At 45.7% G+C, this 286,860-nt stretch overlaps 4 protein-coding genes and 3 long non-coding RNA genes across 29 annotated transcripts; 3 read left to right on the top strand and 4 right to left on the bottom strand.

The window, feature by feature from the left end:
- The first annotated feature begins 1,809 nt into the window (after nucleotides 1-1,809).
- On the top strand, nucleotides 1,810-6,623 carry MNX1 (motor neuron and pancreas homeobox 1). The gene is made up of 3 exons (XM_042927679.1): nucleotides 1,810-2,579; nucleotides 5,457-5,617; nucleotides 6,198-6,623. Exons 1-3 carry the CDS (start codon nucleotides 1,856-1,858, stop codon nucleotides 6,558-6,560), a joined length of 1,248 nt encoding a protein of 415 aa, XP_042783613.1. The 5' UTR covers nucleotides 1,810-1,855; the 3' UTR covers nucleotides 6,561-6,623.
- Nucleotides 6,624-23,020: 16,397 nt separating this feature from the next.
- Nucleotides 23,021-40,093, bottom strand: NOM1 (nucleolar protein with MIF4G domain 1). Its single transcript, XM_042927369.1, has 11 exons — nucleotides 38,933-40,093; nucleotides 37,242-37,366; nucleotides 35,823-36,018; nucleotides 33,690-34,013; nucleotides 31,605-31,715; nucleotides 30,271-30,438; nucleotides 29,460-29,581; nucleotides 28,751-28,883; nucleotides 28,102-28,233; nucleotides 25,762-25,871; nucleotides 23,021-25,486 (listed from the first exon to the last, which is right to left on the bottom strand). Exons 1-11 carry the CDS (start codon nucleotides 40,091-40,093, stop codon nucleotides 25,312-25,314), a joined length of 2,757 nt encoding a protein of 918 aa, XP_042783303.1. The 3' UTR covers nucleotides 23,021-25,311.
- A 6,048-nt stretch (nucleotides 40,094-46,141) lies between these two features.
- Nucleotides 46,142-57,210, bottom strand: LOC122213060. The gene is made up of 3 exons (XR_006199432.1): nucleotides 56,911-57,210; nucleotides 54,786-54,994; nucleotides 46,142-46,505 (listed from the first exon to the last, which is right to left on the bottom strand). It is a non-coding gene; the product is annotated as an uncharacterized LOC122213060 (long non-coding RNA).
- Nucleotides 50,647-52,123, bottom strand: LOC122213059. Its single transcript, XR_006199431.1, has 2 exons — nucleotides 52,001-52,123; nucleotides 50,647-51,276 (listed from the first exon to the last, which is right to left on the bottom strand). It is a non-coding gene; the product is annotated as an uncharacterized LOC122213059 (long non-coding RNA).
- Nucleotides 57,211-73,336: 16,126 nt separating the features above from the next.
- Nucleotides 73,337-224,989, top strand: LMBR1 (limb development membrane protein 1). Of its 11 annotated transcripts, none has more exons than XR_006199427.1 (18): nucleotides 73,337-73,547; nucleotides 105,652-105,724; nucleotides 108,124-108,163; nucleotides 114,837-114,976; nucleotides 138,670-138,773; nucleotides 166,181-166,307; nucleotides 166,736-166,804; nucleotides 167,780-167,844; nucleotides 171,454-171,526; nucleotides 189,466-189,546; nucleotides 194,614-194,690; nucleotides 195,335-195,412; nucleotides 198,099-198,172; nucleotides 198,401-198,491; nucleotides 199,745-199,811; nucleotides 219,815-219,976; nucleotides 223,092-223,270; nucleotides 223,709-224,989. XR_006199427.1 is itself a non-coding variant. In XM_042927218.1 (17 exons), the coding sequence occupies exons 1-17, from the start codon at nucleotides 73,482-73,484 to the stop codon at nucleotides 223,175-223,177; spliced, it is 1,473 nt and encodes a 490-aa protein (XP_042783152.1). In that variant the 5' UTR covers nucleotides 73,337-73,481; the 3' UTR covers nucleotides 223,178-224,989. The 11 variants fall into 11 exon arrangements, 8 of the variants coding, with proteins under 8 accessions (XP_042783152.1, XP_042783154.1, XP_042783155.1 ...); XR_006199426.1 differs by having other exon boundaries at nucleotides 223,092-223,438; XR_006199429.1 differs by lacking the exons at nucleotides 219,815-219,976; nucleotides 223,709-224,989 and adding an exon at nucleotides 204,820-205,036 and having other exon boundaries at nucleotides 223,092-223,150.
- Nucleotides 224,990-238,268: 13,279 nt separating this feature from the next.
- Nucleotides 238,269-275,747, bottom strand: RNF32 (ring finger protein 32). 13 transcript variants are annotated; one of them, XM_042927209.1, is made up of 9 exons: nucleotides 275,562-275,747; nucleotides 273,189-273,263; nucleotides 272,400-272,570; nucleotides 268,913-269,055; nucleotides 266,052-266,084; nucleotides 265,393-265,517; nucleotides 265,075-265,183; nucleotides 239,748-239,915; nucleotides 238,269-238,689 (listed from the first exon to the last, which is right to left on the bottom strand). In XM_042927209.1, exons 2-9 carry the CDS (start codon nucleotides 273,196-273,198, stop codon nucleotides 238,438-238,440), a joined length of 1,011 nt encoding a protein of 336 aa, XP_042783143.1. In that variant the 5' UTR covers nucleotides 273,199-273,263; nucleotides 275,562-275,747; the 3' UTR covers nucleotides 238,269-238,437. The 13 variants fall into 13 exon arrangements, 12 of the variants coding, with proteins under 12 accessions (XP_042783143.1, XP_042783146.1, XP_042783140.1 ...); XM_042927212.1 differs by having other exon boundaries at nucleotides 272,400-272,567; XM_042927206.1 differs by having other exon boundaries at nucleotides 272,400-272,664; nucleotides 273,184-273,263; nucleotides 275,562-275,746.
- A 667-nt stretch (nucleotides 275,748-276,414) lies between these two features.
- Nucleotides 276,415-278,362, top strand: LOC122213055. The gene is made up of 2 exons (XR_006199424.1): nucleotides 276,415-276,812; nucleotides 277,950-278,362. It is a non-coding gene; the product is annotated as an uncharacterized LOC122213055 (long non-coding RNA).
- Nucleotides 278,363-286,860: the final 8,498 nt, after the last annotated feature.

Raw genomic sequence — 286,860 nt, 5'->3', positions numbered from 1 at the left:
TCCTCCTAATTCCCAGCTAGTCTGTGTGTCTGGGAACTACCCTGTTTTAATGAAGAAGAAACTCGGCTCTTGCCAAGAGAATCACCGCAGTCCACTCTTGCCAAGGCGAGAAGCTTTTTGAAGGGAAACTAAGCGATCCCTATACTTACCTTAAAAAAAAAAAAAAAAAAGGCAAAAAAAAAAAAAAAAAAACCCCAACCCTCTTGTAGCAATCTGATCTGCTAATTTAAAGTTTACTTGCCCTGGTTTTTCCTTCCTCCTCTGCCCTTCCCACAGCCCCCACCCTGTCCCTCACTCCCCTCTCACCTGCTCGGGAAGCTGCCTTCCAGAATGGAACCCCCCTCCTGCGTCCTCTCGCCAGCTGGGGCAAGATAACTAGGTCTAATGGAGCTATTGACCAAGCCTCGTGCTGGTGACCGCTCGACTCCCCGACCTGCATGTTGATTCTTTCGGCTGCAGAAAAGCCCTTGGAAGTGCTTTGACTGTAAATATTTGAAGTGTGTGTATGGGGGACGGAGGGGGTGGGTGGCTGTGAAGTCTGGATTCTCCCTCCGCTACCTTGCTCAGCCAGGGGGGGCGAGGTTTCCGCGCGATTTCCCAGGCTGCAGGTAGCAAGAGGACAGAAGCTGCGTTTTCCTGCCTGGGGACGAAGCGGGGGGGTCGGGGGCACTGGCCTCCGGAGGACTCTGCGCGCCCGCGGGCTTTCCAGAGCCGGGGTGGGTGCTGCGTCTCGCACGCCCGAGGGTCGCCTTCCCAGAGAAGAGGAGCGCTGTCGCTGAGGATCCTGTCAAGGGCAGGTGGGCAAGGTCTCCCAGCGGATCCAGGTCCTGGAGGCCGCGGGCTCGCGGATTCCGCCTACTGCGCCTCGACGGGGCAGGCACTCAAGGCGAGGACTTGTGGAAGGCACACTCACGCGCGCACACACAGCACCTGAGACGCACGGAGTAGAGAAAGTTCCACCTGCAGAGGGCTGGCGGCAGGGACACGAACCGCTCCTGTGCACCCTGGAGACCGGGAGCGGGGCTTGGGGACCCGTACGGCCTTCGCTGTGCTGCGGCCATTGTGCAAAGCAGCTAGATCTGCGAGCAACGTGGGCTCCCCGACGCAGGAGTGCACAAACTCAAGTGCGGGCGAGGAGGCGCGAGAAGACGCGGGCCACTGCTCTAGGCGACGCCGAGCCCAGAACGGGACAGCGTGTCTCAGAAGCTGGACTCGGGCAGCGGGGCCCACACCCGGACCCGGGGGTGCCACGCCCGCAGCCCCGCTCAGCGTTCGCGGGAGGGCGAGCGGGGTCCCTAGGCTGAGGCTCCGGGTCTGGCAAGCCCGGTCGCAGTCTCCGCCCCGCCATCGCCGCTCGGCGCCCCGGTTGTTTAGGACCCCGCGGCGCAGGGGCGGGGCGGCAGGCGGCCGGGACGGTGACAGGTGCGCCCCTCGGCCAATGGCGGGGCCCGCGCCCCTCCCCGAGCCCCCGCCGAGCGCGCCAATCGGCGGCCGCGCTGCGCTTCAAGTGCGCGGAGGGGCGCGGGTCTCCACTACGGCGCCAGCGGCCTCGGCGCGGTCGCCCGAGGGTCCAGCGCACAGAGCCGGGCTCCCCGGCCCGGCGCGTCCGGGCACTCGCCTGCGAGTTTGTGCAAAGCGCGTGCGAGCGCGGCCCGGGGCGGGGCCCGCACGGAGGAGGCGCCCGGACCATGGTCACCCTCGGCTGAGTTTCCGGCGGCGACTTTGATTATTGGCAAATAATCACCATAACAATACCGCACCCTGGGGCTCGCCACCACCACGCACGGAGTCCGCGAGCCCGCACGCGGCCGCGCCACCCGCCGCCCGGCCCTGCTCGCCAGCCCCACACAGGCCGATGGAAAAATCAAAAAATTTCCGCATCGATGCGCTGCTGGCCGTGGACCCCCCGCGAGCGGCCTCCGCGCAGACCGCGCCGCTGGCCCTGGTCACGTCGCTCGCGGCCGCCGCGTCTGGCCCCGGGGGCGGCGGCGGCGGCGGCGGCGGCGGGGCGAGCGGCGGCGGGGCGAGCGGCGGGGCCAGCGGCGGCTGCAGCCCCGCGTCCTCGGAGCCGCCCGCGGCGCCCGCCGACCGCCTGCACTCCGAGAGCCCCTCGCCGCCGCGCCTGCTGGCCGCGCACTGCGCGCTGTTGCCCAAGCCCGGCTTCCTGGGCGCGGGCGGCGCGGGCGGCGGCGCGGGCGGCGCGGGCGGCGGCCCCGGGGGGCCCCACCACCACGCGCACCCGGGCGCCGCCGCCGCCGCCGCCGCCGCTGCAGCCGCCGCCGCCGCCGCGGGGGGCCTGGCGCTGGGGCTGCACCCCGGGGGCGCGCAGGGCGGCGCGGGCCTCCCCGCGCAGGCCGCGCTCTACGGCCACCCGGTCTACGGCTACTCGGCGGCGGCGGCGGCGGCCGCGCTGGCTGGCCAGCACCCGGCGCTCTCCTACTCGTACCCGCAGGTGCAGGGCGCGCACCCCGCGCACCCCGCCGACCCCATCAAGCTGGGCGCCGGCACCTTCCAGCTGGACCAGTGGCTGCGCGCGTCCACCGCGGGCATGATCCTGCCCAAGATGCCCGACTTTAACTGTGAGTACCGCGCAGCCCCCGGGCCCGGAAACGAAGCCAGGGGAAAACGGGGGGAGGGGGAGTCCTGGCACACGGTTTTCCCGCGCAGCCTCGGCCGCCGGCCGCCGCCTGCCTCTCGCTCTCCGCTGGAGAGCGCGGTGGAAGCGCCGCGAGGCCGCCTCGGCTCCGCCCGGGGCCCGCGAAGACTCGTGCGGACTGCGCGCGGTGGGATCGGCGGCGAGTTACTGAAATGGCCACGCGCGGGCCCTGCTTTCTTTCTCTTCCTCTCCTAACGGGAAGGGGCAGCTGGAGGTGTGAGACTCGAATCTAATGATTAACCGGCAGGCTAGAGAAGGAAGTGGTGAGGGAAGGCGAGCGAGGAGCACCCGAGTTAGGCTGGCCTGGGGATTGAGGCCCCCCGGAGCCAGGGGCTTCTCTCCAGGGAAACGGACTTGACTTAGGTACCGCGTTCTGGGTTCTGGAGGGACCCCCGGTCCCTCCCAAGAGGAGAGATTCAGGAGCACAGAACAAGAAATGGGCTTCAAGAGGCCAGGGCCGCAAGGCCAGGTCCCTGGCGACGCTCCGGCCGTCTGCGGGGTTGAGCCTGCCTCTGTGAGGGCGCCTGGGCCGCCGTGTGATGCCCAGGAAGCAGATGGCCTGACCCCAACCGAGCGTCGACGGTGCGCTCCTGCGGAAGGGGAGATACGTCTCTTTCAGCACCCCCATCTCGGGAACTCTGGGTAGCAGGTGCCCGCCCAGAATTGGAGGTCCCCAATACAGAGCGAACCCCTCCCCAAGGTAGGAGCAAGGGAGGGCTGGCCACCCCCACCCGGAGGAGAGCGGCGAGACTGTGGGCAGGTGGTACACCTCCAGGAGGCCTGGGCCCCCTCGTCTTTCCTGGCCCGAGGGCAGGCACACTGGGCTGGCGCTCCGGGGAGTCTGCGTCTCCTGTCGGCTCGCCCCACCGGGGCAGCATGCGCAGGCTGATGCATAAGACTTTACGCTTTCAGCTGCAGAAGACCCAAACAAAGAGACCCCATTGTTTCCTTCTGGGTGGATGTGTTTAGACTGGGGAGATGCAGGCATAGGAGGGGAAAAAAGCAAAAAAGAAAACAAAAATAAGCACTTGGCAGAATTGAGATCCCTCTGCTAGAAGCCGTGGTTGTGACTAAACAGAGAAAAGCCAGGACCCTGAGGCTGGAGAAGTCACAGCCAGGTGAGAAAATCCCTGCGTGTGCACTGTTGGCCCACAGCCCACCCCAGGCGTTTCCCAGCTCAGCTCCCACAAGACCCTCATGGCCACCGAACGGCCGGCCGGCGGGAAGTCAGCCCATCCTGATCCCTACAGGGAAACCTCCAGCTCAACTCTTGTCTCACCTCATGTCTGAACCTGCTGATCCCGGGTCAGCCAAACCCAGGGCACTCTTCCCGGGCCTGGTCGCCAAAGCCTCCAAACCCCTGCTCACGGAAAGCCACCCCATGGATTTCCCCTTATGATCTGCATCTCCCTCGGAGGGGGCTGCTGGCCTGCACACAGGCCTCCCCTGGGCACTGGGTCCCCTGACCACGGCCGGGGGTGGGGGGCAGGCGTTGTTCTCCTGGGCCTGCGTGGAACTCAAGGTCGCTCAGAAAACCGGTGAAAGCCACATCCCTTTGCCAACACACTTCACCCATCCCTGATTCCTAATCTTGACCCAGAGGTAGCAGAGTGAAAACCCAGGCAGCTTTAAGTTTAGAACAGAAATCTGAACGCCGAGTCCTAAAGGGCAATAATAAGCCGGCCAGGATGCCGGCGTCTGTCCTGAGGGTTCCTCTTCTGGTCGCTGGAAAACCTGTTTGGTTTCCTTAATAGGTTGTCTCTGCTGTTGGATGGCATGTCCCAAATGGTCCCTTTGGAGCCAGTGTTTTAATTAAAGTTCTAATGTATTGTCAAGTTGGGAATTGGGGCCTCATTTAACTAAAGCTGGGGGCGTGGGCCTTCCCGTAAAGCAAATTGCCCACCCCGGGGGCCTAAGCTCAGCCGCTGGACTGGCCTCTTTTCTTCCCTTCCCTTTATTGTCTAACACTTGTCAGGCTCCTGGGACATCAAGGCAGGTCGCATTTTGAGGTCACAAAATTCTCTGTGATGTAACCGTGTGAAATTATGTAAATACAGCCAAGGGACCTCCTTGAACACTGGAAAGCCGGATCCCCCGCCCCTTTGCCTAGGCCTTCCATTTGCAAAATGAGACTTGTTCTGAAAAGGCTTCCAGTCTCCCTGGGCTCTGCCCCTCTGCGACCTGGGTACGGGGCTGTCGGGAAGAATTTTCAGTGGGGGAGTCTGGTGAATTCACATGTTCGGGCCCAGGATTTGGTCCTTCTCCGGCCTTCCTCCTTTTTCCTTTCCCCCTTCTCCTACGTACTTAAGGAGGTGGCAGTGGGAATCCCACACCAGTCCTTTGCTGGCTGGGAAGAAACGGGACTGGTGATTCCTGGGACCTGTCTCTTTGAGCCTGGGCTGGGGGAGGACTCGGTGAGGAGTGGGAGGAGGAGTGCCCCTCTGGCCTCTGCTTCTGGCCTGTCCACCTTCTTCTACGCCGCCCGCCGGGTGCACAGGGCTGCTGTGTGTGAGGGACTCTCTTTAATCAGAACGCCCAGGCCCTGGGTTAAAAAAATTTGGTCCCGTTAAACCCGAACTTGCGTGGCTCCACCTGGCATCCGGAGCCTGGGCTCCAGGGCCCCCTCCAGGCACCCCCGCGTCCCTGGGGAGAGGGCGTCCACACTGAAGGCAGAGCGGTGAGGCCCTGGGCTGGTGGGCCAGGCAGCAGCCTCGCACGAGTGGCACAGGGCGCATTGGGTGGCAGTGGGGGCGGGAGGCCTGAGCCAGACTTCCAGTGTCATGCCCCTCTCTGTCCCCAGCCCAGGCGCAGTCCAACCTCCTGGGAAAGTGCCGTCGGCCCCGCACAGCCTTCACCAGCCAGCAGCTACTGGAGCTGGAACACCAGTTCAAGCTCAACAAGTACCTGTCGCGGCCCAAGCGCTTCGAGGTGGCCACCTCGCTAATGCTCACGGAGACCCAGGTACACAGCCCCCCCCCCCCCCCCCCCCGACAGCTCACCCCCTGCCTTGTCACCTGTGCACCCCTGGCCCTCTGCTGGCCTGAGCACCTGGAGGCCGGTGGGGGGGGGGCGGCTTTTGGACCCTTAGGGGGCGGGTTCCTGTCCTGGGAGAGTTAGCATCCGCCCTGCCAGGGCTCACTTACCAAGCCCAGAGGTCCGATTCGGTAGGTTGGGCTGAGACCCAGAAATCTGCATTTGAAGGACACTTCACCCCCTCTTCCATTCCGAAGCAGTGGTCCCCAGGCCACATTTGAGAAATTTTATTCCAAAAAGAGAGCAGGGGATGTGTACAGGTTTACAGATATGTCCTCTAGGTGCTCCGGCCCTATCTGGACAGTGCCAGAGCACCCCCAGAAAAAGTCTCCTTGGAGCCCCCCAGCCCCACTCTGGGGGGCGCTGGTGCCTGGGGGGGGCACCCCTTCCCCTGAAGCCCACTCCTGGGCCTTGTGAGGACCGGCGAGGTGCAGGTGCAGACAGGACTCCAGAGAGAGGACCCGTAGGGATGGAGCGGCCAGTTTCTCACGCCGTCTTGTGCCCTCAGGTGAAGATCTGGTTCCAGAACAGGCGGATGAAGTGGAAACGCAGCAAAAAGGCCAAGGAGCAGGCGGCGCAGGAGGCTGAGAAGCAGAAGGGGGGTGGGGGCGCCAGCAAAGGTGGCCTCGCGGAGGACAAGGGGGACGACGAGCTGCTGGGGCCGACGGCTGCCGGGGACAAAAGCGGCGGACGCCGCCTGCGGGACTTGAGGGACAGTGACCCTGAGGATGACGAGGACGACGACGACGAGGACCCCTTTCCCTACAGCAATGGCACGGGAGCGCACGCCGTCTCCTCCGACTGCTCGTCTGAGGCCGATTCCCCACCCCCGCGGCCCAATGCACCCGGGCACCAGCCCCCGCCCCAGTAGGGGCCCCGCGCCCCAGGGCAGCCCCGCGGCCCCCAGGCACCAGCCTCCGCCCCAGGAGGGGCCCTGCGCCCCAGGGCAGCCCCGCGGGCCCCCGCCTCGAGGCCGCGCGTCCTGGGGCAGGTTCGGGCGCCGTGCCTGTCTGCTCTCCCAGGGACCGAGAGAGAGGGAGGTCCGACGGGTGCACCCTTGAACTCCTGTCCTTTTTAATTTAATTTTGGTTAGTGTTGGGGGTGCTGTTTGTCAGACGACCTGAGCGCCACCAGGGGAAGGCCCCCACTCCTCCCCACTCCTCCCCACTTCCTGAATGGAGAAGGCCGGGACCTACAGTGTTGGACGACCTGGAAAACTTGAGTATTGAAAAAGGGAAACTGTTTTGTGCTTACCTATCTGGGGGGAACTTTATGTCACGAGCTTTCAAACTGCTGGAAATCTCAAAACTGTACTGTCTTTATTTTTGTACATTGTATTTATATATATATATATAAAGAAACGACTACTTATGCATGCTAAATTATTATTTAGCTTCTCCCATCGCCCACGATGGAATGTAAAATAAATTGGTTTTTTTACTGGGTGAGAGTGCAGATCTTTGGGGGGGTGAGTTAGGAAAGCGGACTTTACTATTTTTGTTTTTGAAATGAGGGGTTGGGTGTTATTCCACCGACCGAAGGTGCAAATCAGACTTGCCAACCGGTGGGAGGATCACCTCCCTCTGCGGGCGGGGCGGGGCACGGCCCCGGGGCTGGGGAGTCGCAGGTGCGACAGGTTGGTGAAAATACCTGCGACCGGGCGTCCGCCTGTCCGGATGCGGGGATCCCAGGAGGGTAACGGGACTCGGTGGGTTTACTTTCCTATCTGCTCGCGGATCTCGCGGCACCGTGGAGACGCACCATTCGATCGTTTCGGCAAATAAGCCTTACCACGACTGGACGATTTCACCGGCAGGCCTTTGGGGTCCGTGTGGCCTCGCGTAACCCCGGGCTCGTTCCGGGGCCTGCCTCCCGCAGAACCTTCTGGGTCCGGCCGGAAACGGTTTTCTGGGATCCGCGCAGACGTCCGCGGCGACAGCGGCGGCGACAGGATCGCTTGGCGCCGGGTCTGCGACGGCTCCGGGTCAGTAAACCTTGCGGCGTGCGCCCTCGGTCACCGGCCGGGCCCGCCGCCATGTGCCGCACACATGCCCCCTGCACCTGCGCCCGCCGCGCCGGCCCGGTGGCCCCTGCTGGGCCCGGAGGAAACAGGCGACAGGGCCCGCCCCGCGTGCCCTCCCCCGTCCTCCTGTGGCTCGCGCGGCCTCACTCGCCGCCGGGCGCGCGGGGAGCGCCCCTCCCCCTCCCGCTGATAAATGAGTTCAGGAGGGCCTGGCGTTTCATTTGGGTGATTACCGCGGGCCAGCGGGGCCACTCCTCTGCCTCAGGGCCGGGGTGAGATTAATATCCTCTCTGGCAGCTCATTATCACCCCGGGCTCGTTCCATAAAATGCAACGTCAGCCGAGGCCGGGCGCGGCGCTGCCAGAGCCGGGAGGGAGCAGCTGCGGGCAGGGCGCGGGCCTCGGCCGCCTCGGGGTCCAAAGGTGCTTCTGGGGACCGGGGACTGGGTTTGCAAGCGGCGGGGAAGCCAGAGGGCCCCGAGGAAAGGGGGTGGGGAAATTGGACAGGGGTGGGGGAGGGAGAGAAGAGAAAGAAATGCCTTTGGGGGTTAAAAAAGCCCCCACAAAACCTCCGCAATCTGTGGATCTGGCGTCTCCATTCCTAACACGCTGGTGAGGTTCACTCCGCAGCGATCTCTTCCCGGGCTGGCGGGCTTCGGCCTGGGGGTCGGGGGGGGGGGGCATCCGCGCGCGGGGCTGAGCCCCCCGCGCCCGGGGTCGGTCCGCTCCCCCCATCCGACCCGGGCAGGAGGGGCGCTGGAGGCGGGCGCGCCCCGTGACCCCGCCCTTGCCCCCCGGCGGAGCGGCCCGGCCCGGGCGCGGGGACTCGGCGGCGGGGAGGCCCGGCCGCGGCCCCGGCGTCTCCAGCCAGCTGCCTAATCGCGGCGGAATTTATCTCGCTAATAAATTTAATGATCAATTCGTTCTTGTCAGCTCTTCCCCAAATCAATTATAGCAAATTTAAATATAATCACTGGCTCATCCTCACCCACTCGGGGCACCGCGAACAATTCGTTCCGCCTGATCAACGGCCGGCGGGCCCTGCTCCGCCCGCCTCGCGGGGCGCGCCCCCCACCCCGCTGACCCCGCGAGGCGGAGAGACTCGGCAGCCCCCCCCCCCCCCCCCAGGACCCCGTTTCCAGGACCCGCAGCCCAGGGGGAGACGAAAGCATTGGCTTCAGACAAGCCGGGCTTATGGCGCCGGCCTCCCGGCTTTCCACGGGGGCGAGGGCGCGCCGCGCAGGTCCTGGAACCCCGGGGCCCAGGCCCCCCCGCGAGGCCTCCACCCAAAGCGGACCCCGCTCCTCCGGGAACCCCAGCCCGACCCCCTGCGGGCCGAGGGCCCATCGTGCGCGCGCTTCTCTCCACCCTGGTGGAGAAAAGGGGCATCTGCCCTGGCCAGCGTCTCCAGCCTGCACGACAGGATGTGGATAACCTCCTTTTTTGTGACAAAGAAACCGACGTACTCGTATCCTCCCGGGGCGGCCCACGGGTCTTTTGTCCACAGCAGAGCTCTGGCCCAGGGTCCCAGGCCCCTACAGAAGCTTTCACAGCGGGAGCCTGAGAAGTGCAGAACGTACTAGAACCTAGACGAACTAGGCCTGCTCCTTCGGAGGGGCGCCTTCCGCAGCCCATCCCTGGACGGGGGTCAGCTCGGCAGGAGCAGCTTCAAAGACTTTGTAGGACACCAAAAGCACCCACAACAAAAGCAAAAATAGACAAATGGGAGTACGTCAAACTTTAAAACTTTTGCACAGCAGAGGAAACGGCCCACAGAATGAAAAGACAACCTAGGGACGGGAGAAGATGCTTGTAAATCACGTGTCTGATAGGGGTTAATATTCCAAGATGTAAAGAACTCACACAACTCCACGACAACACAAATATGAACCCACTTAAAAACAGGCAAAGGACTCGAATAGAGATTTCTCTGACGTAGACGGACAAGTGGTCCGCAGCACACGGAAAGGTGCTCAACGCCACTCGTCACTGGGGAAGCACACATCAAGACCACGGTGAGCCACTCCCTCACACCCACTGGGATGACGGGTATAAAAACAAACCCAGAAAATAACAAGTGTTGGCGCTGGTGTGGAGAAATCGGAACCTGAGCACACTGTTAAATAGCACAGCCACCCTGGAAAACAGCTTCCTCAAAGACAAACAAAACGAAAACAACAGAACACAACGACCCTGGAATTACCATCCGACCCAGCAGCAACCTTATTCCTGGTTGTGTGGCCAAGAGACTGAGAACTGCGTGTGGAAGAGAGAATTTGCACACTCGTGATCATTGCAGAGCTACTCACGATAACCAAGACGTGGAAGACGGACAGAGGAAGGAAACGGAACACACGCACACACACACTAGAATATCATTCAGCCTCTAAAAAGAAGCAAAGCCTGTCACCTGCCGCATGGCTGAACCTTGACGACGTTCTGTGCATGCGATAAGCCACTCACAAATTCTCCCTGTATGTGGAATCTAAATCAAAGTCTTAGAGTGGTGGGGCATGGGGGTGCTAGGAGGAAGGGGGAAGTGAGTTTTTCAGTGGGTACAGGCTTTCAGTTTTGCAAGATGGAGAGATTCTAGGGATCTTTCGCCCAACCACAGGTAACAGTAGGGAGCTGACGCCGGCGATGGTTAAAACGAAGACAGGCCCGCCTTCCCCCCTTGCCCTCCGTCCCCTCTAAAGGCAGGGCTCACTTGCTGTGGAAAATCCAAGGCACAGAGAGGGCGAGCCCCTGGGCCAAAGCAGGAGGGTGTCGGGATGCCCACCCCCCACCCCACCCGCGCTGTGCGCCCCAGGCCCGGGAGCTCCGAGCGGCTTCCACGGAGCACCTCCGGGTTTGCGGGCTAACTCAGCCCTGCCGCCGCCCCTGCGCCCCCTGCCCCCAGGCCGGGGCGGAGACTGCACCCCCAGGGTGGGGGGGGGGCCCGCAGGGAGGGGGCAGTGCGGGCTGCCGGCGAGGAGGGGGCGTGCTCCCCGCAAAGGCGCGCCCCCCCCCCCACCCCGTATCAAAGTCCCGCGGTGCATTGTGTCTCCCTCAATAAAACGAATCCCTCGGGAGGTGTGACCTGCGCCGGTCCAGACTACAAGGGCAAGTATGTTTTTCAGATTTGGTTTTTATGGTCGGATTAAAGTTTATTTTCCGTAATAGGGCACCTAATAAAACCCATAAAGCCGGGTCGGGCCTCCAGCTGGTGGCCTCGTTTAACACTTTCACTTCGTAAATCACCTTACTACGCGCCAGGTGTGTCCCAAACTGGACGCCGACGAGAAACGCCCCCTCCCCCCACAAATGCCAGCGACAGGGCAGGGGGGCCGGGCGGGGGGGGGGGCGGGGGCAGGGACCGGGCGTCGTGGGGACGGGGTCGAGGAGTAGGGGGGCCGGAGGGGCGGGGCCGGTGGAGCGAAGCCGGTCTCCCCCCCCCCCCCCGCCGCCCCCGCGCCGACCCCGCGCACCTGCCGCCCCCCAGGTGTGCACACGGTGCCGGACAATGTGCGGCTGCTCCGGGCCATTGTCCGGCCACGCTCGGGCGGGACAAAGGGTGCCCCCTCCCCGGGCGGCCTCGGCCGTGGGGCGGGGCGGCGGGCGCGGTTTACCCAGCTGGGGGGAGGAACAAAGGCCCGCCGCCTTATCTCGGCGGGGCGCGGGGTCAGGCCGGGGGCGCGGGGGGCGGGCGGCCCAGGTGGGGTCGCTGCCGCCCGGGGCTGGGAGAGGGGCGCCGGGGGTGGGGGCGGGGGTGGGGGGCCGGAGGCGGCGGGCGCTGGGAACCGGGACGCTCCCAGCGCACGAAGCGCCTGCGCTTAGGGCGCCAAGTCAGGCGGTTTTCACTGCGAGGCCTCTGGTCTTCCCGTGGTTCCTGTGCTGTTCCCGGTCGCCCTAACCCTCCCTCTCCTTCCGTCCGGCCCTGAAGGCTCCTGTTCTGCTGAGAAGTTAGACCTAGAAAAAGGGAAAACTAGAATAAGGGTCGTCTGGGGGAGGGGGCCAGAGAGGGCAGAGGGGCGGCCCCTGTCCTCCGAAGCCGGTCCTGCGCCCCCGGCAGGTGGCGGGGCTCTCGGGCGGGGCGTCCTCGGCAGCCCGGGGCGGGGGACGGGGAGGGGGGGGGGCTCAGCTGCCTCCTGCAAACCCGCGTCCGGCCAGAGGCCCCCACCAGCTGGTGGCTCTGCTCGGTGCAGCAGAGGCCAGCGCCGCGACAGGAAACTTGCGGTTTACTTTTTAAAATAGACAAATCTGTGAAGGAAACGCGGATTGGTTTTCTTCCCGGGTCCGCAACACGTTCTTCGCACCTTTCATCGCCCCGGTGGATTTACCTGCTGATGACTTTTTTCCAAGGGGTGTCACCAGAGCCCCCGGATTAGATGCCTGTGTGACACTGCAGCCTTTCTGCCCACAAACTCGGTAACAATAGCCACCTCGGTGCTTCATGCAACCAGACTTTCCAGAAACCTCCGAGCCGCCAGATGCTGCTCCAGGCACGGAGGTGCCCTGGCGCATAAGCCAGCCCCGAACCTCCATCCGCCTGGAGTGACGCTGTAGCGGGAAGAGAAGGACCAGTAGGAAACGTGGGAACACACACCGCGCAGCCGAAAGGGGCGTGAAGACATGAGGTCATACCCGAGCTGGTACATCATTGTAAAGTAAGGCCAAGGCAGGTCTAGAGCATGGAGCACAGTCCTCGGAGGGTGGCCGTCCCTTGGGACGTCATCCCAGATGGGGACTGTGCCGGCGCCGATGGGGCCGTGAGGGAGCGGGCTGTCTCCCTTTCAGAGGCTAGGAAGGAAGGACCAGAGGCCTCCAGGAATCGTGCAGGACACCGACCCATCACATGCTCACCTTCTGATGCACAGTCTTCTTAGCCCTTCTGCTCGAGTAAAGACCGCAGAACACAGAACAGAGAGGCGTGTGGGTGGTGCAGACAGGACTTTGGGGAGAGAAATAGATAACGTGGGGTTTCTTTCTGTTCTTCTATGGAGATATGATTGACAGAATACTGTATGAGCTTCAGGTACATAATGTCTTAATTTTAATAATTCGCATATTTAATTTTTTTAACACTTATTTATTTTTGAGAGACAGGGAGAGACAGAATCCGAAGCAGGCTCCAGGCTCCGAGCTGTCAGCACAGAGTCCGATGCAGGGCTCGAACCCACGAACCAAGAGGTCATGGCCCGAGCCGAAGTCAGACGCTTCACCGACGGAGCCACCCGGGCGCCCCTAATTCACACATTTAATACCACTCCAGAAAATAGAAGAGAAAAACGAAATTTCCACATGAAAGATTCGTGGTCAGTTTTAGAGGTGCGGGGAGATCTCCGGAGGAGGGAGCTCTGGAGCAGCGACCCTATGCCAGGCCTGGGCTCATGTGCCACTGAGAGTGGGGCCCTGGGACGCCACCCTCACCACACAGTCAGTGACCACGGGCCCCCTCTGCACCTGCTAGGCATCGCGCAGCATCCCCTTCCCGCGGTGCGTCTGCGTCCACACGTCTGTACACGCTGTCGTCCCAGCTAGACTCGCGTCACCGGCACTTTCCTAACCACCCATTCTCCTGGATGGGAGGCAAGCCCATCCCCCCACGGGGAGTCGCTGAGCCCAGAGCAGCGGGGCCACGGAGAAGGGTGGGGATCCCAGAGCCCCACCACCGGGGCCTGTGTCCCGCCCCACCTAGAGTATGGCTGGGGCGAGTTCCTCCCGGCCTGGGCCGAAGCGTCCCCTGCTGTAAAGTAAGGGCCCTGTCAGTTCCCGTCTCACAGGGCACTTGCGGTTGGACGACAACATTTATAGCATGCCAGGCACCACATGCCGGCTCTGGGATCATTAAACCAAGAAGAATACCCCCTGCCCCCCATGCGCACCTCTCTGCCCCGAGGTCTTCAGCGCCCTGTGGCACACAGGACACACTCGCAGGGCCTGCTGGAGCAGCTGTAGGTCAGGTGAGTCTGGGGAGGGGTGTTGTGGAGGAGGGGGGGGGAGGAGGGGGAGGAGGAGGGGGAGGAGGGGGAGGAGGGGGAGGAGGGGGAGGAGGGAGGGAGTTGGGGGGGAGGGGGCGCACGTGGCAGAGAGGGGGCTCTCTGCAGACAGGGCTGGCGTTGGAGGTGTGGGTGAAATCCTGGTCCCGGCACACAGGCACACACCGACTGGGTGGCCCCGGGCAAGTGACCTAACCTCTCTGAGCCCCCAGGTCCTCCTTTGGCAAGCGGGATAGCGGTGGCCGCGTCACAGAGTGGCCATGAGGAACGGCACCACGGCAGCGCAGACGAGTGGCTGGTCACCAAGGAAGCAGACCCCCCACACCAGCCCGCCCGCGTCTCCCGCGGGGGGTCTTGCGGTCTCCCTGCGCCACTCGCTGCCCTCCCTGGCTTGCCTGTGGGGGACATCTGTGCCTGGCGTCACCCCGCCCCGACTCCGGCCTCCGCTGGGGGGCCCCCCGCCATCACCGCCGACCTGGGCCTGTTACCCCGCGGCTCATCCTAATCCGGTGGCCTTTCCTCCACCGTTCAAGATGGCGCTTGGGCTCCACGACCCAGCGAATGGGGCCAAGGGCACAGGGCAAATGAGCGTGTATCCTTCCGAGGAGGTCAGAACACGGCACTTTCACTTCTGCTCACCTGGCAAGCGCTCCGCACACGGCCACGGCGAGCCTCACTGACAACGGGGAAATCCGCATTTCCAGGTGGCCTTGGGCCTAGCTGAAGATCGGGCTTCTACCCCGGAGGACAAGGCGGGCGAGCGAGCACTGGGAAACGACTCGGCCGCAGGTGTGTGTTTGGGTTATTTGTATTGTGGCAAAACGTTCATAGCCAGATGCGTCATTGTAGGCATTCGCAGTGAGCGCTTCAGGACATGAAATCCACTCACCCGTCAGCACTGTCCGCCCCAGACTCTTCCATCAACCCCCAAGCTCTGTCCCCACCAAACAATAACCCTCCATCAGCCCTTGGGTGCCTCTACTCTACCTCTATGAATTTGGGTTCTCTTTAGAATTTTTTTTAACGTTTATTTATTTTTGAGAGACAGATACAGAGCATGAGCATGAGCAGGGGAGGGGCAGAGAGAGAGGCAGGCACAGAATCCAAAGCGGGCTCCAGGCTCCGAGCTGTCTGCACAGAGCCGGACGCGGGGCTCGAAGCCACAAACCCTGAGATCGTGACCTGAGCCGAAGTCGGACGCTCAACCGACTGAGCCACCCAGGCGCCCCGTAATTTGGGTTCTTTTCAAACCCCTACAGTACCCAGCGGAGATGTGAACACATGAAAAGGGCCCGTAAGTTGAGTTGGTTTTTCCCCCCATTCAGCAAAATTAACACCACCCACCAACCCTCCGTCCCACGTGCGATGCGGCACCCACGTCCAGGGTCCACATTTCCCTTAGAGGCGTTAGCATGTCTGCGTGGAGCTCAAGTAAGTGAATCCCGACTAGGATGTCCCCCAAGAGCCCAAGGGTTGGGGGGCATGGTTCACAGAGTCAGGAGCGACTGGAAAATCATCATCCCTGGCCAAACATTTCACCTGAAAACAGGGCCAGTGCACCAAAAAACAAAGTCTTCTGCTAAATTTGAAATCAGAGATATAGGCTGATTTTGTAGCTCTCAGAAATCCTTTCCTCGATTTCACAGGTAAAGAAAACCCCGGAAATGCCCCATGGTTCACTCTTGGCAGCTTTCAAAACTGCTGGAAAAATCCAGAGAGTTTCCAAGAAGCCGCCAGGGGAGCTCACAACCTGCCCGGATCTCTGGCGGCCGCCTGTGAGCTTTTCTCTCCGACCCCCCCTTTGCAGGTGGACTGGAGGGTCCCTGTGTGTCCGTCCAGGCGCCCATGGAAAGGCCCCACCTGCGAGGCCCTGGAGGCCTTCTATCTTCAAAAAACAAAGTAATTCACTTTTAATGACCGCCAGTGTTTTCCTTCCCAGTTCTCTTTGAGCAGATAATGCGTCTGAGGCCTTCCCGACAGGGTTAAACCACCGTGACCTTCATAATCAGAGAACAGAAATAAATTATATTTACTCATAAATGTTACTCACTCTGCAGTGCCAGCTGCCCCCTAATCACAGGCGGTGTGACACGATTTTGCTTGTACCAGGCCCCACACTCACAGGTGACAAAGTGCTGTATTTTCCCGCCCAGCAGGCTGGGAGCCCTCGGGCTGGCCAGGCGTTTCCCGAGGACAGTCCCCGGCCTGGCGGGCACACGTGGTGCCCCTGAGACCCCGGAGCCTTCCGACTGGCCAAAGGGAGGGTGAGCGGGGGCCAGAGGCCCCGCAGGGCCCCCTAGGATCCAGGCACCACGTGGGGACCGGAGACCCTCTGACCACCATCAGATCTGTCAATGGCCTCGCTCCCGACACGGTCCCTCCAGGCCCCCATCCTCTGGTGGGGCAGTGGGGGTATGACCCGCCACGGACTCTCACCCGAGATCGCCGCCAAACACACACGTCTCCTCACGACGAGTGGCCGCTGCTATTCGGCTAGAGGGTTCCCAGGCGCGCGGTCGGGCGGCCCTGGCACCGCGGTGACTCGGCCGGGCAGGGGCAGGGGCAGGGACCGGGCTCACTCAGGGGGGGTGTCGTGAATCGCACCCCAGGGGAGCAGCTCTGGGACTCCCCCTCCCGCGGCGGGGCTCACAGACTCCCCCGCGGGAACACAGAGCTGGGGCCACAGGACCGAAGCGCACGGATCCACTCGCACACGCGGGAGAGGAAACGGCAAGCCCGCCTCCCAACGCCCAGGCTGTCTTCTGGGATTTTCTCTGGCACGGTTCTGGGCGGATTTACAGGGTGTGTGAGGCAGGGCCGCCTCTGGGGACAGTGGGGCCGGGGCAGACCCGGTGTCCCCAGCCCTCCCCAGGCCTGGCCTCTGCCGCAGGGGGAGGGCTCCGCAGCCTGGTCTCTCAGCGTCGGCCCCACAGGTGCCCAAGTAGAAAAGCAGACTCTGTCGGCCCTATTAAACCTGATCTAGAAAACAGAGCGCTTTAGCAAGCTCATTGTCTACGTGAGTCAAAAGTGCGAGGGTGCTAATGAGCATTCGATGGATTCCACCTGCTGGTCGGGGGCCGGATTGAAAGGCACTTCCTCCACTAATCCCAAGGTTGAGGGTGAGGCTAAAATAAATCTCAAATAATCACGTCGTATTTTTGAGGCGTTAAATAAGCGGGCTCTATGCCCTGAACACAGGAACCTGCTTCCCCGCACGCGGTAAGCACAGGGCGCGCTCCCCAGGAAGTCCGCGCTGCTCGCGCACTGCTGCTGCGGCTCGTCTGACAGTGACGCCCTCGGGCACATCTGCTCAGGGCCCGGTGTCTCTAGGAAATCAGGGGTTTGGCCGAGCCTGGGCGAATCCAGTAATGACGAGAAGAGAAATAACCTCAGCCCTCGGGGTTGAGGCGTGTGGTGGCCGGGCGGGGCGGGGGAGGGGTGCCGGGATGGCTTTCAGCACCTGCCGTCATCTTGTACTTTTCTGCGAGCCTTACTTTGCTTTCATTAAGGATGATTTTCCCAGAGACAGCAAAAACGTCCCGAGCTGTCCATCGGCTTTTAAGAAGCATGATAGTGATACAGACCTTCGGGGTAGCGTTCATGGGACACTGGGGACTGAGAAAGAAGAATGACTCTAGAGCCCATCCTCTTTGTACTGAGAAGCAGTACCGCTCAGTCAACAGGCCCCTCCTGGGTCTAGATAAGAGCCTTCCTGGAGACGAACAGTGCTGGGTGCTCCGAAGGACACAAAACTCGTGACAGGTTGTAAAATCGGACTCCAGGAGTCAGAAGTGCCCTTACTCCTGCCCGTGTCAGGCTGTCAGCAAAACTGACACGCACACTTTCTATCTCAGGAGTCACTGCCAGAAAGAAACCCTCCGGGGCTCAGGTATGGCTGTGGGTACCACAGGTGAAGCCACCAGAGAGCTAGGGAGTCCCGCTCACTCAGCTGCACTCCCGGACCTGACCCCCGTCTTGTCCTGGAGATTTTACCCGAGGTCTTGTCTGCTGCTGCACTTAGGGTGACCGTCCCCATCACGGTTTTCTGGGACTTTCCCGGTCTTAGCACCAAAAATGTTCCATCCTAAAAGTCACAATAATATAAAAACAGGGAGGGGGACAAAACATAAGAGGCTCTTAAATATGGAGAACAAACAGAGGGTCACTGGAGGGGCTGTGGGAGGGGGGGGATGGGCTAAACGGGGAAGGAGCACTAAGGAATCGACTCCGGAAATCATTGTCGCACTATATGCTAACTAATTTGGATGTAAATTTAAAAAATAAATTGGGGCGCCTGGGTGGCTCAGTCGGTTGGGCAGCCGACTTCGGCTCAGGTCACGATCTCGCGGTCCGTGAGTTCGAGCCCCGCGTCGGGCTCCGTGCTGACAGCTCAGAGCCTGGAGCCTGTTTCAGATTCTGTGTCTCCCTCTCTCTGACCCTCCCCCGCTCATGCTCGGTCTCTCTCTGTCTCAAAAATAAATAAAAACGTTAAAAAAAAAAAGTTTCCATCCTGAGAACCCCCCCGGATTCCTGGACAAACCGGGATAGCCGGTCACCTTGCCTGCTCTGCTCAGCGGACAGCGTGAGGCAGACGTGAGAAGAGTGTGACTTAAGGCGCTGCCGGTGAACCCGTCCCGAGTCCCAGAGACCTCGCCGATGTCATCACAGGTGTTCACAAACCCACCTGAACATCAGAGAAACACAAATAGCAAACTGAGTTCATAAGCAAAGCAGTTCCAAGACGGTCAGTGGAGGAGGCTGGCCTTGAGTTGGGCTGGTGGCCGTGCTGGCCGGGCCTGACGCACCTGGTCCCTTCTACACCTTAGGACCGACCAGGCGGCATGTCTCCAGAGGGTCATCATTGCCTCGTTAGAAGGGGATTGCATACTGTGATGCCCGATGTTTTCTTTTTTAGTTTTTTAAAAAGTTTATTTATTTTTGAGAGAGACAGAGCATGAGCATGAGCAGGGGCAGGGAGAAGGAGACACGGAATCTGAGCAGACTCCAGGCTCTGAGCTGTCAGCACAGAGCCCGACGCGGGGCTCGAACTCATGAGCGGTGAGATCGTGACCCGAGCTGAAGTTGACCACCCAACCGACTGAGCCACCCAGGCCGCCCGATGTTTGTTTCCAATAGCACACAATGTGACAAAACTGTGCTCCAGGCCTAGACCCTGGACCGCGAACGGTAATCATACTGGAGACTCAAGGCCACGCAGCTGGGAGTTCTGGAAGCTTGGCAGTGCACCCAGGGCTTCCCTCCACCTGGTGGGACTTCACTCACGACAGGTCTCTGCCACCAAGCTGGGGAGGCTGCAGGACCATGCTCCTCGGACCCCACTCCCCAGCCTGATGACCTTGGCGGGTCTTGCACCGGCCACGGCCAGTAATGATGTGTTCAGATGCACAAGTCAGGGAATCGCTTGTTACTACGTCAGCAGACTAAAAACGGGTAGAGTTTCATCCTTCCAGGGAAAGGGGAGAGGACTGTACGAAGACTCGTGTTTTGTGCCTTTAAGTTTATTTTTATTTATTTAAGTAATCTCTACATTCAACGTGGGGCTTGAACTCCCAACCCCGAGATCAAGAGTCGCGTGCTCTACTGGCTGAGCCGGCCAGGGGCCCCACTGGGAAGACTCATTTCAAAATAAGAAAGCCAGCTGATAACGTAGGAGGAACGACAGAATTAGAAGCTTACCATTTTGCAAGCCCGGTGGCCTTGACCTTAATGGAGCGATGGAACTTAGCACTGGCGGTCACAAGCAGCGGGCTGCCCCCAAAGGGTTTACCCCTGGCTCGCAGGCACATCCAGGATTCCGCGGAACACTTGGCCGGGCCTGTTCAAAAGCCCAGCGTCGGGGACTTTTTTAAGAAACAGAGAGGAGGGGAGAACCCCTCCTACCTTAAACGAGAAGTGACAAGGAGGAGTGTTCGGGCCTTGGCTGTGCTCCTGGGGTAGGAAACAACAGCTCTGGAAGATTCGCTTCAGCACCGGAGGCTCGAACACTGGCTGGAGTGTTGGGGAGTCTGGAGCTGCGGTAGCGTCCCTGCGCTCGGGGCGCTCACGGCACCGCGGCCGCTGGTGGAGGTACAGGCTGATGCTTTAGGCGTTGGGTGCCCTGATGTGTGTGTTTTCAAATGACGCCAGCACAACACGGGGTGAGTATAAACGCACGTGGACGTATATATAAAGAAGAGAAAGGGCAAAGACGGCAAACGTTAACTGGCAAACCCAACACACAAGTGGAAGAATTTGCCCTCTTTTTTGGAAACACTTGTGACAAAGCAGAACGAGGGGAGTGGTCCGCTACAAATGACTTTCTAGAGAGAAGGAAATGCCAAGCCCCGGCCTGGTTTTGTACCTCCTGCTGCCCACGAGGGGCGCTCTCGAGCGCAGGTGCAGGTGGCTACCTGGCTGGGCTGCAGGCTGGGGAGGGCCCTGCGGGAGCAGAGGGCGCGTGGGAGAAAGAGAGCACGTGGGGCGGGGGGGGGGGGGCAAGCTTCGGAGGAAGGGGTGGGAAAGCGTTGCCTTGATAAGCCTCGAAGGTCAGTGGCCCATACATCCTTGTTTGGACACACTCAAGGTCAAAACCGCTGGGCCCCGGTGGCCCATGGGCACACACACGGCATTGTTTCCCGAGCCCGCTCAGCCCTCCCTGCTCCTGACTCCACCTCTGCACCCTTGGAGCACTGGACACTGGGCCCGATTTCCCTTTCATCATCTTATCGCGCAAACATAACTTTTCATCATTTATCCTGCTGTGCTCAAGATAAATGTCACCTTCTTGTGACCTCGACCTCGCAGTGGCCAGCCCCCTCCCGCCAGCGTCCTCAGTGTGGCACAGGATACAAAACCTCACCGGTGGGAAAAAGGAAAGCAAAGATCTCTGCGCCTGGATGACTTTTCTGGGAAAACCCAAGTCCCCCCGACCTCTGGCGTCCCTGTCTGTCACGATGCACACGAGCACTACACATGCACCTGTTCGCGCGTCCTCAACCCTTCATGCTCGGGGATGTGTCAGGAGGGTCTCAGGGGGCTCTTGGCTGCCTGTGGTCTCTGCTCAGAGCGCCAGAATTCCGTGCTCGGGTCACCAGACTCCCTGCCACGGCTCCCGCCTCCAGGTGGCGTGTCTGAGCCCCTGACCCTGACCTCTGTGGGATCCAGGGCCCCAAAGGTCAAACCCCCCTCTCTCGCAAGTGTCTGTAGAAGGGCCCCCGCTGCTGCTGCCCTGACCCTGGTGCGGCACGCCCGGCTGGGCAGGTCACAGGAACCGGCCCCCTGGGCTGTGACCAGTACACCCCCCTGCCCGTCCAGAGCCCTGATTCGTCAAGGCCTTTGAAACCAGCTTCAGCGACTCAATCTTGCCAATAATCCTTCCATAGTTTGCTATCAGTGACCGAACCCCCACCTCCTCAGTGTGGACACAGGGACTCAGGATCAGGCCCCGAGCACACCTGTGGCACTGCTGCCGTGTCCTTGGCCAGGCCACAGCAGGGATCTGGGCTCAGGGACCCGTGCCTGGCGGCCCCGAGTGTCCCCAGAGTGCCCTTCTCAGCTGCTCCCTGTAGAAAGCGCTGGATCCCTGTCCCTCTGGGCATCGCTGGCTGCCCCCCCCCCCCCCCCCCCCCCCACAGGTCCGGAGCACTTCCGCTATCGGGCCATTGGGTCACGCTTCAAGGTCCGGCACTCAGACTACAGCCCGAAGGGGGGCCCCGGGCAGGCCCCCCCGGAAGTGCTTCACGGAATCGACAATTCCGGTGTCCCTCAGGACCTCCTCAGAAGGGGCTTTGAGCAGACGCAGGTCAGAGACAGCACAGCCACACGAACAAACACATCCACGCACACAACACCGAGCGGGAGGCGGGCCACGGAGGGGGTGAGATCCGAGAGGAACCCCCCCTGCTGCTGGGTCCCACACCAGGTCGCGCCTGAAGCACACCACAGCCATCCCATCGCTAGGACCCTGCGATAGGGATGCTATTTGTGCTCACGGGACTCGATGACAAGAGGCGTGCTCTGGGTCCAGGGACGGGGCAGCCGCACGAGGGACAAGGCCAAGGAAAGGACTGCAGAGGCCCCGCGGAGAGCTTGAGGGTCAGGCAGGTATCCTGTGACGCCCAGCATCTCAGCCTTCGGTGCAGGAAAGAGAAGCCACTCTTGCTATTTCCAGCGAGAGGTGTGCCGCGAGCGGACCGGACGCCGGCGGGAGCCCCGGAGGGCCGGCAGGGCACGTGGCGGGAAGCTCCTCTCGCTTGACCCGGAACCGGCCCAGCTGCTCGTGAACGTGACCCAGAGAACCCCAGACACCACGTGACTGCTGCCTCACCCAGGCGGTGGGGTGACTGTGGATGCAACGCTAGGTTAGCACGGTTCCCCTGCCCTGCTCACAGACCGGTCAGCTGGCCGGTGTGGACCCCAGCCGACATGGCCTCCATCAGCCCCAGCTGTCATCGGTAGGACAGACTGACGTCACGTTCTCCTGACGGGACGCGCGGAGAAGGGAACGAGAGTGTAGCTTGGGTCATCGGGGAACAGCAGAAAGGCCCACGCAGACGGCCGTCCTAGCCTCCCGTCGACGTTCACTCCCTGACTCTGGCAACTGGAAGGCGCTCACAGGAAATACAGAGTCGCTTAGCGAAACAGGACGTGACGATGCAGCTTTCTCTCAAGCGGTTCGGGAAAGGACCCTGGGCCTCGCTACCCGGCCAGCCACGCAGAGGAAGCACGAACCGCCCGCTCCCGTGTGGCAGGGTGGGAAGGGTGCTCAACTCTCGGGACTGTGCCCACTGCCACCCGGCCCACGTGCAGGCTCCGAGCACGGCTCACCGTGATCAGCGAGTGAACCGGGCCTCCCCGCCAGCCCCCCGGGCTCCTCCTAACCCAGGCGCCAAGACCGAGGGAACCCACACACACGCCATCACTGTTTTACCCAGTAAGGCCTAATCAGTTTACAAAGGAGGCAAAGGTGATTCGTTAGCTTAATTTTGTGAAAAAAAACACCAGGGTATTTTAGAACTTTGAAGGATGAGATCTGCATTATGAACGCCGTATCAAAATTCTGTTTTAAAACAATTTAAACCTTATGGAGCAGTTGCAAGAATGTAATAGTTGGTCTGTATAAACTTCACCCAGATCCACTAATGGTTAACATCTTGCCTCATTTGCCTTATCTCGGTCTTTGGGCTCAGAGGGAGGCAGACACATGTTTTTTTCAGGCGGAGTCTAAACCATATGCTAAGTAGATTTCCTAAAAATGGAAAGATAAGGTGCAGACCTTAGTATACCAACAGACCTCTTCTTTCAAAGTAAACCTTCACAAGCAGTCTAAATACAAAAAATATTTTTATTTACACATTTTAATACGTTAAAAAGTTTGTTCCTTATGTCTCTACTTTGAAGATGAAATCCCGTGCAGGCGCCTGGCCGACTCCGTCCGTGGAACAGGCAACCAACCCTTGATTGCGGGGTTGTGAGTTCAAGCCTCAGGCTGGATGTAGAGATCGTTTACAAAGAAAAAGAAAAAAAAAAAAAAAAAAAGACAAAACTCCCTAAAGACAGCTTCTTTTCATAAATTCCATCAATACAATAGCAGTTCTCAAACTGCATCACCAGAAGTCCAAGAATTCACACACTCAGCACTGGCTGCATTCTTTTCAAAGGCAGATTGTTGTACTACATTTAAAAGACCTATACATTTAAAGCAAATTTGAATTCACAGCTTTTGGTCAAGACACAATCATTTACTTAAAGCATACTGACACGTGACAACCCATATTTTGTTAAAAAAGGCGTTTATACTTAAAAAGGACAGATTTATGGATAATCTGCCACAGTACAAATTCAACAACTCAGACATGGGGGATTAAGTCATAAATATATTCCATGGAAAAGAGACATTCTTACTGTTTTAACAATAAAAGACAATATAAAAGTGGGATTCAACCTGCACAAGTTCATCTTCTACGCAACATCAGCTTGGGCTCACCCACACCTCCGAGGTCTGGGGCGCGTGTCATGGATGAGGGGGGACCGTTCTGTTGCAGAGAAGCTTCTCTCAATCTTGGCAGCTGCCCCCACGGAGAATGGCCTCAGGTCAGTTACGGGCTCCTCGGGGAGGCAGGAGCGGGCACCGAACGCAGATCGACTGTGCGTTAAGCACACAGTTTAGTTCGACGGGCACATTTCTCTTCGGAGCAAGACCTCTGGACGCAGGTCACTGTGCGCAGACAGGTGGCGTGAGCGGAACGGACCTTGTCCAGCCTGGCCACCGCCCAGCAGACGTTCTGTGAAAGAGCCCCTCGGTAGAGTGGAGGCTCTCAGCGCGCTCCTAACACAGGCTTCTTTGTCGTGCAGGTTCAGAACCGGCTGCGAGACACGGGGCTGCGGGGCGGCTGCTGACTGTGGGGCTGACAAGCACGAGAGAGGCCAGAGCACCAAGTCTCCCGCGTTCCCTGCGCATCTCAAAACTGAAACCGTTAGTTTAGGGACGCGCACGGAGACACACGGAGACACGTGGGACTTCGCGCGGTGACTTCCAGACACGAACTGCTGTCGGGTCACGTGGAGACGATGTGTGAAAGTCTGTGACAAAAGGGGGGTTTGCACAGGAGTGGCCTCGCTCGGCCGGTGCAGCCTCCCACGGGGACCACGCTGAAGGACAGCGCACTGCTGGGGTACGTGGGTTTATGGCACATAAAACACTCGTCTATACACACGTTTTGGTGACTTTTCAACAACTGAAGGTGACGTGTAAGTCAAGTTTGCAGCATTTGAGACAGTGGAGCAGATCCTAGGAGCTGGAGAAACGACAGACACTTGCCCTCCGAGGACACTCACTTCTTCAGAGGATCGGCCGGAGTTTGCCGTGTGAGCGGGGGTGTCTTTTCTGCAGAAACGTTCACTCATCACACAGCGTCCCTCCTAGAACCAGGCTCGAAAGCCACACCCCACACCCCTTAGGTGTCCACTATCTGGTGACGTCAAGGCTGTTTAGCAAAGTGCTTTGCCATCTGGAGTTGATGAGTAGAAGTGACAGACACAAACAGGAAGAGCGTCCTTTACCATGTCACAATTTTAGGCAAGTGCTGGCGGGAAGCTCCACACACATCATCTCATGCGGATATTTGCAAGGCTTACGTCACCTGCTGCTTTTCCAAAACATCTGCATTCCCAACACTTGATACAGATATCAGGTACCACACTTAACTGATGGTTTTCGAACTTTTAACCAATATATAAAGAAGATAAAAACACGCATCAACTTCTTTGTAACTGCACCCCCTAGTGGCCTACTTTGTCTATTAAAAGAGACCATCACCCCCGTGCCTGCACACCCATACCCGACCCGGTCTTGCGGCTCGGAGAACAAGTCCGGGGTCTGTCTGTTCTTCCCTCCGTCTTCTCCCAACTCCACTGTATATACAGATACGTGAAAATGGGTGAAAACGTAAGTACAATATAACCTTAAGTTAAAAAATTAGCTAAAATGCAGTATACTAAATACGACAGACCGTGGCATATCTCCACCAGGCTTTTTACACACGGTCAGTGGAGTAACGAGCCTTTTGGGTTTAAAAGGGACATTTCAGACAAATGACCACTCACTTGCCGTCCTCTGGCAGGCTACATCCTCAGGGAAGCCTGGCCTTGCAAACTCTTTGTGGAGAGGTCGGCCCTCTCTCTCAGCACGCTGGCTTCCTCCGCACTTGCGTGCGTCTGCACGCTCTTCACCAGGAAGTGACTGATGAAGAGTTTCAGACCTTCTCTCAACGTGCCCAGCTTCGGGCTGTCAGCCACTCTGGAAAGGAGTCGGAGAAATGTGTGTCAGCGATGAGCTGGCCGCTCCCAGACCACAGCTCTGGGATCTCCCGTCGGGAGACACAACCTAACTGCTTTTAAAGAACAGAACTCTCAGGTAAGAGCTTAACAACCTATTCTACATGTCAGAGGTTATTAGTTTGCCTCTGGCAGGTATCGTGTTCCCCAAATCTAACGTGTAAGATGTGAGCTGAAGGCTAAAACGGAAAATAATTTATTACGCAGTGTGTTGGAACAGAACAAGCTGGCACACACCTTGCAAAAATTGAAGCCAGGTCTTCAACTTCGGTTTCCATTAACAGCATATATAACACTTTTCGTAAAAAGCGGACTCTGGGTTTATCCAATTCGCTGAATTCAACTACCTAACAGGAGTCAGGACAGAGAGAAAAAATTGCATTTAGTCCATTTCTTTCAATGATGTCCAAACATAATTAGAGTAAAAAATTACCTGCCGCCTGTAAGTAACCTACTTCCAGTTTTATAAGACGAAGAGCTGTTAGCAAGGGTGGGGTCGCGGGCCTGTTACGTACTGAGGGCAGGAGCCTGCACGCCCTTGTCGAGTGCAACATGCCGCTGGGGGTTTATATGGGCGCAAAAGTTATGAATCAGGAATTCGAGAACTGAAGCATACTTATCTCCCTGCCTTAAAGAAACCACACCCAAATTAAAACCATACATACAAAGTTTAGGTCTGGGGAGAATCGCTCACATATACGTATACATACTCCCTGAGAAATAGACATAACTTTCGCTACACTTACACGACAGAAAACTGCGCAGAAGGAAATCAGAGAACAGAATTACAGGTATAAACGTGTATGAAACGTGAGTTTCAAACTCATGCTGACTTAACCACAAAGAACTGTAAAAGGATACTCAGCACGGGGACAGGACAGTACTGTTCACGTGCAGGACTCGGTACGTGAGATGACATTACGTGACACCCGCAGATACACAGGCCCAGTGAGAGTTCAACAGCACACCTGAGAACCGGAGAGGTCCCAGCGAACGGGGCTAGGGGAGGACCCCGGGACAAGCTTCAAGGACATCTCTAGGTTCCACTGAATCCAGGGAAACATCGTACCCTACTCCATTCTGAGCTCAAAACTCGAGCAAACCGAAAGCAAGGTCTATCCAGCAACGAGAAGGCACGTCCCCGCCACACTTCACAGTATTCCCATTTTCGGAATATGGTAGAAGGCTCCGTGCCTGGTTTTCAGTACGGTGGCCTAAACCTAATCCCACACCCGAAAGAGACACAGTCGACCTGCCTCGGTGCCCTGGTGTATGGACACGTAAGCACAACCAGGAAACCGCAGCGGCCGTCTGTCTGCGGGTCAGGGAGCAGGAGGCACGAGTCCAGGCCACGAACACCCTCTCTGGCCCTCAGGCTCCCTCACTGTCCACGTTTCTAGGATGCCCAGGCCCGGTAGCCACCTCAAACTCCACGTCCTCTCTCGGTTCCCCTGTCCACTCTAGACATCGGGGACCTGCACGTCACTGGCTCGGACGTGACCCAGAAGCAGGGCAGGGCTGGGGCGCCCTCCGCTTTAAGAGACGCCGTCTGTCCGTCGCAAAGGGAGAAGAAGCGGAAGCCCCGCACGGCAGCCCGCCAGCTCCCTGCCGCCCCGTCCTCCTCCTGACTCGACAGCAGCCAGTGCGGCTGTATCTTTACGGCCTGCGCGGGAACCCAAACTCCAGACAAGATTCTCTGAGATGAGCAAAACCGTAACAGTGCCTTCCTCTACCGAGTGCACTCACACCGCGAGCGACTCCGGCTACTCCTCACAGCGCTATGGTGTTATAAACACACTTCTCAGGGCTGCCGGGGGCGGGGACTGAGTCGGGTGAACGTCCAACTCCTGATTTTAGCTCAGGTCTTGATCTCACAGTTTGTGACTCTGAGCTCCGCATCTGGCTCCGTGCTGCTGGTGTGGAACCTGCTTGGGATTCTCTCCCTCTCTTTCTGGCCCTCCCCTGCTCATGCTCTCTCCCCCCAGAATAAACATTAAAAAAAAAATGGAGGGGCGCCTGGGTGGCGCAGTCGGTTAAGCGTCCGACTTCAGCCAGGTCACGATCTCGCGGTCCGTGAGTTCGAGCCCCGCGTCAGGCTCTGGGCTGATGGCTCGGAGCCTGGAGCCTGTTTCCGATTCTGTGTCTCCCTCTCTCTCTGCCCCTTCCCCGTTCATGCTCTGTCTCTCTCTGTCCCAAAAATAAAAAAATAAAAAAAAAAAAAAAATTAAAAAAAAAAATTAAAAAAAAATGGAACAAACTGGGGCGCCTCGGTGGCTCAGCTGGTTAAGCACCCGACTCTTGATTTTGGCTCAGGTCATGATCTCACGGTTGTGGGACTGGGCCCTGCATTGGGCTCTGTGCTGACGGCGTGGAGCCTGCTTGGGATTCTCCATCTCTCTCTCTCCCTCTCTCTCTGCCCCTCCCCAGCTTGCACACATGCACTCTCTCTCAAAATAAATGAAACTAAACATGTTTCAGCTAAGTCAGAATCTAAGGAGACACATTTTCTTGAGGTACCAAACAAAAGCAATTGTTACTACTTTCACTGCTTTCAGCAATTCCGCACGTGATACAAACCTTTAAAATGGAAAGTGGAAGTGACTTTGTCTTCAACAAGTGGGCTACCAGGTGAACCAAATTAGAGACATTAGTGGCTGGCAAGTTTTCTAGGTCCCGGAATTTATCCCATATGCTGAACTGGAAAGTCATCTGATTGATTGAAAAAAAAAAAAAAAAGAACAAAGTCAAATGCAAGAAACTGTTAGTATAAGTCGCTAGAATGGACTCGAAGGCGCTCTACCACTCATGTGTCTGCAGTATCTTACAAGGTGAGTCGGGACAAGCCAGGAGCGACACGCCCTCCTGTCCCACACATGGTTTGCACAGCGTTTTCCCTCAAATCGGCAGAAACGTTAGAAGGAGGAAAAAAGGCCGGTGCAGTGCAGCATCCAGGAGGCCCTCCCCAGAGACGTGGGCCGCCAGACGCCCTCATCTGTGGCAGGAAAAGGCAGCACGACAATCGTTTCCCCATCACTCTGCCTCAGCCATGTCCCCTGGCTCTGCCCCAGAGGGGCCTGGCCGTGGGACCGGTTCCCTGCATACCCTGTGGCCCCAGCTGGGCCCTGACTCAGGGCACTTGTGCCCACTGGGCTGAGCCACACAGAAGGTCCAGGTCCAGGAAGACAGAGCGGAGCAGAGGTTACGGGCGGCCTGCTGACGGAGTTACCTGGAACCTTCTCTCGTGTTCACAGAACTTGCCGGCCAGGAACGCATAGAAGGGGTTGTAGCTTTTCTCCTGAAGGCAGCAATCCATGAGAACGTGAACGATCTCCCTCTCCTGTTGGTCCTTGAGCCCAAGCCTGCGAACAGACGCGGTGATGAGTAAGAAAGCGTAGAGGAGCGCAGCCTGCCGGGCAGTTTGGGTAAAGGAGAGCTGAGGAGAGGAGGCGCGAGTCACAGGACAGGTGCCACGGACAGGCCTGTCCTTGCACCCGGGAGTTCCATTCCGTGTGAAGCAAATAAAGGAAAGTTAACTCCTATCACGTCTCCTGAGAAGGGTTTTGTAAGGGTTCACAGACACTTGAAGAGTCTTACCACAACCAATTACAGAAACTACACCAGGATGTTTTTAATTTAGAAAAAATCAGAAAAACCTCGATAGGAAGATTCTAAGCGATTTACGACAACCAACAGTCACTGAGAATAATCAGTTAGTCACCCGACACTTTTAATCAAAATATATCGGACGTGTTCCACTCTGGAACCACTGGCGGCCAGCGACCCCTGGAGCCAGGCAGGGGAGGAACGGGACGGCCCGGCTGCCCCGAGCGCATCTGTTCTGACCCCTCAACCCCGTGACGTAGACCTCAAGTGTGCGGCTTCCTTCCACAGCATCTCAGCAAACTGTACGTCCAAGTGTCCACACACACACTCACTTCAGAAGCTTTTCAAACGCGTCCAAAAAATCTTCACTTGTCATTATTGTGCAGAATATGTTTCTCCTGACATCGGTGTTCATTCTCTGCTTCCTGGCGAGTTCCAGTATCTTCCCGCTCACCTGAAAGAGGGGTAATTGAGACACAGACCACACATGTTTTAAGCAAAAGCGAATTTCATTCACTGTCTTTACTAAGTTTCTAAAAGATAACATGTACATCTTTGTGACTTTACAGAGGATTAACTGTGAGTTATATGTAAATATGTATGTGAGTGCCAAATCTTTATCCCTGGGTGAGCCCCACAAAGAGAGAACGGCAGCAGGAGACATAGAGGGCCACAGGAGGAGAAAAACTGCCTGATTTGGGGGACTTCTCAGAGCACCCCCATCTGTCAGTCTAGACAATAACGACATAAATTAGACAGAAGTGGCCGCAGCCAGAAGAGCCAGGACAATGAAGGAGGACATGGGATCCTGGGACAAAAAAGGGTGTTAGGGGAAAGTGAAGGAAATCTGAGTAACACGTGAACTTTAGTTAATGATAAAATACAAAGAAAATGGAGATTTCCGACCCGCTGAAATGCAAGCTTAACGGACCGGTAGCCACCTCTCCCGGGAAACCCCTGCCTGCATCTCAAGTCTGGTATCTGCAACGTGAACGTTCGGCCTTTGTGCTTCCCTCATTCAACTTTTGAGTCCTTAACGTAACGTATTCAGGGACTTGAGAAACAACAGAAACGGAGTTAAATTCTATCAGCACACGGTAACAGTTTCTGTAAGGTTTCTGAACGAACCCAGGGGTCTCGTACCGTCCCCGTGGGCCGCTTCTCTGTGACCTTCTGCTGGCTGTTGTCAATCATAGGGGCCCCGCTCCACGCGGACCCCACAATCCACCAGCGCCCGGTCTGCTCTGCGTTCAGGATGCCGTCCCAGGAGACGCGGAGCTGGGTTTCCGTGCCTGAGCCGGTGCCGCGCACCTGAGTGAAGAGAAGGAGCTTGTGAAACACTTCAGCTGGTTCAGTCTGTACTTCCATCACCCTTGGCTTTTCCTGTTGTTGATAAGGGGATTTCTGATTTGTACTGTTTTTTTTTATGTTTATTTCTGATAGAGATAGTGTGAGCGGGGGAGGGACAGAGAGAAAGGGAGACACAGGATCCAAAGCAGGCTCCAGGCTCCGAGCTGTCAGCACAGAGCCCGACGCGGGGCTCGAACTCACAGACCGCGAGATCATGACCTGAGCCGAAGTCAGACAGTTAACCAACTGAGCCACCCAGGCGCCCAATTCTTTTTTTTTTTTTTTAATGTTTATTTATTCTTGGCGGGGGGGGGGGGGGGGGGGGTGGGGGGGGGTGGAGAGACAGGCAGAGAGAGAGGGAGACACAGAATCTGAAACGGGCTCCAGGCTCCAAGCTGTCAGCAGTGAGCCTGACGTGGGGCTCAAACTCACGGACCGTGAGATCGTGACATGAACCGAAGTCAGACGTTCAACTGACTAAGCCACCAGGTGCCCCTGGTTCGTGAATATTGTGATGGGTCATCGACCAATGGGATAGTTGACCAGTTTGGAATGATGCCAAAGTGAGACGTGAACTCTCACACTGCCCCGTTTGGAGAGTTATCACGCCAGGAAGACGCTTGCACTCAGGTCCCAAGGACAGATGCACGGAGCTGGCGGTGAGAACCGCTCTGCGCCTAGGGTCTGCGAGTCAGTGATTCTGGACCTGCCCAGAGTCGGGGCCGAAGCACCCCCTGGCTGGCGGGGGAGGTCAGTGGGTCTCAGCTGTGGCCCCACGTCTGGAGAACTTAGGGAGCTTCAACAGCCAACTCCCACCCCCATGGTGTGACCTCACTGGTCTGGGTGGGACCGGGGCCCGAGCCCTCTTTCAAAGCGATCAGAGAATTCTATCGCGCAGCCGAGTCGAGCACCACAGGCTAAGTGTCTGGGACGCTGAAGTCACAGGGACGCCTCGGCACACAGACCACTCAGAGGGTCTCACCACAGAAACACGAAGCTTCCTTCCAGGATCCTGAACTCTTACTAACCGGATGTGGCACCTAACAGCCCCAACTACCGCCCAGGTTCCACGAGGAGTTCAGGCAGGCACAGGAGCTCTGAACAAGCAAGAAGTCAAAGGGCCTCACCAGAGCTCGTTGTAATTTCCTCAGCTTCTCCACAGGCTCAGGATCGTAGCCGGGGATCTTGCGCAGGTCATTGTTCTTCAGCGCCAGCATGGTCTCCAGCATAAACCGAACCTTTAAGGAAAAAAACGAAAACAAAAGCGTCGTTTCGTACAGTGCAAACCCGAGATGGAAAGAACTAACCCAGCCGTGCACACCGTGGACGGTGAACCAGCCTGGTCCTCAGGTAGACGGTCTCCACTAACCTGACCCTCCTGCTCAGGACTACAAGTTTTTTTCTTGTTGTTTTCCTTTTTTTTTTTTTTTAAATGTTTATTTTTGAAGGAGAGAGAAAGAGAGCGCGCGCACAAGGGCGGGGGGGGGGGGGGGGGGGGGGAGGAGAAGAGAGAGAAGGAGACACAGAATCTAAGGCAGGCTCCAGGCTCTGAGCTGTTAGCACAGAGCCCAACATGGGGCTCGAACCCACCAACCGTGAGATCATGACCCGAGGCAAAGTCAGACGCTTAACCGACTGAGCCACCCAGGCGTCCCAGGACTATGTGTTTTAATACCCGACGTCCTCTGGGACCCGACCACCCCCCTAAGGTCTCACGTTCTCTCCTCCACCCCCACCGCCTCTGACCTGCCCCCTGCACCTCCCAACCCCACAGTCTTAGCTATTCTCTCTCCATTACATTTTAACGTCTTCCCCATTCCTGGTCTTTTTCTTTTTCTAACTTTTAAATCGGAAATAATGTCATAATTAGAGAAAAGTTGCAAGAGTAAAAAAGTTTTTCACGTAACTTTCTCTGAGATTTCCCCCGATACTACCTTTTGATCGAGAGAGTAACTCACACACCATAAAACTCATCCCCATAAAACCGTATGAGCACATTCGGGGGAGTGCAGCTAACCTGATCAATGTCAGGACATATTTATCACCCCCAGAAAGAAGCTCCAAACCCATATGAGCACTCCCCATCCCCCGCCAGCCCCAGGCCCCAGAGCCTACTTCCCGCCTGCAGCGACTTTTGTCTTAAACTTGACCTCTGAGCGTTCAACCCAGGGACAAGCGCTTCCTGGGGACACTGGGACCCGGCCGATGAGATTCCTCACGCTCCTCCCTCAACAGCCCCGCTGGATGCTGGTCCTCTGAAACCATCAGGCTCTGTCCGCTGCCCAGCAGATGCCAGCACCTCTTCGTAGCTGACCCAGCACTTTCATTCAGGACTCCCAAAGTGGGCCAGCCTTCCCTCCTGCGCCTGTCTCCTCTCCTACTGTCCTGCTGTCCACTGGCGGTGACCCCGGCCCTTCCTTTCCTTCACACTCGCCTTCCCCCTCCAACCCACTTCTAACCCCTAAACCCACATCTGCTGTGACCGTGCTGCCGCTCCCCACCGGACCCTGCAGTGGTGTCTCCCTGCCCTGACCACCTCCCCCTTTTCTTTACATTTTTTTATTTTTGAGAGACGGAGCACAAGCAGGGGAGGGGCAGAGAGAGAGGAAGACACAGAATCTGAAGCAGACGCCAGGCTGAGGTGTCAGCACAGAGCCCGACACGGGGCTCGAGCTCACAGACCATCAGATTGTGACCTCAGCCGAAGTCGGACGCTCAACCGACTGAGCCCCCCAGGCGCCCCACCTCCCCCTTTTCTACGGGGTAGTGAAAGCGGCATTAGCACACTCGGAACCCTTCAGGTGCCTCTAGGATAAAATCCCAAGTCCCCGAAAGGTTTACGAGCCTCCGGAGGCCAGCCTCAGCCCTTTCCTCCTGCCCCGCCCTCAGGAATGCTCCCATCGATCCCTTCTCTCTACCCAAGTCCACAAGGGCTGACACCTGAGCCCCAGCCACATGGCCTTCCTCAGGAAACGTTTTCTCAGTGGGTAAATGTTAAATAAGCCGATTCTGAAATTCACAAAATACCTGAGTTCTTACCAGGAAAAAAGTCCATTCACCTACTGAAGATAAACCACAAAACCCGATGGGGCAGAAGACAACGGGGATCGCGAAGAAATTAAAAGCAATTTTACCCAAAATACTTGATTTTAAGCTCTGGTCAGTGTGAGCAGTTAGGCACTTAGGAAGCAGGCCAGGTGACGCACTCGTACCCTCGTCTGGTCCCGGAACTTGCCACCTGCCTCGCTGGCTTTGGCCTGGGCCTCCAGGATTAGTTCCTTAAGCGACAAAGCATCATCTTTTCTCAATGAAAAGCCCACGTTTTTCAGCATTAACAGGATCAGTTCAATATCTTTTTCTGTGAAAGTTCCAATAAGTTTTTTCAAAATGTCAAAGACAAGGAGAGACTGCACCACGTGGAAGTTATACAAGTGGGCGATGACAGTGAACAGGTTCTCACACTCTCTGTCTTCGCCTCCGTTCTTGTAGATGGTGTCAAACCTCCTCACCACGGCCTCCAAAAAGTGAGCACCGACCTGGACAAAGCAGAAAAAATATCACTGCAAACATGCAAAAATCAATGTTGGCAAGCTCTTCTCAGGGATCCTTCTTCCTCTTGCAATGAACTTAAACGTCTAGTGCTTTTTAAATTAACACAGAAAATATACAGCTACTAAGTTACAGACTCTAATGCAGCTTGAGCTCGGCTCCAGCTAAGGCTGGAGGGGGCAAGAGAAGCAGGGACACAGAGCCCGTGGGGAGGTGTGTCCACACAGCAGCCGAGGGAGGACAGCCTGGGACGGTGACGGTGACCCCGAAGGGCACCCCATGGTGAATGCTACATCACGTTCAAATATAACCCAAGACAGAAAGTAGAATTCTGCAGACATCAAGAAAAATTCAGGCATAAAACATATTTAAGTATGTCTTCAATCACACGAACAGAATAATATCAACATTTGTCAAAATTTTAGATTCCAGTTAATATCTTCAGAATAAAATATAACTTTACTATAATATGAGTAACATTCATGTGACTAAAGTTACTTAAGAATATGCCTTAATTCTGACTTAGAGATGTAAAAAAAATTTTTTTAATGTTTATTTATTTTTGAGAGAGCAAGAGCAGGAGAGGGCGACATAGATTCTGAAGCAGGCTCCAGGCTCCGAGCTGTCCACACAGAGCCCGATGTGAGGTTCGAACTCATGAACCATAAGATCACGACTTCGGATGCTCAACCGACTGAGCCACCCAGGCGCTCCTGATTTGGAGATTTTAAAGCAAATCTGCACAGGCCTGACTTTTACTTTCAGTAACTGGCAGCAGGGGGTCTGTGACAGACTCTTCTCCCACGAATTCCTGCGAGGAGGTCCTTCTCAAGAACTGGAAGAAAAGCTAACGGCCCCAGTCCGGACAGCTGGTCAACCTCTGGCAGAAGCGGACACTGTCCACTAAGCCTCGTGACGACTCCCCGGGGACGAGCCATTCCAGGTGTCCTCCATACCGTGCGTGGGGGTCTCAATGACACGTGGGACCCATCGCCTCATGTCGTCCGACCCAGGGGGTCCTACATGCTGTGGCTGCTCGGGGTCTACGGCTGTTACCGCAACTCCACTTACCGTCTGCGTTAAATCCTTCCGGTTACGAAGGGCACCGGTGTGACCCCGGGAGGCCTGGGGCACACTAGAAAAGCCCCGGGGGCACCACAGGGCACTCGGGAGTGGCGTCCAGGGAGTCCAGCACACTTCACCGTGAAGAGAAGGGACTCACGGCGTCTTATGTGAGGACGGCCCTTACAACACAAACGATTACTTCTGGTAGGTGATTCTCTAAGTAGGTGGGAAACGGAATGCTGCCTGGGAAGGTTGTGGCTTTACCATAGGGGGTGACCCAAGAGGACTTCTCAGAACGGGAGCGGTCACCGCACGGCCTCCCTGAGGCTAAGGCAGAGGGCCAGGGGCAAGGACGCGCCTGCGGGCTGCCCGCAGGTGGCCCCGGGGGCTCCGAGCCTGGCCCCGTCCCGTGTCTCCTCACGTCATCAAACCCGCCGTCACTCCCAGTCTGGTGGCCTCGCGCCCAGTACGAACACCTGAGCAGATAGACCACACGGACCGCCGTGCTCCGAGCATCTGGGGCAAGTCTCTGTTAGAGCGGGGAGCACGATGGAGGCAAGTCCGAGACGCCAGGCCCGAGCAAACTAACGGCGACGGGGGCCATCAGAACGGACCCGACACGAAACCAAGTATTTGGGAACGCGGTTCGGACGACGCAGTGGCGACAAAGCAGCACCTGCCTTCCGGAGCCGCCTGCGGACACGGCCATCACGCAGGGAGAGGGACCCTACCTCCACGCCGACCGTGTGGTGAAGGACGCTGAGCAGGAGCACGTGCTCCATCACCAGCCTGCCTGGCATGGCCGCGCCCGGGGCACAGGCGCTCAGGAGGACGGCCGTCAGAGTGTCGTTCATGTCCTTCCTGCTGTGGGCCATGTACAGTTCCTCCAGCTGCCCGCTTATGGAGGCCACGCTCGGCTCGCTCAACCTGCAGGCAGTTGTGAAGGCAGAGCGGCAATGACGCTTCTCGTCAGGAATTACTTTCTAGGTCCGTTTAAACAAAGTAGAGTCATCAGTACCACTCCACACCCTATCCACGTGCCCGTCTGACCCACAAATAGCTTTTGGGTGGCCCCGGTAACACGTGTATCTGCACACGGCACACGATCCTCTGGGAGCCCGCAATGACCTAACCACTGTCTTCCTGCCTGCAGGAAGCATACATGGGACTCGAAGACCCCGGACACTATGCTGAGGGAGCTTCACTGCTGCCCTGATCCAGCGTCCCGGGCACAGGCAGGGAGCTGTCCTTACTTAGCACGTGGGGACGCACTGTTGGGAAGAAATCCGTTTCCACCTTGGGCCAGAGGCCAGCGTAACGATTTCCGCTCCTACACTGAGGAAAGGCTGCTCTGTGTCCTGGGCAGAGGGGAGGGCTGGACAGGTACATGAGGATCATGCACCATTCCTGTGCTGCCCCCGAGCGTTAAAACGGCACGTATGGTAGAATTCCAGAATTACCATGGAAACCGTGTTTTGTTTTTTTAATTAAAAACAAAGCAATGAGGGCTCCTGGGTGGCTTAGTCTGTTAAGTGTCCAACTCTTGACTTCGGGTCAGGTCATGATCTCATGACAGCATGGAGCCTGCTTGGGATTCTGTGTCTCCCTCTCTCTCTGCCCCTCCCCTGCTCAATCTTTCCCTCTCTCTCAAAATAAACTAAGAAACTTAAAAACAAAATAAAACAAAGCAGTGAGTGCAGAGGGAGGACTGGGTGTGACCACAAAGGCTAGCATGAGAGCTGCGGGGTGCCGGGAGGGTCCCGCCTTCACTGTGGGCAGGACCTGGAGCTCCCTGCGTGAGACCCGGCAGAGAACACACACACTCTCAACCACGAGTAACGAGCAAGGGGACTGAAGCCCGCATTCCGGACCAGGAGTGCCGGTGCAGGGGGAGGCCCAGTCCTGCCAGGCCCGGTCCTGGGACTTCTCAGAACCACCACGTGGCTTTCAGAGTCTGAAGGGTTCAAAGTACCAAACAGAAAAGGCGGACATCCTGCTTTCCAAGGCACAGATCTGGCTGCACTAAGACAGGAACCGAGAGGGGCTGCTGTGGTCGATCAGCTTACGGGTTATTGCTGGGAAAGTTCCTACATTCTCAGAACACAGACGATCTCTTTTCATGTCACAGGGTGACAGTGTTGCCAGGTTACCTGTTGATGAGACCTTGGACGTGTCTCTTCAGTCTTTCCAGTCCCTCCTTTTTCTGACCACTCACTGTCTCCTCAGCATGCCTCACGTGAGGTGGGACGTACTTTCCATCATTTTCGCAAACACTCTGCTTGAAAAGACAGAAATAAATGACAAAAACTTTACATCGAACAAGTTCCACCTTTCTGTCTTCTATGCTCACGTTTACATATTACAGTCCCACGGAGCGGCAGGGGCTGACCCACTGACCACTGCTGCTTAATCACCATCAGTAACGTACTGCATGCCGTGGGGAGCCCTGAGCCCCCCACTCCCCAGCCTGGTGGTGTCGCCACTGACGTTAAGTGTCGGCACATCTCGTCCCCTTGTTTTTCCCTGTGACTCTTCAGAACCGGCCGTGACCCTCGGGCATCTGCCCGCCAGAGCTCCACAGTCTACATACACCTGCTTGGGCTTAATTTACGGTCCGCACAGCAGGATACAAACACCGAAATTAAATGCACCACCGGTTTTGGAGGGAGACTGTTCTAAAGTAACTTCAAAAAGAAAAGAAAAGAACTTCAAACTTGTTCAAAACTAGTGTCTAAGTATACAAGACCAAATCAAAATCAATCCATTGCTCACTATTTCCTAGATTATCAACTGGGAAGGTTACAGATCATCACCATTGACCAACACTCTCTGGGTACCTAAGTGAGGGCTTTAGGGGACAAACATTTGTAAGGCATGATTCCTGCAGTCAGGGAGCTCAAACTTAGTTGGAGAAAACACATTTATGTACACAGAAACTGTTACTCTTGAGACACCCATCGGTTCACAGTGTGTCAATTATACCTCAACAGGCTGTGAAAGAACAGTTAGGGACAGTCCAAAAACCAAGTCCTGACAGAGGAACCGACAGCAGTTAAAGACTGCTCACAGAGCGCCAGGTGCTAAGGTTCCGGGGACAGACACGAGAGAGAGTGTTAGCTCCTACACGTAAGATGGGGAAAGACGCCCAGGGAAGTCTGCGTGGACAGACAGACACGTTGGGAAGATGAAGACAGGCCCTGCAGGCAGGAGGGAGAAATGCATTCAGTTAGGCACAGAACGCTGTGACAGCGACACGTGGGAAGAGTGCAGGCACTCCACTCGTATGCTTGCCTTCAAGGTGCACGCGGAGGTGCCCCCCTCCCCCAAGGCAACTGCTGGGTGCTGGGTTCCGAACTTGATCTTCAACATAGGACTTTGTGGAAGGGGGTGCTGTAGATCAGCTTTATGTTTTAAAGATTCACTCTGGAAGCAGCGGGACAGGAAAAGGACTAGGGAGGGCAGAGGTGAGTCAGGGATGCTAGAGACATCCCCCCCCCCCCCCACCCTGCCCCGCCAAAACGTCGGAGGCCCACTGGGAACAGAGCACAGGGGGAGGGAACTCAAAGTCAGGTTCAGAGACTGAGGCAGTAAGCTGAAGATATCATCTTAGGACGACCAGTGGGAATGGCCATTAAGCTTCTGATATAAAAAGTCTCCAGAAAGGTTTTCTCCCTTAACTCTTCATTATGGAAATTAAAAAACATAATAGACATAATAATCCGATTTACCCACACTTGGCTCAGCAACTACCAATAGATCAATATGTCACTTCTGTCCCACTCTGGCCACCACGCGTTATTTCGGGGAAAATTCCGGAGAATTTAGCTTGTCCACATGATACCTGATCTGTTGCGTCTGTGCCCGCGTCCTCAGAGGAATTTTCACTCGTTTCTTCTGCAAAACGGACTCTCTTTTTGTCCCTTTTCCACTTTGCTCTCCCCTCTGCCGCTTTTTTTGGCTTAATGTCTTCCACGTCGTCCTGCTCACTGTGCGCTCCCGCTTCCACCTTGTTCTTTTCTTCTTCTTCCTCCTCCTCCTCCTCCCCCTCCTCCTCCCCCTCCTCCTCCCTTTCGTCCTCGGTGTCGCTCTCTAAGTCACTTTCGGGGACAGTCTGTCCGACGACCTCCTCCTCCTCCTCACTACTGCCCTCGTACGAGCCGCCAGTTCTTCCAGACCCCAGGGCTCCCAGGATGTAGTCGAGCCCATCGCGAGCAAAGCTAAGCGGCACGGAGCCACTGTCGCCCTTCCTTCTGCGCTTGTTCAAGCCGAGGCACCGCTCCAGCTTCCGGATCTCCCGGTCCTCCTCCTCGTTGGCTGCCAGAAGGGCCCGTTTCCGGGCGGCGGCGGCTGTGGCGGGTCTGGTGCTCCCGGGAAGACCCCTGGCCTCGGGGCGGGCCCGGGCGCCCTTGGCCGGGGGAGGTCGCGGCTCGTCCGGGGGCGCCGGGACCCGACGAGGGGACAGCCGGCCACCCTCCCCCTCCGCCCCCTCCGCCCGAAGGCCGCTCGCTCCCCCGCCGCCTGGGCCCGGGCCCTGCGCCGGGCCCGCAGTCCTCTGCAGCCGGCGCGCCTTCTTCAGGTGCCGCTTCTCCTTCCTCAGCTCCCTGCGGCTTTTCCTCCCGCCCCGGCGCAAGCGCCCCTCCAACCGGGACCCGGCCGGGCCGCCGGGGGTCTCACCCTCGGAGGTCGCCTGCACGAACTCCTCCACCGCTAGCTTCAGCCGCTTCAGGGCCCCCTCCGTGCCGCCCCCCGGCCGGCGGCGCCCCCCGCGTCCGTGCTGCCCGCGCCCCCTTCGCCCACGCCGGCCCGTCACGCCCGCACTTGCGGACGCCGCCATTTTCCTGGATGCTCCTACTCCAACTTCCGGCCGGGGCGGGACTTCCGGGCAGAGCAGGCGCTGAGCCGGACGGGGCGGTGTCCCCTGCTGGCGGGAGGGCGGCAGCGCAGGGAACGTCGCTTGCTCGGCAAATGCTGGAAAATCTGTGTGCTGAGCACGCAAGTACATTCTCATTTAATGAATGAAACCCTACGGCCTATGTCACAGGAGTTAAGTGTGGTTGTCTGGATGGCGCGACTCTTCAGACGTGCTTGCCTTTCATAGATCCGTAGGGAAAATGTTAATGTCGTTTCCGGTGGGCATTTTACAGGGGAAACGTATCCAAGCTTATGATTCTGACACTCGCTTATTTCACTCAAGCTCAGGCCTCCCATCCCTCCACTACAGTGGAATGGCTCACCTCCGTATTTATTAGGGTTGCCTGGTATTTCATGGGGCGATGTTCCATTATTTCTCTCTCAATAGCGGTGTCCTGGGATGAAAGTATTCGTGTCTACCAGAGACTGGGAAGGTGAGCTTATTTGGAAATAGGGTCTTTGCAGCTGTGATCAAGAGGAGGTTAGGCCTGAAACTAATATAGCACTGATTGGTAGTCATACTTCAGCCGAAGGAAAGGTAAGAGGAGGTCTTCCCGGATTTCCCAGCCGGTTCCGGGCTCACACACAGGGAGAGGGCCATGAGCTCCTCCTGGCCGGCCACCGCCAGCAGCTGGGAGAGGTCTGGAACAGATTCTCTCTGGGAGCCCAGAAGGAAGTAACCCCACCCACACCACCATTTCCGACTTCCAGCTTTAGGAATGAGCCTATCTGTTTCCGTTGTTTTCAGCTGCCCAGTTTGTGGTACTTTGTTACTAGGTGGTTTATAGTAGGAAACAGTGCAGTAGAGGGGAAGAACAGTACTCATGGCTTAAAGGTGAAGAGAAAAAAACTTCAGGAAGGACCAGGGACAAGCAAATAAAAGTTCAAAACTCAGAGTGTTCAACAGCCGGGGCTCCGGGGCTTGGGTTCAGATCCTGACCTCACGCTTCCTAGCTACGTGACCTTGCTCAGCCTCACTGAGCTCAGCTTCTCTGAGTGAGTCTCAGTTTCTCTATCTGCAGAATGGGATGATGATCGTGCCTATCCCACGGGGCTATTATAAAAATAATGAGGTTTAAGCAAACACCTGCTTTCTTTGGTTTTGTAGCAGAACGTATGCTGTTCCTCTCTTGTTCTCCCTCAGTGGCCCTGCCAGGCGGCTCTAGGCTCTTGGTTCATCACACCCTCACTCTGTGACCCATGCTGCTAGTTGTCCCCTTTCTCATCTGTATTTGGGGCTGCGGCGAGGGCTTGTTTGCCGGGACTACGAACGCTCTGGGAATGAGTAGTTCGGAGGCTGAAGGTCGGGGCCGTGTCTGACGAACTAGCTCCAGTGTGGAGAGATCCAGGCTCTGTCCGCCTGTCCACATCACTAAGTGCTGGGAGAGAAGCATCGGGGGAGGACAGGCCTCCCGGGGGCAGTCCCCCTGGTCCTGGGGCTCTGGGGCTTTGGAGCAGGTGCTGGGGTGCCGGCCTAGCTCTGCCCTCCAGGGCGCCTCCCCTCCCGGGCCCTGGCCGTGTGCGAGGCCGTGCGAGGGAGATGAGAGAAAGCTTGGCTCCACCTGTCCTCACCTCCTGTCTCTGCAGGGCTCTCGCTTCTGCTGTTATGCCCTGGGGTCCACGCTTCTCTCTTGTTCAGGCATTTCTCTGCTGCTAATTGTTTCTAATCCGTTTTGACAGAAACCGGATGAATTAAATTCATTCACTCATGCAGAGTCTTTAGCAGGGGTGTGGCACATCGTAAGTGCTCAGTAAATGTCAGCGACCTCCCTAATCGGCTGGCATTCACGGATCACTCTGAGCCCTGGGCTGGCAGCGTCCAGGCCACCTGGCTGGCTCTGCCTTCCTGTTGGTGGAGGCGGCTTTGCTCCGAGGCCACGGCTTCTAAGACTCCGTGAGGGATGGATGTAGGCAAATCTTGGGGGTAGTTTTCAACCCTAAAATCCTAAAGCGAGGGAGGCCTTCCGCACTTATTCCGACGACTTCTCACTTGGAGGAGCTCGGTGTCTCCAAACCCGCAAACCGCCATCGCCCCACTGGCCAGGCGTTCGGGCAGTTGGTGGAGAGGGAGTTGTTTGCCTCGTGAAAGCAGCTGGGGGTGGAGAAAAGCGCCTTTACCATCTCGTTGCCAAGACAAGCGACGCGGATGTAAAACAGTCCATTCATGACACAGGGGCTGGGGCAACAGAGGGCACCCGGCCAGTAGCAGAACCAGAGTGCGGGTGTGTGCACGTGGGGGTGCGTGTGCAAACTACAAGCCGGCCACGTGGGCAGGGGCCAGGCGGGCAAGGTGTGGCAACTTGCGCCGCATTTCACTTTAATTCTGGGCGCACAAGGAAACCAGGGAAATGCTTCCGGTGGAGGGGTGGGCAAGACTGTTCGGGTGTGACCCAGACAGATTTGCACTGTGAGAGACTCACCCCACTGCTGGCAGGACTGACCCAGGCTGGTTGCCTTGAAGGGCAGACAGAAGCCTGTTGCCTCAGACACTTGTCCCCCGGCCTGGAAAAAAATTGCGGGTTGGGGCTTTGCCTGACAGCTTTTTAAAAATAATAGCATGAATGATCTATCACGAGGAACATGATATACAATTTAAAGCATAGCCTTTAGCTCTGTGTCTTAGTGCGAGTATAACAGAACACCACAGACAGGGGTGGGAGTAGGGGTGGGGTGCTTAAACAGCAGAGATTTATTTCTCAGAGTTCTGGGGGCTGCAAGGCCAAGGTCAGGGTGCCGGCACATTTGGTGTCTTGTGACACGCCGCCACACCCCCCCAACCTGTTCCACGGATGGCCTCTTCTCGCTGTGTCCTCACTTGGTGGGAAGGTGAGAGAGCTCTCTGGGGTCCCCTCTGTAAAAGCACTCAGCCCACCACGGGGCTCCACCCTTCTGATCTGGTCACCTCCCCAAGGCCCCATCTCCGGACACCATCACACTGGGGGTGAGGACTTGAACACAAGGATTTGGGGGAACGAAAACATTCTGTCCATAACACTTAGGCTTACAAACTTTTTTGTTTCAGTGCATCGATTTATGGATTCCTTTTTTCTCTGATGCAAAATAATTCATGCTCACCGTAAAAAAAGGAATCATTATAGTTATACATGTGATGTAGAAGGGGGGGGGTCCACCCTATGCTTTACTTTCCAGAAATACATTTCCTTCTGGATATTCAGTTTATATACCAACTTGCATTATGATGATGATGATGATGTTTTTTTGTTTTTGTTTTTGTTTTTTTACCAAAATGGGATGTTTTGTTCTGCAATAGATGATTCAGCTGAGGCTTCTCTCCACATCGGTGACCTGGAGCCTGGCAGCATCACTGGAGGGTTAGGAATGTAGTAACATCCACAGCCCTTCCCAGACCCACTGAGTCAGAATCTGCATTCAGCAGCCTCCAGGGTGATTCTTGGCATGGTAACATCCGAGTATCGATTCTGGATCCTCCACTCTTTCCAGTGGCTCGATGGGCATAATTTTTGTAACCAATCTGCTAATGAGGAATATTTGATTGCTTCCTGTTAAGGACACATTTTTTGCACTATTAAAAATGCTGTAGTGAACATTGTGTGTGTGTGTGTGTGTGTGTGTGTGTGTGTGTGTCTGCAGGACTGTGCACGTTCCATAGATTGTCATCCTAGAAATTGCTTAGAGAAAGTATACACACGTGTTTTAAAAATTCACAGATAAATGGGTCACCTGGGTGGCTCAGATCATGATCTCGCAGTTCATGAGTTCAAGCCCCGCGTCGGGCTCTGTGCTGACGGCTCAGAGCCTGGAGCCTGCTTCGGATTCTGTGTCTCCCTCTCTCTGCCCCTCCCCTGCTCATGCTCTGTCTCTCTCTGTATGCCAAAAATAAATAAATATGTAAAAAAATTTAAAAATTCACAGTGCCAAATTTGCAACCCCAAAGCTGGGCCGGACTGTGCTGCAGCCGAGAGTGTGAGCACCTGTGCCCCCCGCCTCCTTCACCGACGCCTCTGGGGTTTCCTCTTTGCCATCTGGTAGGTGAAAGGTCAGCATGCAGAGAGGCCCTCGGCTGCAAGGTCAAGGTCAAATGCACCTCCCTTCTTCTGCCTCCTGCTACTAAACGGCAGCCCAGACTTCTCCCCCAGCATCCATGCCGTAGCCCCTGATGGAGAACGTTGGGCCAGACCCAGAGCCTTCTCCCCATCCTTGAAGCCGCTGTGCTGCACAGGCCCCAGCATCTCCTCCCTCTGACTCTCTCCAGTCCACCGGCTGCCAGAGCGTTCGCTCTAGACCTAAATCTCCCTTTGCCGTTCCCCTGTGTAAGATCTTTCATGGCTCCCTGAAGAACCAAGTTCAAAGCCTGGCCTTTCAGCCCATTTGGGTCTCCCTGATCCCAGCCCCCCGGCCTCTCTTCTCCACATGTCCCAGGTTTGGCAGGACGCTCCGTCTTGAGCCTCTCTGTCTACCCTCTGGCTGGAGTGCCCCTTTCTGCTTGATCACCCCCGCTTTGCCCAGAGACAGCTTCCTGCCTCCCTTTACCACTCCTACTCCACCCCTTACCCTCTTCTGTGCTCACCCCTGTCTCCCAGACTGGAGGGGAGAGCTCAGATTCTGTCTTCTTCAACTTTCTGCAGCCATGTTTCTACCTCCAGGACCTACTTGTAGTCCTGGCCGGCAGCAGGCACTCACTCACTTGCTGGGCAAAATGCACGACCGAGTGGGCTCCCTGGGACGCCCAAGTGCAATCACATGGGGGCAAAAAGGAACTTTGAGAGCCAGCGTCCTCAGTCTTTTCCTTCTGCTATATTAATTCGTGATGGAACGGCCGAGCCAAGAGCCACGGGTCCAGCTTTCCTCTTGACAGAACTCAGACAGCACCGGGCTGCAGCAGCCGGGTCAGATTGGACGTGGAAGAGGGCACCTCCACGGGAGAGGCTTCCGGTGCACCGTGGCTCTGAGCTGCGGGGTGTCCACAGGGCCTTGAGTGTCGCGTTCGTTAGCGGTTAGCCGCAGGGTAAGCGGCCATCTGACACCACTCATCAGATGACGAAGGAGCTGTCCCGAGTCACGGACTTGCGCTGACATCTCTCGTGCAGCAAAGAAAAGGAACAAAAGCCACGGTTCTATGTTGCGGTTTTCAGTATTTTTAGTTTACAAGCCAACTGTTTATCACATTAAGACACTGATCTATAAATAAATTTGAAAGCAGTGATACATCTGGGCCTTTGCCGGCTTCAAGTTGAGGCAATGATCTGTAGATATATTTGTCTGTGTCATCGATCCCTTTATTATTAACGCCGTGGCTTTCGTCCTGGTTATCAATCACATTCCTGATTACCAAAGTCCTTATCAAACCTCCGTTCCCGGGGGCGGGCCCTGGAGGTCAGCTCTTGCGTTTGAGTAACGTGAAGCCACCTCTGCTTGTGGCTGTATTTCGGAGGCGTCATTGGTTTTCATTAGCAAAGCGTGTTCTTTCTGAGGCTCTCCCCGGGTTCAGGGTTCTCCTGGGTCAGGAGATGCTTCCCGGTCTGCAGCATGTGGCACCTGCACGCTCTGGGATTAGAGCACTCACGGCTTCCGCGGGCGCTTTCCCCTCTCCGCAGAAGCTACGCCGAGTTCGCTAGTTGTGTAGGGTTTCTCACTGCCGTCTTTGGTTTGCTGTTTATCATCAGTCTCGAGTCCCTGCGGGGGCCACCACACCCGTGTTTGTTTCCGTTCAGCGTTCCCGCACGAGCCCAAGGATCCCGACGCGCTGTTTGCCGTTTGCCATGCTTCCAGCCCGCAGTATGACCCAGGACGTCTGTCTCCACGTGTCCTGGTGAAACTCTCAGCTTCCCACACGGCTGCTTGATCTTGTTCACACTGCATCTTGCTTACGCCAGAGCAAACGAATACAAGTTGGATTTTTTTTTTGAAACATTTACTTCTTTTTGAGAGAGAGAGACAGAGCGTGAGCCGGGGAGGAACAGAGAGAGAGAGAGAGGGAGACACAGAATCCAAAGCAGGCTCCAGGCTCCGAGCTGGCAGCCCAGAGCCTGACACGGGGCTCGAACTCACGAACCGTGAGATCGTGACCTGAGCCGAAGTCTGATGCTTAACTGAGCCACCCAGGCGCCCCTACACTTCGGATTTTGAAGTAAAAATGTTCAATTAGCATAAAATTCTACTTAGTGTCATCACTGGCTAAGGTGACCAACCCTTTAATATCGCTCAGATCACAGGCTAAATTTAAACATGGTCTTCTCCATTCAGAAACTCTGGCAACGTAACGGGCATGTATATTTTGCTGTTTTCTGAGTGGATACAGTTTTTCTTACAAGAAGTTCAATGTACAAATTTCAGAAAATATCAAAAAGTTAGAAATGTAAGAAGAGGTTCTTGTCGGTGCCCCTGTGTCCTCCACATGGCACCTGCCGAGGATCTCCTGGAACAAGTGTCTTTCTCTGGTCCGGCCAGGGGCAGGGAGGAGAGCCACGGACAGAGAGCTGGTACTCCTGGGAGCATTAAAATCCTTGACTCAAGGTTTGCTTCTGGAAGAATTCAACGTAACACAGCAGTTAAAAAATAAATAAATAAAAATCCTAGGAAGAATAACAGAGCAATTATTTAGAAGTAACCAGTATAGAAAACTCTTCCTCTTTCTAAACCCAAATTTGGTTGTCTCCTTGTTCAGCACAGAACTCTTTCTTACGCACACAGACACACACACGCACACACAAACATTTTTGGGGGAAAATGGGGGGATCACATTGCACTGTTTAGTTTCCCTGAAGTCCTTGCTGTGCCGGGAGGGCTGTGAAGGTGACAGCTTGTGAGGATGGCAGAAGCAGAGGACAGTGTCCCCAGAGACCAGCAGGTCGCAGGCAGGTGGCTTCGCTCTATGGTTCTGGGGCTGCTTCTTGCCCTGCCATCCCCCAAACCAGCAACCCCATCTTGCTACTCACCCGCCCCTCGGCCCTTTCTCCTGGGCACGCCTTTCCACGCAGCTAGCCCCAGCCACACACGACCTCTGTGTTCTGACACGGGCCTTCCTCCTCTCAGTCAGGATTCCCTGGCACCCTCTCTAGGCGCCTTCCTCCTGGTGGTCGAGCCTCCATGGTGGCCCGTGCCTAGTGTTCATGGTTTTATCCGAAGAAGAGGACCGGGGTCACTTGTTTGATTTCCAGGGCCTGGCATAAAGGTCTTTAGAAAACAGCTATCTGTCGGTTGCTTAGTATATGTGCGGCCAAAGCGAGCACTCTGTCGGTGGCTTCAAGTGGAGGTTTTACAACAGCAGAGTTGGGGGCCCTGGTCTAGTCGTTTGGGTTTTGAGGTTCATATAGGACATTGTGGGCTCACTTTGGTTATTTTAATTATTCACACTGCAACATACTCAGTTCTTTGGAGAATCTTACTTAAAAAAATTTTTTTTAATGCTTATTTATGTTTGAGGGAGAGAGAGAGTGGGGGACAGGAGAGAGAGAGTGGGGACAGAGGATCCGAAGCAGGCTTTACACTGATAGCAGTGAGCCTGATGCTGGGCTCGAACTCACGAACTGCGAGATCATGACCTGCGCCCAAGTTGGACACTTAACTGACTGAGCCACCCAGGAGCCCCTCTTTGGGGAATTTTAATGGGCTCTTTAAAAATTGTTTGTAGGTCTTGTACTCAAGTCTTTTTTAAGTTTATTTATTTTGAGATAGAGTGTGAGTGAGCCGGGGAGGGGCAGAGAGAGAGGGGGAGAAAGAATCCCAAGGAGGCTCTGTGCTGTCAGTGCAGAGCCTGATGTGGGGCTCAATCCCATGAACCATGAGATCATGACCTGAACTGAAATCAAGTCAGACACTTTTCAGAAAAAGCATTTGACAAAATATGCATCTTTTCGTGATAAAAATCCTCAAGAAAGTAGGGGTAGAATGAATATACCTCAAGATCATAAAGGCCATATATGAAAAGCCCAGAGCTAATATCATCCTCAATGGGGAAAAACTGAGAACTTTCCCCCTAAGGTCAGGAACATGACAAGGATGTACATTCTCACCATTGTTATTCATCATAGTGCTGGAAGTCCTAGCCTCAGCAATCAGACAACACAAAGAAATAAAAGGCATCCAAATTGTCAAAGAAGTCATGCTTTCACTCTTCACAGATGACATGATACTCTACGTGGAAAACCCAAAAGATTCCACCAAAATGCTGCTGGACTGATCCATGAACTCAGCAAATTTGCAGGATATAAAATCAATGTACAGAAATCGGCTTCATTTCTATACATCAATAATGAAGGAGAACAGAAAGGGAATCAAGGAATCGATCCCACTTACAACTGCACCAAAACCCATAAAATACTTAGGAATAAACCTAACCAAAGACGTGAAAGATCTATACACTGAAAACTATAGAAAGCTTATGCAAGGAATTGAAGAAGGCACAAAGAAATGGAAAAATATTCCATGCTCATGGGTCAGAAGAACAAATATTGTTAAAATGTCGATACTACCCAAAGCAATCTACATATTCAATGCAATCCCTATCAAAATAGCACCACCGTTCTTCACAGAGCTAGAACAAACAATCTTAAAATTTGTATGGAACCAGAAAAGACCCCGAGTAGCCAGAGCGATCCTGATAAATAAAACCAAAGCAGGAGGCATCACAATCCCGGACTTTAAGCTGTATCACAAAGCTGTAATCATCAAGACAGTAAGGTACTGGCACAAGAACAGACACTCAGATTAATGGAACAGAAATACAAAACCCAGAAATGGACCCACAGACGTATGGCCAACTAATCTTTGACAAAGCAGGAAAGAGTATCCATTGGAATAAACACAGTCTCTTCAGCAAGTGGTGCTGGGAAAACTGGACAGCGACATGCAGAAGAATGAACCTGGACCACTTTCTTACACCAAACACAAAAATAAACTCAAAATGGATGAAAGACCTAAATGTACGACAGGAAGCCATCAAAATCCTTGAGGAGAAAGCAGGCAATAACCTCTTTGATCTTGGCCGTGGCAACTTCTTACTCAACACGTCTCCGGAGGCAAGGGAAACAAAAGCAAAAATGAACTATTGGGACCTCATCAAAATAAAAAGCTTCTGCACAGCAAAGGAACCAATCAGCAAAACTAAAAGGCAACTGATGGAATGGGAGAAGATATTTGCAAACGACATATCAGATAAGGGGTTAATATCCAAAATCTATAAAGAACTTATCAAACTCAACACTCAAAAAACAAATAATCCGGTGGAGAAATGGGCAGAAGACATGAATAGACAATTCTCCAAAGAAGACATCCAGATGGCCAACTGACGCATGAAAAAATGCTCAACATCACTCATCATCAGCGAAATACAAATCAAAACCACAATGAGATACCACCTTACACCTGTCAGAATGGCAAACATTAACAACTCAGGCAACAACAGATGTTGGCAAGGATGTGGAGAAAGAGGAGCCCTTTTGCCCTGCTGGTGGGAATGCAAGCCTGTGCAGCCACTCTGGAAAACAGTGTGGAGGTGCCCCAAAAAGTTAAAAATAGAACTACCCTACGGCCCAGCAATTACACTACTAGGTATTTATCCAAAGGATACAAAAATGCTGATTTGAAGGGGCACATGCACCCCAATGTTTACAGCAGTCCTATCGACAATAGTCAAATTATGGAAAGAGCCCAAATGTCCATCAACTGATGAATGGATAAAGAGATGTGGTATGTATATACAATGGAATAGTACTTGGCGATGAAAAAGAATGAAATGTCGCCATTTGCAACTACATGGATGGAGTTGGAGGCTATTATGCTAAGCGAAATAAGGCAGTCAAAGACAAGTATCATGTGATTTCATTCCTATGTGGAATTTAAGATACAAAAAAGATGAACACAAGGTAAGAAAAAATAATATAAAAACAGAGAGGGACAAACCATAAGAGACTCTTGAATACAGAAAACAAACTGAGGGCTCCTGGCAGGGTGTTGGGTGGGGGGATGGGCTAGATGGGTGATGGGCATTAAGGAGGGCACTTGTTGGGATGAGCACTGGGTGTTATATGTAAGTGATGACTCATTAAATCCTATATATAATAATACACATAGTATTAATTTTACACTATATGTTAACTAACTTGGATTTAAATAACAAACAAAAAAAGAGTCAGACTTAACCGAATGAACCACCCAGGAGCCCCTGTTGGTCTTGTACTAAAGTCTTGTACTAATGATATTTAGGACAAAATGAGCTCGCATAGAACTTAATATTTCTGAGTTAAAAAGAATGGCTAACATTTATTGCACGTTTGCCATGAATCAGGCCCTATTCTGAACTTTTTAGAAATATCAATTCATGAGTTTCGCCCCGGGATCCCAGCAGCCGCTGTGCAAGTGGAGGGGGGTGGCCGACTGGGCTGCCTGGCTTTGCTGGGCGGGGAGGCAGGCAGTTTCCTCCTGCAGGAGAGGAAGGTGCTGATGTGTCTATCCTCTGACCCAAGTGCATCAAATAAGCACAAATGTTTCTGTTCTTGCCGGTAGAAAGGGCCCCTTTAAAAACACTTGCTGTTTCATTCACCCTGGGCGCTGTTGCTATGAAGCATCTTTCTTATGCAGTGTCTGTAACATTCGGTAAACTGTATTTCGGAGGGGAGGGGAGGGGATGGAGACAAAGAAATAGTAACTACAGTAGAAAACCAATGTCTCTCACCTGACAAGCAATTTTATTGGAGGTTGGATCACACAGTGCGGGAGAAGTGGGAATAGCGTAGACACAATAATTTTCTTATTAGCACAAAGTAAATCTTTAGCACTAGTCAGACGGGGCCTACACACTAGCTTTTAAATTAGCTGTGTTTTAAATAGCATGGTTTAAAAATACACAACAATAAATCTGGAGGCCATTGTAAATCAAGGTCGCACATTACCGAACCTTGCGTCTCCTTTGTGAAATGCATGATTCATCTTTCCGTTGCCAGGAAAATGATTCTTCCTGTTTGGGGGATGGCGTGTGGGTCCCAGAGGCCCCTCACTTTGGGGACTCACTTTTAGGCCCTGCATTCACGGGGCCATTTTTACCGGATTTCGAGGGAGAACAGCTACCCTGAGACACAACTGGTTCTTCTGCCTTCTCTCCGGTCCACCGGCACGAGCAGATTTTCGCCGTGATCAAGGCATTTTTCTGATCACAGACTCTGTACCGCCTCTAGAATTTTGTCAAGTTGAACCCCAACAACTCGAGAGGAAACATCTCCGGCGTCTACTGGGGGAGGGGAAAGAAGACAGCCTATCTGTGGTTGGTGCAGGCCAGTAGTTCCATCAGACTTTAACCTGGAAAATGAAGCAAGTCTCATATCTCACTGGTCAACTGGTTTTCCCAAGAAAATAAATAGAAAACAAATTCTTTTATTCGGGTAAATTGTATATTCAATACTGGCATTACGGGAATGCTTTCGTCTTCAACGAGTGAGTGTTCACTTGTACTTTATAGAGCAGCTGGTTGGGAATATTGTAGAACTTTTTACAGCCTTTATTGATCTGTTTCTGGCATATGAATCCCTAGACAGGAACTGTCTCTGGGCGAGATTTTATGACCTTAGTATAGATCCAAAGCTTTTAATGCACCTTTTGCCTTTATCATAATGTCACTGAGAAAATCGGAGTGGGCTGGATTGGCCTTCTGACATAAAAGTCTATGTTTAATTATGTGGCGATGGCTCTGTTTTACACAGCCCCCACGTGTAAAGATTTTAGAAACCTTCCTAGCCTATGTGGTCACGTGGCCTCTGAAATTAAATAAACAGGAGACGCTCTTCTGGGTTGATAACGTAGAGCTACCGTTGTGTCCCCAGCAAGCCTCGGGAAACAACTGAATCCATTGCGTTGGGTATTGTTAAGAGAAACAGCAAAATATCCAGCCAACATCAAAACAGTCGTTCTTATCAAACTAACTCTGGCATCTGATTGGATAATACTGTTTAAACAAGTTTACCGAACAGACTAGCTCATTTGGTCATTTGGTGGACCCACTGGTACACCTTTCCAGAAGACTTACTGAGTTCTTTTATGACAGAAGAGACGTCCTTAAAATATTCTTTAACAAAGCCTTAAATGCGGTAGGAAATACAAGGCTGAATGCTGGGCTCCATTCTGTTGCTCGGTGACCGTCACCTGGCACTCCACTTAACGGGATGGAATGATGGCACCGTTCTTGGTACTTGTTGGATATTTAAAGAAACCTCCAGTCGCTTTTTTGAAAAATAGTTTGGTAGCTCAACAATCCTACTCCATGGGAAGTAGGCTGAGCTTCCATGGCTGTGCTTCACGAGGACAGCAACATAAATCAGGGCTTTTAACATTTACAGCCCAACCTTGGTCTTGCTGTCTGAATACCGATACTTGGCTTGCTGGCATCTAAAACACACGAATCTCGGGGAAGTTGGGTGGCTCAGTCGGTTGAGCGCTGGGCTTAGGTCACGATCTCACGGTTGGTTGGTTCGGGTCCCATGTCCGGCTCTGTGCTGACAGCTTGGAGCCCAGAGCCTGCTTCGGATTCTGTGTCTCCCTCTCTTTCTGCCCCTCCCCCGCTCACACTCTGTCCATCCCTCTCTCAAAGGGAAATATTAAAAAAAAAAAAAAACCCGAAAAACACATATATATGTGCATACATAACACGTGTGTTGATGTGTCTACAAACACACTGTACTTTTCTCATTTTTTATTTTCATTTATTTATTAGAGAAAGAGAGAGAGAGAGAAAGGTGAGGGGAAGAGGACGAGAAAGAGAGAATCCCAAGCAGGCTCCACGCTCGGCCAACACAGGGCCTGATCCCATGACCCTGGGACCATGACCTGAGCCAAAATCAAGAGTCAGTCGCTCAATCGACTGAGCCACCCAGGCGCCCCACACTGTGTGCATTTTTAATTGAACTGGGACCATAGGTACATATGGCTTTTTCCTTCCCTTTTTCCTGTTTCTCTTCCTCTTTCTCATTCCTATTTCTGGTTTCCTGGAAATGTCCAATCCTTCTCTGTTGACCCTCAAGCTAGGAAAAAGGCGACAGACAGTGTGTTGAGAGAGGGCTTTGTATCTCTGTTGGGGCTCATCCTTGTCAGGCTTCGCTTCAGGGTGGGCGGGCGGGGGATCCAGTGGTGGCAGAAGGGTTTGCTGGTTGCTTTGGAAACATTTCATTTCTCTAGAGAAGAGCCCTCATTAGGAGCCAGGTCCCCGCGCTGTGCATGACAGGGTGTGGGGGTGACGCCATCATACTCCCATCCGAAGGCAGCGTTTCTGAGCTCTGAACCTCTCCCCGGTCCTGTGCCTGAACAGTATACCACCCTTTCCGCTTCTAGTTCCTTGTGTTATTTATTTATGAAAAAAAAAAATTTTTTTTCAGGATTTCTTTCCGGCACTAAATCCTGGCCTTTGTTTTTCTTGGAGATTTACTGCTGCCCATAATCTGACATAATGTCAAAGAAAAAAAAAAAAAAATATATATATATAATGGAAGGAGGGCCTTTAATGACCTGGTTTGAATTACCCCCAAACTTTACTTCTCTTTTCTTTTTTATTCTCAGGAGAGACAATTCATTCGTTGACTCATTATTGACTACTCAGTATTCCAGGTTGAACTGTGTCCCCCGAAAGGCTGTGTTGAAGTCTTAAACCGAGCACCTGTGATTGGAAATAGGGTCTCCCCATGTCATCAAGTTAAGATGAGGTCATCCTCAGTGGGGATGGGCCTTGATCCAATATGACTGGTGTCCTTGTGAGGACAGACAGATGCAGACACACAGGAAGACGGCCCCATGAAGACGGAGTTTACAGGTGAGGGGAGGCCAAGGGGCAACCGTATCCTCCTGGAGCTACTGGAGAGATGTGGGAGTTTCTTTTCTAGAGTCTTCCGAGGGAGCGCAGCCCTACTGAAATTTTTTTTTTTTTTAATTTTTTTTTCAACGTTTTTTTATTTATTTTTGGGACAGAGAGAGACAGAGCATGAACAGGGGAGGGGCAGAGAGAGAGGGAGACACAGAATCGGAAAGAGGCTCCAGGCTCCAAGCTGTCAGCCCAGAGCCTGACGCGGGGCTCGAACTCACGGACCGCGAGATTGTGACCTGGCTGAAGTCGGACGCTTAACCGACTGCGCCACCCAGGCGCCCCCCTACTGAAATTTTTATTTCAGACGTCTGGCCGCCAGAACCGTGAGAGAATGTGTTTCTACTGTTCTAAGCCCCGCCCCCCCCCCCCCCCCCCATGCAGTACTTTGTCCTGGCAGCCCCAGGACACTCACACCTCCTGTGCGCCAGTAGGGATGGAGGTCCAACGGGGGACAGACCTGACTTCCCTGTGTGTCACCGTGCAGATTCCACCCCCCCCCCCCCAACCTTAGCACTGTGCCCGGGGCCCCAGCTCCAGGCTCCGCTTGGGGTGGGTGATGTGGGGCAACCGCGGAGTGGGGGGGGGGGTGCTTGACCGAGCCGCCCTAAGCGGAGGGTCAGTGGCTGTCGTCCTCTCTCACATCCCTGTCCCCCGGGCTGGGTCACTGCCCTCAGGTGCTGCCTCACCCCAGGCTTCCCTACCTCCTTCCCAGTCTTGGGAAATGGCCCTTTTACTAAACTCTCCTCAAAGAACCCAGTTCAAGGTTCCCTTTTGTTTCCTGCTTGGGCTCTGACTCATCCTCCCGCCCTTATGGAATTCACCTTTTAGGGAAGAGATGAAAATCAAGATAAATAAAGTACATTGTATGTCAGTGACAAGCCCTGGGGCAAAAATCAAAGCGTTGAAGGGGCAGCCCCCCCCCCCCCCCCCCGCCTCCCCCCCCCCCCCCCGTGACTTTTACCCTGCGGCCAGAGGAGGCCTCCCGAGAAGATGTTTGGTCTTGACCCTTCTCTCTCTTCCACATCTCCCTGAAGGAAGTGCTGCCTCAGGAGAAGATGTTTGGTCTTGACCCTTCTCTCTCTTCCACATCTCCCTGAAGGAAGTGCTGCCTCAGGAACTTCGGTCTGGGAAAGGCCTGCGTGTTGGAGAGAGGCCAGGAGGCTGGAGGGGCTGCATGGAATGAGCAGAAGTTGAGGCCAGTGAGATACGGTGGTTCTACCACATTCTTTCTGAGGTCGCCAAGTATTGTATTCTAAGGTTGTATCATGTATGTGTTTCTAAAAATGTTTCTTTACTTCTGAGAGAGAGAAGGCAAGCGAGTGCAGGCGGGGAAGGGACAGAGAGGGGAGACAGAGGGTGGGCTCTGTGTTGACAGCAGAGAGCCCGACGCGGGGCTCGAACCCACGAACCGCGAGATCATGACCTGAGCCCGAGTCGGAGGCTTAACCGACTGAGCCACCCAGGCGCCTCATATCGTGTATGTTTGTGACTGGCCCTCTGTCCCGCGTGTAGTGGCTTCCGTGAGGGTTCTGACCACCTCCCTCCTCACTCGCTGGCCACACTTCTGCCGTCGGTAACAAACGCTGGGCTTATCCCTGAGGTCAGTGTCTCCGCGGCTCAGTCTCTCCAAACCCTATGATATAAACCCGTCATGAGGAGTCCTCAGTTGGTTTACTGCAAGGCCTTTTTGAGCCATAGGTTAATATATTAATGAAGACTGTGGCTGTTACCCCGCATTAAATAATGGCTGTGAATGATCGGAAGAAAAACATCTCCGTTGTCCTGCAGAGTGCCAGATGGATTACTCTGCCAAGAGGACTCAAAAATATTACAACCTTTTATTCCTCTGCAGCCCGGACGCGTGCGGATTCATTTCTACGCTATTGCAAAAAAACGCCTCACGACGATTCTGAGCGAAAAACACATTAAATCATCCCGTTAATTATATCGAAACGGCACACTGAGATTTCGTTGCTAATCTAGTTTAAACTTGGCATCTCCAACTCATCCAATATTTTATTTCTATTCAGGTCATATTAGTCAGTTGGGCAAAAGCAGCCATGTTTATTTATCTTATTAGTTTATTTTGGTCAAGTAGCAAATTATGACGGAATTATAATAATTCCTCTATTTATATCTCTCTCTCACAATTACACCCAGACTTGACATTTGACATGTGGTCTCACTGCGGTAGAAATATTAACACGTCCGCAGTGTCCCCACTGCTTTCCCGGAGGAGCATAAGTGGCCCCCAATATTCTGGGTTCTGTGTTTTTCCCTGATTCCTCCCGTTTAGTGTTTTATTTGTGGTATTACGTCCACGTGCAAATAGGTACAAAGGGCCACATATGGTATGACGATGCGCTGTCTAGCTGAACACACAGGTGCGGGCGGGTGCCAGGGCTCTAGTCACAGCTGGCGGACTTCACCTGGCTGGTCCAGGGAGGGCAGGAGGGGCCCAGGCTCCCGGAGCCCCAGGGATGTTTCCTCCTCTCCAGGATTTTCCGGGATGGTGGGGGGAGGGGGGGGGGGGGGGGCGGGGGAGGTGTCAGTCTCATTAACTCAGGAGATGTTTCGTAGTTGGGGTTCAGAACCTCGGTTCCAGCAGAAGACCGACAGGAATCTGCGTGAGGGCACCCGCGGTACTGTTGTCTCATCACGGCTGCCTGAGCCGGAGGGCGGAGGGCAAGGCCCGTCCCCCACTCAGGAGGTGGAAGGGGACCCCTGACTGCAGTAGAACCTTCTGGTGGGAACGACTGAGCGTGCTTCCTGTGGTCACGCTTCTCTCTTCCACAGCACAATGCCAGGTGACAGGTGGCAGTGACTGTCCCAGACTCGGCAGAGCCGGGATCCCCAGGGGAGAGGCGGGGCCAGAGGCAGGACCTGAGACAGAGGCAGGCGAGGGCCCAGGGTGGTCAGGGGCACGTGGGTCCTACCTGTGGGAAACAGCTCACACTGTAGGGCCCAAGCTGCCAAGTCGTGGGTATGGGGAGCCCAGGCCTCACGGAAGTCGCAGAAGGAGTGGGGGCAAGCAAGAGGCGTGCGCGGGGCCCAGAAACACGGGGCTGAGACCACTCCAGCCTTACCAGGGTCCCCTCCAGGCTGCCTCTCGGGGGAAGAGTCCGGACATGCCAGTCTGTAATCTAAGGGGGCGGGCAGGGAGGCCACATGGCGGGGAGCGGACCCTCGTCACAAGACCATGGTGAGTGGGCTCTGGGCTTCAGGGCTGCTTCTCTGCTGTCCGTTTTCTGTTAGCGTCCCCTGTCTGGGCTTCCAGTCCCCCATGTGTCACGACGTCTCTGCTGCTTGACCGCCAGCTTAGCAGAACCCACTGTGCTTTCTGATGGTAGCCCATACTCCTCGGAGCCACCGAGAAGGTCACTGCTCCTGCTCCTGCAAAAGAGGAGATTACGAGCCACTTTCCATGCTGGCTTCTTAGGCAACGGTTTTTAAAATCACAGCTGCAAACAGAGGTAGTCGTCATTATGCAAGGCACCTTCTTTGTAATCACTTAAGATTTTATGCATTTGCAGGTCTGACTATTGCTAAATCAAGGGAGAAATAAGCAAGAAGAATTTTTCTGTACGCGCATGTAAGTGCTCATACATTTTAAATCCTGTTCCGTCAAGCGTTGAGTCCTAGTGATACAGTGCTAATAATGCAGATTTCAACGTGCTTTCCCCAAATTTGGTATTAGCCTGCTATGTTGCAGCTCAGTCAATTTCTTCGCATAAGCATTCAGGGAGCGTTTTACTACGCGGCCGCCCATTTTCCCATTTCAAGCTAAGCATCCAAAGCCTGATTGCATTTGGCAACTTTGATTTCCCCGCTCTTACATATCATGGTCCTGAGTATCAAATGGTGTTACCATTTCTGTTTCGATCATCAAAGATGATTTAGGAAAATCACAAGGAAAAGGCAGTCCTGTTGTACCTGTTCCTCCCGTTGTCTTCCTTGCTGACGCTCCTTCATCGTTGCCGTAAGGTCCGGAGGACTTCTTTAGCTGTTCTTGAGGAGTAGGTCCGGAAGTGACCAAGTGTTTTAGTTTTTCTTCTTTTGAGAACGTCTCTAGTTCCCCTTCACTCCTCAAAGATAGCTTCACGGAGGATATAGAATTTGTGGCCGACAGCTCTCTTCTTCCAGCATCTGGACCGGTCATGCTGCTTCCTTCTGGCCTCGGGTTTCAGATGAGAAATGCGCCAGCATTCGAACTGGTGTTCCTGTATTGGTACTTTGTGATCTCTCTCTGGCTGCTTTCAACAGTTTGTCTTGGTCTTTAGTTTCCTGATGATGCATCTTGGATGAGGTTTTTTTTTTTTTTTGGGGGGGGGGGTCCTATCCTAAGGTAAACTGTACTTGCATCTGTAGGTTTATGCATTTTCTCAAATTTTGCAAGCTTCTAGCCAGTGTTGCTTTGAATTCGCTTTCAGCTACCCCCTTTTTTCCCTTCCCTTCTGGGACTCTGATGACATGAATGTTGGATGTCTTGTTATGGTCCCACAATCCCTGAAACCGTGTGGGTTTCTATTTTCTCTTTGTTGTTGAGATGGTGTAAATTCTGCTGATCTGTCCTCAAGTTTGCTGATTCTATCTTTTGTCATTTCTACTGCACTAGGAACCTGTCCCGTGAGTTTTCTATTTCGGTTACTGTGTTTTTTCAGTTCTATTGTCATCCTTTACTTACTACGAATCCTTTTTAGGTAAAAACCACCCCACAGCATTTATTGTCATCGGGTAATAACATAAAGGTAATCAAAAAATCTGAACAAATGTTTTAGAACTATCTTCCCAAAGAAGGGCATCTAAAAAAAACAAACTACATGGCCTTCTCAAGAATTTCTCACTTCACTGATCATTTCTAGTTGGAGAGACTTTGGAGCAGGGTAATATTATCCCTGTTTAGCATGATTTGACCCAGCTGTTTTCTTGACTTTTAGAATGAATCTCTTCTGCATCATCTGGGGTCATGTTCTCGTCAAAACCTAGGATACATGGGAGCGTGGGTGGCTCAGTCAGTTAAGCATCTGACTCTTGATCTCAGCTCAGGTCCTGATCTCACAGTTTGTGAGTTTGAGGCCCACGTCGGGCTCCGTGCTGTCAGTGCAGAGGCTGCTTGAGACTCTCTCTCTCTCCCTCTTTCTCTGCCCCTCCTTTGCTTGTGCTCTCTCTTTAAAAAAAAATACATTAGAGGGGTGCCTGGGTGGCTCAGTCGGTTGGGCGTCCGACTTCAGCTCAGGTCACAATCTCGCGGTCCGTGGGTTCGAGCCCCGCGTCGGGCTCTGGGCTGATGGCTCAGAGCCTGGGGCCTGCTTCCGATTCTGTGTCTCCCTCTCTCTCTGCCCCTCCCCCGTTCATGCTCTGTCTCTCTCTGTCTCAAAAATAAATAAATGTTATAAAAAAAAATAAAAAAAATACATTAGAAAATAAAAAAAAATACATTAAAAAATAATAATTTTCAGAGATTTTGAGGAGCTATTTTGCTCTACTTCCTGTCTGGTCCTGATGGGGCTCCCACAGGTTCCTGCTGGTGCTTCCTGAGCGGGTGGAGGGAACTTCCCCAGGCCAAGCCGCCTGGTGCCTTTAGAGGCCTAGAATGATTCTGGGGCCAGATGGTGGGTTCCTCCTTGCTCGAGCCCTGGGCCACCCTATCTCTCTAGCTGGGGGAGGGTGTGTGTCCCCTGGCCTCTTCTTGTCAGTGGGTCAGCACTCTGCTGGGTCACCTGCTTTCGGTGGTGGGCAGGACTCCTGTTTGATGTGGGGGAGGGGTGAGCCTACCTGGGCCACCTTCTGTTCAAGGTGGTGGGTCGGGGGACGCCTGGCGGGGCTGGAGGTGGGAAGATGTCCCATTGCTCTGGGTCCTTGGGTCCCCCCTCCCCTTTCCACCTTCCAGAGTCTCCATCTTGGGTCTCTCTAACCTCATCTGCTCAACCTATTTTAATTCTCTATCTAGTGCTCATCAGTCATTACCTAATATTTTCATTAATTGATTAAAATCATTAATTACATTTGTGTCTCTCCTAAAGTGCACGCATAGGACAGCTGAGGCCTGTAAGTAACTCTCCGTGTTTATGTGAGGGTTTATTGACAAACTCCGTGTAAGTAATCTCAGTTCCTCGAATAGTGCTGAGCCCGGAGGACTTCTACACTTGTGCTCGAAGGAATGGAAGCCAAGAGGCCCGCAGGACGCTTCCTGGCCCAAGCCAGGTCTCGCTCGCCCCGCATAGCGCGTGGAGGCCACTATCAACATCCCAGGCCCAGGCGGCCAGCTTGAGCTCGAGCCTCCTTTCCCTTGCGATCGTTAACACAGGAAGAACGTCCTGTTTTGACTCCGTAAAATGCAACCGAGTAGAGTAGAGCCGGGTGTGGGCGTGTCTGCGAGATTCACCCCTGCCTCAGCTTGGAGGTGCAGAACCAGGGCGAGTCTGGGCTGCTGGCCGCGTTCACGCTGACGGCTGCCGTCATCTCGCTGGATCCCTTGGGCTTCGGGGAAGCAGGAAGAAGCTCTCTGCCACGTCCCCATGGCACTCCAACGAACCGATTCCTGTCCCTCCCCCGTGGCTGATGACCTGGCCGAGCAGTAGCACAGTTGTGAGAGCTGCTAATCTAATGATTTTCTCGATCCGCTTTTGGAAGAGGAAAACCAAGCTGAATACACCGTTGCCAGCCGGCAGGGGCCCTGCACCTCCTCCGGGGTGTCCTTGAACAATACTGAATTCCTGTTTTAGCCTGTGTGCCTAGCACAAGCCTATTTATTCTTGCCAATGAGACGGAAGTAGAAGATCGGGATTTTTACAGTGTCTGACATTATGCGTTATAAGCCAGTCTAAGTATTTACAGAGATCAAGGATATTCACCGCCTCTGCCTGCCACACGCCAGTCTACTATTTAATATTGTAACACGCCTAAAACGGATTAGCCACATTTGAAATTAATTAAAAGAGAACATTCATGATTTCAGAATAAAGCTTATCCCTGCTAATTTTGAAAATTAATCTGATTTATTCCCCTTGGATTTCTAATGCTTCTGAAACCAATCTTTCAGGAAAAGGATAGCGTATGGTTGGTTCCTTTTCAGTGACCTGACTACAGAAAGGGATTGTGTGACTTTCACAAATAATTCCTTATTTAATGCTACATGTTTACTTGCATGCTTTTTCTTATGAACGGTATTCAGATAACAGATTAAATCCCACTCCCAGGCGCAGGCCAGGAGCTAAGCAAGACAGAGATCACTGGAAGAGGAACTGAGTGCAGCCTGAGGGGAATTAGCCTCCTCGGCTGTATTAATAAAGGCTGCTGACTCAGGAGCTTGGGCATTAGAACTGGGTCCGAAGATAAATTGCAGCATCCCAGTCTCCCCTGGGATCTTAAGACCCACACGTGCGCACACACATGCACACGCATGCACGCGCACTTACCCAAAGGCAGCAGGCTGGGTAAGATTTGAGGCCCGAGACTTTAACTTTTAAAACCACCAAATGAACAAATCAAACCCCATATTTTAATGAACCAAGTGATGGGAGACAAGGCGAAGAGAGGGGCAACCCCCCGGCAAACGTAGACCGTGTAGACACTGTAACATTTAGCCCAAATGCTTACTCCGTCCTCAACCCACATGAAATTATTATCTTCCGCACTGCGACCATGGCTCTGTGGTCTCCAACAATATAAACCAACATACTGCAGGCAACATACGCAGCTCAACACAGCACAACAGAACACACCACAACACGACACTGCCCGGCCCGTGAGGCCACATAAAGTAACACGTTAGACGCGACAGTGTCCCCAGGGAGGCCTCTGCCACCTGCCTTCTCCAAGCTCGTCTTGGGCACCGAGGCTTCACCTGGAGCCACCCACAAAGCCTTTATGTTGGAAAAATCACGACAAAACAGCCTCAGGGCGCGTAATAGAGCCGTACAATTTTGATAACGTGGGCAATAAACATCAGAGGCAGGCCGGACAACGGTGCACAGAAGTGTTTTTCCAGATCAGCAGTTTTTCACAATAAACATTTATCAAGACAGCCAACGCAAATGAAAACACCTACGTCTCCTTGGAATACCAAAGCGGGTTCTGGGAGCGTCTGAATTCATAAATTGCGGGGTGACTGTTTTTCCGCAGGCCGGCCTAATATAACTCACACAGATATCATTCCTTACCCCTGAGAACACCCTCGCAGCATGCATTATGGGCCTGTCAGGCTGGATTTATATGACGGAAGATTCTGGAGGAGGCGTTATTGATGGCAAATGGACGATCCACCTGACATTGGCAATCGGAAGTATTTCTGAAAAACCCTTTTTTCGCTTGAAAGGGCTATAAATCTAAAAATAATTTTGAACTCACAAGCAATCCTTTTATGCAATAAGTTGATAGCAAATATATTACTGAGGAGACACGTAATTACCTTAAAATCTACCACAGTTGGAAATGTATCGAAGCTCTTAAATTATAATTCAATTTTACAATAGTAAAACATATAACAAATATTTTTTACTGTTGATTTTTTTCTGAGTCCCCCTTCTATGCTTGCGTATATATAAGGAAAAAGTGGAGCTATTTATAAGCTGTCTCCCAGACTGTCTCAGGAAGCTCCAGAAGTTTCTAACTATATAAAACATTGATTCTGAGAAGGAAGAGAAAGGGGACTTTTATCCGCCTGTCAGTACACGGAGCCGGCAGTCCTGCGCTCCCCGGCACGGCAGAGAGGGCTTCCCTGGTCTCCCTTCCACAAGGAGGTCCCTGTGTGGACTGAAGGAAGCCAGGGGCGACGGAATCTGGGCCCAGGCTTTCTAGTTGCATATAGAGCACTTTCTTTCATTGACTTTCAAAATGTTTATTTATTTTGAGAGAGAGAGAGAGAGAGAGCATGTGCACGTGCATGCGTGAATGGGGAAGGGGTAGAGAGAGAGGGAGAGAGAATGGACGTGGGGCTGGATCCCGCGAACCGCGAGACTATGACCTGAGCCCAAACCAAGGGTCAGAGGCTTCGCAGACTGAGCCCCCCACGGGCCCCGCATGTGAGAATTTTAATTTGGCCAGCTCAGCGGGGCAGTTTGTCTTTGTCTCCACCTCTGCCAGTGTCTATCTACAAATGTGTATTTACCTGTACATCCACAACCATCGCTGGGTCGATGTCCATAGCATGTCAATGACTGTAACGTTGTTTATGGTATCTGTATCCATGGGCACAGCATGGCTACATCTGTCTCTACCATAACTGTGTCCGTATCCATTGTCTACACCCCACCCCGTCTCTCGCTGTCTCCCTTTCTCCTGGGCTGGCCGTGGGACAGGTCACGGAGCGCTCTGGGCTCGGGACGGACGGCTGGAATTCAGAGTTGCCTCTGTGGCGCACTCACCGCGCCAGCCTGGGTGTGCGGTTTGCCCCCTCCCACTTCAGTGTCCTCATCCGTTGAGAAGGGATCCTGGCGGGTTACTGTGAACTTAAATCCTGGATCACACGTGCTCTGGGGGCTACAAGACACCACACACAAGCGACAGGCTGTTCAGGCCCACTTTTGGAGGTCTGAAGGGAGAAGCAGCCCCCATTTCAAGACCTACTCCCCCATGACGCCTGCGGTCCACTCGCTGGCTCACATTGGGCGAATCGCGGGGCCTCAGGACAGAGGGGTGGGGCGCCTGGCCCGTGGCTGGGGCGAGACCGAGCAGAGGGAGCCCTACTCCCTCTCAGCCTCAGTTTCCTTCTCTGTAACATCGGCTGCTGATTCCATTAGAAGACATCGCCCCAAGATCTGGGCTAAGCCCAATATTAAGCAAAAATGACGCGTAAGGTAAGAAGGGGAAGTAGTGTCACCTCTGGTCCCCAATGTGCCAGTACTCTGCCATGTGACAGGCTCCCGTGCTCACAGCCCGGGAACGCCCGGGACAGAAGAGAGAGAGACTCTCAGCCCTGAGGCCCCGGAAACAGCGCCCATGGCGTTACCGCCCCCCCTAGCTCTGCCCGGGTTAACGGTGCCGCCAGGAGGCCCTCCAGGACTCCCCGCTCCCAGGACAGGCAGGTGGGGCAGGCTGCAGCCCTCCTCTTGGGAGGATCCACCTTCCTGTTAACGCTTCCGGCGCCCCAAGCCCGGCACACACGCCTCCCGTCACGCAGTCAGTAAAGTGCTTTCCACAGCAGCATCTTCCAGACAAGGGCTTGTGTGTGTGGTTCTTGTGCTGAATTTCTAAGTGTGCAGCTTGGAGGGCATTTGCCTCATTGGAAGATTTCTGGATGCGGTGAGCGAACCCGGCATTTTGGGGCATCTGTTACCGTCCGTGACCTCCAAGTCACCGTCTACCACAAGCCTGGTGAGGCCGCAGCCGTGCCGGATAGGGATGCTACAGGGCCTGGCCCTGCCCTGGGGGACTTGGTCCTAAGGGAGACGGAACCCCCCCCCCCCCCCCCGCCGATGACAGCAAGAACTTCGACTGTGACGATGTCACATTCAAACACAGCAACGCAGGGGTCTGGGCTAACGTTCTGCCTGTGTGCCTGTCCTGACGCTTTGCAGTCAGAGGAACCTTCCCAGCAAACGCACGGCTTGGCAGGACCCGCACGGGTGGAGCAGCGTCTGTGTTCTCAGACTGCGGTTTCTCACAAAACCCAGCGTGTCCCCGACGACAGCCCAGCGGGGCCTCAGCGCAGCCCCTGGCGGGGATCCGCGCGCCCTGCTGACCCGCTGCTGAGTCCCGAGCGAGCACCGTGGGGGAGCACGTCAGGGCCCGGCGGCACCCTCTGTCTTGCCGGGAAAGTTCACGTCGGGGACACTATCGAGCTGACTTCCTGGGTAGAGTGATTTTAGGACGCTCACTTGAAAACGGGGTTAAACACACCCTGCGAGAGGGACCTCAGCGGCGGCAGGTGTAGGCTCGCCACGGCTCGGGAGCGCACGAAGGTACCTGAGGTATTTCCAACAGTGCTACAGGCCGCCGAGACCAGCCCTCCCAGCTCCTTAAGTGACTCGCGGCACAGGGGCCTGCTTCGTGCCCGGGGCGTCGCAGCCAACGGTTGGGAACTGGTTCCTGCACAGTGACTACACACTGACCTGGATCCTGCCCTCCTGCCTCCACCCGTCCCTCCAGGGCCCAGTCCTCAAGCACGTGGCCTGGGCTCTCAGGGGCTAAGTCAGTGTTTTTTCTAAAGCCGCCAGGCTCGAGAGATCCCTCCCTCCCGGGCATTGCTGACTTAATTTACCCTCCGTGGGCCTGTCCCAGGGCTCGCAGCCCCTGAGGAGGCCTGGATGAGGCCTGCGTTCCCTGGGGTGAATTCCCCACGGTCCTGACAGGCAGTCTCCCTCCTCGGGCCCGGTGGCGAGTGAAGACTCAACATGTAACCGATTCCCTTCCCAGCCAGCTCCGGCTGTGTCCCTCCCAGGCCCCCTGGGAGCCCCTCGCGGTGATGGGACCCAGGCCCAGTACTGCCTTTCCCCAAAGCATCTGGCCGCTTTGGCTTCAACTGTTGCAAACCAGAGGAAGTGTCCACCAGGGGCCCACTCGCCTCCGAGACTTGCACAAGTGTGCAGAAATACATGCACAAAGATAGATGATACAGCATCGTTTAAGCAAGACTGGAAAATAAAAAAACCAAACAACCCGAACGTGTGTCCCTATAAGATTAGATCAATAAACAAAAACTACTAGTCCGTGAACTGCTAATTAAGCCGTGGAAAGAATGAAACAGAGCTGCACGTAGTGATGTGGTGACATAGCCACCATATGTGGTCAAATGAAAGTATCAAGTGGCAGAATAGATCTCAACTGTGTCGTAAAGAAACACTTCTGTGTGTGTAGCAGGAATGTGGAAACACTTACCGTCACCCCCCCACCCCGCCCCGGCCACCCCGACTGCATCCAGAGGACGCATCTGAGGGAGGGGGAGAAAGGCTAACTTCTTAAATATACTTTTCTCGTTGTTTCCTTCTTTTTCCTTCCACAGCATAATTAAAAAGCTATCATAAAAAGTGTAAGGTCAGCATCCCGTTCCCTGAGCACTTAACTGCCTCTTCTCGAGCCGTTTACGAGCTGGCTCTCCAAGCAGGATATTTTTCAGACGAGTGTCTTCACCTTGGCTTTGGGCCCTGGCTTTGGGCCTCCCCCGCAGAGCCGGGGAGGGCTTGCTCATCTAACTTGGCCTGCTGAGGTTTCATCGAGGCAGGGAGCCGTTCCCGCCGTCAGGCATTCGTAACAAAACCATCTGTGGAGCGTCCGGGCACGCAGCCCGTCCTCCTGAGTCCTCCCTGTCCGGCCCCCGAATGCCCTGTGTCCTCCTCAATCTCTCGCCCCCGCGCCCTGTTGGCCCAGGCCCTTCCCCGTATTGCTGTTTTGCTCTCTGCCATCCGACGTACGCCCTGGTGAGATAGCTCGCCTCCTCAAAGGTTGCCTTTGAATCAGAGATCAGGCATTTTCGTGTGTATACGGCACAGGGCAGACCTTTAAAGAGGTCTGTACGGGTCTCTTATCTGGAATCTCGTGGGGTCCCCGCTTTCCCGTGGCAGCTGAAACATTGCAGAACGGCTGAATAAGGCTGATTCTCACCGCACACCAACCCTCACGTCCCTCTTCTTTCTTCCACTAGCAGCCCTGCTCCTCTATTCACTCTTCAGCGAGGGTTAGCAGAGCAGGTGAAAACCACGTGCCTCACCTAAGACAGAGTCTTGTTAAGATCAGCAGCTGACGCCAAGGGTCGAAGGGCAAGTCGAGGGGGGGATGCAATTTTTATCTGTGGACTTAGATTTCCAGGGATTCTCTGCAATCCACCCCCCCGCAGCGAATCCCAAGTCCCACGTGCCTTCGTTTCCTCTGATTGGGTCTCCTCTAAGTTTCAACTCTACGGATACCACAGCTACCCAATTTCTTGGCAAATTAAAGTTCTTCTCTTTCATTTTAAGCACGTTTTTGTGTTTAAGCCCCTGCGCAGGAGCCACAAATTTCTTTGAAACTTGTGAATGTTTCGTAGGTATGTAACCCAATATGTAAACGTCTGCGCAATCCATGCTTAGATCCCGGTTCTTCAGGTGATGATGGTGATGACAGCCCACGTTAGGGTGCCTCTGCACTCCACGGATAGGTCATTCAGTCGCAGCAACCACACCAGCTGAGCGTCTTCATGATTCCCAGCTTTTGCAGATGAGAAAACGGAGGCACAAAGCACGCTGTTAATTTGCCCAAAGCCATACAACCAGGAAGTGGTGAAGCTGGCTTTCCAACCTGGTTCTCCAATTTCTGAGGCTGTTCCTAAGCGCTATCCTGCCTACCTTGCAAGGAGCCGTTCACCCACTAATGTTAACACAGGCTGGCCAGAGGTGAACACGGGAACTGGAGAGCAAGGCCCAGGGAGCACTGAGCAGAGGGGGCGGTTACATGCGGGGTCCGGTGCCTAGAGGGCAGCTACGTCTGGTGCCTAAACTGGAGCTTTGAGCTGCCTAGAAGTGCTGTGCCCTTCCTCATCCGTCCTGCTCTCCCCTGGTGACTGTCCACCTCTGCCTGCCTCCTGGGGACTGTCCTCGCCCCTGCCCACCCTCTGGTGGCTGTGTCCACTCCAGCCTGCCCCCTGGTGACTCTGTCCTCCTCTGCCTGCCTCCCGGTGACTGTCTCTGTCCCGGCCCACTCCCTGGTGGCTGTGTCCACGCCTGCCTGCCCCCCGGGTAACTATGTTTACCCCTGCCCAACTCGTAGTGTCTACATCTATCCCTGTCAGCACCCCTAAGACTATGTCCACTCCTGCCAGCACCCTTGTGTCTGTGTTCATCCCTGCCCACCCGTTAGTGATTCTGTCCGCCCCTGCCTGCCCCCTGGAGACTCTGTCCCCACCCCTGCCCACCCCCTGGTGACTCTGTCCGCTACTCCCCACTTGCTGGTATGTTCATTCCTGTCAGCACCCTAGGGTGTGTTCATCCCTGACTTGCCCCCTAGTGATTCTGATCCCCTTGTTTGCCACCCCCCCCTTGACTATGTCCACTAATTCCCACCCACTAGTGACCATGTCCGCCTCTGCCTGTCCCCTGGTGACTGTGCCTGCCCCTGCCCGCCCCAGTATTGACTATGTCACACCTCTTCCCTCCCAGGATCTCAAACACTACATTCTTCCCTCGAGGATGAGCTTGCTCTTTATTCCCCCGAGAAAGGTGGGCCATCAGGAGAGAACTTAACCATGCCCCCTGTTAGGGGCTGAACTGTGTCCCCCCAAATTCATGTTGACCTCCTGACCCCAGGACCTCAGACTGTGACTGTATTTGGGATGGGGGTCCTCAAAGAGGTGATTAGGTTAGAATGAGGTCATGAGGGAGGGCCCCAGTTCAGTGTGACCGGTGTCCTGATAAGGAGATCAGGACACAGACACACAGAGGGACGGCCACATGAGAACACGGAGAAGACGGGTGTCCACACGCCAAGGAGAGAGGCCTCAGGGACAAGCAGCCCTGCCGGCACCTTCAGGTCAGACTTGCAGCCTCCAGAGCTGTGAGAGATCAGGACTGCACACATGTGCCCAGTCTGAGTCTCTCTGTCACGGCAGCTCCAGGCCAATCAGCTCCCGCTACGTCTGTTCCCTCTCTGCACGTGGCCCCGCGCTTGCTGTCCTTCCCGTGAGAGGGAACAATGAATTTCATTTGCCCCTTTAGAAAACCAGCAGGGGCGCCTGGGTGGCTCAGTCGGTTAAGCGTCCAACTTCGACTCAGGTCATGATCTCCGGGTTCATGAGTTCGAGCCCCGTGTCGGGCTCTGTGCTGACAGCTCAGAGCCTGGGGCCTGCTTGGGATTCCGTGTCTCTCTCTTGGACCCTCCCCGACTCACGCTCTCTCACTATAAACATTAAAAAATAAATAAAAAAGAAAACCAACAAATACACAAACTACTGGTGAGCTCTTTATGTATATATACGTATATATATATTTTTTAACATTTATTTATTTTTGAGAGAGCATGAGTGGGGGAAGGGCAGAGAGAGAGGGAGACACGGAATCCCAAGCAGGATCCAGGCTCAGCACAGAGCCCGACGTGGGGCTTGAACTCACAAACCGCGAGATCATGACCTGAGCCCAAGTCAGATGCTTAACCGACTGAGCCACCCAGGCGCCCCAGCAAGCCACGGGTGAGTTCTGATCAGCGTGACGTAATGGATGTTTCTAAACCTAGCTATACTCTCATGGGTTTAGAACTGCTTTCCTGAGAGAAAATTCTATTTTCCCTGGAGGAGCCCTCCACCTCTCCAGACACCTGCGACGATCAGCCATCAGGTGAGTGTGTTGTTCTCCTCAATTTCCCTCAAACGACACCACCTTTGATCAGCTGGTTGTTTGGCATTAATTCACAGTACGGAAAACCTTCAAGTGCTTCCCGAGACTTTGCCAGCTTCCGTGGGATGCCAGAACTAATGGTGCTCTACAAGGGGGAGGAAAGAGTCCTCTGATCTGCATCATTTGCTGATTTCCATGTTGTAAATGCTCCCACCGCGGCGGATTCCGGCTGCCAGTGTGAGGCCACTGAAGGAGAAGCAGCACGCAGCTGTGGATTTAAGTAACCTCCGGAGCCCAGCTGAGAGTAAAGTACGATAAAAGAATTAGGACATGGCGGACTAGGAGTTTTTGCTACCTCTCAAAAATATAGTTTAATTGGGGCGCCTGGGTGGCTCAGTCAGCTGAGTGGCCGATTCTTGGTTTCAGCTCAGGTCATGATCTCAGGGTCCTGGGATTGAGCCCCACGTTGGGATCTGTGCTGACAAGTGTGAAGCCCTCTTGGGATTCATTCCCCCCCCCCCCCCCCCCCCCCCCCCCCCCCCCCCCCCCCGCTCTCTCTCTCTCAGAAAAATTTAACTGAGTGTTAAGTGTCTATAATTTAACTTGAAATAATGGCTGTGTTTAACAAATGACTCACAAAATTCCTAAAAACCAACAACCAGCTTTTAAGAGCTGGTCTCCAGCACACCACTAGCTGGTTATCATCTAGCGAAACCTAAAGTCCATGTGTTTCTTTAGGGAGTCTAAATTTTATACTTTGATTATGCTGGATCATCAGAGAACTTCGTATTTGCACCAAAGAATTCCTCTTGGCCAAACCATATTGGAAGCCCCTTTCTGTGTTACAAGAACCCCCTATCCTATGAAGCAGAGACTCCGTCCCACAGAAGAAGCTGGAAAAATCACACACTCACTTCCTTTGCAGACAGGCGTGGGCACATGACCCAGGCTCTGCCAACTGGAGGCACCCGCTGCAGTGACGTGAAGGGAGATCCCTGTGGGATCCATCGTGCAAATGGCAACCTGCGTCCAGATCCAACAAGTCTTAGCAATGAGCACAATCACCTCTCTGCAGCCCCTGCACGCCTCCTGCCGTTCTCTTCTCCGACCCTCCTTCCTGGAAGTTTATCCTTCCCCCCTCTCCTCTATAGTTCTATGCATGTTTGTATCCCTAAATAGTATCTTATTTTGTCTTGCATGGTTAGGAACTTCATATAAATGGAATCAGGCTGTGTGCATTGTTCTTTCTTTTGTTCAACACAGTCTCAGAGACTCATCCAGAATGTTGCTCGCAGCTGTAGTTCGTTGAGTTTTCACCCCAGTGCATTATTCCATTGCATGAACACATCACAGTTTCCTTACCCATCCCACTGCGGAGGGAGAGCTGGGCTATTTCTAGACTTTTCCTTGTTCATCTTTTGCTTATTTGGCTAAGGGAAAAAACCTCCACCTCGGACAGAGGCTGGAAGGAATACAAGTTACATCTGAATATTGCTTGGCTTGGTTTCGTACAGGGCATAAAGAGGTTAAAAAAAACTGGGTCTCTGTCCCTTTATATCTCAAAACTTTGATCTCATTTTGACCAGGAGGATCAAAGCAAGGCCTAATGAAGCGAGGAGAATTATCTGGAATATCAGCAGTTTCAAAGACACGATGAGACATTGAAACCAGAGTACAGAGTAACGAGCAGTGCCTTCAATCATGGACATCTGAACCGTAATGCTGGAAACACGAGCAACGCCACACAATCATCTACATCGGTATAGAAATCTGAAGAAGTGCCGAAGCGTGAAGAAGTCTTTGGGAAATTTCTCGGGGCCACCAACCTATGGACCGATCAACATTATTATTTAGGTATCGACTTTGTACAAGGCATTCTATTAGGTATTGAAGGCAGTACACAGATGTTTACAAGAAAAGATGCCCTAGACCTTAAAAGAGCTTATACGTTGACTATGGATAGACCCAGATACAAGGACATGTGTCCTAAGGGTCAAATGAATGGCCAGGAATATAGCCTCTGTACGTTTTCTGCTGCACCCCTGGATTGTAAGCTCTGTGGGAGCAGGGACCGAAGCAGGGTTCTTTCCACCGTGTCCCCACATTTTTGAATGAATGCATGAAGAGACTGGAATTGTCCGGAAAGACTTTGTGGAGAAGGAAGGTCCTGGTGTGAACGCTGAAGGGAGGTAGCACTGACTGAACAGCAGTTCAAAGAGGATAGGGAACAGTAAAGTGGCTGGGCCTTGGTATTGGGGGTGGAGAGAGGAGAGAGCCAGGCTGCAGCAAAGAGCTGTTCAGCGAATGAAGTGGGGAGGATGTCTGGAAGGGTGAGGTAGGGCCCCAAAGTCAACGTCTTGAATGCCAAGTTAAGGAGTTTAATTTTATCTTACAGTTAGTGAGAATGACTGCATTGCAGTGCTTTGAGCAGGGGAGAAAAACTGTATTTTGGGGTAGATTTATGTTCTAGAGGGATGCAGAAGAGTGGCAGATAGGGTGACAGACATAACTGGGCCCCCCAAACCAGCTTAGTTGGGGTTTATTTGCACAGTAGCAGTTGGAGGGTGCCAAGGGGTGGTAGGAGAGGACAAGCCCTAAAGCACAAGCGCTTTTCAGGAACCTCCTACTTTCTTCTGTCCTTTTGGACAAAGCAAGTCACATGTTGAGGCCCAGATTCAAGGGAGTGGAAGATAGATACACTTCTTGATGGAAGGAAGGGCAAAGCCACAAGGCAAAGGGGTGAATGTACAGGGAGGGGTGAGCTTCTGGCCATTTTTGAAGTCTCCTATCCTGGGCTAAGGGCTAAAGAAAACAGAAAGGTCTAGATGCTCAGAGTGCTGGGTTAGAAAGAGCAGAAATGCATGCATCCACTTTCTGGAACACGTCTAAATGCCACACATCTTAAAATATGATCTGCCTACCTTCTGATTTGGAGAGATTAATCTAGAAATTATGCAGGTCAGTTCAGGGGGGTGTATAACGCAGCTCGCAGAACCTGGGTGTCTAGAAAAACAGACTCAGATACTGTCTTTCCCTCGTTCTTTTGGGCCCTGAGACATTTTCAAAATAAAAGTGAACACTGCATATAACCGGTTGGAAGCATTCCTGGTTTCTTATTAGCCTGTGTCAGCAGAGGAACTCTCAGAACAAACCGCATGTCCCCCCAGTTTTCCCACTACCAGCAATTTACAGCACAGTGCATCATGGGCACAGTATAGGGGGCTGGCAAGCTTTTTGCAGACCATAAAAAAAAAAGTTTTTGAGTCATGACAAAAGTTTTAACTCAAAATTTCAAAAGATACTGAAAAAAATCTAAATTCACATACATTGTTAAAATAATTTGAACGGAGCTTCTAGATTTTCTTGCTTCCTTAGAATGTTTAATTAGAGATGCCAAGAAAATCACACAGACAATAGCAATTTACATGACTTCTCTATAGCCAAATAAATCCAAAGGTAAAATGACTAAGTATTCCTTCAAACTCAGCTTCATGGCAGAAATCCAGAAAAAAGATACTTCATGTAGACTGGGGATGAATTACTGTGTTTGTTATGTTTGGAGGTCCTCAAAATAAACGAGCTGCCGAGGGTGTCGGGAAGGTAGTAAGACAGAGGAACAGGGAGGGCTCTAGGGATTGGGCGAGGGCCTCCTGTCCAAGGCTATCTACGTTCTCCAGGTGGGGAAGCCCGAGACCTCCAGCCGCCCGAGCCCCTTATCACATCCACACAAGCCAGGTTTCCAGGGTTCCGCCCAAAGAGGGTCCGGAAGCAACTCTGCTGGCCTTTTACCTACTTTGGCAGAGCGCAAGACCCCGCGGGAGATGTCCTGCTTGACCGCCCAGGTGCTCTGCAGGCTGAGCGCTGGGTGCCGGGTGCTGAGTGCCAAGGGCCAGAGACCGGGTGCTGGGAGCCCGGCGAAGGCACTAACAGGAGTTGCCACGATAATTACCTTCTGCAGAAAACAAGTGCACGGACACTGCGGCCGGCCGCCCACGAGTCACTGAACCTTAAAGGAGGAGGAACGCGCTTCCGCAGACCCACCCACCTCGCGTCCGCGCGCGTCTCCGGACTGGTCAAAGCGGCCAAGCGCCGGCCTCCTGGGGGCGTGGCCCCGCCTCCCCGCCCCGCTAGGCCACGCCCCTCGGCGGCTCCCGTTCGCAGACGGCGGGGCGCGCTCCTCTGACGCGAGGCGCCTTCCTCTGACGTCAGGTCCCGCCCCCGCCCCACCCCGCGCCCGCCCTCTGCAGCCGGAGCGGCTTCGCCTGAGGCGGCGGCTGGGGCGGCCGAGGCGGCGCCGGGGGGTCGTGGTCGCCGGCCCTGCGGCGGCCCGCTGTCAGTCTGCTCCCGTCCCGGGCCGGCGGGCGATGGTGCGGCGGAGCGCGCGGACGCGGGCGGCGCGGCGGCGGGCATGAGGGAGGATGGAAGGGCAAGATGAGGTGTCGGCGCGGGAGCAGCACTTCCACAGCCAAGTGCGGGAGTCCACGGTGAGCCGGCCCGCGCCCCGCCCCCACGGCCCTGCCCCTCCCCCCCCCCACGCGCCCCGGCCGCAGTCCCGCAGCCCCCCGCCGGCCCCCCGCCGCCGGCCGCGCCCTGCGCCCCGCGCCCCCCGCGCCCGAGCTGGGTGCGCACCGCGCCGCCACCCGCGCCCTCCGCCCCGAGCTCTGCCGTGAGCGCACACAGGTGTGCGTGCAGGTGCCTGTGCGGCCGCTCCCGGCGCCCCGCGGCCCGGCCCCGCGTGCGCCCCGCCGCACGCCTTCCGCTGTGGGGGACGGCGGCGACCGAGGCCCCGGAGGGCCCGAGCCCGAGTCCATTGTGCTCTGCGGGCAACTTCTGGTGGCGGGCGTCCTACCGGGATCGGGAAGCGGGCTCGGCCCTAGAAACCGGCTTTGATGTGCCTGCCTTTTGGTCGTGCGCCGCGCGCGTCCCGATGTGTTTGTGTTTTCCCAGCAGTCGCACATCGGGTTTACACATTCCGTCTTCTGACTTGTCCCAGACTCGGTCACAGCTCTTGCTCGGGGGTGAGGGAATTCTGGTGTCGAATCGCCGGATTTGTGTCTTTATTGATCTTGAAATTGAGAACTGCTTTGCCGAGTCATAACTGGGAATGAAGAGCATTCGTTCCTGTCGCTGTTGTCGTGTGACTATAGTGCGATCGACTTTATTTTATTTGTTTTGAAGGTTATTTGGAGAGGGAGAGGGAGAGGGAGAGTCCCAAGCAGGCTCCGTGCTGTCCGTGCAGAGCCCGACGTGGCTGGGGCTTGAACGCACAACCCTGAGATCGTGACCCGAGCCGAAATCAGGAGTCAGGTGCTCAATAGACCGAGCCCCTGTTTTACTTTTCAGGGGCGCTTCACTAGTTAACGGGTTGGGGCTGCAAATATTCTTGTACGTGTTTCTCGGTGAACGTGTGTCCGCATATCTGTTAGGAAGATGCCCTGGGGTGGAACCGCTGTGTAGGTTGCGCATTTATCATTAATAGACACTTTCCTCCGGTTTACCAAAGTGCTTGCACCACCTTGCACTCCCACAGCACTGAATGAGGGGTGTGGTTGCTCCCCAGCTTTACCAACGCTTAGTATTTTCTGTCCTGTGTAAATGTAAGCCATTGTCCTAAGCGTCGCAATATTTTTTGCGCAACAAATTTTATTTGCGTTTCCCTAATGATTTAGTGAATTTCAGTACCTTTTCATGTGTTTATGGGTATTTGGAACTCTTGTGAAGCCTCAAGTCTTTTCCTCATTTTTAAAAAAAGTTTGTTCGTTTATTTTGAGAGAGCGCGTGCGCAAGTGGGGGAGGGGCAGAGAGAGGGAGAGAGAAACCTAAGCAGGCTCCATGCTGTCAGTGCAGAGCCTAACGTCAGGCTCAGACTCACGACCCATGAGACCGTGACCTGAGCGGAAATCAAGAGTTGGGTGCTTAACTGACTGAGACACCCAGGTGCCCCCCAGGGTTTCATTTTCTCCATGTTCTTACTAATACATGTTGTTTTCTGTGGTTTGTTTTTTTTTTTTTTAATAATAGTTATCCTAGTGGGTGTGCAGTGTTAACTCATCATGGTTTTTATTTGCATTTTCCTGATGATCAGTGATGTTGAGCATTATTTCATGTGCTTCCTGGCCGTATGTGTATCTTCTGTAGAGACATATCTATTTGAGTCCTTTGCTCATTTTTGGATTGGATTGTTTTGTTGTTGAGTTTTAGGAATTTTTTGTTTTGAGAGAAAGAGCAAGTGGGGAGAGGGACAGGGGGGGTAGAGGAGAGAATCCTAAGCAGGCTCCATGCTCATTGCGCAGCCCAAGGTGGGGCCTGATTCCACAACCCTGGGATCATGACCTGAGCCAAAATCAAGAGTCGGCCACTCAACCTGTTGAGCCACCCAGGCGCCCCGAGTTTTGGCACTTCTGTATATATTCTGGAGAGTAATCCCTTATTAAATGTGAGATTTGCAAATATTTTCTCCCATTCTGTGGGTTGCCTTTTTACTCTATTGATAGTGTTCTTTGCACAAAAGTTAATTTTGATGAAGTTCAGTTTATCCAGTTTTTTCTGTTTTTGCCTGTGCTTTTGGTGTTGTATTGGAGAAATCATCACCAAATCCAGTGTCATGAAGATTTCCACCTATGTTTGCCTCTCAGAGTTTTATAGTTTAATTCTGACATTTGGGGTCTTTGATTTTTGAGTTCGTTTTTGCATATTGTGTAGTGTTTAACTTTTAAATACTTACTAATAATGCTGTTTTGTCTTTAGTATTATGAATATCTCAGAGTTCTTTCACCAATTACTTTAATGGGTACATTGGATTTTAGCTATTAACCAGGTGGTAATGATCTATTTTCTTTCTTCCTTTTGCTGTTTATTTTCCCTTTTTCTTTTCAGCTTCATGTGTGCAGAATTGGATTAGTTATAATCCTTGGTTCATACACAGATTTTTCATTGGTTCATAGGTGACCTGCCTTTGATTAACCTATTTTTAAATGACATGCATCCGTGAACCATTACCCAGGATACTAAAACGTTGTCTCTAGCTTATTAAATGCCCAGCAGGAGAACTGAAATATGGACAGCAATTTATGTGTATCTGTTCTTTATACCTGTCATAGTTGCACAGCATCACTTGTCTTTTGGTGCATCTGTTGTTCGGATGCATTTTCTTAGATGTTATCTTCAAAATGGCTTTCTTACCTTGATGCCACTTTTTCCGATATAGCTATTACTTTAAAATGGTCACAGATTAATGCATAACTGTACCAAAAAATCCCCATAATCCCTTCACTAGTTTAATAATAAGTACCATTAATTGAGTGCTTAGCAGGGGTCTTATTGGAGTCTCATAACAAGCATGCGAAGTAGGTATTTCACAGCACGTAGCCAAAGTGGCATAGTCAGCGTGTGATAGAACCAGAGTTTGAATCCAGGCAGGCTGGTTTCACAGCCTGTGCTATATTTACAGTCCTATAAAGTTTAAACCTCCACCATAACAGAGTTGTGTGGGATCCAACTAGATTGGTTACATAAAATGCTTATTTTAAGGCTAATGAAAGGACCACGGAGAGACTATGAAACTAGCTGGCAGGGAGTTTTGGTATGGCTGCGCAATTTAAATTCTTCCTTATTCTGGCTATGGCTTAAGCTCCCTCACTTGGCTGAAGTATTTTGGAGGGATGGTTCTGGGGTTGACTAGGACTTTTACAACAGTAGAGATTTTAGGACTTTCTAATTTATTTGAATTCCTTCAAATTCCTTCTTTTTGGCCAAATAGAGTGGGGATGTAATGGAGATGCCAGGGGTCATTCTCTCTCTACTGTTACCCTAGGTGACTTTACCTGCCTTTTTCTACCAGGGTCTCCCCTTCATTTCCATGGCTTACTCCTTGTGCTGCAGATAAAAACTTTAGCTCTTCCCTCTTGAGAAATAGGGGTTGGACAGAAGATGGGAGAGAGTCGTTAATCTTGTATATAAATTTGGAATGCAGTTGTCTGGGGGTCTATAGGCTTTTCTGAGCTTTTTTCACTGCTTTCCAGCCAAAGACCACCAGGAATATACCTGTAGTTGGATAAGTTGGGTTGATGGCATGTTGCAGTGAGGGAAAATGCATTCCACTGGGAACTGTGGGGGTGTTTCAATAAGAGAGTATTAGAAAGGAACTTTTAAAAATAGGATTTGTGCTTGTGTTGGGTGATTTGGAAAGAGTTTAAGAAAGTGGGGCTTTGATCTGATAGTTTTATGATTAAGTATTTTAATCTTGTCTAGAAGTCAGGAAGACTGGGGTGAAGCTAAAGCTGGAATTGGTAAAGAAGCAAGTCATTTTTATGAACCATGATGGAAAGATATTTGGTCATTTGTATGGTTTGGATGGCATTCATGTTTCTTGTCTTTGTTCAGTCATGATTACAGAGTGGTATTGTTTATTCTTTGTCCATTATGGTCATAGGATGCCCTTCTGTGATGTTGACGTTCTCTGAAGTTGTTTATTTTCAAGGAAGGATTATCGAGGCCTGGCTGTGAGTGCCTTGCTCTGAGATGCTAGCCAGTTTGTAGCAACAACAAGGCCTAGCCGATAGTAGCAGGCGAGCTTCCAGATGTCTGGGGCTGCTTTTTCTTTCTCAGTGTGGTCCACAAAGTCTTATAGTGGAATGGAGTAGTGGATACAAAACCAATCATATATTAATTTTATAACATAGGTGAGCAAAAAGGAATGGGATGGAGGTAGAGAGGATTCTTTGTATTTGATTTGGCTAAACTGGGTTACATGAACTTCCCCTGGTCAGTGGTACAGTAACCCTTAAAGATGCTCGTGTTTTAGTCTCTGGAAGCTGTAGGTCATCATACAGGGCAGGAGGGACTTTGCAGATGCGATTATGTTAAGGGAGAGATTGACCTAGATTATATGGGTAAGTGCAGTGCAGTCACAAGGTTCATTATAAGAGGGAAGCGGGAGAGTCAGAGTCAGAGAAGGAGATGTGACAACAAGCAGAGGACAGAGTGAAGGACTTTGAAGGTGCAGGAAAGGCCATGAGTCAGGGAAAGTGAATGCCTCCAGAAGCTGGAAAAGTCACGGAAATGGATTCTCCCGAGAGCCCCCAGAAGGAATTAGCCTTGCTGATGTCTTGATTTTAGCCTAGTGATACCCATGTTAGGTTTGTGACTTTAGAACTTTGAGGGAATAAGTTTATGGTAAGTCACTAAGTTTGTGGTAATTGGTTAGAGCAGTCACTCAGACTCCTTCATCAGGAGGCTTTGACCTTCACTGCTCTCCTTGTGAGTATCCCTCACTCCTCCCTAGTTCTGTACTTAGGGTGGAAGGAGACTGAGGCATTTCTGATTACACGCGAGATAGTTTTTCCTTTCTTTTTATTCTTTCCATCTTAAGTGATCATTGGAAGTATAATTTCTGAGAGGTGTAGGCATCCAAAGAATGTCATATCATTTCAGTGTGATTTCTGGTGTTAGTTTTCCTTTTGTTTCCAAGCTAACATTATACAGTAGGATGGAATATAAAGTCTCTGAGAGCTGTGTGCTTTTGTTTATTCTGCATGGTGCTTGTAGAGGATAATTGTAGATATTCACTCATGATGATTGGACGTTGAAGATTATATCCAAATATAGTGGCGTAGGTTAATTTCCTGAAAATCTTGGGTTTTAGGATAATTTGTAAACTTTTTTTTTAATGTTTATTTTTGAGAGAGAGACAGAGCGTGAGCAGGGGAGGGGCAGAGAGAGAAGGAGATACAGAATCGAAATAGGGTCCACGCTCCGGGCTGTCAGTGCAGAGTCTGACACGGGGCTTGAACTCATGAACTGTGAGGTCATGACCTGAGCCAAAGTTGGACGCTTAACCAACTGAGCCCCCCAGGTGCCTCAGTAATAGGATAATTCAAAGAACTTAAGGCATTATAAGAAAAAACGGACATGAGGTGATAAAATTCAGAATTTATCTTTGAAAGCCCTTGTAAATATTTTAACACTTAATATGACAATTCAGAAAGGGCACACGATAAAGATAATAATTTCTAATTTTACACTGCTAATGTCATTATCCTTTGTGTGTTAGAATCTTCAGAATCTCCTTCCCTAGAATTTCAGTGGGATCCTTGTTAACACATTTTGGATTGTTTTGAAGAATATGCATTCTGAGAAGTATTTCCTTCTGTCTGTTCCTCCATCCAGATGTCTTGCTGATTTTTGGCTCAGAGTTTTTGACTCCTGGGATCCAACTCCTCACTATTCTTTCCACTGGCACAGAAGAACTTGTGTGCCGGAGGTGGGAGAAGCTTTGGGTGACCTGTCCCAGTTGCTGGGTGTAGAACCCCCGGCTCTGCCCTCGTTGACTCCGTGTCAGAGCACTGATGTTCTCTGTGCCTGTTTTCCCACTTTCCCCTCAGACGCTAGTGGGGTGCCAGATTCTGCAGCTCGGATTTGCCTTCCCAGGGTGACATTGTAAAAACTGTTTTTCTGTCATCCCACTTTACCTGTCTTTCCATTGCTGATGCATCTCAACCAGCAGCGGCTTGAAATTTGGGGATGCCAGAATGTTTTGGTTTTTAAAAAGCTTTGTAGAATTAAAAAAAAAAAAAGCTTTGTAGAATTAAATTTGCATGAAGTTCAAATTGTGTAAGGGGAACTTGAAATGGGAGAGGGAATACAATATCATATTCTTTTCTTTGTGGGTCATTTTGTGGCAGGACTCATGATAAAACTCATAGTGATTCCGTTGTGTAGGCCATAGATTCTCTAGATGGAAGGGTTAGAGTTATTCCGATATTAAATCTGTACCGGTTTCTACATATCTTTTTCAGGGCTTAGGATTCAGGAACTTTCCACATACTCCTTAAAGTGCAGTTTTTGGCCTTTAGAAGTCATTCATTTAACGTTATTTTATTTTTTATTTTTTAAATGTTTAATTTTGATACAGAGTGTGCATGCTTGCGCTGGGGCAGGAGCAGAGAGGGAGGGAGACGGGATCCGAAGCGGGCTCTTCCGTGAGAGCAGAGAGCCCAAGGCAGGGCTTGAACTCACAAACTGTGAGATCATGACCTGAGCTGAGGTCAGACGCTCAACCAAGCCACCCAGGCACCCCATCATCTAACGTTATTTTACTTTTCCTCAAATATATGTCTGGATCTTTCAGAGCGCCATAACAAAATGCGGAATTTGATGAAAAGCTGGGCATCTAGGACTGCCAGCAGGCTTTCCCCAGCATGCTAAATCATGAGATGGGGATTCTGTGGGATTGATCTAGGAGTCTGAGTATCAGGTGCATTATTGAGGCCTATACTGTTGTTAATCATAGTCTAATACTTTCTTTCAAAACCCAGAAATTTAACTATTATACTTTATTGAGAGCCCAAGCTTCACTTTACTGCACAGCAGTGCTGAAAGCTAAACAAGGAGGCAGATTTGTTGGGTTTGGATCGGGGTGGTGTAGGTTCCAGTCACATCGGTGCTTTACTAGCTGTGTGGTATTGGGCACGTTGCTTAATCTCTTGGAACCTTAATTTTCTTGTTTATGAAAAAAGGAATTATAATACCTATCTTAAAGATGTGCAGATTAGGTCAGATGATGCCAGGAAAGTGCTTGCACATTATTTGAAGCATGATCATTACTTAGTACATCAGGATTCATTATTTCTGTTGACTTTGAGGTATTGAATTAAGCTTGTTTAAGAATAGAGGAATTTTGGGGTTGCCTGGGTGGCTTAGTCAGTTAAGTGTCCGACTTTGGCTCAGGTCATGATCTAGCAGTCTGTGGGTTCGAGCCCCGCATTGGGGACTGTGCTGACAGCTCGTTGCCTGGATCCTGCTTAGGATTCTCTGTCTCCCTCTTTCTCTGCCCCTCCCCTGCTTGCATACCCTCTTTCTCTCTCTCTCTCTCCCTCTCAAAAAAAAAAAAAAAAAATGAATATACATTTAAAATAAATACATTTGAAAAAGACAAAAAAAAAAAACAATAAAGGAAGTGTTGAATGGGTTTCAGGGTTGTAGTTACCAAGAGCACATGATGTAACTTTGTTGACTTGAGGGACATCTAGATAATAAAAGAGCAAGGTGATGGGAATTTTTTTCCTCATGTTTTTATATTCTGATTTTGCTTCTGTACGTACTCTCCAAGAAGTTCTATGCAGTAGATTTTAAATGTGTTCCAGGGCTGGCTATATAATTTTTTGGACCCAGTGGAAAATGAAAATACAGATTGTTCAAAAAGCAAGAAAAAAATGCTGTTAAAGGTACTAAAATATAAAGCTTTTTCTTTTATTATGTGGCTTTTCTCCTAAATTGCCATAGTGCTTTTTATTTGATATTCAGTGTTCTAAATTAAAAAAAAATTATTTTAATTCCAATGTAGTTAACATACTGTGTTATATTAGTTTGGGGTGTACAATATAGTGATTCAGCAGTCCCATATATTACTCAGTGCTCAAGATAAGTGTAGTCTTAATCCGTATCACCTGTTTTACCTATCCTGCTACCCATCTTCCCCCTGGTAACCACCTGTTTGTTTTCAATAGTGAAGAGTCTGTTTTTGTGGTTTGTCTCTTTTTTTCCCCCTTTGTTCATTTGTTTTATTTCTTAAATTCTGCATATGAGTGAATTCGTGTGGTATTTGTTTTCTCTGACTTATTTTACTTTGCATTATATTCCCTAGATCCATCCATGCTGTTGCAAATGGCAAGATTTCATTCTTTTTGATGGCTAAGTAATACTCCACTGTATATATATACCACATCTTATTTCTCCATTCATCGTTGGTGGACACTTGGAATGCTTCCATAATTTGGCTTGTTGTAAACAATGCTGCGATAAACATAATGATGCATATATTCTTTCCAATTAGTATTTCTGTGTTCTTTGGGTAAAGACCCAGCAATGTGAATACTGGATCATAGGGTAGTTCTATTTTTAATTTTTTGAGGAACCTCCATACTGTTTTCTACAGTGGCTGCACCGGTTTGCATTCCCACCAGTAGTGCCCAGGGGTTCCCTTTTCTCCACATGCTGCCAACACTTGTTTCTTGTGTTTTTGATTTTAGCCATCGTGACAGGTGTGAGGTGATATCTCATTGTAATTTTGATTTACATTTCCCTGATGATGAGTGATGTTGAATATCTTTTCACGTGTCTATTGGCCATCTGGATGTCTTCTTTGGAGAAATGTCTGTTCATGTCTTGTGCCCATTTTTTAATGGGATTATTTCTGTTTTGGGCGTTGAGTTGTAGAAGTTCTTTATATTTTGGATACTCACCCTTTATTGGATATGTCATTTGCAGAGATCTTTTCCCATTCATAGATTGTCTTTTAGTTTTGTTGGTTGTTTTCTTTGCTGTGCAGAAACTTTTTATTTTGATGAGTCCCAGTAGTTTATTTTTGCTTTTTTTCCCCTTGCCTCAGGAGACATATCTAGAAAAATGTGTTAATGTTGCTGTCTGTACTCTTTTCTAGGCTTTTTATGGTTTCAGGTCTCACATTTAGGTCTTTCATCCATTTTGAGTTTATTTTGTGTAGGGTGTAAGAAAGTGGTCCAGATTAATTCTTTTACATGTGGCTGTCCAGTTTTCCCAACACCATTTGTTATAGAGACTTTTTCCCATAGAATATTCTTCCTGCTTTGTCAGAGATTAATTGGTCGTATAATTGTGGGTTTATTTTGGGTTTTCTATTGAGTTCTCTTGATCTACATGTCTGTTTTTGTGTGAGTACCATACTATTTTGTTTACTGCAACTCTAATATAACTTGAAATCTGGAATTTTGATACCACCATCTTTGTTTTTCTTTTTCATGATTACTTTATCTATTCAAGGTCTTTTGTGGTTTCCTACACATTTTAGGATTATTCATTCTAGTTCTATGAAAAATGCTGTTGATATTTTCATAGGGATTGCATTATTCCATAGATGGCTTTGGTAGTATAGATATTTTAGCAATATTTTTCTTCTAATCCATGAGCATGGAATATTTGTGTCGTTTTCAGTTTCTTTCATGAATGTTTTATGGTTTTCAGAGTACAGGTCTTTTACCTCCTAGGTATTTTATTATTTTTGGTGCAATTGTAAATTGCAATGTTGCCTTAATTTCTTTCTGCTGCTTCATTATTAGAGTATAGAAATAATGCAATATTAGTTTTACATGCAAACGTAAGAGCATTGAACCCATGTGGGATCACTGAAATTATACAATTTATATTTAGCATTTTATACATGTGTATGAATTTGGTTCTCACCAGAACAGTGGAAATTCTGCACAAAACAAACTCAACTGTTTTTTTATAGTTTTTTTTGAGATACCATTCATATACCATCTAATTCACCCAATTCAGTGGTTTTTAGTATAGTTAAGAGTTGTGCAGTGATCACCATGATCTAATCCTAGAATATTTTTATTGTCTCCAGCAGAAACCCCTATACCCATTAGCAGTCATTCCCCATTTCCCCCTGTGAATCCTCCAGTCCTAAGCAACCATGAATCTACTTTCTGTCTGTACAGATTTGCCCATTGTGGGTATTTCATATAAATTGAATCATACAATATGTGTTTTTTGTGTGTGTCTCGCTTTTTTTTTCAGTTAGCATGATACTTTCAGGATTCATTCACATTGTAACATGCATCAATACTTCATTCTTTTTTATGGTCAGAGAATATTTCATTATATGGATGTGCCACATTTTGTTTATTCATTCTTTAGTTGATGGACCTTCAGGTTTTTTCCACTTTTTGCCTTTTATGAAGAATGTTGCTGTGAACATTCCTGTGTGAGTTTTTGTGTGGATGTATGTTTTCATTTTTCTTGGGTGGAATTGTGGGATCATAGGATAACTCTGTTTAATATTTTGAGGAACTGTCAAATTATTTTCAAAAGTTGTGATACCATTTCACATTTCTACCATTAACGCAGGAGAATTTCTATTTTTCTACATCCTTTTCAACACTTGCTATTAACTGTCATTTTGATTTTTAATTATAGTCATCCTAGTGAGTATGAAGTGTTATCTCATTGTGGTTTTGATTTGCATTTCCCTGCTGACTAAAGACGTTGAATGTCTTTCTGTGTGCTTATTGGCCATTTGTGTATCATCTTTGGAGGAATGTCTATTCAGATCTTTTGTCTTTTTTTTTGGTTTTGTTTTTATGTTTTACTTTTTGAGAGAGCACAAGCAGGGGAGGGGCAGAGAGAGGGGGACAGAGGATCTCAAGTGGGCTCTGCACTGACAGCAGTGAGCCCGATGTTGGGCTTGCACTCATGAACCATGAGATCATCACTTGAGCCGAAGACAGATGCTTAACCGACTGAGCCACCCAGGTGCCCCGTATGCTTTGTCCTTTTCTAAATTGGTTCTTTTTTTCTTATTATTGAGTTGCAAGTAATCTTTATATATCCTGGACATAATGTGCTTATCAAACATATGACTTGCAGATATTTTCTTCTATTTTGTAGGTCACCTCTTCACTTTCTTGGTTGCACCCCAAAAGTTTTTAATCTTGTTGAAATACAATTAATCTATACAATTTTTTTGGTCATTTTTGTATTGATGTCATATTCTAGGAGGCCTTGCCAACCAAAGGTCATAAAGACTCTTGTACTTTTTTCCAAGAATTTTATAATTTTAGCTGTCACATTAAAAAAATTTTTTTTTAATTTTTATTTATTTTTGACAGAGAGAGAGAGAGAGAGAGAGAGAGTGAGCGAGCAAGCATGAGTGGGGGAGGGCAGAGAGAGAAGGAGACACAGAATCTGAAATAGGCTCCAGGCTCTGAGCTGTCAGCACAGAGCCTTACGTGGGGCTTGAACTCACGGACAGTGAGATCATGATCTGAGCCGAAGTCAGATGCTCAACCGACTGAGCCACACAGGAGCCCCAGCCATCACACTTTTTATCTGTGATCCACTTTGAGTTATTAATTCTCATGTATGGTATCTTTTCTGGTGAGCTATCTCTTCAGACCTCTTGCTCATTTTTTTTTTTTTTTTTTTTTTTTTTTTTTTTTTTTTTTTTTGGGACAGAGAGAGACAGAGCATGAACGGGGAAGGGGCAGAGAGAGAGGGAAACACAGAATCGGAAACAGGCTCCAGGCTCCGAGCCATCAGCCCAGAGCCTGACGCGGGGCTCGAACTCACAGACCGCGAGATCGTGACCTGGCTGAAGTCGGACGCTTAACCGACTGCGCCACCCAGGCGCCCCCTCTTGCTCATTTTTTAATTAGGTTGTTTGTTTTTTGGGTTTTATGAGTTCTTTCTATATTTTGGATTCAACTTCTTTATTGGCTGTGTGTTTTGTACAAATTTTCTACTGGCCTGTGGCTTATCTTCTCTTACCAGTGTTTTTCACAGAGCAGAAGTTTTTAATTATAATCAAGTCCAATTTGTCATTTTTTTTCTTTCATGGATAATGCTTTTCATATCATAAAGAAAAAGTCATTGCTAAACCCACGATCACCTGGATTTTTTGTAGTTTTGTGGTTTACATTTAAGACTGTGATCTATTTTGAGTTTATTTTTGTGAAAGATACAAGGTCTGTGTCTAATTTTCTTTAACAAAGGAAAAGTCTAGACACTTGAATCAGTTATATACCATAGAAGAGATAGCAGATGTATGTCAAACTCTGTCATATGAAATACTAGGATCTGATGGGCTCATAGCTGAATTCTGTATCACCCTTCAAGAGCAGATAATTCTAATATTATTTATTGTAACCCACACAAAAAGGAGAAAAGCTCTTAATTTCATTTTGTGAAATTAAGTTACCATAACCTCAAAATCTGAATAAAAAAGAAAATTATAAAATAATTTTATTTATAACTACCAATAAAATTTTAAGATGTAGTATGGTATAATAATGTATGAAAGAATTAATACACAGTAAACAAGATGGGTTTATTCCAGGGATGGATCAGCATCAGGATGGCTTTGTACCATGAAACATATTAACATAACTTATCATCTCAACAATTTAAAAGGAAAATTGATTATTCCAATAAACGTTGATAAAATTAAGCAACCATTCCTGACAAAATGCTAAATAAGATAGAAATGAATGACAATTACTTAAATATTAAAAAAACCAACAAGAAGCATTATACTAAATGTGGAAACCAAAAGCCATTTCATTATTATGAAGAAAAGGCAGGTATGTCTGCTATCATCATTATTATTGGACATTATTTTTGAGATTCTGGGGGATTCAGAAAGCTAAGAAAATTAATATTGATTATAATTATTAGAAAAGAAGATGATCTTTTAAAATTTGTTACGTGATTGTGTAACTAGAAGAACCATGAGATTCTGAAATTATGAGCGAGCTTGGTAAACTTACTGGAAACAGTGTAACTATACCTAAGTCAGGAGCTTTTCTGTATACTTGTAATTGCCAACCATAGTCAATGTAAGAAAAATATTTTATTTACATTAGCAACAAAAGGTATAATAAATCAGAACTAAACTTAATAAGAAAGGAACAAAGACTGTATGCAGAAAACCATAAAAATGTTTTGAAGAGTATGAAATATTATCTAACAGATGAAAAGATTTTCCACATTTCTGGAGGGAAAGACAATATCATGCAAATGTTAACTCTTCCAAAATCAATTTATATATACTTAATGCAATTTCAGTTAGAGTCAGAGTTTTATTTGAAATTGAATAAAAATGATTTTAAGTCCATATGGAAGATTGTCTAAATTTTGCCTCCCTCCCCCCCGAAGCCCAAGTCTAGCCTAGGAAATTATGAAAAATGAAACTCATAGAGATTTGCCCAGAGAGCAAATACAGTATATAATTATTTACTATTGAAAGTGCATGTCGTTGTTATCGAAATTGGCAAAGAGAACAAAGAAACATAATAGTCAGAAATATGCCGTAGTATACTTGGGGATTTGATACACAGCAACAGTAGTTATTTTCGGTGGAAGAAGATGGTTTATTTAATAAATTGTGTTGGCCTAATTACTCACCATTCAGAAACAAAATGTGAAATTGAGCTCCCATATCATATATATGAAAATAAGTTCCAGATGGATTAGAGACTTAAGTGTAAAAATAATTTTTTAGAAGGCCTGGCCTTGGGGCGCCTGGGTGGCTCAGTCGGTTAAGCGTCCGACTTCGGCTCAGGTCACGATCTCGCGGTCCGTGAGTTGGAGCCCCGCGTCGGGCTCTGTGCTGACAGCTCAGAGCCTGGAGCCTGTTTCAGATTCTGTGTTTCTCTCTCTCTGACCCTCCCCCATTCATGCTCTGTCTCTCTCTGTCTCAAAAATAAATAAATGTTTAAAAAAAAAAATTAAAAAAAAAAAAAAAAAAAAAGAAGGCCTGGCCTTTTACATCTGCTGACACATGCTGTGGAGTGTTTTGGAGCCAGGAAGAATGGAGGGCTGTACACCAGACTGCTCTTCCACTGGCTGCCGGAGGATATGGCAAAGTGGGGGAGAGTGTGTAAAAAAAATATGACTAGAAGCCAGAAATAATAAGGAGAGAAAGCCTGAAGATATTTCCACATTAAAAACAGTAAACATGTAATCTGACTAAAGTTATTTATGTTGTGTAGATATGCATAGAAAGAAGTATGGAAGAAGGGTGCTTTTTTCAGAGTAGTGGAATTTCATATTTTTACCCTTTTACCTTTTTCCTTATACTCCTCTGAATACATTACATTTGTTTTAAAATATTTTATTTATTTTCGAATATTTGTTTTAAAATATTTTATTTCAAATATTTTATTTGTTTTAAAATATAAAAATAGTATTGTGTGCTCTACTGACTGAGCCAGCCAGGTGCCCCTGAATATCTTCAATTTTTAGCAAAAAGGATTTTTATTTATATAATTGGGAAAAAATAATGCTATTTTCAATAAGCATGAAATAACATGTTTTCTAATAACCGTGCTAGAAGGCAGTATGATGGACTATATGCTCTGATTGAATAGTCTTACTCCTGGGAATTCATACTGCAGTTATTTCAGAAAGGCAGCTTACATGCATTAAGATTCTCATTGTCTCATTATCTTAAGTCATGAAAAACTAAAGAGAACCACCTCTCTCTTTTGGGTAGTTAGGTTTTCTTTAATGACGACGATGATGATAAATAATAGCAGCTGCTAGAGAATTTAAGAACAGGAAACATCTGTTAGCTACACCCCCGGGAATAAATTGATTAAAAAAAGAAGTAAAGATTTAAGTCCTTAGGGATTACCCAAGAGAGTAACAAAGACTAAATATAATAAACACCAGAAGAGGAAGTGGAAGACAGGTAGTGGTGGTAATAGTCACTGTACTGGTGTAAATCCTCAATGTCAGAAAAATAGTAGCTACATTCTGAACTTCTGTCTTGGGTAGTGAATATATTTTGTTAACATTGGTAAACCAACAAACGTTTCCTAGTATTATGGAAGTGACTTAGAAAAGCAGCAGATTACCTGTGGAGGAGAGTTGTGTGGGAGTCTTTTCTTAAGGTCTTCTAAACATCACATGCATGCGTATCTCTGACACAACAATTTTTAAGTCATTCTTTAGGGATTTAGCTACCATTCCTGCCCTTGAAAATTTACATTATTTGAAAAGATTAACACCAAGTAATAAAATTTTTACCTTATTTCCTTTTTCCACATTTAACATCCATTCCTTAGACCTATGGTTCTCAACTGGGTCCCCCCAGGAAACCTGTAGCAGTGTCACAACTGAGGGGTGTGTGTTATGTGTTGGTATCTAGTGGGTAGAAGACCGAGGTGCTGCTAAAATCTTACATTTCAAAGGACCTCCACAGCAGCAAGGAGCTATTTGGCCTAAAACGTTAACAGCCCCAAGGTCGAGGAACTCCCTTATTTTATTTGTTTTTATTAAAAAAACTTTTTAAAGTGTTTATTTATTTTTGAGAGAGCGAGAGAGAGCGAGCGAGCGAGAAAGACGCTTAACCGACTGAGCCACGCAGGCACCCTGAGAATAGAGTATTTTTTAGAAAGTATTTTATAGGAGTGCCTGGGTGGCTCAGTTGGTTGAGCGTCCGACTCTTAATTTCAGCTTAGGTTGTGATCCCAGGGTCGTGGGATCGAGCCGAGCCTTTCATTGAGCTCTGCACTGACAGCGTGGAGCCTGCGTGGGATTTTCTCTCTTCCTCTCTCTCTGCCTTGTCTCCCCCACTCATTCTCTCTCTAAAAAAAAGAAATTAAAAAATATTTTATATCGTATACACCGTACACAGAAAACAATTCTCAGGTAAATCAAAGACCTGAAGATAAAAGATAAGACCATAAAACATGTGAGTGACTTCTGGTTTCCAGTCCAGCTTGAACTTGGAAGTCATTTCCATCCTCCGACAGTGAGAAAAGTTGAAGAATTTGAAATCAACAACTCTTCTTAAATCCATCAGAGAATTGAGGTCATAGGGCACAGGGCTTGAAAACCGGAAGGGGAGGTGGAGGCCTAGAATCACAGCTTACCCAGAGCAGAAGCCTTTCTAGCAGAAGCCTGCCAAATAGCCAATACTGGTAGGAACACTTAAACTGTAATCAGTTAATTGACGGAGGCTTAATAGAGTTTGAAACTCCAGAGGTTCAGGTTTAGGGGGTGCCTCCATACTTTAATGAGGTTTACTTCTAGGAGCTCTAGTAGGCTCTCAGGTTTAAAAAAAAATCCCCTCGTGCTTTAGCAGGGGAGCGGGAAAGCAACCATTTTGAAAAATGCCTAGAAGGTTGTGTTTACCTTGACAGGTCTGCTCTCAAGGGTAATTGTTTCTTCCTTCCTTCCTTCCTTCCTTCCTTCCTTCCTTCCTTCCAATTAATTAATTAATTTATTTATTTAGAGAGCGAGTGAGCGAGCACGAGCAGGGGAGGGGCAGATAGAGAGGGAGAGAGAGAATCCCTTGCAGGCTCTGTGATGTCAGTGCAGAGCCGGACGCAAGGCTTGATCCCACCTGAGCTGAAATCAGGAGTCAGACACTTAACCAACTGAGCCAACCAGGTGCCCCTCAAAGGAAATTCTTGTTACCAGAGCCACTCCTTACCACCACTGTCAGTCAGGCTTCTGCATAATAACAGGGGATTACAGCTAAAAGAACTGCAAGGCTCAGACTCTTTAAGAGGGAGTCTCTAGGGGCGCCTGGGTGGCTTAGTCAGTTGGGTATCCAGCTTCTGCTCAGGTCATGATCTCACAGTTTGTGGGTTTGAGCCCTGTGTTGGGCTCTGTGCTGACAGCTCAGAGCCTGGAGCCTGCTTCAGATTCTGTGTCTCCCTCTTTCTCTGCCACTCCGCCGCTCACACTCTCTCTCTCTAAAATATAAATAAACATTAAAAAGTTTTTAAAAAAATAATAAAATGAAAAAAAAAAGGGCGTCTCTAGAGAAAACCAAAGCAACAACGGGAGACAAAAACAAGCACACCAGGGGACATTCTAGCATCTGATCCCAACGGGTACATCAAACAGGAAGCAGCCCATCTCACAGTCAAGATACACTTAAACCTCGCTGGAGTCTTATTTACCCCAATTGTTTTTATCCTATACGTAAAGTCCAACTTTTAACAAAAAAATTACAGAGCATACTAAAAGTCAGAAAATACAGTTGGGGGTCTCCTAGGTGGCTCAGTTAGTTGAGCGTCTGACTCTTGATTTCAGCTAGGTCTTGATCTCACCATCGTGGATGGTGCTTCACTGCTGCTTTGGGCTTCACTCTGAGCATGGACCCTGCTTAGTATTCTCTCTCTCCCCCTTTGCCCCTCTCCTCTGCTTGCTCGCTTTCTCTAAAATAAAAAATAAAATACAGTTGGAAGAGACAGAAAAGGCTTCAGAAGCAGACTCAAATATCACAGAGATTTAGGGATAATAAAACCAGAATTTGAAATAATTAATATGCTAAGAGCTGTAACAGAAACAGTGTACAACATCGAAGAACAGATGGGTAATGTAAGCAAAGAGATAGAAACTTTCAGAAAGAATCAATGATGGGGTACCTGGTTGGCTCAGTTGGGTAAGGGTCTGTCTGTTAGTTTTGGCTCTGGTCATGATCTCACAGTTCATGAGTTCGTGCCCTGTGTCTGGGCTCTGTGCTGACAGTGCAGAGCCTACTTGGATCCTGTCTGTCCCTCTCTCCCTGCCCCTCCCGCACTCACATTTTTTTTCTTCCTCTCTCAAAATAAATAAAAATGAAAGAATCAAGGAATGGTAAAAATCAAATAAACTGTAATAGAATGAAGAATACCTTTGATGAGATTATCAGTAGACTAGACGTGCCCAAGGAAAGAAAGAAGAATCTAATAGAAAAGAAACTTCCTCAATGGAAAAGCAAAGAGAAAAAAAAGAATTAAAGAAAGGAACAGAGCACCCAAGAACTATAGGATAATTACAAAAGGTGTTACGTACGTGTATTGGGAATACCAGAAAGAGGAGAACAGGAGAAATATTTGAAGCAATAATGGGTGAGAATTTTTCAGAAATTACTATAGACACCAAATCACAGATCCAGAAAGTTCACAGACCACCAACCAGGATAAATACCAAAAAATAAAAAAATTAATGTGTAGGCATATCATATTCAACTGCAGAAAATTGGAGACAAAGTAAACAGGGGAAAGAACTAGGAAGAATAAAAATAGCTTACAGATAGAGAATCTTAGGAGAATTATATCTGATTTCTTTTCAGAAAGAAGAGTAGAGGGGAGTGATATGTTTAAAATGTTATTAGAAAAAACATCCACCAAGCTAGAATTCTGTATTCAGCAAATTACTCTTTAAAAATAAAGGAGTAATAAAAACTTCTTCAGACAAGAATTGAGGGACATTATTGATGGTAGACCTGCTTGGCAAGAAATCTTACCAGAAGTTCCTCATAAGGAAAATTACTTAGGTGGGAAATTCAGATCTATATGAAGAAAGAAAGAATGTTAGAGAAAGAATAAATGAAGGTGAAATAAAATCTTTTGTTTTCTTAATATATCAGATAACAGTTTATTGCAAGTAATAGCAACACTTTTAGTGATTACACTTCGGGAGAAGTAAGGTGAATGACAGCTGTACTGAAGGGATGGGCGAGAGGACTGGGAGCACTCAGTTACAGGGTGCTTGCACTACCCGTGATTAGGTACTTGACAGTGGACTCAGGGTAGTTGTAAATTACAAACTCTAAGGCAACCACTAAAAATATTTTAAAAGAACTATAATTGATATGTTAGAAGAGGAGAGAAAATAGAATCAGTTAAAACCAGAGGAGACAGACAAAGACTGAAAGACAAAAATAGAAACAGAGAACGTGGGCAAGAAACAAAACAAAAAAAAATAGTTAAAACTGTGATAAATATTCAACCAGTACTATTAATGATCATTTTAAATGTGAATGACCTAAGTGTATCTGTCAAAAGGCAGAATCTATCAGAGTGGATTAAAAAAACCCAACTGTATGCTGTTCATAAAAAAATCCACTTAAAATGTAAAGATAGATTAAAAGTGAAGGGACAGAGAAAGATACACCAAGCTAACGGTAATCAAAAGGGAGCTGGAGTGGCTGTATTAATTTCAGACAAGGCAGTCTTTAGACCAAGGAAAATTATAAGAAATAAAAGGGGCAATACAGAATGAAAAAGGGTCAACTTTCCAAGGAGACATAACAGTTCTTAATGTGTATGCATTTAACAACAGAGGTTCAAAATATGTGAGGCAAAAACTGATACACTGCAAAGAGAAATGGGTGATTCTACTATTATAGCTGGAGACTGCCACACCCCTCTGTCACTAATTGACAGATCTAGCAGGCTGGAAATCAACAAGGGTATATCGTTGAACAGCAATATTAGTCAGCTGGATCTAATGGACAGTTACAGACTACTTCAGCAGCACGGTGTACATTTTCCCCAAGTTTGCATGAAGAATTCACCAAGGTAGACCACATTCTAGGCCATAAAACACATCTTAACAAACTTAAAGGAACAGAAATCATATAATGTTTGCTCTGAGACCACAAAAGAGTGAAACTACAAATTAATAATGGAAATATAGGGGCGCCTGGGTGGCGCAGTCGGTTAAGCGTCCGACTTCAGCCAGGTCACGATCTCGTGGTCCGTGAGTTCGAGCCCCGCGTCAGGCTCTGGGCTGATGGCTCAGAGCCTGGAGCCTGTTTCTGATTCTGTGTCTCCCTCTCTCTCTGTCCCTCCCCCGTTCATGCTCTGTCTCTCTCTGTCCCAAAAATAAATAAACGTTGAAAAAAAAAAAAAAAATTAAAAAAAAAAATAATGGAAATATAACTGGCAAGCTCCAAAATACCTAGAGATTAAACAACCTCTGAGTAACACATGGGTCAGTGTGGTCTCTAGAAAAGTTAAAAAAAATTTTTTTTAATGTTTTATTTTACTTTTGAGGGAGACAGAGACAGAATGCGAGTGGGTTAGGGGCAGAGAGAGAGGGAGACACAGATCTGAAGCTGGATCCAGGCTCTGAGCTGTCAGCACAGAGCCCGACGCGGGGCTTGAACCTCACTAGCTGTGAGATCATGACCTGAGCTGAAGTTGGACGCCCAACAACTGAACCACTCAGGCGCCCCATAAAATGTTTTTAACTTAATGAAAATAAAATGTATCAAAATTTGTGGGATGCGGCACAAGCAGTGTGTAGGGGGAAATTCATAGCATTGAATGGCTATATTAGAAAAGAAGAAAGACTTAAAAATTAACAATCTAAGCTTCCACCTTAGAAAACTAAAAGAAGGGGCGCCTGGGTGGCTCAGTTGGTTAAGTGTCCAACTTCGGCTCAGGTCATGATCTCACGGTTTGTGGATTTGAGTCCCACATCAGGCTCTGTGTTGACAGCTTGGAGCCTGGAGCCTGCTTTGGATTCTGTGTCTCCCTCTCTCTCTGCCCTCCCCTGCTCACCCTTTGTGTGTCTCTTTCTCTCTTTCAAGAATAAATAAACATTAAAAAAAATTTTAAAAAAACTAAAAAAAAAGAGCAAAGTAATTCCAAAGTAAGCAAAAGAAAAAAAAAATAGAGCAGAAATTAGTGAAAGTGAAAATAAGAAATAAGTTTTAAAAATTCACAAAATCAAAACCTGGTCCTTAGACATACCAATAAAATTGATAAGCCTCTAGCTAGGCTAACCAAGAAAAAAGAGAGAAAACACAAATTACTAATATCAGAAGTGAAAGATCATTTCTACTGAGTCAATGGGCATTAAAAAGATACTAAAGGAATATTATGAATAATTCTATGCCCACAAGTTCGAAAACCTAGATGAAATGGACAAATTTCTTCAAAGACACAGTCTACCAAAACTCACACAATGAGAAACATAATCTGGGTAGGCTTGCATATTCTAAAGAAACTGAATAACCAATTGACCTTCCCAAACACCAGTCATAGATGGTTTCACTGGTGCATTCTACTAAATGTTTAAGGAAGAAGTGATACCAATTCTCTGCAATCTCTTATAGGAAATAGAAGCAGATGGAATACTTCTAGCTCATTCTTGGAGGCCAGCGTTACCCTAATACTAAAATCAGACAAAAAACATTGCAATAAGAGAAAACTACAGACCAATATCTCTTATGAGCATAAATGCACAGTTCTGCAAGAAAATATTAGCAAACTAAATTCAACAGTGTGCCAAAAGAATTATTATGCACCAGGACCACGTGGATTTATTCTAAGTATGCAGGCCTGGTTCAACATTCAAAAATCAGTGTAATCCATCACATCGATAGACTAAAGAAGAAACAGCATATGATCCTATCAGTATATGAAGAAAAAGCGTTTGGCAAAATCCAACATCCGTTTATGGTAAAAGCTCTCAATAAACCAAGAATAGAGGAGAATTTCCTCAGCTTGATAAAGAACATCCACAAAATATCTACAGCTAACATCATACTTAATGATGAGAAACCAAACGTTTTCCCACTAAGATCAGGAACAAGGCAAGGATGTCCTCTCTTCTCACTGCTTTTCTACATTGCACTGGAAGTCCTGGCTAACGCAGTAAACTGACAGGTGTACAAATTGGGAAGAGAAAAAGAAAACTGTCTTCGTTCTCAGATGACATGATAGTCTATATAGAAAATCCCAGAGTCAATAACAACAACAGAAAACTCCTGGGTTATGGAAAGATATTAAGATACAGTGTTAATCCACAAAAGTCCATTGCTGTCCTGTATACTAGGATGAAAAATTGGAATTTGAAATTAAAGATACAGCGCCATTAACGTTAGCACCAAGAGAAAATGCTTAGATATAAAACTACACTCTGATTTAAAAACGTCAAAGAAGATCTACATTAATGGAGAGACATTCCTCTCTTAGAAGGAAGACTCAAGATCATTAAGATGTCAGTACTTAACTGTTTATTGCATGAGTAAACTTGGTAGTAAATAGTTGTAAAGCAGTTTAATTTTCTCCCACTGTAAGGATTGTTTGTTGGATCTCTGTTCCCTTCCTTTGATGACAACTTTGGCTTATCTTTTAGTTTTATGGTCACTCTTACATACTGAAAATTAAGTACAGTCTAATTTAAACGTCTGCCTTTCATCCTATTCAAAGCGTCTTCCCTTTGCCCCGATTAGGTCTGTTGGAGGCTAAGGATCCGGCAGTAGGGAGGGAGTGTAATTTACGCAGTTTATTTTAAAATTACTTATCTAGGCACTCAGGAAGATTCAAGAGATGTATAAGACAGTTCCTGTTGGTATTTAGTACCTTTAATGTACCTAAACTATATGTAATAAAAAGTTTAGGAGACATTTTATGTACCTGAAACATTTAATGGAATTCGGAGGTTGTGCTGAAATCTGGGTACTAAGTGGAGTATTGTGGGGATTCAGGAAGAGGGGGCTTTGTGGTAGAATAGTTGTGCCTCGAATGTAGGAACCCAAAGGACAGGAGTGACAGCTGGCTCAGAGAAAGCTGTCTTTCCTTTGTGTTTTGCTGGAGTCTGGGTCTCAGAAGGGCTTTAAAGAAGTTTTTGCTGGTGACTTCCGATGTAAGAGTATGTAGAATCTGAAAAACCTCAAGAATAAGCAATAAAGTGTAATATTGTAGATGACATTAATGAGTTTGAGACTTATTGTGATAATCTTGAAAAATAGAATATTTACCCCTTGTTAAGGGTGTCAGTGTTACTTGTTTGTGGGGAAATACTATTTTACCTTTATCGAAGCACGAGTTGACAGATACCAGGGCAGTTTATTATGATGGTGCTAGTAACACTTAGAAAAGTAGATACTCGCTTGTGTTTCAAAGTCGTGTTAATTGTTCTGGAGACGGAGTATTGCTAATTTTGTTTCTTACCTCTTTGAAAGGGGGTTTGTCGCATTCACAAACGAGCAACGAACATATGCAAATATATCTGAAAGGAAACTTTGAGCTGCCAGCAACAAAATATTCAGTGTGTTTTTAATCAAATAGAGGTTTATTTATTTTTGTAAGAAGTCTGGAAGAATGATGTATTGGTGCATCCTGTGGGAACCTTGAAAATATTATGCTAAGGGAAAGAAGCCTGACACAAAAAGGCACATATTATGTTTTCATTGATATGAAATATCTGGATTAGGCAAATCCATAGAAACAAAGCAGATTAGTAGTGGTAGGGGGCTGGGACATTGATGGCAGGACATGGGCTTATAGGGGTGTAGAGCATTGAGTATGATAAACACATTTATTTACTAGAGCAATCTTAATACCTTTAAAAAGTCATATTATTAGTATGTGTTTGGCTTGCATTTACTTTGTCTTTTATGGTGAATTAAAGTCTCCCAACTAAAGTAGTGGTTTACATTTTTCCTTGAATATTCAGTTTTTAAAAAAGTGTGTTTTTGTGCTGTGTTTTTGGTGCGTGAAGATTCTTTCTTCATTGTGGGCTTTACTGTTGTTCATAGAATGCCCTGTTTTGTCTTACTTTTGCACCTTATGCCTTAAATTCATCCTTGTCTGAGAGAGGGAAAAAAATGACAGTCAATTTCTTTTCTTCTTCTTCTTCTTCTTCTTCTTCTTCTTCTTCTTCTTCGAGAGAGAGAGAGAGAGAGAGAGAGAGAGAGAACGTGTGCAGGTACACACGAGTTGGGGAGGAGTAGAGGGAGAGAGAGAGAGAGGCAGAGAGAATCTTAAGCAGGCTCCATGCTTAGCGTGGAGCCTGCTGGGCTCAATCCCATGACCCTGGGATCATGATCTGAGCCAAAATCAAGAGTCAGATGCTCAAGCCAGTGAACCACCCAGGAGTCCCAACAGTCAGCTTCTTTGTTAGTGTCTGCCCAGTTTGTCTCTGTTTATCCTTTTGTTTTCAGTCTTTTTAGGTTACTTTATTTTCGATATGTCTCCATCTGTGAGAGTTTTCTTTTCATAATTTGTTTCATTTACAATTATGATTTTAATGTTTCATCTTTATTATTGCTTTCATAATATTGGTGTTATCCTGTCTTTTGCTGCATAGTCTGGATTTTTCTTTGTTTTATTGTTATTTTTCTGGCTCTTAGGATTACTTGAAGAATTATAATTTTAATTTTAGGGGCATCTGGGTGGCTCAGTCAGTTAAGCATCCAACTTTGGCTTGGGTTGTGATCTCATGGTTTGGGAATTCGAGCCCTGCATCGGGCTGTGTGCTGACAGCTCAGAGCCTGGAGCCTGCTTCAGATTCTGTGTCCCTCTCTCTCTCTGCCCCTCCCCCTGCTCATGCTCTCTCTCTCAAAAATAAATAAACGTTAAAAAAATATTTACTTATTTTGAGAGACTGAGAGCAAGTGTGTGTGTGTGTGTGTGTGTGTGTGTGTGTGCGCGTGTGTGTGTGTGTGCAGGGGCACAGAGAGGGGCAGAGAGAGACAGGGAGAGAGGCAGAGAGAATCCCACGCAGGCTCTGTGCTGTCAGGGCAGAGCCTGACTCGGAGGTCAATTCCATGAACCAGGAGATCATGACCAGAGCCAAAATCAAGAATTGGATGCTCAACCTTGTGAGCCACTCAGGTACCCCAAGTTACCTCTTGTTTGGTTGATGGTTTTCTTTGCTTTGCAAAAGCTTTTTGTGTTGGCTTAGTCCCAATAGTTTATTTCTGCTTTTGTTTCCCTTGCCTCAGGAGACGTATCCATAAATATGTTGCTAAGGTTGATGTCCAACCTTTTCTTTTAGGATTTGTGTGATTTCAGGTCTCATATTTAGGTCTTTGATCCATTTTGAGTTTATTTTTGTGTATGGTGTTAAGAAAATTGTCCAGTTTCATTCTTTTGCATGTAGTTGTCCAGTTTTTCCAGCAGCATTTATTGAAAAGACTGTCTTTTCCCCGTTGTATATTCCTGCCTCTTTTGTTATAGATTAATTAACCATGTAGGTGAAGGTTTATTTCTGGCCTCTCTGTTCTGTTCCGTTGACCTGTGTGTCTGTTTTTGTGCCAGTGCCATAGTGTTTTGATTATTTTAGCTTGTAGTATATTTTGAAATCTGGGATTGTGATACCTCCAGCTTTGTTCTTCTTTCTCAAGATTGCTTTAGTTATTCAAGGTCTTTTGTGGTTTCCTACAGATTTTAGGATTATTTGTTCTAGTTACGGGAAAAATTCTATTGGTATTTTGATGGGGATTGCAATGCATCTGTAGACGGCTTTAGTATGGACATTTAGTAATATTTTTCCAGTCCATGAGCATGGTATATCTTTCCATTTGTTTGTGTCATCTTTAATTAATTTCATGAATGTCTTATAGTTTTTGGAATATAGGTCTTTCATATCCTTGGCAAAATTTATTCCTAGTATTTTATTATTTTTGGTGCAATTGTAAACAGGATTGTTACTTTCATTTCTTTTTCTGTTACTTTGTTATCAGTGTATAGAAACACAACAGTTTTAATATTAATTTTGTATCCTGTAACTTTACTGAATTCATCATCAGTTTTAATAGTTTTTGGTAGAATTTTTAGGGTTTAGGGTTTATGATTATTGTATCATATCATCTTCAAAGAGTAAGTTTTACTTCTTCCTTAGCAATTTGGATGCCTTTTATTTTTTTTTCTTGCCTGATTGCTGCCGCTAAGACTTCCAGTACTTTGTTGAGGGGAGAGTGAACATCCTTGCCTTGTTCCTGATCATAAAGAACTTTCAGTTTTATACCATTGAATATGATGTTAGCTGTAGATTTTTCATATGTGACCTTTATTACATTGAGGTATGTTCCCTGTAAACTCACTTTGTTGAGTGTTTTTATCATGAATGGATGTTGTATTTTGTCACTTGCTTTTTTGCATCTATTGACATGATCATATGGGTTTTTTTTTTTTATCCTTCCTCTTGTTAGTGTGATGTATCACATTGATTGGTTTGTGAATAGTGAACCACCTTTGAATCTCTGGAATAAATCCCACTTGATCATGGTGAATGATTTTTTTTTAATGTATTGTTGGTTTGGATTTGCTAGTATTTTGTTGAGGATTTTTGCCTCTATGTTTAGCAGAGACACTGGCTTGTATTTTTTTTTTTTTTTTGTAGTGTTTTTGTCTGGTTTTGGTATCAAGGTAAATCTGGTCTCAGATGGAATTTGGAAGCTTCTCTTCATCTTCTGTTTTTTTGGAATAGTTTGAGAAGAATAGGTATTAACCATTGAAGCCATCAGGTCCTGGACTTTTTTGTTGGTAGTTTTTCACTACCTATTCAATTTTATTACTAGAAATCAGTCTGTTAACGTTTTCTATTTCTTCCTGATTCAGTTTTGGAAGAATGTATGTTTCTAGGATAGCCATTCTTGATCAGCATCAGGACTAAGGCCATGTGGCAGCCACGGTTTCTGACCTCTGATTTAGCCGCCACAGAGGGCATGCATGTTGTATCATTTCTGCCTGTGAGCTTTAGTGTCCTTACTTTTTCTCCCTGACCAGGAGATTAAAGCTCAATTTTTTTTTTAATTTTTAAAAAGTTACTATTTTTTTTTAAATTTTTTTTTTAACGTTTATTTATTTTTGAGACAGAGAGAGACAGAGCATGAACAGGGGAGGGGCAGAGAGAGAGGGAGACACAGAATCAGAAGCAGGCTCCAGGCTCTGAGCCGTCAGCCCAGAGCCCGACGCGGGGCTCGAACTCACGGACCGCGAGATCGTGACCTGAGCTGAAGTCGGACGCTTAACCGACTGAGCCACCCAGGCGCCCCGAAAAAAAAAGTTACTATTTTTTATTTGAGAGGGAGTGAGAGAGTGCATGAGTGGGGGAGAGGGGCAGAGGGAATGAGAGAGAGAGACCGTAAGCAGGCCAACACGGGACTTGATCCCATGACCTTGTGATGACAACCCCAGCTGAAATCAAGAGTCCGACACTCAACCGACTGAGCCACACAGGCGCCCCAAAGCTCTGTCTTTTTAGAGAACCGTGAGAGCCTGTTCCTCTCTCTTTTTATCAGCTGTACCTTACTCACTGTTAGTGGTGAAGGGCTGTAAGGACCTTCTCCTTTTTTGGTTAGGAATTTCTTTGTGTTCGCACTGGATATAGGGACGATAAGAGGTAAGATTACAGTGTGCCTGCATTTTGCTCATCCCTGTGGGTTGCTGTCTGTCTTGAATATGCATCATTTACGGGAGGAGCACTTGCTCCTAGTCCCAACTTTGTAACTAGAAAAATAGTCTAACCCATTCTGTGAGTTTTGTTCTAATATGTTATAGTTGTATTTTTATTTTCATTATGGGTAGCTTTTATTTCTAAATTAGTAATACTTATGTTTGGGAGAGCCTGGGTGGCTCAGTCAGTTGGGTGTCCAACTCTTGATTTTGGCTCAGGTTGTGATCCCAGGGTTGTGGAATCGAGCCCCAGGTAGGGCTTCATGCTTGGCATGGAGCCTGTTTGAGATCCTCTCTCTCTCTCTGTCTCTCTGTCTCTCTCTCCCTGCTTTTGCTTCTCTCGCCGGCTCATGTGTGCGCACTCTCTCTCTCAAAATGAAAAATGTTGGGGTGCCTGGGTGGCTCAGTTGGTTGAGCATCTGACTTTGGCTCAGGTCATGATCTCATGGCTCTATGCTGACAGTTCAGGGCCTGAAGCCTGTTTTGGATTCTGTGTCTCCTTCTCTCTCTGCCCCTCCCCTGCTCACACTCTGTGTGTGTGTGTGTGTGTGTGTGTGTGTGTGTGTGTGTCTTTCTCAAAAATAAATATTAAAAATTTTTTTAAATAAATACAAATGAAAAATGTCAAAAATTAATAAATTAGTCATGCTTATATTTGTTTTTATAATTGTTAGCTTTACTTCCGTTCTTTTTTTTTTTTTTTAATTTTTTTTTTTTCAACGTTTTTTATTTATTTTTGGGACAGAGAGAGACCGAGCATGAACGGGGGAGGGGCAGAGAGAGAGAGGGAGACACAGAATCGGAAACAGGCTCCAGGCTCTGAGCCATCAGCCCAGAGCCCGACGCGGGGCTCGAACTCACGGACCGCGAGATCGTGACCTGGCTGAAGTCGGACGCTTAACCAACTGCGCCACCCAGGCGCCCCTTTACTTCCGTTCTTAATTGAATTGCTTTTCATTAGTCTTTCCATTTTATACCATGCATTTTGGTTCCTTGATTTCCTTTTGTTCATTACTTTTCATGCCTTCTTATCCACTGTTTGTGCATGAACTTTCTGGAATTCCTGACACTTTTGTTCTCTAACGTTAAATACTAAGTTTAAAAATCTGAAAGCATTCGTTAATCATAACTTTTTCTTTCACCTTTGGTATTTTATTGGAGCTCTACCAGGAACCTCAGTTGATTGACATCTCCACTCTTTTTTTTTTTAAGTTTATTTATTTATTAGAGCATGCACATGCAAGCGAGAGCACAAGTTGGGGAGGGGCAGAGAGAGAGGGAGACAGAGGATCCAAGGTGGGCTCTGTGCTGACAGCAGAAAGCCTGATGTGGAGCTTGAACTCACGAATCGTGAGATCATGACCTGAGCCAAAATCAGATGCTCAGCCAACTGAACACCCACGTGCCCTGACATCTCCATTCTTATCCATCACTCTGTACTTGGTTTCTTTCCCTGCCCCCCCCCCCCCCCCCAATCTACTTAGGATTTATGGCCAATCGTTTCACTCAGCATCCATCACCCTGCACTTGGTTACTTGGTTTCTTTTTCTTTCCCCCCAGTCTATTTAGGATATATGGCCAATAATTTCACTTACTTTTGCTAATACCCTAGACCAGTGGTTTTCAAACTGTGGTCCCGGATTTCTGAGGGTTGATGGTTAGAACCCTGGAGCAGACTAGGTTACCTGTGAAGAGCTTGTGGATTGAGAATAGATTTCTGGCTCAGCCCTGAGATCCTAGAGAATAATGGTGTTTTTTGTTTTTGTTTGTTTGTTTTAGACGAGTAATATTTAAAGGCTGGCAGGAAAGGCAAGCTAGTGATGGAGACTGGGTGAACAATCAGAGAAGGAGGACCTTTGCTGAGATAGAAGGTACTGCTCAGAGGTCAGGTGAAATTATGAGAGTGAAATTTGGCCTCTAGGTCATGGCTGACCGCTGCCAGGGCACCTGACGTTGGGCGGTGGACATGAAGTCCGATCCGTGGGTGGAGGAGGAGTGAGCGGTGCCCAGTGCGAATGTGCCGGTGTCGGCCATACAGGGAGGAGAACAGGGGAGGTGTTAGAGCCCTTAGAGCCCTCGAGCCTCTGCCCGTTCTGCCCGCGGCCCCTTCGGTGGCCGAGAAGCAGGCTCCCCCCCCCCCCCCCCCCCCCCCCGTGCTTGAAGGCCGCTTCACCTCGCCTGCCTCCCACTTCCTTGTGTTCTCTACGCCACTTCCCGCCTCATTCCCCGTGTGCCTGCTGTCTCCACTCCCCACGTGTAACTCCTCCTAGAAGAATGTGCTTCTGTTTCACTGAGAACATAGAAGCCCGCGGAAGGGACTCTGTCGTTACGCTGCTGCCCCACATCTGCACACCTGCCCGCCATGGGACTCATGTGTTCCCTGCTCTCCTGCTCTCGCTCCTCCTCCTCCTCGTGACCAGGGGCTTTCTTTCTGGCTCCCCAACCTGGGCGTGTTGGCTTAGCAGTTCGCCTTTTTCTCCCTTGCTTCGATAATTTCTCTCTCTGCTGGAATATGATTACAACTGTGTGTAGCTTTTCTCCTCTTAAAAAAACCCCTCTTCGCAGGCCTCATCCCATTTCTTTTTCTTCCCTTTTCCATAAGTTCCAGGAAAGAGCTGGCTACATTTTGTTTCCAATTCTTCCTCTCTCTTAATCTGCTTCAGTCGGAGTTTTGCGTTCAGCACTCCAGAAAAACCTCTCTCGTCAAGGTCACTGACGACCTCCGTGTTGCTAAATCCAGGTGTCGGTTCTCAGTGCTCATCTTACTTGGTCTGTCAGCAGCATTTGACACGGCTGATGATCCCCTTTTCCTACACGAACTTTCTTCATGTGGCTTTCAGGACGTCACAGCCTCTTGTATGCCTCCTACCTGCTGACTCCTGTCAGGTTGGCTTCTAAGTATTGGAGGCTTCTGGGGCTTGGTTCTTGGAATTCTCTGGCTGCACTCACTCCCTAGGATGGAAATCCCATCTGGTCTCAGGGCTTTAAATGTCTATCTGCTTGTGTCCCCCCGGCACCCCCCACCCCCCACCTTAAAAAATCCTAGCCGGGCTCCTTTCCCTGGATTGTACAGATTTCGTATCCAACAGCCCATCCAGCCTCTCCACCTGAGTGGGTAAGAAGTATTTCACCTGCCTCAGTGTAAACCGTACTTCTTAACTTCCAACCCAAAGTGACTTCACCGTAATCTTTCCCGACGCAGGAAATGGCCACTGTCTCTTTCCGTTTTCTCAGGCCACGCCCCTCAAGGTGGCTTTCAGAACCCACTGCTCTGGCTGCTTCAGTTGTTTTCCCCACCGTACCTAGAGTGAGCCTTTCCCTCTGTCATGCATTCGGTCTCCCTCTGCTGCGAGTCCCACCACGGATTCCCACCTCACTCAGGGTAAAAACCAGCACTTTACTGTTTGTGAGGACTGGCACTGGTTACAAACTTCTGCACAACAGGTGCGCCTTCTGGAACAAGAACACAGCAGGGAATAAAACCAAGTTCCACCTTCGTTGAGCTTACATTCCAGTAAGCAAACAGCTAACCAGTCAGTAAGCGGTCAGTGGAACCGACGATGACCTTGTGCTGGCTCAGGGGCATGGGGAGCGCCGGCAGGGGTGAGGGGGCACACCTCACACGTGACACCTGAGGAGAGACTGTGGGAGAAGACCAAGCAAGACACGCAGCTGTGTGGAGGGAGGGTATTCAAGGCCGAGGGTCTGAGCCAGGAAGAGCTCTGTGTGTTCAAAACGCTGGAGGGAAGAAGTAAGACATGAGATCTCATCTTCCTGCTCTCGGTTCCCAGAAGTGTACCTGGCGTACCGTAAGCTCACAACAAGTAGTTGTCAAATGAATTTCAGTTAGTGTCTGTCATAAATATTAATGCCCTGTCCGTTTGATCCCTCTGGCTCTAACCTCGTAAATCAGTTTCTGCCCCGTGCCCCTTCTTTCCTTCCAGTGCTACCCAGACTCATTCCGTTGTAAACAGTCTTCCCTGACCCTTAACGTCTTCTTGACGAAGATGTTCTATTCCTTTACCGATAACCGGTTTCCTTTTTGACCCATTTCCTACACTCCGAAGGATTTTGGGAGGATGTGGTGATGGTGTTGACATTCTCGTAACCATCTGGAGTTCTCGGTGGGTTCTCAGCAGCAGGCCAGTTTGATGCTTTTTACTCTTGGCTCCTTTTTGGTCACTGTCAGTATGTCTCCTGTCATTCTCCCACTTGTCCCGGTTGTGACATGAGGCTCACGGTCTTCCTCCATTCTCAGTTTGTCATTTCCTAGATGACGTGGTACAGTGGATGTTCACACCTAGATCTGAGGTCATTTTCCATCCTGTGGCCAACATCCACTGTTCAGAAATCTGTGCGGAGGGGTGCTCCCTAGACTATCAGCACCTGGAATTGTTTCGTTTGAGAGTCTTCAAACTATTGGTACCTTGATCCTAGGATCTTAGCTCTAGTAGGACTTTATTTCTAGCATACTTGGTCTTTGACTATAATGAGATCTCCTGTTTCATGACCCATCTTCTTTTATCTATCATCCCCATAAAATTAAATGGAATTTAATTTGAATTTAATATTAAAAAAGTTCCTTATTCAACTGCTGTTTATTTTGATATGTGGTATATTTATTGAATGATTATTCCCCCCACACACATTGATTTGTGATGCCTCTTGTATGTAGAACAAAATTATATATATTTTTATATAATAGAATCTGTTTTCGTTGATCTGTCAAGTTGTGGCACCAGCACACTCTTTAAATGTTATTGAAGCTTTGTAGTATGTTTTGATATTTGGAAGGGACAGTAGTGTCTCATTGACCTTAGTGTTCAGGGTTGTTGGTGACGATCTGACGCTTTACACTTCCATATGATTTTGAAAACAATTTGGTTAAGTTATAAAAAGAAAAATCTTCATTGGGCTTTTTCTTCTCCACAATGATATTAAAAACTGGGCTATTTGACTTAGTTCATATAAATTAGTATTTTATCAAAACTTCATATTAGCAAAATATCTAAAAATTTTACTTTTTTAATAGATTGAATCTTTTTGCCTATAAATACCAAAGATGTATCTTTTATAATCTTAACAAAGATGTGCGACAAACGTAAATGATCTGTTAATTTTTTTTCAGATATGTTTCCTTCTTTTTGCCATTCTCTACGTTGTTTCCTACTTCATCATTACGAGATACAAGAGAAAATCAGGTAAGTGGAAACATTGTAATTAAAACTTAGATTATCATGCCAACTGATGTATGGTATTTGGCCTGTGCAGTGCCTGCCCGCATGGTGGTGTCTGTATTTAGTACGGCCGCGATCGTGCCACCCAGTTGCCTGGTCCCGAGGGCACTGACGGTACAGCCAGGGAATCTGCCCACTTGCGGGGTGGTCACCCTCTTAGACCCGAGCCCTTGTTTACCACTGTTCTTATGTCCGACTACGATTAGTGTGTGGCTCTTCAGCATCTGGGAAATTCTAGAGTTTGTGAGGATATATGGGTCCTTGTGACTGGCTCTGACTTTGAACATGCATATCCCCATCCCATCCTTTCTCTGACTGCTGGACTATCTTTACCTTCTCTAGTTAATTTCACAGGTTCTGTGCCGGGGTTTTGTAAGGACCAAAGCAGTTGCCTAGCTGCCTTCTAGTAAATCTCAGCTGCTTCCTGTAGATCACAGGATTTTCCACCTGTGATGCTGGGCTGATTGTAGTGCCATATACATACTTAAGGATTCAGTATATTTAATACTCCTTCTGTCATAATATTAAACTAATTAGAGTTTTTTTTTTTAATTTTTTTTTTTTTCAACGTTTTTTTTTTTTTTTATTTATTTTTGGGACAGAGAGAGACAGAGCATGAACGGGGGAGGGTCAGAGAGAGAGGGAGACACAGAATCAGAAACAGGCTCCAGGCTCTGAGCCATCAGCCCAGAGCCTGACACGGGGCTCGAACTCACGGACCGTGAGATCGTGACCTGGCTGAAGTCGGACGCTTAACCGACTGCGCCACCCAGGCGCCCCTAAACTAATTAGAGTTTTGAAAGCAATTGGGAAATAGTGCTTGCTCTAGTGTTTTAGTTTGACTCTATGATTACACTAAAATACTTCTTGGAGTCTGTAATTTTTCAAAAATTTGAAGACCTGCAGATTCAACACAGTATCTTAACTATTAAAATTTTTTTTTAACGTTTATTTAGTTTTGAGAGACAGCATGAGCAGAGAGAACAGCATGAGCAGGGGAGGGGCAGAGAGACAGAGGGAGACACAGAATCTGAAAAAGGCTCCAGGCTCTGAGCTGTCGGCACAGAGCCTGATATGGGGCTCGAACCCATGAACCGTGAGATCACGACCTGAGCTGAAGTCGGATGCTTAACTGACTGAGCCACCCAGACACCCCAATGTCTTAACTATTTTTCAGATATTTTGGCATCAGGTTTTAATGATTGTGGACACAGAAGGAGGGGGAGAGAGAGTAAATGAATCTAAGTGCACTGTTTAGGGGAAATTAGGGGATGATGAACAGAAAAGTTGGAGATTTATTAGATGATTTTTAGAGTAATGGCAGGGAGGGGTGATGGTACCCTGGTCGATTGTGGGGAGAAGAAATGAAATGGTTATGAAGCTATTGAAACATTCTTCAGTAGTTGATGGTTGATTGAGTGTGGACACAACAGTATAAAAATTAATTGTGACTATACTATTTTATGGTCCTTTTGGTTGTGAAGTTATTTTGGGCAGCGTGTAATTAAGAATGGAGATTGGACTAAGAGAATGGCTCAAATGTGCCATTGACACTGGAGCAGCTGGACGCTCATGATTCCAGAGACTTACGTAGAGAGCCTTTGAGGACAACCCCAGTTAGGTATCGAGGAGAAGGAAGGGGAGGGTGTTATGTAATATTCTTGTAATTGGATCATACTGTCTTTAGCTGGTAAGTTTACGTGGGATGACAAAGAGGGTTGACGGCCATGAGAGAGAGGGAGAGGGAGGGGGAGGTGGGTGAGCTCTGGGGCAGGGGGCATCTGCTACTTGGAAAAGATACAGAACTTGATACTTTTCTGTCTGTAACTTGAACAATAGCTATGAAGCATTGAGGCAGTGGTATCTAAGTGGTTTAGAATGGTCCAAGAGAATCTTCATTATTACCACTAATGATGACAAACTCAAAATATAGAAAAGTACATGTTCTCAAATTCTGAATTCTAATTTTATAATAAAAATTTTCGTTGGATATTATCGACTAAAACATTTCATTCATTAGCAACTACAATTTCACTTACGTTATATGACAATGAACTTGATAGTGGTCCTAATGTTCTACTAAGTTTTATTTTCTTGAGCACTAAATATTTGGAAAATTTTAATTTATATAGAGTATTTTTGTTAATCAGGATTCTGGTTAATCAAAACACTCTTCTCTAGCTGAATTCTATCCTATGTGATTTAATGAGCTTTGAATTTGGATCCGTGCTGAAATGAACAGTTGCTTTTTAAAAATCATTTCTGTTCAATAATCACTTTAAGTTTCTATTTTTGTTTATAGTTTCTGATAAATGAAACATGTTATTGAAGATAAAAACTTAACACCTTACACATTTTTACAGATGAACAAGAAGATGAAGACGCCATAGTCAACAGGATTTCGTATGTATTTTAAAATTCATTTGTTCTGTTTCTGATTCTGAAGTCATAAAGCTTTCAAATTTAATTCACACTTTTGGGCATAAATGTGGAAAAAAAATCACCTCATGTATTACAATGCTTTTTCTCCATATTAACCCTGCCCTTGGAAGCACACATAAACAAATATACAATTGATTCTTGAACACTGGGGGGTTAGGGGTGCTGGCCCTGTGCAGTTGGAAATCTGTGAATAATTTTTGACTCCCCCAAAACTTAACTACTAACAGCCTGCTGTCTTACTCATAACATAAACAGATGATTAACGTGTGTTTTGTGTGTTATGTGTGTTATATACTGTATTCTAACAAGTAAGCTAGAGAAAAGAAAATGTTATTAAGAAAATCATAAGGAAAAGACATTTACTGTACTGTCCTATATTTATTAAAAAAAATCGCTTATAAGTGGACCCATGTGTTTCTAATCCATGTTGTTCAAGAATCAACTGTACGTGGATAATTGAGGATTGTCTCCAGTTAAAATTTGCTGGCTTGAGGAACCGACAGTTTTACCTTCAGAGGTTTTAACCTGGAAATGGGCTTATGGCTGGGAAAATTGCTGGGCCACAAGAAAGAAGACTCGGGCTGTTTGGTCTGCGGAGAAGACTGTGACAGTCTTGGAGTGGGGAGCAGGTGCCTGTTCTGGTTAATTGAACACTTACTGGCTGTGAGCAGGGAGATGGGCTCGGGTGGTTCTTTAGGCTCCGAACAGCTCTCTTCCTGCGTCTGTTTGCTGCTGCTGCTATTGACGAACCCTTTCATGTTTTTGAGGCATCAAACTGGATGGAGGGCAGTGAGTTTCTTTCTGTCACATTTTGCTTGATTAAAATTTGAAATCTCACAGCTGCAGCAACATAGAGTATCTTATTCTAATTCTTTTTTTATTGATACTTGAAACACTTTTGGCATAGTTTTGAATTTATAGAAAAGTTAGAAATATGAAAAAGAGCCTCCCCCCACACCCCAAACCGTTTGAGAAGTTGCTGACTTGGTTGTTCATTTCCTTGGGATACTTTTGTATATAATTCCTATAAACAGTGCATTCTCCTGTGTACCTACCATACAACCATCAAAACAATGAAATTGATACAGTATCACTCATGCCCCATTCAGATTTCCCAGTTGTCCAGTAATGTTCTGTGTTGCAAAAGGACCGTGTTTGGAATCCACACTGCGCGTAGTTGTCCTGTCCCCACCTCTTCAGTATTTCCTTGACGTCCCTGACCTTGATACTTTTGAAGATCACTGGCCAGTTGTTTGGATTTGTTTTTTCATGATTAATATCAGGTTATTCATCTGTTGCTGGGGCGGGGGGAGGTGAGTAGGAGGGAGGAGGAGAGAGAGAGACCACATGTACTCGTACTCACATACACAGGTACTCTCAGGTATGCTGGAATAGTACTCGGCCATAAAAAGGAGTAAAGTACGGACGCATAGTGCAGCATGTAGGACCTCGAAAACATCATGTTAAGTGAAGAAAGGCAGACACAAAAGGCCACAGAATGTATGATTCCGTGTATGAGAAGTAGCCAGAATAGGTAAATCCATCAGAATCATATGTATGGTTACTGGGGATGGAGGGGAGGGCAGAATGGAGAGAAACTGCTTAATGAATACAGAGTGTGTTTAGGGGTGATGACAATGTGGGACTAGAAAGAGGTGGTGGTTGCACAACACTGTGAATACATTGAATGTTGCTAAATTGTAAGTTTCAAATGGTTAATTTTATGTTATGTGAATTTTGCTTCAGTAAAAAATACTTCCAACTAGTAAGTGACTTGAATAGGGCTGATTCGATTCATAACTGAACAGTGAATATAAATGGACCCTGCGTTACTAGACGTGGTAATTTAAATGATTTTAAATGCCCCAGGGAAAACATCTGTAACTTTATACTGGGGATTCTTGCTCTGTGGGTTTAAAACTTAGGCCCATAACTTGATTTATATTTACATGATTGGGGGTCTTAGTTTTATTCCTAACATCATGACATTTGTGAAAATTCTTAAGTGATTCATTATTTTTCTCTGTCTAAATTACGACTCCCGTAAAAACAGCGTAGTTCGCTTACCTCACGAAGCTACAGCGAATCACAGACCGAGTAAAGGCAAGGATTCTGTCCCAGGCGAAGGAGCTGTGACATGTGTACCACTCTCCTCTCCGTGTCGTCTGCGCTCCATTTTTGGTGGCAGATCTGCGCGCGTGCATTTGTGGCTCAGTAATTCCTCATCAGACCAGAACACACACTTCGGCTTTCCCCTCGGCTGCGCTTCGTCTCCTCGTGCGGAGGCTCAGGAGCCCTGCGCGCTTCACCCCGCTCCTCCCAGCTCTGCTGTGGCCGCTGTGCGTCTGGGGCTTTGGGTTCTCCCCGCGGGCAGTGCCCGTGTCGTGTGACCGGAGCAGACCTGCCCTTCCTGCAGGCCGACGGGTGTGCACTGACAGTAAAGACTGGACAGAGCCAGGGCCAGTCCGGTCCCTGACCCCTCCTCCCAACGACCTCTTGGGCTTCCGCTGTCTTTTGTTTTCTTGCTTCCAGACGGAATGAGTGAGCGTGGAGGAGGCAGGCAGATCCGGGTTCAGATTCTGAACTCAGGATCGACTTGAGTCCAGAAGAGATTGAGAAACAAGGATTTGTTTTCTCTGTGTGAAGGAGAGTTGCCGCTTCACTCTCGTGCCGTGGTGTGGATTAAAACACCTGCGACACAGTCGCGAGTCGGTGCTCGGTGCGCAGTCCGTGGGAGCTCAGCCTCCCTCCTCTCCACCATCTTGCTTTGCCTCGCGGCCTCCACCAAAGAGGAGGTGGAAGGCAAGGCCTGCCTGCGAGGAGCCAACAGAAGTCCTCAGGTCCTAAAAGAAGAACCCGAAAAGAGCTCAGAGGAGTTCTGAAGTGTGACCGGCAGCCCCGGGGGCTGCTGCAGCAGGGTCCCCACGGCGGCCTCAGCTCTCCCGTGAGCACGGAAAGCCTGTTCCCTGGGCTTTCTCACCTCCCTTTACACCCACCTTTGCTTTCTCCTTTACCCTGTGTTCTGTTCTCTATTTGTATCTACTCACGCCCCCAAAGTAACTATGCAACCAAAAGTTCCATTTTCTGAGAGCTGCTGTCAGCTAGTTATTTGATTTGATTTAGAATAAAGTAATTGATATAAAAATAGAACGCCTAACAGCTGAAACTTTTGTGAGCCTCTGCAGGTGAGCGAAGGGCCTCCATGCAGGAGGTGGGCCTAGCACGAGGCGCCAGAGCCCGGGGTGGGGGGTGACCTGGCGTGGGCTCTCAGGGTCTGAGAGGAGGGAGGGCGTTTTCCCTGTGGAGGGAAATCCTGACAGGGGTGTCGTCTCGAGGGGTGATGAGGAGCACCCACGTGTGTTCAGGGGTGTTCTGTCACGGGGTCAGCGCCCCGGCAGTGTGGCAGAACCCAAGTAGGCTGAGGAGGGTGTCCCCGGAGGGATGGCCTGGCATGGGTGTCAGAGGTCAGTGGGAGGGAGGCAGGACAGTCCAGAATGGGGACTCACCAGAGCGGGAGGGCGCCTCTGCATGGGGCGAGGGTGCCAGATTGCATCCACGGCATTGGTCCATCAAGGGTAACGGAAACCATTTGCGGTTAGGGGAGAGGGAGCAAAAATGAACAGAGTTGTTGCGTGGCAGTTAAGAGTATCAGTGTGGATTCATGGTTTTCGGCATAGAGTTATTGAGCCAGATCTAGACGTAAAGATGGGTTCACGTAAGTGTGTAAATGCACAGATATGTGTGGTGCCTCAGCCTGTTCACTGAGAGTGCAGCACCGCGGTAGCAGTGAGTATATTTAGCACCCAGATCCTCACTGCTAAGTGTGATTTTCCGCTGACAGGAGCCAGGGCTCCCTGGGGGAGAAGCTGACTGCAGGGCTTGGGGGGGGCAGGGGAGAAGTTCAAGGCTCGTTTTGTGCATGTGGTGCTGCCAGAATGCAAGGAAGGGCCCCAAGATCCGTGCTGGAAAGACAGGTCAAAAGCACCTGGAAGCCTTCGAGGGCTTTCACATCGGTCAGGGACACTCTGCGCGTCAAGGTAATGATTGTAATGGATCCCACACAGGATAAAATAGAACAGTCTTGGGTTCATACTGTTCAGAATCAGTAAATGAATAAATTGTTTGACAAGGAACAGGATATTTTTCCTAGTTTCTAACTTAGCTTCCCACAAAATACGAATTAAAAGGGAAAAGAATAACGTTAGGGCGGACAGCCCTGGCAGGCGGCATCCTGACCGGTGATCGGGCAGAACGTGACCACAGTGGGGCAGGCAGGAGTTCTGGGCCACCTGGTAGCCTGCAGAGAGAAGTGTGGAGCGTGGCTTCTGTGATGCTCCTGGCTCCTGGAGTTGAAGATGAGAGGGGTCCGAAGCCGAGCTGCTAATCCTCCCCCCCCCACACCCCCGCCCCGCTCCAGCTTCAGCCTTCTCTGTCATAGTTGGGACCAGCTCCACCTTCCCGTTCTCAGACTAAACACCCAGAGTCAGCCTGGAGCCCTCCCTCTCAGCCCTCCCTCACCCCCCAGGAAGTCCCGTGTGTTCTGTCCTCAGAATCTGCTCCCTGCAGAAGGCGACATTTCTGAAGCTGTACTCTAACCTGAGGGACGCTTCTGTAGGTCTGTAAGCTGTGACCACTGCTGCCCTTTTTTGACTCGATAGGGACCCCTTGCCAGCGGTTACCTGCGCTGCCTCAGCCTTTTCTGAGTAGCTCTGGTCCCGCTGCTCACGGATCGCAGCGTCTTGTCTGTATGTCCAGAGCCCAGTCACAGGACCTGCAATGCAGTAGATTGAGGACGTGTTTTGTGGAGAGTTGGCATCATTGTTATGGTGACCATACATTCAGCATTTTCCGGATCACTCGTGATTTCAAATACTGTACCTATTTGCATTCATAAGCTTACTTTTTTGTCGGGTTACAGGTCCTGGTTTCTGATTTGGAAACTGTGGTTGGTCTTCTTGCTGGGTACGTGGTGGGTGTCATGTAGCTGAGAGAAGTGAGGAGGGTGGTGCTGAGGGTGCTTCATAGGGCACGTGACACAGAGGGGACCCTGGGGGCAGAGCTGACTGCGCCCAGGGACACGGAGCCATGAAATACATGGTCTCTTGGGGTGCGAGAAGGCCAGGTACCTCCCACTGTAGGTGGGACTGTGTTGTGGAACACACTGGAATAGCCGTGCGGGACCTGGCATGCGGAGATTGTGGGTTGACCTGATTTGTAGCATTGGAAGGAAGAAATGCTGGCGGTCAGGGCGGCTTCCTCACTTGACTTGCGAGGACAGAACCAAAGACGCACGCTTCCGGTCACTGGCTGGCCGTTGCCAGAGCTGGCAGTGGACTGGGATGGAGACTCTTCCAGTGCTTTCCCCGGGAAACATGCCCACTCGGCCAAACAGCTTGTGAGACTTCTGTGTCTGATCTGTCTGTGCTGTGTTTTTGGTACGTGTCACATGGTCTGCATTTAAACACTTACCGGCCACTTACTGAACGGAGGTTTCCGGGTCGTTTTGCCTTTGAAGGAGGAAAGCACTTCTGCTTGTGGCCACAAGATGGCGTGGGCCTCAGTTCCTCGAGTAGGTGTGTATTAGGAACGTTCAGCATGACTTTTTCTTAAATCTTCGTACGTTTGTTTTCACATTTTCCTATATTGACTTTAAAGGGATGGATATTAAATTAAGGTTCCATCTCTAATGTTGGTGAGGTTATCTTTTCTTTTGCCTTGTTGGTCTTAAAAAATCTTTAGATAAAAAATGTTAAGCATTTCGGGCATGTATAACTGAGAAAGTGAAAGCCCCTTAGAATCCTCCTATTCTACGGGATTGTCATATATTATGCTAGGTTTTTTGGGGGGTTTTTTTGTATCTCTGTTTTCCTGTGTGTATATATGTGTTTTTTGAGAGGGCTGGTGTAGGGGAAGCATGTTTTTTATTTATTTTTCATGCTTTTTCAGGTTTTTTTCTTTTTTAATTTATTTTAGACATCTTTCTGTATTAGGACATATTAGCAACATCTTACTTTTAAAAATGCCAAAATAGTGTTTTAAATATCTTTAATAGTAGAATACTGTTTAATAGTTCCCTACTATTTACTAGTATCACTTATTTTGCCTTTACTCATTTTAAGAGGTAGCTGACCATTGGCTTTGTAAGTTTTTTTCTCTTGAAATAACCATTTTGGACTGATTTGTTTTTCATACTGTCTTCACAAGTAGTTTTTCGCCTGAGTCAGTGTTTGCATTGCTCTCATGATCTATTTGCCAAAGTTGTTAATTTAACGCCATTGTGAAATAAATATTTAAATTTAAAAAAGGAAAGAGTCTATGGCGTATTCTTTGTAAAATGTACGAAGTACTCTGTCTTCGGTGTGTGAATCTTTTAGGGCCTGCTCGTTCAAGTTCACGGGATTCTCACGGGGTGAGGCGTTGTGGAGTGTGTCTGATTGAACATGTCCAGTCACACGGCATCGTTGGTCTCCTGGTCTCCCAACTACACTTAGTGAACACTTCTCCCAACTACACTTAGTGAAATTCTCATGTAACTTTTTGGATTAAGAGATGTAAGAGTTTTTATCCTTTTTGAATTTGTACCATATTCCTTGCCTTCTCCAGTCGCTGGTGACAGCCGTCTCTTCTCTTCCAGGTTGTGTTTGAGCACGTTCACGCTGGCGGTGTCAGCCGGGGCGGTTTTGCTTTTACCCTTCTCCATAATCAGCAACGAGATCCTGCTCTCCTTTCCTCACAACTACTACATTCAGTGGCTGAATGGCTCCCTGATTCATGGTCAGTATGTATTGCTCATTATAATCACAATGAACGTTTTTGTTTTTTACTGCCCTGTATTTTTAGATTTGCCTTGTCTTAATTTGCTGCCTAATTTGCATCTGCCTCCAATAAACCACGAGTCCCTCATAAAATCAGAAAACCAGATTTTACTTACTATTCCTATTCTTAGTTGTGAAAGGCTTTTCTGTTTTACTTCGTCAAGAAGCAGTTTATACTTAACAATGATTTTGATAAGTATTCATTTACTTATATATAAAATTTATAAAATAAATATAAACAGTATTTATTCAAAACTTTTTAATTTAATTTCATTTTTTACTTTTAGTTATTTTAGAGAGAGAGAGTGAGTTGGGAAGGGGGGTGGGGAGAGAGAGAGAGGGAGAGGGAGAGAGAGGATGAATCCCAAGTAGGCTCTGTGCTCAGCACAGAGCCCGTTGTGGGGCTTGATCTCACAAACCTCAGATCATGACCTGAGCCAAAATCGAGTCAGATGCTTAACCGACTGAGTTGCCCAGGTGCCCCAATTTAAATATTTAGCAAGAGAATTCTGGTTTATTTGGATATGTGAAAAGAACTCAGCCTCCATTTGAGACCAAAATAGTAACCATAGTTTTCTACTTTAATTTCCTGTTAGTAACGTTTGTCATTTAAAAATGTATAACAGAAGGGGGAAGACTTTTTTGTCAGTATAGGCTTTAAAATTAATGGTTAAAAATGGTTAAAAAATGACTTACTGGGGCACCTGGGTGGCTCAGTCGGTTAAGCATCCGACTTCAGCTCAGGTCATGATCTCACGGTTTGTGAGTTCGAGCCCCGTGTTGGGCTCTGTGCTGACAGCTCGGAGCCTGGAGCCTGCTTCGGATTCTGCGTCTCCCTCTGTCTCTGCCCCTCCCCTGTTCGTGCTCTGTCTTTCTCTCTGTCTCTCAAAAATAAACTTTAAAAAAGGAAAAGGGACTGACTTACGATGGGCAACATAGTATATTGCTTGGAGGCCAAATATACCTGCTTTCCAGTCTTGACTCATCTTCTAGAAATTTTTAGTGAAGTAAGATATTTTAATTTTAATTTATAAAATATATTAAAAGATCTAATACATAGATCTTTTTTATGTTTCATTGCCCTTCCCCCTTTTTTTCATATTGTGATTTCTTTATGTGTGAAACCCATCAACTTTTTAAATGTTTTATTTATTTATTTATTTTTTGAGGAAGGGGAGTGTTCACACATGAGTTGGGGAGGGGCAGAGAGAGAGGGAGAGAGAATCCCAAACTGGTTCTGTGCTGTTAGTGCAGAGCCTGCTGCGGGGCTCAATCGCACGAACTGCGAGGTCATGACCTGAGCCGAAATCAAGGGCCAGATGCTCAACTGACTGAGCCACCCCAAAACACATCAGCCTTTTCTTAGATTTTTGTAAATGTGTTCTAGTTATTTTACTTTTTAACTTCATTTGCTTTTTAGATTGATGGAATTATTAACATTTTTATATTGTCCAGTCTTTTGTCTTCCCTTTGGTCTAACTGTTTTGTGTTTAGAAGATCCTTTCCCTCCCTGAGATGTGACAAATACTGTCTCCCCCCGCTCCTATTTTCTAAAAATGATTTTGTTTATGCTTAACTGTTTAATTCATTTGGAGTTTGTACAGACAACTCCCTTTTCTCTTACCCCTTTGTGTTGAAAGAAATGACTACATTTGCTGTAGAATATTTGGAAAACAAGATGTATGGTGAAGAGAATTGTTACTCCCAATCCTATAAGCATATAACTATTGTGCATTCATTCTGTGGCCTGTGGCCTTGAATGTGGTGTGTTCCTGTGAGCACAATCAAGTGGAAAACCCTCACGGACTCAGGGTTAGTTTGTATCTCCCCCTGTCCACACATAAGGGGGAGGTTTCCATGCCATTAACTACTTTTCTGTGCGATTTACAATATTGCCTGGAGCTGTGTTAATCATGGAGTGTTTCCAATTTTTTAATTAAACTGTAGTGTACATCTTTACAAATATTTGTCCGTAGGATAAATTTCTGCGATTCACTTGCCAGGTAAGCATACTTGCAGAGGACTTGAGAGGATATTTCCCGTCCACAAAGCTGAAGTCCCCTGCTGGTTTCACATCCATCGGTGGGGTGGGGGAGGGGGTCCTCTTCTCAGAATGCATCTTCACCACCTGTGGGCATCACTTAAAACCTGCCAATTCAATAGCGAAACATTTCCCCTCTTAAATGTACATTTCTTTAATTACTAGTGAGGGTGGACACTTACAAAACAGAGGTCATTCATACTTATTTTTTAGTAAATTGACTACCTGTGATTCCTTTGCTCATTTTTGCAGTGTTTTCTCCCCTCTTTTTGTTTGTTTAAGTTTTTATTTAAATTTCAGTGATGTAACATACAGTGTAGTATTAGTTTCAGGTGTGCAATACAGTGATTCAACACTTCCCTACATCGCCTGGTGCTCATGTCAACGTGTGCCCCCCTTAGTCCCCATCACCTATTGCACCCACTGTCCTATCCACCTCCCCTCTGGTGACCGTCGGTCTGTTCTCTGTAGTAAAGAGTCTGTTTCCTGGTTTGTCTCTGTCTCTTGTTGCTATGCTTATTTGTTTTGTTTCTTAAATTCCACATGTGCGTGAAATCATACGGTGTTTGTCTTTCTCTGACTGACTTTTCCACTTTGTGTTATATCCTCTAGATCCATCCATGTTGTTGCAAATGGGAAGATTTCATTCCTTTTTATGCTTGCAGTGTTTTTTTAATGTTTATTAAATTTTTTTAAATGTTTATTCGTTTTTGAGAGAGAGAGAGAGCGTGCACACAAGCAGTGGAGGGGTTAGAGAGAGAGACACACACAGAATCTGAAGGAGGCTCCAGGTTCCAAGCTGTCAGCACAGAGCTGTCAGCACAGGGCTGACGCGGGGCTCGAACTCGTGAACCGTGAGATCATGAGCTGAGCTGAAGTTGGACACTTAACTGACTAAGCCACCCAGTCGCCCCTCTATTTATTTATTTTGAGAGAGAAAGAGCGAGCACCAATTGGGGAGGGTCAGAGAGAGAGAGGCAGTGAGGGAGAATCCTAAGCAGGCTCCTTGCTGTTAGCACAGAGCCCGACACGGGGCCCGAACCCATGAACCATGAGATGATGATCTGTTCTGAAATCATGGGTCAGACGCTTAACTGACTGAGCCATTCAGGCACCCGTGCTTGCAGTGTTTTTTTTTTTTTTAAGTAACTGTCTATTAGAGGTTAATTGCAAGCATTTTTCTCCCATGTATCCTTTAATACTACTTAAGCTGTTTTTTGACACAAAGAGTTTTAGTTTAATCGCATATTAGAAATCTGGCCTTTATGGTTTCTGTCTTGTATGAAAGTAGAAGGAAATGGAGAGTCATGATGCTCTGAAGACCAAACGAATTCAGTAAAATTAGGAGTAATTGTTACCTGAATAAAAAGAAGTTACTCTGTTGTTGCTTAGCAAGTGAAAAAACTCAGATAAGCAAACTGAAATTGACACAAAATAATAAGTCATCTCCTGAAAGGTCACTTGTTATTATGAAAGGCAGGAGACAACCTGGAGAGCGATGGCTATGAATTTTTGGAGAGTTGTTTTAGATGACGTGTTATTCGTTATTAGTAAATAGTTGGATAAAATATGATTTAGAAAATGGTTTTTGCATGCATTGTCTAATAAAATGTTTGTGGAAGACTGTTTGGCATGGTTCCCCCGGCCCTAGCTTTCTGCGAAGCTGTAGGTACTATGGTGCCTATGTTTTGCCGGGTTGGGCTCCAGGTGTTTTTACCAGAAGTACAGGTGCTCTCAAGCTGGGCTAACCAGGGTGACAGGTGAACTGGCCCTTCTTTCCAGTTTTACTAAATAGAAATTGCAGGTTCTACTTAATGACCTTACTTAATGACCTCTAAGTCAGGGTCATTTCTTTTTATTTTGTTCATGAACTGGAAGTAAGAGCTACGAACATGTGACATGCCGTATATGTGGAGGCCTCAACCCTGGAAGTAAATATATTTGTATTGGTTGTCTTTCTCGTTGTGATGTAAGGTGTGCAAGCTCAAATATTTTATTTTGTTTATAAATTAGGCCTTAGAACAATGATTCCCACATAGTGGTTGCCTAATAGCCATTTGTTGAATGAATAATAAACAGTAATTTTGAACTCCAGTAAAACCACTTCCGCTGAAAGTTGGAGAACTAAGGAAGAGCCTTCTAAATGATGTCCTCTTAGGAATGGGTCTCAGGAGGCCTGGGCTGTCTGCCCTGGAAATCTTCCTTGAGGGTTTTGTGACCCCTGGCTTTGTTTCTGCTAATTCTTTGGTAGGTCTGTATCTTTGCTGCAGGTTGTGAATTTCATAAATCTTTAAATGCATCTTTCTCCTCTAAATTCATAGCTGTCTTTAACCTTGTTGATGGCATTCATGGGAGTGCTTATTATTAGTCCCTTGCATTGTCTTGGGGCTGCAGATTTGTCAACCTTGGACATGCTTGCTTCTTGGCTTCTAAAAAATCATTAAAGGGGCCAAATTGTGGTAATGCTAAGAGATGCCCTAAAGCACTTGCTGTGTTCTAGACACACTCTTCCTCGCCTCCATTGTGGGGTAGCTCCAGTCTCCCCTTGGTGGTCAGGACCAGTTATCCCAGCCAGCACAGGAACTCCCTTCCTTGCTGGTTGATTCAGAGGCATGAGGATCCAGAGTACTGGGCAGCAGTCTGAACTTCCAGTTCAGCGGGACCAGTGTTGTGTCTTCTGGTGGAAACATTCTTCCCTTTAGAGCTTGGACGTCTAGGCTAGCAGCACTAGTTCCTAAGGTTATAGGAACAGGAGGCAAAAGTTTTGCTAGTGGGCACTAGGGATAATAGTGAGTACCCCCATTCCTATTTCTCCCCCTTGATTCCTGGGCCTGGGAACCAACCACCATATTGGATACAGATTCAGGGCACTTGCAGCCTCCTGGAGTACCTTTCCTTAGTCCTTCGAAGCATCGCCACCTAGCTGGCACTGTAACTGGGTCTTCAGAAGGACATTCCACCTTTCTGTCAAACCAGCTGCTTTGGGAGGTAGGGAACATGTAAGACCAGTGAATTCTTTTTTTTTTTTTTTTTTAACATTTATTTTTGAGAGACAGAGAGAGACAAAGAATGAGCAGAGAGAGAGGAAGACACAGAATCCAAAGCAGGCTCCAGGCTCTGAGCTATCAGCACAGAGACCAACACGGGGCTTGAACTCATGAACTGTGAGATCATGACCTGAGCCGAAGTCGGACACTTAACCGACTGAGCCACCCAGGTGCCCTAAGACCAGTGAATTCTAAGGGCATGGGTCCACTATAGCTCTTCTTTTCCTGTGAAGCATTGCTGTGATGATGGTGGACGGGGCAGTCTAGAAGTTCACGGATGGTAGTTTTGGCAGAAGCTTTGTGTTCAAGGCAAATCTGTATCTGAGTGTCTATTCCAGTAAGGACAAAACACTGCCCTCTCCATGATGGGAGTGGTCCATTTCAATAAATCTGCCACCAGATAGCTGGCTGATCTCCCCTGGATGTGGTGCCACATTGAGCTCCCAGTTGGTTTTTGCTGCTGAGTGATTAGGCCAGTTTGCTGGTGGCCACAATCCAGAGCCCAGGCTTAGCTTCCACCCCTGCCATCGTGGCCACTCTGTTCCTGAGCCCATTGGATCGTGACAGGGGTGGCTGGGGAAAGAGGCTGACTGGTGTCCACAGGATGGGTAATCCTATCCACTTGATTATTAAACTCCTCCTCTGCCATGATCCCCTTTTGGTGAGCAATCACATGGGACACAAATTTCCTTGTTACCAGTTTTCTAATCATGTTTCTTCCTAGTCCCAGACCATCCAACAAAATCATTGGATATGACCCATGAATAATAATAATAATGAATAATAATGAATAATAGTAATAATCACATGTCTGGCTATTTCTCCTCCCAGGCAAAGTGCATTACCTGAACATGCAATGCATTGGCAGGGTTTCCCTTCACTGCTGTCCTTCAGAGATGTCCCAGGGAGGAGCTGTGGTGCTGCAGCCGTCCGCTCTGGGTGAACAGGCCTGAGTCTTTTCTTCCTTTGTCAGCTGAGTGTAGGGATCTCCCCTACATACACCCCTACATGCACCCCTACAGGAGTGCATAGGTGCAAGTTCGGGGAGAGAAGTAGTGTGGCAGCAGTGGGGCCCATGGGCGTTTGGGTTACTTCTTCACGTAACTGATTTGTGCCTTCGGGACCCGCTTGGGCCTGATCGTGTGCGTACCACTTCCTTTAGCTGATGGAGTGCTGCTGTTGCCTCTGTCCAATGCTACGGCTCGCTGGCTCAGATAGCGCCTTGTTCACGGGGGACAGTTCAGGCCACGTGGTTAGCTTGGAGGCCCGTGATCAAGTGTTCAGTCTCCGCTGAGGCCCGGTGACAGGCCAAGATGTGTTACTTAAGGGAGAGTGGTTATCTGTGCAGGATGGCAGGGCTTTACCCCGGAGTCCCAAGGGCCCGTGCCGTGGTCCATCTGTAGTGCCTGTTGAAGGCTCCACACAACATCCCTGTCTGCCACGGACACTTCAGGCACCCGTGGATTTACAGACCAGATGGCCTGGGTAGTAGAGCAGCTCGCACGGCGGCCTGTGCTTGTTGCAGAACTTTCTTTCGTTCTGGGCCCCACCGCAAACTGGCAGCTCTGGGTGTCACCTGGTAAATGGGCTGGAGAAACGCTGAAATGAGAGATTCGTGACCTTCAAAGTCCAAAGAAGCCCATGGGCATCGTGCCTGTTCCGGTTGTAGGTGGGGCCAGAGTCAGCAACGAATTCTTCACCTGAGAAGACATCTCTCCAAATGCCCCACAGCACTGGACCCCTAGATATTTCACTGACCTTGGGGGCCCCTGAATTTTTCTTAGATTTTTTTCCACCCTCCGACGTGAAAACATCTCACCAGTAAGTCTAGAGCCGGTGCTACTTCTTGCTCACCAGATCCAGGCCGCAAAATGTCATCGTTAGAATGGGCCGGCGGGACATTTTGTGGGGGCTCAAGATCCCTGCAGATTAAATTGTGATGGAGGGCTGCAGTGTTGCTGTGCCCCTGAGTACCTGTGTACCCAGGTACTGGGGTAAGTGCTGATTTACTCAAGCAGTGAAACCAAATCTGGTACAGCGGCTGCAGTTGGAGTCGCCACCTAGTGAAGCTCATGGTAACCTGCTGTCATTGTCCTGCGGTCCATCTGTCTCGGGGATGTGGGAGTCAGTGCTCCTGCACCTTTCAGGTCCTTCATGGGGGCACTCATCTCTGCATTCCCTTCAGGGACGTGGTATGGCTTTTGGTTTGCTGTTTTCCTAGTCAGAGGCGGTTCTGGGGACTTCCGCTTGGCGTTTCCCACCATAACAGCCCTTACGACACAGGGCAGGGAGCCAGCGTAGGGATTCCGTCAGCTGTTAGGGAGATCTGTCCCTGTGCATTCTGGAACCGGGGATGTGATCGTGGACCGGGTTTGGAGGCCCCTGTGAGGCACGTGAGACCTCAGCCAACCCCTCATTGACCAGCTGACCCCAGAAGCCCTGCTCTGACAGTGCACCACGGTGACGTTTGGGGTTCAGTGTTCAGTAGTCCTCAAGAGGTCTGATGATCTCCTTTACCCCAGCGCAGTTCTACCGTCCATATTCATTTGTAAGTCATTTACCATCCTGGAACATTCACGAGATTTTCTTGTTATCTTTCTTTTTTTTGTTAAGCTTTTTGTGAATTTGGATCACCTGCTCCAGGACTTCCGTGCTGAAAATGTTCAGTAGTCATTGCAGCGTGAATAAAAGTTATTTAGTGTTTCATTAGGAACACCTTGGGAAAAAAGAACTTCATTTGAAAAGAAATTTAGTGGCTTATCCTATAAAATTGTCTGTAGGGATGGTTTTGATCACTTTTGCCTTTAATGTGTAAATCATATGGATTGGAGGCTAATCGGTGTATTGATGATGCTTTAGTATGTAAAACTACATTTAGTTTGAATTAAATACACTGTCTGGATTGTGGACACATACATTTGAGATGTTCCACGTTAACTGTATTATCTTGAAATGCCATTAACTTCTCTTCGCCCGGATTTAGTAACATAAAATAAATAAAATACTAACCTTAGTTCTAAATCCCTGTCATGTAGCAAGACGTATCTCTGTCTACAATGAGAAAATGATTAAAATACCTTGAAAAATATGATCTGCAAAGATGATACTGGAGCTGGAAAAAGGCAGGACGGTAACCCTCTGGTCATCGACGGTTTTGGCCCATGGTCTGTGTCAGGTGTCACGTGTCACCCGGATTCTGTGAGGTGTGTCCTGTCCACTTAGTGCGGTAATGACATGCTGGCAACTATAGTTACTGTAGGATGGTACAAAGGGGGCATGTACAACGGCACCCTGGGAGATAAAATTGTCATTTTTATTGTTAAAATTGGAAAACGTTAAAAAATGGGCAGAAGAAAGTATCTACTTGTATTCACTTTGTGTCTTGTGAAAAACTTAGCAGAAAAATGTGAAACCCTTCAGTTCCATAGATTGAAAAACTGATACAGATGCTTAATGGGTTTTCCTTTTGGGGTGGTGGACATGTTCTGGAATGAGGGGGGGTAGTGGTAGCGCAATGTTGTGAACACACTACATGCATTGAATTATTCACTTTAAAATGGTAATTTTATGTAATGTGAGTTTAAAATTAAAAACCAAACAGGAGTCAATCTTTGGAAGGTACGTGAAGGATGGAATTAAGTTGTAGCCTTACATAAAATCAGGAAATAATTCTTGGATTTTGAGGTATCCCCCCCCACTGAGTGGGGCCAGTTTTTGCTAAGCTGCCCATACTCACCATACTCACCAGAAAGAGACACGTGTTTATAACGTGATTGCCGAGTTGACGTTCAGTCTGTTAAAAGATAACCACGATGAAAGTGACTAGTCTTTGCAAGGTACATGTGTTTTATTTTGTTTTTTTCAACAGGAATAGACAATATGCTATTGTAGACATCATGAAAGAACAATACAGAATCCATCTTTATTTTATCTATTTTCAAGTTCCATAGAAGATTTAAAAAAATCAGACTTTTAGATTATAAGCAGCCAAACTTTAAAAGAAGATAAATATTACATCTACTTATGTATAGATATTAACTCAAGTCCTTAATAAAGTTTAATATACCATTATTAGTTAAATGTTACTAATAGCTTCTAGTTAATTGGTCTTGATAGTCTTTTATCATAATATGCATCAGTTTTGTTACTGGATATTAATGGAGGTATTGTTTATAATATTAAAAAGCAGGGGTGCCTGGGTGGCTCAGTCGGTTAAGCGTCTCGCTCAATTTCGGCTCAGATCATGATCTCACTGTTTGTGAGATTGAGCCCCACGTAGATCTGCGACCCATAAGCACAGAACGTGCTTGGGATTCTTTCTCTCCCTCCCCCGCTTGCATGAGCGTGTGGGCTTGCTTTCTCAAAAAAATAAATAAAAGCAAACATTAAAGAAAAAAATCTAAGTGTTCAAAGTAAGAGATTTGCTTAATTAAATTTTGGTGGATCTGAACAGTGGAGTGCTTTTTTTTTTTTTTTTTTTTTTGCTATTTATAGATGATGATGTAGAAGAATATTTGTTGATAGAGAAAGATGTTGGAAAAATGCCTTCCTCTGGGTGGTAGGATTGATTAGAGGATATAAACATTGTTTTGGTGCTTGTGTAGTATTTCTGTAATGGAGATGTATTGCTTTTTTGTTACAAGAAAAAACTTACATTAAGGTTAAAAGTTTCATAACTCGTTGCTAAAATTGTTTTTATTTATTTTTTGTTCTTCTAATAGAAGCTGTTCTAATTCTGAACTTTACACAATACTTCCTATTCAAAAGCAACCTTGTAGTCTTTCCCTAAGGCTTCTGCTTTCTTGGTAGGATTTTTTGTTCTATAACTTGACAGCTGGATTAGGTCCTCAGTTCTACTGAAAGGTTGATTTTAACTTAGATTTGTCATTTAATATGGCTGAACTCTGATTGATTTTCTGTTTTAAATTCATGAAGTTTTTGGTGTGTGTGCTGAAAAGTGATAGATCATTTGCTTCATAGTATTATGTCGGATTTGGGGATATTTTGTGACCCCAGCAGATGGAGCTAGAAGTTAACGCATCCTGTGGCAATCTGGCAGTTCCCTTTGGTTTGGCTCGGTTTTAAACTAAGTATTCCAAACAAAACAAACCAAACAAACCCCCAACCCCCAAACCCCCAAAGACTATTCTAGGATCATTAAATAACCTTTGTTTAAGTTCAGATACTTCTTTGGGGAATAGGCACAGGACATCTTTCAAAAACACTGTCACTAATACTGATTTAGACAAACCACAAGGTTTTTGAATTTTTAGGGTTGTACTATTCTATTATATCGAAGCATGTCATTTTAGCTTTTTGAAGCAGAGAATTTTGACTAATATTTATTTTTATTTTATAAATGGATATGTAATAACATGTAATAAATCATATGATATATATGAGCCCTAACTTAAAATTAGGAAAGTTTTATCAAAGTTAATAGAATAACTCTAAAGGGATATTAACGTATATATGTCTGATATATGTTTGTAAGATGCTGGAAACTTACTACGTCTTACAAAGTTGCCAAGAATATAATTACTACTTAGGAATGTATATTAGATATATTGTTTTTCTACATATTAGATGTTCTTCTCATACTAACTTTAAATTTTATGTTATAGATTTGATAATTAAATTAGAATAAGCTAAGTCCGAAGCTTTCACATTTATTTACTCTGGTTAATAAACTTAATTTTTTGCATTTAATTATTTAGACTTTTAATAAATAAAAGATGGTTACCTATGTAGATGATTATCCTGTTAAGATAAGACCATCACCTTTCAAATTCTTTGTGTTAAGTGAGTATTTCTTGCAAAAATAAACAGCTGTGGTGGTTCTGTATCACTTTATACCCCTTTCTACAATTGTGGTTGTCAAAACCATTAGTGGTAATGTTGAGGCTCCTGGGAAAAGAGCAGTTGGGGGGAAAAGTTTAGATATATGCACATATATGTATTATATGTATATGCATATATAATGCATAACGTACATATTATATAATGTAAATAACACACACATACACATACATACACACACACGTCACATATATATCAAGTTCGGTACGTGAAAGTAGGCCTCTAAGTTCATGTCACGCTGAAGAGTTGGGATTCAGAATCTTTGTGATCGTACTCAGCATTGTCTGCACTCGCTCTGTAGACACCACTGCTTGTTGATACCTGTTGATAGCGATTTCTTTGTTTAGCTTTCTCTTACTATCTTCACTAAAATTTTTTAATGTCTATTTATTTTTGAGAGAGAGAGAGAGAGAGAGAGAGAGAGAGAGAGAAAGCGTGAGCAGGGGAGGGGCAGAGAGAGAGGGAGAACAGAATCCGAAGAACTGTGAGATCATGACCTGAGCCAAAATCAGACGCTTAACTGACTGGGCCACCCAGGTGCCCCAACTGTCTTCATTTTAAGTGTGTGGGTTAGAGTAGATACTTTTTCTGATTTGTGTTTTTGCCCAAGGCAGAGTTTTATTTCTTCACTTTTGATTTTCAGAGAAACATTTGAGCTTGTGTTGTCCCTGCATGAAAGGGGCATATATGATCAGAATGATGAATTCTGGAAGTATGTATGTTTATAACTCAACAACAATAAGAAAGTCTCATTCTGTGCTATGAATGATAGTTGATTGTTTCACACTACAAAAATTAAGTAAAAATTTTCACGCCATTGGAAAGGTATAGTGGATTCTAAGCATTCAAGGGTTTATATTCATGGGTGCAGCTATTTGAGAGAAAGCTTTGAGCTCCAAGTGGTAATTTGTGACTTGGCTGAGGCTGGGATTTGACCTGTGTAGTCACTGAGGCTAGTGAATAGAGTGGAAGGCAGGGCTGAGAGCCCAGATCGTATCCGCATCTCAGTGCAGTTTGGTCACCTCTGCCTTTATGCATTTTGTTGGAAGGTTACCTAACAGGGATTTGGAGAATTTTGAGTTTCACAAAGAGGTTTAAATATGTTTCATTGTTTTTAAGGATCTTTATGTGCTCCTTATGGAAAATTTAGAATATGTAGGAAAGCAGGAAGAAAAATCATCCCTGATTTTACTACATTTGCATTATTAATAATTTGGTGTATTTCTTTACAGTTTATTTTCTGTATCTACTTTTTTGTCATTTGTTTTTATATATTTTTAATGTCATGTGTATATAGGTTTTTGTTTTGTAAGCTTTTTGGGGTATAATTAATGAGAATAATTCTTTGGGAAAGGGGTGAGAGCTAATTTTAGCTGTAACTCACATTACATTCTTGTCTTTATCTGGTCAAATTGCTGGCGTGCATTAGAATTTTTCAATTTTTTGGAGCATTTGTGTTTTATGTTGAGACAGGGCAAGTGGGGGGAGGCACTGACATTTGTTTAGTATTTGGTATGTTATTTGTCTTCTTTAGGAGAGCCCTGTGAGTTAAGTTGTAGCCTATTTTATACACGAGGAAACAGAGCAGAAGTTCTTTTTCCAGGTCATATATAGCTGATAGATGCAAACTTAGATGTAAAGTGCCACTCACTCAGACATCTGCCATCGGGACTGGGAAGGTCTTTAAAACATTTTTTTTTAATGTTTATCCATTTTTGAGAGAGAGAAAAAGAGAGAGCGAGAGAGAGAGAGAGAGAGAGCGAGCACGTGCAGGGGAGGGGCAGAGAGAGAGGGAGACACGGAATCTGAAACAGGCTCTGGGCTCTGAGCTGTCAGCACAGAGCCCGACACAGGGCTCGAACCCACGAACCGTGAGATCGTGACCTGAGCTCAAGTTGGGAGCCAGGAGCCCCAAAAGTCTTTTAAATCATGAATAGTACGAATGCCTTGTTATGTCAGAGGATATTATAGTACGCAAAGTACATATACTGCATTCAGTGTTTTATTGAAGTTGGATTTGTTAAAACCTTTCTGTATTTGGTGTTTTAAGAAGGCTTGAATGGGGCCTCTGGGTGGCTCAGTCACCTGAGCGTCAGCCCCTTGATATTGGTTCAGGTCATGGTCCCAGGGTCTTGGGATTGAGCCCCGTATCAGGCTCTGTGCTGAGCATGGAGCCTGCTTGGGATTCTCTCTCTGTGTCTGTCTCCCTCTGCCCCTTCCCCTGCTCACATGCATGCACGCTCTTTCTTTCTCTCAAAAACAGGTAGGTGGGTGGGTAAATAAATAAATAAGAGCTTGGGTGTGGGGGCGCCTGGGTGTTTCATTTGGCTAAGCCTCCACTCTTGATTTCAGCTCAAGTTGTGACCTCACGGTCATGGGATCAAGTCTTGCACTGGGCCCCGCACAGAGCGTGGAGGCTGCTTGGGGTTCTCTGTCTCCCTCTCTCTCTGCCACTTCCCCACTCACGTTCTCTCTTACTCCCTCTCAAAGTAAATATTTTTTAAAAAGGCTTGGATGTACATGTGCATACATATAAACACATGTAGAAGTTTTTAATTCTGTCTTAATGTCTTACCAACTGATCAGAAGCTCACTTATGTTTTGTTTTACACAGATGGATAGAATTAATAGGCTGTCATATGCTCAGTTTAATCTTCAGTAAAATCTTATTAAACTGATTGCTCTTTTCAGCAGTATTTCAGCAATATTGCTGTTTTTACAAAATTCAAAATATTGTGCCTTTTTCATCCAGAATGTAAAGTGTGAGATACCATACAGCAATTCAGAAAGAGGACGAGATCTTGGATCTAATCCCCTCTCATTTGTAACTTCTGGAATTTGTGTGGCATTTATTTAACCTCTTTTAAAAAAGAGTTTGGTTTCTGGGTGGGTTGAACAAGGGATTCTCCAAGTTCTTTTTTGCTCCAAAATTATTTCTTTGTTATTCTTGGTGCATTAAAATAAAAGTAAACTTTTGCTTATTTTATTAAAAAAATTTTTTTTTTAATGTTTATTATTTTGAGAGTGAGCAGGGGAGGAGCAGAGAGAGAGGGAGACACAGAATCTGAAGCAGGCTCCAGGCTCTGAGCTGTCAGCACAGAGCCTGACTCGAACTCATGCGCCGTGGGATCATGACCTGAGCCAAAGTTGGATACTTAACCAACTGAGCCATCCAGGCGCCTCTAAACTTTAGCTTATTTTGAATCAAGTTTAATTTTAGAATCTTAAAAATGTTGTGTCTATGCTGCTTAAGTGTTTTGTTAAAATAAAGAGTTCTTTATTTAGACCATTACAAACAGGAAGAAATGTCCTTTTTATTGAAAGCAATTCTTTGAGAAGATAGAAAACATTTTTTTTTCGTAGGTGATGGTCTTTTTTTCTTTCTGAATCTAAGTTGAGGGTAACAGATATTGAATAGCATAATAAGAGCTTAACAAAGTGAGGCTTTGCAGTTATTTCATTATTATGTTTAATATGTTTTTATGACACCATCGTTTTATTAGAGTACACCTTCTAAATGTATCAAAGAATATAATGGAAAGGGTATAGAAAAAGGAGAAAAAAGAATAAGCTTGATGGTTCTGTGAAGGATCCTAGAGGCTCACTGTAGAATGTATACAGGAACAGTTAAATTTCAGGAATTTAGGGCAAGAGAGTAAAGAGAGTGGATATATCACAGGAGGGAACAATTTTATCTTGTAAGAGAAAACCAAGGCAAAGGAATTGAGGTTTAGGCTTTATTCTGTTGTTGAGTTGTGTGCTGAAACAATTTGAAAAAGGCACAAGGACATCAGTTAGTGTCTGGGAAATCAACTGGAAACAGTGGGTAACTACAGGTTAAAAACAATTTTTTAAAGATTAACAAATACATGAAGACAGTAAAGAATGCTCTGCTGTGCTGTTTTATGCCCAGAACTTTCCCTGTATTTTATCAAAAACTAAGCCTCAGGTGTGAAGTAAGAAAAATGAAAAAAAAATCAGCATTCAAGTGTTGGTAGAGAAACACTTTAAAAGCTAAATATAGTTTGGCCAAGATGGAGTAAGAGGGACCGTCTGTACCCTCTCACCTGCAACGACCAAGTGTTCGCGAAAACATAGGCAATGAAGAAGAGCGATTTAGGACAGATGAGTCCTGCAGCTGCTCCAGGGTGCTGCGGCGGGGTTGGGGGTGCAGGCTGCTGGGTGGAGTACTAGAAAGGAGAGAGACATCTTTTACAGATGGATAGAATCAATGGACTATCATATTCTCAGTTTCAGCGTTTCTCTTAGTAAGATCTTATTAAACTCATGTTCTTTTTTGGGGGGCGGGGGAGAAAGCTGAAATGAAGGTTTTCACAAGGTTGCATTCCTTTTTGGAGGCTCTGGGGAACAATTTGCTTCCAGGCTCCTTCAGGTTATGGGCTGAATTTGGTTCTTTGTGATTGTAAGCCTGAAGCCCTCCGTCGCGTGCCAGGTGGCTGGTCTTTGCCCCAGAGGCTGCCCACCTGTTATGTTTTCCATGTGACCCACCTCCAGCAAAGGTGGGTTGAGTTCCTCCCTGATTGACCCTTCTGCTGCTTCTCTCTGACTTCAGATCGAGAAAGTTCTCTGCTTCTAAATGGTCCAGTTGGGTAGGTTGCACCCACCTGGCCAATCTGAGATGCTCTCTTTATCTCCCTATATTAAAGTCCATAACCTTAATAATATATCTGCAGTCTTTTTGGCACGTATGCCGGATCAAATAGTGGCCCTCTCCTGTGCGCACCCCTCTTCCCCCATTCATGTCTACTTACGATCTCAGAATGTGGCCTTCTTTGGAAATAAAGTCTGCAGATGTAATTAGTGAAGATGAGGTCACACTGGATTAGGGTGAGCCCTGATCGAATTACTAGTATCCTTATAGGAAAATAAAACAGAGGCACAGACACATGAAGAAGGCCACGTGAAGCCGAAGGTCGAGATTGGACTGATGCATCTACATATAAGCCCAGGAATGCAGCTACCAGAAGAGATAGGGAAAGGTTCTTCCCTAGAGCCTTCAGAAGAGATATAGCCCTACTGATACCTTGATTTTGGACTTGTAACCTCCAGAACTGTGAGATAATAAATTTCTGGAAAAAAAAAATAAATTTCTGTTGGCAGAGGCTATGCGGTTTATGGTACTTTGTTAGAGCAGCCCTAGAAAACTAATAAATCATGGACTATAACATATTCACAGATTTTAGAGATTAAGATGTGGACATCTTTGGGGGGTTGCTCTGCCTACCTTGAGCCTGTAGCTGAGTACAAAGCAGAAAAATACAACCTATAATGATGAGAAAATAAATCACACACAATTGTTAGAGATTCAGAATTGGTAGATAAGAACGGTAATGCATTTCTTATAACCCTGTCTCATATGTTCCAGAAGCTAGAGGAGAGATGGACCATATTGAGACAGGGAATATATAAAAATAATCAAATCAGACTTCTGGAAATTAAACCTGTAATGTGTGACATGAAAATATATTGGATGGAATAAAAACCAGACAACATTGCAAAAGAGGTTAGTGAACATGAAGACATAGCCATAGAAAATTGTTCAAAAAAGAAAGACACAGAGGGGAAAAAAATGACTGAAAAACTGACCAGGGTATCAGTGATATAATTGATGTTCTTTTTAAAAAAATTTTTTTTAGCGTTTATTTATTTTTGAGAGAGAGAGAGAGAGAGCGCCAAGAAGAGGCAGAGAGAGAGAGGGAAACACAGAATCTGAAGCAGGCTCCAGACTCTGAGCTTTCAGCACAGAGCCTGACGCGGGGCTTGAGCCCATGAACCGTGAGATCATGACCTGAGCCGAAGTCCAGCACTTAACCGACTGAACCACCCAGGCACCCCGATATAATTGATGTCCTTAAAGAAGGGAGGATTAAGAAGAAATATTTGAAAAAGTAATGACTGAAAGATTTCAAGATTAGATGAAAACTATAAACCCTGATCTAAGAAGCTCAACTAGCCCTATGCACAAGAAAGATGAAGAAAACTATACCAAGATGCTTCAAATTGGTCAAAACCTGTGATAAAGAGAAAATCTTAAAAGCATTCAGAAAGGAAGACATAGAAAGTACAGAGGAACAATGGTAAGAATCAGCTTATCTCTTGGAAGAAATAATGCAAGCCAGATGACAGTGGAGCATCTTCACTGAAAAAAGCCTACTAACTTAGTTCTCAATCTAGTGAAGATATTTTTCCAAAACAAAGGCAAAATAAAGACAGTGTCAGATACACAAAAGGTAAAAATTCATCAGCAGACCTATACTACAAAAAATAAGGGAAGTCCTATAGGCAGAAGCAAATCGGTAGGAGATAGATATCTCAATCTACAAAGCAGAATGAAGAGCACTTCAGAAGTGGCAGTTGTAAAATATAAAAGTTTTTCTTTATTATATGTCTTAAAAAAATGTGTTATTTAGTTTTTGAGAGAGAGTGTAAACGGGGGAGGGACCGAGAGAGACGGCAACAGAGAATCTGAAGTGGGCTCTGTGCTCACGGGCTGACATCAGTGAGCCTGATGTGGGGCTTGCACTCATGAACCGTGAGATCGTGACCTGAGCTACAGTTGGATGCTCAACTGACTGAGCCATTCAAGTGCCCCTTTTTATTATATAAGTCTTTTAAAAAGATAATTGGCTGTTTAAAAAATAGTAATGTGTTGTGATTTTATAATCTGCACAGGTAAAATGCATGACAACAATAGCACAAAGGAAGAAGGAAAGAAATGGAAATACACTTTTTAAGGTTATTCTGTACATGAAGTAGTGTATCACTTGAAAGCAGATTGTGATGAGGTAAGGTGTATGTGATAAACCTGCAAATAACCCTAAAATAGCTCAACAAAGAGATAGAGTTAGTAAGCAACTGTAAGAAAGAATGGAATCATAAAAAGTTAATCCAAAGGCACGCAGGAAAAGAAGAAAAAGGGAAGATAAATGGGACAAATGGAAAACAAAGAGCAAACTGATAGACTTAAACCTGACCATATCAGTAAACATTAATGGTCTAAACACTCCAATTAAAGGGCAGAGACTGGGAGTGCCTGGTTGGCTCAGCTGGAAGGGCATGCGACTCTTGATTTTAGGGTTGTGAGTTTGAGTCCCACGTTGGGTGTGAGATTACTTATAAATAAATAAATAAATAAATAAGTAAGGTTGTGAGTTTGAGTCCCACATTGGGTGTAAAGATTACTTAAAAATAAATAAACATAAATAAATCTAAAAAAAAGGCAGAAATTGTCAGAATGAGTAAAAAGTAAAGACTCAAGTATGTGCTGCCTACAGAAAACCCATTTTATTTTTATTTATTTATTTTTTTTTTTTAAATTTTTTTTCAACGTTTTTTATTTATTTTGGGGACAGAGAGAGACAGAGCATGAACGGGGGAGGGGCAGAGAGAGAGGGAGACACAGAATCGGAAACAGGCTCCAGGCTCCAAGCCATCAGCCCAGAGCCTGACGCGGGGCTCGAACTCACAGACCGCGAGATCGTGACCTGGCTGAAGTCGGACGCTTAACCGACTGCGCCACCCAGGCGCCCCCAGAAAACCCATTTTAATATAAAGGCATGAATAGGCTTGGAGCAATAGGAGAAAAAAGGTATACCATCCTAATTGTAATAAAAAGAAAGGTGGAATAGTTACATTATCATTAGAAAAAGGTATCGATTTTGCTAGGCATAAATAAGATCATTTCATCATGATGAGGGAGTTCATTTATCAAAACATAATAAACATTATCTACCTAATAAGTAGCTATTAAATGCATCAAGGAAAAGCTTACAGAAATGAAAGGATTAATAGTCAAAATCATAGTATTATTCAGATTTATTGCTGCTCTCTTTTTAATAATTGATAGAACAAATTAGGAAAAAATTAACAAGATGGAAAATTTGAATAACACTCTTAATTTGGCCTAACTAATTTTGCATTTATAGAACTCTCTGCCCAACAGTAGTAGAATATACATTATTTTCAAGTACCCTAGGCACATTTATCAGGAGAGCCCATATTCTTTGCCTATTTAGTCTCAGTACTTTTAGAAGAATTTAAGTCATACAAAATATGTTCTCTAATGACTGAAATTAAATGGGAAACCAGGAACAGAAACATAGACAATCCCTCAATTATTTGATAACTAAATAACTAGTAGGTCAAAGAAGAAATCGAAAGGGAAATTTGAAAGTACTTTGAACTAATAAGCATTTAAAACATATGAAAATTTATAGTACTAAAATGCCTGAAGCAGAAAAAGAAAAAAAAGGTCTCAAATCAGTGCCCACAATTTCCACCTTAAGAAACCGGGAAGAGGAAATGAATTCCAAATTAAGAAGATTGGAAGTAAAAAAAAAAAGATAAGAGTAGAAATCAATGAAATGGAAAACAGAGAAAATATAGAGAAAGTGATAAGATCAATAAAATTGATAAAGCTGCAGCCAGAGTGGTCAACAACAACAAAAGACACCAATTACCAATATCAAGAATGAGAGAGATGACATCACTATGGATTCTACAGGTATTAAAAGGGTTATTAGTGCACATTGTAAACACCTTATGCCAATACAACCCCTTAGAGAAATGGAAAAATTTGAAAGGCAGAAATTACGAAATGGAAAAATTTGAAAGGCAGAAATTACTCAAGTCTCTCAGACATTGTAGAAATGTTACAAACATTCTCACAAATAAAATTCTAGGCCAAGAAGACTTAACTGTCACTTCTACCAAATATTTGAGGAAGAAGCAATACCAGTTCTATACACTCTTTCAGAAAATTGAAACTGAGGGAGTACTTACTAATTCATTGTGCCCAGCATTACCCTGATTCCAAAACCAGACAGACATTACATGAAAAGAAAACTACAGACCGGTATCCCTCATGAACACAAATGCATAAATTCTAAACAAAATTTAGTAAATCAAATGTGACGATATATGAAAAGGATAATACATCATGACTTGAAAAATCAATGTAATTTACCATATTCCAACGCTAAAAAAGAAAAGTCAGCACATGCAGAAGAGCAAAATTCAGCATCCATTTTTGATAAAATCTCAGCAAACTAGGCATGAAAGGGAATTTAATTTCTTCATCCTAGTAAAGAGCATCTGTAAAAACCCTACAGATAACATCATGCTTAGTAGTAAACTGAATGCTTTTCCCTGAGAATAGAAACAAGGCAAGGATATCCCCTCTCACCACTTCTGTTCATTATTCTGAATTCTGGTGATTTTTAGAAAATAAAGGACATTGATGTTGGAAAGGAAAAAGTGAAGCTGTATTAACAGATGAGATGGCTGTCTATATAGAAATTGTGATGGAATATATTATTAAAAAGCTATTAGAATCAATGAGTTTACAGTGTTGCAGGATACATGATAAATACACAAAACTCAGTTGCATTTCTATATATGTACTAACCATGAATAATTGGAAATTGGTTAAAAAAAACAAGTGCCATTTGTATACAGTAGCATCAGAAATATGATGTATTTAGGGATGTGTGAGACCTATATACTATACACTATTAAAACTCTGCTGACAAAACTTAAAGAATACCACAATAAATGGAGAGATATATCATGTTCATTGAGCAGAAGACAATGTTAAGATGTCACGTCTCCCCATATTGGTCTGTAGATTCAATGCAATCTCATTCAGAATCCTAGCAGCCCTCCCCCCTCACCCCGCCCCCACTGTTTTGGGGGTAGAAATTGAAAACCTGATCTGAAATTCAGATGGGAATTCAAAGGACTTACGATAGCCAAAACAACTTTGAAAGATAACAAAATTGGAAGACTTACTACCCAACTCGAAGACTGTTTTAAGGCCATATTAATCAAGATGGTGTGGTATCACCATAACAATAAATAGATCGACTTGATGAAATAGAGGATCCAGGAATATATCTACACATATATTGTCAATTTACTTCCAACGAAGGTGCAAAGGCGATTTGGTGGAAAAAGGGTAATCTTTTCTACAAATGGTGTTGGACTAATTGGATAATCATAGACAAAAACTGAACTTCAGTCCATACCTGGCACCATGTACAAAAAGTGATTCAAAGGGATCGTAGGTCTAAATGTAAATCTTAAAACTGTAACCCCTGTAGAAAGAAACATAGGAGGAAGTCTTTATGAGACTGGGATACACCATAATTTCTTGTCTAAAGCATGGTCTGTAAAAGAAAAAGTTGATAAATTGGACTTTGTCAAAAGAAATTTTGTTCTTTGAAAGATAACTTGTTTAAAAGGGTGAAAAGACAATCTACAGATGGGGTTAAAATATCGGCAAATTATGTGCCTGATAGAGGACTTGTATTCAGAGTATATAAAGAGCTTGCCAAACTCAATAGTAAGTAAACAAACAATCTAATGAAACAGTAAGCAACAGACTTGAAGAGACACTTTCACCAAAGAAGATAGAAATGGATGACAGATAAGTTCATAAAGATGTTCACGTCATTATTTATTGATTAGGGAAATGCAAATTAAGTATTTTTTTTTTTAAGTTTATTTATTTTGTGTGAGAGAGGGAGAGGGAGAACACATGAGCTGGGGAAGGGCAGAGAGAGGATCTGTCAGTGCAGAGCCTGACTCGGGGCTTTGACTCATGAACGGTGAGGTCATGACCTGAGCCCAAAGGAAGAGTTGGACGCTTAACCAACTGAGCCACTCAGGTGCCCCGAGAAATGCAAATCAAAGCAGTAAGGAGACACTGCTGTGCACCTGTTAGAATGGCTGAGACTGAAAAGACTGTCTATACCATATATATTTTTTTAAAGATTATTTAAATTGAGAGAGAGTGAGCATGTGTGGGAGCACAAGCGGGAGAGGGAAAGAGAGAGAAGAGAGAGAATCCCAAGCAGGTTCTGTGATGCCAGCACAGAGCCTAACGTGGGGGGCTTGATCTCAGGCACCGTGAGATCTTGACCTGAGCTGAAATCAAGAGTCGATGCTTCACCGACCTGAGCCCCCTAGTCGCCCCTGCCCACACCATATTTTGGTGAAAACAGAGGGTTTGTGTTTTGTTCATTACTGTGTTGCCAGTGCTTGGGACAGTGCCTTCTAAATGAGGTCGTTGAAATAACATCAGTTGCCCATGTTCAAGAGCACTGAATTAGAGTTTCAGGCAATAGATTGAGTTTATACTTAGCATAATTTTATCTTTAACTCTTGATTTTATAAATACCATAGGCTTTATTTTGAAAATCCATTTTATTAAAAAAATTTTTTTAAGTTTATTTGTTTAAGCAGTCTCTACACCAAATGTGGGGCTCAAACTCACGACCTTGAGATCAAGAGCCACATGCTGTACTGACTGAGCTAGCCAGGTGCTCCTGAAAATCACTTTTAAATTTGAGTGTTTTACCTAAAAAAGATGTATAAAGGTGTGAGATATTTGGCCACATATAATCCCAAAGACAGACTTAAAGTCTTCTTTTTCTAAATCTGTTTTCATTATAGTTTCAGTAGCTTTTTATTGTGACTGTAGAATAATACAGAATGTGGGGTGCCTGGTGGCTCAGTTGGTTAAGCATCTGACTCTTGATTTGAGCTCAGGTCATGATCTCAGGGTTATGAGATTGAGCCCCAAGTTGGGATCCTCTCTCTCCCTCTCTCCCTGCCCCTCCCCTACTCTCTCTCTCTCTCTCTCTCGCTCTGTCTCTCTCTCTCTCACTCTGTCTCTCTCTCTCTCGCTCTGTCTCTCTCTCAAAATAGATAAATAAATAAACCTTTAAAAAAAAAAAATACAGAATGTGCCAAAACAGAAAACGGTGATAGGAGCTTGCCTACCTCTCTTACATTTTCTTTCCCACTTAGAATTGCTTACTAACACTTCCGTGTTGTGGTGGTTCTTAAAAATCCCAGGAATTAGCTCTGCCAGGGGCAGGCTCTGCAACCTTAGCAAGGTAGCTAGCCAGCCTCTGCCTCTGTCCTGTTGTACTGCTGTGAGGGGTACGTGAGTTTGTATAATCCCAGTAAATCACTTAAAATAGTGCCTGGCACAGAAGGGCTCCGCAAATGCTGATTATTAATTTAGGGTTTTCATTAGATTTGACTTAAATGATATTATGCATGTAACATGTCTGGTAGAGTACCTGGCATTTACTAAGTGTTCAGTATAGACTAGTGCCTATAAATATTCAGGTGCCAGTATGTCTAAAGAGACTGTATCTTTAGATCTCTGCATTTGTCATCTCTTTAGTGAATTTGTTTAGGACACAAGGAAGAATGTTTCTAGTTTCTGTGTTAGCTTCTCCTAATAGGTACAGGTTACAAAGTTGCACGAATTTTAAATATGAATTTATTGATGCTCCTGGGTGGCTCAGTCGGTTAAGCATCGGACTTGGGCTCAGGTCACGATCGCAGTTCGTTGAGTTGGAGCCCCACGTCGGGCTCTGTGCTCACAGCTCAGAGCCTGGAGCCTGCTTCCGATTCTGTGTCTCCTTCTCTCTCTGCCCCTCCCCCTCTTGTGTTCTGTGTCTGTCTCAAAAAAATAAACATTAAAAAGTGTTTTTAAATATGAAATTATTTTCTCATCTCTAAGTGTAGGTGATTTGTTAGGCTACTCTCCAAGTTGATGTTTATTTTTATTAAAAAGTATGCATCTTTGACTAATATCATAATGTAGCATAATAATTTTTTTTTAAAGGCCTGTCTCTAATCTTTCTTCTTTTTGTTCCCTCTTTATAGGTCTGTGGAATCTTGCTTCCCTCTTTTCCAACCTCTGTTTATTTGTGCTGATGCCCTTTGCCTTTTTCTTCCTGGAATCAGAGGGTTTTGCTGGCCTGAAAAAGGTAAAGTGAATCATGTTTTGGAATTAAATCTGTCAAGTTAAGAAGCATGTGTCATTCATGTTAAACTTGTGAAAGTGGGCTTGAACAACCATTTGATTGAAATACAAAAAGTTTAATTAGTAATAATAGCAATGTGTTATTAATATTAATAATGCTAACAATAGAATTAATAATAGTGCATATTGAATGATCTTGTGTGTCCACAGGGAGGAAGTTGTCTTTTGACTTTTGGATGTTTTTATAGTATGTGCAAACGTGGTAGAATACTTGTTTGTAGGGAATAAAGCTGACAACATAGCTGTTCTTAGGCTGTCTCATTTAGTTTAAAGAATGACATAAGGGACGCCTGGGGGGCTCAGTCCGTTGGGCGTTCGACTTCAGCTCAGGGCATGATCTCGCGGTCTGTGAGTTCGAGCCCCGTGTCGGGCTCTGTGCTGACAGCTCAGAGCCTGAGCCTGCTTTGGATTCTGTGTCTCCCTCTCTCTCTCTGTCCCTCCCCCCGCTCATGCTCTGTCTCTCTCTCTGTGTCAAAAATAAATAAACATTAAAAAAAAATAAAAAGGAATGACATGAAATCTTAAGATCTTAAAACATATCTTGATGTAAAAGTTATTTCACTTCCACTTTTTTTCAGAGAGTAGCATGCTATAAAATCCAACATGCTCCTTTAGATAGTCAAATTCTCAAGACTGTTGAGTTACTGATCTTAGTGAATGTGAGAGATTAGGAAAGAGCAAAACAAGAGACTTTGCATCTTTTTTTTTTTTTAATTTATTCATTTATTTTGAGAGAGAGAGAGAGAGCAAGCAGGGGAGGGGCAGAAAGAGAGGGGAGAGAGAGAATCCCAAGCGGGCTCCGCACTGTCAGCACAGAACCTGACACAGGGCTTCAACTCAAAAACCGTGAGATCATGACCTGAGCTGAAATCAAGAGTCAGACGCTTGACCAGTTGAGCTCCCCAGGCGCCCCAAGAGACTGCATCTTAAACAATCAGTCCAGACCGTATCGGTGGTAATAACTTCAGCTGTCTTTGAAAATAACATTTTAAAACGGAAAGAATGATATTTCTGTTTATAGCTTGTGGAGTTCTTTGCTATAGACATTTGGAATACAATACAAAGATTTAAATAGTTAATACTTTTTGGTAAAAGTGAGTTCTTGCATTACAGTTTATTTATAGACATGTTACGCCTTTTTAAGTGGTTAGTTCTGTTTGTATTGTGATAGACGAAGTGGAAGTATGCCTATGCATCTTGTTGTTGAACAATACTATAACGCCAATTAAATGAATTTGGCAAGGAAAGCCATAAACTGAATTTTTATTACTTTTTATTTCATATAACTTTTTGTAGTTTCTTAGGAATGAAACTGTTTAGTCTAACATTTTGATGAGTCTTCTGATTTTAATCTTTTATTTTATTTATTTTATTTTTTTAATGTTTATTTATTTTTGAGACAGAGAGAGACAGAGCATGAACGGGGGAGGGTCAGAGAGAGGGAGACACAGAATCTGAAACAGGCTCCAGGCTCTGAGCTGTCAGCACAGAGCCCGACGCGGGGCTTGAACTCACGAACCGCTAGATCACGACCTGAGCCGAAGTCGAACGCTTAACTGACTGAGCCACCCAGGCGCCCCGAGTCTTCTGATTTTAAACCTTAAGTGCCACACTTTTTAGGTTTGTGTGTTGAAGGGTACCAGGAAAGAGTCACTGAGAGGCGATAAAGTGTCATTTTCGTGGATGCACCTTTCTGCTTTCCGGATGTTATTCCATACTTTAATAGTTTGAAGCTGCAAAGTCACAGTTGATTTCGTGTTTAGTAAAGGTACCGCGATCAGAACGGAATGTAAACTATTACGTTGAAGAGGGCTGGTAGGAATGAACATCGAGAAGAAGTGATGTCATTGAGACACTTGAGAAAGCAATTTCTGTGTAATTTTAGAGCCAAAGCTTTTGATGGCTTTTCTTTCATTCAGCAGAGTTTTACTGAGCACCTACTGAGTAGTAGTCACTGTGCTACTACTATAGGGCCTTGCTGGGGACAGGACTGAAAAGGCAGGGCTTCTGCCTCCAAGGGATAGACAGAGGGAGGAAGAAACGGTGCAAACAAACAGATGCAGCCCCATGAACTTTCAGACCGCCAGCCGCAAGGGGAGGCGCCGAGAGGAGCGGGGTCTCCATTCGCCTCGGGAACTGGGGAAGGCTTTTGGCCGGAGGAGTCAGCCCGCACTTGAGCTGAGTCTTGAAGGACGAGCAGGCTGCTGCTGGAATGTGGCGCCCCTGGCTTGAGCAGAGGCACGCACTGTGACTGAATTGAGGGAATGCGGACACTTAGCTCAAGAATGGAGAGTTGGGGAGAGATCAGGGTGCGCGGAAGCTTGTTGGGGTCCAGTTCCGAAGGGCTCGGTTCTTCTCTCTGCCAGTCGGTTTGCATTTTGTGCTACAGATGACAGGGAGTTGGCAAAGGAATTTTGAAAAAGATTTTCGCATCTACTGTCTTATTTAAGTATGGAGACAAATACACATGTCAGAGTTGAAACATATGTCACTGAGGAAGGAGTACATGCACCACACGATGGGAAGAGCTGTGTTTTGTAGAGATGTCACCATACTGAATCAGTCACGCACCTCGTTCTGGTAACAGAGTGTTTCAGCGTGTGCCATTAACCTCGCTCTGTTGATGTTGCTGTAAATATGCAGATTGTTCTTTCTTCCCGTCTCTGTCTCATGTGTAATCTTGCCAAGCACAAAAACAACTGGTAAAGCTCAGTGTTGAATGTATTTTCATATTTGGCATTATTGATGTCTTTACCTAATTTATACTTTCTATAAAATTCTAGTTACATAGGTTATTTTAAAAAACAGTGTGTAGTGTGGACAGACCCCTTGTCTCCAAATTATTTTCCTCCCTTGCTGTGAACTAACCAACTCAAAGAGGGACGTGGCTAAAGTTATTGGAGCAGAATTACCAACTATCTCTAGAATTAGAAAAAACGGACACAAACCCCAGTGACATGTCACTGTTCTCTTGTTCCCTCTCACAAACTAAGGTCAGAGGGGAGAAGCAGCTTGAGGAAGGATTAAGAAGGTAACTGAAGATACTTCACACCTACAATTGTACAGCATTCTTTCCTCTAAGTTTTTTACTTCTGGTCTCCTGTACACACTCAAAAGAATATTTTTTTCTAAGTGCATCTTTGACTACGTTAGTCTTCTCAGAATCCCTCATGATCACCAGCTCCGTTTTGTGATCTCAGCGGGGACTGATGTGCTGGATGTCTGTAGGGGACAGGCGACACGACCAGCAAACTCAGCAGAGGCTTGAAAGGAGGGCAAGGAGGCAGAGCTCGGATGGTTGGGTGCCATTTGTCTGACTTGGGTAGTTGGATCATGAATGGGAGTTGTAGGAACCAAATTAAGAAGTTGGTCTTTAAAGCTGTTAGAGAAGGGGGGGAGATGGGGTGTACCCTGGGGGGGAGGAAGAGACAGAATAATTCTGCTCTTTGTGCACCGAAGAGAAGGGGCCTGTGGAAGAGAGATTGCAGTTGAGAGGGCTAAAGTGAGCAGATTTAGATTTGCCCTAGGGCTCATTATCTCAGCTGGTTTTCTCCTCTAGGCCTCAGGGTTTCTTTCTGTAAAATGGGTATAGTAATGATGGTTCCCTGACTGTATTATTTAAGGGATTAAATGAGGGGAGATTATTCATGTAAAACGCAACCCAGGATATGTTAGCCATTATTGCCATTATTCTAGAGCTTAATGCATTTCACTAATAAGTGTTCTATGGAATATGGTACAGTCAGCTCTTAATTATTTACATATGATCTTGGGCGGTTTTAAGGTTACAGATTATTTTTCCCATTTTGAAATGGCCTGGACTAAAGCAAAATCAGACCTGCTTAAAGATAAGGTGCATTCTAGACTCTATTAGAATTGTTTAGAAACTTTAAAATTAAGGTAATTGTGTTGTTTTAAAGATTCGTATTTTTCAGTTTACAATCAATTACACGTGGGTCACCTGGGCGGCTCAGTCAGTTGGGCAACTCGCTGTTGATTTCGGCCTCAGGTTGTGATGTCACGGTTCATGAGATCGAGCCCCGTCTCAGACTCCGAGTTGACAGTGCAGAGCGTGCTTTGTATTTTCTCTCTCCTTCTCTGCCACTCCCCCGTCAAAATAAATAAACAAACTTAAAAAAATCAATTGCGTGAAAACTGCAAGGGTTATTAGCATTGCACAGTTCAGCCTTCCATGTGTGCAGCATGTGTTTAAACCCTTCGTTATTAAGCCTTTCTGTAACATGAGATCATAGGAGTTTCCTAGTGCACGTTCTCCATAACGTCTGTGGAGACCTGTCATTCTTTACACGGTGTCGTTGCCTGTGTCCCAGACTGTAGCTGCTGCCTCACTGAAGCGAACGCATCACAGACGGTCACTGGCATGTTTGACACAGCTGGCTAGCAAGTGTATTCCTTTGTGTGTGTGCGTATCCTCTAAAGCTCTGTGCTCGTTGGTTATCCTGGACGCAGCTCGTTCCGAAGGGATATCGAAGAGGGCTTGGAAAACGCTTCTAATTGGTAGATTCAGCAGAGTGATTTGAGTCATGACAAACTTGAAATATGGTTAAGTTAAATTTCTTTTTTATTCCTTTGGCCACCCTCCTGGTGCTGTTTTACTATGTCTGAGTCTGGTGGAGTCCCCGAACGGCATATGGCTCCACCGTACTCCCATTGATTCCCCTGGGCAATCGATTTTAAAACCGCCCCTTGCATATTGTGCCGAGACGCGGAAATTGGCCACTAGCCACGGGCGGATGCAGAGCTTGAATTGAAAATCAAATTAAGCAGAATTCTCTACTTAGTTTTTAATTAAACCACTATGTTAATTCAAACAGGACATTTTAGGCCTGGGGGGTTGACCATGTCCTTTTAAGGGCCTTAAATAAGCCTTTCTTCTCCCTCCTTACTGTGGTGCATGTTTCTATTTTATTAGGACCATCTCCTCGCTATTCCCATTCTTTACATTCTCGACGGTAGGAGAACGTAAATGGCTTTAATACAGCAATTTTTTAATTTAAGTAAGACGGCAGCTTTTATCTTGGAACTCGAACTTACTGTCAGCACTTAAATGTTCATCGGATCTGAATTATTCGCGGTCACCTGTGTGTACCGTGCTGCACATTTTGTGTGTTCGTGTGTGTTGACTTCCTGTGCTTGCGTCTGACTGTTGGTTTCAGCCCTGACGAGAAGGGTGCGTCTGCTGGGCGCTGTGTCCTGTGGACATGTCTCTCCGCGGTCTGTGTCTTGGCCCCGCGGTCGTGTGGCAGAGTCCAGGGTGGGGCGGCCCCAGCGCTACTCTTCCTCTCGCGCCTCAGATCTGCCGTGTGGTTTTTCTCTTCCCGCCCTGCCTCGGAGAGACCCCTGGATTATCCGGGATGACGTCAGAAGATGTTTGCCGACTGCCAGGTGAGCTCTGGAGGTCCGACCTCCCTCCGGCCGGCGTTTAAATAGGAGTTCGGAATATACTCGTCTCATGTTGTGCTTTAACATCTTACTTTTGGTTATGAGGAGAAGACTCAACAGGTTAATGACCGCGAAAAAATATAATCGGGGGCGGATGAAATCACACGCCAGAGACGTTTCTGGGAGTAACTTTACGTCGTGCCTCACCTTGATGCCTATCTTTGATTTGAAGTCTCGGCATAAAATTTAACATAAGCGACGGCAACATCCTGACCAATTACCCAAGCTATCCAGACATCCCCAAACGTCCAGAGCATAGCACACGGTCTGTAGGATTAAGAGGTTGACTCCTATAACTTCAAACGGAGTGCTTGATAATCAAAGCAAAAAGTACAAAATTTGAGGTAACTTCCTTTCTTAGCTAATTAGACTGACCAGGTGGCAGCAAAGAGCCGGGTGCCGGTGCTGGGAAGGCCCATAAAGCTGAGCGCTGTGACAGCACAGTGCAGGAGGGGCCGAGGCTGTTCCATGTGTTTCTATCCTGTGTCACAGTGTGAAATTGTCCTGGTTTATGTCCCTTTTGGCAAACTTACATAAAAGTGACCTTGTACTGTATTTTATGACCAGATGACTTTTTCCCCCCAGTGGCTAATTTGTCTCAGGCCTCCGTCTTAAAGAGACACAGAAATGAGTAGGAAGTCCAGCGTGGTCTCAGAGAGCTTTCATTGCGTTCTTTCATTATTTTTGCTCGTTTTTGCCACTGATCATCCATAAATTGTTGGACATGAGTGAATAAGGAAGTGCTGCTTAGTGTTAGCGGCACATGCGCGTCTTTGGCCTGGTTTTTGTGGGTGAGAGGAAATCACATACAAAAAGGAAGACTCCTGCTGGGAAACCTTGCAAGGAAATTTACCTTGGGTGCGTTTTGATCTTGGTGTTTATTACAGAAAATGGACTCATATCTCACTAACTATTGTTATGTGTTAATTTGATTTTCCCAACACCTTCAAGAAAAAAAATCATTCAGTAATTTATTAATAGAATTCCTCTGCCCTCCCCCAGTTGGGGAGCACTAATTTTTCCCCATAGAAACAACATGGGGAGGAATGATTATTTTTAAAACATTCGATTCGGGTAGCGTTGTTATCCTTGGGATTCGTTTTGGAATTGTTAAACTACTGTAAAAGGCGTGGGTTACGGGATGTCAGAGAAAGATGCATGAAAGTGTTATTTTGAGGAAAAGAATATACTTACTTCCTTTAAAAATTGAGTTTGTAAAGAGTTTGAATTAACAATCATTTAGTTCATGAAACGGTCTTGATCTTGTCACCGTTCTCAGTACAATTGCGTATTGGAGGGACCTACGTGATAATTTCGGTAACAGTATCTGGTATTGTTAAATAGCAGCTGTATTTTTCAGAGGTACACTCAGTTCCCATATACTTTGTGATGGCATGATAACGTGGACCGTTGTACAGCAGTCTTTCCCTCCGTTTATCAAAACAGGAGAGATTTCTACTTCAAGGCTAGATTCTCTCTCTCTCTCTGCATAAGAGTATGGTGGACAGATTGTGAGCTTTGGCATTTAGAAGACCTGCCCTAAATCGGGTCTCGTCTCCTTCCCGACCTGGGACTTTGGGCGTGTGTCTTGGTGTCTGCGTCTGTAAAAGGGGCCGGCAGTACCTACCTCGCTGTGGGGTTGCCGAGGGGCTTGTTGACCTCACCTGGGACATTTGGGAAGTACTTGAGATACAGGAGGAGCAGCCGTGACCACCGGGGGCCGAAATGTACCAGCTACGTGAAAGTTGATTTGAAACTTCAGGAAGATTTGTGGAGGATTACTTTTTAGGGATGATAGCAAAGCTACATCTAAGAAATTGTGGTGGTGCTGACATAGCTTTATTTATTTACTTTTTGAGATAGAAATTGCTTTATCTTATAACAGTATAAGTTGTAAAAAAAAAAAATAGGCAAAATGTTTAGTAGGTAACTAAACCTCAAACTTTATATGATGATTAAATTATTAACTAGTGCCTCACTGTGTCTTACATGATGATTAAATCATTAGCTGATTCCTTCTTTATTAAATGAGGGAAAAGTTTTGGTATGGAGAAAACAAAAAATAATCAGGTTCAGATTTTAAAGTAATTATACTTTGGATTTTTTTGTCTTAGAGAAAGAGAGAGAGAGCATGTGCAATTGGGGGAGGGGCAGAGGGAGCGAGAGAGAATCTTAAGCAGACTCCACACTCAGCGCAGAGCCTGACGCGGGGCTTGATCCCACAACGCTGGGATGATCATGACGTGAGCCGAAATCAAGAGTCGGATGCTCAACCGACCGAGCCACCCAGGCGCCCCAAAGTACTCATACTTTTAATTAAACTGGCCTTATTACTTCCAGTATTCACGAAACAATGTTATGGAAATAATCATTGTCAATTAGAGTCTCTTTTCCAAAACTGTTTTTGGGGGGACTTGAAAACTGCCTTCCCTTGTTTGGAATAAACTTTATTTGAAAGTAAAACGAATGTCTGATCTCGTGTTGACTAGAGAGCTGCTATGTGGTTACCGCACGTAGGGCACACACCCACAGGTCCGTAGGACGACTGGAGTTGGGACTATTAAAATCTCTGTGGCACTTATACTTATTTGTCCGTGAAGTCATTTATTCAGCATGACACAGTGTTACTCTTCTGATCTCTGTGAAATGTTTGCCACTACACAGCTGAAACTTGGTATATTACTTTACCAATCCATTTATTTGGCCCGTTCGTACCAGAAATAAAAGTTGTGTATTCAGATAAGTCAGAGGCAGTAGAATTGTTTGATAGCTTTGGCATTAGGGAATATTTTAGGTTGTGATATATCTACTTTTCTTTAAAGCCGAAGTCATTAACAGTTACGTTACTTAAGAATTTATTGGTTTGTACACTTTCTGGCAAGCAAATAAGTTCTCATCTAGAAAGGCAAGTTCTTACTGTTCTAGAATGATTGAATTTTAAAGCCCTGAGTTGTTAGAAGTATGTATATATAAATATATGTCCTTTTAGTGATAAAAGTAAGATTAGCGGGCAAAAACTGAAAAAATAAGGCTATATCAACACAAGAAAAAGTTAGAATGAAGTGTACTGAAACCATCAGTTTTATAGAAAACATTTCCTGTTATCTTTTTTAGAACACAAAGAAGACATCTGAGGTTGTTTAGAATGCTAGATTTAAATATTTGTACACTTTTATATTTTAGTTGAGATTACTTGATACTTAATGTTTCTCCTTCCACATTGACTAATGAGTATTAGTTTTTATTATAAGCAGTTGATTTTTAAAACAGACTTGTGAAGGGCTTAAAAAAGTTTTTCAACTTTTTTGAGTTATCTGAAAAATTTGTGTTGTTTTAATGATCTTAGTTCCCTCTAAAATGCCCAGAATTAAATTATACTTCTGATTTATTTTTTTAGAAGAGATGTAATAAAGTAACTGACTTAATGTGTAGTAAGAACTTAGTGTATCCCAGTGTTCTGAGTAACTTGTGAGTAAGCATTCTGAATGCTGTTCTTCTCCTTTTGCCATTACCTCAGTTCAGGCTTCATCATTTCTTACTTGGATTTTTGCTGTCCTATTTTTTCTGTCTTTACTTTTATTCCTATACAAAGTAACATCCATACGCTGCCTTTCAGCCATTGTTTTCTTAATAGTATTATGCAGCTTATCTCCTTTCTTTTTTTAAATTAAAAGAGAAATTTGTTTAGTGTTTATTCTTGAGAGAGAGAGAGAGAGAGAGAGAGAGATGGAGCATGAGCGGGGGAGGGGCAGAGTGAGAGAGGGAGACAGAATCTGAAGCAGGCTCCAGGCTCTGAGCGTCAGTGCAGAGCCTGATGAGGGGCTCGAACCCACAAGCCGTGAGCTCATGACCTGAGCCGAAGTCCGACGCTTAATGGACTGAGCCCCCCAGGCGCCCCCCCCAGGTGCTTTCATGGCCTCCTGTCTTCATGTGGTATTCTGCCAGGAAGCCCTCTTCTCACTTGTAGGTGGCATCTGTGGCATATCCCCGTGGTCCTTGAGTCTTTTCGGTGGGCCTCTTTTGGGGGGACTTGCTTCCTTCCCCTGTAGTAGGGATTATAATTGTACCGTGATCATCTATAGATGTGTCTTTTCTCTTATCTACCATGGCATTCCCAAATAAATATACTCTGCCTACTGCAGACAGAGCTTTTGTACAGGGAAAATGAAGCATGAAAGCTGAGTAGGTCTTAGGTCCCATTGGTTTGTCAGAGGAAGGATCTAACAATACATCAGTGTGCCCCTTCCTGGAGGGGGGGCGAGTCCGGGTTCCTGCATGGGTGTCTTCCAGGGTGTGTTTTTTTTTTTTTTTTTTTTTAGGACCATTTTAGAGCCTCAGCACAAAAGAAGACATGAGAGTTTGCTTTATTTTGGTACAGCTTAGGCTTTTAGTCCAGAACCTCCAGGTTAAATTAAACCTCCAGGCTCTTCACAAATGCAGTGAGTCTTTACAGAAGCCTTACCACCCTCTGCTTGGTGTCCTGGTCCTTCAGCTGGCCGTTAGGAATGAGCCCCACAGCCGCCGCCGTGTGTGCCCGCCAGGGGAGGTGGTGTGCCAGGCCTCTTGCTGTGGTGGAGCTCAGCCTGACTGCGGCCCGAGGCGGGATGCTGCCCATCCGCCAAGGTGTGAGCCGCTTCCTTCCCTGGCCACGCCCTTCGAGGGCCACGTGTTCGGCCCCGGAGCTTTCTCCTGCCCGCGGTGCTCCTCTCCCAGTGCTCCTCTCCCAGCTTCCGTCTTCTTCCCCAGCCTGTCAGGGCAGCGCTGGCACACCTCCGGGTTCGGGTGCCTCAAAGGCAGGAAGACGGCTGCTAGTGTGTGGTTGTAATGGGAGTTGATGACAAGTTAAAGGAAACTCTTGAGAATAGTGTTGAGATTGTTAACCTAATATATGGCTAAGCAAACCCTTACGTAGCATAGGCACTAGCCTTTTTTCCCTGCAGCCAGGAATTATCAAAGGTTCCTGTCTGTTCAGTATTTTATTGTTTTTAAACTGTTTTCATATATTTTGTTTCATTTGATCTGTTAAAAATCTGAGAAGTAACCAAGGCAAATTTTATTGTGCATATTTTATAGATAAGGTCTTGAAGCCCAAGTTTTCTTGGGAAACTTCCAGGACGTAGTGGCAGAGCTGGAACCAGACTCCAAAGAGTGTTTTTTCCCCGTGTGAGCATTGACTGATCAAATAGTTCTCAAACCTTCTGGAGATTAGAGAAGGGTTCCTGCAGTGCAGTTCTATAAAGATGCCTCATACTGTTTCTATGAAAAAAAAATCCATACATGTATATTTTTTCCTTTAGGAGAGAACATCTTGAGAGCGTGTGAATGTGTATTTGGTGAGTTTGCCAGATTTCAGTAGAGATCAGGGGAGCATGCTTGTGGTTCTAGGACTTGATTGACTACTCCGGGGAACCCCACAAGCCACAGGAGTGGCTTTGAGCATCGTGTGTTTTCTGCCGTGTGGATTCTTCGTCCTATGTTACTTGGTGCCATAATGAATGATTATTTAAATGCCACGGACATGGGGGCACTGAGGTCTAAAAGCATGTGGGGAAGAGCATGCAGCCAACAGTGACACAGATAATGACTCTTCAGACCCGCCGCCCAGTGAGTCCTCGCCGAGCCTAGTGAAGGTGTTTGGCTCATTAACAGTTCTATACTGCACGTCCAGATGGCCCTGGAACTTCAAAAGTAATACTAGCCAGAGAAAGTGGAGTAACAGTTATATCTAATTTGGCTGTTTATGTATCAAAAATAGACAACTGGGGCCTGGAATGTTATTTACTGAGAAACATTTGCAAATAACTGCCTGAAATCTTCTCTTACTTGAATATGTAGAAATAAAATATGAAGGTTATAAAAAATAAGTCAGCCTTTTAAAAGTTCAAGATGTTAGAGTTTAAAAAACACCATAAGTTGTAATGCATAGAGAAATTTTAGTCTATATATGTTATACATAAGGCTTTGTTTGGGTCTGATTCTATGATGATGTTTGATGTCAACTCATGAATTTTCTTACACAGTTAAAGGCAATTAAATAGCTTATATCATTGTTAAATAAAACCAAATCCCTATGTTACCAAATGCATAGTTCCAGTAAAGTGAGAAAACCTCGGGAGACCGACACTGAACAGGCAGCACAAAACTCAAAGAGTTAGTCAGTGAGTGACCCCTGGCTGCTTGCAAGGGGACATAGGCTAATAGGCGCATGGAGGCCAGGAGTTGGAACCGAGGCTCTGCCGAAATCCTTCAGCAAAAGGGCCTTCTTGTTTAAAACGCACATACTCATACATACACATGCACGCATGTACTCACACACATGTGCACAGCCGTGCATACGCACGTGTGCATGCACACCCCTTGCTCACTGATAGGGGAAGACTCCCAGTCTTAATTCTGGGCAGAAGTTTCCCCTCAGAGTTCATCCATAGGCATTTACTTCCTAGGAGTTGGGGTTCAGTATTTAATACCTTTTGGGAAATCCCCCAGGCTAAGAAATTAGCATAGAAGATGTCTCAAAGCATTATGTATCATTTTGTCGTTTTAGCCTAATGTATAGTAGGTACTTGTAAGTAAATTTTATTTAAAATTGGTGGAGTGCCTGAGTGGCTCATTTGGGTAAGCGTCCAACTCTTGGTTTCGGCTCAGGTCATGATCTCAGGGTCATGACATTGAGCCCCACGTCAGCTCTGCGCTGACAGCCTGGAGCCTCTTGGGATTCTCTCCTCCCTCTGGCTCTGCCCCTCCCTTGCAAGTGTGTGCATGTGTTCTCTCTCTCAAAATGAAATAAATAAATAAATAAATAAATAAATAAATAAATAAATAATTTTTTTTAGTTAAAAGTGGTTTAAATATAACCAACAATTATGGTTGGTTTTAGAAAGTTGATTTAATACAAGGTTCATAATACACATTTTTTACTTGGTCCTGTTTAACTATGACTTGTGCTGCTTAATTGCATTTAAATTAATTATATGAGAAAACTCAGGACTTGACAATAAATACCATATAAGCAGACCTAAACAAAACCTGATTTCATTTTATCCTAGCTTTTTTACATTTTAAACTTACACTCTCTCTTAGTAATTTGATACTGGCTTAGTTCTTTAAGTGTTACCATCCCTAAAAGCCAAGAATGAATAATACAATCTTTTTTTTTTTAGTTTTAGTACCTTTTCTGTGAGTTTTAATCTGTGTAATTTAATCTGTGTAATTAATTTTGTGAGATGCTTGAAAAGAATGAATCTAAATTAGTTTTTCTCTATGTTATTATTCAGTTATTCACAGCAGTTATACAAGAATATTACCCTTATCTATTACTTTTAAATACTTTATTAGATTCTTATCTTTACTATAGTTCTATAAGGTTTGGACTTTTTGACTATAAGCTTGTAGCTCTTGGGATCACTCTTATTTCCCCTTTATTTTCGGTCTATAGTTTCTCTGGGGCATTTCTCCATTGATTTGATCCCATCTACTTTCTATCATTTATGGATTTCTTAACATTGTTAGTCTGTGGATGCTCTTGTCTTCTAGCATAACTCATTTGGTTAATTCCTGTTGGCCACTTATTGTAGGTCTGGTTCTGTTGCAGCTGCTAGGGACAGTGTGGATTGATTGATTGATTGATTGTTTATTATATATTTTTCCTGTCTTCTGTGATTAAAAAAAGTGTGTGTTTAATCCATCATTTTGAACTCATGTCTCTGATTCCTTTTCTGTCTCTACTTGTTAGCTTTACTGGCCTTTTATCTGGAATACAGTATTAATTCCCTAATTGTTAATTTCGGGACATTCTTTGGCCTTTTTCCAGACTGGGAGGTTTTGTGGTCCCTGCTTGAATTGGCTCTGATTTTGTCGACAGATATGGGAGTTCAGTCTTTTGGCCTGTCCTCTTTAGCTTCGAAAGCTGTTTTGGCCTCTCCTGGCTTTACTGTTCAAAGAAGATCTTTTCCAATCTAATGTTCAGAAATCCTCGAGATTCCAAGATGAATTCTACAAATGTACAAATCCTTCTTGAATGCATCTGTATCGCAGGATCCTTAATGTTTAGTTTTTCTACGTCACATCAGGCTTGCGTACAGCGTACTTTTGAGGCTGATGATTTTGATTGATTCTCTTGTGTATCTTGACTTCTATTGTTTTTCATTAATATTTTAATTTTAATTTAACCAATTTCATTGGAAGCCAATTAACCTCACATTATATTTTATATCATTCCAAATTACCTGTCAGTATTTGTACTTGGATTATTCTGTAAATATAATGGCTGTGTACATACATTTTATGCCCTTTTTCCCTTAATAATGTATTTTGTGTACATAAATTTTCTGGTGCTGGGAAAAGTTGTCCAAAACTTGGAAACGGGCAGAGGTCCTGGGTGTTCTGTCAGTGGAGTCCTGGGCATTGTGTAGTGTCCCTTGGGGGTTATCTCATGTTGTAGGGCTGCGTACCTTTGGCTGATTTCCTACCGACTTGGCTATTTCACTTCTTTTAGGGTTAGAGTTAACTGTAGGGAAGTAAGAGCAATGGAAATGATTTTGTCTGATATAATTGATTTCTTCTCCAAACAAAAGACAGCCCAAGCATTTTATTTTGTTGTCCCATAGGATATTACATCTAATTTAGCTAATTGATTTTAGCGTTTCCAATTGTCTAAGTATATCTGTGTTTTTCAAATTCTTCTTTGACCTGGCCTTAACAAAAATTGAAACCATGTGGCTCTACTGGTAAAGGGTGTGGGGAACAGAGAGCAAAGAGTGCTCGGCGGGGAGCTGCAGTCGGCAAGCAGCAGTAACACCCACTGTGGGCTGGCATGGAAGATGGGGCTGTGGTGGTGGGGTCCAGGAGATACTGACAAGTGTCCACCGGGACACAGGTTGCTGGACACTCCGTTCAGAGCTGGATCTTGCCTGCCCACATCTACTCTCTGGATCCACTTACTAGTTCTGTTGTCACCACGGGCGGGAGGTGATAAAGAGAACAGGCAGGACAAGAACTCTTAGATATAAAGATGGATAAGGGACTCAGAAAATGACCTGACCTTTGGGAAAAACCAACACTGCGAGAGGTACCAAACTCAGTGCATTCTCAGAGTTAATAGACAGAGAAGATTTAAGGGAGATTTAAAAATATTTGACCTTGTGCTTTAGACATCTTTTTTTCCCCACAGAGGGAAATAAGGATATCTGATTCTCGATATTGCCAGAAATGAATGTTCTACAGAGTCATTCTGATTAAAAAAAATCAAGTCCAGACAGCTCGTGGCATATTGTTACTAGATAACTTCAGTTTCATACAAATTTGTTCAGAGATTTGAAGATGGAGCATTCAGAGTTTTATTTTATGGAACTAGTATAATCTCGATACTGAAAGTAGACAAGGATAGTATGAGAAAGGAACATTATGGCCATTTTTATTTGTGAATACTTATGAATCAGAAAATGTTAAGCTGGATCCAGCCATGTAAGCAAAAGGTCATCATTGAAGAAAATTTTATTTCAGGTATGCAAGATTGGTTTCACCTTAGGCAATCTATGCCTATAATTCATATTAGGAAAGTCAAGTGAGGAAAAAAAAAGTCAAGTGAGCATCTCAAAACGGACACAAAACACATTTAGTAAAATCGGTAACCACTCGTGATTAAAAGCAGACTAAGAACTTGAGGGGACGTTCTTAACCTGCTTATGGATATCTACTCTAAGTCTGCAACTGACATTGTACTTAATGGTAAAATGTTGGAAGTATTTACTTTAAAATTGGGATGTCGTCTTAAGTACTTTTGTCTCAATAATAACACTGTAATAGAGTTACTGGAAGTACAGTTAGACAAGAAAAGGAAAAATTGAAAGGAATAAACAAAATAGTCCTTATAAACAAATGATATTGTCTATGGAAAAATCCCATAGAATCTAAAGATAAGTTATTAATTCAAATAAGGAAATTTAGCAAGGAACCTGGATGTAGGATTAATATAGAAAAAATTAATAGAGAATAAAATAGAAAAATATAGAAAAATCAGTAATAGCAACAAACAATGTCTAACTTAAAATATTCTTATAATAGGACAGCCCAAGGTATGTTGAAATAAATCGGACAAATGATATGTGAAATCTTTATGGAAATAATATATGGAAATAAAAAATCTTATTGAAAGATGTTAAGGAAGACTTAAATAAATGGATAGGTATTCTGTGTTTATGACTTTCTTTATATGGTAAAAATAACAGTTCTCAAATTTGTTTTTAGAGTCAGCTCAACTCTAATAAAAATTCCACCAGGTTATCTTATAGAATGTGATAAGCAGATAGTAAAATTCTTATGGAACATCAGAGAACCAAGAACGCCCAGAGCAATTTTGGAGAACTTGATTCTGTCAAATAAAAGAGGAGCAGAGAGGACTGGAGACATGTCTGGGAAGAAGACACATGAGGCCCATAAGCACGAGAAAAGCCCTCAGCATCACTAGTCTTTGGGGAGATGCAAATCAAAACCACAGTGGGGTACTTCTTCACACCCATTAGGACAGCTGCTAACAACAACTGCAAACCAGCCCCCTGCCCGCCCCCCCCCCCCCCCCCCGCCAGAAAAACACCTGAGAAAATAACCAGCATCAGTGAGGATGTAGAGAAATTGGAACTCTTTTTTTTTTTTTTTTTAAATGTTTATTTATTTTTGAGAGAGACAGAGACAGAATGAGAGTGGGTTAGGGGCAGAAAGAGAGGGAGACACAGAATCCAAAGCAGGCTCCAGGCTCTGAGCTGTCAGCACAGAGCCCAACACGGGGCTCGAATTCACGAGCCGTGAGATCATGACCTGAGCCAAAGTCGGATGCTCAACCGACTGAGCCACCCAGGCACCCCAAGAAATTGGAACTCTTGTACGCTCTGGTGCGTATGTAAACGGTGCAGATGCTGTGGAATACAGTATGATGCTTACTCAAAAAATTAAAAATAGAATTACTATATATGATACAGCAATTCCATTTCTGGGTATATACACAAAAGAATTGAAAGCAAGCACTCCACAGACTGATCTATCTACCTACCTTCCTTCCTACTTCCTTCCTTCCTTCCTTTCTTCCTCTCTTCCAGGTTTTTATTCAAATTCCAGTTAGTTAACATACAGTATAATGTTAGTTTCAGGAGTACAATATAGTGATTCAACAAGTGCTCATCACAAGTGCCCTCTTTAATCCCCATCACCCATTTCACCCACTCCCTGCTCCCCCACCTCCCCTCTGGTAACCAGATGAGCTTAGGGTTCTCCCGCTCCACTGTCCCCCTCCTGTCTCTCCGCAGAATGTTTATACACTGATTTTCCTGGCGCACTATTTATAATGACCAAAAGGTAGAAACAACCCAAGTATCCACCAATGGATTCATAGGTAAACCAAATGTAGTATACACCTACAGTGGAATATTATTTCGCCTTAAAAAGCGAGGAAGTTCTGACAGATGCCGTAACATGGATGAACCTTGAGAGCACTATGCCGAGTAAAGTAAGTCCGACCCAACGAGATAAATACTGTGATGCCACTTGTATGAGGTCCCTAGAATGGTCAAATTCATAGAGACAGAAAATAGAATGCTGGGTGCTAGGGGCTGGGGGCAGGAGGAGGAAGGAATGAGCACTTATTGTTTCATAGGTGCCGAGTTTCAGTTGGAGAATGTGAAGAAGCTCTGGGGATGGATGGTGATGGTGGTCGCAGAATGATTCAAATGCACATACGTAATGCCATAGAAGTGTACACTTTAAAATGCTCAAAAAGGTAGACTTTATGTTATGTGTGTGTGGCCACAATCAAAAATTAAAGTCAATAAATGACGAACATGGCAGTTCAAATCAGTGGTTACACTTGACCAGGTTGGTGTGGAAGTTTGGTGCAGTTGGGAGGGCCACGTGGGTGCCACAGTGGATGTGATCATGTTCCTTTAAGTATTTAATAGACATATAACACTAAACAGCATACTTTCATTATTTAAAAATAGAAAGGGACAAAAGCCTATTTATTTCTCGGTAATGGGCTCACATTACCCAAATTGAAGCTGCTATGTAAAACCAAAGTGCCAGTTTATTAGAGTGCGTGGGTGGCTCAGTCAGTTAAGTGTCGGACTCTTGGTTTCGGCTCAGGTCATGGTCTTACTGTCCTGAAGATAGACCCTCGAGTTGGGCTCCGTGCTGACAGTGCAGAGCCTGCTTGGGATTCTTTCTCTCTCTTTCTCTCTCTCTGCCCTCCACCCTCTCTTTTTCTCTCCCTGTCTCTCTCAGAATAAATAAAATAAACTTAAAAAAATGCCAACTTACTTTCAATGGAAAATTGTAAAACACACATTTGTGCATACCGACCCACCCAGGATAGTTGTTATTGAGAGCTGGGGGGAATGTGGAAGTCAGGGAGATGGGCCTAGCTCAGCTAACGGAGGGTGTGATTGGAGTGAGGGCAGACGGCCCGAAGCTTTTCATGTCCGTGTGTCCTGTGTGGTTCACTGTCGCAGGGAGAGCTCTCCTGCGGTGTTCTCGAATTCCTAGTGCTTCCTGTGTGAATGTACTTTTTGCCACATAAGCGATGTGACATGATCATCCAAATCATGTGACAGTGCTTCATATTAAATTCTACACTTTAAAGTTTGTACATTTTGCTGTAGTAATGTCATAAATAATAACTCTAATGTTCTTAGTTTTGTTGTGTCTTTATTGAGTGTTTTATGAAACGAATAGTGGTATTGGCTTCTATTGCATTAAGTTTCTTAGAGGACAGAGTATTTGACCTCGGCATGAGTTTGCTATTTCGGAATTGAAAATTAATGTTCTAGTAAAAGAAGCTTTTATGTGTTTTGCTTTACTTCCTTTACTAAATTAGAGGTTTGTCTTCAGTAGGTTTTAAGCATTCTCCCCTACTTCCCTGTTTCCACGTCAGTTTGTCTTTGGTGTCTTGATTCTGTTGTGTGCGGAGGTGGAAAGCGTGGGCTCTGGACACTGATGGACCTGAGTTTACAGGTCTGGTCCTGAAGCTGGCAAGCCTTGAACAGGGTGACCAGGGGCAGATTATTTAACTTTTGGGGACGTGAGCTCCCTGATTTATAATAAAATCTATCTTCTAATTTATCATGAAGATTCAGTGAGCACATACAAAGCAACTGGTAGGAGTTCGGCAAATGTTAGTTACCGTCTCTTCTTTTCCGTGAAATTGATTCTGTGAACTACAGATTTCCGTGAACTACAGATTTATTGGAATCTATTTATTGAAATAGAAGGAAAGCTCTTTACTGGCTCTTTATTGGCTGGCCTTTAAGTTATTCTGATATGATGTAGAATACTGAGAAATATTTTTTCCAAGTTTAGAATTGTGTTTTAAAATTTTAATACAGAGTCCCTGCAGTCTTTCTATGGTTCAGTTCTTTGATTTACTTGTTTCATTTACTTGTTGTGTTAATTTATTTACTTGCAATCTGGAGGATTTTTGCTTGTCTAATATCATGAGAAATTTCTGCTTAATTTGAATACAATGAACATCTTAGTTAAATGAACTGGTAATGATAGTGTTTTTATTTTAACTTATCCTAAAATACATTCTTTTTGTCAAATTACAATAACTTGAGTGTCATAAAGTTTTAATTTTTCCATCTTATATAGACTACATTAAATGAAGAAAATATTAATATTAAAAAAATCATTCACTATAGCTTAACATAGCTTTCTATAAAGCTGTTTTCTTTGAGCTGGTACCAAAACTTTTTGGTCCAAACTCTTAATGATTACCTTGGGAGCAAGGGGGGAGATGTTTGACACTCTATAGAGATGCTTGTTTGTAGCTTTTTTCATGGTTTCAGATAATTACTACCTGCCTGTATTTTCTGTTCCTTGTTAGTGCTTCCATCCATCTTCCCCAGATGACTGCATGTACGTCTGGTGCAGTCTTGATGGCATGCTGTGCAAACCTTATCTGAATGTTACTAAGAGACTCTTTTTGTTCAATGAAGGCGGTGGCTTGATATTTCTCTTAAATGTTCTGTAAATGTAGAAATTTTTCCCAGGCTTTCCTGGTGGGTGGAGCCCTAGTACATAAAGTGGTGTTTACATACCTCCCAAGAGGTCAGGATGTCCAGGCAAAATCTTGTTTAAATGTTCATCACCATAGAAACATATCAGCTTATTGTTAGAGCTTTTGTAAACACATTGTAATTTTCACTTCATTGATCTTCAGTACAAAGCAATTAAGTGTGTAATTGACCAGCAGAAAATTTTCAAAAAGCAGATATAACTATTTTAATGTTTTAGACTTTATGCATTCAGTGCTTATTTCAATCTAGAAAGAAAGCTGTGTCTACATGTATTTAGTCTTCACTAGCCTATTTAATTTAAACTGTTTTAACGTTGTGATAGTTGTAATTTCCAAAATAATATTGAGAGAAACTAGTGCAATCATATAGCTCACGTTTCTTAAAAACAATATAGTGTTTCGTTAGCAGGAAGAAAGTACTTCGTTTTGATGGTGTTTTTAAGTCATACGTTGAGTGTTTGTTGAACTATGATTTTAGTAAAAGGGGAGGAATTTCATTATAGTAATTTAGATTAATGGTTTTTGGGAGGGATTGAGATAACTATTCATACTAGAGATGAAATTATTACAAGGTTCTTGGAATCTTAGTAATACATGACTTAATATAAGCTTTCAAAATTACTTGAAAGGAGTACCACTGTTGATAATAAGAACACGTTCTTAATAGTTTTGTGACCTTGTATTCAGGAGACTTTCCTTTTTAAGATTAACAATGGAAACCTTTTTCCTCTCTGACAATGTTTTGCCACTTTGTTACTCGCAGGGCATTTCAGTAAGTTATTCTGACATCTGGCACATCTTTTAGCTCAGCGTATAGGAGAATAGAGTTGATGGGAACCTTCCCCTTGGGGCTTCCTAACTCCCGATTCTGACTCTTAATGGAAAAATGAGCAGTAGGCATATTTTTTGCTTATATGCTGTCCTGCTGGTGATTAATGGTAGAGATAAAAGCTCTCAATGCTTTCATTACTTTGCAGACAGAATCACATACAAAAGTTTAAAAGTCTCACATCTTACATGCCACACAAGACTGTACTTTTTAGGCTTTGTAATACCTTTATGATCTCAAGAAACGTGGTGGTATCAGTTCATGTATTTCTGGCACTTGTATGAGTCCGTCAATTTTGAATTTATACATGAAACCTCTGGTTGTTCATAGCCCTGTTACCTCTCTTCTCTCTGTCCGAAAGTTGTTGAAGACAAAAAAGCTGCCACATTGCATTTAATGAACAAGTTTATGTTTTTCTATTGGTTTTGCTAAAGCTCATAAATGGTGACTCTTCACTGATTTCAAGTTGGGCTGGTTTTGTCTTGTTTAATCAGAAAAACAGAATGCAATTGAAAGGAAAACATAACTGTCCTGGCCTCCTAGTGGATTGAGTCAGAATAACAGCTGTTTCTTACTATATCGGTTATCTTCAATATTTCATAAGCAGGCCTAGTCATATTCAGCAATTTTGTTGACTTTTTCTGTGGCAGCCTTTTCTGTAAGCGTAATATTGCCAAGTCACTCTTTTTTGCTTAGTTTGATAACTGAAAACGAGCAGATTTCTTTTGATGAGTTATTTACTATTTTTAAAAATAAATATTGATAATAAATCTTGAACAGTTTATATGATTTGACTATAGAGCTCTTTTTCTCTTAAATGATTCTTATTTGACTGCTTAAGCATGTGGGTGTACATTTCTTCTCGATGTTATATATCTGTAATAGAAAAAAACCTCTTCTTGGAATTATATAGCTTGTTTCTTTTGAGAGAAACTGTTCACATATAATTTTTTTGACACGAAGATTTATTTGAGGACTCAGTTTGTCAGCATATAGGGATAAACATGTAGGTCTTGAACCTAAGTATCACTGTCGGACGGATTATACGTACGTAGGCTGCATTTTAAAAACTACTTTTCTAAATGAGAGAATAATTTTTCTTAATGTAAACAGAGGGGTTAGTTTTTGAATTTAGTAGTAGATTTCCTGTTTTTGACATAAATGGTACTAAAAACATTAAGTTAGAGCAATAGCATGTTAAATGAGGTTACTTTAACCAAGCTGTTTTTCAAGTAATTTTATATCAAGGTTAAATTTAGAAAATTGAGCTCAGGGGTGCATGGGTGGCTCAGTCGGTTAAGCACCCGACTGTGGCTTAGGGCATCATGATCTCATGGTTTGTGAGTTCGAGCCCCGCGTTGGGCTCTGTGCTAACAGCTTGGAGCCTGGAGCCTGCTTTGGATTCTGTGTCTCCCTTTCTCTGCTTCTGTCTCTCTCAAAAATAAATAAACATTAAAGATTAAAGAAAACACTTAAGAAAATTGAGCTTAAAGTACTTGAGAGTACAGAGATTATATCAGATTTTGTTAGAAGCGGACTGTTGATACTCCGCCCTGACCAATATGGTAACCACTAGCCATGGGTGGCTATATAAATTTCAAAGAACTAAAATTACATAAAATTAAAAATCAGGGGTGTCTGGGTGTCTCCGGTTAGGCAGCTGACTCTTGATCTCAGCTCAGGTCATGATCTCAGGGTTATGGGTTTGAGCCCCGCGTTGGGCCGCCCTGGGTGTGAAGCCTACTTAAAATAAGTAAATAAAAAAGAAGTAAAATAAAAATCAGTTCTTCAGTCATAGAAACGGCATTCGAAGTACTTGATAAACACATATGGCTGGTTGCTATCTTACTGGGTGACTTAGAACATTTCCCTCATCACGAAAGGGTCTGTTGGACAGCACTTTTGTATGCTAGTCAATCATAAATAATTTGTGTCGTCTATAATTATTTTGTTCAGTATCTAAACAACAAAAGAAGCAAGGCCCAACTTTAGGGATGTATGTGTGTAGCACCTCACTTGGCTAGAAGTGGCGCTAATGAGATTTGAGGTTAATTTGCTGTTGCATTAGTGCACCTGTTTCCCTGTTGCTGGCCCATACTTCTGTTAGCAAGTCATGACTAAGAGTGATGTGGTCAGAGTTGTGTTTTGCAGAGATCGTACTCCCACCGCAACGTAGGCAGCAGGTGAGGCAGAGAGAGACGAGAGTTGGCTATTGGGACTATGAGGTGGCAAGGCAGTCGTCCAGGTGAGACGGATGTGGTTGCGGAAGGAGGAGCGGATGGCTTTAGTGGTAAGGACACAGGAGAATCAGAAGGACTTGGTGTTTGAATAGATCAGGGTCCAAGGTGTGTATGTGTGTGTGTCAGAGGGTGCAGCAGGAAGGGAGGTGACAAGGATGTTTCCAACGTCTGGAAAGAATAACACAGTGGGTATTGGTGCCATTTATTGCCATATGTAACACCGAAGGAGAAGGTTTAGGGGATAAAATGACGAGTCTGACTTTAGAATTAAGTTTAGGACTAGGGAAATACCCAAGGGGAGGTGGCAGTTAGGATGTGTGGCTCTTGGTCTCAGTTTACAGATTTGGACTACAGATAGAAACCTCAGGGTCTCTGGCTCCATGAGGAGGCCAGATCACCTAGGGGAAGAACAGAGCAGTCTGGCCGGCGTCTTCATCAGAATTGACTGAGGTGCCTTTGAGCTGGTTGTCGGGGATTGGCGAGCCCCTCTCAAAGTTTGAGAAGTGCTGATCCAGCATGGGAAAGGAGGAACATCTAAGCCCGAGCCATTGTCCTTTGTAGAATGAAATAAGAACGGAGACAGAGAAACCAGGGGGTAGGGAAGGAAGCTGAGGGATGTGCAGGCTGCCCAGCTGTGTCTTGCTAAGGAAGAGGTAATGGCAGGTGCAGTTTGCAGGAAAGTAGGGATGAGATTAGGATCAAGGAGAATGGAAAACATTTAAAAACTCATTGAGGGAATTGTTAGCCAGAAATCAGCATAAGTATTGCCCAGTGACAGCAGAGGCCCACTCTGGAATGTGGAAGGTTCTCGTGATTTTGTAAATGTCTTTCACAGGACCGAGAATTCAAGGAGTGAGCTGCCAGTGGAATTAAGCTGGTCTGGTGGAAATCAAAGGGACCAGGAATATTAGAATGTTATTGGTACTGGATTATCATTAAAGTACGCAGTTTAACGTCGGGTTTAGGCAAGTGAAAACAACACCGATTGAGGGAGTTGGGTGGATTGAGGGAGTGGAGGTCACCGTGATGAAGACAACAGTGCTGGCTTCAGGACCAGATGTGTCAAAGAGAAGCATGGAGCAGTCTCCCGGTCGGAGAGCTTAGAGGGAGCCGGGCTAGTGCATGGAGGGGGGCTGTGGTAGAGTGGAGGTTAAGTTCTTTAGGAGCTTGTGTGTTACTCGCGATGGTGGGGGATGCGATACAAGTGCTTGTGAACCTGGTGCTCACATCATCAAGAAAGACTTACAGGCCTGTGGATGGTAGGTGACAGAGATGGGAAGTAGGTGATGAGCTGGCATTAGAAGGTGATATAAATTTAATTCAGAACCACAAATCCTTGGAAATCTTAAAGACAAAGGCAAGAATTTGAGTCATTACAGTTAACCCTTACATTGTGCTTACTAAGCATCCCGCCTAATGCTACGCATGTTGCTTATGTTAACTTATTTGATCCTTTTAATGACCCGGTAAAGTAGGGGTGTTATTAATAAACCCATTTTTACAAAGGAATAAACTGAGGCACGGAGAGCTTAGAAATGTGCCCCGTGTTACACAGTTGGTCAGTGATGGGACCAGGCTCTGAACATTAGCAGTCTGCTGCTAGGGTTGGGGTCCTGAACTAGCTCACCATAATGTCTCATAAACTGAACTTGGATATTTTCAGAGTTATTTTGTCAATCTCTTGGAAGTTAATTCTTTTGAGAAAAAAATTAAAAACATTAATTTGTTCTCATATTAACGTCATGCACATTCATTCTAGGAAATCTGGAAAATACAGAAAAGCACAAAGTATTCAAGAAAAATAGTTCCTTGTAACCATAGTCTTTTTAGCTGGCCTTGTGCACAAACAGAGTAACCCCCTGCTCCTCTCTGGGAAAGGAGCTATGACCAGGCTCCCTAAGCAGCTCAGCCTCTGACAAGCATCAGCATGTCAGGTCTTTGGGGACCCTTACTTCTCCCACCTGCCTCCTGCTTGGGTAAGAGCTCACTGCAAGATCCTGGAAGTCTTCTCATTGCCCTTAACCCAACCTTCTGGGCCCTTATTTGTTCTTCTTCAGAAAGCCGTGGTAGCTGCCTACCTTTGCCACCCAAATCTGCTAGAACTGTGGAGGCTCTGAGACTTTACTGTACTTGCAAGCTGACAAGTTAGTCTGCTAGATTCCTGCACGGTGGTTGTGGACATGAGACTCCTGGACCAGAGGCAAAGGACTTCATTACTCAGAACGAGGCAAGCCATCAGCTTCCTGTTCCCAGGACAACTCCACTCTCCCAGTAGCCTCAGAGGGGCAGCGCGGCTTGGGTGGAGGCTGTTCCTACAGCGGGCTCAGGTCATAGCTGAGGACCCTTGAACTCGGAGGAACCCACAAATGGGCTGCAGGCAAACCTGCCTCCCCTTTGTTCTGTAGAGGGACATTATTCTTCTCATACCAGACAGGAAACAGACCTACTTCTGTTTCAGAGAGATGCCATCTCTGTTTTTCAAGGCTGTTTGCTATCCAGAAATCCTTAAAAGGCAGTCCAGAGCAAGGGCTATCTATCCTTGCCTGTATTTGTGAGATGCACAGAAATGGGAGAGACCCATGGAGCATTGGCTTCCAAAGCAGAGTAACATACTTGAAGAAAAACACATTTAGCTGCCAAGGAATATTTCTTTTCTTTTCTTTTTTTAAAAGTTTATTTATTTTGAGACAGAGAAAGAGAGAGGCAGAGAGAGAAGGGAGAGAATCCCAAGTAGGCTCTGTGCTGTCAGCACAGAGCCCAATGTGGGGCTTGAACCCACGAACCGTGAGCTCATGACCTGAGCCGAAATCAAGAGTCAGGTGCTTAACTGACTGAGCCACCCAGACTCCCCTATTTCTTACCAAAATGTCAGAGGAAGTGTGTAAATCTTTTGGTCGATTTATTCCCCAACATTTATTATCATTGTAACAGTTCTATATTATAGTTATTAGTACATTATTACATTTGTTTAGTAATTACCACAATTATTATTAAAACACTTTTGTTTGGACAGTGGGTCTCAGATGGTTCCAAGGATCACTACTGTTTAGTTCATATATTATAACACTGTTACAGTGTTTAGCTTATATGTCGTAACATTTAAGACACACGTTACGTGTTTTGGGAGCCCGACTGCTACTAAGGGCTGGTCGGAAGCAGATGGGATTTGGGCTCCAGTCAGAGTCAGGAAGAGATACACATTGGAGCACTGATTCTTTTTATCCGTTTTATTTATACACTTTCTACATAATATTTGATGTGTAATAATCTTGCTTAGGAAAAAAGACAGTGGCTTAGAAAGAGAGAAGGAAAGAAAAAAGAAATCACCATTAAAAGGTAGTGGTCGTGTTTTGGCATCCTAAGTGGTTTAAAGTTTGGAAGTGCAGGTCTGGAGAGTTCTTCAGGAAAGTAGCAGTGTGTTTTTCGTAGTGTGTCTGGGGACTGTTCGTGTTTCATCTCACTTGAGTAATAGCTACTGTTAGAGCTGATGTGTTAAATAAAATACAAGCATCATTCATTCTGGTTCACCGGCCTCCCTTGCTATGAACACTTAAGATGTGCTGACTCCACATTTGAGGACATCGCTTAACCTGCCCAGGCAGCCCTGTTGTAGGACTGGACTAGTAAGGACAGGCCCCTTCGACTCTGAGTCATTATGGAGGGCTGGGGGCACTTCGCCGGGGTCTCAGGGCATTCCCTGTCCTCTCTGTTGCATCCGAGCTCCCAGGGCATTCCCTGTCCTCTCTGTTGCATCCGAGCACCCGGGGCCATGATTGAAGTGCAACCTATCCCTTTAATTCAGAAATTAGCAAATAGTATCAGGGTAAAGTTGAAGTCAGTATATGTTTTAGATCTTTGTAATACATCTTTAAACTATTTTTTTTTCTTTAAACTATTTTTAATATGGAAGGAAAGATTACAGGATTTATTGAGAGGCATGGGTTTACTTATAATTTTGTTTGTTGTATTAGATGTACATTAGTGCATTACAATATAAAACATCGAATGCATCTTTGAATTTAGGTACGGATTCAATCGTTGGGTGACTTTGCTGGAATAGAAGGAAGTTGTTTTTTGTTCATTTGTTTGCCTTTCCTAGTAGGTTTCAAGTTTAGAGGTCTGGCCTCTGGTTTGACCCTGAGGACAGAATGTTTTACGTTTAAAACAAGAGTGTGCATAAAGGTGCTTTATTATAAAAACAAAATTGTGCATAAAGAGGCTTTATTAAATACCAGCTGCATGAAGTGATGACATCTTATCTAATGTGAAAAAGGAAACGATCGGTAATTGAGAGCAGTGTTCTTCCTTCGAGGAGTCCTCGGGCTGCACACCAGAGGGCGCTTGGAGGCTGTGGGAGCAGCCCAGCCGGGCCTGCGCTCTTGCCCAAGCGGGTGCTCTGTGCTCTCGCCAAGTGCGGTGCTCCCGGAACTGCCTGGCTGTGCGCCTCAACAGCCGAGACGCCCTTGATTAGAATCACAGTTAAGAATTCATTAACCTGCGTTTTAAAAGATGGTTCTACAAAATGTTTTTAGAAAGAATATTTTTAGTTCTTTCTTGAAAGCTTAATGGTATTTCACATAATTTTGTAAAGAAAAGTCCGTCTAAACATTACAAACTCTAAAGCTAGTGGGTTTTATCTTGCTAATAAATATAAATTTCCTGCCCTTCCAAAGAATTTTTGTGCTTTCGTGTAGATAGAAACCTAATTATTCGTGAGATGACATAAAATACTGAAATCACGTCTCCGTTGTCTTTTTCAGGGAATCCGAGCCCGAATTTTAGAGACTCTGGTCATGCTCATTCTTCTCGCGTTGCTTATTCTTGGGATAGTGTGGGTCGCCTCCGCGCTCATTGACAATGACGCTGCCAGCATGGAGTCTTTGTATGGTAAACCGGCTTCTCTGATGGAGACGATAGTTTGGGATATACTTACACATGCACTTTCTAGACATTGTAATGATTCCTTGTAGAGTTATCCCGTTGTTACAGATTAAGTCTTTAGACATGTATAAGAACAGAGTATTCATGTGTTTGCTGTATTCAGAATGAGCAAGCAGCTTTTTTTTGTTTGTTTGTTAATTGGTTTCTGTTCTTAAAATTCTTTGGAGGCTTTTTTTCTCCCTCCAAACAGGTTTCGCAAGAGTTATCTCCTTTTCTTCTATTTTAGATCTTTTTTATTGTACAATTTAGAAATTATATGGGTTAGCAGACTCAAACAGGCAATTATGATGTTTACCATACATTAATTTATGTCAACCTATATCTTAATGTATAATATTTTGGATTTACTAAAATCTATTTACATTTCTTTTTAGATCTCTGGGAGTTCTACCTACCCTATTTATATTCCTGTATATCTTTGATGGGATGTTTGTTACTTCTCTGTAAGTATTTTTCCAGCCTAATGGTTGATGGGAAAGTGGAGTTCTGTGTTTTGAAAAATAGGAAGGTTTCCTGATGAGATCACTTAACAGCTTGGAGATTTTTAAAGCTTTAGCCTTTAACTTTTTTTACGTTAAGATCGATTTTGATAAACTGAAACCTTGAAAGAAAACGTGCGTGTTTTTCTCTAAGGAAAGCGTCTTTTGCAGAGAGACACACACGTACACGCACACGCGGGCGCATCCATTGCAGTGTTAGATTCTTTTTTTTTTTTTAATTTTTAACATTTATTTTTGAGAGAGAGAGAGAGAGCGTGTGCACGTACAAGGGGAGGAGGGGCAGAGAGAGAGAGACACACACACACACACACAGAATCGGAAGCAGGCTCCAGGCTCCGAGCCATCAGCACAGAGCCCGACGCGGGGCTCGAACCCACGAGCTGTGAGATCATGACCTGAGCTGAAGTTGGATGCTTAACCGACCGAGCCACCCAGACAACCCTAGATTCTGCTTTTGGCTGGTGACGTGGAATGCTGTGTGATGAATTTGTGGTTTTTATTTCAAATTTGTTCAGTCTTACTTGAGGGATTACGGTCTATCTCAGAGACATTGTAAGTAGATAAATGCAGTGAAAAGGAGTGGAGATAATACTTGTCACTTTTAGATGTTCCTATCTGGTTCTCAATTTCATTAGCTCTTGAAATTTAATCTGCCCTTTAGTTGATTTTCTTTAATTTCTTCTAAGTGAAAATACTTACTCTGATTGGGCTGCTAGAGTCTTGAGCATCCTAAGCCTTATTTAGTCTTTATGTATCTTTCTTCCTCCACGTCCCCGTGCCCCCAGCTTCTTTATTGATTGAAGAATCCTCTGGCAAAATTGGAGACAGGAGTTTTCTGGAAACAATAACCTTTGAGTTCGTTCTGTACTTTTAAACTAGCGGTTCATGTGCCTCCTCTGTCTGTGGTCTCTCCCTCAGTGTGCACCCCCGTCGGCCTCTCCCGCATGTTCACAGTGATGGGGCAGTTGCTGGTGAAGCCAACGGTAAGTTTATCATCGTGAACCATCTTGGTTCTCAAATAAATGTGCTTACATTTGAACATCTTTTAGGTTGTGAATGAGCAATCAGAAACGTATGAATGTTTTTGTGGGTTTAGGACGTAGTTGTTACTGTTGCTTTCATTTTAATATTTTTCATCTTTGGAAACCAAATTTGTTTTTGCTTTTAAAATACTAACTATAGACACTTAGGTTAAAAAGTTCCTCTAACAAATTTTAAGACAAAATTTACAAATATTTACATGTATTTTAGGTATCTGTTGTCTTGTATCAATAGTAACTGTTATGTTTCAAAATTTACCACATATATTCCTTGATTTAGAAAGCATTTATGTTTCAGAGTAGCTGTCTGCATATTATATTTTGATTATACTTTTCACTTTAATGTCCGAATTACCATATATTCATTTTTAAATGATTTTCAATTGGTGGTAATAATCGTAATGATTTGTCCCTAATTTCTTTGGCCTCTAGCTATTTTGTCAAACATTTACTCGCGTGAACATCATTCTTAGCTGCGTTTAGGGAACTTGCCATTTAAATTGTTTTCCTGGGTCCTCATTGCCCGCAAACTCAGGTCTGAATGACTCACAACCTGTCCCGTCCTCCATTGACTCCACACTCCGTGTCCCCCCCGTGACTGCTTGCACCCTCACGAGCCGGGGGGCTGTGCGCACAGCAGGCTGTGTGCTTTCACTCCCCAGGCATGTGGGGGGCTTCCTCCCACCGGTGCCTCCTGCCCGCTCAGCCCCCCTGACGGCCTCCTCGAGCCCCGGCTCTGATGTCAGCTGCACTCACGGCCTGTCTTTGGGCCTTGCCTCCCCTCTTCTTCAAACTGAAATAATCAAGCTTCGTTCTCTGCATTTCTCATATTCCCCTTTGTTTGTATTGCCCTAGTAGTACCTACTAAATTGTTATGGTAGTATGTTTGTCTTTCCTACCGGGGTGATTAATCAAAGAAAAAATTGAGGAAATATTGTAGTAGATGTTCGTTTAGTAATGCTTGCTTAATTTTGGAAGATTTTAAAAAATAAATGGCAAAAAAATCTCTTCATATCTTTTGTAAAAATAGGATTGGATTATTTAACTTGCTACATAAATGTATCCGCACTTGAAACATACTATCAAATCTTGAAATTTACTTCCCTCTTGAAGAGGTTTTATGACACTGCCTTCTTAATTTCTTCCTGATTCTCTGGGGGAGATGTTTGTTTGTTTGTTTGTTTGTTTGTTTTTTGGTCTCCTTCTCTGTTTCTATTTCCTGGCCCCCTAAATATAGGCAAATGTTCACAGTTCTGTCCTTGGTCTACAGTTGCTCTGCTCTGTTCTCCTGATCATTTTCACGTCACTTCTAAGTGTGTAATTCTGCTGAGAAAAAGGCCAGGAAAACAAACACAGTGCACTGTAAGTGCTGTAACTGAATACCCCACGGAGCTGAAAGCTCATCTTCTGTAAAACCAAACTACGTATTTATCTCCCTTCCCAAAGCCGGTTTTTCTCCTAAACTTATTATTATTATTGTTATTATTATTATTATCCTCAAAACTTTACACCTTTTTTCTGGTTCCTAACATCTAATAATAATGTTTTTTAAATCAGTATAGGCTATATGTTTGTGATAAGTACTGTATTTTACACACATGTCATTTAATCCTGTTAACAAATCCCTAAGTTAGGTGGTGGGCTTATTTTATGGCTGAATTGCCTGTAGTTCAGGGAGATTAAGTGGCTTGTACAAGATCGCAGGTCAGTGCGGGTGGGGCAGGGTTTGATCCCAGACACTGGTTTCAGACCCTGGGCTCTGGAGCACTGTTCGATCTGGCCATAAGCTCCAGAGTACTCGAGCTACTTCGCTGCTGAGCCTACTTTCTACCTGTTCACCTCTGTGTTTTGCTTATAGTTTCCTCCCACCCAAATGCCTTTCCCCTTTGTAGTAAATTAAGCTATCAGCTGAGGCCACTATCCTCAAAAACACATGCCAAAACTTTTTTTCATCCCACCTAGAAGTCGGGAATCTTTCTTCCTCTTAACTTTTGTAACACTGTTTATTTTAGCTTCAGTTATGACTGTTCTTTTAATACTATAATTATTTTGGGGGGTTCATTCTCTCTCTCCAGACACTAGAATGTAAGCTGTTTGAGGTCAAGGACTGTGTTTGACTCGTATTTAGGTCCCCAGTAGCTCAGAGTGGTTAAGAGCATAGGCTTCAAAGGCAGATAACTCTAATTTGCCAAACCCTTGTGTTTTGGCATATTGTCAGATGGGGATGATAACGTTCTGTTTTTCGTGGATGGTTGTAGAATCAAGGGCATGATGCACACAAGCACTTAACGCAAATGTCCGTGTGCCCCTCACTGTCACTCACTCACACTGAGACAGACCCGTGGTGGTAAGTCACTAATGGACACTTTGCACCATAGGAAGAAATCTTTTTTGTCTGGGCTAGACCTTAAGAACGGTAAAAACTGTGGATCATGATCCAAACAGTAGAAAGTGGTGAGAACGTTGACAGGTAAGAAACTTGGTACCATGGCCCCTAAAGGTGTGGCCCCTGCCTGCTTCAGGTGCAGAGCCTGTCTTGAATCACTCAGCCTAGTCTGCTTTGCACTGGTGTGGTCAGTCTGCCCTCCCTTTCCCACTCAGGGCTCAAGGGTCGTCTCTTGGGGGAGGCCCTCACTGGTGGCCTGCTGAAGTGGGTTTCCCCACCCTTTTCTTCTAGGAAAGTCAGCTTTTGTAATTGTTTATTTGCATATTATGACTTATTGTTACTTTACTGTTTTATTTTGCTGTCAGTGCTAGGCCTGTTGATAATAAGGGATTATCAATATTTGCTGAAATACTGGGAATTGTTGGGTTGTTCTAAGTAAATTTTATAGAAATTCTGCAGATTCGATAACCTGTAACTCTACAAAGCTGGAGTTAAACATATTTTAGGTTTTGTCAGTTGTGAAGATAGTGCAGATAATAGCCTATATAATGCTGATTGATCAGTGGTTTGTTCTTGTTTTTTATTAGTGTTGTATGGCGTGGTGAGTGGTGTATATATAAGCATCATATTTCTCTAGGGTTCTGTCTGCAGAATGATTTTGATAATACCACTATTCGGTATTTGCAGAAAATTTTTAGTATGTAAAGATGATGTAAGTGGAAAGTATTGCATGGTAGTGATTGAGTTTATAGATTTCTTGTTTTAAATATTATGTAGATAAATATAGATGAGAAACCAATGTTGCATGGAGTCATCTGTTCCTTCTTGCTCTAAAATAATTGGTTTGGGCATAAGAGATAGTGCTGTATTTAGCCTTTTGGAAGGTTAGAATTCATATATTTATTTGTCATTGAGAGAGGCACAGTATTCTTTAATCCTTTAAATTTAAATATATGTAGACTTTATAATAGCCAACTTTTGATGTGTTTAGTCACATACTAAAATATTTTTCCTTAATTTGTATATAGAATAGTTTGAGGATTTTTATTTTAAATTCCTAATATTTTTGAAGAGTTATCTAAATCGTAGGCGAAACAGCCTAAATATTCTCATGAGCACTAGTTTTGTAATAACGCAGCGGTCAATGGTTTGATCTTTGAATTTAGATTCTTGAAGACCTGGATGAACAAATTTATATTATTACCCTGGAAGAGGAAGCACTCCAGAGACGACTAAATGGTATGTATGTATTACATATCTACAGCTGAATAAAAAAAATTATTTAATTCAAGAAAGACACTGATTGAGGGGGAAAAATATAGAAAAGTATAAGCCTCTTAGTACACTGTGCCGTGTTGCACGAGGTCAAGATGTAAGAATAACATGTGAACGTTCCAGGTGAGGACAGTTTTGCTGAGGACTGGCGGCACTGTGGTCAAGTTCCCATCTTTGCCTGGCTGGAGTGCACTGTCCTCTAGCAAGGGCGGCTCAGTTCCGAGACACTGGCCACTGAGATGCACCTCTGCTACCAGTACCCTAATACGTTTTAAGCATTACGACTCACAGTTACTGACGTTTTACAGATTTGTATGTTTTCTTAATAACTTTATTATTAGTTTTCTTAATACTCATTTGTTTTGAGAGAGTGTGTGCGAGGGGGGGAGAGAGAGATTGAGAGAGAGAGAATCTCAAGCAGGCTCCACGCTGCCAGTGCGGAGCCCGACCTGGGGCTTGATCTCACAAACCACAAGATCACGACCTGAAGCGAAATCAAGAGTCGGGTGCTCGACCGACTGAGCCACCCAGGCGCCCCTTCTTACTTTAGTAAGATAAAGGATACTTTAGTATCCTTACTTCGTTTCTTTCCTGTTGAAATCTTTAAGGTGAAAAGTAGTACGTCTTTCTGCTTCTAGGTGCCAAATTTGACTGTCTCAGTGGTGCTTAGGGGCTCTGGTTACTTGGGAAGGTGGTCATTATCAGCTGTGATAACCAAGTAAGCATGTCGTAGATCTTAAAGTCCGATTTTTAATTACTCATCCTTTTTGGCTTCAAATGAAGAACCAATGAAGAAAAGAGTAATGAGATAGTTTAACAGAGAAATGGCATGGTTTGGATAAGTTTTCTTTTAATTTTATTTAAACGATTTTCATTCTGCACTCTCTTCTCCTACAGAGTTGTTGGTTTTTTCTTTAATGTTGAAAACCAACTCTAACATCAGAGTATTAATAGCTAACTGTATTTCAGGGTCGTAATTGAAGAGTAAGTATAAAATGGAAGGTTACTTTTAAGTATGAAATAGGAAAAAAATATACCTACTTTCTTCAGTTACAAATAGTGAATTTAAATCATCAATTAAAAAGTGTTGCTAACATTTAGAGCTTTATTCTTAGGTGAAAGAATTTCAGATTTGTATCTATTTTAAAGAATTCTTGTCAATAATATTGTATCCTTTGGTACCAACAACTTTTAGACTGGTACCACATGTATCTTTTATTCTTCTAACTTTAATAAAGCTATTTCAACAGTAAGCCTGTTTAATCAGAATTGCAACTTGACTCAACACTGTCAGGTTTATAAAATTTCATCACAGTAGTAACTATTATGATCAGTTTGTCTTATTTAGGTAATGATGCTGTTCCATAATAAAAGTGCCTGAATTGGGAAGCTGCCTGTAGTGTGCAGTTGTGTTTCAGCCTGAGGTCCATCTTGCAGATCAGGAGACTGAGACCCAGGAAGCGTCCAAGATGGTGCCCCGTGAATTAAAGAATTTGGGTTGAGTCAAAACAAACCCAAACCAAAAAATACAGCCTTTTCCCACTTTTCGTTTCCACGGAGGGGAGAAAAAGTCCCTCCATCATCTTTCTAGATCCTTTGGCTCCTCAAATTCAAAAGCGGTTCATTATATCTAAAGAAACTGAAAAAGAAGTAGTTGCCAGAAGGCTAAGATGTATTACGAAATGAAGCCAAGCCCCTAAAAACAAAATGCCCTGACTAGCACAGCAGTCTAATTTGGAGAGGTTAAACGCATGCTATGATAGCTAATAGTAAGCATAATTTTATTTTCTACCATTTTGGTAGGTCACGTACCATTTCTGACCGCTCTGTTGGTAGGTTGGTAAAGTCTTTCCGTTGACACTCTTTAACGATACGTTGGGATAGTCGCTGTCGTTTTGTCATTCTTTGCTCGTTAGCATTGTAGACTGTTTCGGGTGGAAAACAACAGGCTTGTAACATAAATGGTTCCGCGGCAAAATGGGCATATTGACTAATATAGATTAAAATTGTGAGCTTCAGTACGGTATATTTATCAATATGTGCAGAGGGGGGAAAAACAAGATAAACAGTATTTTATGATTTGCTATTTTTTAAGAAAGCATAAATCATAGAAGGTTAGTAGTAGAAATCATCCCCATGGGTTTTCTTTAATCTAGTATTGTGTCAAATGTATTTTGTTGTAAAAATGTTTCGTATTTTAAATTTTTTTTAAAAGGTAAATTAAAGAAATTTTTTTTATTTAAGAGAGTGGGAGAGAAGGCTTGGGGGAGCGGGGTAAAGGGGCAGAGAGAGAGAGAGAGAGAGAGAACCTTGAGCAGACTCCACACTCAGCGCAGAGCCTGACACTGGGCTCAGTCTCACGACTTTGGGATCATGACCTGAGCTGACGTTAGGAGTCAGACGGCCAATCGACTGAGCTACCCAGGCACCTAAAATATTTTTTATTCTGGGCTGTTGAAAAGAATTGCAAAATAATAAGAGTAAAAGATTTTTAAAAAACGTACAGCAGTGAATTACCCCAGAATTCACGGTCGTGTTTCGCTAGTGGCCGTTGCGTGTGTTTTCTTGGTCTGCTTGGGAGCGTGTGACGCACATCATGGGAATCTTTGGGATATCTGCATGGTTTGCTCTGAGCCAAGCTCCCAGCCATCTGAAAAAACATAACACTGTTTCCTGGAAGATCTATAACTTGTCGTGGTAGTTACTGTATCATTGGCGTTGAATCGTCGTGCTTGGTTTTTAGAATATCAGTACAGCTTTTTGGTGGAATGCCTGCCTGTGACTTCCCATTGTTCGTGTTTGTCACTTGCTGGTGCTGGAGGTTTTGTTCTTGCTAATATTGTTGTTACTTCAGAAAATATGTTGATAAGATAAAGTGACCCTGTACACTGTCAGAAGGTAAACCAGTGTCCTCAAGAAGTCGTCTTGTTAGCCATCGGCTCCACGCTTTCTCCTCCTTTTTCTGTTTACTGCACATCTTCCTCTAAGCACCAGACCTTGAGCAGATAAACGTAGATTCTGAGTCTCAAGATCATAGATGAGTTGGCTGAAGAAGGGAAAAACCGGGTGAGCGTCTGTAAGATTTTATCCAGCACTGAAATACTTGGAAAAAAGAAACAGATGGTGGGAGTTGTATGTATTCCCGGAGCAGGAGGGGGCCCCGGATGTCTAGCCGCCTGGTTCCCACAGCCCCAGAACTCACCACTGGCCTGGCGGGGCTCCGGCTCCCGGCATCCCCAGCACACAGCCTTCTTTCGCGGCTGCCTCGAGGCCATGAGAGATAGCGCGTCCTGCACTGGCGGTCAGCATCAGGAGCCCGAGTCTCCGGGAGCCTTGCCTCTGAGACTGTCCCCTGCACCTCCTGCGCCCCACTCTCACCTGATTTCCCACTGTCCCTTAGCTCCTGAAACTCTGCGGATACCGGGTGGAACTGCGGGGAACCGTGGGGAACCCAAAACCGTTGGGTCACAGCAGCGGAACCACCAGGTCCTCAGTCTCCCCACCCCCCACCCTCGCTAGAAGAAACGGGACTTTCCCGTCACAGACGGCTTCTCAGTCCCAGTCAGGTGGCGGTTCTCTTCTTTCCTGTGTCCCCCACCTCACTCCTCGTGTTGTCTTCTGCTGCGTGTGGACACTTTGAACCTCATGTCATTAGATTGTGATCCCATTACTTCTCCCTTTTCAAACATCACTCTTCTCCTTCCAGACAATCCCTCTGCCACCTTGAGGGCGTTAGCTCCTCATTCGTGATCATTCTCTCTGCCACAACGCCTGTCACAACTGGTGACCTCAGTGTCCGTGTGGATGATTCTTGCAGCCCACCTGGCCAGCCGTCGGCCTCTCTCTGAATGGTCTTCCTCAGCTACTCGCTGCCTGGGACCACAGCGCAGCCCGGTCACTGGCGGCGATCGGCTCTTGTGCAGTCGTACGGTCAGTCACCCGTCACGTGCCGTTTCCTGCAGCCCTTCGTGCTGTCTGTCCATCTGAATAACTTCTCACCGCCTTTTCTCCTTCTCGCCCGTCGGACCCTGGCTGCCTCACACAGTTGAAATTCCGGGCCATCGTTTGACTCCGTGCCCTGCTCGCCCCGTCCCTCTCTCCGCCTGGCGCCTGTTGAGCTGACCGACTGTAACCACCTGGCCTTTCTTTAAACGTATGACCGTATCTTAAATGTACTTCACATTCTCCTACATGACTGTTAATGTCTTCTCTTTCCTCGAGACTTCACCATCACGCTCAGCTGATGACCTTGCTTCCCCTCTTCTTGAGAAAATGAAGCGACTGTGCCGAAACGTTCACGAGCTTTTTCCTTCCCGTTGACTCCGCTGCGTGCAAGTCCCCCACCACGTGCTGCCTTTTCTCCCTCCGCTGTGGCTGCACTGTCCGCGCTCCTGGCAAAGCCCTCCCCGCCCACCCCTGGTGGCACTGGATTCAGTGCTTTCTCCCTGATTCAAGGACACAACTGTGGCCGTTGTAACCAGTCTTCCCCCAACTGGATCGTTTCCTTCGGCATAGAGATGTGCTGATATTTTCTCAGTAGAACAAGTGAGTGAACGGAGGGAAGGAGGGGAAGAAATGAGCCAGTCTGTCTGCACCTCCTGTCCCTCTGGCTCACCACCTCATTGCTTCGCTTGTCTTTACGCAGAACTCCTGGGCTGGACACTCCTCAGTTTCTTTTCCACGCTCCGCGTTGGCTTTGGGACGCACTCTTGCCTGCGGTGCCCCACTGACATGCTGTTGTCGCGGTGGCTGGTGCCTTCCGGGGCCTCGTCCACCCTCCTCACTCCACTTGGTTCACCACACTGTCGTGAGTGAGCTGCTTCGTGAGCCTCTGCTTCTCAAAACCCCGCTGGTTTTCCCTGTGTCTGCAGCTGCTTCACACCGGAGCGCTCCCTGCCTCCGTCCTTAAAGTCTCCTGACGCTTGTTTACCTGCACTCCTCGGGTTATCGTATCTGGTCTTCTGGCTTTAAATTCCATCTGTGTGCTGCTGACCTCTGCTCTCACCTCTTCCTCCGTCTAGGAGACATTTCTACTTGGATGCCGGACAGGGATCTTAAACATATCGTGTCCGAAGTCAGCTGACGGTCTTATTCCCCGGTTCTGCTTCGGTCCTAGCTGACCTGCCTCTGTAGGTGGTGGATCCGTTCTTCTAGGTGCTCACGCTAATTCCTGGGAGTCTCTTTCTCTCAATTCCCACACGGACTCCTTTAGCAAAGCCGTTGGCTCTGGTATGTCACCACCTTGATTTAAGCAGCAGTCACCTCTTGGCTCGATATTTGCAGTAGTTTACTAGTTAGTCTCCGTGTATCTATCTTTGACCTTGTAAGTCAGAAAGAGTCCTTGACACGTAAGTCACATCTTCTCATCTATGTGCTCAGAGCCCTCCTCCGGTGGTGTCCTTTCTCAGTCTGAATAAAGGCCAGTCTTGGCATTGGTCCTCTTTCTGCACCCCGTGTGCCCTCTGACTTACTCTCCTGCAGTGTCCTTCCTGTTCTTCCCTGACCCGTCGCCTCCTGTCTCAGGGCGTTATCACGTGTTTCCCTTCTGTCTCTTAGGTCTTTACCAAAGAGCCCCTTCCTGGTGGGCTTCTCCACATTGTAGCTTAGGGGATATGATTAATATTGCCACCACCTCTACCCTGACCCTTCTTTCCATCTTTCCTGCCTTATGTTTTCCTGTAGTACTTTCCACTTTCTGACACACCATTTTACTTTTTTTTTTTTTTTTTTAATTTTTATTTCTTTTTGAGACAGAGACAGAGCATGAACGGGGGAGGGTCAGAGAGCGGGAGACACAGAATCCAAAGCAGGCTCCAGGCTCTGAGCTGTCGGCACAGGGCCTGACGTGGGGCTTGAACCCACGAACCGTGAGATCACGACCTGAGCTGGAGTCGGACGCTCAACCGACTGAGCGACCCCCGTTTTACTTTTTATATGCTGCCCGTCTCTCCATAGTAGAACCTGAACTCCACAGGGGCAGGCATTTTTGTTTGTCTTCTTCCTTCCCGTACTCCTGATCCTGTGATATCCCCAGTCACATAGTGGGTTGGTGGTAAATAACTTGTTGCATGAGTAAGTGAATCGTTGAAAAACATGCATGACGGAAGGTTGTCGTTTTACCTTAAAAAGTGAAGAAGGTAGAAGAAATCAAGTTTGGTGGTAAAAGAATTAACGTGCAGCCAGTATTGAGGAAGGCCCACAGTAGAGACTCTGAAGACCAGCCAAGATTGAGGGCTGGAGGACCTTATGCCCTGGGGTGTAGGTGAAAAAGCAGAAATAAGGTGATTTTCCCCAATTGTTAGGCCATGAAATAGGAGCAATCAGGATCCATTTCTACTCCAAGACCCCAGAAGAGCAACCCAACAGAAAGTCCCATTACATTAATTGTGGTAGATCTTTTGTAATTCCTACCCAGGATTAAGAGGATGCATATATCATTAGCATGTTTAAATGTTTAAGTAATGCAACAGCATTAATTGAAATAATTAGCTTTCGTGTGGATATAGCCTATGGGTGTACTGGGTAGCGTTAGAAGTGCCATAATGAATAGGAATTATTTTTTATTGTTTAAGTTCAAAACCTTCGCAGTTCTTTTAATGTAATTTATTTAAAAATATTGTAGACTTTGAACTTAATGATTCCATTCAATTTTGTTAGGTGCTATTTTCATCTTCGTGATAAAAAGTTAGCATATCACTTTTAGTAGCAATTACTTTTCTGCTTGATTTTGATCTTTTAAAGAAGCCTTTTTCATTGAACCTTTTGGATGAATTCCTTACTCTTAAGAGCGCAGCACGTGTACTTGTTTCATTTTTGCAGAGTGTCTGGTTGCAGTAGCTTTGTGTTCTGAAAAAGAAAAGGTTGAAAAAAACCCACATTCGATCTTTTCATGGAACCTAGTGACCCGTCAGAAGCATTTGGTCCCCATCAGTCGTGGAGTCTTGCTCATGAATCACGAATCTGAGTTTGCCTGGCAGTCTAGTCGCGTCCTGTCGGAGGAACTCTTTATCGTCGCTGCCTGACAGTTTGCTGAGGCTTATCTGCAGGCTGTCGGGCCACGCCCTTGCTGTTGGGAGGAAGCTTGTGTCTGTGTCACGTCTTCGCTTCTGTCCTCTACATGCCTTCATCTTGACTCTCTCTATGTGTTCTTCTGTAGTCCAGCAATGGTTTTCTAAGAGTACTGTTTCCTGCTGGTTATATCACTGAAGTTGAGAATGGCTCAAATTGGTCAGACCCCAGGCCAGTTTGAGACACGACTAGGCTTAGACTGATTGGCTGATGGGCTCTCATCAACAACGTACGTATGTAGCAAAAATGGTGACACTGAATGGCAGTCCTGTGATAGAAGAAAGTGGTTAGTAATATCTTGACTTCCTGAGCTAACAGCAAAGAGGATTAATTCTACCGGTGAAACTAGTTAAATGGTTTCTTTCTATTCAGATTACCAACATTTGAGTCCAAACGTCTGAAACAGTGAGAGGTACCTTGTTAACAGTTTATTCAGCCTCTCGGGCTAGGCGCTCACTTTGTTGACTGTAAGGTGTAGCCCAAACGATTCGTTGTGGGATAAGATGATGTGACTGAAGAGACGTAAGATAATATGTAATACCAGTAGATGAAGAATAGTTTAGAGCGGCAAACTGTAGAATAACTTAAGAGTCAAGATCATCTATTTTCTGAAATTTAGATCACTGTATATAAATGATCTAAACTTATTAGCAGAAGATAAATTTAGTACACGCGACTTACTTGTTCACCCACAACCTATTTGGATGATGGTATTCCTGCAGTTTAAGATCTACCGATAACTTATGTCTAAGGTAAAAACAATTACTTTGATTGTATATAGCTTTTTATAAATGTTTTTAAAGCTGAGTTTTAAATATTTTCTATCTTGCTTGTGCTCATTTAGAATGAATGTGTATTTGAATTTTCAAATCGTGTTGGGTGTAAAAAGTCTTACGTTACTTGATTCTGTATTGAGGCATATTTTTGCAGATGTGTCCCGAGCAACTAGAAACCAAGATTTCACAAATAGTAGCGTTGCGAGTGGAATAGAAATGGAGTGTTTGAGTGTGTGGCTTGCCTGTCTCTTCTGTGGGCAGTAGCGCTGTTTGCTGGTGCTGAAATAGACGCCGTGGAGACCTGGATGTTCAGCTTCAGTTCTCAGATGCTGTCCGGGGTCCGCCTCCTCAGCGGCGGCGCTGTGCTCTGCCGTAACTGCCGCTTGCCTCGGGGATGAGGCTGTTGGCTCTGTGAATTTCTGGGCGTTTGGGGCTTTAAGCAACAAAATCATCCGCCTAAGCGATTAGAAATAATTAAAAGTACTTGAGAGACCTCTCATTCTGGTGACTAGAGATCATATTGGTCAGTTTAACATATTAAGTATAATCAAAATTTTAAAGGGTTACTTAGCAGGTTTTCTAACCAACTTTTCTTTGGTTCTGTGCTAAATTAAAAAGTTAAACGAAAAGCTAATCTGTTTATTCTAGAGGTGTCTACTTCTAAATAGTATTCGTTATGAGACTTGGTTCAGGACACCAGATTGCTTAGGGAGATTGTTTTATTGCCTCATGTTATTTGAGTTGTTTACAAACCAAGTTAGAGAATTTATATTTAGTTTTAAAAATGCATTATGTGTCTTAAATTAAATCATTAGTATCTTCCCTTTAACATATGAATGTCAGTTAAACCTGTCTGTATATTAAGGCTTAGTTACTGAAGCGATGCTGGGCTTTGGGAAATTTTGTCATCTTGGAAGCAAAATATTTTCAATACCGCACTCGTTTTTCAGCTTAAGAATAAAGCTGGGAAAAGTTGCCTTCAGCTGTTAGTTTTCCTGAATCCAAAGAGACGGGTGGGGCAGGATCAAAAATACTTACTTGATCAAAGTTATTGGCTCTGAAGGTATTCTGACCTGTGTAAGAAAGATGAAAGGTGTTGTTTTTATTACATGCTAGTAACAGTGTAATTTTGAACTAATTGGTGTTGAACTGCCAATCACCTAGGGGAATGCAAATAGATACTCTTATAATTTCCTTTGAGGTAGTGAAATCTTATGTCGTGGCTGGAAGAAAAACAGAATAATACCGTTAAATTGACCTTAAATGAGCTGCTTTGTGGTTTTCTTGGAGAATCCCTTTTTATTTTTCATGACTAGTCCAAACAGGTTTTGTCTACCAATTTGACTTATTGACTAGACAATGCTGACATGGAACCTGTGAGATTCATTTTGAAATAAAGTAAGGATAATACAGTTGCTCGGGATATTTTGACGATTTTTTTTTAGTGCAATTTAAATTCACGTAACATTCCAATGTGTGTTTGTGGTATGTCTTGATTCCTTGCAATAGCCATCGTTCCTTTTGGCCATTTATAATGGGACATTCTGCCTACACAAGCTTACTCACCTCACGTAGGTAATGATACACAGTGAAGGATGGTGAGGTCTTTGAAAATTGTGTTGTTCCAGGTGAATCTGGTCATTTAATGAAAGCATGCTCTGTTTGAAGGCGACGAGAACGCATTCTCGATTTTTATATGCAAGTCAGCCAGTATTTATTTAAACATTTATTTATTTATTTTGAGAGAAGGAGAGGGAGGAGCAGAGAGAGAGGGAGAGAGAGAATCCCAGGCAGGCACTGTCAGTGAGGAGCCCGATTCAGGGCTTGAACCTATGAGCTGTGAGATCATGACCTGAGTTGAAATCAAGAGTCTGACGCTTAAGCAGCTGAGCCACCCGGGCACCCCAGTCAGTATTTACTGTCTGTTGCGTGCCTAGTATTGTGTCTCCTGAAAATAAAAATACGGTACGTCGGAAATACCACTTTAGTTTTTGTTCCTTTGAAAAATACAGTGATAGGTCTAGATATTTGTAATGGGCTTTGTAGACATCATACCACAAAGCAGGCATTTCTAACTTTTCACCTAATCTAAAATTGGCAGCTGGAATACTGTGTATCCTGATCCCCGTTCCCTTTCAAACTTCTGAATACTCATCAGATTATGTTTTCTAGCCTTGAGCTGGTTACTGGAATAATACTTCTTTACAAATATAGGGAACGAAATGTAGTTCAGAATTGTATTTGTATTAATCAGATAAAGAATTTAAATGAGCATTAACTACAGATACACACCATGTAATTTATGAAGAAATGGGATAAAAAGTAAAAGGTATCTGTAAGACTACTGTGTCGTTTAAGCTTTGATTCAGAGGCACTCGCAAATCTTAAAATGCGACGCTGTCTTACTGTAAACCTCCTTCTTGTATGGAAGTATTCATTAATTCTATAATTTAATTGTTTCCCTTTTTGCTTTGGCTACTAGATGCTCTAAACTATATTTATAGTCAAAGTTTTATAGCTTTGAAATCTGTCTTAACCCCTATTCTCCCATAAATGTCAATTACCTGTTGACAAGTAAAATGATTAAACTCGGGAGCTCTGGAAATACTGTAACATCTTAGTACATTCAAGACCTCAGCTTCTCCAAAAGAGAAGGTAGTGGATTTCTCCCTCTTCAGCGTTGGACGGAAGCGAGGCGGGAGATGTAGAGGGGACAGTACTTACCTTTCCTAGAACCCAGGGGAAGGCCGGAGTTCTGTGAGTCCCCAAGGGGGCTTAGAGAAAGAGCCTCTGGATTCCCCTACTTCCCGCATTCGCCCGCCAGCCGCCTAGCATCCTTGGCCAAATCCTGCTTGCTTCCTCCCTTTGATAAAGGAGCGCACTGATGCTAGAGACACCCCGGAGCCCCGAGGCTGCTGCTTCCTGAATCAGGAGGAACTGGCGTTCTTCCCCAGTCCCCCAAAGCAGAAACTGCTGGGCCCCCGAGATGGTTTGTCATTGTTTGACAGACGGTCTGACGTGATGAGGTGTGAAGGGAACAGTAGCGGGGCATAAAGGAAAGCGATCGCTCGCTGGAGGCTGAGTGATGACTGTGAAGATGAGGATCTAGAACAACTGATTCCCATTGAGGTTGACAGCTCATGGGGAGACAAGCAAGAGTTTGTACTTGGCTCTTAAAAGTAATAGGGACTTTGAAGGACGTGTAGTTAGAGAAGAAAAAAGGCCACCTAGAATGTGAAAAAAAAAAAAAATTCAGCAGGCAAAAGATGAAAAAGTCCTTGTGATCGCGGAAGAGCGACCCTGCGAAAGTGTCCGAGTCCCAACCACCCTGATTCTACACACGCGGCCCCTCCGTGGTTAAAGGGACTTTGCAAGGTGATTAGTTGAAGGGTCTCAAGGTTATCCTGGATGATCTGGTGGGCCCGGTGTCCTCACACCATTGTTATAGGTGGGTCAGAGAAGGAGATGGAACTGCGGAAGCAGAGCAGAGTGACCGAAGAAGGGCCCATGAGCCAACGAACGTGGGCAGCTTCCAGGTAAGCTGGAGAAGATAAGGAAACAGATTCTCTCCCAGAGTCTTCAGAAGGAACACGGTCCTGCTGAGCCCTTGATTTCAGACTCCTGAACTCCAGAAGCGTGAGCTAATACATTTATATTGTGTGAGCCACTAGGTTGATGGCACTTTGTTACACCAGCAACGAGGAACGAGTGTAGTCTTTCTGAAAATTGAATTACTTATCTGGCAGAATCAAGTGGAAGAACTCTTTTGTGTCACGGAGCAAACGTGCAAAGACAAGGAAGCGGTGAGATGGCAGACATGGACTGTAGAGCCGAGACACCTAATCTAAATAGCAGGCATCTAGGGCGCCAGGCTGGCTCAGTCGGCTGGGCGGCCGACTTCGGCTCAGGTCACGATCTCGCGGTCCGTGAGTTCGAGCCCCGCGTCGGGCTCTGGGCTGACAGCTCGGAGCCTGGGGCCTGCCCGTGTCTCCTCTTCTCTCTGCCCCTTCCCCGCTCATTCTGTGTCTTTCTCTCTCTCTTTCAAAAATAAATAAACATTAAAAAAAAAAATAGCAAGCATCTAGAAGGAGGAAGAAGTAGAAAAAAATGAAGTAAATAGATAATAGCAGAAAATGTCAGTGTGCTGCAGAAAGACTTTGGTGCAGGTTAAAAGACCACAGAGTCCCGGACAAGATTATTAAATAGGACATTTAAAAGATCTAGACTTATTGTGTAAGACTGTGGAATTCCAAGCGTGATGATAATAATGATAATAAAACATCTCACAAGCTTTCACAAAGAATAATAACTTATAAAGGAGAGAACGAGATCAACATCAAACTTCCTGTTTGTGACCTGTTAAGGATTATTGATAATATCATTAGTTTTAAGGGTTGGGGGGGGGGGGAAGATTGCAATTAAAAACTCATACATTTATCAAGATGTCATATGTATATTAGGGTAAAAAAGATATTCATTCCGTATCTGTATATTGAATATCTCATTTGTGCTAGGTACTATTCTACGTATTAAGGAAATGACAACTTATACACTGAAAGAAAAGTTTACAAATAATCCTATATTAAATATTTTTAAAGCAATCTCAGCAAAATCCAGGATTTAGGAGGAGTGGGTGGGAAGCAATGAAAGAACCGTTAAATAAAAGTACAGTGAAAGCTTCACCTTGATGCAGGAAAGTTACTCAGTAAAGCATCATTATGGGGTTATGAGTGTGTTATACTGAAAAAAAAAAATGCAACCGTACTTATGCTAAGAGTGAGAAAGTAACCACTGAAGTGCCAGATTAACCTGGGGAGAAAGAATAGACAGAAATTCCACTAGCTGGGAAAAGAAGAAATAAAGAGCAAAATAAACAGAAATTATGAAATTACATGAAAGGGGAAAGAGCCACCAGACTTCATAATAAGCCAACTTGTGGCTGGCAGAATTCGGTCCCTGGATGTCACTGTTGAGCTGTGGGAAAACCCACTTTGAAGCCCATTCTGTGTCTAAACTTCTAATTTCGTGAAATTATTTTCTTCTTTTTTAAGCTACTTTGAGTTGAGATTTTTGATTCAGTGGAAAGCATCCTAATAAATACACCCCATTTCACAGATGAGAACGCTGAGGTTCAGGGAACGAGAACTTGAAAAACATCACAATAAAATGTTGGAATTTAGCAAACCTGAGAAAATTTTAGAGGCAACGAGTTTAGCAGACCCAATGAGGCTAAATCCTAAGCTATCTGTGCTTGATTCGTATCCCAGACTCCCCCCAAATCTCGAGAGGTGGCACCACCTGATGTGGAAGTGGAGATGACGTGGAGTAAGCTCAGGAGGGTTGGTTGAAAATCCTGTTTGTGAAGCGATTGGATGCCCACATCTTGTCCCTCCATCCAAGGTCCCAGGCACTGCCTCTCCTGCCCCGAGAAGAGGGAGGGCTATTCTCCAGAGAGTGAAACAGAGGCTGTGGCCTGGGAACAGTGTAGGGGACGGGGTGAGTGCTTGCAGGCTCCCATCTCCCTTTACACGGACATTCAAGGAGGAGATGGGAGGAGTCTCTGAGGACTCTGTCTAGCCTGGAGGAAGGCCCCACAGATGCAGCGGGGTGCCCTGCTTGGATTAGCCGGCAAGAAGTCTCACAGCGGTCAGCCACCACTCACTCTTGAGTTTCAAATTAGCACGTTTAGTGCTTCATTCTTTTTTTTTCTTTTTATTAAAAAAATTTGGGGCGCCTGGGTGGCTCAGTCGGTGAAGCGTCTGACTTCGGCTCAGGTCACGATCTCACGGTTTTTGAATTCGAGCCCCGCATTGGGCTCTGTGCTGACAGCTCGGAGCCTGGAGCCTGCTTCTGATTCTGCGTCTCCCTCTGCCTCTGTCTCTCCCCTGCTTGCGCTCCGTCTCTCAAAAATGAATAAACGGTATAAAAAAAATTAAAAACACTTTTTTTAAAAGCGGGCTCCACGCTCAGGGTGGAGCCATTGCTCAGTTCAATGCAGGGCTTGAACTCATGACCCTGAGATCGAGACCTGAGCTGAGATCAAGAGTTAAATGCTGAACCCACTGAGCCACCCAGGCGCCCCTCGTGCTTTACTCTTAAATATGAGCAGACAACTAAGGCTCACCAGACTTCTGAGCTACTTGAAAGGAGAGGCCAAACAATACAGAACACTGGGACAGACAGAATATACGCTAGAGAAGCATATCTGAAAATAAATCTGTTGTTAACATCCTGAGAGAAAGAAACCAAGATTGCAGTCATGAGGAAGGCCAGGATTCTATAAAAATGAGTATCTAGCGAACAGAAAGGGACTTCTGATATTTAGAAATAATGGCCTATCCAAAAGACTGGAAGGTAAAGAACTTTTTTAGAAGATGGGTCAAATGACAAAAATAGGAGAAAAGATTTAAGAATCTTAGAGAACCAGTTTAGGGTGAATAACAGGCAACTATTAGGAATTCCACATGGGGAGAGGAGAGGAAAGAGGGAAATGACAGAATCAAGAAAATTTCTCAGATCCAAAGAGTGTGAATTTGGAGATTGAAAGGGCTCACCTAGTGCCCTGCGTGGTACATGGAAATGGACTCGCCACCAGAACACTGGGAACAAAGATTCCACACGTTTCACAGACTGGAAAGCAGTTCACACTCAAGGGGACGGGAAGGAGAACTTCGGACTTCTCGGATGCAGGGCCAGAGCTGGAAGACAATGGAGCAGTGACTTACAATTCTGAAGGATTATTAGTTTTGACCTAGATTTCCATATCTCCCCAAACTGCGAGAGCAAAGGTAAAATATCCAGACTTGTGGAGTCTCAAAAATATTACTTCCCATTAACCTTTTCTTCACAAGCTGCCGGAGGCTATGCACCCCCTATGTAAGGGAGTGGAGCAAATGAGAAGGGCTGTGTAGGAAATAAGAGACGTACTGCGGGAGAGAAGAGAGGAGGGGCCAGGGTGCCAGTGTGCAGCAGGGCTAGAGAGCAGCAGTCCAGACCAGGGCAGGTCTAAAGACTCCAGGAGAAATTTCTTCCCGGTAATGAAATGAGTGGTATAACAGGAATTTAAACACCAAGAGAAAAAGACATTTGGGAGGAAACTTTGGCATTGAGATAGTGATAAGTACATAAGAAAACCAAGTGAAAAAAATGACTAATTCTAGGGGTTGGAAGAATAATATTATGGAAGAAAAGAAAGCTAACCATAGTTTGTTACGTGGGTAAGCTGCAGATGGCATTTCTGTTGCGATCATGCAGACATTGAATATTGATGTAACCACAGTTTCCAATAATCCACATTGGGAGACGGAGGAATGATAAGGTGTGTGGCTTATAGAGACTTAAATCCTCATCTTCCTTGGTAGGAAGGCCCTAGTTAATACTTAGAGCTGGAAAATCAGGACCTAGCGAGGGAAGCTGTTTATTTAGTGATAGGGAGACAAATGCTGAAAGAATCAGCTAAACAATTTGAGGTGGTGGTCTTCGGGGAGGCAGATCAGCGTGTAAGTATGTACCTTGCGAATGTATTTGGCAGTCAGAACTACGTGCACATTTCATTTTAGTAAAGATAAAAGTAAAAGAAACAAAAACACTTAAGGGGCACCTCGGTGGCTCCGTTGGTTTGTTAAGCGTCTGACTCTTGATTTTGGCTCACGTCACGATCTTCCGGTTGTGAGATTGAGCCCCAAGTTGGGTTCCGCACTGAGTGTGGAGCCTGCTTGGGATTCTCTCTCCCTCTCTCTCTGCCTCCCTCTCTCTCTCTCTCAAAATAAACATTAAAAAAATAATAAATCAAAAAACACTTAAAAATTAAGACAAGCAATATGGAAGGTATAAAATGAAGTTTATCAGCTCTTATACAAAATTCTACTGAATGCAAATACTATATTTTACTAAATGTAAATGGGCTGAATTCCACTGTTAAAGAACAGAGCCTATCAGATCTGTTGTAGTAAAGCATCTGATTTGTCTTTCTTCTTTCTCACATTTGATCACCTCTGTGGAACTGCTTGTCAGAGTTCTCTGCCCCCCCTACCAAAGGAATTGGCTTGTGACTCTTGAGCTAGGCCCTCAGGACACTGGACGTTTATTCTTGATCCGAGCAACGTAAAGACTGAAAATCGTTGGAACCGATCGATCCCAGCTGTAATACTAAGAGGAGACAGTCCATCTTTTCCTGCCACCCAGAGTGCCCCCAGCTGCCTGGTTCCTCTCCTTCCCAGGAAAACTGGAAGTTTTCCTGCTGGTTCTCTCTCTCTCTCTCTCTCTCTCTCTCTCTCTCTCTCTCTCTCTCTCATGAGTTCCTTTTCTGTTGTACCCAGTCCATCCATTTCAGTTGCTTGTAACCAACAAAATCTAACTGATAAGGTTGAACCTCGAATAAGATTCAGCTGATAGACACACAGACCTATCTACCTTTAATTTTAATCTTTTTTGGTCTCTCATATGTAAATCAGTAATAAATCAGTAAATAAGTAAAACAAATAAAACAAATACAGATAAAAACAAAAAGAAAGTAGAACTTAAGGTCCACCAAATAGAATTTAAGTTGAAAAACATTAAAAACAGAGTGGGTCATTAATGGTAAAAGATGTGATTCTTAAGGAGGGTGTTACAGTCTTCTAGGAACCCAAAAAACGTAGCAAATAAATGCAAATATATATTGAGAAAACGCTTAAAAACTGAGAAAACCTAATCAACGAAAGTAAATTTGTAGTGGGGGATTTTAATTTATCCATTTCAGAATTGAACAGATAAAACAGAATATGGAGATAATGCAAGTCGTTATAGAAATAAGTAGAAAATATGAACAGGGAAAATCCACGTGGTAAATAAACATATGGAAGATGCTTAACCACATTTAGGGAGATATATGTTAAAGTAACAATAAGAAAATACTTTTGGGGCACCTGGGTGGCTCAGTCAGTTAAGCACTGGACTTCAGCTCAGGTCATGATCTCATGGTTTGTGGGTTCGAGCCCCGCGTCGGGCTCTGTACTGACAGCTCAAAGCCTGGATGGAGCCTGCTTCAGGTTCTGTGTCTCCCTCTCCCTCGGCCCCTCCCCTGCTCCCGCTCTGTCTCTCTCTCTTTTTTTCTCTCTCAAAAATAAACATTAAAAAAAAAAAACCCAACGTTTTTTATCCATCATATTGGCCAAAATTCAAGAACTACAGCATCTAGTGTGAGGGAAGGTATTAGACGATAGATACTTTCAAAAGCTGTAAATGGAAATGGAAATATTACAATAATTTAAATTCTTACAATAAATTGCAATATTTGGAAGGGAATAACCTCTAAATATCTCTTAACTGTAAATGCTTATACCCTGTGACTCAGAATTTTGGGAATCTGTCCTGCAAAAATAATAGAATTAGAATGTACTGGCTATGCATACAAAAATTTTTGTTGCAACGTTGTAGTCGCAGAAAATAGCGGAAAACCTAGGACTAGTCATAAGTGGAATAATTCTGAATAAAACTGAAGTGCATCCATACTGTGGAATATTATTCAGTTGTTAACAGAGTTGGCACTATCTGTAAACATGGATGTATCATTGACTAGGAAAGCAAGCGGTTAAATAACGTGTCCAATTTAACCCATTCTTGTACAATACATAATAGAGACCATGTGTGTGGTATACATGTACATGTGAATATATACATGAGTATGAGGAAAGGTGTGGAAGCATCAACCAAGCTGTTCCTGAGTGTCACTTTAGGGAGGTGGGATAGAGAATTAGATCTTGAATTTCTTTCACTTTCTATAATAAGCATACGGTATTTCTGTCATTAAATAAAAAAATTAACAGATCAAGTAAACATTTTATCAAAGTAAGGTATTCTTTAGGAAACGTGTAGTGTTTAATCAGCAAGAACTTGGATGTTTTGAGTGGTAAAGAAATGGGTATACTTTTCTGTGAATCACAAATCAGCATTTGTTTTTATTCTCCATGATCAGGATTTGTAATGTGTTGTCTTGTATTTTAATTAAATGTGAGGGCTACCCATTCTATACTGTTGGGTTCTGTTGTTATACTCCTAAAATGTTTTTGCTTTTGCTAGGACTGTCTTCATCAGTGGAATGCAATATAATGGAGTTGGAACAAGAACTTGAAAATGTGAAGACCCTTAAGACAAAATTAGGTACTGTACATTTTTGTTTGTCACTCGTGTATTGGTCTTGCTGTCTTTCCAGAAACTCGACCGTAATCTGAAAGAGTCCAAAAATTATGAAATGTTTCATGAGGGTTATAGGCTTCCAGTCTGTCCGAAGCTATTGATAAAGACTGTCTTTTAGTTTGGGGAGAGGATAAACATTTGTCTATTCACCTTTTTTGTTGTTTTGTAAAATGACTTTTTAGAAGCTGATGTTCAGCGATGTCACTCCACTGTCTCCTTGCTTGCATTATTTTTGACAAGTAATCTTCTGTCATCATCTTTTAAACTGTCTTTTTTCTCTCTCTGCTTTTAGGATGTCCTCTTTATCATTGACTTTGAATAGTTTGATTAAGATGTAGTTTAGAGTAGTGTTCTTTATGCTTCTTATTCTTTGGGTTAATGGAGTCTCTTGGATCCGGGAACTTATGGTTTACATCTAATTTGAGACATTTTTGGCCATTATTCCTCCAGATGTTTTTTTCTTTTCCTTTCTGCGCCCGCCTTTCAGGGACTCTGATTATATGTACACGGGTGCCCTGGAAGTTGCCCCAAACTCAAGGATTTTCCTTTATTTGTCAGGTTTTTTCTCTGTGTGTTTCGTTTTGGATAGTTTCTATTACTGTATCTTCATGTTCACTAATCTTTTCTTTCGAGTGTGAAAACTGCGTTTAATCCCATCTATCGCATTTTTCTCAGACCCTGCAGGTTTTATATTTGGAAGTCCTGTTTAGACTTGTTTTATCCCTTCTAGGACTCCAACGTGTTTAGTCTGTGCCCTCTACTCTTCAGATCATACAGAATACAGTTGTGATAACCCTTTCAGTGTTTTTATCTGCTAATTCTCACTTCTGTGTGAGTTCTTGATAAATTTCAACGGATTGACTTTGCTCCTTATCATTGGTTGTACTTTTCTGCTTTTACGCTTGCCTGGCAAATTTTGACTGGGTAGCGGACACTGTGAATCTTACTGCTGGGCGCTGTATTTTTGTATCCTTCGCTCTGAAGGCCTGCCAGGCGGGGCCAGAGCGGCATCTCCCGTAGGGCCGATTGTTCTCACATCAAGGCACTAATGCTGCTGATTTCTGAGGCCTTGTTACTGTCTCGCGGGAACAGGCCCCATTCCTGGCCCTCGGTGATGGTTGGATACTGCTCCATCTGACGTTTTTGAGTGGCTCTTTCCTCAGCTGTGGGTTGTTTGCTCGTGTACCTGAGCTGATCTTTACCCCGCTGAAGACTAAGGATGACCCTTTCGAGATCCTTGGAGTTCTTCCCCTGAGGAGTTTTCCTGTCGTACTTTGCTCTGCACCGTCCAGCCAACTTGGTCTCTCCCCACTCCCATTTTGTGTCCTCCGCTCCAGGAATGAGCTGGGCCCTGCTTGGGTTCCCACGCCCTGTGCTGTGGCTAGCACACCATCTCATGACACTGAGCAGGGGCGAACACAGGGCATCTCTCAGAGATCACCGTCTCTCTGTGGTCACACGTCCAGTGTCTCGAAACTGTTTCATATGCATGTGATTTTTGGTTTCTTAACTGTTTCAGCCTGGGTGGTAAATTGGCCCCTGAAATGGAAGTCCAGTGTTGTTGAAAATTTGCTCGTTTTTATTTCTCTTTTTTTATTGAAGTATAATCACCAGACCGTGTTACATCAGTTTTAGGGGTGTGATACAGTGATTCAACAATTCTGTAGCTGGCCCGGTGCACGTTGTGATACGTGTACTCTGAATCCCCTTCACCCGTTTCACCCGTCTCCCTACCCACCTCCCCTCTGCCAGTCACCAGTTTGTTCTCTGTAAGTAAGAGCTGGTTTTTTGTTTGTCTTTTTTTACTTTGTTTTGTTTCTTAAATTGCACAGGTGTTTGTCTTTGACTGACTTGTTTCACTTAGCACCATACCACCTGGATCCATCCATGTTGTTGCAGATGGCAAGATTTCATTCTTTTCCATGGCTGAGTGATATTCCTGTGTGTGTGTGTGTGTGTGTGTGTGTGTGTGTGTGTAAATATGTATATATGACATCTTTATCCATTTGTCTTTGGATGCACACTTGAGTTGTTTCTATGTCTTGGGTATTGTAAACGATGCTGCAATAAACATTGGGGTGCATATATCTTTTTGACTTCGTGTTTTTGTTTTCTTTGGGTAAATACCCAGTATTGGAATTACTGGATCATTTGGTAATTCTATTTTTAATTTTTTGAGGAACCTCCATACTGTTTTCCATGGTGGCTGCACTAGTTTGCATTCCCACCAACAGTGCACAAGGGTCCCCTTTTCTTTATATCTTTGCCTACACTTGTTATTACTTGTGTTTTTGATTTTAGTTATTGTGGCAGGTGTGTGGTGATATCTTATTGTGGTTTTGATTTGTCTTTCCCTGATGATGAGTGATGTTTAGCACCTTTTCATGTGTCTTTTGCCCATCTGTGTGTCTTTCTGGAAGAATGTCTATTTAAATCCTCTGTTCATTTTTAAATTTGGTGTTGGGTTGTCCAAGTTCTTTGTAGAGTTTGGATATTAACCCTTTAGTGGATATATAATTTGCAAATATCTTCTCCCATTCAATAGGTTGCTGTCGTTTTCATCTTTGTAAACAACTTCATGTCGTCTGTTCATTCATTCTGCTGTTGATGGATATTTGATGTGTTTCTTATCTTTTGCTATTATGAGTAATATTGGTATAAACATTCTCCTGTATATCTCTTGGTACTTCTCTGTCTTTTCAGGGTACATAGCTGGAAGTGGAATTATAGGGTCATTGAGTATGTGGGTATACAACTTTTTAAAATAATGCTGAATTATTTTCCCAGTAGTTGTGTTATTTTGCATTTCTTCCAGGCATGGATAAGACTTCCTGTTGCTCCACTTTACTGTCAGCAAGTGACAACGTGGGACTCTACATTTTTCCCAATTTAGTGGACGTGAAGTGGTTTTCACTGGTGTTTAAATTCGTGTGCCCCTGATTTGTGTTTCCAGTGTTCATTTAGCTTCTGCTTGAAAAATATCTGTTAGCATTTCGTTTAGTGCTGGTCTGTTGGCAATGAATTCTGTCGGTTTTTGTTTATCTGAAAACATTTTTCCTTTCCTTCTCATTGGTAGGGTATTTTCACAGAATTTAGAGTTCTTATTTGGTAGTTCACATTGAAAAGATGTCTTTCTAGCGTCTTCTGGTTTCCAGTTGAAAGTTGTCTTGTTGCCCTTTTGAAAGCTTGTAAGGTTTCCTTTTTGTCCTTGATTAGCACTTTTACCCTGACGTGCTCAGGTTTGGTTTTCCTTATGTTAATTCTTCTTGAGATCTGTCGCCTTTCTTCAGCATATGGCTTAGCGTGTTTTACCGGCTTTGGAAATGGTTGGGCCCTTACCTCGTCAGATACCCCTTCTGTTCATTCTCTTATGTCCTTAGCCTCCGGTTGCACATGTGCTGGACCTTTTCACTCCTACATTTTTTTTTTTTTTTCTGAATTTCTCCTCCTTTTTTACATTCTCTGATCTGTGCTATTTTCCATCGATGTGTCTTCCATTTCACTGTCTTTCCAGCTGTGTCCTGTTGCTAAACTTCCTCTTGAACTCTTAATTTTAGTTCCTGTATTTTTCAGTTCTAGAATTTCCATTCGGTTATTTTCTGGATTCAAATTGCGGCAGTTGCCATCTTGTCGCTTATCTTGTTGAACCTATTAATCAGTTATTTTAAGGCCTCTTTCTGATAAGTTCAATATCTGGATAAACTGAAAGTCTGTTTTTATTCTCTTTCTTTCTCTGTCCTATCTCCAGGTAACATTTGATTGTCAGACATTTCTTACACCAAACTGTAGAAACTCTGGATAATGTTTTCTTCCTAGAGAGGATTCGCTTTTTCTTCTGGGGGGCGGTTGAAGTAGGGATGACTCCTTCCTCTGTCTGGGCTGGTGATCATCCCACAGTGGGTCGTGCCCTTCATGAGGGCCGGTCTCTTTGCACTTTGGTCTTGCTCTTAGTTTTTAGCTCCTGAAGTGAAAGCCTGGGTGTTGTTGGCTCTGATCCCATCTTCTTAATGAACTCCGAACTTTGGTTTTCACCTCAAGAAACATGAGCCTGACAGAAGCTTTGCCCCTCCTCTTTGCTGTACCTTCCTGTCGCCCTCTCAGTCTCTTCTCTCAGCCTCTTCCTGTCACTCAGCTTCTTCCTATTGCTCTCTCAGCCATTGGTGCCTGGAAGGACAAGAAGCTGAATGTTAGGCTCTCTTCTTTTTTCTTTCTTTTTCTCTGGTCATAGCCTCTCAAATTCTGGCTGCCTTGGGAGCCCCAAACTCCACACGAGTTTTGTTTTCCTGACCCTGTTGAGTTTGCTGAAAGCATTGCTTTAGCATCATTTAATTTTACCTACTGATGTTTGCTTGACGTCTCAGCCTCGCAGGGCCGTGCCAGTTATATGTTGGAAAAGTCTGCACGGAAAGTGGAGAAGTCTGCAGGGAAAGGCAGTGCAGACGTGAGGGCTCATGCTGACTCATTTCACAGAATATTGACCTCACAAGTTTGTCCTGGTAGCTCTGATTCCTTCATGCACATTTTTGTTCTTAGTTAAGTTTGATTTGATTTTACCAGTCGTTCATGGCATGAGGATTGGTGTGATAGAAGGTAGATTGTTGTAGCCAGAAATTTGCTTCCAGCCTCTAGAAAACTAGAGGAATTTATCTTTGGATTAGAGGGGATTTTTAATCATGTTACTTTATTCACTCAAATCTGTATCATTATGTAAATCTGTATCAAATACAGATATTTCCAAATTTTCATAGTAACCTGTGTATTAACAGTATGTTTCATTAGCAACTGAAATGTCTTTGCAGAGATAAAATGTAAGCATCATAGGATTGAACTATTTAATGTTAGCAAAGTGATTTTAAAACTTTGATTTTTATAGTTTGTAGAGGAAAATTAAAAATTTATGGGTTTTGCAAAAAAAATTATATAAAAATAATACATACTGGTTATAGCAATAAGGAATGAAACTGAGTTTTTGGGAATGAGAGAACCTTTGGAAATCTTTTGTTGTGTTTTGTTGTTGTTTTTTTCTAATAGAGAGGCGAAAAAAAGCTTCAGCATGGGAAAGAAATTTGGTGTATCCCGCTGTTATGGTTCTCCTTCTTATTGAAACAGTAAGAATTTATTTGCCTAGTTAAATAAAGCAAATTATTTGTTATTTACTTTGGTATTTGAGTATGGCAACTCCCTCGGCTAAATGGTTTCTAGTAAACTGGTTTTCCATCAACAGGATTAGAATCCATCTGTACCTTTATTTAGAAAAAGTCAATAGAGTAAAAATGGAAATTAATGGCAGTTTTTAAAAAGTCCTCAAGATTAACTGTTTCCTCATGAAAGCAGGAAATTCATTCTTTTGTGTCCTGTAGAATTAAGAGATGAGGTGTTGCAGATGCCCCCTGCTTCACGTTCTATGCTAGGATATGAAAATTCCATCATTAAACTAGTTCTGATAACATTGTCATGATATTTTAAATCTGTGGAGTTGTGGGTTTCCAATTGGTGAAGTCAGGTAGTAACTGGGTTTCTAGTACTAGCTTTGGTCACAGGCTTTGAAATTGTAGTAATTTGCAGAGGCTTTTGTTAGAGTTTATTCTGGAGTTTTTGCAGTTAGTTTGAGTCCTTACAGTTTGTTTCTACATAGAATTTTGGTCTTGCCTGCTTTTCCACTAACTGAAGCATGTATTTGGTCAGCAACTGAGATTCTCATCCATGTGTATTGACGCTCACTGAGAACTGACGCTCACTGTCTGTGTTGCAGTTCATCTCGGTCCTCCTGGTGGCCTGTAATATTCTTTGCCTGTTGGTTGATGAAACAGCCATGCCAAAGGGAACAAGGGTAAAGTGCTTTCAAAGTCTTTTCTTTTGCACAAGTGCTCTTTGTATATACCCTGAGTGTTTTAAAATAAGTAATTTACAACATTCACCTTTCTGCAAGTATGTATCAGATTGTATGAAGTTCTTTATGTAAACAGCCTTCATAAACAGTGTTTGTAAACTGTGTCTTTTGTTTCTAATTTCCTACTTTGGGTTGGCCAGCCCTTTTACCAAATACCAGAGTTTCCTTGTAGACTTTTGTATCACAGTTTGTTTGTTTTTTAACAGAAGTTCATATTTGTGATTCTTTAAGAAAATGTGTACTCTGTGAAATAGTGGTATCAGAGGAGTTTTTTAGATTGATTCATTGTCTTTGCCAAAGATCCAAATATATGGCTTGTAGGGATTTATGCTTCAAAAGAATGACACATTTTGTGATTCAGTTTACTAAATCATTTAGGTTAGTTACTGGAGAAGAGTCAGATGTACATCTTTTCATGAATTAATTGTGTTTTCTCGCTTGTTTAAAAGTTGATGATTCTTTTAAATTCTGTCAGCCTTTTTGGATATATTCTCTGTATAGAAGGTAGTTATCACTACAGATTCATATCTGGCGTACTTCTAGGTGTCTCTGTACGCTTTTAATTCCTTAAAATAGTATTTACGTTGTAACATTTTCTAATATTTCTCCAAGTCAGCAGCCTCCCCATACCCCATAGAAAGGGCTTCCAAATTCTTTCAGGCTTTGGTGCCACTTCTCCCTCTAAACAGGTGATACACCTGTCTTTTCATAGAAAAAAGCCAATATCAACCTAAATTTCTTCCCTGGGTCTAAGACGGAGACACCCTGCTCTTTTCAGAGCTAATGTTTGCAGCCGTATTCTCCATTTAGATCCTGCCCTCCTCTAACTTCTGCTGGACCTTGTGCCCTCTGTCACTGCCTGGTGTCTAGTCTGCCAAATGCTCTGGGTACCTCATTCCACAAGCAGACAACAACACTAGACAGTCCTCCTTCGTCTACAGCCTGGTCTTTAGCTTTTGATTAGACCCAAATCCGTTGATAGAGCAGGAAGTCACCTACCGTGACTTGGTGACCCTATTCACTTTGTGACCCTCCTTTAGATATTGCACACTGTGTAAGTCCCAAGCACCCATGCTACACTTTTGTGCCATCCGTTAGCGTATCATAGAGGGGGACTTACGCCTGGTAGAGTCCACGTGTGATCGTATCAATACATCACATCATCTTAATCCTGCCCGTAGGTCTTCTCTCGAGATGGAATATTTCCAAAATGCTTTTCAGCCCAGCCAATAAGCTTTCTATTATTAGCATTATTCATTTCTTTCTCAAAAGATTGAGAAAAAGTTGATAAGTTCTTTGCCTTATTTATGTATATGAAATTACCATGGGTATTCTTACTTCTTTTTTTTTTTTTTTTTTTTTTTTATATTTATTTTTGAAGGAGAGAGAGACAGAGTGTGAGCAGGGAAGGGGCAGTAGAGAAGGAGACTCAGAATCCAAAACAGGCTCCAGGCTCTGAGCTGTCAGCACAGACCCCGATGCAGTGCTTGAACCCATGAACAGTGAGATCATGATCTGAGCTGATGTCAGATGCTTAACTGACTTAGCCACCCACGCGCCCCTCTTCTTACTTCTTTATGCCAAAATTAGAATGTATATATGATACGTATGATATTATTTATTGCTTTATTTATTTTTAAAAATTTTTAGTGCTTATTTATTCTTGAGAGAGAGAGAGAGAGAAAGAGACGGAGCATGAGCGGAAGAGGGGCAGAGCGAGAGAGGGACACAGAATCCGAAGCAGGCTCCAGGCCGAGCTGTCAGCACAGAGCCTGACGTGGGGCTTGAACTCCTGAACCGTGAGATCATGACCTGAGCCGAAGTCAGATCCTTAACCAACTGAGTCACCCAGGCACCACTTTATTGGTTTATTTTTTATTAGCTTGACTATACCTTCTTAATTTTCCGGGTACTTCTGTTAAAGCTGACAGTAGTTCATATTTGAATAGTTCCTTTAATTGGCAAACTTTGAAAATATTGCTCCTACTTTAGTAAGAAATTATTATTTTTTTTGCCTGTCTGGTCTCATTAATAAATATTAGGTTTTGTTTGTTTTTTAAGTTCTAGGTAAAGATAGATTTTGAGAATAGGTATAATGTTTAGGAAAAAATGCATAGCATGACATTAAAAAAAGTCTGTGTTAATTAAGTTATATTTTTAAAAAACGTCTGAATTCCTAAGGAAGATTTGGGGAGAGAAAACCTTCAAGTGTGGAAATAGGATACGCACATTCACTTTCTCTGTATGCTTAGCTTACTTTGACATGTTTTAATTGTATAATTTTTATATGTTGTCTTAGGGTTCGTTTAAATAATTATATATTTATTCCTACGAAACTGTTTAAAAAATTGCTTCCAGTAATATTCAGGACTTAACAATAAGCATAATATCATTTTGATAAGTAAATTACATTTGAGATAATTCGGAGATGTTTTGAGTTTGCTAAAATTGTTAACATGTGCTTCAATTAGTTGATGAACTCAGTCTCATGGCATATTTTATTGTCCTTTAAAAATGTAGATGTTACTCCAGAGTATGAAACATTCTTAATTCCGATATTTATTTAATAGTCTTAGGGAATCCAAATATATAGTGTCATTCTGAAAGCGTTTTTTCTCCCCCACAGGGCCCTGGGATAGGAAATGCTTCTCTGTCTGCTTTCGGTTTTGTGGGAGCTGCACTTGAGATCATTTTGATTTTGTATCCTTTCTTTAACTCCGCATTCTGTCAACAAGTTTTCTGTCCAGTTTTCTGGGACAGTGGTAATTTACTAAGACACTCGCCTAGAAGGAAAAACAAGTCAGTCTTCCTCAAGCATGCCAAGTGGCTTTTTGTTGTTTTCCCTTTGAGCCTTAAGACTTTTTGAAGACTGCTGAGAACTTAAGGAAACTTGCATTCTTTGGGGAGTTTTTTCCTTGATTCTCACAGCTATCTTATGGTGTCCTCTGTCGTCGGTTTCTATAGCCTCCGGTTTTTCGGAAACTTTATTCCCAAGAAGGATGACACAACTATGACAAAGGTAAAGTCTTAGGTGGCTGTGCCTCCCTTTTGCCTTCCAAGGCAAAGGAGGTGTTTTATGTCCTAATCACCCTGAATGGTTCATTTGCGGTGATAGGTATTTGTTTGTAAATCGCATAAACGCAAACTGGAAGATTTTCAGAGTGCTGAATGAGTGGGAAAAGGTTGTGCTGCTCTGTTTAATTTGGACGGCTTCCATTCACTTGTAAATGCGCAGACCCGCGGCGCTTGCTAACTGGCTGCGGAAGGCTCCTGAAAGGACTCTTTCTCCTCTGAAGAAAACGTATTGCTAATGAGTAACTTTGATTGTGCGAACTGTACTTCAGGGAGCTTGTTTGAAATCTGAAGAACTTAGTTGCTACAAGTAGTAGAGACCAAGTATTTCAAATTTGAATAATTAAAGCAAGACGGAAGAGTTCTATTCAGAAACGTTTTGTAGTCTGAGGCTAATTTGACTTCCTAGGACGTGTCATTGGTTTTCGAATAACAAAGACTGTTACCGTATATAGTGACCGCATCTTTTTAAGATATTCCCACAGGCTGTCACTGGAAAATGACTAGTAAGAGCTGCTGGTTGCTTCTGTTTTTATTACATATCACATGTTTTCCAGCCTATCTCAAAAGAGAACTTCGTGCGCTTGATTTACCTATCTATAGAATGCTGGGACTTCTTGAGATGCTTAGCATCTAGTTTAAGTGATCATCAGTATTAATCAGTATTTTCAGCTCCTTTTATTTAATATGAAAGAGTAAGCATAGGGCACATTGGAAATGAATCACTAGAATTTAGGGGTTTTAGATTTCTAGCTTTTTGATATTAAATCTTAGAATAGTTGAACGAATGATATCTCCTGAGCAGTAGTCTGGCTTTAAAAATATAGTGAGAAGTATTAAACGTGTTCATTCTTTTTTAGTTGACGGGCAAACCTTTTTAAAATTGGCAACCTCTGTCAGTAATGTAAAATGCATTGTCTGAGGTATACAGAAAGTAATTTAAGTGTTCTATAACTTCCTACTTGTGCCAGATGCTGTAAATATCTGGTAGAACTGACATATGACTCTGAGTGTTTGTAGAAAACATTTCTTATTCTCTTTAAATTCTATATTGACTAATATCATTGAGAAATTAACCAAACCCAGTACAATAGTACAGGGTGAGGAGAGTGTGCGGTAAGTTCCCAGAATATGAATGGATTGATTGTATTTATCATCCTGCAGTCTAACTGCCCAGTATTCCTTCTGACCCCCGCACAGATCATTGGGAATTGTGTGTCCATCTTGGTCTTGAGCTCTGCCCTGCCTGTGATGTCAAGAACACTGGGTAAGTTTATGTGAGAAATGTCCATTTAAAGTCCATACCTTTTAACTGTATCTTTTCTAAACTTCTGCCTTGACTTTTAGTTTCTGAACGTTTTCCAAAAAATCATCCTTTGAAATATAATATGTCCTTCCAGACTATTTTAGAACTCCTGTAGTTTGAATAGAGAGCTATACCAAAACAGTACTTTACTTTTTTCAAATAAAGACCATTTTTTTTTTTGAATACTTTAAAAAAATATTCCTTCTCCAAACAACGGACAGTTTTTCCCACTGACTAGTTAAGCTTTTGAGTTCTCTCGTGAGTGATGAGGTATTAGGGTGATGGTGGGGTTCGGAGCTAGTGGCCAAGAAAGAATTCTTGAAGATGTCTTTGGTGCAAAAAGTTGATCATTAAAGCACAGGGGCAGGACCCGTGGGCAGAAAATGCTGCCCTGGGGTTGTGAAGAGTGACTGGTTATTTACTATGGAGTTGAGGAGGTAAATAAAGTTCAGGGGAAGTTTCCAAGGAGATTTACATATGCTACTGAGGACTCACAGGATCCTGCAGGCCCGGCTATGGTCACGCTAAGGTTGTTTTCCCTCTAGTGAGGTATTAACATCGTGATCACAGGGGGTTCCTGGAGAAACGTTATACTTTGTATTTGCCTCAAGTATTTGTGAATGGGCTGCAGGTTATAAAGAAATTTAATGTTACCTGTCATCTCCTTCTTGCCTTTGTTTCCCACATCACTGTGGAGGGGATGGTGATGTTGGGGCTCCAGGAAACTGAGTCTACAGGTTTCTGGAGATTAGGCTATTGATAAGATTGGCTTTTTCTTGTAATTTACTAAGACATTTGTAAACTAATGGAGATTCACGTCCTGTAGGACTGAAAGTTTTTCCTTTCCTTTCCTTTCCTTTCCTTTGTCCTTAGGCAGCCAGGAGGGTCTGAGGAATATCACACATGTCCCACCAGGGGTGGGGAGGGTGGGGATATGTACTTTGCCCTCAGCTTGCCTTATGGTCCCTCATCAGTGAGGAAACTGTGATATTCAAAAAAAGATGTTGAATATCTAGAAATATTAAACTAGTTTTTATTATATGAAATGTTTTTTTTTAAACTTACAATTTAGTATGTGGTTTAAAAAATTGAAAATGTGTGAAGATTTATTTTAAGCTGCTTTGTGTTCGTGCGATAGACTTGAAAACTGAGGTTTTTGAGAGCACATGCAGATTTCAAGGAGATCCATTAGTTTTTTAGTTTCTTACTTGCCTGTCATTTATACAGTTTTCTTAAGTTTTCAACTTATGGGAATTTTGATCATCTTTGAACAGTAATATATTTCTACTTAGTCATCGAGACAGTTGAACAGAGCTTCATTTGGCCTATTCTTATCTTTTATAAAGCACTGTTGCAGGCTGTGATCTCCCTTCTTGGTGAAATATTATTTCAGACAAAAATTTCCGCCAAGCAGTTCTGTTTGGCCTTCTGGACTCAGGTTTCAACTTCAGAGTGTTCACAAATGATTAGAAGGATCCCATCGTTCAACCTCAGCAACTCGCTCCTAACAAAAATTGCTAGTAGCTTTGAGTTGCTTTTGTTTACCTCTCATATCGCCTCTGTTATTTATTCAAGACTCGCTGCCAATCAGGGAAGTGGGCTGTGTGAAGAAAATAGAGACTGTATAGTTATGTGCTACAGAGAATTTCGTGTTTTAGTAAGAAGTGAAATCTAAGTATCAACGTAAAGGGACCACTGTTGCAGAGACGAATACAAAGCTTATTTACTCAGTGGTCTTACCTCTTTTGTGTTTGCTTTATAGGACTAGTTATTGTTTTGACATCTGCTTATGGTGTGTTAATCTTGCAAATGCCGAAAGTATGCATGTTAGTAACTTCATTTATAACTGAGTGGTATCATTTGTGTTGTGACGGTCCGACAAGTAATTTCTGTGATGTTATAGCCACCCTACCATTTAGTTACGAAACTCACTTAGCATGATCTGTTATTTAAGATGGTTACTAGTGATATATACCGATTTTATGGAAGCGCATTACATGCTGAGTGTACTTTTAATACAAAGAAAACAAATTAATGGCAAAATTTGCTTTTTGAAGATCAACAAATTAAATTCCTGAGTGGTTTGCCATAGAGATAAATAACAAGAAGAAAAAGAAAGATGGGACAATTAAAATGCAGCTAACAAATGCCTGGGCCCAGCTGTCCAAACAGGATTAATGGAGTGCATTAGGGTACAGTGAGTCATGTGGTGCTTTGCAAAATATCAACACGCACTGCATTACGTGTTATGCCCGGTGGCACTGAATAGATGAAAAGAAGTAAATACGTTAAACAGATTCATGGAGGCTTTTCACAGTATTAAAAAAGCAAATTTCTAGACTAAAAGAAGAAGCTTTATTTTAGTATTATGGGAAATGCAAACTAGAGAGTTACTTTGTAATTCCTCTATTAACCCTTTGGAACGGAGTCTTTGATTTTAAGAAGATGAGATGTGGAGAATTGTCATGAATATTATCCTAGTGTAGAACAGGGTTTTGATTTCCTAGCTGAAAAGCCCAGAAGCCCAGAATAGAGGATGTATTTAACAACCAGATTCCAAGCTGTGAAATTTGTCACTCTTTCTCACTGCCTCTCACAAGGAAACCCTGACCCTAAATGCTCTCGTTTGCTCCTGTGAATTCCACCAGCAGCACCTCGTCACTTGCAGTGAAATGAGAAGTGAAAGAGTGAGGAAAACCCCGCGTTACCTGCATGCGAGCAGCTTTCCTCTTATTTCAGCCATTTGTTGGTGATGGTTTTCATTTTAATTGTACATTGAAAATAACCTTGAATCCTGTATGAAAGGATTGATGTGTTGGTATTTTCGTTTCAAAAATGTTCTCTGAGTTTTTTGTGTTTTCAGGGCTGACTGGCACTGTTGGTGCACCGTAGGCATCATTAAACTGTAGCTTCAGACTCCAGTGCCCGGGTGATAGGACAAATTTATTAAAGACTTCCTTTGATCAGCATCTTATATTTGAGTATGGAAAATTTTGTACTGATCTGAAAAAATTACGACGAGTAGATTTTATAAGCATATTACTTGGGCAGCGAGAATTAGGTTGGGAGAAAGACTTTGACCATGTATTTTTAGTCGGGTATAATTCATATAAATGGTAGTTGTCTGTAGGAAACACAAAGATTCTGAGTCTCGCATTTCTTACTCGAACTCTTTAAAGCTCTTTAAGAGTAATGCCACGGCAGTGCACATGATTTCCAAAACATTGTTTTGCTGCCTCTTTAGATGTCAGTTTAGAAGAATCCAACATTTTGGGGGACTTGATGTCCAAGTGTGTAAACAGTTTACTGTCTGGTTTCACAGACATAAAGGTGGCCGGTGAGCCAGGTGAGTGTAGGGCAGGCCCAGGCTGAATGGACTCTGTAGATGCCCAAACTCTTTGCAACGAAATACTCCAGAGGCAGGAGTGAATTCTGTAAGAACAGACTGTGTACGATTGCTGACACGCTTTTTATTTTGCTTAATCAAGAAACTACTGATTGACCTCTTTTTGCCTTGTTATTTGCAGGCTCCTTTAACAGGAGAATTTTTTCTCAAATGCAACCAGCAGACCTTGCAGGACTGTTACTAATTTCTATTTTAAGATTATTTTTATAGTTATTTTATTATCCTGAAGCTTTCTATAACTTGTAATTATGTAAGGCCCAACTGCAGAGTTTTAAAAGAAAATGTTCTTATGATATTAAAACAGAAACAAAAACATTTATCCCTTTGAATCACCTTGAATTTTTTACTATTTCCATGTGTTTCTCATCGATGGGTCCCACCTAGGCCCTCATCTTGCAGGAGATAAAGTGGATTACTCTTTTGTTCCTTGAGCAAGGGAACCTGTTTAAAAACCAGGGCAGTTTGGAGAGTTCTTTATTTGGGGTTTCGTGAATATACTATTAATCTTTACCCTCGACCAGTTCTCTCCAATTCTTAGTGTAAAACAAAAGCAAACGATGCTTAGAATTGATAAGTAAAGGGATGCCTGGGTGGCTCGGTTGGTTAAGCATCTGACGGTTTGTGAGCTCGAGCCCCGCATCAGGCTCTATGTTGTGCATGCACAGCCCCCTTCGAATCCTGTGTCTCCCTCTCTGTCTGCTCCTCCCCTACTCTCTCTCTCTCTCTCTCTCTCAAAAATAACTAAATATTAAAAAAAAGAAATGACAAGTGCAAAATAGAAGTATAAATCATAAGAAGTATTCCTAACTATGACTTTGATGTAAAGATAATTTTAAACTCCCTACTGAAAATTTCTCAGCAAAAAATTTGTAGATGACTTACTGATATTGTTACATTGCAGAGAGTGTGGTACTAATTGCCTTTTGGTTGATTACTATTGTTCTCATAACTGAATAATACATTTGTATATCTAGTAATGATTTTTAACAATAAAGAGAAAGTATTCTGTGTCACATGTCTAAAAGAGTTAGGAGACTAACTGATGCTCAATCCCTAAATGCTTATATTCTCAGGATCGACTTGTTAGGTTCTTCTGATGCCTGCTCGTGTTTCAGGACATATAGTCTGTCTGAGAAAATGTCACGTTGGCCACGCATTAACTAAATAACTTAGCCATCTGTTGACATCATTCAGATAGTCGTAAAATATGTTTTATATGAAAATAATTCTAGTTAGGATAATTTAGCTAGAAGGAGGCTTAAGATGTCATTTTTTAAAATGTTAGTAATTAAAATGTTACAATTAAAACTAGGCAGTAAACTACAGTAAGGGTCTTTGTACTAAGAATAAAGACCTCTAACCTGGCTGAGAATACTTAATAGTACACCTGTACATAGTCAATTCTGAGACCAGTGAGCATATTATCTCCTTATTTGTAGGAAGTTTTATTTTAAAATTAATTTTAATTATACAAGTATAGACGTGAACAGATTCTCATTATAAAGAATATTCAAATTAGGGATCAAGCTAAAATTCATTGTGACCGCCTGTTTTAATCCCAAGCCCCTGTTCAGAGGTCTTCAGATCTTGCGTGCGTATGTGGACATAGCTGGTGCCTCCGCGGGAGTTGTGAAGTCCTCACCTGGGGTTACCTGGATCCTAACTCTTGGGTCAGCGTTCTTGTTTCTTCTGTTGACTCCTGACTTCTGTGTGCTGTCCAGTGGGAACTAAAAGAGGAAAAGGTTTCGAGATCATTTCCTGTACTGGAACTCAGTCATCTGTAAGTGAATTTCAAACTCAAGAACACTTAATTATCTCTTTCTGTTCAGGTCACCAGTGACCTCTTAATTGTGCCGTCTTGTGGGTTCTGTTTCCACCTTAATTGCTCCGTGGCATTTGCTGTTTGCAATCCCACTTCCCGTCTCTCTTCTTTTTTTCTGGTCCCCATTCCCCTGTTGTTTTCTTCCTCCTCTGGCCGTTCTTTAGCTGTCTATCTCTTTTACTGCTCCTCGACTACACGCATACACTTGTCCCCAAACCCAAACCTCCAACCCAGCACCTACCCCTGGGCTAAGAGCAGGTTATCCCAACTGTGTATGCCGTCCCTACTGTAGGATCTATACTTGTGTGTGTGCGTATCTCCGTCCGTCCGTCCGTCCGTCAGTCCCTCCCTCCCTCCCCTGTACTTCCCTTCAGTCCTTGGCCACTTTCTATCTGAAGGGCCAAAGCAGAAACCTGGGAGTTATGTTAGATGCCTCTCCCTCCTCATGCCGACACCCAGTGGCGACACTCAGTTTCATCTTGCTAACAATTTCACACGTTTGCTTCTTCCTTCCCGTTTCCCTTACAAAAAAAGTGAAAAGAATCAGACTTGTGTAAACAGCCAAGCAGAGAGAGCTGAGTGTGTGATTTTAAAACAATATTTTATTGTTAGGGAATGTTCATGAGGTGGACTCTAGACGGGTGTTCATTCTTTGAGGAGAATAGAGTAGCGAGTGAAAGCAAAGCTGAAGAACGGAAGTGTTTACTTTTCCGAGCGAGGAAGTGTTACTGGGAGACGCTGCGGAGGCCCCGTCTCTGGATGTTTCCTTCAGGAAGAGAGTAGACCGTCTTGTCCACTTTGGGGGGGCTTAACCCTTCACCTGTGTGAAAAATCAGCACTTAGGTGCTTCTTGGACAGTGATTATCATTCTCATTCACTGGGTTTCACTTTATTAAAATTCACATACTCCACTTCATCTGGACTGCTAAATTAAGTTGCCTTCATATCAGGACCAAATGAATTTGTAGCGTATAAATAGTCTGACTAAAGTTGGAGTGATATTTACAACTCCATTTCTCCCTCTCTGAGCTTGGGTTCGCATTGCTCCCCCAGCCCTCTCTCCTCAGTCTCTCTGTCTTCGGGTTCTTCCCCGTCCTCTAAGGCCGAGTCACACGCTGGTCACACATGAAGCTGGGGACGCTTTCAGCCTTGTGTTATACTTACGTGTGTGTATGGCTTTCCCGAGAGACTTCACATCCCTTAAAGGACCAAACCATATTTCGTGCATCTTTTTATCCCTTCCAGCATCTAGTTAATAAATATTTGTGGTGTCACTGGGTGCCCCATGTTGAGTGTGGATTGTGGCCTCGGAATCGGTGAAGAAATTTCAGGTGTCCTCCTTCCATCCTGGTTGTCTTTATTTCCATGTTCCAAGCTTGTTTGACCAAGTGTCTTAGTTTTATTATTTTAAAAGACCCTTATAATAATAACCAGCCAAAAGGTAGAAGCACCCCAAGAGTTCATTGACAGTTCAGTGCATAAACACATCGTGGTTCGTCATACGGTGGATGCTGTTCAGCCATAAGAAGGAAGGGTGTCCACGTGAGATAAGCCAGTCACGAAACCAAAACCAGTACTGTGTGATCACTCTTGCGATCTCAGATCTCGATCCGAGAGTCAGGATCACAGAGTCTCTCGATCACAGAGTCGGGAGCGGGGGTGGTGCCAGGGCCAGGTTGGCGGGGAGAGGGAGGTGAAGAGTTGTTCTTTACTGCGTCCAGCTTCAGTTTTGCCGGATGAAAGTTCTGGAGGTTCATTGTGCAGCAGCATGAATGCACTCAACGCTGCTGAGCTGTACACTTGAAAATGGTTAAGATGGCACATTCTGTGTTGTGCGTGTTTTACCACAATTTAACAAAAAAAAGGAAAAAGGAGTGGTACAGTGATACCATATGGATGAACCTTGAAAACATTGTGCTGAGTGAAATAATCCAGGCACAAAAGGCCACGTATTGTAATATTCTGTTTACATGAACTGTCCTGAGTAGGAAACTCCACCGCAGAGAGAGAAAGTGAATTAGTGGTTGCTAGGGATTTGGGGGAGGGCTGATCGGGAGAAACCGCCTGATGGGTCTGGGGTTTGCTGTGGAGTGTCGGAACTAGAGTGTTTTGGAACTAGATAGATATACACGACATGGTGGATGTACTCAGTGCACTGTTTACTTTGAGGCCATTAATTTTATGATACGTGGATTTCATCTCAGTAGACTATTATTTTACTGAACACCCTCCCACAGTAGAACAGTGGACAGTAAATACATGCTGTCTCGTCTGTGTCCCTGATGTGGTAAAATCTAATTGAACTTGAGGTCTACTTATTTTTAATGATTGCGAGTCAACTTTTGAGTGTTCTCTGTTTGTTACCCTAGTGTCGCAGCCGAGGTCTCTGTAGGATGGGCAGAACCGGACCGGGAACACCCTCCCTGCTCCCTCCTCTCCAGGCACAGCCCACTCCAGCTTCAGTGGCCAGTTTAGCACTCCTCCCCTTCTCTTCCAATGTCACTGTGATCCTGTCACTCCCCTACTCTTTGTGCTTCGAAGACTTTGGCCATTAGAGTAAGGTTCTGGTTCCTTATGGTGGCACTGGAGGTCCCTGCAACCTAGCCCCTGCCCGTGTGTCCAGTGTCGATTCCTGCCGCTCCGAGCCCCGCCCGTCGGAACCACCTTTAGTGATCGGGGTGTTCTTCGGGTGTCCTGGCTGAGCACAGAGGACTCTGCTCTACTTTCCGTGCCTTTGAACCGTGTGACTTCATCTGCCACGAGCGATTGTGTGCACCGCCCATTCCGCGGCTCACCTAACCCGTCCTTCGAGACTCGGCTTAGCCAGCACCTCCGGAGAGAAAGTCTTCCCTGAGCCTGTGTGCTCTCCCGTCACCCCTTCTTCCTTCTGCACGTGTCTGCCCCGTCACCGAGCACACTGTGATCTAAGTGCTCACTTTTCTCTTCCCTCCATAAAGCTGTGAGCTCCTTGAAGAAAGGGATGATCTGTTTGCACACAGCTTTTCGTGCACGTGCGGGAACCCATGCTTTTCGCTTCCCATTTTACTCTGTACAAAGACATTTAGTTGTGCTGGAAAGAGGTAGGAGAACATGAAGTATGTTGTGAAAGTCTGCACTTCTTAGGAAGGCTGTCAATTCCATAAAGGGAATAAATATCTTACATTCTTACATTGTAACGCCTACACACCCGTACAGCGCAAGAATATGAGAGTGACTGGAAAATACTATAAACATTTAACTTGGAACACAACAGCAAACACTTAGAAGTACAGAATTTCTAATTAAATCTCGTTGCCAGAGCCATAAACTGAGAGATGCATGTACGATATGGGGTTTATATTCTGCAGCCTGATCGATGTATTTTAACAGCTTTACTGAGTATAATTGACATACAATAAACTGTACATATGTAAAGCGTAGAACTGACAAGGGTTTTTTTCTTCCCCACAAGTTTTGACTTACTTGTACATGTGTGAAACCATCACCACAATCAAAATAGTGAACATATCTGTCACCCCAGAACGTTTCCTTTTGGCCCTACATGGTCCCTGCCACACACTTGTCCCGCTGTACCAACCCCCCCCCTCCCCCCCCCCCCCCCCCCCGTATCCCCAGGCAACCACTGACCTGCTTGTTGTAACTATAAATTAGTTCATGTCTCCTGGAAGTGTATGTAAATGAAATCATACAATGCGTACTGGTTTTTTGTCTGGCTTTTTTCACTCAGCGTATTTATTTTAAGATTTACCCAGGTTGTTGCGTGTGTCACAGTTCATTTTTGTTTAATTGTTTAATTTTTTATTTTTGAAAGAGAGAGAGAGAGCGAGCATGAGCAGAGGAGGGGCAGAGAGAGAGGGAGACACAGAACCCGAAGCAGGTTCCAGGTTCTGAGCTGTCAGCACAGAGCCAGATGCAGGGCTTGAACCACTAGATCATGAGCTGAGCCGAAGTGGGCCGTTCAACCGACTGAGCCACCCAGGCACCCCAGCAGTTCATTTGTTATTGTTGAGTAGTGTTTCATTTTACGTGTAGACCACGATTTGTTTATCCTGTCACCCACCAGAGGACGTTAGAGTTGTTTACAGCTTTCGGCTGTTATAAGTCAAGTCGCTCTGAGCTTTCACGTGCAAGTCTCTGTGTGGGCACACGCTGTCCTGTCTCTTGAGTAATAACTGGAAAGGGAATGCCTCGTGTACGCTTCACTTTTTAAGAAACTGCCAAACTGTTCCAGAGTCCTTACCCATTTTGCGTTCTCAGCACGAGCGTGTGGGGAGCCTGCCCTGGTATAGTCCATGAGCTAATGTTTGGCATTCTAATAGGTGTGTGGTGATATGTCTTTATGGATTTACCTTGCATTTCCCAGATGACCAAAGTGCTCATTTGCCCTCTGTGTATTTCCTTTGGTGAAGTATCTCTTCGGATCTTTGGCTCATTTAAAAAAATGGGGGTTGTTTCCTCATTCTTGAGTGTTGGATGCTGTTTACCTCTTCTGGATAAAAGTTCCTTATCGAGATAGGTGATTTGCAAATATTTTTCCCAATTGCTGGCTTATTTTGTATTGTTTTAACAATATCTTTCAAAGGACAATATCCTTAATTTTGATGAAGTCAAATGTACCAGTTTTTCTTTTCGGACTGTACTTTTGGTGTTATATCTACTGAATCTTTCTCTAACCCCAAATCACAGAGATTATTATCTCCTATGTTTTCTTCTAGATGTTTTATATCTTTAGGTTTTGTACTTAGATCCATGACTCATTTTGAGTTAATTTCTGTGTATTGGATGAGGGATGAATTGAAATTTATTTTTTTTTGCATATGGGTAGCCAATTATTCTAGCGCCACTGCTTGAAAAGTCTATTCATTTTTCCTCTGAATGGCCTGGGAAACTTTATGGAAAATCCATTGTCTGTGTATGTGTGGGTGTGGGTTTATTTCTGGACTCTATTTTGTTCCATTGATGTCTCTATTTGTCTCTAGTTCAATACTGCACTGTCTGGATTGCTGTGGATTTTGATTGTAAGACTTAAGATCAGGCAGTGAAGTCTGTTCTCCCCCCGCACCCCCATCCCCAAGCCCAAGTCTGTTCTTTTTGAGAGTGGTTTTAGTTATTCTAAGTCCTTTGCATTCCCCTGTGACTTTTTAAACTAGCTTGTCATTTTCCACACAAATGTCTGCGAGGATTTTGGATTGTGTTGAGTCTGTAGAACAAACTGGAGAGGATTAACATCTTTACAACACTGAATCTTTCAGTCCCTGAACACTGTATACTTACTTAGTTCTTTAATTTGTCTCGGCCGTGTTTGCGTTTTTGTTTAGGTCTAGGACATTTGATGCTATTGTAATGGTATTACTTTAAAAACTTAATTTCTAACAGTTCATTGCTGGTGTATTTGTGTATATTGGTCTTTTATTCTGCAACCTTGCTAAACTCACTTATTAGTAATAGTATCTGGTTTGTAGATTTTGTTGGTTTTCGTTGATGATTAATCATAATTATGATTAATGATTTGTGAATAAAGATAGTGTTACTTCTTCCTTTCCAGCATGGGTGCTTTAATTTATTTTTCTCATCTGTTGCATTATCTGGAGCTTCCAGTACAATGTTGAATAGAAGTAGTGAGAGCAGACATTCTTGGCTTGTTTCCACCATAGGAAGAAAGCATTCTGTCCTTTACTGTTAACTGATAAGAACTGTAGTGTTTTTTAGCTTGTTTATTTTGGTGGATGCCTTTCACCAGGTTGAGGAGGTTCCCTTCTTTTCTACTTTGCTGGAGTTTTATCGGGAATGTTTACTGGGTTTTGTTAAATGCTTTTTCTGCATCTACTGACATAATCCTGTGGCTTTCTCTTTTAGACTCTGGTTAGTGTGCTAAATCACCCTGGGTGAGTCTTGAGTGTTAAACCAATCTTGCATTCCTGGGATAAGCCTCACTTGGTCATGACGTATTATCCTTTTTTTTTTTTTTAACTTTTTTTTTTTTTTACTGTTGGGTTCAATTTGATAAAATTTTGCTTAGGGTTTTTGCATCTGTACGAGTGCATAGATGTATAGTTCTCTTTTCGTTGTTGTTGTTGATATCTTTTTTCAGGTTTTGCTTATGTGGGTAATGCTATCTTCACTGAAACTATCCACAGGTATTTCCTCCTCTTCAAATTGCTGGATGAATGCTATACACTAAATGTTTGTGTCTCCCTGAAAATTCATACGTTGAAGCTTAATCCCCAGTGTGATCGTATTAGGAGGAAGGGGCCTGTGGGAGGTGATAGGTCGTGAAGCTCTGCCCCCATGAGTGGGATTAGGGCCCTTATGAAAGGGGCCCCGAGAGCTCCCTTGCCCTTCCCGTCATGGGAGGTTATAATGAAAGATAGCTGTCTGTAAAACAGGAAGTGGACCCTCACCGGACATCTTGGACTTCTAGCCACAGACTGTGAGAAATAGATGTGTGTTGTTTATAAGCCGCCCGGTGTGTGCTATTCTGTTAGAGCGGCTGTAATGGACAGAGACGATGAGTTTTTATAGAATTGGGTTTTTTCCTTCAGCGTTTGAAATAGTTAATCAGTGGAGCCATCTGGGCCTGGAATTTACTTTGTGGAGAGGTTTTAACAGCACATTAAATTTATATTATTGGTAGAGGACTACCCTGCTTATTTATTTCTTCTTGAGTGAGCTTTGTTGATGTCTTTTGAGGAATTTATTTCATCTATGTTGTCAAGTTTTTTTTTGGCATAAGGTTCCTTTATTATCCCTTCAATATAGATAGAGGTATCTGTGCACAGCAGTGATAATTACCTATCTCATAGCTGATGTTGGTAATTTGTGTTTTCTGTCTTTTTTTCTTTAACAGTATTGCTGGAGGTTTATTGATTTTTATGGACCTTCTCAAAGGACCAGTTTTCGGTTTCATTTATTTTTCTCTGTTCTTTTTCTCTTTTCCTTTCATTGATTCACTCTTTATTGTTTATTTTCTTCTGCTTATTTGGGGGTTTATTTTTGTCTTATTTTTCTGCTTTCTTAAAATTGAAGCTGTGTTCCCTGATTTGAGATCTTCTTTATTTTCTAGCATTGCCTCTGAACACTATGAGTTTCTAAGTATTGCTTTGGCTGCACCTCCTTGAATTTTCATCTAAAGTGTTGCCATTTTCATTCAGTTCAGTATACTTTCTGACTTCCCTTGTTATTTCTTCTTGGACCATGGATTGTTTAGAAGTCTGTTATTTAGTTTCCAAATATTTGAGGATTTTCCAGAGATATTTGTCTGTTAGTGATTTCGAATTTAATTTCATTATGGTGAGGAAATATGTTTTGTATGACTTGAATCATTTTGAATTTATTGAGACTTGCTTTATGGCCCAGAACATGGTCTGTCCTCATGTATCTTCTTTGTGTACTTAAAAACAAGGTGTATTCTGCTATTCATGGGTAGAGTGTTCTATAAATATGAGGTCAGTTTAATTGATAATGTTGCTCAAGTTCTTTGTATCCTTACTGATTTTCTAACTATCTGTTTTATCAGTTATTGAGAGAAGGGGTTTGAAATCTACCACAATTGCAGATTTATTTATTTCTTCCTACATTTCTTTTTTTTTGCTTCATGTATTTTTGAAGTTCTGGTATTATTAGATGCATAAATATTTAGGACTGTTACATTCTCTTGATGAATTGACCCCTTTATAATTAGGCTAATGAAGATGACATTCTTCATTCCTGGTAATCTTTTTAGCTATGAAATCTACTTTGTGTGACATTAATATAACCATGTCAGCTTTTATTTTTTTGATTACAATTACATAGTATACTTTTTTCCATTCTTATACTTAAAAACAATTTTTTTTGATGTTTTTATTTATTTTTGAGACAGAGAGCATGAGCAGGGGAGGGGCAGAGAGAGGGGGCGACACAGAATCCAAAGCAGGCTCCATGCTCCGAGCTGTCAGCACATCACCTGACGTGGGGCTCGAACTCACGCACTGTGAGATCGTGACCTGAGCTGAAGTCGGACGCTTAACCGACTGAGCCACCCAGGCGCCCCTCCATTCTTATACTTTTAACCTGTTTGTATCTTTATATTTATTTATATTTATTAATTATCTTTTAAAAATGTTTGAGAGGGAGAGGGAGAGGGAGAGAGGGAAGGAGGGAGGGAGGGAGGGAGGGAAGTGCAGAGAGAGAGGGAGAGACAGAATCCCAAGTGGGCTCCACGCTCAGCACAGAGCCTGATGTGGGGCTTGATCTCTCACCACCATGAGATCACGACCTGAGCCGACATCAAGAGTCAGACACTTAACCAGTTGAGACACCCAGGTGCCCATGTGTCTTTGTATTTAAATAGTTGGTTTCTTAAAGATAATGTAGAGGGGCACCCGGGTGGCTCAGTCAGTTAAGTGTCTGACTCTTGACTTTGGCTCAGGTCATGATCTAATGGTTTGTAGGATCAAGCCCCACGTAGGGCTCTGCACTCGACAGCATGGAGCCTGCTTGGGATTCTCTCTCTCTCTCTCTCTCTCTCTCTCTCTCTCTCTCTCTCCCCTTTCTCTCTATCCCTTCCCCCACTCACATGCGTGTGCTTTATTTCTCTCAAAAATAAAAAAATAAAATAAACATTAAAAAAAGAAAAAAGTTTAAAAAAATAATTTAGAGTTGGATCTTGCTTTTTTATATAGTCTGTTAATCTTCATTTTTGAATTTGGATGTTTAGACCGTTTACTTTGAGTGCAATTACTGATATGTTTAAATCTACGATCTTGTTCTTTATTTTCTGTTTCTTCTCCTCTCTTCTTTGTTCCCTTTTTCTTCTTTATCTTCATTTTTTCTCAATATGTTGCATTAAAAAAACTGATTCTACTTTATCTCCTTTGTTGACCTGTTTGCTATAACTGTTTGTTGTAGTATTTGGATAGTTGCTCTCTGGTTCATAGTATACATTTTTAATGTCACAGTCCACCTTCTTGTGGTATCATAGCCCTTAATATAAGAGCCTTCTCACGGTGTATTTCCATTTCTCCCCTGGCTGTTTTCGTGCTCGTTATCATAAATTGTATTTGTACACGTTAAAAACCCTATAATACAGTGTTTCCAATTTTGCTCTGAACAGTGATCTTTCAAAGAGATTTAAAACTAACAAGTCTTTCATATTTACCTGCATAGTAATCATTTCTGTTGTTTTTCGTTGCTTTCTGTAGATCTAGATTTCCTTCTCATACATTTTCCTTCTGTCTGTCTGGAGGACTTTTTTCAACATCCCACGTAATGCCGGTCTGCCAGTGATGGGTTCTTTCCGCTTTTTGTATACATGAAATGTCTTTATTTTGCCTTATTTTTTTTTAAAGTTTTCACTGGATATGGAATTTCAGATTAACTTTTTCCTTCAGTATTTTAAAGATGTTATATGACTCTTTTCTCATTTCCGTAGTATTTGATAAATCTTCTGTGATCATTATCTTTGTTTTTTTTAATTTGTGTAAAAAAAAGATAATTTGATCTCTTTTCTTCCATATGACCATGTTTAAGATTTGTCTTCTTTATCACTGATTTTAAGAAGTTTAATTATGATGTGCTGTGGTGTAGTTTTCTTCAGATTTTTGTTCACTGAGTTTATTGAACTTCTTTGATTTGTAAGTATATAGTTCTCATCAAATTTGGAAGGTGTTCAGCCATTATTTCTTCAGATGCTTTTTCCTTCCTGTTCTCTTTCCTCTCCGTAAGGAACTCTTACCACAAGCATATCATTCATTTGAAATTAATTCATAGTTCCCTCATGCTGTGTTCATTTTTTGTCTTGGTTTGCTTTCTGTATTTCGTTTGAGTATTTTCTACTGGTGTGTCGGATCTGCCACTAATCCCATCCAGTGCGTTTTCCATGTGTCACATGGTAATATTCCTCTGTAGAAGGTCCGTTTGGGTCTGTTTTGTATCTTCCGTGTCTCTGTTGAACAAGTCCACTCTTCCAGCTTCTGAAATATAAGGTATACAGTTCTGATTAGTTAATTGTCCTTGCTCCTCATTCTATCATCTGGGTCATTCCTGGTTCAGTTGTTCACCCATGAGCATGAGTGGGCCCGTTCCCTGCTGAATACTCTAGAGCCTCTTCTACACATCTGGGTTCCCACCCCGTGCAACTCTCTGTCTACCCTGCGGTCCCCAGCCTCCAACTGCACCTCCTCAACTTAGCAAGATGGCTGGACCCTGTCCCTGTTACTCTCTGTGCTGCAGCCCGGAAGGCCTCTTCAGGCCGGAGCTGTGGCAGAGGTAGGGCCCGGCTCGCCTGTTGCTTGTCTGTCAGCGTTATTGCCCTTTATTGCTTAATGTCCAGGGTCTTGCGTATGAAGGTTTTGTATGTCTTGTCCAGGTTTTTTTGGTTAATTCAGGTATGAAGGGAAAATCTGGTCTCTTTTATCCCATCTTGGCCCAAACCTGAAGTCAGTATTCCTAGTTGATGTAATTTAATGAAAATCTACTTGCAAAGTAAGAACAGTCAAAAGTTGAAGTCTTTGCTTTAATAGGATCCTCTCTGTTCCACCCCAGAAGTGGACCTTCTCTTCAATTTTAGAATGACTTTGTTTTTGAATAAATAAAACAGTTGGCAATGGGCCTATATACATTAACCCTGAAATGAATGATGCTTAAAAAGGATTGTATATTTTATTATTTTGTACCCTTTAGGTCATATTTATTATTTGATGCCTGCCTTAGGTATAAGTTTATTCCAACAGTGTGGTTTAGAGAAGGGAATTTGAAAACCTCGTCAAGATAATAATCTAACCGTTGTAAGAGTCCAGAGGGAGAAACGTGTTGATCCCAGTGTTTTGTCAGAGAACACTTAACTTCTAGATTTATTTTTTTATGACAAGATGTGTGTGTTCCTTTTGGCAGTCTTACATTAAAGCCATGGATATCATGTCGGCCATTTGTGTGGGATGCCAGCACCCGTGGTTTAATGATAAAGTTGCTTTAATGATCCCTTAAGCGTGTCAGGCTTTCCACGTCTTCATGCTAGTGAGGAACCAGGGTGTGCTTGCTAGAAATCAGAGTCAACTCAGGTGGGCTAACGAAGGTGGGTTCTCATGATTCGTGTTGCAGGTGGAGTAACCAGGTCTTCCCTGAAATGAGGTTCTTGTGAAGGTATAAGTTCCATTATTCAAGGAATTATGCATAAAATGTTTTTAACTGTATCTTAGCGGGCGGAACCGACACGTGGTTTGTCATGAAGATCATTTTATTCACCGATAAGATGGCTTTATGCTTAGCCATGCTTAACTAAGGAGGCCTTTAGCTGGTGTATATTTTACGTATCTTTTAAAGAAATAACTTTTGAATGGGAATGAGCATTTCAGTATTTGAGTAGCAGAGTTAATAACATTTGATAATTGATTTTTTTGTTAGTATTATCTTAAAATTTTGCTGCCTTAATACCCTTTTTTAAAAAGAGTTTTTAATGTTTATTTTTGAGAGAGAGAGAGAGAGAGTGTGTGTGTGAGCAGGGGAGGGGCAGAGAGAGAGGGAGACAAAGAATCCAAAGCAGCTGCCTTAATACATATGCTTTTATATCTTTCTCCAGAAATGGAGATTTTGAAGTATTATACATTTTTACAATAAATGTTAAAGTTAAAATTTTAAGTATTGTTACTTTTTCCTAAGTGTTGGCACTTTTAATAAAAAAGTACATTTTACAATTTAATAATTGCTGTGACATAGCCTCTCAGATGTTGGTTTAGGGGTTATTGTTTAAGGTTCAGTCTTATACGGGGTTTTCAGGACTAAAGAGCTGCATGTGTTGTCCAGAGTGATCTTTTAGTCGGACCATGTTAGTTAGATATTTAAAAGATTAAATTTGAAACGGCAGTGTCTTCAGAACTAGCCCCTATAACCTAATATTTTGTCTAGTGCTTTGTTGCACTGTAGCAACGGGCTCCTGTATGTCTGTGAGGTCGACCTGAGATGTCCCTGGGACCAAACATGTCATAAGGAGATCGCTCTCTGTCTGGGATTTCATATGAAGTCTTGGCCCTGACTCTCAGGGTGCCACGTTGAATCCGCCGAGAAGCTGTATGTCACATACCTTCCACTGCCCCTGTACTCTGTGTGGCACTGCTGTCCCCCCCGTGGTGCATAGGCCAGGTCCAGGGTGGTGGCGGACTTACTGGTTAGCGTGTCCCCATGCTGTCCAAAGTGGTCCGTCCCCATAGGTTCAGAAGTAAGTCACTGGGCTATGAAGAAAACGTGACAACTCGTATTTATCTTTACTGCTATTATTTTTAACACCTGTTCTTTGTGTGTAATGTGAAAGTCAGTGAGTAGTACATATATAGTTTTAAAATCATTAGATAGCATATCTTGGGTATATATGTTCTGATTTTTTCTTTGTGAATGGTGGTATATGAGTAAAATGTTCTGAAACCAGGTAAGACTCTTCTGGAGAATCTGCACAGGGTTTTATTCTATGATCGGTCACTTTCTCCGTCAATCATTTCATCATATGCGAGATTTCGTGTCTGTGTGCATCTCTGTGTTTTTCTTGTGGAATGATCTATGGCTCTGACCAGATTCTCAAAGGAGTTTGGTCCTACACATCAAATAAACTAATTATCTGGGAAGCCTTCTATTATCGCTGAAGTGTGTTTTGGAAGGACTGTATCCTGTCTACAGATAACTTCCTGGGTTAAATTAAATGGTACTTAGTGTGAAAAATAAAATGTATAATTAGATATGTATTCCTCTTAACACAGTGAAGTTTTTTATCTGAGAAGCAGCAGCCGTGATTGTTGCTGTGACTCCTGATGTGTGGTCTGTGCTGCGTCCTCTGCTGGGGTCTGGGTCCCTTCACCATTTTTTTTTTTAACATTTATTATTGAGAGAGAAACACAGAGTGTGAGCGGGGGAGGGGTAGAGAGAGGGGGAGACACAGAATCTGAAGTAGGCTCCAGGTTCCTAGCTGTCAGCACAGAGCCCGGTGCGGGGCTCGAACTCACCAACTGTGAGATCATGACCTGAGCTGAAGTCGGATGCTTAACTGACTGAGCCACCCAGGTGCCCTGTCCCTTCACCTTCTTTAAAATGATATTTTATCGTATGTTTTCATTAATCTTCTCTCTAAAATATCATGATAGATTATTGTCTCTCAAATTCAAATACATTGGCCCTGTGTAAGCGTGGCTGTTAAAGAAATACTTTTTGAAACGTCCTATTTTTGTGATACTTTGGATATGAAGGTTTTTCTGTTTTCTCTCTGCCCTGCTTTTGTAGAGCCGTCCCTGTAATAGGTGATGGGGTTGCTTTGGTGGGGGTGAGAGCTGAGTTCAACAGTCAGCTGATAAAATGAAATGGAGTTTGGTTACTCCTGAAATCCTTAGGCCACCCGTAAAAGAAAGGTAATATGATCTTGTTTGTACAGCCCTCTATGGTTAAAATTTTACATGATAGGCCCCAAGTGGCTCTTCAGTTTCTTCCTTGAAGATTGTCACCAGTCCCATCATCTGTCACTTGACTACTTGCATGTTGTTTACTTATTTATTTACCAGTGGTCAGAAAACTTCCTGGCATTCACACATTCTTTCTAATAAGTATGTGGCCTAGGGTACATTATCACTGAATAGGATGACTTTTTTTTTTTTATTTAAGACTTGTTTTTATTTATTTTTTAATTTTTAAATTTTTTTAATGTTTTATTTATTTTCGAGAGCAAGAGAGACAGAGCATGAGCAGGGGAGGGGCAGAGAGAGGGGGAGACACAGAATCCGAAGCAGGCTCCAGGCTCTGAGCTGCCAGCACAGAGCCTGATGCGGAGCTCGAACTCACGGACCGCGAGATCATGACCCGAGCTGAAGTCTGACGCTTAACCAACTAAGCCACCCGCGTGCCCCAAGACTTGCTTTTAAAAATCAGTTTAGGTGAATTTAAATAGCTTCAATGTATGTAACTATCCTGCATTTCTAGGTGTGTTATTGTACTCCACAAACCTGGAGCATCCAGTTCAGATTAATAATATTCCCCTGCCTCCCCTCTTAGTTTATTAGAACTACCCTATTAATTTACCCTAGAAAAGAATTACCCTATTAGTTTATTCATTTATGTAGTAATTATTAAGTATGCGCAAGCATGGCTCTGGGCATTGGGAACATAGGAGTGAAAAAAACAAAGTCCTTGCTCTCATAGAACTTACATTCCAGTGGGGAAAGTAGGCAGTAAAGACACCAGAAAGGAAAAGAAATTATTTCGAGTAGTGTTGTGTTACAAAGAGACGTAATTGGGATAGCCGGCCATGGAGGGGTCCGGCTGTTTTATGTAGAGGGGACAGTTGCCTCTGTAAGGAGGTGACGTTCGACCTGGGACCCGCATGGAGAGGGGGACCGAGCGGTGGGGAGGTGCGAAGCGTGAAGTTTGTCAGGTGTCTCGTCCGCCACGGCTCCACGACTCTTGTTTCCAGACTCAGCTGAGCGCGCTGTGCTTTCTCCCCGTGAGCTGCGGCCCAGTGGATGTCCTGTCAGTGTAAGCGTGCCGAGTGTCAGGGGTGTTCGCTCCAGCTCCCGCCGCTTCCGAGAGACCGTGACACCCGGACAGAGTGGGTTAGAGCCGGTTGAGGTTGTTCCCCAGGATAACAATTACGTACTTCAACTAGGACACCTACTAACAGAAATGAGAAAGTCCATGGAATTTGATCTGTTTTGTACTTTATTTTGTAACGTATTTAAATATATTGTACCTGATTTTATTAAGGGCTATTTTATTTATTTTTAACAGGAATCACTAGATTTGATCTACTTGGAGACTTTGGAAGGTTTAATTGGCTGGGAAATTTCTATATTGTATTATCCTACAATTTGCTTTTTGCTATTGTGACAACATTGTGTCTGGTCAGAAAATTCACCTCTGCTGTACGAGAAGAACTTTTCAAGGCCCTAGGTAATCCTGAGGTTTATGGGTATTTTTCTCGCTTTCTACTAATTTTTAATTTTGCCATATGAATTGATTTTAAGTCTTCATCTCTTCATTTTTCCTGATGTATAACACCTTAGAGGTCACATTTCTGACCCACTCCTTATTGGTTGTGCTCTTGTGTAAAATTATTTCATTAAGCCTCGGCTTCCTTATCTATAAAATGGTGATAATACCTTCTTCTCTTGTTGTGGATATTAACTGAAATATTTCTTGTAAGGGCCTGAGCATAGTCCTGGCACATCAGAAGGGCTCAATAAAATGAGCTCTTTTATCGTTAAGACGATGGTGGTTGTGGTGAGGCGAGGGTAATAATGGGCTAAACTTCTCTTTTGGTAACGACACCTCTTACTGTTTTTTAGTTGCAGATCTCTTTTGAGGCTTGGAGTTTACAATATCAAGCTGATCCATAATTCTCTTCCATAAGCCAAACAAGTCAGGATAAAAATATTAGTGTTCTTGTCATTAATATGGGAGAGGGCATTCCTGAATCATGTAGTCCATGAGTCACATGTATTGTGACAGTATTAAAAAACTCTTAGGTTTGGCTAAGGTATAAAGGGAATAAATGTAACTTACCAAATGTGTTTTCCATGCTTACTTCAACATTAGTACTAAACATACATCAGGCTTTATATTTTAGGAATACCAGGGCAATATAAACTGTCTTGCTATATACACCCTCTTGGGTTTGGAGTGTGTAATTTTATAATAAAAGAAGGGAAAGGCAGCGATTTATTGTAGGGACTCCTAACATTAGGTCGTTTACCTAACTTGACATCATTTGAATGTTTATAGTCTGTGTTCTGTTGTGGCTTGTAGTGGTTGCCATACGCCCCGTACTGATTAAGGTCCAGATAACCTCCACCTTCTGAGCAACGTGAAGCTTCTCACCCAACCAAATTCTTCCAACCTCTGTGGTTGAAGGGATGACCTTTGGGAAGGAAAAAAGATTTCAGATTATCTACTCATATGTATTTTACTTTAAGTTCACCCTGTGAGGGGATGGTTGGTGAAATAGTGGCCTAGAAGTGAAAGTGACCTCTCATTTCAGCAGAAGCAGCGGATAATTGTGGATTTTCATGCCTAAGTTTCATAATACCGACAAGGTAAAAATGTGTAAGGTGACGTGGGAATCCATAGCTCTCCCCGCCAAATGTCTCAAGTGAGAACTTCATTTTGAAGCCCGTGGTAGCATCAGTGAGGTTAGTTAGCCACAATGTCAGGTCGATTCCCACTGACTAGTCACTGACATGAGATGGCTGTAGATGAATTACTGAAAACTTAGTTTTGAGTTAAGTATTCTGGATATCATCTTTCTAAAGAAACTTTTTTTAATGTAGGGAAGTATCTTTTAACCTAAGGTGAAGTCATGTATGTTGTGTTGACCCTTTGACCATAATAGGCAATAGAATTATCAAGACTTGTGTAAAACCGCTAGATGGATTTAAGGTTTTTTGTCCAAATGTTTTCTGTTACTCTTTGGAATGCCTAAGGAGGACATGAATCATACCTAGAAAAAGATCCTCCATATTAAGTATATGTAATAACGTGTGACTCATCTGAGATCTTCAGTCTAATTTCACTGGGAATTGTAATTTGATTATAAAATTTAACTGTCTCCTTTTTTCCCCTCTTTTTTTTGTAGGCTTTTTCCCTCTGGTGCTATGTCCATTGACAATGACAGTGTCTGTCTCATAGAGTACCTGCTGTACTCTGGGTATATAAACAAACACTGGATGGCGGTGGAGGTGACTGTATCCGCACAGAGAGACGTTGTAGTTTTGTTTTTTTTTTTTTAAGATGCGTAGCTTGTGCTGCCCCCAGGTTTTAGAAGTAACAACTGGAAATGTGTCCTAAAAGGGGATTCCCTTTTGCTTCCGGCATGATTACCCCGCTGGTTCTCTGTCCGCCTACTTCCTTCTCTAGCAGGCCGTGTTGAAACACGTTTCCCCGGCAGCTGTGGGTTCCTGTTGTCACTCAATGGTTTGGCCATTCCTGGGATCAGAACTCTTTTTTATGTTAGATTGATTTCTTTTTTCCTTCCCATTCATCCATCATACACAGACTCAATTTTAGCTTTTCTTTTATGAACATATGCAGGTGATAGAAACTTTAAAATTCAGAGTGCTGTGGTGATTTAAGAGGGATGTAAAATTGCTTAACTGCCAGGTAGATAGCTATCTGGAATCTTAGGGGAAAAAAACCTCATCCAAGTATGTTTTTGAGGTGTCAGCAAAGGTCTGAGCCTCATAAAAATGTTTCCTCAAAATCTTTTCCATAGATGGACTGGTTATATATTCTTGAATATCTTTGTGTTTCACTTTATTAGTAAGTGCTGAGAGCTTTGGTGCCACATGAACTATCTTCTACTTTTCATCCCTGGGAGGGCACAGTTGTATATGTCAGGTGCATTATGTGAGTGACTGATGTATGATACAGAAGGAAACTAACGTAACTTTAGAAGATAGTGATACTTTCTTATTCTGTGAACTATCTTTGAATATTGGAATATTATTTATGTTCAGTTTATTATTTTGCCATTTCTTGTCTTTTTCTTTTTGATCATGTTTTCCATTGCTTTTCTTTTCATGACATGCTTAATATTTTGGTATGTCTTTCCATGTGTTTTCTTGTGTGTATAGTTGTATGTGTGTATTTTAAAACAAGAACGCCATCATATTGGTGTCCGGTTAGGTCCCCCGGGAAGCACACTGGGGGTGGATGAGCTTGCGGGAGGAGGCGTGAGAGAGCGTGCTCCTGGGATCGGGGCGGGGGCGGGGGGGGGGGGGGCGGGAGGGGCACGGGAGCGGGGGGAGGGAGTGAACTGAAGAAAGCGGAAGCCTGCACGGGCCCCAGAGCTGCGCAGAATGGTGGAGAAGGCGTGGCTTCCTGAGACACAGCTGTCTAGCGCTTAGGCCCCCCGGGCGCCCCCAGTGGGGAGAAGAGGTCTCTCGTCCTTAAGGGGCCTGACCAGCGCCTCCCAGCTTCCTCAGTGACACCGGACACTCTGCCTTGTTGGCCGTCTGCGCAGCCGCGCAACAGTACGTCCTTTCTCACCCTTTTCTTAATTTTCCTGCAGGGCTTCATAAGCTTCACTTATCAGACACGTCAAGGGATTCGGAAACGTCAAAGCCGTCTGCAAACGGGCATCACAAAGCACTGTGAGAACGCGCAGCGCTCTGCCACTGACCCGGGAGCCCCCGGCTCCCGACCGCCCCGTCGTCGGTCAGAAATGACCCGCCCCGGCGGTGCCTCCCGGTGAGCGCCCGGGCCTGGCGGCGCCACCGCTTTCACAGTCTCCTAAAACTCGGCCGCCGCGGGCCACGTGTCCGTTTAACTCCGTGCGGACCCCCTACTCGCCGGCCAGACCGGCTCCTCGGCTCCTCGGGGCGGCACGTTCTTCTGTGGACGCGGGTGCTGGCCTCGGTTGGAACAGTCACCCAGGCGAGCATGTTTTAAGGCCAACTCCGGGGCCTTCTAAGAATTCGGTTAAATCCCATTATATACTTTGTTCAAGACGGAGGAGGCCGCGAGAAAGGCATCCTTGGTGCTTGGCTGCGAAGTGAAGGCCCCGCAGACGCGCAGGCTTACAGCTGCCACCGTTGCGGGGGCGCATGGGAACGGCAGCGCTTGCAGATGGGATTCCTCCCCTCCTTAGGGAAAAGGACAAAAGCATAGTTCCGGCTTTTGTTTCAGGGTGACAGCGATCGGACTTTGAGTCCGGGGAGAAGGCGAAATTCTTTTAAAACCCGACCCGTGGGAGAACACAAGCGAAGGCCTGCCACCGCGCGGTGTGGTCCGCTCGGCCGGAAGTAGTACGTAGCCACCGTTCTCCGACGTCTCACGTGTATGCGACTCAGTATTACCTCTCATAACACAGTTGCCGGTGTTGAATACACTTGTAACTTAGATTTTGCCTTATAGGCTATGTGTACACTCGGTTTTTTAAAGCATTTCTTCAGATATCTCTCCGTTCCTTGTTCTCCCGTGTCCCATTATGAAACTACAAATCATCTATGGTAGAAACCCTGCTGTCACCACACTCTTCAGGCTTTGGTTCCTTTCCTATATGCCGATTTAAACCTCAGATTTATAAAAGTTACCAGGTTACCACCCAGATGCACAGTATCAGCATTCATGATGTAAGAATAGCTCCACGATGTATCGTGATCAGATAATCATTCAGTTACTGAATTGTAAATAATTCTTGGGATGGCTTCTTGACTTTTAAGTCCACTGAATAAAACTATAAAATTGTACTCTGTGTTACCAGGCACCAGGATAGGGTACTGAAAATTGTGCATGCAGACACGTGACACGAGCCCCTTTGCACACAATTCATAGTTACGCAGTCTCCGTAAACACTTACGTTCACATGCACTATGTGTATGGCAGTAGATTGTCTGTGTTCAGACAAAAGTGAAAGAACAGTTTTCTCAAGTTGTTTTTTGGAGAAATTTATGAAAATCCGGCTGTATATATTTGACATAAAAAATTTCCATTTAGAGCCAAAATAATAAGAAAAATTAATCTGTATATTCCTCAGTTCCATTGAGTATACCTCTCCTTCATTTATACCTCTGCATTTCCTTCTGAGCTTCTCTGCTTGTTAAAATGCAGCTTCGTTGTAAAATAAAAGACCATTTTGTGATTCTAAACAATGCTCCGTAAATACCACCAGTGTAGCATTGGGAATCTCTCAGCTTGAGACCTGGAGCAAATGAACAGAAGATGGCTATTTCCTAATTTCACTGATAATTACACCTATTTAAACATTAATTGCAAGCTTTGATTTCTGCTGAAACTTGCTTGCAATCCATATTTTGAACAGACCTGGTCAAGGAAAGAAGAGAAAAGAAAGTTCTTTCAATAAAAGAACATCACTTGTAACTTAACAGCCATAGGAAGTTCCTGGGTATGTGTAAGATGTCTGAGAATTTCTGAGTCAAATATTAAACTTTTCAATGTCTGTATCAATTCTTTGTTCATTTGAAAGTTTCTTTCCCTCGGAAAACTTAGGCCAGGTTTGCATTAGTAAGCGGTGAAATGTAGCTTAAATTCCTACAGCTGCTACTGGATGCATCGTCATGGCTCTGGGACCAAGGACACACCTCACGTGGGGGGACGGTTTTGAGCCTGGGGCCTCAGACCCCTTTTGCGGGAACAAATGCAGGTTGATATATCCCCTGTTCGCCGCGTGATTGCAGCCACTCCAAACAGTGCATCCCTCCAGAGGGACTTCCTCTTGGGGGACAGACTTTGTAAATGCAGGTGCTCCTGTTGGATGCTCTGGAGGCCGGCTGTGAGAGGCTGCGACAGTAACGGGCCGTGGCACACAGAGGCCGAGCACTTGGGCTCTGGTCAGGACAGGCGCCCTGCGGGCCTTGCCTTTGGCGCGCTCGTGGAGCTGGAGAAGGAGGATAGGCCCGGGGCCGCCATTTCGTTCTTGCCGGGTGGGAGGACGTCCACGGTCGCCCTGTCAGATGCTCCGCTTAGTCTCACCTTAGGATCCACCTGCGAAGGGCATTAGGCACGGTAGTTACAAAGTTGCGTGAGGAGACTTGGCCAGTTCTTACCTTTAATTGCTTCTGCAGTACTTAAGTAATTTTAAAACGATACATCTTATAGATTATGACATTTGTAATTTTTACTGATGTTTCCAAGTATTTCTTAGACTCAGTATTTACTTAGCCTTATATATATTCTGTGCAAAAACAGACCTGCTGTCGAAGTGAGACTATGTGGAAATTACACGTGTGCCCACACGTACACACACATGCTAGCTCCTTCGGTGCCATACTGAGAGGTTGGTTGATTAGTGGACGAGAATGAAACCTTCTGCCTGGTTTTGACTCTTGGATGCGTTAGTGGCTCACGCTGTACGCGCCTGATCTTCGGGGCCTCGACGTCTGCCTCACTTTGCTGGGGCACAGAGGACCGCCCTATTCCTCCTTCACCCCGTAACCTGCCTACAACGTGGGCTTTGAGAACCCTACGTGGCTTTCTTTGTTGTTAGCACAGTATCTAATGTATAAAGACAAAGTTCTTAAAAAAAAATTTTTTTTTAAATATGGGTCTATGTACAGCACTCACTGACTTTTATACTAAAGACTGGTATGGGTTCAAGATAATGTGTAGATGCACTGGTAAATCATTTTTGTTTACTAGAGTGTTCTGTTTACAAATTATCTGTTGGTTCTGTTTGTTTCTATGAGACCCTTCTAGTGTGACTTTTTAACGTCTTAGAAATTAAAGTTTTACAAAAGGTGATTTCATACTTTGTTTTATAAGCATTCAAATGCGTGTTTGAGTTTTAAATCTTAAATGCCATCGTGGCTGAAACTTAAGCGTATGTGTAGGATGCTTCCATTTCAGTTTTCTTTTTTTTTTTTTTTTTTTTTAAAAAATTTTTTTTTTTTTTTTAACGTTTATTTATTTTTGGGACAGAGAGAGACAGAGCATGAACGGGGGAGGGGCAGAGAGAGAGGGAGACACAGAATCGGAAGCAGGCTCCAGGCTCTGAGCCGTCAGCCCAGAGCCTGACGCGGGGCTCGAACTCACGGACCGCGAGATCGTGACCTGAGCCGAAGTCGGACGCTCAACCGACTGAGCCACCCAGGCGCCCCTCCATTTCAGTTTTCTAAAAGGCAGTAATGACTGGTGGGATGTTGAATTGAGGAAGAAGTGAACGTTTTCTCTCTTTTTTTGTGGAGTTCTTGGTAGAGCAATTTCTTGCAACCAGTTACAGCTAAAATGTACCATCAACAATTGAAATCACGGGTGTCATCGAATTTTTTGAGTTACTTATTTGATTTTTCTAATCTTTTCCATAAAAGGACTGAGCTATACCCAGTTGTGGTCTGGGCAGCCTAATCCACAGTTCTTGGAAGAGTGAATGGCAATTGTCAACTGGCGAATTCACTGGCAGACAGAAGCCTTCACAGCAGTGGCTTTCCAGCTCTTTGACGAAAGGAAGAAATACACTCTTCATTGTAACCCTCACACGCTTGTATACATGTGAACGACAATTTAAGGAAATAGTACCTACTTTTAGTATGTGATGCACGCTGGCATTTTCTGTTTTATTTTTTAGGATACTAGACACAGACCACTAATGCCAATGGGTCGTAAACTTTAGTTTGAAAAATACGGCTTCAGGATCTAGTTGAAAGACGAATGAATACAAAAACATTTTGGCTTTTGAATATTCTTTAGGTAAAATTCATCACTGCAAACACCCCTGAAGCCGAAGTATCGTACGTGCAGATTACTTGTTGCAAAACATGTAATTAAAATCAGTAGCAGTTGCTAAAGCTCTAAAAAAGTGGGCTATAAAATTTCAAAACTAGGTGATTGATCCCTTTGTTTTGGAGGAAGAGATCTGGGAGCTACTTTGGAAGAGAAGTTAGTTAACTTCCAGCTGTGCGTAATTCAGTTCGGTAAAAGTGTCTTCAAGTTCAAGTGTGATCAACTCGGAAATTCAGATGAAGCCCACTTCTTCGTAGGTGCGATTTTGGCGTTCTGTTCTCCTAAACATACTGGAGAAGTTAAGTTCCCAAGCATGGGTGATGAGAAGTCGGGCGGCAGCGCCCGATGTGGATGCTTTCGGAGGGACCAGAAAGATCGTCAGTGTCTGAATGTGAGGAGGTAGAGATTTAGATACGGAGCTGAGGAAGAAGGTTTGATCAGTCACCGAAACTCCTGGGTGAGGGTCTTAACGTCTTCTCTCTTGAACAGCTCTTCTTAAAAGATACTCTGCCTGCCAGCAGTGGCCCCTGCGAACCCGGGACACGCTGTGACTGGGAGTGGCCAGAGCCCTTCGGTCCTATTGAGTGGCTGTAGCTGTTGTACCCTATCGAATGGTCTACGTACTTACAGGTAGCTTTTTACATATGTCTCAGCACATTGCTCTATTCTCGCTTTCGACAGTTGTGATGAAAAGCTTCTCCTTTTTTGCACTCTCAGTACTTCGCTTTTGGCCCCCACACGTGCGGGGGTTTTCCCGCACCAGCCTCTTCTCCCAGTTCTCTGTGGATACCGTGTCTGTGTCACGCAATTTGATTTCCTTCTGGCGCCACGTCCGTGGAGTTAGTGCAGACCCCACAGGTAAAGGGCTCAGTCCAAGATGGGCTCCCACCACCGCCTCAGTCGTCAGTGCCAGGTCTGGGCTGTCCCCCGTGCTTCGACCACCCAGCTACCGGTCAGAGGTTCCCACCTCTCTCTGGCTCAGCGACTTGCTAGAGCGGCTCACGGAAGTCTGGGGAACGGTGCGCTTGCCAGATTACCTGCTAGTGACAGAGGGTCCAGCTCAGGAACACCGGACGGAGGAGACGCACGGGCCAGGGGTCGGGGTGGGGGCACAGCTTCCCTGGCCCCTGCAGGTGCACCAGCCGCCCCGCACCTGCGGGTGCTGCCCGGCCGGAAGCTCTCTGAACCCCTTCAGTTAGGGTGTTTTAAATGGAAGCTTCATTACACAGACATGATTGAGGAAAGGATTGGCCACTAGCGTTCCGCAGGCTCCAGGCCTTCCTGCTCCCCACAGGTCGGAAGGGTGGGACTGGAGGTGGTAGTTCCCACTGGCCTGCTGTAGGAGCTTTCCCCAAGACAGCTCGTTCAGGGAAGCTCAGGTGTGGTCCAAAGGGCTTCTTCCGCATATCAAAAGACGCCTTTATCTTCTTATCGCTTTAGGAAATTCCACAGGCTTTATCTCTGTGCCAGGAATGGGGAGGAAGCCCAAATACATATTTCTTACTCTAAGTTACAAATTCACCCAGTTCCTAGGTATTAAAGTCTTGGATCAAAGGGAATGCACATTTTCAGACTACTTCCAGAAAGATCCTATCGATATACTCTCATCAACAGCACATGAAGATGTGTTTCTCTAGCTAACACTGGATTTTGCCGGTCTTTTACAGGAGTGCCGACCTGAGAGGCAAACATTTAATTGTTTTTCTTTGCATTTTTAATAACTACTGGGAATTTAAAAAAAATTTTATCAGCTGTTTGTATTTCTACTTTTGTGAATTAGTATTAAATATACTTAGCCCATTTTTCTTCTGGTATTTCATAATATCTTTATTGTTTTATAAAAACTATATTATGGATATTAAATGTTTATCTTTCTGATGTGTATATTTTTCCTGGTTGTTTTTTAAACTTATCCAATATTGGGTTTTTGTGGTATTGAAACCTTACATTTTGAAGTAGTCAAAATGTGCAGTTTCCCATAATTTTTTGGTGTCATACTAAGGCCTTCGCTACCCTAAGACTTTTAAAGGTATTTCCCAATTTTTGCCCCTAACTACTTTGAGATGTAATTCACATATCATAAAACTCACTCTTAAAGCATATGATTTGTTGATATATGCACAGAGTGGAGCAGCCATCACCACCATGGAACCCCGGATCATTCTCGTTACCCCACACCTAACTGCTTCTGTGTCTGTTTTTTTTTTTTTTTTTTTTTTTTTTTTTCCATAATTCATCAACCTCTTATCTGGATTTGTCTTGCCGAAAGGAATCAGATCATGGTTGTGCAGAGACGTCACTGGCCACACAGCAACCGTTCGTGCCAGGCGACCCAGCTCCGTTTTTTTTCAGGGTGGCACTGTGCCCGCCACGTGGTGCGGATCTGACCAGGGAGCTTGCGCAGACTGTTGTGTAGGACCTCCAGGAAGGTGACTCGGAAGAAGCCTGGCACAGCCCCACCTCCACCCTTCCTTTCCTCTGTGGCGCCATGGATGGGACAGGATGGGACAGCTGGGACTCCAAGAGCCGCTTCGGATTGTGACTTGCCCACTTGCCCACGAAGACAGTTGAAAGAGTTTGGATGCCCACCGAGTGCACAGCTGCCTGGCCGCCCACCCTCCATGGCTTCTATGCAGATGGCGACCCTCTTGGATTCAGACGCCGCATTCAGCGGATGGGAGCACCTCAATGCAGTTCTGTCCCATCCTTGACTAGTTTTATTGTTTCCCCAAAGGACAGGCCGGTATGACAGAGCCGTATGTTAAACAGTAATGTGATTTCAGCGCCGTTTTCATGAACTAAATGTCCATAAACATCGAGTTCTATTTCTAAGTTTTATATCCTGAACCTCTAATTAATGTATCTCATAAACTGATTCTGAAGAATATTCTCCTCTATTAACGTACCGAGCACTAATCTTGTGTTTTGAACTATTAATACTTGTATTTACTCTTCCAGAGTCCTTGTTAGTGACTCATTCTGTCTGGAAATGTCCAGTTAATATGATGACTTTACCATACACACTTGAATTATAATTTGGAAGATGTATTCCTTTAGACAGATTAGCATTCACGCTGGCAAAGAAAATTTTTTTTATTATTTAAAAAAAAATTTTATGCTTATTTTTGAGAGAGAGACGAAGCATGAGGAGGGACGGGGGAGAAAGAGAGGGAGACACAGAATCCAAAGCAGGCTCCGGGCTCTGAGCCATCGGCACAGAGCCCGATGCAGGGCTTGAACTCACAAATCGCGAGATCATGACCTGAGCTGAAGTCCTACACTTAACCGACTGAGCCACCCAGGCACCCCAGCAAAGAAATGAAAATTCTTATTTACAAAACATCCTGGAGACTGTTGACAAAATTCGAATAAAATCTGTAGATTAGCTAATACTTTTGTATCATTGTTCATTTGTGGTTCAGATAATTTTACCATGGCATGTTAACATGAGGGGAAGCTGGTGAAGAGTATAAGGGAATTCAATTTTTGCCACTGTTTAATTGTTTGCAACAATTTCAAGTATTTAAAAATCCTAGAGACATTGTGTAACAAAGAATTAGGCTGGGTTCAGAAAGTACAAATGTGAACTCATCTGCAAAGTGCCCTCAAGGATGGAGCCATGTGTTTGAGGAGGGTGGAACAGAAAGAGGGGTCTGGCCCCCCTGGGCACAGGTGTCTGTGGCCCCTGACTTGCCCACCTCAACCCTGCGAAGGTGGTCTAGCCAGCCTGCCTTCCCCCCCCAACCCCCCCCCGCCCCTTACAGGCTTCATTGTTTATTCATTGTTTATTAGGCCTTCTTTTAATACTGTGAACCAGCTGTTTCCTTGATAAACCCCGGTGTGTGTGTGTGTGTGTGTGTTTCTACATGTAGGCCTGAGAACCTTGCCATTTTTCAACAAAACTCATGGAAAATCTGTTAGTGTAATAATCTTTGATCTTAGGTCTTTTTTCTCTGGGCAGAATTAGGTCATGATTTGGGCTTATGCATTTAATGTTAATCCTGGGGGCGCCTGGGTGGCTCAGTCGGTTAAGCGCCCGACTTCGGCTCAGGTCATGATCTCGCGGTTCGTGAGTTCAAGCCCCGCGTTGGGCTTTGTGTTGACAGCTCGGAGCCTGGAGCCTGTTTTGGATTCTGTGTCTCCCTCTCTCTCTCTCTGACCCTCCCCCGTTCATGCTCTGTCTCTCTGTGTCTCAAAAATAAATAAACGTTAAAAAAATAAAAAAAAAAAATTAATCCTGATTATTGGGGCTTATGGAGAACTTTATCCTGTAACACTCCCATGAGAACAAAAAATAAAATTTTTAAATTGTCACCCCATTTTAGATAAGTTAGACATGTACCTCCACTCCGCAGAAAGCAGAAAGCAAGCATTTGATAGGGCTCAAGACTTGCGTATGGCACATTGGAGTATTGAATATTTTAAGCGGAAGGAATTTGAGGTTTGCGCTTCTCCCCTGAAACAGGTCCTTAGACCCTCTTGTGAGAGTTGCCCTCCCTTCACCCAGAGAAAAGGAGCCTCCTGATCTCAGAGAGTCCTAACAGGCCTTGCTGAGTCCCCCAGGATACACACTTCCTCACGCTCCTTAACCTGTTGTGTTTCCCACAACTCCTGTGCTTCATCCGATGTAGCAGAAAATAATCAGGTCTGTTTCTTTGTCTCTTTGTTTCTTGTGGAGGCTCCTGTGTCGCGCAAAACCTGTGCTAAATATATTTGTGTGCTTTTCTCCTATTAAGCAGTCTTTGTCAGTTTAATTTTTAGATCTAGCCGAGGACCCAAGAGGGTCCAGGAAAACTTTTTCTTCCCCTTCACTTTTTTTTTTTTAATGCAGTTAATATTTTTATTATCTTGATCCAAGATGGATGCAAACAAATAATTGCTCCTGTTACCTAGTTGTTGGCTACTGATCAGCTCTGCTAAAATTCAGTTACTTGGGGCGAGTGTGTTTCCCAGCTTTTAATATCACATCCACCAAGTTACTTTGGTTTGTCTTGGTAAATGGTTTCAGAAGACGACATTAAGAAATAGCGTTATTTGGGGGCACCTGTCTGTCTCGGTCGGTGGAGTGTGTGACTCTTGATCTCAGGGCTGTGGATTCGAGCCCCACATTGGGTGTAGAGATTCCTTAAAAAACATCTTAAAAAAAAAAAAAAGAAATCGCATTATTCAAAGTCAGTATGCTATGAATGTTTTACTGAGGCGTCATTGTGGTAATCTATCTAAAGGGAAACTTTTCAAGCCCAGAATATTTCGGTCACATTATAGGGAGTTGATCTTCGTGTCCCTGTCCCCAGCTTGTTTGTGTAACGTATAGATGGCAAACAAGTGACCTGCGGGCTATGCTTAACTCAAAATGTGATTTTACGAGTTCAACATTTTAAAAATTGAGTCAACATTAATGAATCGCAAGAATTCCACAATACCCTCGTTGTGTCAGGTATTTTCATTTATAGTTGTAACCTCAGTGTCTTTTTTTATTAAAATGTCATACATTAGTTTCAGGCGCATAACATAACGATTATATATATGTATATATATATATATATATATATATATATATATGTGTGTGTGTGTGTGTGTGTGTGTATATAATGATTGTGTAGATAGATATATATAGATATATATATATATGGGTAACTGAGTGTGTGTGTGTGTATATATATATATATATATATATATATATATATATAGTGAAATGATCACCATTCAGTTACACACTTTTTTTTCTTGAGAACTTTTAAGAGTTACTCTCAGCAACTTCCAAATATGCAACACAGTATTAACCATCCTTGCTGTGCTGTCCATTAGATCTGAAGGACTTATTTTATAACTGGAAGTATGTACTTTTGATCACTTTTACCCATCTCGCCTACCTACTCCCTACTTTAGGCAACCACCAATCTGTTCTCTGTATCTGTGAATTTGTTGTTGTTTTTTAGATTCTACATATAGAGATCCGATGGTATTTGCCTTTGTCTTATTTAGCATGAGGTCCATCCATGTCCCAAACGGCAGGATTTCCCTTTTTTGTAGCTGAACAATATTCTGTTGTACACGTGTACCACATCTCACCTATCGACGGACCCTTGCAGTGAACATGGAGGTGCTGATACCTTTCCGAATTAGTGTTTTCGTTTTCTGTGGACAAGTACACAGAAGTGGAGTTGCTGGATTACATGGTAGTTCTGTTCGTAATTTTTTGGGGAATCTCCTTGCTGCTTTCCATAGTGGCTGCATCGGTGTGCACTCCCACCAGCAGAGCGTCTCTCCGTGTGCCTGCTGGCCATCCGTGTGTGTTTGGGAAGGTGCCTATTTAGATTTGCCCCTTTCTAAATTGGATTGTTTCTTTTGCTATTGAACTGGATGAGTTCTTTATATAGTTTGGATATTAACCCCGTAGCAGGTTATGATTTGCAAACATTTTCATTTTGCTGATTGGTTTTTTTTTTTTGCTGTGAAGAAGCTTTTTTGTTTGCTTTTGGTGTCTTTGCTTTTGGTGTCAGACCCAAAAAGTCATCGCTGAGACCGATGTCAAAGAGCTTACCCCCTGTGTATTTTAGGAATTTTATGGTTTCAGGTCTTACGTTCAAGGCCTTAATCCATTTTGAGCTGACGTTTGTGTATGCTGTAAAGGAGTGGGCCAGTTTCATGTTTAGCACATGGCTATCCAGCTTCCCAGCACCATTTATTGAGGGGAATGTTCCTTCCCCATGGTATGTTCTCGGCTCCTTTGTCATAAATTAACTGACCGTATGCGCGTGGGTATGTTTCTGGGCTGCCTGTTTCACCGGTTTATTTTTATGCCAATGCCATGTTGTCGGTGCCAAAAGGTTAAACATCGTTTGGCTGAGAGAGGCTGTTTGAGGGCTAGAAGACCTGGCAACGTTAAGTTCCACATCTTGGAATCATGGCGACAGTAGCTGCTTTCTTCACTAATCTGTTACCTGCTTGGCTGCAGAAGGCACGTGAGTTTGCCTGGTTTGCCAGAATGAGAGACCAGATGCACGTGTTATTTCTTTGCTTGCATTTTTTGTCGAAAACAGTTTTTGAGTAGAGTCGACACACAGCGTCACGTTCGTTTCAGGCGTGCAACACGGTGACTCGGCTTTCCTAGATGTTAGCTGTGCTCACCAGTTCCGGGGCTGCTGGTGGCCCGCCTCAGGTCAGAGAGGGCTCAGAACAGCCCCGTCCGCAGATACCCTTCCTGGGCATTCGGCTTTTCCGGGAGGCGGTTAACTATATTTAACACGCTCTCGTCCACCAAAGCGTGCCAACACACATACAGATTATACTGCACGAGAGAAGCAAACACTCCTGCTACTTACGAGGGACTGCATTTTGAACCTAACTGCCAGCCGGTATTTGTGAAAACGGCACGAGAAGTGGTTTCCCGCCAGAACTACTTGAAGTCAGCACAGTCAGCACGCCCTACGGAAATTCCAGACCAGCCAGATCCACCACAGAGAGCATGCCCGGCAGACTGCACCCAAGCGGGCGTCACAGAAATTGCTGTCATTGACCACGGTGTGGCCGTGCTACAGGGGAACGTTTTACAGAATCTGCCCCGTGAAACTCACCACTGTATATCTGAGGTGAACACCATTCTGTTTATCGTGTCCTGTCATTTTGTCTTTGTGGTACAAGCCATGTCTGAGTGCAAGCAGTGGCCATCCACGAGGTAGGGATACGTGTCCCCGTGAGCGGTGCGCTCCCCTGTGGCAGGGAGGGACAGCCCGGAAGCCCGTGGCCTAGGCAGGAGCACGCAGGCGGCTCTGAAGGGACGGTGGCTGGAAGACGTCCACTGGCCGACCCCTCTCAGCTCTCTGGAAGCGAGACCTGCATGGCCCTCCTCCACGGCCACCCCCGTCACCAACTCGAAAAACAGAAGAAAGGGGACACGTGTCTCAAAAGGGGAAAAAGACTAGCCCCTCTTTTCTGAACACTTGCCTTGTTTCCAACTCATGGACGTTATGAATTGTGTAACAGACACGGGTTTCCTCTTTGGGCCCACTGCTCAGAAGTTCAGAACCGAACGGGCAGTGATTGCTGCCGAAGGAAGTGCGCGTGGGTGTCTGTGGTGCGTGGCTCACCCCTCCTTCCTGTCCCCCCTCCCCCTGTTCCCACTCTTGTTTCCTCCCCCTCTTTGGTTCCACCTTCATTTATGCCTTCTTGTATTCATCACAAGTCTTTGGTTGCAGGTCAGAAACCAAATTCACAAAGCTCAGGGAACGTGGCCGGACGTAACTCACACTTTGGAGCCGAGCCCGGCTGAGCCCCCCACAGTGCAGCCAAACCCACCCAACATACAGGAAATAAATGCTAGTTGTTACAGGCACTGTTACAGCAACCGGACTGGCAAATCCCATTCCCTGGTCACATGAAACAAAACTGGAATTTACTAATCAAAATGGTAATAAAGCACGTACCCAGTCACTTGGAGATGTGAAAACGATTACGATGATGGATTTAAATAGCATCACACAATTTTCCTTTCCCAAGTCTTCTACTGACTTCCCGCGCTCTCTTGGTCAGCGACCCAGTTCTCATACAAGAGACCTGAAGCTGTGATGTAATCGTATGAAAGTCTGCATGGTTTTTGTGACTTGACCTGAAAATGTGTCATCGTCAAACTGTCCAGAGAAGCAGCTACTCCACTGCATCCTTGTTTATTGTCCTGTGGTTGAAACTTGGGTCTCCCCAAGTCTTGGTGGGAATGCCATTCCAGGAGGCTTTTCAATAAGAAAAATACCTGCTTTCACATCGTCACAGCTGCCTGAGACTCGTCCCTGGACACTCACAAGATCTTCACTGCCCTCGTCCCCAGTGACGACCCATTCCAGACGCCATCCCCGCTGATTTTCCTGTGTCTCGTCCACAACTCATAATTCCTATGTCAGTCATGTACTTGGCTGCACAGAGCAGAAGTGGACTCTGTCCACCTAGCGGGAAAACAGGCTACTGGAAGGATGTGTGGCAGCACAGATTCAGTGGGAGAGCTCGAGAAATGGGCTCAGAAGGCAGCCAGGAGTGCAGGGAGTCTGGACAGTAAGACCCAGTCATCGTCCCGAGGAACAGGAGCACTGGGATGTGGCCATACACGGTCCTCAGTGGACTCTCGCCATCACTGAGTGACCCATGCAGCCTTGGACTCTCCCTCCAGGGGGCAGTGGGATCAGACTACCCAGGCCTTGGCCGCACGGCTCTGCTCTGCCTTTCAGGGCGTGGACGGAGAGGCGTGCACGTCATCGGCCTTCTGGGTGGACGTGGAAGGCTGGGAGCTGCTAACTTCCGCCGTCTCAGGACAGAAGTGCTTACTCACTGTTTAGAGCTTGTCCAGTTTACAGCTGGTCCCCACCTTCCCCCCCATCTGTAGTCTCGCTCTCCACAGTTTCAGTTACCCAGGCACCTATGATCCCAGAGCGGATGAGCCTCCTGACGGATCATCGGAAGACCCGTAAGAGCTGGACGCTCCATCACAGTGCCCGCATCGCTCGCCTCGCCCCACCTCGTCATGTGGGCATTAGATCTTCCAACTTCCTCCTCACCAGGTGAGCACAGCACAGTAAGATATTCTGAGACAGAAACCGTCACGTGACTTTTATTACAGTACATTGTTCTGTTTATTTTTTGGTATTAATTTTTACTACAACCTAATTTATAAACTAAACTTCATCATCGGTATGTATGTATAGGAGAAGACGCAGTAGGAAAATAGGGTTTGGTACCATCTGTGGTTTTCTGCATCTACTGGGGGTCTTGGGGCATGTCCCCTGTGGATGAGTGGGAGAAGACTGTTAACAAATTTAGGACAAATTTCGCTTGTCCAAATTTTGCAGTGGGGTGCCCCATCATTTACAAAATGTTTGAGCACACTCCAATATATGTGTATTTATTCGTAAGTGATAGGTATTTATAAAGCTATTTATAAATAAAACCTATCAGACGAGCATTTTGAAAGGATGAGATTAAAAGAAAGGAATATACATTTTAGTATTTCTTTCCACATGATGTCAGGATTGTTCCGCACCCCTGACACGTGTGCACCTGGGCTTGGCGACCCACGTCTTCCTCCTCCTGGGCTCCCGCTTCCGGTCTCTTTGCCCTGCAGCTAGCTCTTGCCGTGGCGACGTGTGCCCGGACGCCCAAGCTCGACCCGGTAAGCGCCTCTGCCTGCTTTTCCCCAGTGATGAGAACGTTCACGGACTCAGGGTAGAGGAGCCATGAGACGGAAGTCAGAAGGAGCCGGGGAGCCAGAGGCTTCTTACAGCACCCCGTCAGCACCCGTCCCCCCTCCCAACCGCCAGTGGGCTGTGGGTTTCAGGAGGAACAGGCTTCTTTGCAAGCCACTGAGATCTGGGGCCTTACCTGCTACGGCAGGGGGGTACTTGGCCTGTACAACTGTACTTCGCTATTGCAAACCAGCAAGGTCCCGGGAAGAGGAGAGCACAGTCACACCCTTCCGATCCAAGCAGACATCCATGGATGTCCACACGCACCAGCTAGAACAGTACGGCTCGAAGTCATTGAACGTGACTTACCATCTCCTGGTGCTGAATGCCACTGAATGTTTTATTTTTATACTTTGGGTTCACATATCAGAAGCGCAGATGTACAATAGTCATTTATCACATAGAAATAAAGCAATTAGTACAAAACGAGAATTAGGAATGGCAAGGAGTGTTTCTAAGACAATTTAAGGAGTGTTTTTAGGTTCCCAGCTCGTGGGGCACCTGGTCGCTGTGTGTATGCAGTCACATGCACAGGCCATCCTGGCAGGCCCGACCCAGTGTCAACCAGAACTCCGTGGAGACAGGCCAGGTAACCAGATGACCACGAAGGGACGAGAGTGATCTTGCTGCTAGGAGCAATCCCAACTGATCACCTAAGAAGCACAGGAAATCACTCAAGTATGGAACCTCTGAAACTCGACTTTTATCCATCCCTCACTTGTTTCAACTGATTAAGCTTATCACTTTGAAATTTTTATAGACTAAAGACTAAAACTGGGTAGGTTGTCAGCTCTAGAAATATATTTAGGGTTCCTACATACAGCTAGTAAAAACACGTTTCATTGGAGAACAGATTACACCATAGCACTTAACCCCAAACCCATACAGTTTATCCAAAATTAAGGTAAACGTCCCCCCCAGGAATGATAGTTTTCCCTGACTATGAATTCAACATTCCAGAATTTTCTTTTGATAGCAAGAGCGGCAGAGGGGGCAGGCATGGAAAGGAGAGCTGTCTCCCAGGGAGAACTCCTCCAGGGCAAGGAGACACGTGTGGTGAAACACATGTGAGCAGGACAGGAGGACCATCTCTCGGGAAGGCTGGCCGCAGAGCATCTCCACTGGGTCCTGGCGACAGTCGCCGCTGGTGGGGAGCGGGGTGAGACAGATGGGACACTCGTGGGTCTCCCGGTGCAGAGCCTGCAGCACAGGACAGGGAGTGAGTTGGTTGTGCAGGGTGTGAAGGGAAGCTTCCTGAACTTAAGGGAGAACCATATACCAAGAGACAGGGATATTCTAGAAATGAAGTTCCATCTTGTGTTCCAATAACACTAATTGCACATATACTGCTACTCTTGTGAAATACGGAAAGGGATAGTAACTCACGGCCGAAGCAATTTTTTTTTAGTAATCTCTACACCCAGTGTGGGGCTCAAACTCACGACCCCAAGGCAAGAGTTGCATGTTCTTGGGGAGCCTGGGTGGCCCAGTTGGTTAAGCGTCCAACTTCAGCTCAGGTCATGATCCCACGGTTCATGAGTTTGAGCCCCGCATCGGGCTCCATGCTGCCAGTGTGGAGCTTGCTTGGGATTCTCTCTCCCTCTCTCTGACCCTCCCTGCTTGTGCGCCCTCTCTCTCTCTCTCTCTCTCTCTCTCAAATAAACTTAAAAAAAAAAAAAAAAAAAAGAGTTGCATGCTCTTCTGACTGAGCCAGCCAGGTGCCCATGTGATAAGCAATTTTAAAACAAACAAAAATACTTTATAAAATACTGAACATTAATGACATAGATTTCCTTTTAATTAAGCAATAAAGAGTAGTCCTTTTCAAAATCCTTGACCCTGGATAGCTGCTGAACTTTCTTTATAGATTTTCCTATTTTCATCATTTTCTAAGTGAGTTTTTCCTCTGTTGAATTCAGAGTGTCCCTTTCTTCCATGGCTACTACAGGTGCAAGAGGAGGGCAGGCCCGGGCTTGAAGGAAAACCAGGAAAGTAACACGTGGGGCGGTGTTTTCCCTTTGGTGTTCTCACTGCTCACAAAAAGGCATCATCAAAGCAGTTTCCGGCTGAAGGGCCTTGACCTCACCCCAGACTGGACAACGAAGGTTCAAGGACCGCCCCCCCGCCCCCTCCCGCCGGTTCAGGCACAGCCGGGGCTGGAAGCACGGATCTGGCACCACCAGGTCCCCAAGTCTCCCCGATAATGTCACCCAGACTCCTGGGGGCGCCGCTGCTTCCGGTTAGTGACCCAAGCCTACCCGGATCTGGATCTTCTCCCAGTCTCCGTCGGTGAGCTCGTGGCCACACCTGTCCTCCAGCTGCTGAAGAACACTTCGGTTTGTGGCCAGGCAGTGGTCGATTTCCGAAAACAGCTCTTCTATGTTTGTGTTGTAGGAGCACAGTATGCGGCGGCTGATTTCTGTGAACTGGAAAGGACACGGGAGGCAGCGGGCTAACGCCGGGTGAAATTCTACACGGAGGCGGAAGGGAAGCCTCTTCTTGAACTCTGACGGCCTTTTTTTGCTAACTTTCCTCAGGTCTCTACCTTTGAATGAGACTTTTTAGGGGAGCGCCTGGGGGGCTCAGTCGGTTAAGCATCTGACTCTTGATTCCCACTTAGGCCATGATCTCAGGGCTCGTGAATTTGAGCCCAGTGTCGGGCTCTGGGCTGACAGTGAGTGCAGAGCCTGCTTGGGATTCTCTGTCTCCCTCTCTCTCTGCCCCTCCCCGGCTCACGCTGTGTCTCTCTGTCTCTCTGCTCCTCCCCTCCCTCTCTCTCAAAAAACCAAACATTTAAATAAAAGACTTTTTGGGGAAACAGACATACAGATGTTTACTTAACAGAGCCATGTTCGGGTAGTTTATGCAAAGAGATTCACAAAGGTTCACCTGGTTGTAAGTCTTGGTGGTTGCTAACAAGGAATACGCTGTAACTAAAAGTTGAGAAGACATAAGAGGGAAAAGGAAGTGGAGAGGAGAGAGGCATTAGAATCGCTCAGGATCAGTGCCACTGTGGCCCTGCCCCGCAGCCCTCGCTCCTGTGCTCAAGCCGGCCCTCACCGCGCTGGCTGCCGCAGGGCCCGAGGGCCAGCGACACTGGAGGCAGTGCTCTTGCCAGCCCTCTGCCCCCAGCTGCCTTCCCCCTGGGGCTGCATGTTATGAACGATCATTTTAGCGTGACCATAAAAAAAAAAAAAAGAAATCCAAGAGAAAGATTATCCCTTCTTGTAAACTCCTTAGGCATTCTGCCTTTCTCACCAAGCCCTAGCATCATAATTTGAAAACTCCCATTGCCTGAGGACCTCAAAAATCTCTTTATGGGGGGTAATCAATTTATGGACAGTTGCACACCCCCTCGCTACGGATCTTTAGGACTTAGTTTAAAATTCCGTTTCCCTTGCTAGTCGACCGTATGGAGGCAGCATAGTACACTTTATCTCCAACTTTAAGGTGGTTTGCTTTTGAAAGTATTGTCCTTAGAGTTCTCTAAGGCCCCTCCCCTGCTCAGTTCTTTTTATAAAGTACTACTTTTTAATATGAAGTACTGCATTTTTGATACAAAAGGACTTAGAAAAACAGTGATCTCGGGACGAATGGTTTTAGCTGGCTGTGGGATGATGTGCTATCGCCTTCTGATGGCAACGAGCTGGAATCGCCGGGGGGAAGCAAAGCCATTAGACGTGTGTTTGCAGCTGGAATTTGCTCAGATCCGACGAGTAGGAGGGGGCACGCCTAGATGCCGCGGGAGTCACAGGGACTCGCAGTATGCTCGTTTGTGAGCCGCTACTTGGTAGCACGTGCTAACTTGCAAACTAGCTTAACATGACATCCTTCACTCTCCTCTCCTCCCCTGGACTCTGCTTGGCCGTGTGCGGCCTTGGCAATATTTACTGTGTGATTCTCCCGGATTTCTCCAAAGTGAGGAATCTTCAGCTTTTCTGTACGTGCTCTTCTGTCAAGATGCCATTGCTCCTTTTCAAAAAGGGAAAGCCGTAGGAATTTTGGTTTATTAGAAATCTAACATGTCTAAATCTTTCGTGGGGTTTTTAGTGAGACAGCTCTTGTTTTGCTGGTGTTTCGATTGCAGTAGTTCGGGTTTTAGACGGCTTGCCCATCTTCCCGTAAGTCCTGCATGATTTTCCAGGAACAAACACATTGGGAGCAAAGCCTAGATAGAAGAGCGATTTCGTGATTGCAGAGGGCTCGTTACATCTCGTTAGATGTGCTTGGAAGGGAGAATAGTTTCATTTTTCCAATTAGATTGTGGAGATCTGGATTATTAGAGTAAGAGGAAAGGCAAAGACCAGAAACAACTAGGGCAGGGGTGGGGGCAGAGTGAATGGTTTCTATCAGAGAGTTTTGGGGAAGAACCCTCACGCATGCTGGTGGGAGTATAAACTGGGGCAGCCGCTGTGGGAAACGGTACGGAGGCTCCTCAAAAGGTCAAAATGCCGTCTGAGCCAATAGTTCCACTACTGGGTATTTGCCCAAAGAAAATGAAAACGCCAGTTTGAGAAGATACACGCCCCCCTGTGTTTACTGCGGCATTGTTCACGAAGGCCGAGACGCGGAAGCAGCCCAGGTGTCCATCCACGGGCGAGTGGATAAAGAAGACGTAACATACAGACACTGACACACGCACAGGAGTATCACACAGCCATGAAGAGGACGAGACAACACGGATGTACCTAGGGAGTAGCGTGCTGAGCAAAATAAGTCAGGTTGAGAAAGACAGATGCCGTGCGATTTTACTCGTGTGTGGAATCTAAAAAACGTGAACATCCCGAGGGAAGGGGGGAGGGGGAGGGCCAGACGGAGTCTCCTCATTATGGGATGAACGAATCCCGGGAAGAAAAGGCCGGCGTGGGGGATGCCGCCACCGATGCTGTGGCGGTCTCGTGCGGTGACAGATGGCAGTTACACGCGTGGAGAGCAGGGCATGACGCACACACTTGTGCAATCACCACTTTGCACGCTGTGTGTCGACTCTACTCAAATTAGAAGAAGGGGTTTTGGCAAGAGGACTGTACTTGCTCTTATTATTTTCCTTTCCTTTGTCTTCTCAAGACAGTGTGCGACGCGCTTAGAAAAAGCCCTTTTCGTAAAATTGTTTTTAGAACTTTCTAAAAGGTAAGACCCGGGGCTGGCTGCTCTGGGTCACCCCCGTCCTGCGGAAATGTAACACGAACCCCAGACGTGGAGGAACCACGCTTTGTAAAGTCCTTGAAAAGGTGAAGTTAATTGTAATATCTTGCTTTACCCAACACATCCAGAATGTTACCATTTCAAAGACGTATCGCGTGAATAACTATTAACGAGACGCTTTATTCTTTTCTCTTGTTCAGTCTTTGAGATCCTGAGCGTGTCTAGCACGTGTCGATTTGGCCTCCCTGGCTTCACGTCAGGGTCTCGACAAGCGCCGGAGGCTTGTGGCTGCCGGGACTGGACAGCACGGCCTGAGGGCTCGTGGGGGCGTTCGTTCGCCGGGAAGAACCGCGTCTGTGCCGATCGCAGCGCCCGAGGCTCGGAGAGCTAGCTCACCTGGGGCCGTAGCAGTGGCTGCTTGTAAGATACTTGCAGGCTGCTCTGGGTAGCAATGGAATCGCCTGTGCCAGGGGGTGACGCTGGTGGCCGCCACCCGCCTGCCCTCTTGCCGTCCCCTCCCCTCCCCAGCGCAGAGCTGTCTTCAGAAGTTGCCGTCTCATCTGGAAACCGTGACTGCCATCCCTCCTGTGCCAGGTGAGGCCGCGCGGCATAGGTCTTCCACGTGGAGGTGGGGTCTCGGGGCCCCGGGGACGGCGGGGCACGGGGCTGCGGGGGACGGTGCCCGCATCCTACCGGCCGGCACGCCGCACTCGTGGGCGGCACCGAGGCTCCTACTTTCGGTCACTGAAGTTTGGGGGGCGTTTGCTCCAGCAGTTGGAGGAGTCCTGATCGAGGGACCCATGTGGTCCGTCCCACGTCGTCGGGCTTGGTGAGGCAAACTGAGCCTATCGGAATCTCAGAGACAATTAGATGTGATGCGGGGGACACATCCTGGATGCGCGGGACTTCCAGCTTTCGAGTGTTCTGGTCTGTGGACGTCTCGTGTGTCCCTGATGTGGACCGACCCGGCTGAACACAGTGTTTAAGTCACCTCCGGGGCTGCTTCTCCAAGGTCAGACCTCACAAGGTGCCCTCAGGGATGTGGTGTGCCCTCTGATTCTTCTCCCTCCCACAAGACGACGAGGGGACACGCAGGAAGGGAGGGGCGGCTGTGGTGAGCGAGCCCGCGCCGGCCTTCGTCCCCGGGTGTTATAAGGACGAGCGCCGAGTGTCAGGGAAAGGCCGCGCTGTGCCACGACAGGCGTCCGCATGGCTGACGGTTGAATCTTCCAGGCACTTGTGTTTCGGGGGTTTGTTTGCAATTGTTTTTTAGCCATACAGACGCCCCCGAACTTACAGCAGTTTGACTTTAAAGTTTTCAACTTTACGACGGTGTGGAAGTGGTGCACACTCAGTAGAAGCCATACTTTGAATTTCGAATTTCAATATTTTCCCAGGGCTAGTGATAGGCGGTCTGATCCTCCCCCGTGACGCCGGGCGGTGGCCGTGGCTCCCAGTAGCCACGCGATCACGAGGGTCAACAGCCGACACACCGACCGCCGTCTGCACCCGCACAGCCATTCCCGTCCCTTCCAGTGCAGCCCTCCGTGCATCACAGGAGATACTCGACACTTTGTTGTAGAAGAGGCTTGCGTTAGATGATTCTGCCCAACCGTAGGCCAACGTGAACGTTCTGAGCACAGTCAAGGCCGGCTGAGCTAAGCTGGGGTCTTGGGTCGGTTAGGTGTACCGAATGCATTTTTGACTTAATGATGTTTTTGACGTACGATGGGTTTACGGGGACCTGGTGCCATCGTAAATCAGGGAACACCTGTGCTGAGAGGCCCGGAGGAACATGCTCTTCTCTTTAGCAGTCACGTTCTCTCCCACACCGACTGTAATCGTCACTGTGACTTACGTTCGTCAGCAGGCCGTGTCTCCTAGGGCCTTGAGTTTTATTTCCTTTGTGTTTTGGCCTTTTGACTATTTGATAACCTCTATACAAATGACCGAGGGTAGGCGCGTCCCTACCATGTAAAAGGGAGAATTCCTCGGAAATCTGTATGACTGCCTTCAACTTCCTATTGCACAGTCCATGTGCCCTGGGAGTGAGCTCTCTTGAAGTGAGAGCGATTCCTCATACATACTTGGAATGTAAGATCTTTTCTTCCTCCAAAATTATGCCTCAGAAAAAAAAGGGGTCACATTCTATTCCAGACCTTACAAAAGATTTCGGGTTATAAGGCATGTTCTAAAATTATTTCGAGCACAGAAGTGCTGTCTGGAGAAGGTGCGTGAGTGTGAGAGTGGTTGATTTGGGTGCCGGTTCTCAAGCCTAGTCCTGGGAGCAGCGGCACCCCCGGGAGTCTCAGCCCTACCCCCGACCTGGGGCACGGAGCCTGGGGGCCACAGATAGCTGCATCTGAACTGTCTCTCCGGAGACGGAGGGCTGCTGTCACAGAAGTCACCTGCTTACTTTTAAGAGTCAAAGTTATTTAACACAGCTTTCTTTATCATACCTGGGAGTGTGAGTGCCCAACTCCAGCTGTTGAGGTATCACTGAGCTGTCCGAGGTCACTTCAGAGGGCAACAGAATAAATGTGGAGGCCACACACACACATATTATCGTGTATGTTGTATGTGATAACAGACATACGTGTATCTGCCCAGGATGGCTGAAGGAGTCCCCGCCGTTCTGACACATCGATGACTTCTCACAGCTTGAGATAAAGCACGGTAGGTGCAAACAGAGGGGACAGCTCTGAACAGCTGTGTCTGGTGACTCCCCAGTGGCCCTGGTGAGGACAACCCCCAAGTGTCACCTCCCCAGGCCAACCTCCTCCTGCCCTCAGTGCCCTTGGCACATGCCTCATTGCCTTTATTGCCACAAACTTGGGGGCTGGGGGTGCTGTGCCTCACACTGATGACGCCCTGTGGTGTTTTTCAAGGGTCTTCAAACATGTTTACATTTCTCAAGGGCCTGGGATGTGCCCTGACCACGGCAGGCTCTCCCTCAGCACTTGTTGAAAACATGGCCCGGCCAGTTTTGCAGAGGCGGCGAGTAAATCTGGGGGGGATGGATCTTTTTTTTTTTTTTTTTTTGAGAGACAGAGGGCGAGCAGTGGAGGGACAGAGACAGAGGGACACACAGAATCCGAAGCAGGTTCCAGGCTCTGAGCTGTCAGCACAGAGCCTGACGCGGGGCTTGAACTCACAGATCATGAGATCATGACCTGAGCCGAAGTCGGACGCTTAACTGACTGAGCCACCCAGGCGCCCCTCAGTAGGCCAATCTTAATGCTAACTGGTGCCATATAGCAAAACAGTAAATAAATGCTTAGGATATGTTATAATATGTGAGAATTATAAACTGATTCTATACTCAAATACTTACAACAGATACTGAGTATAGAAGAAATATACTGCTTTAGTAATATTCCATAAGTTTTGATATGTATTTTGCTGTCAATTCAGTTCAAAATATTTTCTAATTTCCATTGTAATTTCTTCTTTACCAAGGGGTTATTTAGAACTGTTTCTGTATTTCCAAGTGTGTGAGATATCTCTAGTTATTTAAAAATTATTTTAAATTTCTAGCTTATGTACACTGTGGTCAGAGACCATGATGTACACATTTAATTTTTTTTTTAATTTAAAAAAAAAATTTTTTTTTTGGAATTTATTTATTTTTGAGACAGAGCATGAATGGGGGAGGGGCAGAGAGAGGGAGACACAGAATCCGAAGCAGACTCCAGGCTCTGAGCCATCAGCCCAGAGCCCGACGCGGGGCTCGAACTCACGGACCGCGAGATCGTGACCTGAGCTGAAGTCGGACGCTCAACCGACTGAGCCACCCAGGCGCCCCTAATTTTTTTTTAATGCGTATTATTTTTGAGAGAGAAAGACAGAGCGCAAGCAGGGGAGGGGCAGAGAGAGGGAGACAACAGAATCCGAAACGGGCTCCAAGCTCTGAGCTGTCAGCACAGAGCCCGACGTGGGGCTTGAACTCATGAACCGTGAGATCATGACCTGAGCTGAGCCGAAGTCAGATGCTTAACCAAAGGAGCCACGCAGGTGCCCCTCTATGTTTTAAATGCCTTATGCTATGATGAGAATTTTTGTGGTCAGTTTTTATAAGTGATGTATTTGTATTTTGAAAGAGTGCGTGTGCCACAGGTCCTGGGTGTCACTGTCCCCAATGCCTTTGCTTCATATCTGCTTTGTCTGAGGTCAGCACCCCAGATTTTCCTGTCGTTTTCTGTGTGTGTGTCTATGCACCCATCTTACATACCTTATTCTCGTTCTCACACATAATAGTCCCTTCGAAGTCATGTGACGGGGCTTGTGCTGACCGATCCATCCCGAGGGACGTTGGTCCGTCCTGTTCTGTATTTTCGAGTTGTCTTGCCATTGGCTTACTTTTCTCTCTGCTCTTTTCTTCCACCGACATTTCTCTCTCTCTCTTTTTCTCTCTGCTAATTTGAAGGTTAAAACTCCATTTCAGTTCTTTCAGCAGTCACCCTACAAATGTATATTAAAATGAGTAACGTCTGAGGTCAGAATTTTCACCCCGCCACGTAAGCGAGGGTCCCCGAGCACGTTAGCGGGGGATTCTGTGTGTTCAAGCTGTCTCTTCCTCTCTTTTACGCTAGAAGACGTTAGTGGTCCTGCTTTACAGAGTCTGTGCCTATTAGGTTTGTCCACATTTTTACCACCTTGTACTTCACCCTTCTTGCATCTTGGAATCCGGGATCATTTTCTTTCTTCCTGAAAGGCACCTTTCAGAATCTCCTCTAGTGAAGGCATTTTTGTCTGAAACGGTCTTTCCTTTGCCTCTCTTTTTTCTTTTTTCTTTTGTTAAGTAATCTCTATGCCCGGCGTGGGGCTTGAACTCACAACCCTGGGGTCAGGAGTCACCTGCTCTTCCGACCGAGCCAGCCGGGCGCCCTGCCACGCTTCTCGCTGGAACCCTCCTTTGGTGTGTGTGGCATTCAAGGCTGTCAGTGCCTCACTCTAGTCCCAGAGGTGCTGTGCTCAGTCTTCCGGCTTCTGCCATCACTTCTGAGAAGGCTGTAGCTTCACTCGACATGCCCTTCTTCTTTAGTGTTTTAATCACATTGGGGATCCTGGGGCTTCTGAAGGCTGTGCGTCATTCCCACATGCAAAAGTCGTAGCCTGTCTGCTTCAAGCTGCCGCCCCGTCCCCATGCTCTTCCGCTCCTGAATTCTGGTTCCTGGACACGGCCTTCATGTCCTGTTTTTGGCACGTCACTTCCTTGCAGCCACTTAGATGGGAGGCGACGGCACAGAAGGAAGGGGGGACGCGAGGACATCCAGGGTCCCTTCCCTGCCATGCGCCGAGGGCTCAGACCCAGTTTTATTGGGCAATTTATCTGTGTGGGTAAGCATTAGATATACACGTATGAGGCAGGAGACTCACACTGTATACTTTTGGAGGTTCCACACGTGAACTAAATGCTTTCGTGTTTGTGCTTAAAATTGGCCTCGCACAGCATGACATTTAAGCTAATAATTGAAACATTCTTCTTTGCTTGGAACAGCATTTAATAGCAGGCACAAGACACCGGGGCAGAATGAGGGGTGGGCAGGCAGCCGGGTAGTGGCCAGCGAGGAACAAGGGTCCCGGTGGTCCCAGACTGCGCCAGCCCAGCCCTTTGCTGAGTGCCCTCAGCTCAGCAAGAGCCGGCGGCTGCTCCCCACCCTGCCCCTGTGCTCCCGGGAGATGCTCCCCATCCCGTCTGTGTCTGCACCCCCATCTCTACCCGCCCCAAACCCCGTGCTCCGCATTTCACTTCCTGTCCCCTCCATTTCTTTGTATTTCTATGACACTCGCTACTTTTTGGAGTTGACGTTAACGACACAAGTTATTGTTGTCTCTCCCGAGGAAGGTGGGTGCAGCAGAGAGCGACCCCCCTCAAGGAGCTGGCCCTAGGGATCTGGGGGGCAGGGAGGGACCTTGGACGGGTTTTGTAAAGCACAGAACCGCAGGCATCGGTCACTGGAAGCCATCTGGAGTGCTGTGCCCCACAGTGTGATTTAATTTATATTTCATATCTACTAGCCTGCCTAACAGATGTAATGTCATTTTCACACTTGTTAACAAATCACACTTTCTTGCTTAGGTGAAATTAAAAGCATTTCATAAATGAGAAAAGTAACAATTCCTTTTATGTGTAATGGTGGTTAAGGACTGTTAAAATGCAGTGTATTCAATCTAGGCTGAATAACTTTACCGTGGAGTGTCTGCGTGCCGCACGATTAACGAACGGGCCGGGAGCGTGGCCGTCCCACGGTGCACACGAGGCCAGCCCCGGACCCAGGTGCCCGTGTGCGGGAAGGCAGGGTGGGAACAAGGGGAGCCCGGTGGGGGGCTCAGAGTTAGAGGGGAACAGGGTGTGTGCGGGGCGGGGCGTGTGACAGCTTCGAGGGAGGCTGCAGGTGGGAGGGGCCAGGTGGGAACGAGGGGGCGGGGCCCTGTGTGGTGGGAGGAGCCCGGGCTGCCTCCAGCTCTCCTCTGATGCCCGAGTGGCCTTCTGGGAGCACTGCCCTCACCACCTCTGCCTTGATCCCCAACCCCCCATCTTGGGCCTGTCTGGAGGCCGAGGTCCCCTGGGGCCTCTCATTACTTCCCTGTAGGAATTTCCCGAGCGGCCAAAGTCACTGACAGAGTCCCATGAATAACTGTCACGTTCCCCTGTTTCCATGACTCCCCTGCACGAATGACTCCCGAAGACCGCGAGGACGCCCGGTGTGCGTGGGCTCATAGCAAATGAGCTGGCTCTCAACTCTCACAGAGCACTTCTGGCCCCTCACGGGCACCTGTCATCGGCTGGACGCTCTCCTCTCTTCCTGTGTGTATTTCTTAGTGCCTGGAAGGAGTTCCTTACATTCAGGGACGAATCTGATTCGCGCTGAGGCCCTTAGCGTTCATTAAAAAAAATTGATTGTACGTTTGTAGATTAGAAAGGAGGACACATATATCCCCCAACGTATATATTCTAAAGGGTGTTTTTTGGGATTTAAAAAAAGGAACAATGCCAATGAGGAATGATTTTGAAGCTACTTCCAACTACCAAGATTCAATAAGCTTGGCGTTTAGCTTATGATCATACCATTGACATTAGCTTGTTAATACACACACTGCAGATGTATCTACGGCAAATTTCTAAAAGTGAACCGGTGTGACCTTATTCTTGTAGCTTCACACGTTCAAAGTCAGCAAGGGTGATATTACCAAGTTAAATCACCGTGTCCTTATCCACCACCTATTGTGGCCAATTCAGAGCCATGTCCTAAGTGTAGCTATGATTAACTATTTCTTAAATCTCGAATTCTTATGTGTTCAGTGTCCTTCTTTACTTCCTTCCTGTTATTAGAGTCAGATGCCCTTAGTAATTGAAAGGGCAAGAACTGGCCAAAAAAAAAAAAAAAAAAAAAAAAGACAATTGAGTTCTAGTTTTTAAACCAATGGTTAATATCATTCACTCTACAGGAACAAAATGTACAACCTCTTCCATTTTAAAGAGAGTGAATGTCTTCATACATTTTTCCTTTCAAGTCTCATACTTCGGATATCGGATAGATCAACTAAGAGTTCAGGTTATTGATATGTAAAGCGATTACTGGTCATTTACCAGTAACATTACTGGCTAAACATTAAAAACAATATACTAACAAAAGTTCCCCGGTGAACTCTGTCTGCCCGGGGGGCCTCTCCAAGTGATCCGTCTGGATGTCAGCAAATGGCTTCCTAATGTGTTGACTTATGACCACCCTCAAACGCAAAATGAAAAGGCTGGAATTTACAGCATATCAATGAATCAGTTGATAAGCTTTTACTGGTTTAATATCCTCCCAGTCTTGCTGCTTGGAGCCACTTCAAGTTAGCAACAGAATGTTTGCCGTCTCCGTGTGATAAAGGCAGTCACAGGACTAAACAAACTTTCAGACCATTATGCTGTTTGGTGAGATGTAAATGAAAAAAGTACGGGGAATCTCATGTAGGAGGGTGTGGGAGCGGGCGGCCCCCAAAGTCAACCACAGCATCTGACAAATCACTAACCTTACTTTTTTTAAGCAACGGTCAGGACTTTTAGCTTGGGTGGAGATAATACAATGCATTTGCAAAGTTTTAATTGCAGCAATAAAAGGCCATCCCTCAATCGCATGACTTGTGCAGAATTTCTAGATAAGGACCAAAGGCGGCAAGGACCAACCACTGCCTTCTGGGCAACACTGGGGCTTTCTGTTCACACCGGGGACGGGAGCACAGCGGCTTTCCTGACCTTTCCGGGCGGCTCTGACCTGAGTTCAACTGAGCCTCGTGGCAAGAGAGCCCCGGGATGGCTGCGCCGTGCCCGGCGGTTCCAGCTTCATTCTCTGACACCCTCGGGGACAAAACCCAACGTTTGATCTGTTCTGTTCTTTCCACAACCTATTTAAAAGAGCCCACGTTGTAACACGACATCACTTGGCTCTGGGTCAGTTGGGAATGTGCCGGTGATATTTTTTTAAAGCAAGGCGAATCTGCAAAAAAAAGGGATTCTCAGCGTATGGAAGCGTTAACATTTGTAGAGAGACCACCTCTTTATTGATCGGTCAACACCCAACTGGTGCACAGAAACTAAAGGAGAGGTCTCGTTAATCCCCCGCAACAGAGGAAGGAGCACGCAAGGCCGCAGTTCTGTTACAGGTAAGAGAGGTCAGTTTGTAAAAACAGAATGACCTGAGCTCACCTAATCCACGGTATTAAACGCATACCCATCTCGGCGAGATCTTGAAGCTTGAGACGAAACAGGCACTTCCTCATTTATTGTGTCTCAAATGTCACACTGCAATCCCTCTTTGCCTTCCTTTCCTATCGAGTGCAGACTTCTTTCTCCCTGAGGACAGCATATACTTCCTGCACAGTTGGCTCTGTAGGCTCTCCAGCTTCTAGACTTCAAACATGCCACCTCTCACCGTTCGCGGACAGGCAGCTCCGTGCACACTTGGGTCGTGGGCAGGGCAGTAAGCGAACAGGCCTGTGAAAAGGCACAGGCGTCACAAGGCAGCACCGAAAGGCGAAAGGCAAAGGCGAGCCTCTGTAGGAAAACCTGGCATTTCTGGAATGTCACTGACTACATTACAAAGCTACAAAGTGAGGCTCCCGCCCAGAGGAGCCTTGATTAAGTCATTGTTCGTTCTGGCTTTGGAATTTGCTTTTTCTAAAGGGGGGATTACTAGGAAAACTCCTGAAGCTGGACCTGAGCACACCCGCTTAGCTCTGGGAGCACATGCTTAGCTCTGGAACGCCGGCAGGAGGGGTGATGAGCGACCAAGACCAGGAGTTGTATTTTTATGTCAAATATCTTCATCTGAGCTTTCTAGATTTTAAAGCTGCATATTACTGGGCAAGCTTATGTTCAACAAAATACTTTTATAGGTATTTCAAGGAAAACACTCAGTTCAAAATTTTTTTTTTAACTAAAACATACAAGTTTGTTTCTTGACGAAAGTAATAAAATCGTTTCTCTCATAGAAAAATGCTATCTAAATATTTTTATAAAACAGTGTGTCCTATCAAACCAAGACACAAGGTAGCCTTTTATAAAGTCCCTCTGGGTGACATGACCACTCTCTCCGCTCAGGCAGGGGCGCACGGGTGCTTCCTGGGTCTAACGTCTATTCGCCATTAGGCTGCTGTACTTCCGAACTGTGAAATATGTATTCTACTCACACGATTCATCTTTAAAAGGGCACAATAGTCGGAACCCCCAAACTTTAATATACGTATAAGCAAATATTCCAAGGTTCAAATAAAGTTCAAATAAAGATGATCGTTTGCTTGTCAGCAAAGACATCTGCTGAATTGTTGCAGACCAGGCTGGAGAGAGCAGGAAAGCCACCGCGTCTAACTGCTGCGCAGGAGACGGGGCTCTCTGAGGACGGTCACCCGGTGCACACGACACCCCAGGACGTACTCTTCTTGTAACTGGAAGTTTACCCCCTTTGGCCAACGTCCCCCCACCTCACACCCTCCCCCCAGCCCCCGGCAACCACCGTGCTGTTTCTGTGAGTCCGACTTTCTCAGATTCCACGTGTAAGAGACATCATATGCTATTTGCTGTTGACTGACTTCACTTAGCACAATGCCCTTAGAGGCTCCTCTGTGTCATCACAAACAGGATTTCTTTTTTTCAACGGACATGCACGTTGTTTCCATGTCTTGGCTGCTGTGAGTAACGCAGCTCTGTCTCCAAGATATTGACTTCAAGTCCTTCAGATGAGCACCCAGAAGTGGGATTGCTGGATCATATTGAAAGTTCTATTTTTAATTTCCTTTAAAAACTTTTAATGTTTATTTAGCTTTGAGAGAGTGAGAGCGAGCAGGGGGAGAGGCGGAAAGAGAGGGAGACAGAAAATCCGAAGCAGGCTCAGCGTTGTCACTGCAAAGCCCAACACGGAGCTCGAACCCACGAACCGCGAGATCACGACCTGAGCCGAAGTCGGACGCTTAGCCGACTGAGCCACCCGGGCCCGCTCCCCCCGCCCCCTCCCTGTGTTTAATTTTCTGAGGAGCCTCCATCCTGTTTGCCACAGAGGTTGCATCAATTTATACTCCCACCAGCAGTGCACAAGGCCTCCCTTTCGTCCGCATTCGCACCGACACTTGTTACTTCTTGTCTTTTTCATCACTGCCACTCTGACAGGTGCGAGGTGCTCTTCTCTGGTTCGATTTGCATTTTCCCTGATGCTGATGATGAGCATCTGTTCGTGTGTTCGCGTGTCCCTCAGCCACCTGGACGTCTTCTTTGGAAAAGTGTCTGGCTCCTCTGCCTATTTTTTAATCAGATTTTTTGGGTAAGTTTTATGAGTTCTTTATGTGTTTTGGATATGAATTAATCCCTTATCAGATATCTGACGAGCAAACATTTTCTCCCATTCTGTACACTGCCTTTTCACTGTGTTGACTGTTTTCTTTGCTGTGTGCAGAGACTTTCTAGTTTTACACAGTCCCATTTATTTATTTTTGCTTTTGTTGCTGTGCTTTTGTTGTTATATCCAGAAAACCATTGCCAAAAACCAATGTCAAGGAGACTTTTCCTGGATTTCTTCTAGAAATTTTGTGGTGTCAGGTCTTAAATTTAAGTCTTTAATCCATTTTGAGTTAATTTCTGTTATATTCTCTTGATGAACTCACCCTAACTAGATAACTAACATTATCTAGTTACCTTTTTTGTTTGTTATAGCTTTTGAGTTACAGTCTGTTTTGTCAGATGAGAAGCATGGGCGTCCCCATTCTCTTTGGGCTTCCGTGCACACAGAGTACTTTCTCTGCCCCTTCATTCGGAGCTTGTGTGTCCTTGCAGTGAGTCTCGCGGCCTGTGTATAGTTCATCTTGTTTTCTTAGCCCGTCTAGCCATTTCTCGCCTTTGGGTTGGAGAAGTGACCTGTTGTTTGACAGATCTTTTTGTGGTTCCTTGTTCCTTCCTCCTCTCTTGTTGCTTTTCTTTGTGAATTGATTTCCCACAGGGGCGCGTTCTGACCCTCTTCATTCTCTCCTGGTGGGTTTCGCTTTGGGGTTATCGCAAGCCTTGCTAAGACCTTGTATAGATGTAACAATCTATTTTACACTGATAAGAACCTAGCTTCCATCCCAGACAAAACCTCCACCCTTTACTGCCCCCATTTTATGTTTTTGATGTCAGAGTTGACCTCTTCTTATATTGTGTATTCATCAACAAACTATTGTACCTATCGTTATCTGTAATACTTTTGTCCTCTAATCTAGACAGTTAAGAGTTTAACACCCACCGCATTACAGCGTTAGAGGAATCTGGATGCGCCCGCGCGCGCCTACTTTCGCTGCTGTGTTGTGCGCAGCAATACACGTTTACGTCGCTCATTAGCACCCTTTCGTGTCAGCTCGAGGAAGAGCTGGTGGCATTTCTTGTGAGGCTGGCCTAGTGCTGAGGACCCCCCTCAGTCTGGTCTGTCTCCTTCATCTCTGAAGCACACCTTTGCCAGGGAGAGTGTTCTCCGTTGGAGGATCTGCCTTTCAGCACCTGGAATATTTCGTCCTGCTCTCTCCTGGCCTCCGAGGTCTCCGTCGAGAGACCTGCCGACAGCCTCATGGGTATTCCCTTGTGAGTGTGGTTTTTCTCCTGCTGCTTTTAAGATTCTTTGGTTTTTGAGTTTTATTAGAATGTGTTTTTGGGGAAGATCTCTTTAAATTGCATTTGTTTGGTGACTTCATCAACTTGACTATCCAAATCTCTCGCCAATTTGGGAAGTTCTCAGTCACTATTTCTCTGTGCTACCTCCTCTCTCCTCTGAGACTCTCATAATTCACAGACCGTTTCCTTGGACGGTATGCTTTCTTCACTTTTTTAAATTTCTTTTTGTTTTCCTCTGACTGGATAATTTCAAATTTCCTTTCTTCTAGATCACAGATTCTTCCTTCTGCTTCATCCAATCTGATGGGGATGCTTTCTATCTCTGTTCTCTGCTCCAGAATGTATTTGGTTCTTTATTGTTTCTGTCTGTTGAACTTGTCATTTTGTTCATGTATCATTTCCCCGATTTCATCAGATGCTCCGATGCTCAGATGTGTTTTTTTTAAGTTTTTAAATTTTATTTTTGAGAGAGAGAGAGTGGGGGAGGGGCAGAGAGAGGGAGGGAGACACAGAATCCGAAGCAGGCTCCAGGTTCTGAGCTGTCAGCACAGAGCCTGATGTGGGGCTCGAACCCATGAACCGTGAGATCATGACCTGAGCCCAAGTTGGACACGTAACCGACTGAGCCACCCAGGTGCCCCTCCTTCTGTGTTTTCTTGCCCATCACCGAGCTTCCTTCAAACACCTATTTTGAACTCTTTCCCAGGTAAAGTGTAGCTCTCTAGGTCTTTGGGGTTGGTTATTGGAAGGTTGCTGAGATCCTTTGGTAGAATTATGTCCCCTTGGTTTTCAAGTTCCTTGAGGTCCCGTGTTGCTGTCTTCATGGCAAAGTAGCAGTTGCCTCCTGTTCTTTGCTGGCTGGCCTCAGGAGAGCAGTACCTTCTGTCACAGCCCTGCTCTGGGCTCAGAGGCTTTCTCTCCTACCCCACAGGTCTTGCTCCCTCTTGTGGCTGAATTCTTATGCTCGGATGCCTTCTCTGGATTCTGGATGGCTCCTGGCTGGGTGCTGATGGCCTTCCTTTGGCTTTCCCAATGGTGAAGCCATAGCTCAAGCCTGTGGTCTCTCCTTCACCCACAGATTGGGGCTGGCTTTCTGCATGTGCTCACTAGCTGCCTGCCAGAGCTTGCACTCACCATCAGGAGTGTGCACAGGGAGCCAGCTGCAGGGTGTAGGCAAGGCACATGTAGCACTGGGGGCCGCTTGGGGGGGATAAGCAGGTGAGGCACCCCCAGGGGGGCTTCTTAATGGGGGCCACAGCACAGTCAGTAGGACCCTTGTCTCTTTCCTGCCCTCCGAGAGCCCTGTCTGCTGCACTTCCAGCTTCTTTTCCCCCTACCCCCCCCAACCCCCCGTTATGCATTTCATGACTCAGTACTCGGGATGGAAGGAGGAGCCTCTCTGGCAGCATCCCACGCAGACAAGGAGGCTGGGTGCTCACTCACATGCTTTCACATTCCCCTGCAGGAGAAATCATGGGGGAGAAGACCTCTCTTGGCCCTGAGTGCCTCCTTGGGGCAGGGTGACATGGGTAAAGTCTAACTCCTCCTCTGACCCTCTCCAAAGCATTCCTGTGGGCGTCATGGAACTTTTCCTTGGGAAACCTGGACTTCCCAAAGGTTCTCTTGTATGTGGCTAATTGTCTGAGGCAGTGCTCTCTGGGGGCTCAACGGACTGGCCAAGAGGGTCAGAGCAGGTTCATGGGCCACTTTGGGGTCCGCAGCTTGAACCAAAGTGTGATCCCTATTACCGGACCCATGGGCAGGCGACAGTCCTTCCGGGTCCCTTACCCTCTGGTGCTGGCTTCCACAGTTCTACAAAGGCACTCTTACCTGTGGTGGGATGCCAGACTGTTGCTGCTGATGGGTGGGGGGCGGTTACGAGTGAGGGACATTTTATGTGGCCGTGTTGCTGATGTCACCCCCAGAAAATTTTTTTTTTCTGAGCAGTACTTGTACATTCCTTGTTAAGTTTAATTTTAGTTGTTAACTATTATGCAAGGGATCCTTTTCCACTGCACTTTATATCTGATTATTGTTGCTCTATAAGAAACAATTCTTGCATATTTGAGTATGAACATCTTCGAATAGTTTAGTTCTAATTCTTCAAATGATTTTATAGATTTTAAATCCATGTGTATAAATAATATATGTACTATTATATAATGCCCATAAACACACCACACACACATTTTGTTTTCTTGTATTATTGCATTGGTAAGGATTGACCGAAGTGTGATGATAGTGGGTAACTGATTTTACATCTTTAAGGTTTCACTATCTAAAAAATGTGTTTTTAGTTTCTGATGTATGGTCTTTACTTTGATAAGGAAATGTCACCTAGCTCGTGTTTGCTGTTATTATTAGGAATGGATATTTAATTTAGTATTTTCAGTAAAGACTGAGATATGTTCATATGATTTTTCAGACTTAACAACATGAGTTTGCATACAAGTCTTTTATCATTTTAAAATGATTTCTACATATATGGTTATGCCTCCTATTCCATGTGTCTGCATTCTGTTTTATCTGTTTTAACTCTGGTGAGACCTAGTCATTGTTAGTTTTTTAAATGCTGATGAAATTTTCATCTTCAGTTTCTTTTTCCCAAAATATCAGCTGTTGGCTTCACTTACAGTTTTACTTTTATCCTAACAAATTATTTTATCTTTATACTTTCTACTTTCTGCATTTAAATTTTTTTAGTGTTAATCAGTATAGCTTTCTCATTTGAATGTTTAGTTCATGATCTTTCATCTTTCTTGTTTAATAAGTGTGCATGACACTAATCATCCTCTAAGTACAGCTTTAGCCATACACCACAGAATACTAGTGTGCTCACTGTCACGAACACAGGAACAGTGTATAATTTAGGTTCTGAATTTCCGAGTGTACTTTAATATTCATTGATTTTACTGTGATTTTCTTTTTTTTTTTTTTTTTTTGCATATGCATCATTTATTTTTGAGCATGCCTTTATATAGGGCATTTTTATTTCATTGGATTCTAATGTGTCTGTTAGATTTTTTTCAATGTAATTCAAGTTTGTTATTTAATAGGGAAATTCATCTCAATCATGTTTGTGGTAATTAGTTATATTTTAGCCCTATCATCTTTTTTTTAAGTTTATTTATTTATTTTGAGAGAATCAGAGACAGTGTGAGTGGGGGACGGGCAGAGAGAGAGGGAGAGAGAGAATCCCAAGCAGGCTCTGTGCTGCCAGCAGAGAGCCTGATGGGGGGCCCAAACCCACGAAACCAAGATTCGGACGTTCAACCACCTGAGCCACCGTGGCACCCCAGCCCTATCATGTTACCTTTCCTACTCATTATCCTTTCTTGTTGCCTCTTCTTGGAAATCTTTTTATACCCCCACATACATATCTACTGTGGTCTTTATAATTGCTGTGTGGTAATCACTGTACGGATGTAGCTGGGGGCAGACTCTAGCTGCTTATGATTCCTTCTCTCTCATAATCATGGCTATAGTGAACACAGTCATTGATACATGTTAGCAAACATGTAGATCTGTAGGGTCAATTTCTAGGGGGCTCAAAGAGAACTTTCAGCCAGAAGTACATTCTTAGTTCTGCCAATGGCTTGTAAGAAGGTCCATTTTCCTCTCATTGTCATCAATACTAGATAATTATCATCAGAATTTCCAATTCTTGCTAATCTAGTAGGTGAAACAGATTTTTTTTCATTTGAGTTTTCTTTAATTATGAGTAAGGTTGAACATCTTTTTTAAAAGTTTTTTTTTTTTTTTTACATATTTATTTTTGAGAGACACAGACAGAGCACAAGTGGGGGAGGGACAGAGAGAGAAGGAGGCACAGAATCCGAAGCAGGCTCCAGGCTCCGAGCTGTCAGCACAGAGCCTGACGCGGGGCTCGAACTCACAAACTGCGAGATCGTGACCGGAGCTGAAGTTGAACGCTTAACCGACTGAGCCACCCAGGTGCCCCAATTTATTTTATTTTTAATTTTTATTATTTATTTACTATTATTTTTCATGTTTATTTATTTTTGAGAGAGAGAGACAGAGAGAGAGGGAGACACAGAACCCAAAACAGGCTCCAGGCTCTGGCCTGTCAGCACAGAGCCCTATGCGGAGCTCAAACTCACAAACCACGAGATTGCGACCTGAGTCGAAGTCAGGTGCTTAATCAGCTGAGCCACCCAGGTGCCTGATTACATGCTTTCTTGACTGGTTTCAGGTGAAGCATTTTTGGCATGAAAGTGCACAGGTCATGTTTTGTCCTAGCGCACTCTGCATACATTAGGAATACATAGTGTCCAGTTGTCTGGTTATCGGTAATTTCGTTTGTTGGGCTGAGATGTCTGTCAGACCTTCCCAGCGTAAAGCCTTCTCATGCTGTTTGTAAATTACATATAATCTTTGGGATGGTACTTTGAGACTGTGTGGGTATCTTATCCCTTGACAGTCTTTCTTTCACCCAGTAGTTTATCGTAATTTATTGGTATGAGCTCTCCGCAGGCTATCACTTGTGTATGCAGCCGCATGGTCTGGATGCATCTATAGAATCCTGGGTAATGTGAAATTCAATAAAGTAGTTCAATGATCTTTCGGATATCACTAAAACACATTGCATTTAAAATTATAGATTAAAATTGTAGATTATCACTTTATAGACCATGCTTGTAGCTTAGCAAGTCAGCTTGAAAAACGTAGGAGAAAAATCATTAAATTGCAAGAGCCATTCAATAAGTGACTGGGAAGCAGTCTATGTAGAAAAGGACAGCCTCTGGGCTCCACCCACACAGATGTTCAAACATACAGCCGCCCCTTCTCTGCAACCTCGCTCTCCAGTTTGTTACGCATGGTCAACCGTGGTCCCGGAACAGATGCATCATCAGAGGTCAGTGGGCGCCCAGCGCTACGTCCCACGTCACTCGCCTCCCTTCACCTTGTCACGTGGGCATTTCACCATCTCACATCATCACAAGAAAGGTGAATGCAGGACAGTAAGATATTTGAGAGAGTGACCCAGAGTCATGTAACTTTTATTACAGGATATCATCATTGTTCTCTCAGTTATTGTTAATCTCTTACTGTGCCTAATTTATAAATTGAACTTTATCATAGGTATGTATGTATAGGAAAAAATGTGGTTTATATAGGGTTCGGTGCCATCTGTGATTTCCAGCATCCCCCTGGGATCTTAGAATGCACCCCTCAGGGACAAGGGGGGACAACTGTTGTAAGGCATGTGCCTACATACGCAACCAGGAGCAGTGGCAGGGGTGTGTACCTACTACGAATACACCACCTAACAGTAAATGCACATTTCATTTATTTAAAATGAGGTTTGGCAATCCTAAAATGTATATGGAACCACAAGAGATCCCGAACAGCCAAAGCAATTTTGAAAAAGAAAAGCAAAGTTGGATGCACCGCAACCGTGTGACTTCAAGTGACATAACAAAGCTGTAGTCGTGACCACAGTCCGGGGCCGGTGCAGACGCAGACACACGGTGTGACAGAATGGAAAATCCAGACTGAGGAAAACCCACAATCGTGAGGCCAATTAATCTTCAAGAAAAGAGGAAAGAATGTTCCATAGGAAAAAGTCCCTTCAGCAAGTGGTGCTGGGAAAACTGGACAGCCACGTGCGAAAGAATGAAACGGGACCGCTTTCTTACACCATACACGAAAATGAATTCAAAATGGATTGAAAACCGGGGCACCAGCGGGGCTCAGTTGGTTGAGCATCCAACTTCAGCTCAGGTCATGACCTCATGGTTTGTGAGTTTGAGCCCCGCAGTGCGCTCTCTGCTGTCAGCTTGGAGCCCGCTCTGGATCCTCTGCCCGCCATCCCCACCCCCACCCTGCTGCCCCTACCCGGCTCACGCTGTCTCTCTCAAAAATAAGTAAAACGTAAAAAAACAAAAACAAAATGGATTAAAGACCTAAATATAAGACCTGAAACCATAAAAATCCTAGAGGAGAACATAGGCAGCAATGTCTCTGTCATCGGCTGTAGAGATGTTTTTCTAGATATGTCTCCTGAGGCAAAGGAAACAAAAGCAAAAATAAACTATTGCGACTACATCAAAATAAAAAGGTTCTGCATGGCGAAAGAAACAGCAAAACTAGAAAACAACCTACAAATGGCAGAAGATATTTGCAAATGGCTTATCTGATAAAGGGCTAGTGTCCAAAATATATGGAGAACTTACATAAGTCAACACCAAAAAACCCCGAATAATCCAGTCAAAAGACGGCACAAGACATGAACAGACATTTCTCCAAGGAAGACATGCTGACGGCCAACAGAAACGGAAGATGCTCATCATCACCGTCAGGGAAATGCAAACCGAAACTGCAGTGAGACATCACTTCGCACCTGCCAGAATGGCTGAAATCAAACACACGAGAAACAGCAAGCGTTGGCGAGCGTGTGGAGAAACGGGAACCCTCTTGCGCTGCTGGTGGGAATGCAAACTGGTGCAGCCGCTCTGGAAAACGGTATGGAGGTTCCTCAAAAAGTTAAAAAAGAGAACCACCCCAGGACCCAGTAATTACACTACTGGCGGTTTACCCAAAGAACACAAAAACACTAACTCAAAAGGATACACACACCCCTGTTGACTGCAGCATTATTTACAATAGCCAAATCATGGAAGCGGCCCAAGTGTCCATCAACTAATGAACGGATAAAGATGTGGTATATATACACAATAGAATATTACTCAGGCATGAAAAAATGTAATCTTGACATCTGCAACAACATGGATAGATCTAGAGAGTACAATGCTAACTAAGCAAGTCAGTCAGTCAGAGAAAGACAAATACCATAGGACTTCACTCTTATGTGGAATTGAAGAAACAAAGCAAATGAGCAAAGGAAAAAAGAGAGAGAGACGAGAGACAAACCAAGATACAGACTCTTAACTACAGAGAACACACTGATGGTCACCAAAGAGGAGGTGGGTGGAGGATAGGGAAACGGGTGATGGGGATTAAGGATGCACTTGTGATGAGCACCGGGTGGTGTGGTGTTGAATCACTACATTGTACACCTGGAACATATTACACTGTGTGTTAAGTAACTGGGATTAGCATTTAAAAAAATCAAATGAGGCTTGGGTATAGATTTCAGTGTTTATGGCCAAATGGGATAAGGGAGTAGAATGAGGTAAGAAGAAATTACAGAGATTTAGGAAACTAGCAGAGAGAGTGAGGATTACAGAGTTAATAATAATAATAAAAAGACAGCTGAAAAAATTATAAAATGCCTAGTTGTGCAACAAATTGAGTCTAACATTAAATCGATACTTCTGGGGAAGAACGATCTGAATCACCGTGTGTGTCTTTACACGTGTGTCTGTGCATGGGTATGTAATTGTGTGTTTATGTGTGTGTGCGCGCACGTATTTGTGTGTAGATATAGAATCGGTCGAGTCTCATGACTCTGCTTTATGTGAAAAAGTGTAGCCTATATTTTCAAAAATGATTATAAGATGGCATATGCAAATGAAAAATTTATACGCGTAGGTAAAATGACTATCATGTGTAATTAAAATTTTCTAAGAGAAAAAAATCAATAATTTCTGATTCGAAAGCCATTATTACATTAGAATTACTAAGAATTACTGTCAGTGTGCAGAGTAGAGAAAATAGCAGGCCGAGAACCCCGTTCGCGGACTTGAGAGTGAGTGACCCCTGGAGAGATGGCGGGTGTGAGGAAGGCGGAGGACGGCGCTGGGACAGCTAACTGGCCAGAAGACAGGTGTACCGCGGTGAGCAGCAGGCAGCCCATTATCTTGGTCGGTGGACAAGGACTTTTAAAAACTAGATGCAAAGCTCAGAGGAACGGAGAGCCGGAAGGGAGGTCAGCGCCCTCAGAGGAAAGGGTCACTTGTCCAAGACAAATGGAGGTGGCACATACTCTTCTTATGCAGTAACTTTGGGAGTTGTAGCCGATTGGCCGTCCCTCCTGTCCAGTAGATGGTGCTGAAGAAGGCACGGCGTTTCTCGTGTCCACCCCGTACGCCGATGTGGGCAGGGGGCTTTCACCGGGACTGTCCCATTTCCCTAAATGTGTTTTGCTCCTCAGTTCACGCTACAACGTGCATCGTTGACTCAGAAAATGGTTTTTTCTTATATCGAATGGCAGATTCTCCCTCTACAGCCCCTGCCCTCCCTCTGCCCACCTCCACTTGGGCAGCCAGCAGGGGCTGCTGTGGGCCCCGCTCATCTGCCAGAGCCACCCTGCGCCTATGTCCCCCGTGGGCCTGAGAGGACCCCTCCCGTGGGGCCAGGCAGCACTCGTGGTGCATCCCCCCCGGCGCTCAGGCTGCCCTTGTCCTACAAGCTCCTCCCTCCATCAGTGGTGCGGTCTTGTCTTCGAGATACAGGGTTTTAGGGTTATTTACTCACACGTTGCATTTGGTGTTGTCCTGCTCCTGAGCACAAATCAGCTGTGTTTTCTTGATTAAATCCGAGACATAATGCCATCACAGTCAGCCAAGGTCCCAATTTTCTTTCGCACACACCCGTAACTATGTCGCCTGGACCAACGACCTGAGTGATCGGAAAGGGCCCTGGGAACATCCAGCACCGTCCTGTTTGAGGGCCGAGCCTCAGTGCATACCTCCAGGACCCCTGTACAGTTCCGGGCGCTCTCAGAAGCCCCCCAGCCAGGGCGCAGCTGAGGAAGGGGGGGTTTACAAGATGCACAGAGACAGTACCTCACCCGAGAAGGTCAGATTGGGAGTCGGATAAAACCAGGAAGCACGTCGTGAACATCAGCCTCTTCCCCCAAAGCACAGGACTGAGGTCACTTATGCTTTACACACTGAAGGCGCGATAACAACGGGGAGAAGAGGGATCCCTCTATACGGTAGAGAGTAATTTTCTATGGAGTGCAGGCTAAAAAGAAACAAGTAAGTGTGGGAAAGATCTAAATAAATGTGTAAGGGAAACTTCCATACATAATGATTACAGGAAAGTGTGACTGTGAATTCTTAGAGATTTAAAGCTCACCTCATGTGAGAATGCCATAGTCTCATACAGGACACGCCAGCAAAAACAGTATGGACTATCAGGGTGCTTGGGAGGCTCAGGTGGTTAAGTGTCTGACTCTTGATGTCGGCTCAGGTCAGGACCTCACAGCTCGTGAGCTCGAGCCCCGAGTCAGGCTCCGCGCTGACCGCGCAGAGTCTGCTTGGGATTCTCTCTCTCCCTCTCCGCCCCTCCCCCACTCACACGTGCGTGCTCTCCTGCCCTCTGTCTCTCAAAAATAAATAAACTTTAAAAAATATACACTACCACTCGATCTGAAGCAGGTAACATAAAGATGAACTCAAACAACGTATCGGCACTTATGACGGACATACACTGCCGAGCGCCTGCTGTGTGCTAGGCCTCTGTCAACACAGCTCCACTTGTTCGGGCCCCGCTGCAAGGTCGAGATTATCACTGTCCCGTTACACACGCCTGGAGCCCCAAAGCGCATGAGGGCGGAGCTGGGGTGGGAGCGTGGGCTCAGCCGGCTCCTTCCGCTGTGCGAAGCCTGTCCCTTCTGTATGGGCTTCGATGATGGAAAATTGCTAAGCCAAAAAAGGTAAACGTAACCGATAAAAAAAAAAAAAAGGTTTAAAGGGCCCCCGGGTGGCTCAGTTGGCTGAGTGTCTGGCTTTGGCTGACGTCATGATCTCATGGTCATTGGTTGAAGCCCCGCGTCGGGCTCTGTGCTGACGGCTCGGAGCCCGGAGCCCGCTTCGGATTCTGTGTCTCTCTCTCTCTCTCTCTCTGCCCCTCTCCTGCTTTGTCTCTCTCTCAAAAATAAATAAACATTAAAAAATTTGAGAAAAAAAGGTTTAAAGAAAGGGTAGAAACCGCCGTTCCTTATTTCTGAAACTCTCACATTCGGTGACTCTGGGAGGCCCTGGGAGGCCCCAGTAAAACGCAGCGCTGCAGGCCTTCATTTGTACAAAGTTCCTCCTGCTCTTGGAACTCGCAATGCAGGGGGTGTGAGAAAGTAAGCTTGTTTCCATTCCTTTACCCTGAGAGATTATTTAAGCGGGTGTCACGAAATGGCCAGACAAAAGTTGTTTTGAATTTAAACTTCTTCCAATTTTATGAATTTCATGGTTTCACTAGAAGAGAAGATCTGTCCCCCACTGTCTGGGTTGGAAAGTCAGTTTACGTTGACCGGGATTTTTCGCAGCATCTCAACCGTTTTCAAAAAGCCCGCACACGAACGAGCGTCGGGCGTCCCCAGCCTCTGCTGGTCTTCCTGCCCCCGCTGAGTCTCACCCGCGCGCGCACACTCTGGGGGATCGAGGGCCTTCCCCTACCTTTCCTTCAAAGAATTTTCTCCTCAACTTGGCGTCCGTGGGCGGCACTGTTCTCCTCAGGTCTCGGTACCACTTCCTAACCACGTGTCCCCTCCAGGAGGCCTGGATCCTGGAACACAGGAGTTTGAAATGACTGACTCAGGACGGCTTCGACAGGCATTTCACCCCGGGCGAGACCGGGGTGGGGTGGGGTGGGGCCGCGGTCGAGGCGGGAGGCAACATCCCCACGACCTTGAACGTGAATCGTCAAGGCTGGGCTGCAGGACAGCGCATCCCAGGTGGGCCGTGGGGCCCGCGGGCGCAGGGGACCCTTCCTACCTTGTCGCACACTTTACTTTGAACAGCCGCGCTCCGTCGTGAATCACTCTGGTTTGGTACTGATTCTTTCTACAGAGGGGGCAGGTTTTTTTATTTGCGAATTTTTCAAAAGCCTGGAGGCATGCCTGAAGAAAAACATTGAACGTTTTATAAGTAATTACTTATAAATAACATTTTTACCTCGAATGTAATTACAGCGCTCTTTTCTCTCATAATTATGAGACAGTCCAATTTAGATTAGAGCATAAAGGGAAGAAGTTTCATCAGATGGTAACACCTTCCTCATGAAACTCGTTCCAAAAGTGAAATTTTACAAGAATGTACATGCAGCTACATCAAAAACTCCTGCCAACAGCTCGCGTCAAGGGAGGTGACGGCTTGTGCGTGAGGCTACCGCAGTCAGGCCTGGGAAGCGGGCCGTCACTTTGATGTGCCACCAGGAGGAGTGCGTTATACAAACACTTGCGGGTCTTTCGTCGCAGAAGACTCGTGACTTCCAAAACAGGATGAACTGCACTGTAGCCTAAAGTCATATTTCTAACGCTCAGCGGTGGTTACGGATAAAGTAAGTGGTTCTTTTCAGGAGACTTTGAATGAGCGATCGCTACACGGGCGACGCGCTGCACACTTTACGAGGGAAGGAGGCGGGACTCACTCACTCTGTGAAACACATGCGAACATGAAAGCAGCACCTGTTTGCGAGAAGACAAAAATGTTTGAAGTTTAAATTGGTTTTCAAAGAGCAGCAGCATAAATGCATTAATTAAAAGAAAAATTCTGAATGCTTAAAAGGTAGGCTGTGTTGTTTCTTTGAAAAATTAAAAAAGCAGATTAATAACCTTGATATTTCTAATATTTAAAGTTGAGCACAGCACAGGTATATCCTCTCGACAAGAAAAACTCCGTGAACAACAATCTGAAACATCAAACACAGGATGATTGCTAGTAAGCCGTTAAAATGAGTGTGTTAAATATATTAGGAAATAGACGTGTTTCCTGGGCAGACCCTGGGAGGGAAGGGGGCTGGCGCGTGGGGAGGGAGGTGCCCAAGGAGGAGACGGGAGAGCGCGAACAAATGTCTTTGCTTAGGGCTTTGTTCAACCGATGGCAGCTTTATTAATTCTAACACACTTCAGTTTAAACAGCAATAAATCCTACACACATACGAAACACTTGTTCTCTCTGAAATGCAGGGAAAGTGCGCTCACAAGAAAGCATCACCTCTCTGTGACCCAAATTCTCCACCGCATAGTGATATTCTGGGCTGTGGAATAAGGAAGAGGGTAGGTGGTTCTTCTGGAAGGAGAACCAGGGGGTGATACCAGGACACCAGCCCCAGTGAGCTGCGAGCACGCGCACGGAGGGAGCCCGGCGAGAGGGCCCGCGGCCCTGGCTTCTCCCAGAGAGGAGGAGAGGGGCGTCGAGGGGCTCAGCTCCCAGCAGCCTCTAACACTACTCCTGCTGTGAACACTTCCCCGGTTCCCCCCACCCGCTTCCTTCACTCTACTCTTCCCCTCTTAAATAGGAAGAATGGAAGAAATACTGGACTAGATAGAACCCACAAAGTTAAAAAACCTTGGCTTGAAACTGACTGCCAATAAGCCTAAACTGGAAAACCTTAGTAACACGGGTCCTCGTTAATTATCGCCATTAATCTAATAGCACCCTTTGGTGTGCTCGATTTTGCATTCTTTGTGGAATATCCGTCAGTGTTTCATCAGCAGATATTTGAGGATCTATGTTGAATAACACTGTACTTCTGTATATTTAAAATAAACTCTTTTTTAATGTTTATTTTGAGAAACAGAGCATGAGCTGGGGAGGGGGAGAGAGAGAGATTAAGAATCCCAAGCAGGCTCTGAGCTGCCAGCACAGAGCCTGATGTGGGGCTCGATCCCATGAACTGTGAGATCATGACCTGAGCCAAAATCAAGAATCAGATTTAACCGACTGAGCCACCCAGGTGCCCCTAAAATATACTTGTAAACGTCCATAAATGTTTGTTATCGGCGAACATTATCTGAGATAAAAGTAAATGACCAAGTGGTGGTCCATATGCTAGAAGTTGGGACTAGGTTCCAGCTGACCTTGAACATACTTCCTGAGTCACCCTGGTGTGGGTCACTTGACTTGCTTGTGCCCTCATCTATTAAATGGGTACCATGCCTCCCTCTGGGACGCACAAGATAACCGAGGTCCTCTGAAATCATAAATGCTGGAGGGCATACCAGCTGTTGTTTGTGACTAAGGACAACTCTAAACACAGAACAATAAACGAAGTAAACATGCAAAATGAACACAAGTGTCTGTAACTGTGACCAAACGAAATAAAGACTGAGTGAGAAATGTATAAACAGCAGAATGGAAGGGATGGGCATGGTGCATCCCGTCCCTGCTCCCTCTAAGACACTTGCATAAGCTGTCATTCTTCACACACCAGTCAGCCTCAGTATTTACAGCGTAATTAAAAAAGACGTTGCTGGGGCCGGAAAGACTAGTTGTGGTTCTAGTCACTCTTGCCCCACCAAAATACTCAATTATCCTAGATGATAATTCTGTGGTTTAAGGGCTAAAATCTTTCCCAGATCCCCAGCTTTCATACAGGTAAGATGAGGTCTCGATAGAGAGCTGGAATACAATAAGTACGTTTAAAATAACCTGTGAATTCAAATTAGTAAAGAACAAACGTTTTATGGCTGTGAACTAACTTGTTAACGATGAAAGTCATTAAAACAAATTAAGTTTGAGAGTTATGTGCCAGGTAGTGAGGAAAGCCCGAGGTTCCCAGGCTATGAACTGAGGGCCTGCTCTGACTCTGTTTGCTGCATTTTCCAGCAAACCTGCACCTGCTCGGTAGGAAGCGCGGGCAGCGCCCACAGGAAAGCACTGTAGGGCGGCTGCGAGCTTAAAACAAAACGCCAGATCCTCGAGGGGGGAGCGCCCCTAAGTGTGAGGAGATCACAGGAGATTGGGCAGGCACCGTATGCACAGAAATCTCTACGACGCGCCTCGACCGCATACTGTCTATAAGTCAACCCTACTATGGTAAGGGTTCGTGAATAAAGACATTAAAAGATTTTACTTAAACATTCTTATACAAATTCTTTGGAGATTCAAGTTTTTCTTTTTCTTTTTTTTTCTTCCTTCCTTCCTTCCTTCCTTTTTTCTTTCTTTTTTTTTTTTTTTTATGATTTCAGTTCACAAAACAACTTAAAATTCCCCTTTGCTCTCCTTCTTCCTGCACTGCAGGCCTCCGCTCACCCTCTAGCTCGTTTCCGGCCAGGGGAACAGGAGCATTCCTTTTGTACAGACTTTGTGCTTGAGAATATCATTCGGTAAATAAACAAAACTGTTTAATGAGAGTGTTTACCTCTCTCACACACACACTCTAATTAACGAGAGAAAATGTAAGTATTTGAGGTCACGTAGGCGGAAGAAATTGGAGAAATGAAGGCTGGGATCTTAAGCTCCAGCTTAGTCTAGTCCCCAAGCCTGCTTATCTGATTTTCCCGCTACACACCTGGGGGCGAAGTTCAAATTCTTCTTTGCAGATTGGGCATGGCTGCGTTGAGTCCCCTTGCGTGATGGATCTTTGTTTCACGTTTTCCCATTCCTCTGATGATAGTGGCAATGGGGGAGGTTCAAACAGGCCCAACTTCTGAGCTGAAGTGAAAACAGGAGAAAATGAAGGTACAATACATCCGGAACGTAGTACTCGTAATTTAATGACATTGTTCTGCAAACAAATTTGAAAACAAAACATACGGCGTGCTTTCTTCCACCATATGGGGAACACTGGTCTTCTATGGGTGCTAAAGGTCAACGGTAGGAACGCTTTTATTTACAAAGAACTTGCCATACTTGTGTCATTTTCACAGTATTCTCCACGTAGGCAGGACTGCCATCCGGTTTTCAGGGAGAGAAGTTGAAGAATCTGAAGTGTCCACATGTCTTGGCCAAAGGTTCTCACTTGTCGCCTGTTTTAGGGTTCAGCCTTCAGTGTTGTCTTCTTCCGATTCAGCCCACTTTTTGCCACCGGTGACCTTCACAGAGTGAGTATCAATCAAGTTTCTCCCTTGCTAAAGATTCCTATGAGGCAGAATTACTGTCAGGATGGACTGACCACCGAAGCGATACCTGACAGCGGCATGTGTTCTCCTGGGTCAAGTGTGCAGCTCATGCCGCAGTGGGAGTCCAGTGCCTCCCCGGGTGAGGGAGCAGGTGCGGCGCCCCCCGCGGGCTCTCCGCAGACGGACGGTGAGGTGTTGCAGCTGGAAACCAGAGTAGGAAGCTGTGCCAGAGACACTCTGAGCACCAACAGAGCGCTCCAAAATGGGAACTTGTGTCGTGGAGACGTGAGCGTCAGCTGGAAGACAGGAAGGGGGAGTGAAGGCCAGCTGGCTGAGAGGAGGAGCTGAGGGAAAGCGGGGGTAGAACACGGGAGGGCCAGCGTGGGAGGCCTGCGCCCACATAGACGGCCCAAGGCGCGGGCCCCCACGCACCTGCTCCTGGGAGGCTGCCAGTGGGGCACATGCCCGGAGGAGTGGTGGCAGTCGGGTGGGTACAGGTGGGAGTGCAGGACGGGGCCAGCCCTTGGAGCACATGGAGGAGACCCCCGGCTGTGGGCCCTGCGCTCGCCCCGCACGGCAGTGATCCACATGGGAGCACGGTGATGGAAGGTTCCAGAAGGAGTGGCTCCACAAACTGTCCTTTAGTGTACTGAAAGAATATTCTTCTAAGAACTTTTTTGGGGGGATAATTTTGGGTCTTTTCCTACCAGTTATTAAGACATATTAGAAAGCTCTTATTAATTAAAACAGTAAAATACTGGTCCAGAGACAGAAGCCCCCAAATCATAACCCTCCTCTCTCTCCCTCTGTGTGACCGTGGGATCCTGGCACAGGAAGAAGGGGGGTGCTGTGGCTCAGCAAACAACAGGTAACAGTGTGCTGACATAAATGCTTCTGTCAACTGCTGTTCCCAGTACCTTGTGCAAAATAAACTGTGACGAGGTCTAAATGGGAAAGGCAAAACTTTGAAGGTAAATAAAGAAAATGTGGAAAATCTTTGTCATCTCAGAATGGATAAGGATTCCTTAAATCCCCCAAAGCATAAACAATAACAGAGAAAAGCCGATGGATTTAACAGTAATCAGAAGGAATATTTTATTCAATAAAAAATAACACATAAAATTAAAAGAGGTACCAGGCCAGGAGCAGATCTTCTCAGTGGTAAATCAATGAGGGATTAATATGCAGAGTACATAAAGAACACCACCAAATCAGCAAACAGAGACCTGACTGCAATACCAGGTAAAGGCAGTAATGAAACATATGATTTGGGCGCCTGGGTGGCTCAGTCTGTTGAGTGTCTGGCTCTTGATTTCAGCTCAGGTCATGATCTCACGGTTTGTGAGTTTGAGCCCTGAGTTGGCGTCCACACTGTCAGCACGGTGCCTGCCTCGGATTCTCTCTCTCTCTCTCTCTCTCTCTCTCTCTCTCTCTGCCCCTCCCCTGTTGGCACATGCACTCTCTCTCTCAAACTAAATAAACTTAAAAAACAAAACAAAACATGATTCAACCTTATCAGTGATTAATGAGAACAGTTAAAACTTTTTTTTGCAAATGTGAACAGCTCCTGAAAGAGTATGTCATTTCCTCTCCTCTTTAATCTCCCTTATTTTCCAAGTTGTGAAGTTCTTCCTGATGTCTAATTTAAATCTTTCCTGCTAAACTATGATGATCATCTACTTGATCAAATCCGTAAATTACAGACGCACAAAGGAAGACAGTCACTAAGTTATTATATAACATCATACCAAGCCTCTGCATGTTCTTGAGCTACGCCGTCTCCTAGAATACGGCCGGCACCATTTGCGGTTCAGAGGACAGTGACAGGTGTCCGCTGGGCACCGCTGTGGTGGCAGGCTCCCCTCCACGCTGTGCGGCCGCAGCCCCCAGGCCTCCCAGCACGCCTCCAGCCAGCACACGCGCGCGAGGGCTCCACGCCCCCAGACAAACCTATTTTCCGTGCCCGGCATCGTTTAAAACTCTTCTCTATTTCTAAATTTACAGCCTAAAGTAATTTGAGACTTGCAAAACGCTGTAAAACCAGTATAAAGAATCCTCGTGTGCCTTTTACCCAGTTTCCCCAAATGTTAATATTTTACATAACCCTGGTTCGATGATCAAAATGAGGGAATTCATGGTGATCTAGCAGGTGCCAGTTCGTCTGTATTCCTCACGGATCTCGTTCTTGTCTCACTGAAGTCCTCTTTTTGTCCCAGATCACACACTGCAGTCTGCTGTCCTATCCCCTGCGTCCCCTCTAACCTGGGACGGTTTCTCTGTCTTCATTTGCTCTCCTTGACACTTTTGAAGAGAGGCCCAAAACTGTAGAATGTCCGTCAGTTTGGGTGTGTCTGAAGTGTCCTCATGAACAAATTCACATGTGCATTTTGGCGACGGCACTTTCTCAGAGCACGGGGTTGGGGCGCGTGCTGTCAGCGTGGGGCCCTATGGTGACGGCACTTGGATCACTTGGTCAGGGTGCTGCTGGCACAGTGTCACCAACATGAGGCTGCGGTGTCTCCCTCTGTGGTGAGTGGACACTCTGTGAGGCTGTGACTACATCCTGCGTCTCAACATGGCCTCCCACCGGCCTCGGCATCTGCTGACGCTTGTTCTTCCTGTGCTGTTGGCCGGACGGTGATTTTCGAGTTCTGGCCCCCGTCTATAGATTTATTAGTTCCCGTTCACCTGTGAGAGTGCCTGATTTCCGCCAGTCTGGACCAGTGGATAGTTATCGTATTCTACTATTTTTACTTATTCATCTTTATTTTCTTGCCCAGATCGTCCCCGTAATTTTTAAACTTTAGTACATGCATATATTTCTGTAAGATTATAAATGAGAATAATTTCTGTTCCAGAAAAAAAAATTATACTATTAATCTCAACTAGATTCGTTAGCTCTAATAAGCCAAAATATGAATGATGAGATGAACTTACCTAAAGTTAATGGTGGTGGTTTTGGATCAAGAACATATTCTTTTTCTGGATCTTCCACTTTAGGGCCTTGTACTGTTGTTTTAAGGCCAGTATCTACTACTGCTTTTGTATTTCTTTTTAGAGACTTGGATCTGGTATCTCTCTGTTGTGCCTTTGTCTTGGAAGGATCTGCTATTGAAAGATTTCGAAGTTGAAGGTCATGTAAAATGTGATCTTGTAAAGCAACTGCAGTGACTGCTAAGTTATCTTGTTTAGATGAATGACCCTAAAAAGTAGGAAAAAAGCCTTACATGCAGAACGTTATGTAATACATCATTTGGAAGAAAACTTAGCCTTTACTACTCAGCCCTGGCAACACACTAGACCAAAGTTAATAGTAAACAGTGCTTGACCCATGTCACCTAGGTGCAGGGAAGCCCGGTGTCCCCATTTGTGTTGGTGACATAGTAATATCATTTAATTACTGAGGTCTTAAATATGAATTAATTCGTCATGACCTATAAAAGTTGCGCATGCCTGAACACATTCTGTTTCACTACAGTAAAATTAGACTCAAGGCAAATCTGGCTTTTGTAATATGAAAGAGACTCTTGCATTTAAGTATGTGCTTTTTTGGTGAAAACTTAGACGAAAACTGCACAGCTATGGGATGCTTTAGTGGGGACTAAGGGGACAGTTCCTCATTGGAGCGAGGTCTTGCAACTGTATTTTTATACTTTCAGATGGCTGAATTAAAATGTATTCAGGAGTAAAACAGTGTTTGTTTACACGCAGGATTGCATACCTTACGTTGTAGCATGCTGAGTCCGGAGAGGCGCCGCTCGGCCCTGTCGGGTTCGATCGTCGTGTCACATCCCCTGAATTCTCCCACCGCAGAGACAAAAGCAACAGGAAGTCAGAGTTAGAGTGTACGTAAACATCTCTTCTGAAGTTTATGGGGAAGGTATGTTTGGGAGCCTGATTGATCCGCGAATGTCTGCCAAAGCACAGCACTGAGCCACGCACCGTGATTCTAGAGAGACTCACACCAGTCACGACCCACTGAGCCCTGTCCTCGAATCTCCAGCTAGTGGGAGGGAGCATATGAATATAAACGAGAACAATCCATTGCTGGATACAGCATTGTACGTAAACACAACAAAATTTCAGACTGACGAGATCAGAGAATAGTAAGTGAAGTATCTCTTTAAGAGGACATTTAAGCTGGGGGCTGAAGGACAGATAAGAGGGAAATGAGCACACTTAACACCCCGGGATCGGGATCGGGAGGAGACGAGGCACTGGGGAACTCGGCCTGTGTTTATTATTTACGGGGGAAAGGGAACCACGAATATCCTGGAATTCAAGGGGAGTCCTGTGACCTCAGTCTGTCCAGAACATAGAGATACAGAATACGGGGAACAAACCTGTTGCTGGGCAAGATACTATATCTGAGTTGTAGTGTCCTCACCTTAAAACAGATGTAATAATGCACTCCTTGCAGGGTTATTTTTAGGATTAAATGAGACCACCCTGCAAAGTGTCTAAAGGGCCCTTTCATGCAGAAGATACTCTGTAAGTGGTTATTCTTTTTTTTAAATTTTTTTTTTTCAACGTTTTTTTATTTATTTTTGGGACAGAGAGAGACAGAGCATGAATGGGGGAGGGGCAGAGAGAGAGGGAGACACAGAATCGGAAACAGGCTCCAGGCTCCGAGCCATCAGCCCAGAGCCTGACGCGGGGCTCGAACTCACGGACCGCGAGATCGTGACCTGGCTGAAGTCGGACGCTTAACCGACTGCGCCACCCAGGCGCCCCTGTAAGTGGTTATTCTTGCTCCAATTCCCTTTGAAACCGGTGGAAGAATTTGAATTGGCCCTTTTAGTTTTAGTGTTTAGGCAAGGGTCCAGCTTCTGAAGACAAGGGTCCAAAATCCACAGGAATGGAGAGAAACAGTAGTTATTAAAGTCATCTAGGAAATGGGGCCTAATTTTAAGACTAGAAAGCAAGAAATCCAAAATATGTATCTAAGGATCAACACCTGCATTAAATTAGTCGAGAAGAATAAAGTTGCTGTCGAGTGGAAAGTGAGGATACGGGAAACAAAGCTGTGAAAGCTGTGATGTTTCCGAGGCTGAGTGGGGGCTAAGACGCTTCGGAAACTAGAAGGCAGTTTCCGTGCTCGCTTTCCAATCTGGCCTCAAGGCAGGCATGCAAGAAGTTCCTTCCTCCCTCCCTTCTTTCTTTCTTTTTAAATTTTTAAATGTTTAGTTTTGAGGGGGGGAGGGGCCGAGAGAGGGAGGGAGGCTCTGAGCTGTCAGCTCGGAGCCTGACGTGGGGCTCAAACTCAGGAACCACGAGATCAGGGCCTGAGCCAAAGTCGAATGCTTAACCGACTGGGCCACCCAGGCCACCCCCAAGCAGGAAGTTTCCATCCAGCCTTTTCATCAGGACAGTGTAAGTTGCAGTAAGGGCACAAGGGGTTTGAAATGCTGCGGATCCCTTCCAGAATCTTCTTCTTTCACAACACCTGTACCCTGGCAGAACATAATTTACATCATACTAACAACTCTTTAATTATCACAGCTAGCTATCTACAGCCTACAGTTTTATCTCAAGTGACTGCACCCTAAGCCACTATGATTCACGTCAACAGAAGAGCTTCTGAAAAGCGTGAACCTTCTCCGCCCCACAGTATCATGAACTTTCCGAGTTAATGATAATATCATTACCGGATAATAGATATCATCAGATATCTAGTCCCACTCCATTTTATAAAGGAGAAAACAAATCCAGAGATCAGTGGCTCCTTCAAGATTACATAATTAATCAGTCTGCAACAATGGGAGGGTTAGAAACTTGATCCTTGCCCAGCTTTAAGAGCCAAAATTAACGAGAACATTCTTTCTTGGTAAATTCCACCATTAACTAGTTAGAAGTGTTAGGGCTTGGTCACAAAAATCTCCACGGTGGTGCCAGAGTGTCTACGTGACCTCAAGCTTATCGATAAGCATGCTAATGGGAAGCACGCACACGAGAGAAGGCAGCCCGACACGCTGCCTCGCTGTTCGGTAGCTGGTGGCCCCCTCGTTCGTGCGACGTGGGGACACGGCGCCGAGGGGGGCAGCAGCGCGCAGACGCGCAGGCTACCGGTGCAGGTGCTCCGTAACAACTTCGCCCTACCTGTGGGCTCGGCTCCCGCTCAGTGACGGCCAGTGTCACCGCTCTCACACACCGGCCGGAGGTTCGGCCCTCCCAACAACGGTCGCGATTAAGTAGGCCGCGCGGGGGACCGAGGGCCTGCGCTGCCCGACGGGGTCCCCGCGGCCGCGCTCCCGCCCCGCGCCGGTGGCACCCGCCCCCAGAACCGACCTCCGCGCCGCTCGCCGTTGCCCAGCAACCGCGGCCGCGGCCGCCGCGCCCCGGCGCGCATGCTCAACGGCCCCGCCCCGCCCCGCGCACAGCGCCGAGTTCGGCGTGCCGGCGGCGGCTCTGCCACGCCGCGCGTGCTCGCCGGCCCGGCCCCGCTCACGGCCACAGCACGCATGCTCGCGGGCTCGGCCCCGCGCACGGCACAGACGTCTCAGTCGCCGGCGCGGCGCTCCCACGCCGCGCGTGCTCGCCGGCCCCGCCCCGCGCTCGGCCACACCGCGCATGCTCGCCGGGCCGCGCTCCTCCCGCGGCGCGCTCGTCAGGGCCCTGGTTGGTGCTCCCCCCCCCCGCCCCCGCCCTCCTGAGTCCCGGGCGGCTGCTTCCCCGGGCTGCCGGCACCGTGGTTTTCTGCACGTTCCACAGTTCAGCCGTCGTTGCGCAGAGGACTGTCCTGCGCGCCGAGTTCCATTGGCGTCCGCCCTTGCGCGCGTGCACCTGCCGGCCCGACTGCGTCTCCCGCTGCTGCCGGGTGGCGCCCGCCGCCCGCGCCCTCGCCGCGCTCCCCGGGCCGGGTCCCGCGCCCCCTGCGGCCCGGCGGGCGCGGGCCGGCTCTCCGGCGGTGCTCTTGTCTGTGCCTGTGGCTGCTCCGTGGGCTCGGCTGAGCGTCCTCCCCGGTGGGCTGCGCTCTCCTTCCGCTGGGACCTGGAGGGCTCGGGCCAAGTTCGATCGGATGCCCGACGTGAATTTTGTACGCGGGGTGCCGGCCGTTCACGCTCCGCGAAGTGACTTCGAGCGCCGCGCGTGCGGCGCTGGGCTGCCTCGCGGAGGGCAGAGTGTCGGGCGCTTCTTCGGGGCCCTCGGGCCGGGCCGGGGTCGGTGCCCCGCGGGCCAGCCCCTCCCGGGCTCCCGGGGGCCTCCTGCGGGGCGCAGTTGTGTCCTCGCGCCGCTCCAGTTGTGGCCTGGAAACCTCCGCTCGCTTTGTTTCCCTTTTCTTAACGATGACAGTCGAGTGCCCGAAAACCGTCGTTGCTTACACTTTGTCTGATCTTTTACTTGTTGGAGGTAAGACCTTAAATCTGGTCCCTAAACCTCCGTCACGGCCAAAAGCACAAATTGGGACAAGTTTGTCTTTTTTTTTTTTTTTTAATGGCAGTGACTCAGTTGTTATTTAAACTTATGTTTGTACTTTTATTGAAATAAGGTTCAGTTCAGAGTACACAGAAAACATACAAAATGCAAATAGTCCTGTTTTGTTGTTTATTTTGAGAGTGAGTGCCCGCGTGGGGGAGGAGCAGAGAGAATCCCAAGCAGGCTCTGCCAGAGCGCAGGCAGGGCTTGAACTCAGGAACCCTGAGGTCGTGACCCCAGCCGAAACCGGGTCCCACCAGGCTCCACAACTGAGCCACCCAGGCGCCCCCCTCCCCTTTTTTTACTTCCCTGAAAGTAGGTCTAAAGAAGTTACCAAGTTGGTTAGAAATCGATCAGGAAAGACCTTAAAAGTTAAAATGTTTGCTGTAACTTTGGAATAAATAGTATTCTGGCTGCGAAACAAGGTAATTTGAAGCTCCACTTCAGATCATTGTGTTCTTCGTGGAATTAAATTTTCTAAGCTGGCCACTCCTGTTTGGAAGTTTTAAAAAATAGCCTAAGGAGAAGCTAAAATTTCTTGAGAAGCCAAATTAGATTCATAGGTGATTTTACTAATCTTTCACATAGTAGTTTAAACTTTTCCAACAAATATTGTCACCTTGAGGTATGTTGCATTAGGGATGGGTCTAGAAGACGAGTAGGGGTCTCTCTGCAGTCCTGAGAGTTTTTCATCCTGTGAATGAGCGAGAGGACCTGTGGAGGACAGAGTTGGAAAGCTTTGGGTTTAGATAGGTAGACCCGAGGTCAAGTCTAGACTTACCTTTTAGGTGTCTGAATTTGACAAGTTACTTCATTTTCCCAAACGGGTCCTTTCTACATAAAGGGGACCTTTGTTCTTCTCACCATCCGCCAGCCCTTCTCCGCCAGCACTGGGGACTCTTCAGTCCCGGGACAGACTGTACCGTATGACCCCCCTGAGCTAGTCAAAAAATCAATGTCCCGGCCACAGCGACGTAGCTGGGACAGGCATATGACCTAGCGAGGACGGTCAGATGGACTCCGTATTTTTGTAGGAGCTACCAGAAAGTTCTTTTGATTCTTCTTATGTAGAAACAAGAGAAGACCTGTCATCGGGTGAGAGCTGCCGCTGCGGGGCCAGTCCGTGAACCTCAGAGAAGGATCACATAGGAAACCGCAGAGATCTGGACAGAGTCCAAGCCCTGGCGACGTAGTTTACGCCCGGAAGCCAGCCCTAGTCAGTGTTCTCGCTTACCTGAGTAGATAGGTTTCCTTTATGCTTCAGCCAGTTTGGGTCCGGTTTTCCGTTACTTGTAACGGGAACAATTTGAATGATGACGACGAGTACTGTTAACCGCTTTATGCCCGTGGCTAGATTCCAAAACGTCTTACGGATATGAGCTGCTTGGGACAGTGCCTGCCACTCTCCATATCCATTTTAAGGTGTCTTTCTTGAACTCCATAAAGTTTTAAGAAAAATCCCCATTAAAAAATATCCCCCTCCATCCAAGTGTTTAAAATCTCACAACAGTCTTATTACCTGCGTGTTTTCCGCCCAAAAGAAATTGGTCTTTTTTTTTTTTTAATTTTTTTTAATGTTTATTTATTTTTGACAGAGAGAGACAGAGCATGAGCAGGGAAGGGGCAGAGAGAGGGAGACACAGAATCAGAAGCAGGCTCCAGGCTCTGAGCTGTCAGCTCAGAGCCCGACGCGGGGCTCGACCTCACGGACCGTGAGATCATGACCTGAGCCGAAGTCGGACGCTCAACCGACTGAGCCACCCAGGCGCCCCAAGAAATTGGTCTTCTTGTTAGCTACGCAGAATACTTTTCTGCAGGCTTCTGTTTGGAAATTTAACCTTGTAACGATTACTTTGTAATTCCTGACAAAAATCACAGCTGACCCGGCTGATGTTTGAAGAAGATGCTGTGGGGAGCGCGTTCCTTATCCCTCCTCCAGGTAGTGAGTTCTGTGCTTGGAAAGAAATGGTACCGCCCGAGTGCGACATTCTCGGATGGGGCTGAGGAACACGCATAAACAACCCGTCTCACTCCTGAAAGGTGCTCTCAGTGATTTCTATTTTAATGTTCTGGCTTTAATTTTTTTTCATCCGATTACAGATGGGCCTGAGCTACTGCACGTAGGCAGAGCGCACGCTCGCGTCTTCTGAAAACCTGGTCGGGCCCCTCTCCGTGCGCTGTTCGGTGCCCTCTGCGAGGGCGCTCACAAGACTAATTTATTCTCGAGTTTCTCAAGCATGAACCGAGTGTTCTGGGAGTAGTGTGAAGAGAGAGGACGGTGGAAGACGAGCGACGGCTGGGGGTGTACGTAGATGGGCAGATGTGCTTCGTTGCTGTGCTTAGTCCCGCAGGGGAGGATGTGGGTGCACCTACGGTGCACGGGCTCTGCCTCTGCTCTGCCTAAAAGCAAGCTGCCGTGTGTGGCACCGTATTGAAGGGATGCGTGCATAAACACTGTGACCAGAAGGGTGACGGTGCCCGCACGCCTCACGGGAGGGGTCCAGGGACGGGAGGCTAGTCACGTGGGAAACGTTTCTATGGAGGGGAATCCAATATCGCCTCTTGTCCGTGGAGGAGACAATGCCGAGAAAGCGTCGACACTCTGGAACGGCAGCCGGAGTTTGTGTGCTGCTTGGGGGTGAGGTTTTGCCACGATCACCCTAGAGACAAGTCCTGGACAGTGATGTTGGGAACCTATGGATCTCGGGTCCGTCCTGCCCACGGGGTTTGAGTTTGCCCGTCTGCGTGGCCTCCACCAGACCCCTACGTGGATGGGAATGGTTTGACTGCCTCGACAGCCTCCTTCTCTCCTATTTAATATCTCGGTACTCTCCAGCTTCTCCTTTGTCATCTACAAAATGCTCTTTATCCTACACGATGCATGTTCTGTGCCTGCCTCTGTTCACGCAGTCCTTGACGCTGAAAGTACCTGTAAGGAGCCGAAGCCAATGGCACCGGGTCCGTCTTCCTCCTTAATATAACTTTCAGTGTTGAAAGCATCACCGAAAACACCTGTCCTTCCGTCTGTGTCTCGTAATCTTTAGTATTGCCTTTAGCTTTCTAACCCTTTAGATTTATTACTGATCTCTGGTTTTAATCTTGCTTCTGCCCAGCTACTTCCCTTTTTCAAATAACTCAAAATCCTTGTCTGTATTTTGTGACACGTGAGGTTCAGCAGTTGTTGGGAGATCTGCCGTCTCTCCTTGTCCCACAGCAGCGGTCACTGTAGAGACGTGGATGTACTGCTGGGAATTTCTAAAGTATTTTCTCTCCTAGAGATTATACTAGACTTTTGTTTTATGTTTAGTAAAGAAAGAAAAAAGAGCTGAAGGCGAGTTGCTTTAACTCCTGTGGCAAAATGCATGCATGTATTTTTATATCTGTGACCAGAGGCACGATGATTGCATCGTTCCTGTTCACGTTACCATAGTGGTAAAGTAACACTGATGAAAATACTCGTGCACTGGAGAAATGGGGAGGAATCATCTTACTTCGGTTCCTTGTCTGTAAAGTCGTGGGTATAACAGAAGAGCTCTGTTAAAAACTTGTTTTCTGAATAGAAGGTGGAGCACGTTCGTGCTTTATTGTGGAATCCAGGATATTTGGAAGCAATTTATCGCTTTGGTAAAGAACGGTGTCCTGTTATGATCTAAGGACGGGCGTGATAAAGATAATTCATGCTAAAAAATGCTGTGACCGCAATGTGCCAGACATTGAAAAAATCTTGTCAAAAGCAATCAGTACATATTCATTGTATTAAAGGAGTTTGATTGGGTAATGTGACCCCGTTTCAGACATTTGTGATTTTTCTGCCCTAACTGAAGGTTTTGGAAGCTGTGTAAAAGCATTAGCAATGCCAGGTTCCCAGTACGGTCCCTGTAGTACCCTGGGAAATCAATGCGTGCCAGTCTGCAGCCACCGCAGGTAAAGAACTGTTTCTCTAAACATGGAATTGGTTTATGCTGTTATGTTTAATACAGAGAAGGCTGCTCACTGATTAAATCAAGGTGAGGTTTTATTTTTTTTTTTTTATAATTAATAGTTTTTACCTGGTAACATTTACTGATAAATTGAGCAGATCGTACGGAGAGTTCCCATTCCACAAGGTCAGCATTGCCCCAATGCCAAGACCACATAAAGATATAAGAAAAGAAGATTACAAACCAATATCCTCATGAACATGGATCCAAATTTCTTAATAAAATATTACAAATAGAAGTCAACAAGGTATAAAAAGAATTATGTGCCGTGATCAAGTGGGACTTCTCAGATATGCAAGATTTAGTCAACATTCAAAAATCAATTAAGGTAACCCATCACATCGACAGGTTAAAGAAGAAAATTCACATGACCACATCAATAGGTAGAGAAAAAGCATTTGAGAAAATTCAATACTCATTCTCAATAAAAACTCTCAGTGCCCAAGAAATGGAGGAGTACTCCTTCAACTTGATAGAGAACCCTAAAAAAACCCTACAGCTAACATCATGCTTAATGGCGAAACCCTAGATGCTTTACCCCTCTGGAGAGGCAAGAATGTCCCTTCCCACCACTTATTCAACCTCATACCGGAAGTCCTAGCTAGAGTAATAAGACAAGAAAAGGAAATAAAAGTATACAAATTGGGAATGAAGAAATGAAGCTATCTCTGTTTACAGATGACATGATCATCCGTATAGAAAATCTTGAAGAACTGGCAAGAAAAAACTTGGAACTGATAAACAATGATAGCCAGTTTCCAGGACACAAAAGCCAACCACTTTCTTATAGATCAGCGATGAACACGTGGGATCCGAAATTAAAAGCAGAATTCCATTTATATTAGCACCAAAAATGGAATTCTTAGGTATACATCTACTAAAATATGTACAAGATCTGTCTGAGGAAAACCACAAGACTGATGGAAGAGATCAAAGATCTAAGTAAGTGAAGAGAGATCTCTCATGTCCCTGGAGAGGAAGGCTCACTGCGTCTAAGATGTTGGTTTTTCCCAGCTTGATCCATGGATTCAACACAACCAGCAAGCTGTTGACAAACTGATTCTACAATGCATTTGTCCTTTGTTTCTTAAAAAACAAACAAAACGAAAACTTCCCCTCTTGTTCTGCCTTCTGTGATTTTAACCGAGCATTTTATATGCTTCCATTTTCACTTCTTTCTTAGTATATAAACTACACTTACTTTACTTATTTTTATTTTTATTTTTATTTTTATGTTTATTTTTTAAAGATTTTTTTTTTTAAATTTTTTTTTTCAACGTTTTTTATTTATTTTTGGGACAGAGAGAGACAGAGCATGAACGGGGGAGGGGCAGAGAGAGAGGGAGACACAGAATCGGAAGCAGGCTCCAGGCTCCGAGCCATCAGCCCAGAGCCTGACGCGGGGCTCGAACTCACGGACCGCGAGATCGTGACCTGGCTGAAGTCGGACGCTTAACCGACTGCGCCACCCAGGCGCCCCTAAAGATTTTTAAGTGATCTCTATACCCTATGTGGGGCTCGAACTCAACAACTCTGTGTTCGAGAGTCACATGTTCTGCCAACGGAGCCAGCCAGGTGCCCTAATTATACTTCCTTTAAAAATTATTTTAGTGGTTGTCTGAGTGTTTACCATATACATTTACAACTAACATAAGTCCAATTTCAAATTACACAGTACTGCTTCATGGGCAGTGCAGGTATCTTGTAAGAATGTTCCCAATGTCTGCCTCCCATCCCTTATCATATTGCTATCATTCATTTCACTTATCCATAAGCTTTAGTCACTCAATATATGGCTCCTTTTTATTATAATGAACAACAGTTTCTTTCGCTTAGTGTAATGTTTCAAGGTCCATCCGTTGTAGTGTGATTCAGTACCTCAGTCCTTTTTTACAGCTCAATAATATTCTGTGGTGTATATATACCACAATGTGTTTATGCATTCATCTGTTGATAGACGTTGGGTGGTTTCCCACTTTTTGACTAGTGTCAGGAGCACTCCTGTGAACATGTGTGTATACCTACAAGTGAAATTGCTGGGTCATAGGGTAATTCTATGAGGACTGCCAAACTGTTTTTCTACAGTGGTTGCACTGTTTTATGTTCCCTCCAGCAAAGTATGAGGGCTCCCATTTCTTTACGTCCTCTCCAATATTGGTGTTTCCCACTTTTTTTTTTCCATTATAGCCTTCCTACTAGTTGTGAAATATATCTCATTGTGGATTTGATTTGCATCTCCCCGATGAGTAAATGATGTTGAGCATCTTTCAGTGCACCCTTTGGCCATTTGTGTATCTTCTTTGAACAAATGTCTGCCCAAGTCCTTTGCTCATTTTTTTAATTGGCTTATTTGTCTTTGTGCTGTTGACTTTGAGGGGTTCTTTATATATTCCGGATATAAAACCTTTATCATATATGTGATTTGCAAATGTTTTCTCTCATTCTGTAGGGTGTTTTTTCACTCTCTTGACAGTCATCTTGAATCCACAAAAGTTTTTAATTTTGATGGAGTCCAATTTATCTATTTCCCTTTGTTGCCTATGTTCTCGGTGTCATATCTGAGAAATCACCAGCAAATCCAATGTCATGAAGATTTTTCCCTATGTTTTCTTCTACAAGTCTTAGAGTTTTAGCTCTTACATTTAGGTCTGTGATCCATTTGAAGTTAATTTTTGGAAGGCAAAGGTCCGACTTCATTCATTTGTGGATATCTGTTTTTCCCAGCACCATTTTATTTGGAAGACTTTTCTTTTCCATGTTGAATGGTCTTGTCACTTCTTTCAAAAATCAATTGAACATAGGTGTAAAAGTTTATTTCTGGGCTGTCAATTATATCCTTTGATCTGTGTGTCTGTCCTTACACTGGTACCATACTGTTTTGATCACTGTAGCTTTGTAGTAAGTTTTGAGATTGGAAAGTGTGAGATCTCCCATATGCATTCTGTAAGGTATTTTTCCATTTCTGCAAAAATGTTATTGGGGTTTTGATAGGGGATTCATCACAGTGAGTCTGTGTATCATTGGGTATAGGACTATCATCTTAATAGTACTGACCCTTCCAATCCTTGAACACAAGATATTTTCCCATTTATTTAGGTCTTTTTAAAATTTCCTTCAGCAACATTTTGTAGTTTTCAGTATACAAGTCTTGGGTCTCCTTGCTTAAAGTTATTCCTAAATATTTTATTCTTTCTGATGTTATTGTAAGTGGAACTATTTTCATAATTTCCTTTTCAGATTGTTCATTGATAGTATCTCCTTTCACTTTTGAAGCATAATTTCACCGGATACAGAATTCTAGGTTAGTGAATTTTTTCTTCCAACACTTAAAATATTTACTCCACTTTCTTCCTGCTTGCATGATTTCTAAAGAGCAGTCTGGTGTCCTTTTTTTTCTGTAAGTAAGGCGATTTTCTCTGGCTTCTTTCAGGATGTTCTCTTTGTCTTTGTTTTCTACAGTTTGTATATGATATGCCCCAGTGTACATTTTTCGGTATTTATCTTGCTTGATGGTCTCTGAGCCTTCTGGATCTGTGGTTTCATGTCTGTCATTAATTTTGGAGAACTTAAAAGAAATTTTTTTTAGTGTTTATTTTTGAGAGAGGAAGAGAGAGAGAGAGAGGGAGGGAGACACAGAACTTGAAGCAGGCTCCAGGCTCCGAGCTGTCAGCACAGAGCCGGATGTGGGGCTTGAACTCTCAGACTGTGAGATCATGACCTGAGCTGAAGTCAGATGCTGAACCTACTTGAGCAACCCAGGTGCTCCCTAATTTTGGAGAATTCTTAACCATTATTACTCCAAGCATTTCTTATGTGCCTCTCTTTCCTTCTCCTGGTATTCTCATTACAAGTGCGTTAAATCTTTTGTATCACAGTTCTTGGGTATTCTCTTCCATTTTTTTTCTCATTACTTTTTCTCTTTGAACTTCAGTTTGGGAAGCTTCTATTGATGTGTCTTTAGGATCACTGATTTTCTTGCCCATCAAGGCTTTCTTCATTTATGCCACAGTGTTGTTGACTTCTAGAATTTCCTTGCGAATCTTTTGTAGAGTTTCCATCTCTCTGCTTACGTTGCCCATCTGCTCTTGAATGTGGTTCACTTTTTCTATTGGAGCCCTTGGCATCTTAATCATGGTTGAAAAAAGCCTTCATTTGACAATTCCAAAAAGCTCTGCCATATCTGAGCCTCGTTCTGATGGTTGCTTTGTCTCTTCAGAAAGTATTCTTGTTTTTTTGTTTTTTGCTTTTTGTATCCCTTTTATTTTAATTGTTGAAATCCAGTAGTATGTATTGGGTACTAGGAACTGAGGCAAATAGGCCTTTAATGAGAACTATATTTTTTACCTGACAAGTAGTTGTGCTGTGTTTAATCTTTGCTGTAGCTGTAGGTGTCAAAATTTGGATTTACTCCAGTGTTCTTACTGGATGCACCTCTATTGTCCTTGGGTTTCCCTTGGGGCTTCTTCTTAAATAGATGCTGTGCCTCTATTGCTGGCTCACTGAGCTGTGACCCACTCTGATTATACTGGAGCTCTGTTGATGGGGGCAAGGTATTGGGGAGGAGAAGCATTCTATAATTTTGTGATTGGATCCTCAATTCTTTTTTTTTTGAGTTTCTTTTTAAAATTTTTAAAGGTTTATTCATTTTTCAGAGACAGAGAGAGATAGAGTGTGAGGAGGGGAGGAGCAGAGAGAGAAGGAGACACAGAATCGGAAGCAGCCTCCGGGTTCTGAGCTGTCAGCACAGAGCCCGACGCGGGGCTCGGACTCACAAGCTGTGAGATCATGACCTGAGCTGAAGTCTGATGCTCAACCAACTGAGCCACCCAAGTGCCCTGGATCTTCAATTCTTTAATGGACCAATGTCTTTGGGCTGTGATCTTTACAAGAGTCCCTCAGTCCTCTCCTTCTCCCCTTATATGAGACAGGAAAACTAGCAGGGGCACAATCCATCCAATTGTCCTTCCCCAGGTCACAGAGCTTCAACGAGACTGCCTCCCCTGAGGGCAGGTCCCTGCAGCAAAGGGAAGAGAAGAGAACACTGGCTGTATTCCAGAGTGCCTACTTCCCTTCCCACCGCCACAGACACCAGGGGATTTGGGGGCAGTATTACCTGTGACAACCCGGTCAGGCTCCTGCAGGTAGAACTCATGAAAGTGTGGGGCCTTGTGAGACGGCACCCATTGTGGTTTTTAGCCCCAAAGCTCGTCCAGGCTCCGTGCCCAGGGGTTACAGTTACCGTGTAGCACACCAGCCAACTGCAGCCCCGCCCAGTCAGCTCTGCCGCCCTGTGACCCCAGTCCTCTGGTTGCTCGAAGACAAGTTGTTGGTTTTCATGTTCTTGAGCTTTTTTCTTGGTTTGAAGGTGGGAGTGATGGGTGCAAGCTCTGTCTGTGTTGGAGTAAACACCGGAACTGGTGAATCGAGAGAAGCTTTTGTTTGTATGGCTTTATTTTGTTTTTCCTTTAACTGTTGTGTTACCTCCTCTCATTGCCTTTCTTTGGACATTTTCTTCTTCCTCCCTTATTATCTGTCCTTTTAGTCTTTCCTTTTTTAAAATTTTTAAAATTTATTCATTTATTGAGGGGGGGGAGGGAGTGGGGGAGGGCAGAGAGACATGGAGAGAGAGAGAGAGAGAGAGAGAGAGAGAGAGAATCCTAAGCAGGCTCTGCACTGTCAGCACAGAGCCCGATGCGGGGCTTGATCTCACAAACCGTAAGATCAGGACCTGAGCCAAAACCAAGAGTCAGACGCTTAACCGACTGAGCCACCCACGTGCCCCATTTTAGTTTTTCTGCCTGTATTTTATGTGATCCCAGGATGTTCCCCCATGTGCCCTTTGTTCTCCAGTGCCTACTGTTTACTTCGTGTATATTTTCAAGTTTTGGGTTTTCTAAAAGAATACCTTTCTGTCCAATGATAGAGCCTTATTATAAAATTTCTAACAATATGTAATTGTGCAAAGAAGAAGGCAAACGTACACACACACCTACACACATGCA

The sequence above is a fragment of the Panthera leo genome, chromosome A2 (assembly GCF_018350215.1).
Source record: "Panthera leo isolate Ple1 chromosome A2, P.leo_Ple1_pat1.1, whole genome shotgun sequence".
In the NCBI taxonomy this organism is placed as follows: domain Eukaryota; kingdom Metazoa; phylum Chordata; class Mammalia; order Carnivora; family Felidae; genus Panthera; species Panthera leo.
Note: the sequence above shows the minus strand (reverse complement) of the source record. Positions and strands in the feature narration are given on the sequence as shown.

Excerpts from the sequence above, each read along its gene's own strand:
- MNX1 (XM_042927679.1), top strand. The coding sequence starts at position 1,856 with ATGGAAAAATCAAAAAATTTCCGCATCGATGCGCTGCTGGCCGTGGAC. Across the intron at positions 2,580-5,456 it reads CAAGATGCCCGACTTTAACT|CCCAGGCGCAGTCCAACCTC; the intron begins GTGAGTACCGCG and ends CTCTGTCCCCAG. Across the intron at positions 5,618-6,197 it reads TAATGCTCACGGAGACCCAG|GTGAAGATCTGGTTCCAGAA; the intron begins GTACACAGCCCC and ends TTGTGCCCTCAG.
- NOM1 (XM_042927369.1), bottom strand. The coding sequence starts at position 40,093 with ATGTACTTGCGTGCTCAGCACACAGATTTTCCAGCATTTGCCGAGCAA. Across the intron at positions 37,367-38,932 it reads GCACAGACGCAACAGATCAG|AGTGTTTGCGAAAATGATGG; the intron begins GTATCATGTGGA and ends CTTTTCAAGCAG. Across the intron at positions 36,019-37,241 it reads GTCCAAGGTCTCATCAACAG|GTTGAGCGAGCCGAGCGTGG; the intron begins GTAACCTGGCAA and ends AACTGCCTGCAG.
- LMBR1 (XM_042927218.1), top strand. The coding sequence starts at position 73,482 with ATGGAAGGGCAAGATGAGGTGTCGGCGCGGGAGCAGCACTTCCACAGC. Across the intron at positions 114,977-138,669 it reads GAATGGCTCCCTGATTCATG|GTCTGTGGAATCTTGCTTCC; the intron begins GTCAGTATGTAT and ends CCCTCTTTATAG. Across the intron at positions 198,173-198,400 it reads CTTGAGATCATTTTGATTTT|CTATCTTATGGTGTCCTCTG; the intron begins GTATCCTTTCTT and ends TGATTCTCACAG.
- RNF32 (XM_042927206.1), bottom strand. Across the intron at positions 269,056-272,399 it reads ACCACCACCATTAACTTTAG|CTCAGAAGTTGGGCCTGTTT; the intron begins GTAAGTTCATCT and ends TTTTCACTTCAG. Across the intron at positions 265,518-266,051 it reads GTTCGCATGTGTTTCACAGA|GCATGCCTCCAGGCTTTTGA; the intron begins GTGAGTGAGTCC and ends GTTTTTCTTCAG.